The 287,003-nt window shown below is 42.0% G+C and overlaps 7 protein-coding genes, 3 long non-coding RNA genes and 4 other non-coding genes across 29 annotated transcripts; 8 read left to right on the forward strand and 6 right to left on the reverse strand.

Moving 5' to 3' along the window:
- Positions 1-279: 279 nt before the first annotated feature.
- Positions 280-17,633, forward strand: WDR45B (WD repeat domain 45B). Of its 4 annotated transcripts, none has more exons than XM_054221575.1 (10): positions 280-502; positions 6,462-6,536; positions 8,988-9,089; positions 9,756-9,843; positions 10,403-10,497; positions 11,944-12,134; positions 14,063-14,148; positions 14,968-15,069; positions 15,606-15,727; positions 16,051-17,633. In XM_054221575.1, exons 1-10 carry the CDS (start codon positions 436-438, stop codon positions 16,155-16,157), a joined length of 1,035 nt encoding a protein of 344 aa, XP_054077550.1. In that variant the 5' UTR covers positions 280-435; the 3' UTR covers positions 16,158-17,633. The 4 variants fall into 4 exon arrangements, with proteins under 4 accessions (XP_054077550.1, XP_054077553.1, XP_054077551.1 ...); XM_054221578.1 differs by having other exon boundaries at positions 15,670-15,727; XM_054221577.1 differs by lacking the exon at positions 280-502 and adding an exon at positions 2,301-2,323.
- A 4,560-nt stretch (positions 17,634-22,193) lies between these two features.
- FOXK2 (forkhead box K2) lies at positions 22,194-70,161 on the reverse strand. The gene is made up of 9 exons (XM_054221574.1): positions 69,699-70,161; positions 36,934-37,128; positions 34,042-34,189; positions 33,447-33,593; positions 30,286-30,479; positions 29,293-29,468; positions 27,984-28,280; positions 27,538-27,747; positions 22,194-24,400 (listed from the first exon to the last, which is right to left on the reverse strand). Exons 1-9 carry the CDS (start codon positions 70,082-70,084, stop codon positions 24,204-24,206), a joined length of 1,950 nt encoding a protein of 649 aa, XP_054077549.1. The 5' UTR covers positions 70,085-70,161; the 3' UTR covers positions 22,194-24,203.
- A 21,912-nt stretch (positions 70,162-92,073) lies between these two features.
- On the forward strand, positions 92,074-93,496 carry LOC128917896 (uncharacterized). Its single transcript, XR_008469398.1, has 2 exons — positions 92,074-92,166; positions 92,253-93,496. It is a non-coding gene; the product is annotated as an uncharacterized LOC128917896 (long non-coding RNA).
- Positions 93,497-97,905: 4,409 nt separating this feature from the next.
- Positions 97,906-98,012, reverse strand: LOC128918184 (U6 spliceosomal RNA). Its single transcript, XR_008469456.1, has one exon. It is a non-coding gene; the product is annotated as a U6 spliceosomal RNA (small nuclear RNA).
- A 299-nt stretch (positions 98,013-98,311) lies between these two features.
- On the forward strand, positions 98,312-98,383 carry TRNAM-CAU (transfer RNA methionine (anticodon CAU)). Its single transcript has one exon. It is a non-coding gene; the product is annotated as a tRNA-Met (tRNA).
- A 1,225-nt stretch (positions 98,384-99,608) lies between these two features.
- Positions 99,609-99,680, forward strand: TRNAQ-CUG (transfer RNA glutamine (anticodon CUG)). The gene has a single exon. It is a non-coding gene; the product is annotated as a tRNA-Gln (tRNA).
- A 612-nt stretch (positions 99,681-100,292) lies between these two features.
- Positions 100,293-100,364, forward strand: TRNAQ-UUG (transfer RNA glutamine (anticodon UUG)). Its single transcript has one exon. It is a non-coding gene; the product is annotated as a tRNA-Gln (tRNA).
- Positions 100,365-101,493: 1,129 nt separating this feature from the next.
- NARF (nuclear prelamin A recognition factor) lies at positions 101,494-121,537 on the reverse strand. Of its 3 annotated transcripts, none has more exons than XM_054221460.1 (12): positions 121,511-121,537; positions 120,995-121,083; positions 120,412-120,492; positions 119,224-119,367; positions 117,400-117,532; positions 115,953-116,087; positions 110,905-111,023; positions 109,899-110,028; positions 109,136-109,208; positions 106,380-106,517; positions 105,839-105,996; positions 101,494-105,243 (listed from the first exon to the last, which is right to left on the reverse strand). In XM_054221460.1, the coding sequence occupies exons 2-12, from the start codon at positions 121,019-121,021 to the stop codon at positions 105,002-105,004; spliced, it is 1,380 nt and encodes a 459-aa protein (XP_054077435.1). In that variant the 5' UTR covers positions 121,022-121,083; positions 121,511-121,537; the 3' UTR covers positions 101,494-105,001. The 3 variants fall into 3 exon arrangements, with proteins under 3 accessions (XP_054077435.1, XP_054077436.1, XP_054077437.1); XM_054221461.1 differs by lacking the exon at positions 121,511-121,537 and adding an exon at positions 121,451-121,469; XM_054221462.1 differs by lacking the exons at positions 119,224-119,367; positions 121,511-121,537 and having other exon boundaries at positions 120,995-121,169.
- Positions 121,538-121,760: 223 nt separating this feature from the next.
- On the forward strand, positions 121,761-136,179 carry LOC128917852 (cytochrome b-245 chaperone 1). 2 transcript variants are annotated; one of them, XM_054221474.1, is made up of 7 exons: positions 121,761-121,924; positions 129,633-129,759; positions 130,935-130,976; positions 132,270-132,343; positions 133,366-133,462; positions 134,710-134,854; positions 135,430-136,179. In XM_054221474.1, exons 2-7 carry the CDS (start codon positions 129,675-129,677, stop codon positions 135,557-135,559), a joined length of 573 nt encoding a protein of 190 aa, XP_054077449.1. In that variant the 5' UTR covers positions 121,761-121,924; positions 129,633-129,674; the 3' UTR covers positions 135,560-136,179. The 2 variants fall into 2 exon arrangements, with proteins under 2 accessions (XP_054077449.1, XP_054077448.1); XM_054221473.1 differs by lacking the exon at positions 121,761-121,924 and adding an exon at positions 126,667-126,805.
- On the reverse strand, positions 122,063-126,678 carry LOC128917854 (uncharacterized). The gene is made up of 2 exons (XR_008469391.1): positions 126,510-126,678; positions 122,063-122,700 (listed from the first exon to the last, which is right to left on the reverse strand). It is a non-coding gene; the product is annotated as an uncharacterized LOC128917854 (long non-coding RNA).
- A 4,222-nt stretch (positions 136,180-140,401) lies between the features above and the next one.
- Positions 140,402-149,610, reverse strand: HEXD (hexosaminidase D). 3 transcript variants are annotated; one of them, XM_054221457.1, is made up of 12 exons: positions 149,262-149,609; positions 149,049-149,158; positions 148,878-148,965; positions 148,302-148,466; positions 146,986-147,169; positions 145,583-145,654; positions 144,615-144,810; positions 143,860-143,942; positions 143,156-143,234; positions 142,977-143,078; positions 142,331-142,420; positions 140,402-141,556 (listed from the first exon to the last, which is right to left on the reverse strand). In XM_054221457.1, the coding sequence occupies exons 1-12, from the start codon at positions 149,433-149,435 to the stop codon at positions 141,388-141,390; spliced, it is 1,512 nt and encodes a 503-aa protein (XP_054077432.1). In that variant the 5' UTR covers positions 149,436-149,609; the 3' UTR covers positions 140,402-141,387. The 3 variants fall into 3 exon arrangements, with proteins under 3 accessions (XP_054077432.1, XP_054077433.1, XP_054077434.1); XM_054221458.1 differs by lacking the exon at positions 142,331-142,420 and having other exon boundaries at positions 149,262-149,610; XM_054221459.1 differs by lacking the exons at positions 148,878-148,965; positions 149,049-149,158 and having other exon boundaries at positions 149,262-149,607.
- A 61-nt stretch (positions 149,611-149,671) lies between these two features.
- Positions 149,672-196,556, forward strand: OGFOD3 (2-oxoglutarate and iron dependent oxygenase domain containing 3). Of its 7 annotated transcripts, none has more exons than XM_054221467.1 (9): positions 149,672-149,775; positions 150,126-150,343; positions 158,265-158,340; positions 159,278-159,320; positions 165,674-165,738; positions 166,314-166,370; positions 174,011-174,164; positions 181,598-181,721; positions 194,515-196,556. In XM_054221467.1, the coding sequence occupies exons 1-9, from the start codon at positions 149,687-149,689 to the stop codon at positions 194,649-194,651; spliced, it is 963 nt and encodes a 320-aa protein (XP_054077442.1). In that variant the 5' UTR covers positions 149,672-149,686; the 3' UTR covers positions 194,652-196,556. The 7 variants fall into 7 exon arrangements, 6 of the variants coding, with proteins under 6 accessions (XP_054077442.1, XP_054077447.1, XP_054077444.1 ...); XM_054221470.1 differs by lacking the exon at positions 149,672-149,775 and adding an exon at positions 149,814-149,972; XM_054221469.1 differs by lacking the exons at positions 149,672-149,775; positions 194,515-196,556 and adding an exon at positions 192,377-192,686 and having other exon boundaries at positions 149,804-150,343.
- On the reverse strand, positions 194,561-218,550 carry LOC128917850 (urotensin-2 receptor-like). 2 transcript variants are annotated; one of them, XM_054221463.1, is made up of 2 exons: positions 217,390-218,550; positions 194,561-194,696 (listed from the first exon to the last, which is right to left on the reverse strand). In XM_054221463.1, the coding sequence occupies exon 1, from the start codon at positions 218,548-218,550 to the stop codon at positions 217,441-217,443; it is 1,110 nt and encodes a 369-aa protein (XP_054077438.1). In that variant the 3' UTR covers positions 194,561-194,696; positions 217,390-217,440. The 2 variants fall into 2 exon arrangements, with proteins under 2 accessions (XP_054077438.1, XP_054077439.1); XM_054221464.1 differs by lacking the exon at positions 194,561-194,696 and adding an exon at positions 212,867-216,872.
- On the forward strand, positions 204,347-213,846 carry LOC128917853 (uncharacterized). Its single transcript, XR_008469390.1, has 5 exons — positions 204,347-205,564; positions 205,787-205,900; positions 211,239-211,408; positions 212,605-212,882; positions 213,709-213,846. It is a non-coding gene; the product is annotated as an uncharacterized LOC128917853 (long non-coding RNA).
- Positions 218,551-287,003: the final 68,453 nt, after the last annotated feature.

Here is a 287,003-nt window from a genome sequence, read left to right on the forward strand (position 1 = left end):
TGCGCCCGTGCCCGCGCCACCCTCGGGCCATATACTCCTCCAGCCAGCCCCGCGAAAACCCCTCGTCCTCAGACACGCACCTCGCTGCTGCCGCCGATCCTCCTCCTCTTCCTCCTCCTGCCCAGCGGCAACACACCCCCACCACCGCCTCCGCTCCCTCCCTCACAGCCGGCCGCGCGCGCGCCATTCCCGCCCGCCCGCGGGGGCGTGGCGTGGCGCCGCTCGATTGCTCGGCGCTTCTCCCGCTGGCGGGTGGATGTGCTCGGCGCTCGGCGGCGGTGCCTGGCAGGGTCGGAAGCAGCCGCCGGCCTGTCCGCCGCGGCGCGGCCCGGTTCGGTTCGGCCCGGGCGGGCTCCGGCGGCGGGGCTGAGGCGGGCGGGCGCCGCCATGGTTTAAAGGGCGGCGGGCGGAGGCGAACGCGAACGGGCAGGAGCCATGAACCTGCTCCCGGCCAACCCGCACGGCAACGGGCTGCTCTATGCCGGCTTCAACCAGGACCACGGTGAGGTGGCGGGGCCGGGCCGGGCCGGGGTGCGGGGGGAGCGCGCCTCCGTGAGGGGAGCGGGCGGGGCGCGGGGCCGGCCGGCGGCGGGTCCCCTCTCCGTAGGGCCGGGTCCTTGGCAGCTGGTCTGTGGCAGTCAGGAGCCCGGCGGAGGTCGCCGCCCGGGGCCGGTGAGGGGAGTGCGGCCCCCGCCCTGGATCTGGGCCCGCCGCCGCGCCCGGCAGCGGTGAGTAACCGGGGGGCGGCCTCGGCGGCGGCCCGGAGCCGCGATCCCGGAGGTGCGATCCCGGCCTCGGGGGCGGCGGGCAGGCGGGGTCCCTTCCTGCCTGTGTGTCCCCTGCTCGCCCCCGCTGCGGCTGACAGGATCCCCGCCGTCTGGTGGCTGTAGCTGCCGCGGTTACATCGTCCCAGCCGGGAGGCTTTTCGCAGGGGGGTGAATTCACCGTCCTCTTGTCGTAGCTGGGGTGCGCGGGTACTGGCCGCCTTGGAGAGGATCGGCCGCGGGGAGCGGGGGGAGAGCAGAGGAACAGCCGTGTTTAACGTGCACCTTCAAATACATCTGCCGCTTGGATGGCGCTTCGGTACTTGCCGCAAGTTGCGCCGCTTCAAATTGGGCGGCCTGCCTCGTGTGAGGCTGCCTTAAATCCTGTGCTCAAAGGGGGGTGCTTTTGAAACCGCCTTACTGAAAAGGTAACTCGCAAAATGTCACTTTGTTAGTGTAACTAAGTACTTTGCATTCAAAATTAGGGGTGTAGCTTTTTTTTGCCCGATTTGTATTTTTAAAATTATGATTAAAACTACTAATCGTATTGGCAGGCATCTAAGTACAGGTACATGGACCACTGAAAAGCTTCAGAGCTGGCTGCTTGGTTTGTTTTTTTTCTCTGTGTTAGAAAGGGGAAGCCCTTTTCTAGCAAGGGGGTGCATATGCCTCGTCGTGCTTTTGCAATATAAAAATAGCCCCAGTCTTATGCGTAAGTGTCATTTTTGTGGAACGAGGAGTAGAAGGTCATAATTTTGTAATGTCCTTTTGTCTTAACAAATAATACTCTTGCCTAAGACAGTCTTGCAACTTCTGTCACTGCAGACTGCAGTTCATGTACCTGTTGCTGATGCTGTTGAAGTCGTGTGTAAACACAAATTATTCTGTAGATTCTAGTCTAACATTTCTGATGATTTGTCAGTAGTATTTCAAGCTGTTAATGAAGCGACCTTCTTGGTAGCTCTCTTCATGCTATCCTGTTGGCTTGAAAACAACAGAATAATCTGTTTTTCAGCAACTCTGCACTTGTCTTCATCTTGCATTTGCAACAGAGATGGAAAAAGAGATTTGTGCGGATGTGCTTCATTTCCCATCTGCAGGGGTCTGTAATGAAGCAGTAACGTTTGATGCTTGGCCTGTGACAGGGCTGGGTTATAGAAAGAACTGCGTAAGAAGCTAAGTTTCTCTTTTACTGCACAATGCCTTTAGAACATCCTTTTAGTACATAGAACTTGTTCTTTGTTGCAAAGGCTTCCTTAAATTCTGTAGCAGTAAATGCAACATAAACACTTTTTTGAATAATGTCATATCCCGAGTATGTTAATGGATTTGTTTTGGGAATCTTAAACTGAGCAGCTTATTCCTAACAGTATTCCGGTCCCGCCCTACCCAGCCTGGCAAGACGACTGAATAACAACAAAAACCTTGAACAAAACCCGTATTTGGCTTTCATTTGCAGGCTCCTGGAGCTCTTCCTGCTTAGGTGTGACGACCTTTGAACTGTAGGTAGCATGCAACTTTTCCAAAAGGCCCTAAACTTGTAAAGTGTTAAAGGAAAGGTAATTCTTTGTCTGCTCAAAGAAGAGTAGACAAGAGGAAAAGCTCACTTCTTCCTTCTTGCTTCTCCCAAAAATAGAAATATGAGTCACTTGAGTGCTGAAGCTTAGTAGTGTGGGTGTCTGCATATATTGTCACAATAACCTAATTTCTTAGTAATTTAAGACTAGCCGATCCCGTAATGATGGGAAGATGGGAGGAATGATCTAATAAGCCTCTCCCAGTCGTAACTTCCATGACCGACAAGTGATAAAGTAAGCATCTGCAGTATTTCTGAAATGGGCTTCCCTTACTCTGTTTTGAGTGATACTCAATTTTTATATTGGGTGCCTTTGCCACTTTTTGTTTTTAAATTAAAAAATAAAGAAACAATATAACCCCCCAAAATGTAAGGGTCATATTGCAAGTTGTTCTCCGTTGTTTTAAAACAGAATACTCTGACTTTAGGTTCTTAATTTCAAGCTGGTATGCTCCTGATTTCAGGCGCTTTTCTAATGCATTCAGAAGGACGTGGAAGTGCTTTACAGAAATGAACAGACAAAACATCATCATAAATTACCATACCCGAAAGTATATGTGTAAATTACTGACAGGTTTCTCTTTCGTCACTGTTGTAGTCTAAAGCTAGTTTGAAAACTGAGGTGTGGACTTGTTTTGGTGTTGAAACACTTGGCTCATTCATCTGATCTCCTTTAGTGGACTGAAATGTTTCACTATAGGTCCCCGTAAATGGTATCAGGATTCTGTGCTCCCTTAACGGCTTTAGACAAAATTTGCTGTGGCGAGGAAGACTGATGTGCTAGGAATTGCGCCTGCCATGGTCACTTCCCCAGACTTCTCTATTGCAATTTCTGGATCTTGGTCCCCAAAGCCTGCAGACTACTTTATGTCAGCATGTCCCCTTCAGCTTGTGGTATCTTCCAGGACATCATTCATTTAACCCTTCCTTTGTTTGTTTTTCTAAAACCAAAAGAAAAAACTCACTGTGGCCTCACTGAGACTGTTGGCAAATAGTACTTTTACTGTGGGAAGAAGCACAACTGTGGGTTAGGGTAATAATTCTGTAATAATTAATTTACTAAAAAAACCGTAGATATCTGAGTTGTCTTCTGTCAGCGGCTCTTTGACAGCACGTCTGTCCCTTCTCAAAATGCGATGTGAACCTCCCGTGGAAGGAAGCGTGCCTGTCACTGTTGCAGCTCCTGGCTCTGGCAGCCCTTCCCCAGCACTCTCCTACACAAGAGCTTCCAAGCTGTAGCTGAACTGTCCAACTTGTGATCCCACTGGTAAACGCTGGGATCAGATGGGAAACACTGGGCTCCAAAGCTGTTCCTGTAATCTGGAATTGAACGAGTAGCAGTAATCTTCCTCTATGTTTTTCTCGTTTGGCTCGGGGGTTGCTGTGACTCAGAACTTCGTATCTCTCAGTAATGAGGTATGGGGAATATAGCTGTTACTCACGTTCCCCCAGTTCTGGTGTATTGTCTCCAGTTTAAAGTATAGATATTCCCGAGACATTAAAAGCAGCCCACATCTTAGTCATCGAGGTCAGTCCTGCGGAAGAGCTGTAGTGATGCTACAGGAAATGTAATGTCTGTGTCTTATTGCATTAGGAGTGCTCTGTTTGGGTGGTGCTGATATTAACACAAGTAAAACTTCACAGTGCTCTCTTATTATAGAACAGTTTCAGCATCCCTCTCCATCTCTCCTGGGATTCCAATATTGTGTTAGAAAACAGTCGCTGGAAAAATAATTGTATAGATAACACACTGCAGCTACCAGAAACAGATTAGTTCTCATCCTGTATGGTGTTATTTTATATAGAGAGAAATGTTTCCATTGTAATTTGCTTTCTAATTATCCCGATAAAGTATACTGCACAAGGTCACAGCTTATTAGTGCTGTCATTTCAACACAGTGCATTCTTATGTAGTCAACTGACAGAGCAAACTAGAGAGTGATGCACTGAGACGGGAGGAGGTAAAATGAATATAGTTAATTTAAAAGCATCTATTTCAATATGTCTACTAATCTTTCTATAAGTACTATATTCTTGTTAACCATTCTCTGTCTGTGTTTCCATATGTAAACAAGTACTTTTTGCATTTAATTTGTTACAGAATCTTGGACAGGGTGAAGCTGAGCCTGCGAGTCTTTTGGGTTGGGGGAGTAGGGTTTTGTGTGTGGTGTTTTCTTCACCGTTAACTAACTGTTGTACTGTCGGAACAGCCCAGTATATTGGGGCTGTGACTCTGCTCTTCGTGAGTATATGTAAAATAAGTGGGTTAATTTGTTTCCTTTTTACATTGGAGGGTGCAGAGATGAGTCTTGTATACTCGTTTTTCCTTTGTATGTGTGAGTTCAGTGAATAGGAACCCTGAGGATGCTGCCAAACATACGCAGCCCCCCTCATAAGATACTGGTCTGTAAAGCAGAGGATGTGTGTGATGCCTTTTTTCTTGTTGTTTTTGCTGTTGGGTTTTGTCAGTTGAGGGGTTTGTGTTTGGCTGTTGTGTTTTGGGTTGGTTGTCTTTTTTTGGTCTGTTGTTAGTTGGGTTTTTTTGTCGTGTTTTGTTTTGTTGTTTTTGTTTTTTTTTTTTTAAATGGTCCTACCTAAAATGGAACTCTTGAAGTATTAAAAAGGAATCTCAAATTGGCTGCATTATTTTTCCCAAATTATGGAGTTTTTAAACTAACACTGCTGTCAAGATCAAGTTTATTATAAGTTTTTGTATTGTTATGTGAGAATAGTGATTTTGTTCTGGGTTATAACAAACAAATAAAATTGTATTGTTTGTTCTGACATCTTAACTTGCATCAAGATATGAGCCATGGAAGACTTGTACTGAATGTTGCTCGCTTGCTTTTCAGGGAACATATGCCTTTTTTTAATTGAGCTTATATTAAGCTAATAGTACAAAAACCACACAGCCAGCTCGCCCCGTGTGTAGTGGGGACCAGTGCTGGTGGTTGGTGAACCGTTAATGCCAGGAATGCCTGAAACGCCTGAAACACTCTCTTGCAGTCTGAGCCTTTCTGCCGCAGTCTGAGCCACCGCTCCACAGTGAAACATTCTGGTCTTGCGGGGAGGAAATCCTGGGTCACCTGGCTGTGGGGAAATGGTTTGGAGACCCGATGTTTAGGGCGAAGACTTCCTTCCCCCCCTCACCCTGTGATTTTGGGGTATTCAGTTTGGGGAAGGGGTGCATTTAGACACAGCTCCTCATTTTTTTATTTGGTGGGTTCAAATCGTTGCAGTCCCCACAGTGCATAAGAATAAAACCACCAGACTAATTTGAATATCTTTGTTCCAGTACCTTGAAGATGTTAACTGGGTTATAGTGCATATAAATTGTGTAGCAGCTAATCTTCTGTCAGTCTGCCTCTAGTGACTGTAGCTGCTTCTTAATGACTTGTAATTGCTCTAACTTCACACTGGCGTTTCTTAGTATTAACAACTGCATTCACTCATTAGTGAGTAAAACAGCAGGACAGGATACTGGTGGTTTGATGGATTCCACTAAAAAGGCACATGCATAATTCTGTACATAAAAGTAACTAAAATAATTTTCCAGAGTATTTTAATCTGGCTTCTACTCATTCGCTAGTTTAGACTTAAGCTATTGGCACGTAATTATTGGCATCTGGCAGTGGTAGGCTCTTGTTAGAGTATTTGTAAAAACTGTGTTTGAGAAGCTCTCTGCTGTGGAAGTATGAACAATGGATCATGCTTCATATAGTCGTAGTCACGGTGTAAAGTTGGATCTAATAAGAAAAGGGGGGTTTGCTTCGTAATGCCTCTTGGACCATAGAAGTTAAAATGCAGGTTTCTTTCCCTCTGTAGCGCATGGCATAGGATACAGACGGGTTGGGAATTGCTCTCCTTTCCTTCTATTGTTTTCTCACCTGTCTAGAAAGAATACTGAGAACTTTTCACTTCCAATAGGGGCCAGGGTAGAGGACAACTTCTCCAAACAGTTTTCACTTGCAATTACTAACAAAGCCTGCAAGTGGTCTTCAGCTTGAGTTTAACAATGCAGTTACCAAGTAATGCTCTCTTAACCCTCTGGCTCTCGCTCAGTTCTGGAGCGTATCTCACAATTACTATATATGTGTATATATATGTGCTTTTTACTACAGGATGCTTTGCATGTGGAATGGAAAATGGATTCCGAGTTTATAATGCAGATCCACTCAAAGAAAAAGAGAAACAAGGTAAAATGCTTACTTATTATACCATGCTAGTTCTGTGTTGGAAGCTCAGCCTCCTCGTTTTTTTTCTGTAAGATTCTTGCTTAGCTTTCACCATTCCATCACTGGAGGGCTTTGAATAAAGCCTCAGAAAAGGAAGTCCATGCTGGTCCCAAAGGGACTCTCACTTATGCCTCTGCCTTGTCAGATCTTTATATGCTATTAATTTGCATAAAGCTGGCTGATGATGAATTTGCCTCACTTTCTTGCAGAGGCTGAATTGTGTTGGCAGCTGCTGATGTTTGTAGTCCTGAATAGGAGCTAAGTTGCCTGGTTATTCACAAGTGGGAGAAGAATTGCTCGCTGCAGTGGTATTATGTATCAGCAAGAGAAGTTGTTCTGTTCTTGTGCAGTAATCTGGATGATCTAGTGTAGCAATAGAACTGCTGCCTTTTTGCTGGAGACCTGGACACAACATTTCTTGAACTTGCTTAGAGTATTGCTTGCGAGAGTACTGTGAGCTCAGACCTCTAATACTCTAAATTTTATGTTCTCTGTGTGCTTAAAAAATTGGGGAGGATCTTAAGGCGTTAAACCTAGTGTCATATCTTAACAGAAATGACTAGGTGAGCTATATTAACAGGTAGTGGGGCTTTTTTATCAGAAAGCAAACATAACTGAGTCAAAATAAGGGAAAGTGAAACCTAGCCATGCGATTCTAACCCTTAAATATAGGAAGAACGCTGCCATGCTAAACAGGTTTCCCAGCACATCCAGTCTGTGGTGATAGAAATGATTTAATAAGAAGAAAAATGTATTTAAAGCAATTCCTATGAAACCAGAAACTAGGCATGCTTTCACTTTCTAGTGCTGTAAGAGATTTCAGTCACTGTTCACGTGGCCAAAGCCAACAAACTATTTTCTATTCTTAGTACTAAATTCTTCCATAAGTCTCCATTGAGACTAGCACACTATGATAGTGTGCTAAAAGGATCAGAATTCAGGTTGAAGTCCTGTTGAGTTCCTTGTCAAAACTCTCCCTGCCAGTAGGTCTGGACGTACTTCCAGAGATGTTTCTTATCAGTCAGATTGCCTTTTCCCCTGTGGATTTGAGAGGTCAGGCTGTACTGGCTGCAGAGGCACACAGAGAAATCTTGTTCATCTTTTGTGTATGTTTAAACCTACCTGAGATAACCTCAGTTGGAGCTTGTCTGTCTGATTGATTTCTGTAACCCAGTATGAAACCAAGTCTTAACTCTTAGGCCCTGGCTTGTCTGTCCTACTTCCAGGAGTTCGTGGAGTTCCCCGTCCGAGCATCACCTGTCAGAACTGCAAAGATAATGGTTAAAGTGTCTGTTCTAACATAGATTCAGAACACACTGCACATTCTTAAATTGTCTCAGGTTATCATTTGTAAATATTTTAAGACTTTTTGTCATGGTGATAATACCTCTTCATATCAAAATGCGCTGTCGTGCTTGAAATGCTTTAATGGACTTAAGAGGAGGACCTGGTGCGGAAGGGGGGAGTGTCCAAATATAATTGTTCAGGAAGGAACCATGTCAGTCAGAAGTGTTATTGAAGAAACCACAAGGACTTGTATGAAATCCAAGGCTCTCCTGCTCCAGTGTGAATACCTTTCCAGGCATCTACCTTCAGCGTTGCGTAGTCAAGTCCCAACATAAATTCCTCATCCAGACGTACTGCAGTGCTTCTTCCTGTCTAACTGCATCTCCCTCGTCCTATCCTTCAGTCCACGTCTCTCCATTGCAGGGCTTGGTCCCAGCTCCTCGGCTGTTTTTGCTGTTTTCTCCCATCCCTGTTTCTGACAGCAGGTCTCTCTTGAGTCCTTGTGAAATTGCAGCTTTCCCTCTAGCTTTGAGATGGTTTACTAGCTACGTCCACCTTTCCCATCGCAGCCTGCCAGTGTGGGGGGGTGTTGGACAGTCTTAGAAGGAGAAGCTTGTTTTTAACTCTGCTCATTAACCTTGAAAGCCACAGTTACAGCCTCTGCTCCTGACAGTTCAGTGCCCTCTCCCCAGTGGAAAGCCAAGCATCCCTCTAAACAAAGGGAGTGTAAACAAAGCCAAGCCCCCACTCAAATGTCATCAAATAGAAAAAATCTTTTATTATAAAATCCCCTTGTTGATATTTTGTTCCTCCACTTGCACCATAAGCACAGCATCTTATTCTACTTCTTCTACAGTTGAGATTCTTAAAAAGAAAAAAGATCTGATCCTAATCTTAAACAAGCACAAAAAAAATCAATCAAATGGGGGAAAAAAAAACCAACACAAACCCCTTACTCTTAGAAGATTTTCTGTGTTTTAAGGTCAGCCAGGGCAGGAAGATATGATTCTTCTCAGGTGTCTGAGAAGTGCTGGACAAGGTGAGCTTTTCTTGTAACAGTGGTAAAAATGAGATGGCATTTTAATGGATTCTGACACTTTTAAATAAAATATATTTGTCTTTCAGAATTTCTAGAAGGTGGTGTTGGCCATGTCGAAATGTTGTTTCGCTGCAACTATTTAGCATTAGTAGGTGGAGGAAAAAAACCAAAGTACCCACCTAACAAAGGTGAGTCTTGAGGAACAAACCTTGTAAGTGTTTGCCTTGGTGTCTGTGTGAAACTGCCCAAAGAGCTCCCAAACCAACTGCCTTGAGCTGGGGTTGGGCGTTCTGAAGGTTGTCTCTGTGTGTGCGTGAAGGGGATGTGGCAGCAGGTTTAAGTAAACGTGGTGAAATGCATTGCGCTGCTGCTGTGGCAGTGTCCCCAGGCAGCTCCCTGCAGTGACCAGTCTCTGAGACCTAGTGACAAAGCCTGTACTCCCCACAGGCAGCTTTGCAGAGACTCTATGGCTCAGCAACCTGCAGGGGAAAAAGTCCCTGGCTGGCAAGCTGTGTATGAAAATATGCTACTTGTGTTTTGGCCGCTGCTTTATTTCTTTGATAGTCCTCAGAGCAAAACAAAAAAGTTGACTGTCTTTAGAAAAATGTATTTTTATTGTCAGCTTTTGCAGTTAGAGTTTACGAGCTCCTACCCGCAGGGGTCATAGCGTAAAGCCTGGGTTGCTATGTAGTAGCTAAATACCTTCTGGTGAGCAGGATGCCAGTCTGTAACCGCTTAGCTACTGGATGCTCCTCTTTATTAGCCTTCTCGGAAACTAGAAGTTGTTATAATGGAGATAACGTGGATCTTTGGATATGCCTTGATGATCTAACACAATCTCTGCACTGTTGTAGTAATGATCTGGGACGACCTGAAGAAGAAGACTGTCATCGAGATAGAGTTTTCTACAGAAGTCAAAGCAGTTAAGCTGCGACGAGACAGGTAGGTACAACAAACGTGTTCCAAATGCGTGGCTTGGCTTTGGACGCTGTTCTTATTCATTTCCAGCTGTTTGTAGAAAGGAAAAAGATCCTGCGTTAACACCTAGATAAACACCACCAGCAACTAAAGGTACGTCAGGCTTTTGGGGGCAAGCATTAGGTGTTAGCAGATCACAGCTCAGGTATACTGGTATCTGACACCTTGGTGAAAAGCCTGTAAGACTTTCTGGCCCCCTAATGCAGGGCAGTGTTCTCCTGGCTACTGCTTTTTCTAGGTATGGAGGAGCGTGAAGGGAATTCAAGTGGATCTCTAGAGCAAGAGCATCTATTAGTCAGCCGGAGTCTGTGTATGTGTGGGCGGAGGGGTTCTGCTGTCACAGCTTTGGATAAAAGTGCTTTGCAGGCTCAGAGTTGTATATTTTTTTTGCAAGGCTGGGAGTCTGTCCGGGGGAGAGGGCAAAAGAATATAGCCATTAAATCAGTTGAAAGCCTTTGCAGATCTGAACTGATATGTATGTCCCTGTTTTCCCCAAGTCATAGGAACTTCTTGTCTGTTTCAGAATTGTGGTAGTCTTGGACTCGATGATTAAAGTTTTCACATTCACACACAATCCCCACCAGTTGCACGTCTTTGAAACCTGCTACAACCCTAAAGGTGAGTTGAATGTGCGGGCTGGGGAACGGGAGCAAGTTTATTCTGGTCTTGACATGCTATTTATCTTTAGCTGCCAGAATCAGTTTTGTTTAGTAAATCATTAAACAGTTTACATACTGCACTATAGTCATGCCCTTTGGAGATGCTTTTGTGTTTATAAAATGGTTATTAAAATTTATTAATACTTGGCACAAAAAAGCCTTTTCATGTACTCCTGTTATAGATTTGATTTCTATAAGGGCTATATGCTTTCTTCTGTAAAGAACCTGTAAACTTGACGTATTTTGTGCTGAAATCTTAATTACAAACTCTATTGAAGTGCATCATTCCTCATTTCTAATAGAGCTAGAACTGGCTAGCAAACTATTCTCTACGGTGTCAAAAAGAGCCCAATTAGCAAACTGATACTGTTCTTTTTAAATAGCAAGGTAGAGCTTTGTCTTTTGTTGAAACAAGAAGATGTCCTGAACCAAGCCACGTAGTAGTGCCACCAACTGTACTGTCTGGTGCAGTGATGCCAGCGCGAGGCTCCAGGTAGGCGTGGGAGGGACTGAAGGACAGTTACAGGAACGACGGAGCCAAACTCTTCTTGACAGTCCCAGACAGGAGAACAAAGGGTGTTGGCCGCGCTTGATATCTAGGGAGGATCAGCTTGTACTTCAGGAAGATGTTTTCACCACGGGGAGGTTCCTCAGCCTCGGGGTCCCCATCTTGGGAGGTTCTGAAGCCTGTTACAAGTGAATGCGGACCTGGTGGCTGCGTTCAGGGCAGCCCAGCCCAGCTGCACGTTCGGTGTGCTGACTTACCCACAGGCTGCTGGGCTTACGGCGGTAGAAGTATGCTGTTCCTTGTGACACCCACCCGTTGCTCTGCCAGCTGCAGGTTGAGTTTGCAGGAATTTACTTGGTATCCGCAGAACACCTGGGAGAGCTGTGATTTACTGTAAATGGTCTGCAAAAAGTTACGAAGAAAAAAAAAGTGCAAGTGCCATAAGAACCAAGTTCAAACATGAATTAATAATAATCAGTTTTACTGATGGAGGAGAAACTAAACTATCACCCATTATAAACTCTTAGCTTTTTTGAGCTGCTAAGGAGACTTTTTTTTTTTTTTTTTAAATAGCTTTGCTGTAACAGACTGATGGAGCTGATCTCTGAAAACATCCAGATTCTGGATAACCACAACTAGATTTCTTTGAAATAAAGTGATGACAGAAAGTTAAAATTATGCTACTCCCTTACTTCTCTGTGCTCTGCACCTATGGATGGATCGTGTTTTGGGATACCACAATAGCCATTAAAATGAAATTCTGATTTACTACGTGTATGTTTGTTTATTCTGAAATTACTGGTATCTTAGAAACTTATGTTTGAGAACTTTATTAGATTATGGGAACTGCACAGTTATTCTCTTACTGTTGTTTTTTTTTTTCTTTCTGTCTTTTAGGTCTTTGTGTCCTTTGTCCAAATAGTAATAATTCTCTTCTTGCATTTCCTGGAACACATACTGGGCATGTGCAGATAGTGGATCTCGCTAATACAGAAAAGCCTCCTGTCGACATACCGGCTCATGAAGGAGTCTTGAGCTGTATAGCTTTAAACCTGCAGGGAACAAGAATTGCGACAGCATCAGAAAAAGTAAGAATAATCTCCTCCTACCTCTGACTTACTATGCGTTCTAGTGTAGGAACTCCCTCTAAAATTGGAAGTCACATCCCTTTGTAGGAAAGGTGCAGAAATAACTAACTGGGAAATTTGTCATTGAAATAGGCATTCGCAGTCTTTCCCCCCTGCTTCTTTGGGATACCCAAACACCAATCCAAATTCAGTGTTTGTGTTTTAGCTGACTGTAGCAGTCACTCTTCAGTGACATTTGAATGAGATCTGGCCCAAGCAATTCACGTGTTTCATATGTTTTTCAATAAATACTATTCATTTTAAAAATGGGGGGGGGCTTATTTGCATTCTTTCACCTTTATTATTTTCTGCTTAAATTGACTTTAAAACCACTGGCTAAAGAAATACTTGCGAACAGGTCTGTCATACTGGAGGAGCTGGTTCTGCTCTGGCTTAACTCCTGTTACAGACCAGGAGGGAGGTGCACTGCCTCCATTCTTCTCATACACGCACTGCAGATGGTTTCCTGCAGAATGTAAATGATAAAATGATTCTTGGACTAATTACCAAATTCTGTGCAGTTGCATATTACATAGGGCTAAAGAATGCAATACAGTGACAAAAACCTGCATAGTACAAACCCCTTTGGGCTGGGCTGATGTAGAGATGTAGAAAGAATGCGGAGCATGTCCCAGACCTGCCTTCTCCCGGGGACCTTCGGGGAAGGCTGCTAGGGAGCTTCATCGCCCAAAGGAGGTTCCACTGGCCCCAGCACTGTGAGGTAGATGGGTACGAAGCAAGTTGAATACTCGCTACCTTCTTCCACTCAACTGAAACGAGGTTCTCGAGGACAAGCTAAATTAATCCAACTGGTCTCTGTTTAGAAGAGTTTCTACTGCACAGCCTATAGCTCAAAAAGCTGAAAAAAGAAAACGCAGCCATAGTCTCTCTTAGCTAAGCTTAATTACTGTATGTCTTCTAAAGAAAGCTCTTAAAACTGCCAGCTCCATTGCTAAATAGCATAATAATCTGCTAAATTTGTACTGAGACATTCCTTTCTTTGTGTAGAGACAAGGTTCAAGCAGCACTGTCAGACAGAAATCGGGGTAGCGACAAGCTGCCATACTGAGCGTACAGCTCAAGCTCATGTCTTGAATCAAAACTAAGCTGACACCCAAATCTTTCTCTGCTGGGCTCTCTTCTTTACTGGCGCGCGACTGGAGAGCTGCATTCGCTAACCAGGTGTATAACGCAAGTTGAAGGTGACAATGTGTACCCACTCTTCATCAGATGAAAGTACTACTGATCGCTTTATTTGGGACACACTGACTTGTTTTACGTCGCTGGTGTCAGGCTTGATTTAGTCTAAACGAAGTACAGTTTTCTAATGCAGTATTCTGCCTGTAACCCGACTCATCTGTGGCGTCTCTCAGATTTGGATCAATATAGATAATGAGCATGCGATAGGTAACTAATTCTTCTAGATTACTTCAACTGAACTAATTGCAAGGCAAGACCATCACAGCCTAATTATACTTTAATGGAAAAAAAAAATAAAAATTGCACAGTACCAATCAAAACCGAGTGCTGACTGGGTGCAAGGAAGAAATGACTTGCAGAACCCGGGCACAGGAGGCTGTACACACGTGTGCTCTAATGTTCGCAAACCAATGCCAGGGCTGCACCAGTGCTTTAGAACATAACTTGGATGACACTTACTTAATTGGGTAGTTAAGTAACACGACTGTATACTAAAGCATTATAGCGTTGTGGGGGTGCGGAAATCGATATTCTTCCCAAATCATTAAGAGAGGTTCTCTCAAATCTACTGAAATGAAAACCCCGATTGTGTATGTAGGGGCATGCTGGGCAGATAGAATTTTAGGATGCGCTCACAGGTGTAAAGAGTGTTCTGCCTTTCCTAATATAATGCTTGATTCCTTTTCAAGGGGACCCTCATAAGAATATTTGATACTTCATCAGGGCATTTAATCCAGGAGCTACGAAGAGGATCACAGGCAGCCAATATATACTGGTATGTTTAACTACTTTTGCTTTGTCTTCTGGTGGGTAGCGTTGTGCTGAGGCAGCCTGGTAAAGGGCACCCGAGTCATCTTCAAACAGCAAAGCAGCGTTGGGCTGCCACGGGCACAAGGCAGAACTCCGAGCAGCTGGAGGTCCCAGGGCTGCACTGGGCCTGCTCGGTGCTGGCGAGGAGAGGGCAGCAGCCGCCAGCTGTGTGAGCCTGGCACAGATTTACAGGGCTTGGGGCAAAAACATGTATATTGATAAGCCTGCTTCTCTGCAGAGAACAAAGGGTAGCTGGGGGGATACTTCAACTTCACACTGAACTACAGGGAATGCAATGATGCAGTCTAACACTTCCCTGAGAGACAGGATAAGTACCCAGGGGCGAGTGGAGTGTTTATTGCAACACAGCGCCGCTCTGCATGAGAGCGCCCAAGGCAGAGGTTTGACTAATCCACTGCTGGAAGCATTATCCCAGGAGAGGGGAAGGTTCCATTCTGCTGGTGGTGGTGCATGTTTTATCCAGTACCTGTCTACTCCTCGCAGCAGAGGTCGTGCACTTTGTTCTGGCAGAATGGCCCACACGGATGGTGTGCAGGTCAGGGCAATCTGCTGCATGGCTGGTCCTGATAAACCAGGTCCTCGCCCCCCAAGGGGCTGTTCATCCTGTCAGTAAAGCTGAGCTGGAGGGGACTCAGCTGCTCCAGGTGAGGAGCTGTTAACGCCTCGCCTGGCAGCTGCTCTAGGCAACTGCAGGAGGAGAATCGCGTACACCGGAAGCTGTGGCTGTGTTCCAGTAGATACTACAACTCTGTGTTCTCTACAGTATTAACTTCAATCAGGATGCTTCCCTAATCTGCGTATCCAGCGACCACGGCACAGTCCATATTTTTGCTGCAGAAGACCCTAAAAGAAATAAGCAGTCAAGGTAGGGTTTGAGCCCTTCTGAAGCCTTTGGGGGGGCTAAGGGGTGTGGTGTGCCCTCCTAATAGTTTAAAACACCGGTCTTGTCAAGCAGTAGCTAATACCTGCACTACTGGAGGTAGTAATATTAATCTGCTGTGCTTGAGAGAAGTTGCAGATTTAGGACTAACAGCAGCTGCCAAGTTTCTGCTGTCCCTTGTGGGGCTGTACAGTTCCAGCAGAAGGTTAGGGTGGGATTATTTAGTGGCTATGCCTTAGCATGAACATATGTTGTAGATGCTTCACATAAAGCAATCTCTACTAAAAAAATCAACCCTTTAGGCAGTTTTTGCAGTCACTTTTGAAGTCAGAAAGGTGGTTGTAGGGTCCCCTTCCCTAGAAGGGGAATCATACATATTACCTGATACTTAGTAAAAGAAAATAAAAAGCCAATCAAAAATAGCAGTTAGCGTGAACCCTGCGACTTGTTCAAACACACCAGAAGTTCTAAATCAGCTCTAGTTAACACCTTACTAAGCTGTTTTTTTCTCTCTCTTTCAGTTTGGCCTCTGCCAGCTTTCTCCCCAAATACTTCAGTTCCAAATGGAGTTTTTCCAAATTTCAGGTTCCCTCAGGCTCTCCGTGCATTTGTGCCTTTGGAACAGAGCCAAACGCTGTCATAGGTAGGTACTGGAGGCTTCCCCAGGTTCTGTCTGGAGGACCAGGTTTTGACCTACGCTGGCTCCGAGCGGACGTTGCCTGTCCCTGTCAGCTGAGAAGAGCAGCTCTCACTGCTCGGCACTGTGAGGGAGTGAGAGCCAACAGCGCCCCGGGTGGGTGCAGTGCTGGGCTGACTGGCACTGCATGAGGACTGGCTTCCCGCAGGTTCCTCCAGAGCAACTCTGCGTGTTCCATTGGCTTGGAGGGTCAGTTTAAGCTATAGCTGAAGGAACGGAACTGTACCTCTGGAACAGCTGAACGTAACATGACTTTGTTTCTGTTTCAGCAATATGTGCGGATGGCAGCTACTACAAGTTCTTATTCAACCAAAAAGGGGAATGCTCAAGGGATGTCTATGCTCAGTTTCTAGAAATGACAGACGACAAGCTTTGACTGAGTTGAGGGAGTGCATGGGTCAAAGTACTGCCTCGGCTATTCCACATCTTTGGAAGGACAGTATATGAATGTCCAATACTGATCAAGAAGTTTAGCAGACCTCACTGAGAAGCCTGGCCCAACATGATCAGAAGAAGCTCTGCAGTAGTGGACTACGTATGTTTATTCTCATTTCTGCAAGTATTCATCATTAAAATCTCTTTGGGTTACTGTCATCAACTCAAGTTTTCAAGATGTGGCTTTCAACAAGCTTGTGCCTATTGGGTTTCTCTTAATCTAAACTGTGAAATGACTTTAGATTAAACACGAGTGCCTGCCACACTAAACGATCTGCAGGGGGCTGTACAAATGTACAACTAGCCTTAGAAAAAGGGATGTGAAAACGGAAGACTTTAGGCATTGCTTTACTTCCACTGAATGGCTGGGAGTGGGGGAAATACTGTGGGTCATGCCAATAAAACTCCACGGGCTTGGCTAGGAGCAGGAGTGCTGCCTTCTCCCCTCCCCTGAGCACATCTTGGAGCAACAGAGGAGAGGAGATGACAAGCGCGTAGCCGTACACTGTAGCTTGAACCATGCTCATCCTCTGAGCTGGTGCAGGGGCTCGGGTGGTGGTAGTCCTGTGGCCACAGGCTGCAGCTCACATACACGTACCGACGGTGGTTGAGCAATCAGCACTAATTGTCAGAGGTGCCAAACTGTACATAGTAGCTGAAGGCACGTTTAGGCACTAGCTGACCCAACTAACCTCTCCTTGGTGCGTGGCGCAGGCAGCCGGGGCACACAGAGCTCCTGTATTTGTAGAGGCGATTCCTTCTGCAACAAAACAGTGATTCCAGGTTTAAAAACCACCCTTGGTACCGGTGTGACAGCTGTACTGAGTGCTTCCAGAACTGCTCTGCTTCAACTGGAGGACTGGACAGGCCACTTCCACAGCCAGTACAATAAAGGAGCAAGGTGGCATGAAGTACAGATCTCTGCAATGGCTTTAAACTTGCAAACTTTTCTTTCTTTTTTATTTGAGATGTTGCATACTAAATCCTGTTGGCCTAGGGACAGTTAGGTTAAACTAAACTGACTGACTTGTAAACTCTGTCCCTAAATTGTTATATGGCAATTAATATTTTCTGCTAAACTAAGGCACAAGATACTAAAACTAGAAACTGAAATAGACACAAGCTCTCCGTTCATAGCACTAACTACCTGGGGGAGGGAAGTCTTGCTCTTCTGAAATTTAATTTCACAGATGCTTCAAATCTGACATGCCTGTTCACTCTAAGATTTAGCTGCAAACTCTCTAAATTTGACAAGTTTCTTTTAGTGTCACATTAACATACTAAGGACTAACTTCTACGCAGATTTTGATGTCAAGGTTGCATGTTGCTTTTATGTGTATTTAATCACAGAAATTGTTTTGCACACTTATTTGTACTATGTTATTTCTTTTAAATAAAAGTGACTAATTTTGCTGTATTCACTGATGATCACCGCCAAAGTTCCTATTGCCATAGGTTTTGGGAAATAACTGTTTAACTGAGGAAGCGGTGGTTGTTGAAGGACAGAAATTGAATGACGCTGCCCCTGCCATGCAAACACAGGACAGCAAGAACGCAAGTTACGGCTGGGGACATGTGGGTTGGTATTTATACCAAAACAAGTACAACTTCCAGTGCAAACCAGGTCTTGTTCAGCTCTGCTCACCACTGCTGCTGTTCTGAAGCTTCTTACCTTTTACCAGCTGTGTCGGTTGACTGATGCAGTGGAAACCACCATCTCCCCAGCGAAGTGCGTGCGCAGGAAAGCATTAGAAACTGTTCTCCAAGGATGATTTAAATCCTCTCTCTGGGGCAGCTGTAAGCTGTTTATGATCCAGTCAGCTGCGCTCACTTTAAATAGCAAAGAAACTACTTTAACTAAAACATTAAGCCTTCTGCACAGTGTTTTGAAGGTTTTACATATCTTAATCTGCTAAAGCACCCTCCCTGCCCTGTCCTCCCATTAAAGTCATCCTATAGTTGACCAGGGATACTAGAGCATATTGCTTGGTTGATTGAAATTCTACTGAACTTGTAAAACTTCCCCTAAACATCTGTTCTAGTGTGACAAAAAGAATGAAAATCACACTTAACTACACATGCAGACAACAGTGCTGTACTAATGATGGTATCCATTAATACATACCTAAATGTATTTAATCTCAAATTCCTTCTTCTTGTACTACTTGCAAATCTTATCTTTAAGTATATAGGCTATTTTACAGGGATCAAAAATTAGGTAAAGGAATGTGTCTTCCCAGCTGGTGTTGGCTCCAGGTTGCTCTGCCATACTCCATCACATCACTTTCTGCTGTACTGCATCATGCAGGTAATTTTAATGCAAACTTTGCATTACGTGGGATAGTGGATAAACATACCTCAACAATGGAACAGAACAGTATTTTAGTTAGTCACTTTTTTGGAAAATAAATAGTATTTTAAGTATTCGATAGACCGCATATCCACCATGTTGATTTATTTATGATACTGCATGGCTGCAGCGCCCAGGTATACAGCAGTAATGCTCACCCACCTTTTCGGCCTCTCACAAAGGCCCGGTCTTCCTGGGCAGGATGTTAAAGAAGCGCTTTCCTCAGAGAGGAGCTCGCACTCAACAGAAGGCAAGGTTTAAAAGGCCTGAATAAGCAACCAGTCGCCTTTCGAACATAGTCCTGCTCTACAGGAGGCTGCAGAGTAAGAGGGGGGCAAGGCAAGCTGTCAGAAGTCTACTTCATGTGTCAAAAGAGGATTAAATCGATTTAAAAATGTCAAGTTATTAGCTTAAGACGAGTATTATAGTCCAGAGGTCCAATAGCATTTATTCCTTTAAGTACAGTTGTCTTAACTCCTAGCTAGAAACACGTGGCTTTGGGAGACAGCCCTGCTCGGCAGAGCGCATCGCTGACTGGAAGGGACACAGGCCAGCGGTGCAGACTGCGTTAATCTGTGATGAAATGACGATTCCTGAAAAACAATGTATTTCCACCAGCACCAGCTACTTAACTATATGGATTATTAATTTATTTTGTATTTAAAAATATCTAAACACCTTCTCTCCCCCTATTTTGCTGTCTCTTTCCGCAGCAGCTGTGTCACAGTTCAAAATCCTGAAAGGAAAACTAAAAGATTAGCCAGTGCAATAAATTCAATGGTAATTCCAGGTGTTTGCCAGGAGGAGCCACGCAATATGAGTATTTCTTTCAGAACCTTTAAGTATGCACATTAAAGTAGAAAACACAAGAATAATCAGTAAAGTTAGAAAATGCGAGACACGCGACTAGTTTTTACGTATGTCGGCCAACAGGGCTGTGGCAGACAGCGCGGACTGAAATACAAAGGCTACGGAATACTGTGCGCTTCAGAAAGACAGTCTTGTTCTGGAGTCACGCACCAGTGAATCTACCTCTGTCTTATTTAGCCATTTCCACGCATCCATTTTACTGCTTTTTTTTTTCCTCTTCTTCCCCAAAGGTTGTATTTTTTTTAAACAAGCCAATGACTCTGTTCAGTCTGGTCTGTAAGAGATGCTGTGGAATTTCTCACAATAGTCCATTCTTTCTGTTAAAGGAATAGGTTGTGCTCTTTCAGCCTTTTACAGTAGTTTCGTAGCCCTCCTTTGATTTCTCCCCAGCTCTTGGAAGTATTGACATGAAAACCAGACCCAGCATTCTAGTAATTTTTTCTAGTGCTATAGACAAAACCATTTCTCCAGCTCTGATGAGAAACAAAAAGAACGTAACTAACATATAAAAAGAAGATCAGAAACCAACCCACCATTAATGAAAATTATTCCAGAAAGTGCACAGCTCATTAAACTTATTACAAAAAATAATAATCTCTCTGTTAGTGTGGCACTCTGTGCTAAATCAATACATTTGTGGCCAATGTTTTTTTAAAGCCAAATCAGTGAACTAATGCAAATCCCTGGCTACGTGCCTGAAATCAGCCCCAAATGCCAACACAACTTCTAGAAGAATGAGACTCTCTGATACAAAAAATAATTCTTAATTCAAAGTCTGGCTTGATTAATAGTTAGGAAAGAAAACAAGTAGAAGCAGGAGTAAAGCTTGTTTTCACCTGCCAGCCCACAAATAAGATCAAGAACAACCTGATGGTTAAAAGCAACCTGTGCACTTACTAACTCCAGACATTCCCGTTATAAACTTTGTCAGACACACTGTAGGATTGTTAGTGAGAATGTTAAACTATGTAGTTAAGAGACATGTATAGAAAGGGGTCAATCAGGTTAGTAGAAAGCAGTACTCAATTTAGTATAAATGAGATACATATATATAAAAAAAAGAAAAAATATATATATTTAGATAAATATCTATCACCCACACAGATAGATATATATATAAAATCACACGCTATATAGAATCACAACCTGTATTAATGACTACCAACCCCTCAAAATTACCTTTTGGGGGAAAATTAAATCAAGATATGAAACACAGATCGCTGAAACTTCAAGTTCCACTTTTGGATTTAAGTAATTCTAAAAACCAGCATTTTAAAATAAACCTGTATTGTAACAACCATGCAAGTAAAGGCAAAGGCTTCCCAGTTTTGCCTCCTGTACAGCAATCTGTACTGTCAAGTGGTTTATGAAGCAGAAGTGCTTTTGTATCTTTTGGAATTAGCACAGTACAGGTATTCACCTAAATTGGCTCAATTAAAAATGGCATCATAAAGACCGCTACTATTGTGGTAAATACGTCGTAACGTGGGCAGGGGGAAGCAGCAGCTCAGAACTGAGACTAAGCACACTGATCAAAAAGAATTAAGACTTTCACACCACTCCATCCACAGTCCCCTCTGTTCTGATGACTCAGTGTCACTTTCTGGACCATGCCATACCCCTACGGCTGCTGCTACAGCGGCCAGCACGGAGGCAGGACTGTTCTGTCCAAAGGTAAGAATATCCCACCACCCCAGAGACCGTGCTGCTGCCTTCCCAAACCTTCTGGGACACGGGGCCGCTGCCACACGCAGCTGCATCAAAAACAAAGCTGGCGTAAGGACAGGGAGAGGGATCTCAAGCAAGGAGGACAGAACACGCTGGCAGTGGAGATGAACGCTTCCGTCACTGGACGCAAATGCACGCTTAGGTCTTCCGTATGTTAGAATTCTGGGTCTTTTTCAAAGTAATTTTAAAGTTTACACAAAAGCTGCCTCTTAACAGAAAGAACACTGAACAGGCAGCCCAGAAGGAGCACAAAAGGAAATAATACCGTGCATCATAAAACACAAAAGGTAACGGGAAAGGTTCCATCAGTTCCTAAAGAGAGGTCAAATCTCTAGGTACATGAATCACCGGAAGACATTTTCCATTTGCAGAAGAAAGATCACATTGATCATGGGAGTCCAGGATGATCGGCACCTAGGGCCAATTTAAGAAAGGTCACGAGCATCACCTCGGAAGCAGCAGCGTGACAGGAGTCCCGTTCAGCCTCTGCCATCATGCAGTAACCGTCACTGTATTAATAGCGGGAGGCACAGAAATACATGGACAAACCAGGGAACAGTTCTGGCTGAAACAACCCAACGACTCGCTTCAGTAAGGTCTGACACATAAGACAGAGGAGTCTCCACTAGTCAAAAGCAGTGGAGATTATCCCACATGAGCATTCTTCGGCATCACTAAAAGCATGGATAAGCATATGTAATTTTTATGTAAGACCGTTAGCAGTTTTCTCACATCACACAGCTTTTTCAAAGGGTTTACCCATCTGAACGAAGGCGCGTTCTTGTGCCAAATTCCACATGCGTCAAAAAGTGTAAAACACCACCACGTTACAGCATCGGGACCCAGCCACATTCTCATCTCCCCCTCTACCCAGGAGGGCATCACGTACAGATTCCCTACCGTTAACTCATCACCTTGGCTTCTTTGGTCTGATACTGTTTCCTGCGGCACTGCCAACATAAATCGGATTAATCACCCCAATATATACATAAATATTTCAAACACACTTGTTGAGTAATTTCAACTTAGTTAATTTGCTGAATAAAATTTAATTTTATTTAAAAAATCTTATACACTATTATTCACCTAGCCCTAGTTGTGAACAGATTCTCACTTCTGAAAATAAACCACATTCTAGTCAATTCATTCAACACCAAATTAAATTACTAGTACTGGATTTTTTTCTTAAAAAAAGTATGTTAAAACTTTACTTTTTTATTTTTAAAACCTCTAAAGAAAATGTTGCAATTTTACAGAAATGTTTCTTTTCAGGTTATGCTTTTTTTTAAATGCCTGTTATAAATTCAGCTTGTGTAGAGTTTTTTTCGTAGTTTTTTAATATGTATTATCTGCAGAGACATTGTAACAGTTCCATTTTGTGGATGAACACAAAACTTGTACAGATTTCTCGTATTTGGTCTTTAGGTAAATAGTTCCCAAAAGCTGCCTAAATAAACCACTCCAAACTGTTCAGTCCACCATGAAAATACAGTTTTTCCTTTCGTAGCAGGAAAGGAAATATAAATAATGCATCATTATTACAGAAAATGACAAAAAATCAGATTCAAATTAAGCCAACTATCTAGCTTTCACTCACCTTACTGCATGAGGAAATAAGACGTTATGTGAATTAAAGACTGAACAGCAGCCTTACGTTTAAATTTAATTTTGAAATGTAAAGTGGAATCTATTACCACAATTAAAGTGAGAAATTACCAATACATTTTAAAATGTTCAACTGCAGAACACACACTTAAAAAAAATATTATAATAATAATATGGTAGCCACTGTTAGAAAACCACAACAGCTACTCTTAATGGAGACCCCAAAAGGTCAGTGTATGACATCAAAAGTGTTACGGAGAAACTGGTCAGATTAATTTCTACTGATGGGTGCTTAAGCTTAAAAATATCGAATATACCTCTGACAAGATAATTTTACTCTCTTTTTAAAAGGACTTGTGATAAAGAATTTCATCTTTCTAAATGAAGAACAGTCTGTTATCTTAAACATACACAATATTAAGCGAGACTCTTGTTTTACTTTAGACTGGAAAAATATGCCAGGGACAGTCAAAGTCAACACAAAGTAACAAACAGCAAAAGGTAGCAGAAAGAGAAACAGATAAGTGCAGCTCTGGTCAAATTCATAGCAGTTCTTTACGTCAGTTAACGGCTCATTTACATTGTAATTTCTAATCAGTTACATGCAAGCCCAAAGAAGCATTTGATCACTACACATGGTAATAAAATTTGATTAAATTTATCAGGCAACTGCTAAAATATGAAAATTTGCAGATGTAATAAAGTAGCTTTATCTGAACTTTAACAGGACAGACAAAAGTAAATCATTCCATTGGTTAAAAAAACCCTACATTCAGTTTTTTACCAAACAAAATTTCACATGAAAAGTATTGTGTGATTCCAAAGTTTCCGGAGTAGAAATGGAGTGATTTGAAATGTCAAAGACCCCATTATTTTTGCAAAGAAATGAAAATACACCTCAAAAATTTCTAATTCCACATGTGAACAACAAAATACTGCATATCTACCAACAACTGCATCGGGTAGGTCATTATGAAAGGCTAGCTGCCAAGATGTAGGAAATGGCTCCTTGCCTCTGTTCCCTTTAAGGAATATACAATCGTTTGAAACCAGTTCACACTAAGCGCTTATCATGCTGCCGTTACACTGAGATACTCAGTCCTTAAAATAATCTGATAAAGATTTTTTTAAAGCTGCAGCCCTCCCCAACACTGTATTTCTCAGTGTACACAGTTCAGTAGGGGGCAGGGAGGAGCGGGGGTCACAGCCTCTGGAACAAGATGTTTTGCAGTTTGACTTTAAATTACCAAGTTTTAAGGCCACCTGTGTTGGTTTTTTTTTTCAGTGCTGAAAGTTGAAGTCTGATCACAGGGCCCCTTTCCCCACTGCGTGAGAACATGTTCCAACATTTTAGGTGTTATATTTAAGTGTCTCCTTTTGGCACCATGGAGTTTATTTTTTTAAAAAAAAAAAAAAGAAAACTCCCCTAAGTTTCTAGTTCTGGCTGCCTTTATCACTCACTGCCACAGATGGGGTGTCCACGTTAACAGCTATGACTATGCTCTCTCCATCTTCCGTTTTGATACGTTTGAGTTCCTGCTGTTCTGACTGGTCTCCGTTCTGCCGCTTTGTTGGAAGAGATGCCGATGCAGATGCATGGGTTGCTAACATATGCAAAGGACTTGCAGCAGCTGTAAAAAGATAATAAAAACTTCAGAACCCCAATCCTTGTGGAAACAGACAATACCGAAAGCAAACTTGCATTTTCATTAAAATGATGAAGTCGTTTATCAGTTCTACGTGGGGTATTAGCAATCCCAGTTGAGATTCAGGCACAAATGTTCACTCTTTGTACAAACCTGAAGGACATTTTCCCAAATCACTCAACATTTATGCAGATTTGGACAAAGGTGGAAAAACTGGAAGTATCTCCATTTTGTCTATGGGGACCTGAAGACAGAGGATTAAATGACTGAAAGCCAATCTACGCCATAATTTGTGACAAAACTGGGAAGCGAATTCAAAGTCCCCTTTCAGTAGGATCTGGCCATGTCTATGGATCACTGAAGGACACGCTACTTGGCCTGGACGGAGAGCACCACCATGTCATATTCATCTGCAGACATAAGTTACTTAAGAAAAGCTACACAATTCACACAGCCATGAGATGCAGACAACTCAAACAGCAATTCCTCTTCGACAAATAATGAGGCATTTACCCACAGCATACGGAAAAGACAATGCTTTAACCAGTAGTAGTATTAAGAAATAACGCACTGGACTAGATTCAAGTGCACAACTGAATTAGATCAACAGAAATGTATATAGTTCAACATCCTACACAAGATTTTAATCTTTCTCATTCCATGGAAGAGATAGTACAAGTCACCATTAATGGGCAAATACAGTCCTTTAAACCTTCTGAGACATCCAAGGTTTCCTTCCCTCTACTTGTTAGCAGTCCCTTTCTCAGTATTGACACTGACTTTATTAAACCAAATTCAAATGTCTTTGGAAATAATGCAAAATACTAATTATTTATTTACTTGTTCCATCGTGTTTCATGAAAATTTATCTAAATATTATCAAATCACTTGCTCTTTTACACACAAGCTCCCTTTCTTCAGCACCACTGATGTGCTGACATTACTGCATTACCTGCTAGTGGAGTTTAAACATGAAGTCTATCTTATTTGCTAAACTTGTTATATTTGTTCTTAACAAGCTGTCCTAGAGAATACCTGGAATATCACCTCTGCATGTACCCAAACTGTTCTTGTACTTAGTGTTTACTGGTAGAACAAATACTTCAGAAGATATTTACCTGATGCAAAAAGCTCTGCTGCAACTGTAAAATAATTTGTCCTTAGATCTCAACAGTCCTTCAGCTTCTATTAGAAAAGCTATTCTTTGTACAATTTCTGAATAGACGCCATACAGTTAGTTATGAATAAAATGCTTTACTGAAAATTTATTGTTGCTTAAATAAAAACAAGAAGTTTACCCCTGATTTTCAAACGTGCATTAAGACTATTACTGCATTATTCACTCTGGGGTCTCTGTAGTAGAAAGAGACTTGCTGGCTGCAGCCACAACCAATACGTGGAAGTATGAAACACAAAAAAGAACAATGATGTTTGAAATCTACACTGAAAGTTGAAATAAAGACTATCTAGTTATGTAATTTTATTCTGCAATAAGAGGCTTGAATTTATTTTGGACTTCACAGCTTTCAGTTAGACTGACAGGTAGTAAAAAGCACTGACAAACTGTTTTGCTGAGAATAAGATCTGAAAGCACCTTCTACTACAAATAGAAGATGTCAGAAGAACGGTAGTTGCTCTGGATTTCTTAGCTTTCAGATTGCACAAATCTTCTTTCTCCAAAGACAAACACACACAGAGAAATGTGTGTGTAAATACAGATGTATGCATGTGAACACAGACATATGTAGATGTACGTGTGTGAATGCAGACATATTTGCAGACATGTACAAACACATCTGTACTTCTGGAGACCTATTTCCCCCTTCAGATGCTTTGTCTGAGAATTGTTTCTTGCTGGTTTAGGAGTTACTGTAACTGAGAGACCAGGACCCGGAATACACTTCACTTGCTGTTCAAAATGTGAACATCTCATAAGGTATTTAAGCCCAGGAATCTCAGAGCGAAAACTCCGATCACTGCAAGCGCACCCCTATCACACAGAGTGAAACAGTGAGAAGCACCACAATTCTACTCCTACATTCAGACACATTTCTTAAATACCCCTAGCAGCCATCAGGTTTCCCTACCAAGGAAAACATGTTGAAACGAGATGAGCTTTCAGAGTCCAGGAAAAAGACAAAAAGAATTATTTCTTACTTTTAAAAATAACTTTTCAGTATATTTCACATGACTCTCGTCTCAATTCATACGTCCCCTTCTGCCAAAAAAAGTGCATGTGAAGTCTGACAGCGATTGCTTTTCCTTTACTTAAGCTGGAAATGAAGTGGAAGCAGACAGAACACTGACCTATAAATGTCAGTGATGGATGGAGAGTAAAAAGGAAACAAAGCATATATTGCACTCCATTAGAAAGACTTCAGAAAAGAAATGCAGGTAATAAATTGATATAAGGTAGCCTAAAAATATTTCCGTAAATATATTTTATGACAAAAAAAGCTACTTCAGTATCAGATAACATCTCAAAGTGAAACTGTTAAAACAAGCTGTATGCACCTGCAAAGCAAACCAAAACCGAACAGTCTGTAAACAAGTGTGAATATATGAAAATTATGAAGAAGTACGGCTACCCACTCAGACTGCTGAGTCTGAGAGGGGAAAGATGGTATTCAGACAAGAATAATCTCAAAATCTTACAGAATTTTTGTTAGGTACAGGTTCAATAAAAACAGAATAAAAAGTAACAGTTCAAAAAGCCAACCCACGAGCAACTTCGGTCTCGTTTTCCTGTTGGTTGGTTCTTGACAAATCATGTGGGGAGCAGTTACCGTTTTAATGGCACTGTTCTACAGGAACTTCTTTTAAAACTTGTTTATATCCTGGGTTTAATGAGGAGGGAGGATGGGTTGTCACCACTAAGTACATCCCTATAATGACCACAAAGAGAATGAATAGCTGTTCAGGTAATCATCAATTAAGAGAAACACTGGTTCTTTCCAACAAGGAGGGAACAATCCCTTACAAGACTGTAATCTAAGTTTTTTGTCAACTTAGTTTTCAGTATAACTCCAAGAGACATGAGACCAGAATTCAAGAATTCAGCACCAGTCACATTGAGTTTTTAACACGTACAAAGCAACAAAATACTATGACATAATACGTACCAGCATTGCCCTGTCCTTGTATCGCAGTGGTGATAGGTACTATGTGCGTTCCGTTCTGCGTTACAGTTTTTATTGGTAGCTGGTGTTGACCTAGAGGTGCCTGTTGCACTATAGTAACTGTCTGTAAGGGTGTGGTCTGAGATGTCTGAATGATACGACTAGCAGCTCCTATTGTAGCATGACTAATAGCAGGTATAGGCTCCACTTTAACTGAAAAACAGAAGATAAAACATTGTTAAAAACAAGAAAGTATTAAAGAACCATTTTTTTACTCAATCAGCCCTCAGTGAAAAAGTATATTGTTTTTATTACTAGGTCCAACTTATGATGATGCAAAATCTTCAGTTTTAGCCAACCATGTCAAGCGTTCATCTGGAAGTAAGTTTCAAATAATAATCCTTCTGTATAGAAGAGCTAGCAAAACAACTAACCCCACAGGTTCTCACCTTTTACTTCCTTGTGGTCTCCATTCTCTTGAGGTTCTACCTTGGGCTGGGTTACCATCGCAGCTTGCGTGACTACTGCCTGTCCAGCTACAGTGTAAGTGTTTGCTGGTGCTAATCCAGTCACATTTGTGACAGACACAGCTGGTATCTGGTGGACAACATGAACTGTCTGAACTACAGGCTGCTGGGATGTCGATGTTGTCACAGGAGTTGCAACAGTGTAGGTGACGGGTTTAATAGTTTGTGGTAGCTGCCGTTGTACAGTAATTAAAACTGGTTGGCTAGATAGAGGTGATCCTACCAAGAAAGAGATAAAAATCAGTCTGCCAATTTTAATTATTTCTTTTAAGACAGCCATCCTTTTAACACTAAAGCCTCAGAGAATTAACAACCTCCTTCACCAATACTTGAATTATCCAAAAGATAAAACCGGACAATGAAGATTATGACACATGGCTATTCCAAGCCACATACTCAAGGTAAGTGCTACATTAGCTCAGCAAGACCCATACACCATTTGGGCACCAGCCACTCCTGCCTTCTCCCAAATGCAGCTATTCTACCAAAGCTATGTTTAGTACTCATTTAGTAAAACTCCTTTCCATAGATGGGAACATACAAGCGCTTCAGGCATTGTGTGTTGCGTGTCTGCATTGGCAAAACCCTCAGCTTCCTAAGCTGGGGAAAGCCTGGTGCCTCTGCTTCAGGCCACGCTTGCCTTCGCCACAGAATGGTCACTGGCACTTCCGCAGTACCAGAATATCACCAAGAAAAGAGATGGCAAAAGTATATAAGCTAAAGTAATTAAACAAATACACCCTTATCGCATCATGCTTTATGCTCTTTTTTAAATAGGAAAATGCTTATCGCGCAAATTTATTCTTTCTCTCTTTATCCTTTCAATTCTTTCTATGCCTACTTTTGAAAGGATGACATGATCACAGATGCGTGCAAGACCTTTGCTTATTTCTGTAACCCACGTAAACTAAAGTTTTTGAGTTTTTTTCTAAACCAGAAAGAATACAGTTTGAAAGAAAAAGACAACTGTTACAAGACAATACAGTCCTATACAAGACAGAAGCACAATCCCTGCTTAGTAACAAAGTGGAACAGCACACAGATGACAGTCCTTAACGCATGCAAACAGAATTTACCCGGCACGTTTACATGTTTATCCAAGATTTGCTGTCCACGTTAACAGGCTAAATGTTTACCTTTTTTTTTTAGCGTACCCGTGAAGTCTTGCTAGTATTTATATATTATCCCTCTCCCCCTCCAACCCCCAAATGCTGATTTCAGGATTCCTCACCTGGGGCACTCTGTGCAAATCGCGCTTCTTGTATTACCGCTAGTTTGGGCTGGATAGCACTAGGCTCAGGTTCCATTGGGACTGGAGATCCTTCCCTGGACAGACTCTCGGGGGTCTGGACTCCACTGGAGTGCGCAGACAGCACTCCAGAGTGATTAGGAGAAGCTGGGGCACTTCTGTATTTAAAAATGAAAGCAGCAGCTGATGTGGTTTAACTTCTGAACTGTGAAAGACAGTGACCTTCCTCTAAAGAGGCCATTAACACACACTGGCCACAGGAGGGCACCTCTGCCTTCTGGCAAATACAGTTACAACCCAAAGCAGCTGGTGATCTTTTACAACGCTTCTGTTAAACAGCGACAAAATTTAAAAGCAAATTTCAGGTACAGTTAATGGAGAAGTAGTGGCTGGATGCCTTCTTAGAGAGACTCTCTAAACAATCTGTGAAACATGAACGTTTCTTCTGGTGGAGAAGAATGATGAGCAAATCTCAGTCTACAACGCAAGTAATAAAAGATCTGCACCAGCAGAAAGGCCATAACTTTACAGAGGGAATAATTTAAACCCATGCATTTCTCCATCATGAATTCTGCTTGAACATTATCAGACTAAATACACAATTGTCATCTCTAAGTTCAAAAAAAGGGTAGCTGGTATTTGATAATTTTCTTTGCAGTTTTAAAATGCAGTAGATGGCAGTTAGAAATTAAAATTATAATTCTGTAAAAAAAACCCCAAAGGTATGGCAAGGCTTGCTTACATTAACCATCTGATAGTTACGCAAACCGAGTCAGTTCTTTAACACTAAAAACAAGCAGTAAAAACAAGCCTAGTGTATGGGGCAGCCTCCTAGTAAATCATACAGAATTCAAATACTGAGTCTGGATGAAATTAAATTACTAAACTTGTGACTGTATCCAAAACTATCAAGTCTGTATTAGCCTGAAGATTAAACAACAGCCATAGTCTTTTTGATCATCTGTTTTTCCTTACCTAGAAGAGAGTGGTCCCAGAGGGGTTCTAAAGCAAGGTACTCCCCTAGGCCGCCTTTTCCTAAAAGCCTGCTCTATTAATTTGCTTTCAGAGGCAGGGTCTATCCTCCAGAATGAGCCTTTGCCTGGTTCTTCCTGGGAACGTGGTACTTTGATGAAATAACGATTCAGAGAGAGATTGTGACGTATTGAATTCTATGGAACATAAAAAAATATGTAGAATTCATATAACTTTTCCAAGTCAGAATGTGGCCTACTGCAGCAGTTCGTGCTATAGGAGACTCGGGGTTCAGCTCTTTAATTCCTTAATTCAACAGAACTCAGAGCACTACAAAGGCAGTGCCATAAACCTGAAAGGACTCTGGCATTTTTCAAATCTTTCCCAACAATTAAAAAACCCAAGTATACTACTGCGGCAATAACGGAAATCTCGTTTAATTCTCTAATGAGAAACATGGTGATTGCAACATACTGTTAGAACACTACAAACACTTGTGCATAATGCAGTGTTAAAAAAAAAAAAAATTACCAGTCTTCATACACCACCCTTCCCCAGGTGTCAAAGAAAATGTCAGTTCATTCTAGGAGGGCCAGTAAAATACAGCATATACCGATTCTGATCATATACGATAATCCTGTTACTGTTCCACAATACAGAAAGAGCAGGTTAAATTACACAAGTTCCAAATGCAGCTAGATTGTTGGGAGTTCACCCACAGTCCAGTCTGTCTCAACAAAGGATCCAAGGGTTTAGCGTGTCTAGAAAAACAACAAATGGCAGTAGGTCCTAAAACAGCCCTTCAGCAAGATCTTCATTACTGCACTCTAGTTCACACATTACTTTATCCTCAACTTTGATGTAACACACACATCTCTTCAACCAGAGAGATGTAGAAAAATGCTAACACCCTGAAGAGGCTGTATCTATCCCTGGCTTTGTAGATTTATTTTTTTTTTTTGTCTGAAGAGATATAAAGCCAAAATCTCTCTAAATATTGTCACTGATCAAGAAGAAAATAAAGATAAGCATACATGCTGAAATACTTGTGGAGTAAACAGGGGAAAAAATGGAGAAAAAGCTTTACGTTAACAAAAGCTCTTCAAAATTTGCAAAAATAAAATGCAAATCCTGCTCAAATGTCTGAGTTCATGACCTTGATGGCAACTTTGGAAAATTTAAAGCAATGATAACCATGTACGGTTTCTAAAATGCAAGCTGATGAAACCAGAAATGGTTTTCCCTGCCAAAAATTGAAACAGAACTAGAAGGATGCCGAGAACATGTTTATAAATTGTATTTATTTCTCCATATGCTAGAATAAAAGAGTAGATCCAAAAGTACCTGCTAAAATAAGTTTATGAAGAGGAGACTTCAAGTCCCCAACAAAATGAGACCTTTATATAATAAAGGATATAAATACCTCAATACTACTTATTAAGGTATAAGATTTGGATACTATACACATGTAGATACTCTATGTTTTGAATAATATGCAAATATATAGCCTCAAATATTATTTAAAACATCTATTATATAAGTCATCCTAACTGTAATCTAATACCTGATGGATAAAAGCTAGCAAAGCTATTCATACATGATGTACATTGTTAAGTGTTAGAGCAGTGCTTTATATGGCTACTGAGTGAACAGCATCTAATTTTCAGCTTTTCCAATTGTTTTTATGAATAGGTGCTAATTAATTATTCCAGAACAGATGTGTCTGCTGTGTCTACCACCTTGGTTTTGTGAAGTATTATACATCTAAATACATACACTGTTCTAAGGCAGAATTCTTTAACCATGCTTTACAATGTACGCGCATGTTTGGTTCCATGATACTTACATAAAGCAGCTCTATACACACAGATATTTGAGGTATTTCAGAATGGGGAGCAAAAAGCACATTAACATTTTATAAACAGAATCTTGTTGCTAAAACATATCTGTTAGTATGACTGCAGCCAGGATTCTGCATTGCTTATGTGTGAAACAGAAACAACATTCTTAAAGAGACTTCCTAGCCGCAACAACAGCTAAGTCCTTTACTAGCCAAACCATTAGCAAAACGCCAGGAACAGTTACATTCCCCACTAACCTTGGAATTCCTCTAAGAGTGATTCAACTTTCCTATAGGCCCTATGACAAATAAGTATGCGATTAATATTTAAAATCTATTCCTCTACTGAGAAGGCATGTATTCTTTAGTATTCGACTTGGACAGCAAGTAGAGTATTAACACTTCCTCGCTTTTCCCCTCCCCCAGTCTCTCCAAATTTTACTTCCCTGAAAATAACTTCAGAGCATGCCTCTGCTGCAGATCATGGCTGTACTAAGCAGCACCACAGTGAAATGGATACTCCATGATCGACAGTGCAGACTGAATGTTATATGGGCAAACTGGCCAGTCCTGCTAATTGTGCTCTTCTGTCCTTTGCTGAAGCTAAAAACAGCAGCAAAGGCATTGAACCTTTATGCGTATCTGGAAAGACTGTGCCAGACTGATTCATACTCGGTTAGTCATCCTGGCAAATGCTGAGGTTGGTCTCTTTAAAAATGAAAAGAAAGCAGAAATTAATTCTACAGAATTGACGGGTTTGGTCTAACTCAGTACAAAAAAAAAAAAAGCTAAATTCACAAATACATTATGTTGCATCAATAAAAAAGGGCACATAATAGTGCAAGATAACAAGAGAAAACACACGCTTGTTCCTTCACTGTATTGCATGGTCAAGATCACTGTTTTCAAATAAAACTGAACTTGTAACATTTAATATCTTAATTTTATCTCAAGATAACAATACGGATGTTTACACAATTATAAGTTACAGAACCCAATTACAATCCTAGATAGCATATATATATTTAACTCCACAATGCCAACTGTACTTTCCTTCCCAAAAAGGGAAGGAAAGTGTCACTGTAAGTGTTGCTCCTAGAGGTTTAGAGAATACCATTCAATGAATAAAGCAGTGTTTCAAATACATTATTATGTAAATTGCCTACTTTGTTGGAGAACTTACAACCAGGAAAAAGACAACACACTCATTTGACAAATTCTATTTATGAAGGGCTGTTAGGCTCACCAATTGCCTTCTTATGACCATTTATAGCTGCCAGTATTACTCACAACTAAAATAAAACATTCCAGAAATCAAATTTACCTGCCAGCCCTTGTCTGCTGTCCTGTAGTATGGATAATTTTTAGTTATGTGCGTATAAATTCCATTTAGTGTAAGCTGCTTATCAGGTGCCATTGTAATTGCTTGTACTATTAACTGTGCATAGGAATAAGGTGGCTTAGAGTCGTCCTGTACAAGAAAAGAAAAAGTTTGCATCAATAAACTTTAAAGATATATATATACCACTTTCTACATTAAAAGTTACAAAACACAATTAAATTAAGGCACTTTTGGACGACCAAAATCTTGAGGCAGAAAAGAAACTAAAGACAATTTTGCTCTTCCAATTAGCAGATTCTAAGTTAACATTAAAAATTTGGAGAAACATACAAAGGTAAAGCATTTTCAATGGCCTATAAACAGATACATAACTGAAAATACATACAGACCCTCCCTCAAAGGGAAGACAGGTAAATAAATAAATAAATCTCACATCTTGTCACAAAACCCTATAAACTGTTTTTAAAGTCTGTAATGTTAAATTATGACTTAGTGCTTATACCTTAGCAAACAAAATCTCAGAAGTCTTACATTCACTTTCATGTAATTTATGAGATTGATTTCAAGCAATGTTTACCTTTGGGCTATCTCCACCCGATGCTTCCTTGTCATTTTCTGACTGTGAATTGTCAGCCATTAAATGTAGGTCAGATGGTATTACACGACTCATTTTGTACCCTGAAGAGCCTGCACCACGGGGGCTAGATGGGCAGGAATTTGCAGCACTGTAGAGCATAAAAAGAAGATCCTACTATTTTGTTATACAGTATATCACCACATTATGTCTAATCAAAAAGCTCTTATTGCAGAAAAGCCCACTACCAGAGCTTCTAGACTACAGTTAAGGGTCTGTCAGTATTTCCATTATAAACTCCATCTTCCAAGCCTTCCTAACTCATCCATGGGAATTAAAATCACTGCAGGAAGAAACCTGTCAAACGAAGCTCAAGCTTTCCTCCTCAAAGGAAAAAGGATTAACTGATTTATTAGGTTATATTGTATTTGTCTAAGACTTGTCAACAGAAAAGTCCACTTGAACTAAATAAGCAACCACAAATTTTAAGACACTCATCTGAAACAAGAAACACATCTTGCATGAAATTTCTGCCATATGCTTGTATTCAGTCTGCTCAAAAAAAGATCATCTCCCCTGTGCAGTATTTTTGCGCGTTTGAGAAAATACACCAAGTGGTGAGGAAAAAAAAGTTTTGATTCTCATTTAGATCTAATCCAACCTTATTTTAAGTGTTTACAGGTATGTGCACATACACACACACGCGCACATACAAAAATCCTAAACTTATGCATAAATGGGATGCTCCAACACAGATTCATCCAATTTAACGCAGTATTACGCCAACAGAGCAGATAACACTATTACAAACCAAAAAATAGTGCCAAACAAAAGAAGGGGCTATTGATACCTCACATTTTACTATCCATCACAGAAGAACAAAGATAAAATTGTATCTAAGTCCACTGTAACATCTTTCTAACGGCTGTCCCTCTGCCTTGCACAGTCCACAGGAACCACAGCTGCACAAAGGCAGTTTTCTTCTGTAATTTCCATTTAGCCAACAGAGAAGAGACAATCAGTCTGTTCACTTCTCCCCCCCAAAAATTTTGGTAGATGTCTAAAAGGACATGTGTTTCTCAGCAATTCATACTGTAACTGATTTCAACACAGCCCTCAGAAATACAAAAAAAAGTTAACTAAAAATTAGAATGACAAAGCCTCCTAAGCCCCCAGAACCAGCCTTCTCTCCAAAGGCAGTCCTTAACCTAACTTGAACTTATGGTTCAAAACAAAGCTAGAGAATGTTATTTAGATTTATATAATAAAGCTTTAGTGAATTCACATCTGCCAAGTTTTGTCTGTCTGCGTGGCCTCTCAAGTTTTTTGCTACCTCCCTTTTTATGTACAGAAGAAAGCAGGCAATGTAGATTGGGCAATACATATAAAAAAATGTTCTTCAAGTTTCGCATCACAAGAAATCCACCAACAATTTGCTACTATGATATATTATACAAGGGAGATTGGATTTTTAAAGCATTGTATGGAAGAATCCTTGATTAGAGACAAAACGTGTACACTAATTTTTTTAAATATAGGTCATTGCTGTTCTATGTTTTCACATATCAACTGACAACATCCCTCTACTGTGCTCACTTTAGCATATATTGACAAAGCGACACATATGGTATAATCAAAGCAAGTTTACAAGTCTTCTACAAAACAGGATGATTTGAAGAGAAACTGTCAAGCTTTGCTCTCAAAATAGACTCAGAACTGTCGTCCTTTTTTTTTTTTTTTGTAATAAACTATACTCAACAGGTGCATGAAAGCCCTGAAGAGAGTTACAAAATTCATAGTGAGGCAAAGACTGTGGTGATATATGTGATATTATCTGAAATATTTATGAGCTGCTCTGTCATTTCTTGGGCAAGATATGTTTTCCCTGAATTTTAATAAGAAAGCAAACCTGTTATACAGTCAAGTCTAGATCTCTTTTCTCTCTACTTCCACCATTTATACAGATCTCATTAAACACTACAATATTGAGATCAAGATCTTGGCAAGCATGAAAGAAGTCAATTATCCTTACATTCAAATTTCATTAACAAGATCTACATTTTTGAAAATCAAGCATTAACAGTCCTTCACTCAATTGGGGTGGGGGGGTGGGAAACTTTCAAAAGCATGTATGTGACTTTGAAACACAACTTCCAGGGCCTTCAAATAAAATTTTTGCTCCTGAACTTTCTACGAATTTTAAAAATTGTGTCTAAACTAATTTTACCAGTTTGTGAGGACAACTTGCGTATGTTTAATTGAGTTCGGTCCCAAATACCAAGTCAGACAACGGCTACAATCGCCAAATTAAGCAGCACAGCAAGTAAAGAACACAGATTAACCTCCCCTGCAGAAAACTTCTCTACGCTGAACTCCTCATCTTACACTAGATTTTTAGTAAAACATCTGTTTACTTCCAGCAATGACTAATCAATAATAGATCTTCTGGAGTAAGAGATCACTCTATTTTCCACACTAATGATACCTAAAAATCATGCTTTCTGATGATAAACTTCAGGGCAATAGTGACCATCAGAATGTTTAAAAACGGTAAAATTTAGACTTATCTCATTTAAAGTGTTGCCATAAGCATGCAAGAGTAAAAAGCAATCTAAATAATCTGTGATGCAAGAAAAAGACAGGCTCCTTTGCTGCTCAGAGAATGCCAGGCTCCTGAGCAAATTGTTACACATTTAACATATTAAATTCGAATATGAAAGGCTGTTCATGCAACTACCTTATTAGTTAGCAGAATGGTGGTTTTCTCCAAGGCAGGTTACGCTTAGCTTCAACTAAGCTTTTACCACAAAAGCAAAATACTTAAAATTAATTAGAACATTGTCTGAAGTCTGTAACCATCCATTGCCCTATACCCAATCTGCAATGTTTAAATACCTGATAGTTCCTGTGGGAGAAGGGAGCGGGCTGATCAGGTGAGCCATGTTGTCTGGAATGTTTATTGTTAAGGGAGAGATCTGGGGTTGCACAGGCTTCACTGGGGACTCCGGGGCCTCCTGTTTTTCTCTCTTTTCATTGGACAGAGCTGTGAATGTTATCTTGATGTTTGTGCTGGGAAACCTGAAAGTACAGCTGAAAAGTAAAAAACAAATATATAAGCCACCTGTTTACAGAACGTAAGACCTGCTGTGTAACTTGCATGTATCACAACCCTATTTAAAAAATAAAAAGGTACGGTATCTTATGTAATTACCTACAACCACCTTCATTTTATAGATTATATGGAAAGATCGATGTGGCCAGAAAAAGATCCCCAAGTAAGCAATTCTGAAATTTGGAAAGAAATATAAGCAAATGCAATTCTTTGTAACAAGGGCAGTTTATGTGTTGTCTCTAAATTTCTTAAGGTTAATCCTGATCTTGCAACTATCCCTAAAAGAAGTACTATTTTGAATACAAAAGACGATTATTTTATGATGCCAAAGAACAGCTTTGGCAAATGAAGTAGGTCCATGATGTCAAAATTAATCAGGGGCATAAATGTTGGCCAATTTGAGGTCTACCCAGTTTCAGAGTCTAACTAAAAGATTTGGTTTCTTTTCTCTTAAAATAATTATTAAATTAAACACATACCAATCCTAATTCTCATAATTTACAGAGTACATTGCTGTTGTAGTACTACATTCAAATATTTTCTTTCAGAGTTGAATTTAAGAGCCAATTTCAATAAGCTGCCGATTTTCATATATTACCAAAGATTGCATGCCCAAATTTAAAGACTAACAATAAATTAACAATATGCAATTGTTTAAAAATTTGGAAAATAAAATACAATTAATGCACCTTAGAGTATTTCCCCTTCTACATCTCTGTATACAGCATTTAGAAGTTAACCCCATTAAACAGAACAGGCTATTTATAACTTCTTAGTAAACAAATAGATTGAGCAAACAAGAAACTTAATTTTCTCTCAACAAAAGCACCTATAAAAATACAGTTCAAATAACTTCACTATCTCCTCTTTCTTAAGCGGTTAGACTACTCTCTGCACTAAACCCACAATTACATTTACACGCCTCTGCCAGATGATGAAAAGGACTTCCCAATGAGATAATACCCAGAAACAAACCTTAGAAAATGTTGAGGGGTTTTAAGCGATTCTAGGTAGATCTAGTTTTATAAAGAAAGGAAACAAATAGCCTGCTGGAACAGGCCTAAGAAACGCAGCCATGAATGCAAGATACAGACTGTAAACAAAAGCGATAATTTCTCTGGAAAAATATATTAAACATAAAAATGATGTAAGAATTGGAAAGAACACTCGCTGTGGAGTAGACTTAAAAACACTCACTCTCATGTGTTTTGGTTTTCATTTCTTAAAATTAATCTAAGAATGTTTATAGAATAAAGGCAGCATTTGATTTTCACTACGATTCTTGCCGCATGCACCGCAGTGATTCTTTTTTTCCTACAATACACACCCCAAGGATCAGGAAAAAGCGAAAGCATTGACAATGACCTTCCTTTTCTCTCAGTCTTACTTCTCAGTACGGACCGTGTCCGAATTTAACAGACGACCTATTTCTGAAACATGCTCAATGTACTAAATTAGGAACAGAATCTATGCCAAAAAACTGCACATGCATTTCAGCAAGAAAGTTAAATGGACCAGTTTCTGGGTTGGGTTTTTTTTGTTTGTTTTGCATTTTTTTGTTTCGTTGTTTTTTGGTTTGTTTTCTTTTTTTCCTTAGTATCTTCAGTAACAACTCATTTATTTGCTTTTCCCAGTAGAAAGTATTTTTTGCTTATACTGTTTTAGCAACAATTGAAAGAGGTCTGAGCTGTTTTGCTAATAAAAATGTTTTCTAAACATTTCAGTTAATCAGCAATAATGACAACGCTGCTCCTCTAGTGTATGCAAAGAGGACAGCCAAAGGCATCCTTTTTGCTAAAGATTAAATAAAAATCCCTGTGAGAAAGTAAACAACAATACCTGTTTGACACAGAGACAGGTTTAAAATTTAGTCACCTGTTCTATATATTTTATGAGACTATTCGTACCTGCAAGTTTAACTTAATGCTTTTCAGACCAAACTTATTTCAATTTAAGAAAAACATGGTAACAACCAGACATAGCTTTAGTTGCTCATTCACTGGTTGGATGCCTTACTGCCCAGTAAAAAAACCGAACCCGTACATAATAATGGGAAACCAGAGTCCTACAATGCTGGGGTGGGGTAAGGATGGGCAGGATGCAGATCTTCACAACTTGGACACAAGTACCAGAAATACGGAAACACATAAAACATATACTCAACAGTTCCTCCAATATTCCATGTAAATATTCATACTAAAACATCTCCCTTCTTACACTACTGCAGTACCTTAATGCATTATCTCCCCCGTAGGCATCTTTCACAAAAAAAAGGTAAGGGCAGCTTACTCAGATAAGACTACAGCACAGATTTCAAAGCACAGCGGAGATGTGGTGCTCTCAAATGTTGATCGAGTTTGGAAAAAAAAAAAAAAAAAAAAACAAAAACCAGCCGCAAAATCAGGAGCTCTGAATATTCAGTGGTACTATATAGGTTATAAATACACCAAAAAACAACCCTGGAACTTATAGTCAGGAACTATATTAACGCCTAGAAGTGTTACTGTTACATTTTACAATATTCACGTGCTGATGCTGAAAGGATGGTGTTATCAAGGAATACACAATATACTTACAAATCACATCTAGTTAGAACTTGCAAACACCTGAATATTATCAAAAGATCACATCTGTCAATTGATTCATATTTGTAAACAGAGGTTTTTTTAATAGAAGTGTATTTTTTATAGATGGAATTCAGCCAAAAAGCAGAATAAAGAGTGTACATTAAACAACAGATCTTCTGAATAAATGGCATTAACACAAGTGTATTACATTTACTTCCAAAATCAAAGTAAGAAACATGTTCTACTTTGATCAGAATCAAGTTGGTTTAGGCATATTCTTTAGTTATACAATGAACTAAAACAAAAACCCCAGCACACCCAGAGGGAGAGACCTGATCAAACATTTAGTCTATAGCAAGCTGAATTTGATTTTACTCACTGTTTAAAGTGTTTACAATAGCTTCGTGATGTGCTACCACAGGACAGTTGCTATAGAAGAAACTCCTCTATACGACCCACTTAAAGGAAAGAGTAGTTTTGCAAGCTGTCACTCTACTTCATCGACTCAACTAAGATTCTTCCTTTATAGGATGATGCCATTCGGAGTAGGAAATCAGACAGAGCCACCAAGATTGATTCAACAGATACAATTAAAAAAAAGTTTAGACAACATGCATGTTTAAACAGCTACATGCTGAAAAGTGTATTAGGTATGTAAGCGATAAAAACAAATAGCACTATTTAGCTGGTGTGCTGGCATTGTATCTTATGTATTTCAAACAACCATTTACAGGATCCACACTTAAATAATTTTGTATGCTTACTGATTATGACCAGTACTTGTGTTTGCCTTGCACAGAGCATTACAAAGAAGGGCAGCATGCAATCTAGGAAACTGCAGCAGAGGTGTCAAAACTAAAATGCAAATCATGATCCTAATTACTCTTTTTTTAAAAAGTTCATTCTGGGTTGACTACTGGAAAACAGACAAGCATCATCAGATCATTTCAAACTATTCCCTAGAAAACTCCTACTATCTCTACAGCTCCCAGCAAAACGGAGAGGTGCTGACCTAGGCACTACGTCTGAAGAGTTTAGCAACTTTGCAGGGTGCCAGAAAAGTGTCTTGTGGGAAAACGTGTGGGAAAACATGGGAAAACGTTGGAAAAAGTCTAGTTTTGTCACATCTGTATTTCTAATATTTTCTCACTTCCCCTTAGTGGTTCTGTCTGTACTGCAGGGAAAAGCTAATCATAAATTTGTAATTCTGCCTATATGAAAATACCATCTGATTGAAAATGAGGAATTCTGTCCTATCTCCATCTGGGGATCCAAAACATAGAAGTAGGAATTCTGTTTCCTCTCTATATATAAACCTTGCTACGAAACTCACTGCCTCAGTATCCTTCAAATTAGTCCGTTTTAATTGTCTTTTAAGAACTGGAACAGATACTGGACAGAAGCTTCCATCATACTGTTATATCAGCACCTCCAGGTTCTACATTCAAATAGATTATAGGGGTTCGGCACTAATAACCCCCTGAGTCATGGTACTTACAACTGTACAGTTCAATTATTTTTCATTGACTATGACACCGAACACCAGTTAACTTAAGGATCTTTCTGTATTTTAAACAGATCTAAAAGAATAAAAAAGTGAGAGTTTTCAAACCCTTGTTGATTCACTGAGAGCCAAGGAGAGCTCCAACTTGCACCATTAAAAAGGTAAGACCCGCAAAAAAGAACGCAGTCAGCATCTGGGAGATTGCATTTGTTGATTTTTGACTTCAAATACTTTAAAAACACAAGCATGGGCAACAGTGTAACTCACCTCAAAGAGAAACTGAGGTAATTAACAACATCTGGACCACTAAAGAGACTTTTTTCAATTTAGGTTTTCTCTGACAGTACAGCAGGCTAAGATGATGCTACTTTTACTTCCTTCTCCCCTATTTTGATCAGTGAACTAACAAAAAAACCCACGGAAATCACCATACTTCTAAATATGCCCTCCTTTCCACAGAAGGGAGATTTAAAACTAATCCTTGTTCTAATTCCTCTTACCTACCTACTTATGACTCACCCCCCAACTGCTCTTTTCCCATCACTTCAGTAAAAATGATCCTCACGGCCAATTTATTTATTTATACTTCTGGTAGAAGACATGCAGGCTTGGAAGCTTAAGTCACCAGTAAGATACTACAGTGCACATTTCCAGGCCCACTTCTGATTCAATTATATTTTAAAAGTCAAGCAAAAATTGGTTTTTTTACATCATTCAACTAGAACCAGAGAAACTGAGTTTGGAAGGGACTTCTGCAGGTCTCTAGCCCAATTCTGCTGCTCAAAGCAGGGCTAACTTCCAAGTTAGACCAGGTTGCTCAGGGCCTTGTCTAATCAAATTTTGAAGCCTTCCAAGGACAGAATTGGCCAATTCAGTCCTGTAATTAGCCACTTAACAGTGAAGGGGTTTTCTCATTTTTCCAGGTATAATTTCTTAGTTGCAACTTGATACAGATGTTCATCCTCAAACTGTGAGCCTCTCAGCACAGCCTGGCTCCATCTTTTCCATAAACACTCTTTAGGCAGGGGAAGACTGCAAATTATCCACCTTTGGGCTTCCCCAGGCAAAAAAAAAAAAGTAAAATAAAATAAAATTGAGGTCTTTTAGCCTCTCCTCATATGCCATATGTGCCAGTTCCCTAAGCATCTCAGCAGCTCCTCCCTCCCCTCTCCTGTTTGTCACCAGTTTTGTTTGTATGTGGGGCCCAAAACCAGACATGAGTACGAAGCCAGCCTCCATCATCACAAGGGTGCCCTGCTGAAACACGTACACCACCCTCTCCTCCAGGATCCCCCAGTCACAGCTGGCCTTTACCCACCCCAGATGCAGGATTTTAAATTTCTCTTTGCTCAACTTCACAAGGTTCCTGGCAGTCCATTTCTCCAGCTTGTCAGTGTCCCTCTCGATGACAGCCCTGCCCTCCAGCATATTAACCATTCCCCACCCCCAATCCGGCATTATCTGCAACCCGCTCCGGGTACTCTCTGTCCCATATCCCAGGTCACTGACAAACGGCAGCACTGACCCTAATTCTACAAGGTCAGAAAGCCACACAAGGCTGCTTCTGCACTGTTCTACGTCACATCTGTAAATGAAATTTAAGACCAGCATGTCAAAACTGGGCAGCATTCAAACACCCATAGGAACACAGCATTTGGAAATTACAATTTGTATCACTTCCTGCTTGTGGGTAAATTTCAGTATGAAAGAACAAGGACCACAATTTCACCTTTTCTCCATTTGCTGCTTCATTTATTATTGATTTCATCACAATGAATATTAGGAAATATAAATTAAAACTAGACATAGCTATTGTTTTTTAACTGATTTTTAAATAAATAAGACTTAAAAGATGAGTCTTTACAAAAACAACTAGAAATCCCATGGAGGTAAAAAAAAAAAGCTCAAAAAGCTGAAGTACAATTATATATAATTTCAGCCTTTGTGAAATCCATGGATTTTGCCTTTATGTCCTGAAAGAAAAGGTGCATCTCTGAAGAGCTGAGCTCAGTTCCTCCGCGGATCAAACTGACACACACAAAACACCAGGGAACCTGTAAGAAGAGATGCAACTCCATGTCTTAGAGATACCTGAAAGAAGTAACTTCTGTTAACTTGGAGAAAAGCATCAATTCCTGTACCAAGGAGGAAGGAGCTGCTTCACTCAGCCTACCCTTTTCCAAAAGAAACATAATTACTTCTTCTAACTTCCTCATCTTCTGAATTTTATACCAAAACGCTTCTGATTGTTCAACACCAAGAGCAGGCATACTAAATTATTCACATCCAGAATTTACTTTTAAGACTTTGGGCTGTGTTTAATTGAACTGGAAGTCAATACTGAGTCCATTTCCAGAATAGAATCATCATCTTTAGACCTAAACAGAATCAACAAAAGCAGAACTTATTAAACAAATTGAACTGAGCTGCTTCAAAGCAGAATCAGAATTTTAAGATAATCTTAAAGTACCCAACAGTTAAAAATCTGGGTTTCCAAACTAATAATGAAAGTAGATATATAAATCCATCCAAATATTCACAATATCAAACAGCCACCTGAAAACTCCCAGCACTAAATAATTACTAATAAAGTATAGGTTATTAGAAAAAAAATTACACATTTTTTTGTAGTAAGCTTCTCCTTGACTCTTTAAACACACTGATTAGAGATCTGTCTTACAAAGTCTTTTCTAGGATTACATTAAAAAGTGCTGCTGTAAAACTTACCCATAATAAGAAAAATGCTAGTAATAGCTGAAATTTTATAATGAATACACTGAAAAAGGGTGATCCAGTATATCATAATACTTATCAGATTATAATTATTTTCTTACTGTCAAAAACAGAGAGAACTTTATTCATAGGCAATTTTTTATATAGCTGCTTGTTTAGGTACATGAGGTATAACCTTATGCTTCTATCAGAAATTTTAGCTTCAACATTACATTTGTAAAACTTTCTACATTGTTGGTAATAGACAAAAGGAGTATCCATTTTTCTCTATCAGCTTTTAGGGAAAAAAAAAAAAGTGAAAAAAAATTTACTTTAAAATTTATGTTAAAGAAACATAAAGCCCAACTCCCCTACTAGCTTTTTAAAAAAGTTGTTAATGCTTTCTGCTTGCAGTTGACCACACCCTGTGCAGCAATGTGAGAAACTACCCCAGCAGGAACACGGCATCACTTCTTACAAGTACACGTACACATACACGTTCTGTTAGGATGGATTCCTCCTCCTCCCTGCCTCCACGGTTTTAAACTAAGTCTTGATTTGGCCAATTTACCATAAATTTACATTCAATTATGTCTGGCCGTTACTAGTCAGGACACTTCTAGAGGTTACCCAAAAAGCAACTGCCCTTTAAAAAGTGGCAGCTTTTTCCTCTGGGGAGCTAATCGTGACCTCATGCGTGTTCCCCTTAATTCTCTGTATCCTTTGCAATTGATTCCTCTTGACCAAAGATCAATAGTTGCAAAGCATGTCCTCTACAAACAGAAAATGTGAGGGCTCTACAGCAAGCTCAAGCTCAATACCATAAGGAACAAAACACCCTAAGATTTTTAAACCAGCAATTAAGACTTTTTATTCTGAGTGCTGGGCATGCTTCTCACAAGTATCTGTGTGTTTTTTCAGGTGTGCCATCACTGCCTACACAGTGACATAAAGCAGTATGAAAAAACACCCTAAAGAAGATGATCACTGATCTATCTTTACACTCAGTTAGCTTAAGATTCAAAAGCGAAGACCTATGCATCATTAGAAGTAATGACATATTGCTGTAGCCTCATGTTAATTCAAGTTGGCCATCAAAACACTTCTACCAAATTCTAAGCAAAATAGGATGTAGCTGTAAACTAATGGCTTCACCATAGGAAACCTGGGTTACATACTTTCCCACTCGTGTTTTAGCAAGTGCCCAAGAAGTATGTAAAGCTGCTGGTATTCATTACAGGAATGGTGCTAACCCACTTCCAGAAGGATCTGGAACAAGCCTGTCTGCGTCAAAAAATAATCCTATGACAACACAGTATTGATGACGACAACAGGAACATTCCTGAATTACTCACAGCAAATACAAACTGACTAATAAACATGTTCTTGTTTGAAATGGCATTCAGTTCTTCTTTCCCACTTAGAAAGCTAACTTCGTAAGAAACAATGCATTTTTAACCCAACGTTCACAACAATTTCTCTATGGGCATTTAAGAGTTGAGACTGAAAAAGATGAATAGAAAAAGTTCTATTAAACAACTTAAAGCTGATCTCACTCCTCCCCTGCATTATTATGCTACAGAAACAAGCATCAACAAAAGTGCTAATGCAAATTTTCAAAGCTTCTTGTTTTAGCAGTCAAACATTTCATTTTCTTTATTTACCAACCACACAAACATTGGTACTGACCAGCAGCAAAAACATTTAGGTTACCCTACAGTTGTGGAAATGTGCTACAGTTAATTAAAAATACATATCTCAAAATCACAAATTCCCACTGCATTCTCCTCTTTTCTTAAAGGGTGAAATATTTAAACCAGCAAGAAGGAAAAAAAAAAAAATAATCTAAAGAAATTCAATACAGTAGTCCTGCACAGGCTGCAGGAACTGAGAAAGAAATTGGCCTGCAGGCAAGAATGTAGGCAGCAGTTACTGTAGAAACCAAGCTCTTCGTTGCTTTTCTCTAAGCAGAAGAAAGACACAAAAGAGCTGGAAAACAGCGATCGATGGGAAGCAGCTTATAAAGCTGCTTGTCACATCTGCTGCAGGAAAACCAGACACTAATTCATTAAAACTGCTCATGTAATGCCTCTGGAATTTGAGGCTCCCCAGCCTGTGAATACAAAAGAAACTCCGCCTATGGAAACACTGCATTTTCGGGTATTTAGCATCTATGTACACAAAAGCCCTATGCAGAGTCAGGTTGTGTGGTCTCTATGCCTAAATTTCGTTTTAAACTATAAAAACAAATTAAAATTTGTCCAAAAGATGGTGTACCTCTATCTTTGCCAAATTTCAAATTGCTATTTCAAGTCCCAACATAGCATACATAACTCTATAATACAATAGTTTCCTGTTTAAAAAACAGAAACAAAACACTTGCAACAGTAAAGTAAAAATCAATCATCATTTCTTCTTCCTTCCAGATAACTGCATTTAACAGTGGTTTCTTATTATTAAATATGCAAGCTGAAACTTTCACCATGACAGTAAATACCATTCCAAAACTTTTCATAAAGAATACAATTTACAATCATATCTGAGCTGAAGCAGACAAACCAAACCCACTGTATCCTTTATTACCACGTTAGCTAGTTACAGAGGTTCCTGCCATTTCACCCTCAGTTGTAGGGTATTCACAGGGATGCAAAAGTTCATATGGAAACACTGAAGTTATAATAACGTTATTCAGTGCGAAATAAAAAGCTATCAGCAAACCACACAAAACTGCTTAGAGCCACACATACAGCACTTGGCATTTTACTATTCCTTACAATTAAAACAGTAACAGGCGGAAGTACAGTGAACAAGTGCTGTCATGATGTGTTTTGACGCAAGCATAATCGTAAAAAGGCACTTATGACTCACACATAACTTTAGTAACAGAAGACTTCACTTATTACCTCATCAGAGACCTGCATTCTATTACAAAATTATGCCAGAACTCCCTAGTCATTACCAAAAGAAGAGTTACCCACAGAGGCAAGGCTGCCCAGAAAAAAAGAGTATTCCTGAATCAAGGAAGCAAAGTTTATTTTAAGATGGGCTTTTCAAGACAGAACTTTGCTTCCAAGAGCAGAACAGTCCTTTATTTCACACAGAAACTGATGACTAACTCAGGCCATTGAAAAGTGACAAAAACTGCTTCCTACCAACTCTAATTTTGAATAGACAGCAGTGTTTAATTTCCCCCTTAAATCTGCCTGTCTAGTTAAAGAACAGACTTTTTTCAGACTCCTCTCAAAAAGCTATGGGCATAAATTACATTTCACAATTACCTACCTAAAGATGTTTGATGGTCAAGGGCCATTCTATGCTTGATTCACTTCGGTGATACTGCTGGGCTGGGTATCTCAACGGAAATCAAGATTTTTGAGAGAGATCAGGTTTTTTAACCAACTGTACTCTGCAGAACGTTTGTCCAGATCAATTTTCAATTTTTCTTCTATTTACAAATTCCTAGAACTTCTAGTGAGGGTGCAGACCCTCTAGAAATTTTATATGCATGAACTGTTCCACAGCATACACAAACTTACTTTCCTTAATCACTTGTGTGCGCACTCAAGAACCAATCAAGACTGCAAAGAGTCTGAAAGCTGCAAAGTAAAGAAACTATTTCATCTACAACAAACACATTGTTATTGGAAAATATTCCTCAAGAAGCACTCCTCCTGAGCTATTCTTCTAAGATCATGCCAAGTTCTCAAATTGTGGGCTGTTGCAAGGGGCAGCAGGAAAGTGCAGAAGGATAAAAACAAATAAAAATAACAGACATGATTGAACAAGTCAGATAGTCATGCAAGTGGAAATCTGTCCAAGAATAAAATAGCAGACTAAATAAAAGTCTTCATCAGAATATATGTTAACCATTGTCACTGTACTGATAAAGGAACAAAAGCATAGGCAAGGAAAGGGTATAGCATGTAATCACGACGCATGCGATTAATTTCTCCAAGCGTAAACCTATACCTGTGTTAGTCATCTGTCTCTATAGTGAGCGAAAATTAACAGACACTTAATGGTGTACATCCCATAGAAGGGAAAAGCCTAAACTGGTTTGAGGAAATCAGGTTAGGGATGCCTATTTTTCATTGAATTTAAAGGCAGTCTATGCGTAGACACACACACACACTGTAACTCACTCACAACTGCCCCTAATATTAAGCAAGATGAAACCCACTCAGAGCTAGTGAAGTAGCGGAAAATAGAAGCCAAGACTCCTGAAGCATAGGTACCAACCAGGCTCTTTGCAATAAAAGCTTGATTCTAGGGATGTTTTACTGGGATACGGCAACGGAACAGCTCAGCACTACCAAACGGGGCAGGCTCTTCCCTGCCTCTTGCACCAGTTCTGTTCCCAGCCACGATTAATCTTCTTACCTGCTCCCAGGAGCTGCTTGTATCTCGAGATAATTTAGGAACCCAGCAGAAAACTACTCTAGCTGAAATGTAGAAGTTTGGTGATGTTTTAGCAAGTTTAAGTCATCTCACAGTCTAATGTCTCTTCAAAAAGGTGAAGTAAAACCATCATGACACCTTAATTTAAAAGCTGAATTGTACTTACTACATAAAACCCTGTTTTCTTATGCAACTGTTCTAACAATTTTCTTTCAAAGGTTGAAATTTGAACTAACACAGAAAATTAAGCTTCCAGAAGTTACTAATCCTGAAAGGGAGTGCATAACTCCATTTGAAAACAAAAAAAGCATGTTCAATGCTTTTCAACAGAATAAAGTTTGGTTAACTTGGGACCTTTTAGCTTGACCAAGAAAGTCAGTACTTCGACTGCAGATACTCTTAACAGAATTGATTATGACCACTTAAGTCAAGCATTCCTCACAAAATTTCTACAACTCTAAAAATGTGCATGTACTAGACACTACGCTAGGAACAAAACTTGTTGGAGTAATGGCAATTATGTATCATGTATTAGTAACTAAAGCATTTATATATTTATATATAAATACATATATACATGCTATATTTATATACATATATATATATTTATATATAGTATATATGTTCCCATATATTCTACTTTCAAGGTCTCAACTATAATTGAATAAACATACTGTTCTGTATTTCTGTAACACCTTTCATTAGAAAACACTGAAATAGCGAAGGCACATCCGCAGAACACATTAGAGCCAGTGTTCTTTGCACTCCTAGACACAGGAAAGTTGAGGGATAGTAGCATTTGTGCAGGAACAGCGTATGTAAGAAAGCCTGGAGCACTGGCAAGAACAGAACCAATAGTCCCCAAAAACAGGGAGAGAGGAGGCAAGGTGGAAAGGGAGAGAATCAGGGTGTTTGCACTGCAGACAAAGTAAGCCACTTCAAAACCCAAGGAATCAATTTTAAAAGGCAAGGCATAGCTCTTGATAAGAAGTGCTAGAAAATAGCACTGAAATTTCACCATCCCCCCTGCCTCCGCCCATGAAGTATTATCCCCATTTTTAAAAACAGATTAAACAGATTTGTGACTTGGCCAAGTCATTTTGGCAAGCGTGCAACAGAGCTGGGAACAGAACATATTTTTCCCCAACACCCAATCTTTGTTTAAACCACTGGATCATCCCTTAAGTCTTCTCTCTCCTACAATCACTTCAAGAGGCAGAACACCAGGTGAAACTGTAACTCCTGTGAAGCCTACATGGTAAAAAGCAAAACATGCACGTGTATCTTAAGCAATGTATCACGTCCTCCCAAACAGAGCTAAAGGAATTTTCATTTCACCAGTCCTTTACTACTACACAGTGAAAACCACACATTAAATGCATACAGTCTAATTAAAATCTATACAGCAAATACTGAACAATTTGAAGATGTCAAGCTACACAAACCTCATCTCCTATGTATCTATGAGAAGCAGGATTTTTTTTTCCAATATCAAACAGAAAAATATTAAAACAGTATTTCAAGTAATTTAAGAAACAAAAATAAAGCAGAAAAAGCTAATATTTATATTATAAATATTGAAAAATACCTATGGGAAAAGGACTCTCCATTTGCTTTGTTTTAGTAATAAAGACTAGCTCCTCATTCAAGATGACAAATAGTTGTCAACGTACTAAAACTGTTACTCATTCATGCCTGTTACTTGTACCACTGCAGAACATCCTACACATGTTCCAGCAACACACAGCTGGAGGTGCTGAAAAGTTAGAGTACGTCCTACCTGCCTGCAATATTAAAGGACTTACTTTAATCTTGTTTATCTATGTTATATCTGCTATTTTTAATTAATCGTACTCCTACATTGCCCCATACCATTGTAATGAAATTGCAAAAGCTTTCACTGGCCAAGAAAAACCAGATTACTAATTTTTTTTTGCAATAACTGAACTGTTTTAGAGAGGGAAATATATGGCAAGTAGTAGCTTCCCTTTTCATTTCTGGTCCCATTTAAATAAAGAGCGCTACTGTACACTGTTCCACTTGGTTTTACTTTAACTGCATTCCTACAGACAGGTGGCAGAGTTCACAATAACTGGATCGATCCCATACAACAAAGAATACTCTGGGAGGGTAACAACAAAAAGCATATAGTTTGGTTGTGTAAACCAAACCCTACCTGAGGTTTTCTGATACTAAAACAACCATGCCTTGAGAGGGGTTTCTTTTGGTTTAGCTTCAAGTTCCAGAACTTTTTTTATTATTATTCTGTAATTTAGCTTTTCCAGACTATTAAATTTTCTAAAAACAAAACATCAAAATGGAAAAAAACTGGTCCTGATACACAATGCACTATTTCACTATACATCGCCCTGCTTTAAACTCTGGTCCTTCTTCGAGATATGTTAGAGCCAAACCAACTTCGTAGGTAGTAACTGACACAATATTAGCTAAAATCTTCCAGAATAAAAATTAATGTTGAGTCCAGTCTTCTCTTCCTCTTGGGCAACCAAACTGATATAGTTAAGTTTGTAAAATGCTTTGAAGTGTTGAAGAAAATCAAGCTGCAATCAACTCCAAAGAGGTTCTTATAGAGCTACACTTAGGAACATTCTGCTGAAATCTGCAAAGCTTTCCCAGAGAGAGATATATACATAAAAAAATAAAAACATTGTGTCTTACTTTCATCCTCCTGCAAAAGCAATTGTTCAAGTAAGGCTTCCCCAGCTCGTCAACTTAAAACATTCTTCCCTGAATGGGGCTGTCAAAACTGTCATATAAAAAATCCTCCAAACTATCAATCAAAAACTCCACACCTTCCTTTCCCCACATATTTATCTGCTGGACTTTCCCTATATCAGAAGATCATTTGCTGTTAGTATTTAATTTCTGTCATGCACAAATGTTGACTGCTACAAAATAATAAATTTCTGTAGTGAAATTCAAATGTAGGATTGTATATTTATGAACAATTTCATCAGTGATGCGATTTCTTCAAAATTCCACTGCAGAATCCACTTGTATAGCAAAGCTGAAGATGCAAATGAGTTCCATGCATATGCTACTGCAAAAAAAAAAAACAAAAAACTGCAAACTCTAATTTTCACAGTACTTAAATTAACGTGTTTCCACTTAGACATGAAAACTAACCAACATCTGAAAGATTCAGATTTTCAGAAAGATATACTATGTTGAAATGAAATGTTAATCCCTAGCTACAGAAAATGTAAAGCATTATACTATACTTGCTTCAATAATGACAAAAAAAACCTTTTATCCTGAGAATGTATTTTTTTTAAATCTGTATGTTAGTAGAGGAAGCACCATAAAAAATGTGGCATCTACCATTATATCCAAGGTGGTCCCAAACTTAAAGTTACCATAAATTCAGAAGTAGCAACAAATACTACCACATATTTGAAAGCCATTTCCCTCATTTTTAATTCATACATCAAATTACTTTATGATCTTAGAAACACTATCTGGAAAAGTAAATGACTAATATTTCTGATTTTAAATTCTATTTGGGGGAAAAAAAAAACAAACAACAAAGCAAAAATGGACAAGAGGAAAGAGATTAAAATATGAAGATCTAAGAGAAATTTTAACAATTCTGGAGGGCATGACCATGGCCTTACCCTGTACTCTAAACACACTTTTCCCGCATATAGAGAAAAACGTACAGGCTTTAAGTCAGAAAAGCTAAAACCTAAGATAACAGACATCTTAGATGATTAAAATTAATCTGTATAAAACCACGTTTTTTAACATCCTTCCCCAAAAAAGGAACCAAGATTTTTTCCCTCCACATATTACAAGTTTTTCATTAAATGTTAACTTTAATGCACAAGTTTGTTATGGTTTTTAGAAAGAGTCAAAAAGATTCACTAGATATTTTTAAACTATCACTCCTTTAATGATCATCAGGAATCACATCAGGAAGACTTCAAGAGCACTAATTAGTTCAGTTACAAAATTATTTCTTACAATCAGTTTTGCTCTCTCTCCTGAGAAAACAACAGTCAGTTTATATGAAAGTGTCACAAGAATCAGTGACTTCTCCCTTAAGTACGGTAAATGTAATGAGAAATGAGACAGGACACGATCACCTGATGCAGAAAGCTTGAAAGGCAATATGAAACCCTTAAACTCTTCATCACCGTTCAAAAAACACAACACAAAGGTTAAGACAGGCTACCAGAAACTAGTTATCAAATACCTGTGTTTGAAGTATTTCTGTGGTGAAGTGCAAAATGAGGACCATCAATCATACGAACATTTTGGAAACTACTAAAAGCACAGTTTTGTTGCTTTTCCAGTCCAACTTCATTGTCCACTGTGGTCACCGTTTTTTTTTTTCTTCTTCTTCTTCTGAGGTATGCGGATAGCATCTTTGACTATGAACTTACACTCCTCACAGAAGCAGTGTCCAGAAACATTAGATAGCTGTTTTGCCCATGGAGTAGGAGGCCAGAGACTTGTTGGCTAAGTGTAGGGCTTGTTAGGCGCCTCAATAAGCTGATTCAACTCACTAATGCAGCACCAACTAACCCAGCAAAACAAAATTTTTAAGAGGAAAATAGTATTCTCTGGGGTTAGTGAGAGAACCGGCTAACACGGGACCCTGTGGTGCCAGAGCCAGTGTAAGGGGGTGGCTGGACCCATGGGGCCAGGATCAGGAATTAGAAAGAATGACCAAGACCTTTCAAGAGCAGAGAACCTCTACATTGATTCAAATGCTGATAAAACTGCCATGTAAGAAACTATGAAGACACTTTATCAATCTCAATAATTTCTTCCCATCTGCTAATGGAAAAAACTGCACTTCTGACTTGACAGAAAACTAATCCTGAGCCTGCCTCTCTCCTTCTATTCCAATGGATTGTTTTTCAGGCCTACCAGTAAACTAATCTGACTTGAGCACACAATGTGAACACCAGAGCTAACACACGCAACAGAACAGGACAGTTCTTTCAGCTCTAACTCCCAATTAGCTTGTTTTAACTAACCTTGAAACCAAAGGGTCAGTTACAGTTTATCTTCATGGCCTGAATCTTATATACAGGTATGCTTAAAACGACAAGATGGAAGTGCTGTTCATATTTTAATAAAACTATACTACTGTATAAATCTAATGTGAAGATTAAAAAAAAAAAATCCCTTAAAAAATGAGAAAGATACTTTCAATTACTGCAAATGCTTGAAAAATGAAGTTTACTAATATACTTAACATGAGAAGCAAAAGCCTTCTGTAACAGTGTATCCTTTAACTCAAAGCACTCTCAGGAAAAAACAGAATTTAAGAGAATAATCTATATAAAGAAGTATGCAGTGTTAAACACTTTACCTGCTATGCACATAACTAATTATGAGATAATGCATTCTGAAAAGCTCACCAAGTCTAATTAATTTTGTGTCAAGCCTGACCCCATCAGAGAAGTAATACTCCCTAAAACGCATCTTTGCAGTGCATTTTATAACAATATATTTGTATGTACACTAATGTTTTATTGACTGTTGCTCCCCAGTACTTCCTAAACTACCAGTCTGGGTCAGGGCTCACTTAGACGTTCTGTACCAGAATCCACAGCACAAAGTTGCTGCAACGGAAGAGTCACAAGCAGTCCATGAACTTGAGCTGTGATCAAAACGGTTTTAAAGATCAGAACAGGCCCACGGAGTGTATCCTTAACACCATTTATCTAACCAAGGATGACAAGGGATGAGAAAAAAAAAACCTGCCATTCCACAGATGTTAAAAATAATGGTAAAAAAAATTACACAAAAAAGAGATACCGCAGCTAACTAATGAATATAGAGCAAGTCCCAAAAGATTTAAGTATAAGGTCATTTCATGTCTCACTTTCAAGTTGAATTCAGACTCGTCTCCACAGTTTCTATGACATACCAAGGACCGCATCCTGAAAGAACTAGCACAAAATAGCGGGGGGGGGTAAACACAGCAGAAAATTTTAGAAATACAGAATCAATAGCAACAGCAGAAAAGAAGGGGGGGAAAAAAAGAAACAAAAGGCTCAGTGCTTGACACTGACGTGGGGAAAAAAACTCTCAAAAATAAACAGCTTGGAACACAAACTAAATAATTCATTGCCTATGCTGAAGAGGGGGCATGTGCTGGTCATATGTTCAGCGTATGTTATTGGCACCATTCACCAGCATGTTCCATGTTGTAATAGCTTAAACATTTAAATTTGAAATGCGCTGCCTTCAGGGACGACATGATCTGGGCAGCCCTGACGAAACACACACCACTTAAAATGAATACATGCTAATTTTGGCTTGCAGGTTATTTCTCCATACTCCAAACAATGCTTTGCTTGGCACTAACTCATTTGAAGAGCTTATATTAAATATAACCAGTGGTACTGTGAAGCAACTTTTAAAACCAGTAGACTCAGTTTATGTAAGATTATATAAAATTATTATTCTGTCTGTGACTCTTAGAGGCAACTTTCTGCTTGGATCCATGCTACAGATTCTATGTGCATGCTTTTAAACTTCAGAACAGCAACACTCTCTGAAGTCGTGCACAATTTTACGCATTCACAGTCTCAAACACAGCAATATATAACACGATACAGCCCTCTGCCCAGATGACAATTAAATGCAATGGTGTAGTTTAAAGACTCCAAAAGATAGTGGAAAAAAACGAATTCAGTTGGAGTACACACATGTAACTTCAAATACCTGCTTTCTGTAACAGCCAGCTCTGCCTCCCCACTCTACAGTCATTTCCATTTCTGTGGAAGTTATACCAAGAAAGCTGCTTCCAGTGCTGACACACAGATCGCTTGAGAAAGGATCACCACCTCACTACTGTATGCTAATTTCTGACCGTATCAACCCCTTCTGCTTTCAAACCAGTGGCTACGATTAGATCTATTTACTTCCTTTTAAATATCCATCCTGTAGTATTTTAATTTTAAATCCCCTAGAGCGCTTTCTCTGTCCTTTGTATTTTTGTATTACCTGTACAAGTCAAATCCTGTCTCCATTTAGAACATCTTTAAGAGGGTTATTCTAATGACTTGAAGATGGTGTGAACCATCACAATACAAGTATCTAAGGCCCTTTCAGATTTAAAAATAAAAGTCTCCTTCACTCAGTGAAGAACTTTATCAGACCAACTTCTTGCTCTCTCTGTATCAAATGCTGTCAAGTATGTTCTCAGTCAGCAAATCATTTACCACAAAATGTCCCTATAAAAACACAGGGCAGTCACATATATTCTCTTCTTTAATTCTCTGGGGGAAAGTTTGAAAAAGCAGCTACCACAAAGGCAAAACAGTCCTAAGCAGGACAAAATTGCATTAGTGCAACACATCCAGTAACCAACACCTCCTTAATCGGAGCCCAGGGATCTCCAAGTTGAAATGCAATGTCACTGCAACAGGCACCCAACCCCCCTGGTACTTACCTATATTTATCTGAAAGTAATTAACCCTAAACTACTCAGACCTTCAAAATAAGAAATTTAACTGGAAGAACAGGAAAACCACCTAACCCTCTAATATCAAATGTTGTTACAAAACGAAAAAGTTGTAGACACAATAGTTTACCCTGCAGATACGGCACGTAAACACATTTAGGTACAAGAATGGAATCAGAGTAAGTATTATGAAAATTACCAAGAAATACATCCTGCCTTCTCAAGTCTCCCTAAACAAAAAAAGACTTGGGCAACACATTTCCACATTGCCATCTCCCATGTTCATTTCCACAACTGCAGGGTTGTTTTTTTTCTTAATTTCAAAAACTGTAGAAAAGCCTGATTTTTACAACCAACATTTCTGATTAAACTACCGAATTTGATTCCTCAGAAACACTTTCCTCAGTCTATTCTCCCTGTCCACTATCCTGTTATTTCTCCAAGTAGCCAAAACTCACACTCTCTCACATTATGGTTATTTTCTATTCTATATAACCATGCTTTTAAGCTTTTCAGATGAAGTTCAATTATTTTATGGCACACTTCTCAGCTACACACCCCCTAACACAAAGAAAAGGCATACACAAACATGAGTAATGTTCTCTTCAGCTACTACTAAGCCAAAATAACTTTAAAACACTAACCCCACACTTAACACTTTTGTAGTATTTTATTTTATCCTTCTGATTGAGGGCTGAATTATTCATACATTCACGTGCTTTTTTTTTTTTTTTTGCATGGTTTGCATGCTTCTTTTCTTTAAAAGCTTAAAAACACCCATTTTGCTGATAACCTTAGATAATAGTGAATAACCTCACATACAAATCTTGAGTACTTACTAGCCCACAGCAGGCCAAACTTATTTATAGCTAAGTAGCAAGCTGGGGTTAGTGATCTCTTCCAGGCTCAACAATCTTCCAACCTCAGAATAACCACACCATAAAACAAGCAGGGTTATTCCACTACTGACAGAAAAGTAAACATTTGTGTACTAGGGTGTGCTTGCAGATGATTGCTCTGGCTGCCTGTGCTGCAGCAGACAGTAAAAGCTATTCACAACAGGCCAAAATTCATGAAGGAAACTTAAAATCTTGATCATAAATCGCTTTCAAAATTTAACTGCATTTTTAAAACAGAGACAGGTGGAAGGATTTGAATTTTTCTCCCAGCTGTGTTTCCCACTGCATCTTTGGACAAGTTTCTTTAACATTTAGTTAGTGCCAAATTTTTCTATCTGAAACAGGTAATATTCCTTATATCCTATGATGCAGTTAAGGGAAAATTACTGTATGAGAAAACAGCAGCACCGTAGCCCACAGAAAAATCTTCAAAACAGAGAAGAGCTGAGAACAATTTTTTAAAACTTCAAAGAGAATTCTGGCAGAATCTCTGTTATAATGAAGAAAGTTTTGTTACAGAAAGCCTGGACATTCATAGAATTGGATATTCAAGGAAAGACGACAAGTAAAAATGAAACACTTCCAGAAAAGCCTGTTTTATTGCCAGTTTGCTGCTCACTGTTACCTCCATCTCACTCCATTCCTCTGCTTAACCACTCACAAGAACTTGCACAGTTCAATCCGCTCACAAGAACTTCTGAAGTCACTACATGATTCTGCTCTAACAGCAGCACTGCTCGGAGGCCAGCAGTCCTTCAGGAGGAAAGAAAAAAAGAGAAGGGATGCAGCTAGTCGAGAGCTAAGTAATGAAACAGGCAAGGAATGATACAGCTTTGTACCATTCACTGCAGAAGGTTATTTTGTCTTGCCAGGGGTTCACAAGGCATTTGAGCACTGTTAAACGGCCCTGGAATTTGCTGATAATACAGACTAGTTGCATTTCTCAGCTTTATGGACAGACCAGTACCAGGAAAAGGTTTTAAAAACAAAGGCTTGAATTTCAATTCAAGAGGATAAACAAACAACTGAAGTTTTACTGTGGTTTTTACCTATTGCGTCTCTTTCCTGTCTTGCTAAATGTGCCTGTCATCTGAACATTTCAACTGACATACACACTGTGGTTTCCAGGCCCAAAATGTTTATAGTGATTATCAATATCTAGAAAGCTGAATGAATAATACCATAATCAACCATAAACTGTGGAGCCCACCCTAAACTCAGATTTCAGCACTGCATTCATTTCAGAACACACATTCATAGCAGAGGGTAACCACCTCAAACTACTGCATTTATTCTTCAACTCAGTGATGCAGCTACAAAAGTGCAGCCAGAAAAAGGCTGTACTCTAACTCTTGATAGTATCATTGGAAGTAGGACTGCATGAGGATGAATTTCATCATTCTATGAGAATCTTATTACCCAATCTAGTAATTTTAATAAAGTTACTTAAGAATAGATTGCACACTCTTCAAAGTAATGTTTTCATATCATTTGAAGAGCGTAACAGTTCATTATTTGGCTTGCAGCCCCTAATGCTACTAAAAAGCAAGTACGTTTAGCAAAATGAAAAGGCAGAAAGAACTAAAGCCATCAACCCCCTTTACCTGAAAAAAGCACATCCTGGGTCAGATCTACACACACGCACGAAAGCGCTTCAGTTGGTTACCCCAAAACAAGAGTATCAGCCAATAACCAAGTAAGACAGATCAAACAGAATACCGAGTAGAAATCTTATCTGAACCTAACCCAGCCACACCCAGAATATTCACATGTGTAAGGAAAGGAAATAACTTGCTTCCTTTAACACATCTTTGCTCAATACGTTATTTAATGCTTACATCTGTGGAAGTTATAAACAGGATTTTGATTGATGATAATTTATATAATTTACTCCTACTAACTTTTGTCAGCATCCAAGTCCACTGAATACCACACTGGAAATGAAGAACACTTTTTGTTATAATCCGTTCCTCCTCCAAATGATTGTTTTTCTTAAATGTTTCACCTGATCCCCTCTGAAGTCTCAGACTGACAGTGAGAAATCAGTTAAATCAGAACAGGGCGCAAATGCACAGCTACTTTCAAGCCTGCTACAGTTTTGGAAGGCTGGATCAACTAAACTTATTTATTGACTACTAGCACATTTGCCTTAAATAGCACTCTGGTTTTACTATCCTGCATAAAGAAGGAGCAGAAAAAGCTCTCTCTCAAATGACAACTTTTTTTTTCGTTTGAGACGTTTCTGCATCCTATCAAGCAGAGACCCTCAAAAGACAATGTAAGTAATCCAAATCATCTACCTGCACAGTCAGCTTCAGCAGATTTATGTACTTCCTGAAAAAATACTACGGATATATGCAGCCCCTGCAACAAAGGATATGTAAAAAACAGAAAGGTTTTTACTATTTTCTTCAAAATTTTTCTTTCAGGTAGATGATAGAATGCTGCACAAACTCCAGTCAGTCACCTGTCTTACAGGTAGAGAAGCCTGCTTTCTGAGATAAAAGGGCTTGGGGGCGGGGGGGGGGGAGACTACAAACAAAAACAATACATAAAATTTTTAAAAAGGGACATCTACTTCCACTATATCCTTAATGTTCCATCTTCCCTAATTCTTGCAACTTCCCCAGTCTACAATATACTAAAACCACCAACTGGACTAATGACCTATGGAGCAGGAGACACAATGACTTCGCATATGGAATGAAGACCATACATTAATGCTGTCCTCTGCTATGAGATGATCCACAACCAAGGAACTTGTATCCCTTTTTCTCTGGTGGTTTTCTCTATGTATTCACATTTATGCAGAGATTTAAAAAAAGGGCCAGAAAGCACATATTATCCAAAGGCATGACACAACTGAGTCATCTCAGCATCCAGTCTACTTCGATTAATTTTTTTTTATTTTTTAACTTGAATACTTAGCATACCCCTTTATCAAAAAAAGCATGCTGTCTCAAGAACCTTTAGGATTTAAACATTTTTATATTAAATTGTAAGTGCTTTTTTTAATACACCAAAACTATCTTTGGTTCTCCCCTTCTACTGTTTTGAATCTTTTTTTTTCCTTTCTATTTTTATTTCATAGAGCATAACGGCTCTTATAACTGCAATTCCTTAATGTAGGATTCCACAAGACACAGCAAGCTGAGTGCTGCTGAAAGTCTGTGCAGGCCCCCCACATACTTCATTCCAGCTCCACTGCTTGCCAGACCTCTCTGTAAGCCACTTCAATGCAACAGAAAACCACTCAAAAATAGCAAAAAAAGCAGACATCAGCGGCTTACAGAACATCTGATGAGCTTCAAGGCCAGCACAACCTGCAGTTTGGAGCACTGCATAAAACAAGACCTTCCCCTCCCATGCTCCATTTCAGCTGCAGTGGAACACCAGATGAGCTCAGATGCTCATGAAAGCACAGCCTATGTTTTTAAAAAGTGAGACCCCAGATTCTTCTGAATCACATTTCCCAAATTAAATATCAAAGTCAGAGCCTCCTTACATTCTGCAAGGATAACAATTGTATTACTTCTCAGTCTCAGCTCTTAAACTTGAGATGATCTTTAACTTTTTCCAATCTTTTTTTTAAGCCTCCCAGTGAACCCTTTCATTTCTCCTCACGTAACAACTACAAACCCCGTAACAGCCTGTCCATACCCTAAAGCAAAACACACTGGCGTATGTCCTCATCTTTCCCATACAGAAACCGAATTCTCCTCTTCCATTCTTCTAATCTGTACGTGGCATAATGCTAAAATCATCCTCTCTACCATTATTCTTACAGTTTCTTTGCTTGCTTAAATAATCAACTTGCTGTGGTTTAAATTTGAAGTTATCCCCAGAAAGAATTTTGCATGAGTACATTCATCCTTCTCTTGTCTAAGCCTTACTCTTTTTAACCTTAAAGTCTCTGCCTGCCCTTGCAGCTACGCAGGCCGCCTTCACCTATCTAGAAAGACCAGAAGAAAGCAGTATCACCTAAGGAGAGAAATTTAAGAGTCTGCTTCCACAATTTACACTTTCCAGCTACTTTCCTTGTGTGTTTACTGCACTGATATTGTAACCAACAAGCCCGCCTACTACTAAAGTATATAAACTGTGCGTATATGCCTTGTCTGCTCAAATTATATTCTGCCTAGAACACACCAAATATGTTTCTAGGACAATACAAAGTGATAAATCAAATTTTTCATGTACTCCCAGTCTTTAAAAAAAGGAAAAAAATAAACAACAAAACAAAAAAAAAGTCCCCAGATAATCATGCGTTGTATCTTCATTAAAAAAAAAAAAAAAAAAAATCAGACTTTTACCTTACATGTAGTAAAACAATGTATCGTACACTGTGCTAAGACACTAACATTTCAGGTACTTTTTTCTGATGGAATTGATGCTTCAAAGGAAGATAAACTATTTTTTCCCAGCTGTGACAGGAAAAAAAGGAAGAAAACAAAAAAAAAAAGGAAAAGGGTAAGCAACTTATCCGCTCCCATTCTGCAATATGTTAGTAAAAACCAGAATTTAAAAGCAACTTCTATCAACACATTAGTTCATCCGTATCATCTCTGAACCAAAACCACACATTCATCTGCATTTAAGTGATTTAGAAAACCTGGATTTAATTTCAGTACAAGGTGTAAACAATTTCTATTACATGCTAATTTGACTTTTTATCAACACGAGAACTAAGAGTCTTATACCTCGTGAGCTATATCTAAGACTTACTTGAAGAACAAGAATTTTTGAAGAATCACTGTATATTATATGAAAATTATCTTTCAAACTTTACGGTGTACTGCAATATGAAGAGTAAGATGATAATGATCAAAATAATCAAAATCATTTGCATGCAAGAACACTTCTGGCAAGTGTAAATAAACCAATGCCCAACTAGATGTCAGATGCTCTAGAAACAATTTTAATTAAAAACCAAGCCAAGTACTGACTCCTTATTAATGCATACAATAAAAAAGTCTCTTGCTGTAACCCAATGAGAGATTATTAAAAAAGGACTTGCAGAGGAAGTAAAGGCTGAACAGCGAAGAAACTTCACCTACTTGTACCTATTCTAGCCCTAAGCTATGAAATTTCATCCAAACATACCTACACTGCATCTAGTCACCAGGTCTGACTACATCAAGATTTATTTTTTTCTTTAAAGCACTTTTTCCAAGAAGGTATCTATTTTTGATCAGCAGAAGATGGTGAAATAGAGATACAACCATTCTTCTTAGTAAGCTGTTCCAACACTGCTAAAAATACGTGCTCAGTTCAAACCTTGAGAGTTTAACTTACAGCCTTCGGGTTTTTATACCTGTGAGTGATCCATTAGCAAGCTTTTCAGTACTCCAGTTCATCCCCATAAAAGTGTATATACACCAACCCAGCCATCCTGGAGTACTTTTTGGTAAGACAAACATACTGAACTCCTTACAGCCCTCACTATTTGGGATTTCCTCCAGCCTTCAACTCTTTTTAGCAAACATCCCCATAAACCCTTGCAGTTTTGTGAGATTCTTTAATACAAATTTTGATTCCAGAACCACATAAAGCTCCAGCACCTCTCTACTCCTTGACACAGCTCCCCTATTTCCACAATCATCACATCACTCTGCTTTGACACATCACCTCAGTACAGGCATCCAATCATTTCTCTACAGTCATGACTTTCAAATGCACTCTACTACTACTTTTCAGAACAGTTTCCTACCCTGCAGATCCGGCCTGCATAGCTTTTGAGATGCTTCTGGGTTTTTTGTTTTTGTTTTATTTTTAAATAGATTGACCAAGTCCATTTTTTTGTCCTTATTATTTGTGAGGACAATATTTACCAGCTATGATGTCATCTGTAAATACTTATCAGCACCTGTATTTACTTCAGACCACCACCAACGGTATCAAGTAGCAATACCAAGTAGTGATTAAGTAGTTTTTTCACGATGTAGCGCTAAGGTGCACATTATGCTAACCAGACTGTGCATTCCCAAAATTCTTCTGTTGGAAATACAGATAATTTTTTTTTCAATATGGGGTTGAAGTTACACGAAGGATTTTATAGTTAGAACTTCTCCATCCCTGGACATACCCAGAATTCCAACGGACAAAGTCCTGAGCAGTCTGATCTAAAAGTCAACTTTGCTTGCAGCAGGAGTTTGGCTAGAGGTCCCTTCCATAATTCTTAAAGTAAAACCTTAAATTAGCACTGAATTAAAATTAATTCCAAACAACTTTACACTAACTTTGCAATGCTTCATAAAGCTAAGATAATGACATGTCTCTGGCTTTTTTATTTTACAGCTCTGATTCTACAAATGCTCAACTCCATATGCATCTTTATCCACATGAGCTGTCTTGCTGAAGTCAACAGGAATGTTTAGTTTAGCACGGACATAACTGTTTGTCAATCTGCTCATGTTTTTCATTTTATTTGGTGCACATGGACAAACAAAAAGGTGATGTGTTCAAATAAATATTAAGACATTCTGAAATTTTGAATAACGAAAATTTCACTCCCACAAATACTCAACTGTACAGCATACATGAAGATGATGCTTTGTAAAAGTTTACGATTCGCAGTACCAATGAGGACAGAACAGCACAGAAGCCCATGCAGTAGCTGCAGCAGAATCACGCAAACAAATGCAAAGAAACAGACTCCAATCATGTATAGACCTTCTTTAGCCCTATAAAAAAATGGTGTATTTGAAAATTACGAAGATTTGCACGAGCTCTTCAAGTAACTTACACTAAAGCCTCAGCACCCTAGAGTGATAAAACAGTAGTTATGAAATCTTAACTGAAGAATGTAACGTTTATTTTCTATGCCATCCAATGTGGAATAGCTGCAGAATAAACACGGTTCCTCCCCTCCGACTGCTTTATCTAGGTCAAAAAACTCCTTAAAGGCAGGAAGTCGCAGGAAACAAATGTCACTACACATCAACTTTTCATCATGAAAACAAGCAAGACAGTAGATAAAACCACCACCTTCCCAATATTTCAGTAGGAAGTTCCATGAAAGACAACAGCTTATTAGTAAACACAGGACTGTTGTGAAAACTCCTTAAAGGCTGCAAAAGAGATGGCCTCCACTAACACATGACAAACTTGTAATTTTCTTTGTAATTTTTTTTAGTGTTTTTACATAATTTTACATAAGTTAAAGTGACTTGTGAGGTCTTGAAGACACTGCTGAATTTACTGAAAAATACAGCGAGTAAGATGCACAATCACGTTATTTTGAATAGCTTAGACATGACTGTGAAAAAATCTTTTGCTTTGTGCATGATAATTATACATGCTCAAAAAAAAACCCCAACAAACAAATCCCAAAACAAAACCAACAGCAGAACTCTTCCACAGCAGAATTATTCTCTAAAACACATCTACCTTCATGAAGGACTAATATTAACAGGACAATGTCATTTCCTAATTATAAGGAAATTAATCATACACATTTATTTTGAAGAGCAAGGGTGAAAGATTAACTTATTTCTTTATTAACTTATCCAATAGCAAAAGTTGTCTCTTCCTACTCAAACATAGTGCATTTCACGACCAAAGATCAGTATTGTATTTTCATTTAAACAGTGCAAAGCAAAGAATAGTTGAGTTACATATCTCTTACCTCATTATTATAATTGAAGGTAAGAATCTCAAAACTCTTACCACTAGAGATTCTTGGAACAGACAGTTTTAACACTGACTTTGCACCTTTAAACAGAAACAACAGTAATCTTGCTTCTGTTATAGAACTGGAACGTAACAGATGACAAAGAAATCACCAATTTTTAAGATGATTTACCAGTTTATAGGATTTCATATAACTATAGAAAGAATGTATTACTAACTACAGATGTAAGAACATTTGTAAGATCAGTAAAACTGTAGAATTGGGTAATGAAGTTTCATACACATATCAACCATACCAACAGAAAAAGTAAGGCAAGTGCAAATTAATTCAAATATAAATTGTTCAAAATGTTCAAGCTTTACCTCAACTACCTGACTGGTGTATGACAATTTGTAATGCTGTTTCAGTAGCAAAAATTAAAAAAAAAAAAAAAAATCACTCATAAGGTGTGTGCAATTGAGAGGGAAATACAAAAAAAATGAGATGACAGAAACAACTGTAACACAAATTATGACTATAGAAACTTTACACTCATCTCTCTTATTTTCATTTCAAATAATATGTGCTCTACCTTCTTACTCCCACGTTCCTTTTCAATCAGATCTGCTTACATGAGACACTACTGCTACTGAGCTTGACATTTGCAAATCCTACTTTAAGTAGCCAAAAAAACACCTATAAACACAACCGAATTAACCTTATTAGTCATTACAGCATGGGGCATGGTGTCTGCTAAAGAAAGTAAATAAAAGTTTCTGGAGCCTGATTCATAAATCATGGCCAAGTCCAACATTTCTTAGTTTTATGCTTAGAGATAATTTGTAAGTAAATCATAGTTTTAATACAACCAGTACGGAACTCCAAAATACTCCTCTGAATACAAATCAATCACAAGGTCTCAAAAACATTTCAGCCAGCTGTCTTCCTTAAGAGCAACTGTATCTACCAAAAGCGTTGTCAAGAAAGGGAATAAGCAGGTGCCAATCTGGACTGAGGTATTAATCTATACTTACAAACATATTCCTTGAAAAAAGTGTGTTTGATTTCTTCAAGTATCTAACACTTATATTCATAAAGAAAATCTTTAAGACATAAACCATAAGCTATAAACAAGCAAAGAACATTCTTCCTGAGCTAGGCAAGTAACATTACCTAAGGAGATGTTATGATCCGTTCACCCCAACTGTTAAGCCAAACCTCAGTTGTTTCCAGTGAGAAATTTTCATTGAGCACGCATGCAGCCACAGCTCTAACTCATCCAGCAATCACAACTTTGCATGTAATTTAAGTAACTGCAATAAGAGGATAGAAAGAAGTGAACTGATATATCAGACATTCTCTACAATCTGTTGTGCTATTTCCTGCTCAGGTAATGCCGAACACAATAAACTTTTCCAAGGAATTTACTTAGTGAACAGATATACTCGATCCTTGCTCAGAATCTAATGGCTTTCAATGGCAGAAAAACATCTACTACTTAAAAGGCAGTAATAACCCCACTTTGTAGATCCATACCACAAGACCAAACTAAAAATATTGATTCAGCCCTCTGTATACTAGGAGGAGAAGCATGAGAACAACAAAGAAATTTTTAGTTTGCAGCCATATAGCCTTGACTTCGGATTAGTTAGTAGATGTTAAGCATAACATATTCGACATGGTTTACCGTAAGAGCTCCCATACTTAGTCATGTAAAGAAGTCTGCAAAATAAATGGCAGAATGGGAGAATTATTTACTGTCTCTTATTATAAAAGAGCTAACTTAAGTTGCATCAAATGAAATTACTACGTGTCAAGTTCAAAAAACTCAGCAAAAAGGATATTTTTCCCAGCGCGGGCTCCAATTATGTTGCGGAACTCACTGCCCAAGGATGCTGTACATACAAGAAGTTCACGGGGATTTAAAAAAAAAAAATTGTTTTTTAAAAAAGAGAGAAAAAATGCAAACAGTAAATGGCTTTAACGCAAAAAGATATCAACTCTGACTTTGGCATACAAAAGAAAAAACAAGGGAAACGCAACCATTTGCCTTTACCCATTTTTATGCTCCTCCCTAGGCACCTGCTACTGACTACTCTCGGGGGCAGGTAATGGATGAGATGCATCTTTGCTCTGTCTCAGAAATGCTGTTTTTATGTTAATGGTATCTTGTTTATGATTCACAAATCAGTATATGGTTTTGTCAAAATGAACAAGACATTGTCTTGAAGCGGTCAAGCCCGAGATGTCAGGATCTTCATGAATTCAAAACGCTAGTAGACAACAAACATCCAAGAAACCCAGAAGTAGTAATAAAACAAAAAAAACTTATTCAGAGATAAGTTGTACCCAGAAGTCAGTCTGCTTTTTCCAGCTGCATCAATTACATCTGTCTGGAATCCCGCCTCTCCAAAAGCTGCCTACAAGAGCTCTGTCAACAACTGCTGCCCTGCCCAGCGCAAAAGGTATTTTTCAAGCCAAGTACCTCAAAAGTCAAATATTAATGTTATTGTTTACCTAGCAATATATCCCATCAATGCTTTCACTGAAGTCGGGGGAAATCTGACAAGCATCAAATGCAACCAATTAAAGAACAAGAACTTTATGAACTGGAGAGTGATAGTCCACACATCTTAAAGGCGGCTGTAAAAGACTAATTGAACTGCTTTGATTTGTGTGTATTTAACAGGAGACTCTAAAACCTCTTTCATCCCAGTGTGCTATGACATTAACAGGAGAGTTACTTACTGGACATGAACAAAAAAATTGCTATTTTCCCCCCAGCCCCTATTTTATTCATCTAACAAGATGACAGCTGGTTTGTATATACACAAGTACGTATGTGAGTCTGTCAAGAATTGGAAAAACAAAAACACACTTCCCACTGCTACTACCTCCTGCTTGATAACTTAAACATTTGAATTGTGAGTGAGGCTTCCAGGGAAGCATTAAAAATAGCAACCAGAACAGTTATCTTAATGCACAGTAATTCCATGTTTCATGGCATGTATACCTGTAGAAAGAAAGATGCCTTTATTACAGATAAAGTATACTCTAACATTAATAACTTAATTTCCCCAGATCTTAAAAACATGTGTTCTCCAGGAGACTACAAAGTTGTATTTCTGTTTTTCCCTTCCAAAACCAGGAAGTTCAATAACCTTATTAATGCAATCATATTTAAACACTGTGCTGAAATAAAGAAAAAAAAAAAAAGGCCAAGGACCCTGGAACTACATACAATTAATTACCAACAATTAAATAAGACATTTCAAGTCTGTAACAATATTTTGCTTGGAGTCATCTGTAAGTCACTATTAATTAGACAAAACAGAGATGGACCCTCCACTCTTGGCTTCCAAGATCATTTCAAAACAAACAGAAGGAACAGGCCATCCTGATTTTTTTAAACTTCACCTGCCATGAAAATTTCACATGATTGTGCAGTCATAGGCAAAGCATATTACTGGCAACATAGCAGGCTTAAACAACAACAACAAAAATAGATCTAGAGATTACTTGAGCTGGAGGTTAGCAATCATCAATCTTGAACTCACACCAAAATTACTTTATTTCCAATAATGTTTCAATGGTTAATTGATGTTTACATTATGCTGAAATAACTAAGTTTTGATTCTTAAAATCCAGGAGATCATCTTCAGTGTGACCAGTTAAATCTACAATGAAACTCAAGAACACTGCTACAAACAATATTAGTCATCAGTAATTCACAGTAATGACTTGCTATAAGCAGATAACGTCTGCTTTGAATTTGCCTGAAGACTCCTGTGTATAAGGAAAAAAAGAAAAAAAGAAAAAAAAAGCTCTGCAAATAATGAAACTATTTCCCTATAAAACTCCAATAAGACTTTCCTTTTATAAAAAGATTATTTTTTAAAAAAAAAGCAATAAAGCAGAATTTGATCTTAATCGCTAATCTATGACCCTGTAGATTTTGCCTGCCCTTCAAGATAAAACTCATCCCTACGCCTGTTGACTAAAGAAACCCCAGTTCGCCCAGTGTACACACTGCTCCATTGTTTCTAGCCAGGACTGAAGGTATGCCGCCCTTTATTTACAAGGCTTGATGGAGATCACACCTACATTTTGTAACCAGGAGATAACTACTTCAACCAGCTTACAGATCTTGAAACTGAAGGCTACTAGTGTGCAGTCTAAGAAATGCTGTGATCACTAAACACAGGCAGTTTCAAGCAAATGCTAGTTTCTGTAACACCACCCACATACGCTCACAAAGAAATTTTAACTGCACAGAAGTTTTCATCATTGTTCAATAAAAAAGTGGCACACAAAAAATCCTTCAGATTTTCTTCGGTACTTTTCCTGAAGTCTTAAGCATTTAACTGAATGCTACTGACTAAATTACTCGAACTAGTTCTAGACTGTTTGCAATCAACATATAAAATGCACAATGACTTGCTTGCAATTAGCGTATTATACCAGACTCTTTACAAAGAAAAAAGTATTTGATCTATATTTCATAAATGCGTTAGATTAAAATATAGATTAACCACATGCCAAATGATTATTAATATTAAAAAGCAGAAAGCAAAAATAGAAGCTACAGTTAAAGGTCAAACAAGTCATCCAACTGTATTCATGATTATACAACTCCACACATACTGGCACTGTTAAACCCTTTCAGAATGAGCATTTCCTAGAAAGCAGAAAGGTAAGACAATTTGATTTTCACAGAGGAACCAGGCAGGGAAACTAACATTAATATGTCAAAGTGGAAAATACACATCATCAATGTCCTAAACACACTTTAAAAACCTGTAAGGCCACTAAGACTGTGTCATTAATGGCACATGTTTTATAAAGCTAAAACACTCATAACCTTTTGGACATTTCTTAGTCAAGACAGCTAAAATACTCTAAACTAAAACGCCGTCACTTTTCCTACATGCGACTCCTCAAAACATAAAGACTACTTATTTACAGTTTGACATATCCTTAATCATATTAGGTAGGCCTTACGTACTGCCCTAGAAAATTATTTTGCGAAGACAGTTAATGTTTGGTAATAGTAAAGGAATGTATTACTATTTACAAACTCTTAATACATTTGTTGTCAAGTAAGGAAACACATTTTAAAACACTACGACTAGCAGAAGTATTTCACGTGGATGATTCTGTTTACCCATACAAATAAACGTTACAATTAGCCAAAGAGGCAAGAAAATCAGGCACAAAATCAGAAGGCAATCACATGCACAAAACAACCCCCTACACTCTCCAAAAGCATCAAGGGTGTTACAAGATTTACTTGGCACTGATCTTAAATTCAGAAATCCCAGATATGTGGATAACCACTTGACTGGTTTCCTTTGAAGCACGTAAACAATACTCAAGGGTGTATCCAATTCTATTTGTTAATTACAATACCTCCAAGCACTGCTGCTGACGGATTTGCTCCCAAACTCACAACAGATACTGCTACGTGTGAGACACAGCACAGGACCGGGGTGACCATTTGTCAACCAGCAGCCCCGGCGCTGCCGGGGTCTCACGTTTCCCACCTGTACCACCGGCTGCCGGAGGGGCTGGAGTGGGAGGTGGATGTGCCGGCGGGGCCCGAGCCACCGGAGGAAGGACACATCCGAGGGCAGCAAGCAGAGGCGCCGGTGCCCGGGAGAAGGGCTGCCAGGGAAGGAGGCCTCAGGCACCGCTCGCGTGTGCCGCCAGGATGGGGTCCGTTCCCCGCCTGTCACACACCATGTGCCGGCCAAACGGCAACGGGGACAACCGGCGCGGATGAGCAATGGCACCATCCCCGCCGCGGCAGCCAGTCCTCCCGGGGAGGACGGGGCAGCCCGGCGCGGCGAGGCGCCGGCGGGTGGGCCCGGGCCCGGCCCGGCCCGGCCCGGCGGGCCCCGATGTGACGGGGGAGGACAGCAGGCCCAGCCCCCGCTTTACTCACACTCGGGGCAGCTGCAGCGGCGGCGCCCCCCGCCTCTGGAACACGCCGTCCACGAAGACGCCGTTCTTGCCGAGGCAGCGCAGGTAGAAGTCCCCTCCGCCACCGCCGGCGGCAGCTGCGGGGTCCGCCTGAGGCGGAGGCGGTGGCCCGTCCGCGCCGGCCGGTGGCGGCGGCGGGGGAGCGGCGGTGAAGATCTCCAGGTGGCGCCGGGAGATGAAGCTGGAGTGGCCCATGCTCACGTCCACCGAGCCCTGCGACGAGTTGCGGCCGATGGTCACCGAGCGCTTCTTCATGAGGTACTCGAACTCCCGGCCCTCCAGCCGCGCCACGGCCGCCGCCGCCGCCGCCGCCATCTTAGCGAGCGAGGGAGCGGGCCGCCCTCCGCTGCGCCCCTCCGCCCGCACCGGCCCCGCAGCCGCAGCCGCCGCCAGACACAGGCAGGGAAGGGGACGCCGCTCAACCCAACCTGACGCAGTCCACCGCCGGCTGATGGACGGCGGCGCCGGGCCAATGCGCGGCCCGCACGCCCATGGGGCTATGGCGGCGCGGCCAATGGCGAGCGGCGCCGAGGCCAGCGCCGCGCAGCACGTTCGACTGTCGGGGCCCGAGAACACGGGAAAGGCCCGGAAAACACGGAGCAGAGCCGCGCGCGGCGGAGCGGAGCGGCCCTCGTGCCCCCGGCGGCGGGAGAAGGGCTGCGCCGGGCCCCGGCAGAGCGGCGGGGAGGAAGGCAGGGCAGGGCAGCACGGAGCTGCCCGCTCAGCCCAGCGGGGCTGGCCGGCCTGCCATCTTCCTCCCCACACCGCCTTGCTCCCGCAGGGCCGGGGCGGCGGCGGGGCTCCGGGCACCTGCGGGAGAGGCCGGGCGGCTGCCGCCCGCTCCCGCTGGCACCCCCGGGAGGAGGCCGCCGGCACCCACCGCAGCCCACGGACACCTTTTTTTCGCCCGGCGGAGAGTGCCACAGGGGAGAGAGGGGGGAATTATTAAGGATAAAATAAACACAAGAACCCAAACGTTGCTAGAGAGTGGGCTGCCACCTGCAAGGTAGCTTGTAACTCCTCAAATTTAGCCTCAAAAGACAGCATACACATACAATGACAAAAGACACATCATACACATCATACACATCTGATGGCTTTTTAAGGGTTATGTTAAACTAGAGGTAACGCCCCATCTTGACGTGAAACAAGTACAGTGCTCTAAATTTAAAAGTTTCAGGTAAGTCAGGCTGTGTACTTGTGCACGCACCTCGCTCGGCTCAGTCCTAGTTTTCTCATACGAACTAGGGCACAAAAGAGTAAAAGCAAGCAATCTCGCACAACAAAACCCAACTGCTGCTGCAGCCTGGCACTGCTGCCCAAGGGTCACAGCACACAGGAGAGAAAGTGGCACAGGTGGGACATGTCAGAGGCAGGGGATAAACGGGTCAAGAACGCACAGCAGTGGCTCTGACTTTAAAATACTACAGGTTACCGAAAAGACAACATTAATTGTGCTCTGTTTGTCAAACAGCATCTGCAATGAGAATGTTTCACCTGAGCAAAATCTTCTAGAAGTGTTTGCATGCTCCTCTCTACCCGCGACAGGGAGCAGGCACTCTGTCAGAATTGAGGAGTAAACAATTAAGAAAACACTCCTGGCTATAAACTGTGAAGAGGATGCTAAAACATATTTATGCCTATATACAAATATAAACATTGCAAACACGTCATTGTAACAGCCCAGATAGCCGTACTGTATTTTCAAGCATTTTTCATTCAGAAAGGGTTTTTTGTTGTTTAATTGAGTTTTGGGTTTTTTTTTTTACTGTATTGAAGTTCACTACTATTTATTAATCCAGAAGACATTTAAGTACTTTCTTCAGTGGCGTACCCATGCTCTGCAGGAACTGAAAATAATCTTTAAAAACATTTTTATGCTCTGGACAAAAACAATCAACTCGCTAACAAACACATAATAGTAAATTTGAAATTCAAACATCTGTTTTGAGTCAACAGATTTTTAACTGTAGAAATATTTTGTGTGTTTAGGAACAGAACACGGTGCCTGCTACCTGCAAAGTTACAGCAAACCTTATTTTTACCCTTGTGATTGTATCAGCACTTGTTATAAGCAGAAACAACATAATTCCATACTGTCTGTAAGTCCATTTATACATACGCATGTCAGATGCAGTAAAATATAGCAACAATTTAGAGCTTTGGTTTCTTTTACAGAAAACTTTAGTTAAATCTTGCCCACACTTTGGTATTTAGAATCAGACTTTCTTTTATACCAACATATGTTTGGCACAGAAAATGTGGAGCATCAGAGAGCCAGTTACGAATCCCTGATTCTCAGCTTTTTTTTTTTATCTCTTGGCTCTGCTGCGACTATGGAAATGTTGTGCCTGCTTGGCTAACAATCGGTTAGGGATCCTGAGGGGTATGCCGGCTGAAAATTACCAATGGATTTCCATCTCCTAACACACCCCCACAGAGAGACAGAAAACAGGCAGCTTGGGAGAGCAGCCAGGTGGATTCCCATCAGGCCAGCAGTACTTTCCACCACTCTTATGGTTGCTCAGTTTGCAAAAGCTAAAGGCATTAATGCCACTTTAACGTTTTCCGTTATGTGGATCATAACTTTGTTAATTTGCATTAATTTATTAATAACATCCAGTACGAAATTCACAAAGCTAATACACCTTCCTGTTCTTTTCATAATGGCACAGCATAGAGAACACAGCTATTGACATAGAATGCTGGGCCAAGTTTTCTAATATACACTGAAACCACTTTTCAAGCATCCAACGATCTGTATGTTACTCTATAAGAAGTGACTGAACACCAGCAGAAAGTCTGTTTACTTACTTTGTATTACCAACACTGTAGAACAGCAAATCCCATTGTCAGAAGCTATATTCATTTTAGGAGGGCAGCTGAGATCTTTCTGCCCATGTTTCTCTAAATTGGTGCAGATTTAGTCACTTTCTTTGTGACCATAGAAAATTGCACAGTTACAGGTCATTCCAACCTGCCCACTTGCAGTTCTGTTCTCTCTTGTATAGAGCACGAAACAGAGCAGCTAGATGCGGTGGAACGACTCATGCTTACACAGAATTCTCCAGTGCTGTTCTGGGTGTCTGGGTTCCCCAGAAATCCACTCCTTGAACATAACCTGGTCCTGATGTTGGAGCTGCCTAGCAGATACGTACTATTCCACACTTTTTTTTTTTCCCCTGCCAATTGAGGGTAAGCACAAGACATTCTTTTCCTCTGTCTGCTTTGGGTCCACCTTAACCATTCAGGACAGAACTAGGGCTACAAGTTACTGACCAAAATTCAATCTTCTGTGGCACCCAGTTACTGCAATTGCCACTGATGCTAAACAAGATCTCAAAGCACTCAGTGTAATTCCACACTTCTGATGCTTTGAGCTAAGTAGCCCTATGTTACTCAGTCTACATCAAATTACACAGCAGCACTTGACTGCATCACAGAAATTAAGACTCATCAGACTTTATCTGCATCATCTAAACTTAAAACAATCTAAATTTAATATAAATGTCAAAGTACTACGCAAGGTCTAATCCATTAATACCATTTTATTTGACCAAACTTCCCTTAAATGACTTCATATTTTTAGATGTGTTCTTTTTTTCTTGAAGCTCATGCTATAGCAACACAAGGGCGTTCCTTTACAGTCTGCTTGTACTTGTAAACTGTCATATAATCAAGCTTGCTTTCTTCAGTTTTCTTATTACATATATATGTGCTCTATACTGAGGGCTACGAAGTGGTGAAGCAGCCTTCTCAAGATGAACATTTTCACAGTTCCAAAAGCATGGAATACTACCGGAGGAACTTGATGAATGATCAAGTAGATTAAATGACCCTAATTACTTACTTTGACACAACCAGCATTAAACAGCTTTTAAAAGCCATTAGGAGTTATCAATAATTTTTTTATTACAGCCAGTGTCACAAGCTTTCAGTAAGATTTGATTTTTGTTAAACAAAATCCTACAAAGTTGATTCGCAAAGTCACTTCTCAGTAACATTCATATGCGATTTAACAAGACAAGCACTTCAAATACCAAAACCTGCACAACCAAGTGAAGAAAGATTTCACATATTGATATCCCGCACCTGACAAGTGCACGTTTTTTGCTATTTACTAGGTGAGAAGCCCCCTGAAAGCGGTAACAACTTCCTCCATTGCAGCCTCAAAACCACTGCCATGTACAACCACATTTTACACACAGTAATCCCGATAACCATACTGGAGCTCTTTACATGCTTAAATTTAATGGTGTGTGTAAAACTTAGTAGGAGTTGTGCTGCGATTTAGTAATCTTCCTTACAAATGCATTTTGGTCAAGGGGAAACTGTTAAAAAAGCATGTAATTTCTGCAAAATACTAAAAATAGTGAACGGTCGGGATGGTGTGAAGCTCCCTATTTACATACCCAGAGAATTCCTGAGTTGACTTTAAAAATTACAGGAGAAAATAGTTATACCTCAAAAGTTACTTTTATAGGGTTGTTTTGTTTTTTTTTTGTTAAGGATCTCTTTAAGTAATGAAGAATGGAAAGAGTAATACTCATAAAAATGCCTAAAACATCCCAGATTAACAGGCTTTTTTTGGAGGGGGAACAGGGAGGATGGCAAAAAAAAGCCTTTAACCTCGACCAGTCGCTTGTTAGCCTACTACTGACCTCGGAGAGAAAGCAAATCACTGCCGTACAAGTCAAAAACCAGTCATTTTACCGGGAGGAGCGGGACAGGAGAAGGCCGCCCCCCGCCTGACAGGAACCCCTCGCTCCCCTCAGCCCGGCGCGCGCTTCCCGCCCTTCTACCCAGCCTGCCCCGCGGCCCCAACGGCTGATGGCGGCGGCGGGTTAAGGGCGGCAGAGGGCGGCGGGCTCTACGGGGTGCCGCCGATCGAGCCGCCCGGGGATGCGGGCGGAGCCCAGCTCCGCTTTGCCGGTGACAAGTGTTTGTAAACACAGCGGGGCCGTGGGCGGCGTCGGGAGCGCGGCCCCGGTGTCTCCTGTGAGGAAAAAAGCATCAGCGCAAAGCTGAGGTAAAAGCATGAAGCAGCTCTAAATCCGACACCACAGAAGGGTTTTTAAAAGCCGCCACGGCATTACTCTACGTTAAGTAAAAATGCGAAACGCCCATTACTTTGCAGTTTGGCCTTGTGTGATGTATCATCTCTGCGAAATAAGTAGGTAATTAATCTTCATGCTTCTATTTTGTGTTTAAAATTGGACCTGATCATTCAAAAGCATTTTTCATGTTTTGTTAACCACTCTGAAACAACAAGAGTTCTACCACTATGAAGTCATGAAGCATAATTGGAGAAACTGAAATTTCCCAGTTGCAACACCTAACTGTATTTAATGTTGATTATGAGTTACTGCTATAAGTTACAACCCCATTTAAGCACAATTCTACCATATGATTTTTCTTCAAGTTTATAGAATCACAGAATGGTTTGCATTGGAAGGGACCTTAAAGATCACCCAGTTCCACCCCCCCTGCCCTGGGCAGGGACACCTCCCACTAGACCACGCTGCCCTGTCCAACTTGGCCTTGAATTGACTTGAATTCACTTGAAAAGTTAATTTGCCGTTTTCTTTGCCACTGTATGTTCATCCTATCTCTTTGCTTGATCAACGGATGTATAACAACTGTTTTAAGTAAACACTGACAAGTACCTGTTAAAACATACTGAGACCTAACTGACTTTTCCATTTTTGCTGTCAGAATAGGTCAGTCCTGCAACATCACTGTGGGAAGCATCTTTGTGGCTTTTTAATTCTTCGAGAGCTCAAATTGTATAGAATATTTTCTACGCATACACAGCTGTACGTATTTGAATAACATGAGGTAGCCTTCCACAAAAACTAAGAAAGGCTTGCACTTGCCTTTAGAGGAACAGCCTCACTAGAACACATCAAATCTATTCACCATGACAGAATTTTTACTCTTCCTTAATTTTGAGCTGAATTCTTTTTCAGTCTCCTTTTAGCACTCCCATGTCATGTAACTTATGAGATGGTATCATAAACAAACTAAACCTTGCAAAAAACCAAAAAAAAGCAGATTAAGCTGCCAACGTCCATTTTATCTGGAAAAGATGTTTCAGGCATCTGAAGGTTGTAACTGCAGCGCTACCACTATCGTACATGGCAGGTGCAAGTTCTACAAAAACAGTAATAGAAGTCGTACTTCGGTTGGCAGAAAATAGCAGACAAGTGGGAGTGGGGAGTGTAAGACAGGATAGGCAAATGAGAAAATGATTTACATTAATCAAAACCAGACAGGAATTACAGAAATGTGACTAAGTTAAATGAAAGAGATAACCAAAGGCAAATTAAACCCAAGTGTAAAGTAATAAGCATCAATAAGAAAAACATACTTTAAAATACTCTTTTCATGACTGAGCATTCTTACTGAGATTCATCATTTCAGGAGGAGAGGAATGAAGCTTTTATCAAAACCGGTCTGGTTTTTGTTTTTTAAAATCAATGCCATTCTCTCAGCCAACAGAAAGCCAAAAAGAAAAGAACAGTGAAAAAGAGAGACATATTTTTCTTTGTGTCTGTCTTCTCTGAAATACTTCTTACTCTGTCCAAAAGGATAACTACAGAACTAAGCGAAGTTCAGAGAAGAGTTTCTGAGATGATGAGGTATGAAAACACTATTACACAAAGGTTAAGGAATTGCAATTGTTTTCAGTAGAGACAAATGTTATTGAAATAATATAAGAAGGCACAAGCACAGTGATAACAACATCATGTTCCATAAACAGATATTTCTATCTCTAAGAAAGAAAATTGTCTGAATTCAAAACACAAAGAAAGATCCTGTAAGGAATATGATGATAGCAGCAGTATTTTTTATATCCATACAAAGTATTTAACATTATTATTATTTTTAATTGCATAGCCAAAGCCTGAACAACTTAAAATAGTAAGTTTTCCATCACTATTAGAATGTATTAAAATACAAGGACCACCTCTTTTCTCCATTTATACAAAACCTAGCAAGAATTGGTCTTGCTGCAATTGCATTTGTAACAGTGGCATAAGATGGAGCTGCTTGCAAATCTCTTTTTCCTGAACACAGAAACAAGATGCTGAAGTACGTACGCCTTGGGACTGGCCCAATAGATTTTCTTATGTTCCTAATAAATCTCAAAATACTCAGAACGGTGGTTGTATTTAATGTCTTTTTCAGTGAAACTTATGTAAGTTTGCACCTAATCTTCAAAACATAAGTAATTTAAAGATTCGATAGATGGGAGAGAAAGTCACACTATGAACTTTTGGGGAGAGGAACACTTGAAAAGTTTCTTCTTGTAAACCAATTTCTTCGTGGGCAGCCAGAGAAAGAAAACAGATCTACAGAAATCTGGATGTGGTGGAATTAACTGATTATTTTCTCCCAAACTGGATGATGATAAAACTGAAAGACTACAGAAGAGATCTGAACAACAAAAAGCACTTTAAAATAATTTAGAAAAAAATGTAAACAAATGCTGTGCTGGACAGATTATGCTCTGCTGGACAGAGTCCCTTGCAAATCATGAAGTGTTCAAGCAACCTCCAAAAGAGGGGGGAGAACTACAAGCATTTCTGACAGGACAGACAGGAGTCTTCAAGATTCACAAGATCTTAACATGCCTGGCAATACATGAAGGGTAGCAGAGACTGGTCTGAAAAAAAAGTTGTCCAAATATCAAAAAAAACCCCACCAAAACCCGATTTACATCTACTACAAAGAGAAAAGAATGTTGAGGCAGAAAGATATCACTTCTAAATTTTCACCTGGGTCATGTACAGTAACCACTGTAAAGGTCAGTCCCTCAGGGAAGAACAGAGCAACACATGAGGAAAATGGTTCCCTTCCGCGGATATTCAGAATACCAACACAGAGTCACTGAAATATCAAGATCAGGAGCAGAAAAATGAAGATGATTCTTAGCAGTCAGAAAGCCCACTACAGAAGATGTGTAAGAGAGCAGCCAGCCAGCAAGTCTGTAATCAAAAAGCCACTGATGCTCAAAGATAGTAATTGCTGACAGATGTCCAACAGACAGAGGAATAAATCTCTCCTCTGAGGACTCAAGTTCTTCAAAGCTCACATCCTACTCTACCTCAATTTATTTTGCTAATTGAATTACTCTGCGGTTAATTTGAGATGAGACTCTTCTATTTGCATTTCATTCTCAGAAAAGGAATGATGCGACATTCCAACCAGCAAATAAACAACCCCCCTTGTGACTAGGATCTGAATTTTCTTACCGATATTCTTGAGTGACATTTATTACACAGCATTTTGTAAGCCAGCCCTGTTGCCAAGAGGAACTTCATTGCTTATTACTAAATAACTGAGTAAGATGCAAAGATGGGTCAAGGAAAAATGAACACGTTGCTCAGAAAAAAACTGAAAAAAGTTTTCTCAGCAGAAGTCGTGGAAAGCTAACACGAACAGAAGCATTTATATACGTGTAATATATAGATACACACACATAAAAAATGAAGCTTTTCTGAGGATGGACAACAGCACTAGAGAAAAAAAAAAGCAAGACGCATCAACTGCATAGCATAGCATAAACCATAGCATCAGCTGTGAGACTTTCTGGTCTTATCATAAGCTGTTTATGCAACCTGAAACTTGCTGAGTAGAAAAGCTTTGCAGTTTACTACTGAAAATACAAAATGCTAATATAGCAACCGTAAAACCTAATCATGGGGAAAAAAACCTAGCCATTTTCTAACAGGATCCTAAGATATAAACAAAACTAAAAACTGGGAGTAGAAGTTGAGTTGAAATATTAGTAGGCTGCAGCTAAAGTATACGCATTTCCCTTTCTCCCACACGCACAAACTTACAATTCAAATCAGTCAACTTTCACACACCACCATTAACTTTTCTAATTCAAAATATTTTTGCAAAACACTTCTCCCCATAAGGATATTAATTTTAGAACATGTCTATAAATAGAGCTGCTACACAAATCCTACACTGCAGACTGCTTTCACTTCCTTGTGGTTGGTCAGTGCTGGTAGATAACTTGAAAAGTTCAATTAATATAAAACCAGCAACACAATGGTTTAATTAGCGTGTTGGCAGGCTTCATGGATTCAACTTTCTACCAATCAGTTTCAAGTGTCTATTTGTATTTTCTCCCATCACATCCCTAATGGCACTTTTCATTCAAAATGCCTTTATTTTGCTTAATAAAGCTTTGGTTTTTTTCTCCCCAGAAAACACTTAGTAAGAAGCCATTTGCAGGAATCAAACTGATTACTGATGTAAGCACAGTTATGCAAACTGACCTGTGACAAGTAACTCAATGCATTTACTTTGTCCTATACAGAGATCTCCAGTAATGATTTTATTTGTAAGTTTGGGATCAGTGATGGTCTTCCTGTCTGATTGACCTTTGGGTGGGGTTTTTTGTGTGTTTTACTTCCTCTAGCTTTTAATAGAAACAATCAATATAAATGCGTATTTTTTAATTTCAAAGGGGGGAACTTTGGCCCACTCTCAGGTTGGACAAGCTTTGAAGGCAGCATTATGAATTTAGTTTGTGTTAGTATGAGAACACCTGTCAGTACCGCATTTGGTAACATACTACCTCAGAGGCTTTTTAAGTCTCTTATTCTAATAGTCCCTGTACAAGCAAAGCGCGTTTCTGTAATGTCACATGATGTTATACATTCTTATTCTTTCATTTCTCCTCTATTTTGATTAAACAAAAAACCAAATAAATACAGGTAAGAACATGCTTCCTGTAGTTAACACCAGCAACAGTCTTCAGTTATTTCTACAGATACCTTTTTTCATTCACAGATTTTCAACTTTTTCTGGAAAATCAGACATCTGTGAATCTGTCCGCCTTAACACAAACCGAAAAATGTACGTGTAGCTGAAAGTCATACTCCATTGTTTTTCTTCCTTTGTAAGAAAAGACTGAAAGGCTATTATTTCCCATGTAAGAGTTTCAGTAATTCCCGAGGCAGGGTTTTAGTACACAAAATGGGAAGAAAAAAACCACACCACAATACAGATGCATACAGTGTACTACTATTCATCACCCAGAAACCGTGATGGAATAAAACAAGATGAGAATGGAGGTATGCAGGAGACAAGAAAGAATCACTGGACATCCAAAACAGGAACACATTTCTATCTAATGATCTCCACACACACACACCCCCCCTCCAATTCCCAACACAGAACTTTAAATAGAAAACTTACCCTCTTTGAGAACTCACAGTTTCACTACACCATTAACTGCATCAACACTACATTGCTTTCTGGAATCTACCTTTGCCATTTTACACAACAAAAAAAAAAGATCTGATATCAGGAAGTAATCAGAATTTGAAATAAGTGAATTTAAAATGTCTACTAAGTATCCTCACAAACTCCACACACCCCCCCCCGCCCCATGCCAGTTTGTTTTGGGTTTTGGTTTTATATTTTTTTAAGAATGGGATGAGGCAAAGTGGGCAAATGAAGAAAAAAGTTCTTAAAAACAGCATTCTGGAAGCTCATAATTTTAAGTTAAACCCTTAATATTCTATTTCTAATGCTCAATAGGTTTTTAATTTGTCACTGAAAGTAGGTATTATTTGCCTAAAATCCCAGAATAATTTCACGTAATAGTTTAAGTAACTGGATCAGTGTTTTCCTCAATACATTTATGAACGACTACAAGGTTAAAAGGTATTTTGTGTCACAGATAAATATTTAGCCAACAGTTCACTAGCAAGCTCACAATGGTATTGTCATTTCCTGTGCTTGCCACTAGTTCCCGTCCCCACAGCACCGCCCGTTGCACCAGCAGATGTTTGTATGACTAAGCAACAAACCAGATTAAGGAAATGACAGGAATGAAGAAAAATGACAACACCATTTTGAGGGTGAGTTTTTGTAGCCAGAGGAGTTCCTGTACCCAGCTGACCAGAGGGACTCGCAGAGTGTGTGCTCTCAGGGGGACAGGCCGTGGTGAGACCAGAATAAACGCCCAGAAGAGCAGCTGCCCGAGCCCCGCTGCTGAAACGCGAGCCCTGGCCTCCCCTCGCAAACACCCCGCAGGCTCCCCGGTGTTCCCGTTACCCTGAATAGATAGCCTGGCAATAAGCAGTCTCGGTATAAAAAGCCGACAGGAACACTATGCACACTCACTAGAGCATTTCTAGACTTTGATTAGGGGTCGTCTTCTGGCTATGGCTTTTGGAAGCTATCTTAAAAAGATAAAAAATACCTTATCCCTGTAGGTATGTATGTTTGCACCAAATTCATCGATCTTGAAATAAAGTTATGCAAATCTTTATCTTATGACCAGACTTTAAAAAAAAAATGCTGATTTAGGACTACTTTAGATATAGGTAGACAACAGATACAACTAATTACAAGAACAGTTATGTTTTTTACACGTACATAAAAACACACCTGCTGCTACCTCCACGGCTGTCTGTATATCCAAGTTCACAACAAAAGTGCAATCTATTGAGGCATTTGTGCTCAAATGTTCTCCAAGCTCATAGTTGTGAGACCTCACTAACATACTGAATCGGGATGTTAGAAGACAAGAATCATTTTCACCTTTGAGAATCATCTACTGCAACCTGTACTTTCATCTGTCTTTCTGGATAAGAAAAGGAAGGACAAGTCATTGGGATATATTAAATATATTGGGATATATTAAATATGTTGCACTCTATTATCCATGAGTAGTTTTTCATCATCTATTACAGAAGACCTTCTCCACTCCGGTTTAGTTCCAGACCCCAAACTTAACCCATCACTTCAGCTGGCAAGGTTCCTCCTATTTGAAGTTTCACAGATATCCCGAGGATATTTTACTACTGAGGGTTGAGATAAAGAACAGGAAAAACACACTAACATCAGAAAGGTACAACAGCCTATCAAGAAAAACAATTACTTCTTTAGTTAGCTTTAAAATATCTAAAAACCATTTTTCTGGCAAGAGATACACATACGCAGTTTTTGCCTATTAAAAGCCAGAGAACCAATGTAGCTGAAATCAAGCTTAACTTTTTAAGTGGCATTGTATCTCCATAGGAGATACCTTGATTTTTCAATGTCTTTACCTACTCCATATTCAGAGCCTATTCAGCAAAGTTTTTTCACTAATATAAATGCAAGCTGATTACAAACACCAAACATAATAATAATCGTATAAGAAAGAATACTTAACACGTTATCTGTGGTCATTTCACTTCAGACTACATGCTCTCTTAAAGCCAGAGAAAGTAGGGTCTTTGTGATACATCTTAAAACGTTCTCCACCTGCACATTTAGCACAAAACTATTAAAATCAGTAATTGGCTGTAGTTGTATAATTTAGGTGTCCACATAAACATATTTTAAGCATCCCCATACTGTCAGGTCACATACCTTAAAAACTGTGAATCAGGACTTTGACTACCACAATAACAGTAAATAAAGAAAAATGGGAAACAGTAATGCAAGATGGATCTTACATTCTGGGTCCTGTGTTCTATTAAACATTTCAAAATTCTACAAAATACTTGGAGATTATCAAAACTCAGCTCGCCAAGGCCTGAGTAACCTGATCCAAACCCAACATCAGCCCTGCTTGGAGCAGAAGGATGGATGAGATGACCTTCAGAGGTCACTTCCAATCCATGTTACTTTATGGTTTTATAAAATAAAACGGAGAGTGGGAGTGTGTTTGTATACACATACATACACTCAAACACACCTGCCCTCTTTCATTCTAGATACCCTAGCCAGTCTATAGATAAACCTACACTGAATACTGCATGTGAAGCAAGATTACCAACATCACTGAGTGGTAGACGGATTTTGATACCTTAAATACACACCAGTTTTACATTTATACATAAGAAGTACAGAAGAAAGTATTGCTTTATGACCCAAGTGAGGTGGCAAAGACGTAAAACTTCTCACCAGCTCTATCTGATCTCACAAGTATCCAGTTTATCTGCTGAATCCTCAGCTTCATGAAAACACAGTCCTCACTACCCAGATCTTTGACTCCTGTAGCGGTGAGGAATCTCTCTGGAATTACAAAGGGATGAAGTATTAATTGCTTCTGCTGAGACATCAGAAGAGAGAGGAAGTAGGTTTGTCCTGAAACAGGTAACCACCCAAACCACAAAAAACGTTCAGGTTCACCATTCCTCTCTAACCCACATTTAATTTACACGTCTCAAACTGAAACTCCACTACTCCTACCTTCAGAATTCCTCCTTTGATGCATTTTCCCTTCTGACATCCACTGCTCAGTATTTTCAGCAGTGACTCATGAGAACGTGCTGAGCATGACACGGTGTTGAAACTCCTTCAGGATGCCTTGAGTTAGAAGCCCAAAGGACATGTCACTAACAGACACAGGACATAAACATTTCTTGAAAAAGTAATGACAAGTATCAACACACTTATGATAGTATTTCATACTATTAAATCTTTTTTACAGGCAAGCAATCATGCCTTATAGAAGTTACATTTGGAACTCACTCCTATTTTAACACAAGATAAAAAAGAGGAAAGAGAAGCAACTTGAACAAGATGATCTACTAAGCCTGAAGAATTCAGAATAAAACCAGATTCCTCCATCCTTGTTACATTCTTAAATAATGTGTATAGGTACAGCATTCAGCTGCCTCCTGACCTTTTGACTGTATGACCAAGCCTTATAGACAGGCATTCCGAATAAGAAAAGAGCTGAAGAATTAAACAGCCATTCTAAATGACAAGAAAATAGGGTGTTGAAGCACTATTACTTTCTGGAGTAACATACGCCAGTCTGTCTCACCTCAGCTCCACTCTCCTCCTCCCCAAGTGGTGTAGGTAACAATCTATAAAACTATTTTTTTCACAAAGAAAGCTACAAGAGCTGGGTGGGGTTTTTTTGATTTTTTTGGGTTTTTTTTTTTGTTTTTTTTTTTTTTTTTTTTTTAAAAACAAGTGTTGTAGGTTTTTTAGTACACAAGCAAGTCACAATATAGAACAAATCACCTTTCCTGAACAAAACATATTAAGTTTTCATGTAATACTAAGTTAATTGAACTAAGAGCACAATTGTAATTATTGTGGTTTTAGAAAATTACTTCTTGTAAAGGTAAAATAATGGACTAGGAAGTTTCCATTAGTAGTATGAAAACTGCTGCATTGTAACTTAAGTTCTTTAGATAACGGTTTGAAATGTACGTTCCAACACAGAACCCGTTCTTATTTGGGTTTCCCAGTTTACATACTTAAACACTCACATTTCAAAAGATTTGACAGAACCACAGCCCTAGGGACACCAACCGGGACAGTAAAGCCACATTACAAGCACAAAATGAAAAAAAAAAAAAATTCAGTGTTTTTACTGTTTACCTTTCACTACAAACCCATATAGAAAATTATTCTCATTTTCACATTACTTGGGTCAGAACCTATACTCAGTATTGCCAAGAACCCAACTGGATATTTTGCTTAAAGCAATTCTAAGTGTATATTCTTAATGTAACATTGGAACAACAGTGTAAGCAATTTTTATAGATTGAGTGCTGACATTTGAACATATTCAAGTTCAGCAATTCCCATAGACCCATGGGTGCAGAAACACTTACTCAGCTGTTTTGACAAAAGCATAGCCCTTGCTCTTGTCACATTCTTGGCAGAAGCAAGAACTTTGTTTCAGAATCATCACCATTCACTATTCTGCAAAATTTACTGGAAAATACTAATGATAATATTCTACTCTACAGAAGTCAGATATTCAAAAGCACATGTTGATGTAAGAACCCAAAAATATACCATCCATGCATATTATAACATTACAAAAGGTCATTTTAAAAAGTCTACTTTTCTCTTGAAAAGTCTAATGGGAGGTTTTGGGGGAAGCACATTAGTATGGGCTGAATCATACTATATTCAAGTACTATGCACCAGAATAATCATTCTAGCAGTAATTTCATGTAGTGAGCACACCTTAAAATATCATGCATTTGCAGTATCAGTTTACTTCCACAAGAATAAGTCATTAAATAAATATTTTTAGTGTGCTTTTATAAAGGCACAAGAATGAGGCTGAACAGACTGACGAGATGGTGCTCAAATGCCACAGAAGGGCAGAGCTCCTCACTGCAATAAGCTGCTCCAGTTGCAGATTCTTCTGCTGATCGTGTAGACTTTGGAGAAAAGTGTAACTGATTATACTAAAGGCAGACTCTTCTTCCCTTTTCAGTATGACACTGACAACAGAAAATCCGAGAGCACTGAAGGACACTTCAGTGAGAACTGCTGTCACTAGTCGTACTTTTTCTGTGAGCCAAACTGAGTCATTTCCATGAATGACTGCTTGGCAGTCAAAGAAAAATCTGAAAGCTACAGAGCAAAGAGAGAACGCAGACATGGGAAGTGGTGTTTCCATTTTGAGACAGCGTCAACAAATGATCTTCGACAATTAAAAAAAAAGCAGCTACCTGTGCAATACTTGGCAAAAGAGATATTGTTAATAAGATAATGTTGAATTTTTATACTTCGAAAGCAACAAAAGAATATTTAGGAGAAGCAGGTTCTTATAGCAGGTGAAGTGAAGCAGCTCATTAAAAAAACTGAGTGTTGAGTGTAATGACCTAATTAGGGGAATTCCTCTATAGAGAGAGGCTGTTCTAATGTAAGTTGGTGGGAAAACCCAGCTGGCTTGAATACTGTAAGATCAAGACCTAAACACTTATGAAAGTGTATAGTTAAAGGAAAAAAAAAAAAAATCAGAAGATTGGGAGTTTCTGTCCTTCTGACAAACATATATTGAATACAACCATACTAATTTCACAGTTTCTCAGTTAAAAACTTTCCAGGATTACTCATACTTAGTAACTACAAAACAAATTCAGAACTGCCAACGCTATTCTGTTGAACTTCAGTTACTGAAACTACTCCACACTTATTTCATCTTTGTTAAGAAAAGAAAAAATTAAGAGGCATCATTAATCAGCTTAAGTAGTATCAAAAGCCAAAACAAGAGATCAAATTATCCAGTAATGAAAATACATTTAGATAAACGACATAATATCTGATCTCGATTACTCATTTTTTAGAAGGCACTAACACAACACGCGATGTAGTCCAGTATTTTTACCCATCATTTTTAAGTGCATCATTAACCTGCAAGAATACCTTCCGGTATGTGGGATATGTTAAGTTTGTTTCCTAAGAAAAAGCATTCCCAGAAAGGCAATCAGGATGGAAGCATGCTTGATGCTGCAACTGCTATTAGAATGTTGTTTTTATTTTAGCCTTTTGAGTTTTAAAGAAAAGGTGAGGAACTCCTTCATTAAGGCAACCTACAGAAAGTTAATAAATTCTGAATAAGCTTGAACAATACCTTTTAGCATTCTGGCTTGTTGTTTCTTGTTGCCCTTCCGAGAACTACATACAGACTCTCACAGTGAAATAATCCGCTCCACGCACTTTATTAATGTTAACATAACACAACAAAACTTTAGGTAATTAAGTTTAATGTGCTGTTCAACAAGTAACATGATTTCATACAACTTACAGTAGTTCTTTATAGTTCACAATACTCTCACAGCAAAATCAAAAGGGAACAAAACCTGCCCCAGTACTGTTATGCAAGAGCTTGATTTTCTTCTTGCTGGTCACCCTGAAAAGTAACACAATGGTAACAGTTACCATGTGACATTTAAATATCGCAATATGAAATATGTTTGCCTTGTTTCACACAGCATGTCTAGGCAAGTACATTCCCCTAATATAACCTTTTAACTTTGAAATAATGGAAAATATTACAATAATTCCATTGTGCTTTTGTATGTGTAATACATATAATCAGACCAACATCTTCTGCTTTTATGATGCATATACATAGGTTTCCACTATAGTGAAATACAGATCAACATTTAGCATTACAATAAAGTAAATTATTTAATTAAGTGTCTTAGACTAAGCACTCAATTTTCTGTAAGGAAAAGCAGTGTTACACTTTCACTTTCAAGTTACATCAGTGAAGTAACCACAGATTGTGGTTTGTCAGGGGGTGGTGGTGGCATGTGTGTGGTTTTTTTTTTTTTAATTAAAAACAAACTGTGAATGCTGAAGATCAAAACCAATACATGCAGAGTCTTTTAGTTCAATTAATAATTATTTTATACTTTGGCCAGACTTAGTTTGAATGCAGACTATTCAAAACAAAGCATTGAAAATCAATTTGTTGGTAGAGCACAGGAAGCCGTCCTATGACGCAGGTTATTTCCCCCCCACCTCCCTTTTTCTTTTAAATGGAATTTAAGTTTTACTTTCCTGCTTCTCAAGAAACTCCTCAGCTGTTCACACTAGTGTCATGGTAAGTCTTCAGCGTTTACAGTTTGCTGGATGTTTCCTCAAGATTATTTTCTTCCCAAGTTAGGGAATTACACTTTACAACTGCCTTGACTGGACAGCAATTGTACAACTTTTCAGACAGTAGACTAGTTAAGATAAAGAGAGGTTCTGCAATACAGACTCTTGCAAGATCCCATGACTGTGAGAAAAATTACGTCGCAAAAATTGTTATAAAAGGAGTTGCTACTCATTTTAGGAGAGGCTGAAGCTGAAGCCTACCTTCAAAGTAGGGGCTTCCCAACTAATCCTTTACTACTGACTGACACCAACTCATCTGACAGGTTTCAGTTTTCCTCACCAAACTGCTGTGACACTTTCAGGTATTTATTGTGTATTTGTATTCTGTTTCATTTCTTAGTGAACCAAGGCAAAAAGACACATTCCGTAACCAAATCCCAGGAAAGTCAGTTCTATCAGGAGAATCTGTCCCATTGATAAAGGTCCAGCTAAAGGAGTTTTTGAATCACCATCACTCAGAGTAATGCAGAAGTAAAAGAATCCCAAATCCCCTAAAGCCTTCTCAAAAAACCCTATTCAACTACTTCGACTCATCATTCTTCAATTTTAATGTCAGAGTAAGTAAGAAACATTAAAGAAAAAACAATAAATTGTTTATTATCTGCTTTGACAGTTTTGCACTTGTTACACGTAACCCAGAAAAATAATTTGAATCAAGCTTGGTTAGTATTCTAAATGTTAAAGTTGGAAGTTAATAACAGAAACATTAGAGAAGAACTGAAGGTATTCAGGAACCTAACTGGACATGGCTCAGTAACACTTCCCTTTGGCTATGCCCTGCTAATAATACTTTAAATAAGATTTCCATACATTCTTCTCTTCCTGTGTTATTTCAACATTCCAACTCTTCACAAAAGCCAGAGTTCAAAAACTCCATGCCGTTTCACCTGGTAGGAATCTTGAAATCCCTGCGACTTGACTCCCTCACTGTTTCTCCACCTCCTCTGAAAGCTAACACCATCAGGCAAGGCTCCATAAACAACATAGAAACCAAACATTAACACTTAAATTCACCTGCTTCATCAATGGTGTTCTTGCTCCGTTATCTTTGAGATTTGCAGTTCCTCAACGGTTAGTGTTTAGCCAACCTAAACTAGACTAGATAGCAGAAGGCCTAGAGTACAACAGCTGCTTTATAACTAGTAATTCAGAAGTTGTTAATAAAGCCCCTTCAACGAGACCTTGTTCTTTTCCTGGCCTTTCATGTACTGGCCCCAGTACATGAAAAGATGTACTCCGTCAGGCCCAAAACAATAACAGCGATGGGAAAATATAACACCCAGATGCCTGGAAAGCAGGAAATACCTGCCTTCATCTCCACCCTTCAATAGGAAGTGCAGTACCACACCTTTAAAAAACAAGAATTAAAATAAAAGTATACATTAACATAACCACTGTTCCTTTCCAAAGGAAAACCACTATCTTCTACAAAAGTTAAGAATTTTGCCCACACATCTAAAACACTGAATCAATAATTCGAGCTTAGTCTTACTTTTAAGACCCAAAGTTCAGCTACCAACATGACTGTGGGCAAATCACTCGAGCACTGTATGGATATCCCACAGCTAGTAAGAATCCCTCTATAACATCATCACTCTACTGCGCTGCTGTACTGTGGTGTTCAAACACTGAAACACAAAACAATTATTTTCCTCATAGAGAGGTCATACAACTACTCCTGGTAAGTATATATTCCCTAGAATAACGCAGCATGCCCTAGGAAGTCCGTCCCATGAAAGCCTTCTAGCTTTTTAATCTCTATTCTTATAGAACTGTCATTTCTTAGCTTTATACAATTACCACTGCATACATGCCTGGTCATTTGTCCAGCCTCTTCACATAGATATCGTGAGACTATAGCAAAGCATCATATACCTTACCTTTTAGGGAAGCAGAAAGTTTCTCTCATACCAAACAACTTTTCACAGTATTTCTCACATCTCAGAGGCTGAAATAAGCAATCTATTAAGAACAAATCCTCTGTCTCACCTGTATCAAATCAGTCCCAGGAGTTCACTTATTGTTGCACTCCAAACTAAATTATATTGCCAGAAAAAAAATGCTATTTTGAAGAATGTACTTGTATTTGTCAGCTTCATCAGCACTGGTATTTATTTTCTCCTGACCTAGCTTCCAAGAATTCTTCTGTGCCACAGAATTGCTTTCAGAACCCCAACTTGTTCACCTACTAAAATCAAAAGTAAGAAGAATTAGGAAAGTCACAAGCAAACACACAGTGAAAAACAAGATTCAGACAAACATGCTACACACGTTACATACTTCACCGTATTAGCGAGGGGTTTGGACACACCATGCAATGCCAATGCAATGTCCTAGCTTCTCAGTGGCCCCCTGCACACATTAAAAGATACATTTTTTTAAAGGTCAGATAACTAAGACATGGACAAAATTACAATTATTCAGTAACACTGATGTGGATAATTGAAACCTAAATAAAGAGTAATGGACAAGCATACCTATTTGAGGCTCCTCTGATCTCAACTGTGAATGCCTCAGTTACTGATGACACTGCAGTAAAAGAAATCAGCAGTCGACTGATGGTGTAGTTGCCTCGTTGAGCGCGGCACTATTTTTAGATAGGTTAACATGTCACTTTGTATGTAATATCACTCAGTCAACAATGAAACATTTTTCTTTTGAGAAAGGTTAAAGCACATGCAATTGCACTTGGCTGGAGACTGTACTACTGTAAAAATCTAACTGCTTACTAAAGTGACTGGGATATGTGTAAAGTACTGGCTATTTTCTTGTTCCACTATGAATCTTGTACACAATTAAGGATGGCAGCCACTGAACAAGCAAGTTTGTTGTGTGTACTCCTAAGAGTCTTGCAACTTTTCCAAAATCTCTCTCAGATTCTTACCTCAGAAGGACTGGACCAACCAGTATGTACCAAGATGTTTTTAGATAACGAATGAGAGCATGAATGACGTGAGTTTCTAATACACAAAATTAAAAGTGATAATCAAAATCAATGCAAAATATTTTCAAATGCAAAACAGGAAAAAAAAAACCATAGTATCACTAACGTGTCATCTGTCTCTGTTGACAAGCAGCCATGCGGCATCTCTCTCTCTTCTTTCACAGTTACAATTCTCACATCTCCGAGTGCAGAACAAGCAGATTCTTTAGACAACTGGTCATCATTGTCATACCTGCAAATTCAACCCAAATTGTTAATTGAAACATTTTCTCTGCAAAAAACTTTTGTTTCTATTTCATCTGGACTAGTATTATGTGCTCAGTGATACAAATAACAAAACAAATACATAAGCTGTTCTACAAAGGCTATCAAATAATCTTCCATTTTAATAAAATTAGCTGTATGCTTTCCCCTTACTTATAAAAGCTCTGCCCCACTTCCTTGAAATGTCAGCTACAGTCTTTTAAAGTACTATCAAGAAAAACATTTAATCCACCCTTCACATACAAAGAGAGCTACTAACGTTCCGTCAGCTGCTATTAAAGAAGTGCTGCCTGACAACACTTGCTCCTCTTTCACAGTAAGTCTTCTCACGCCCTGGGGAAGGGAACGGATCGGAGCTTTTGACAATGGGTCGTAGCTGTCATACCTAGAAAGAAAATACACAGTTGGTATTAATGCTAAGAATTATTTACTTGGCATTAGCAAACAGGGGAGCATTGTGACAGTCTACTCACAAATCCAGTAAAAACCCTGCCACTTCTGCATCATTTCTGAAATCCAGCTTTTCTTTAAGTGTCAACCAGCGGTCAATATGACTCCCCACATAAATCCTCGTTTTCCCCCTTCTCCTATCAAGGCTTTGTTTTCTCTTTTTCTTTTCCAGAAAAGACAAGACAGGCGGCCTTCCACATCTCTTTGCCGGCAGCGACATCGTAAGCCTAGGAGTAACGAGCAGACTGTTTAGTGAGACGCGGCTCGGAGCAGCGGGCTGCACCTCAGCGCTCGGAATCATCACGGCGATGAGAACCCAAACCGCTAGAGATGAGAGCGGCTCCCGCCCGCTCCCGGCCCCGCGCCCGAAGGAAGGCCCGGCGGCACCTGCCCCCCGCCCCGCCGGGGGCTCGGCCCGCTCCCGCCCCGTCTCTCCACGGAGGCGGCTGGGGACGCGCGCGCTTCCAGGCAGGCCCCGCCGCCTTCCGCCCCTTGCCCCCGGGGAGGCCGCTGAGGTCGGCCACTCACCGGCCCCGCCGCACCGGCAGCGACGAGGGGGAAAATAAACACGGGGCACGTGACTGGCGCGCGCTGATGACGCAGCAGCGACAGCGGCACCGGAGCTGACGGCGTCACAGCTTAGTCCCGCCCCGCGCGAGGAACGGCCTCCTTTAGTATTGCGTCACGCTGACGTCGGCAAGGCGCGCTCCGTGATGGTCCCGCACCGGTTCTAAGGAAAGCGGCTCAAAGCCTGTTTGAAGTGTTAGACCACGCAATTCACTACAGCCGAAAGGGAGCGTGAGGTAACACCTGCTGCTGCGGGTCACGGGAGCCGCGGGGAAGCAGGTAACGCAACGCACTTTTTAAATATTCATTTAACAACAAACTCCAGTAAATGTGCTACGAACAATAAAACCACACTGGTTTTCCAGCCAACAATTCCCAGCACGAATTGCCAAAATACGATATTACAATTTTACCTTCTGAAAGGCCGTGGATTTGGAGACAAAACCAGAGTCTTCCTCTGCAGAGCAGAAAACGTTGGAAATCTGGATTTCCTGTCGGAAGGGAAATACTAAATCAGTAACACAAGGAAAAATTTGGAACACAAGTTTGGAATCTGTGTATTCTAATGACACTGCACACAGCATACGTTCTGCCAGTTTCTTAGCACTTCCACACACTTCTGCTTACATAAACTGCATTTTTAAATAAATGACTAAAAAGACAGACCAAGGTCGCTAGCAAAATTCATGGATAATTTTATCTAAACAACAAGAGCTACGATCATACCTGCCAATTTTTTTTTTTATTATTTCTACTGCCAGTTTTGGTAGACTCACAGGAACGAGTCAAACAAGTTCAAGAACTAGTAGATGACTGGAGACTTACCGAAATATTTATTTGCATTTGCCGAATCAGCTGAATGACCGAAACAAAATCTTCTGTTTGGTTTTTGTCCAACATTTACATAGCTTGAAAATAAAGAACTGAAGAAAAAAGGCCACCATGCCCTGAAATACATTTCACTGTCTTTTATCATTTACAACAACAGTATGTGAGCAGATTTTCATGACACATTTTAGTGTGTGAATTAATAGAGAAGTAAGTTCTAAAAGAATTTCATAATTAAACGTTCTCTCAAAATAGCACAAATTCTTAGTGATACACGTACATAAAGGTAATTCCTTGTATTTTACTGTTTTCATTTAAATATGAGATAATTCCTCCTCTATCACCATTATTTCTGTAAAATATACACATGGTCATACTGTTTCCAAGTAAATATGACTATTTAAGAGGCTTTTCATACTTAGCTGCTTCTGACTGCCTTCACAAATATAGTTATCGTCTGTATAAGTAGATAAACATTCCAAATACTGGAACTGTGTTAACCACTAAAAGCTGTTGTGTGCTTATAAATTTCTGTTTATCTTGAAATCAGGAAGCTGCTGGGAGAAGCAAGGAGGTACTAACAATGTTTACTTCCACCAAGTCATTTTGAAACAAAAGCAAGTATGCCCCGACTCACCTTTTATGCTAAGTTAGTAAGTTAAGCAAGCTACTGCTGTTATGCTTGTAAAGTTAAAAATAGCATTTAAAAGTAAAGGTGCATGCCTGTGTTCTCAATAATGAATAAATAGATAAAAAAAAAAAACAAAGCTTTTTAAGTTAATGTATCTTGCCATATTTGTGGTTTTTTTCTGTTCTTCTCATTAAGGAAGCCTGCTGGTCAGTATTAATTTCTCCTACTTCAGCTGATTCTGGCTGTGTGAGAGACAGCATGGGAATGCTTTTAATCCCATCAATATTTCCATTAACACTGATTTTACCACTTGGATGTGCATGTCAGTAAGGTTAATATTTTGCCCCTGAACTGTTTCACCCAAGTCCTTTAATAAACATGCATTCCCAGTACAATGAAGTGTATGTTATAAAGCAGCAGCAGCAGCTGCCACTTAGGAATGAAATTTCAAAGCCGATACCCCAGGCTCAGCAAAGGTTAAGCATTCCACAGCAATGCAAAGAAATGTATCTGAAGGCACCAGGTGCAGCATGCTGCCTCCTCCTGAACCGCAACTGCGGTCACACAGGAAAGAATTTAAGAGGTTTATATAGTTCATAGCAGTCTCTCCGCTACATTAGTTAAACTCACTCACTCCTCTTATCATCAGCTTCTCACTGAAAATCCTGGCTATACTGTCACCTTGCTGCTGATAAATATTTTACTGTGCTTTATTAGTTTCCAGAGCAAACTTCTGCTCTTTGAGCCCCTGCAAATTTAGCTTCCAAATGTAAGCACAGCAGTAATGTACCTTAAAACCTTATGAAGCCCACTGGCTCCTGAAGCATGTAATTTTCAATATAAAATGCCCTATTTTGCTATAAGAGTAATCAGTAAACCCAGCAATATGTTAAAATACCCCATTTATTTCATGTTTTATATATATATTTGTGAGACATAATTGAAAAACTGCTCCCTGGAAATGCAAATACAAACTTCTTCATATAGTAAGTAATTTATATAGAATAAAAATCATGCAGAGACCAAGTTTATCTAGCTAAGTATCCCATTTCCAGAATGCATGGGGATGCTTGATCTGGTATATTCTCCCAGTTTCCAGTTATCAGTGAATTAAAGACTTTGAAAACAAGAAGGTGGATCCAAACCATTCCGTTAAGCAGGCATGGAAAGACACGTGCTCCATGAACTGAATCCCTTTTAGATCCCACTTCATATTTTGGGTTTTATAATATCATACTGCAGTGATTCTTTACTTTACTTTTTGAGCCAGTTTTTACAAAAATGTTATTCCTAGACAAAAATTGATTTATGACCCTAGCACAAAGTCATGTATTTCGATGTTCCAGTGCAATACTGATACCCCTTTAAAAAATAGAGCACAGCAGTGACATTAATTAGCCCCCCCACAAAGACCAAGTCTCTCATCATCAAGAGCTTTAACCAGTCTGTTTCCCTTCTAACCTGAAACAGAATCAGTGGCAACTATATAAAAAGAAAACTAAGAATAAGATGGAAAAGCACAAGATTTATCACTACACAATTCATTCCACAAGACTCTTTGCTTGTGTTAAAATCCTTAATGCTCTCATAACAACACAATTTATTAAGAACAGGATACAAAAGATAGATTGACACAAAGGTTTAAGGTGTAGACTTTCAGAAAGCATGTTCATTTTCAAAAATGACTTCTCGGTCATTTGGGCCTTCATGATACAAAACAGGAACTAGTATATTCAAGAAAAATTAGCTGTACAGAAGTCTAGCAAGACCTGCATTCTCACTGCATCTTGATCTGTGTGAGCAAACTAATACAAAAGTAGAATTTCTTACGTTTATCAATCACTGCTGAAGATGATTCATCACATCTCAGTTCTTTCACACGAGCTTCACATCTTCAGTCTTTCATCAAAGTTGTCATATCTGCAAAAAATTAACAATATTTTTTATATTAAAAAGCAACTAAATGATGCTGCATAGCACCTAACACAATAAAAACTCATGCAGAAAACTTGAAGTAAAAAAAAAAGTTTGAAGGAACAGTCAAACAAGTGAGGAATAATGGTTTAAGGTTATGGTGACAATGTTTAAGATAGAGCGTACTGAGATAATGAAACCTAGTGGGAGTCTCAAGGAAGGACGGAAGAAGGTTGGAAGTTACAGACATATATCACACAGATCATTGAAAAGTGTCACATGCATCCTTGAGAACCAGTATCATTTTCACCCTAATTAGCCAAGTCCCCCAAATTTGTGCACTGAAGTTGAACTGTCTCATTATAATCTCATTACAATGTGAAAACCACACCTCCTAGCTAGAAAAAGCCCCCTATCCAAATAAGCCTCTTGCTTTCTGAACATCACAGTGAATTTAAAAGGAGCTGTTTTAAGTCGAGGCAGGAAAGAAGCTAGCCAATGGCTAGCTAGGAGGTGAATATTAGATACAGCTGTTGCATTTAACTGTATAAATACCAACCACGATTTTAGCTGGGTGTGCTAGTTTTGTGGAGTTACCACCCATCTCCGTGCAGACATGAAGTAAACAACTATCTCAACTCTGTGTGTTGATAGGTTTCTTGCACACTGGGTAAAGAACCCAGAACTGGAACAACACAAGCAGAGTAATCAAACCAATAAGGTAGCACATTTTCACTACAGCAAAACACCATCTCTAACAATAATTTGCTTCATGTTTCCTATTTTTACTTTCTCCCCCTCACCATCTGCTTCTGTTCTGCTTTTTCTTCGAAAAAGCGTCCATCCACCTCATTTAGCTTCACTCACCCCATCACAGAATTCAGATTGAATAGAAACAAAATTCCTAATGCCAAAACCAAAAAAGCACTGCCTATTCGTAAAAGGCCTTTTAAAAATAATTCATTTTTCTTACAGTAATTTTCTGTCTTTAAGATAAATAGCCCATGGATTCAATGCTTTGCTACACACATCTTTAAACAAGGGAAGTTGAGGTATTTGGCCATCGGTACCTTTGGATTGTACCTCTGCCTTCAGTGCTGCCATTTTTGCCAAATCCTCCCCTGTTCTAACAGTTTAGCAAGCCGCTAAAGCTTTTTGCTGTTTTTACAACAGTTCTAACTAAACGTAAAAGTACTATTTACTGCACCAACACAATACTTCCACCTCTTTATGCTGTCACACCGCTAGTTTGATGGAGCAGGATCCCACTTCTGTCAACACGTGAGCAGAGATTACTTGGTTAACTACACCGCAATACCACTTCTGGTTAAAAAATTCAAGACAGCGAGAGGGCTTGCTTTGCTTAAGAAGACCCGCACAAAAATAAAAACATTTGGGGGCAAAAATCCTGACAGGGATGCGCAACAGGGCCTGAGGAGGCCGCAGCTCCGCCTGTGGAGCTCCCCCAGACCCACGGGGCGGCAGCCTCGCACCGGCACCCGCTGCCCACACCCCGGCGAGTCAGGAGCGGGAGAGCCGAGCCCCGGAGCGGGCCGACACCGCCTCAGCACCCAGCCTCGGGCTGGCGCTTCCCGCCCTCATGGGCCGGGCCGCCCCCGCCACGTGACACGGGAGTAGGCGCAGCGCTGATGACGCCACAGAGCCGCTCCTCCCGCCCCCGCCTGAGGCGGGAAGGGCCGCGCGCCTGACAGCACTGAGGCGGTGGCGGGCGCGCGGACGCGGGTCTCGGGACGGCCCCGGCCCAGCCGGCGCTCCTTCAGGGCCGAGACTCCGGGGTCCGTCTCGCAAACGTCCAGATTCACTCAGTGAGGCAGATGGAATTGGAACTAGGTGATCTTTAAGGTCCCTTCTAACCTAAACCGTTTTATGGGAAGAGGCCTGCAATTATTTACAAACAGAATGAGAAGTAAAACAGAGCACGTGTGCATAGTTGAGGCGGAGAGTGACACGGATTTTCTCAGTGACAGCATGAGCTGAGTCAGCGCTGAATCCAGCACGGACTGTGATGGTAGGAGTGGGGAACAGAGAGAGAGAAGGCTCTTTGCAACATGTGGCATCCAGCGAGCAGGAGAGGCTTTTCAGTGCCAGGACCCACACTGCCATGTCCAGAGAAAAAAATGAGAGAGAATGGAACATGGGAAACAAAACTTGATAAAATACAAAAAGGTAGTGGCCAGTGGCATCAATGTCCTTTGAGTCCTGAGGCAAGTCCTTGGAGGGCCAAAAAACTCATGAGAGACTTTCTAATTTTCTGAGTGATTTGTCTGCAGCAACCATAGTAAATTTGTGAAGTAGTATTGCAGTTGGTGCAGGGGCTAAAGAAAGATTGTGGAGCAAGCTGTGTGTTTAGCCCTGAGCCTGAGGAGCTTGGCATGAGGAGGAGCCCCACACAGCGCAGGGAGGATGTGGAGTCAGGTAAGGTGCCCTCACAGGAGTACCTGGGCTGCAGTCCCTGTCCTTCCAGGTCAGTGGGCACAGAGCAGGAGTATGAAAGGAAGGAGACACGAACCAGAGCAGTCCCTACCATGCTGACTGTACTCTGCGGGGGGTGTTGGAGGGTTAAAGGGTGGGAAAAAGCTATGGAACTGTGTTCTGCGGGGGTGTTGGAGGGTTAAAGGGCGGTGAAAAATATGGAACGCTTCACGAATTTGCGTGTCATCCTTGCGCAGGGGCCATGCTAATCTTCTCTGTATCGTTCCAATTTTAGTATATGTGCTGCCGAAGCGAGCACAAATGCTAGTGCTTGTCCTGGACTATTTATAACCCCAGGATCTGAGTCCCTGCCGGACAGGGTGACCCTGGTCTCCGGGGAGCCGCGGCGGTGGGTTTGCGCAGGGGCCGTACCGCGGTATCCCGCGTCCCTGCTGCCCCGGCGGGGCGGGGGGCGGTCGGCGGGGGGGGCGCAGCCAGCGGAGACTGTGACCCCACTGCATGCAAATACGCGCAAAGCACTCTGGGGACGGTGAGCAGGGGCGGCAGGGCGGCTCGGGTAGGGCTAAGGCTGGGCGGGACCCCTTTTTTTCTTTAAGCAGCAGAGTGGCGCAGCGGAAGCGTGCTGGGCCCATAACCCAGAGGTCGATGGATCGAAACCATCCTCTGCTAGCAAAATGCTCATTTTCTGCTGGTTGCGCGTTTATGGGTGCTGATTTGGTTGGTGGTGTGAATACTTATTTTTCCCAAACCGTGCTGGCAACATGTAGTGTAGCGGGTGCAAGTGAAGGAAGCACAAGACACCCAGTGGTATGATGACAACAACATTTTCTTCTAGTGTGATTTGGTGATTTCACAGAATCACAGAATAGTAGGGTTATAAGGGACATTTAAAGGCCATCTAGTGCGACCCAACTGCAATGAGCAGGGACATCTTCCACCAGATCAGGTTGCTCAGACCCCTGTCCAAACTGACCTGGAATGTTTCCAGGGGTGGAGCATCCACAGCTTCTCTGAGCAACCTGGGCCAGTGTCTTATCACCCTCATCATAACAAATTTCTTCCTTACATCTAGTCTGAATCTCGCCTCTTTTAGTTTTAAACTCAGTGTCTCACCACCCTCACAGGAAAGAATTTCTTCCTGAGATTTCATCTAAATCTCCCCTCTTCCAGTTTAAAACCGTTCCCCCTTGTCCTATGGCTCCCCTCCCTGATCCAGAGTCCCTCCCCAGCTTTCCTGGAGCCCCTTTAGGGACTGGAAGGGGCTCTGAGGTCTCCCCAGAGCCTTCTCTTCTCCAGGCTGAACCCTCCCAACTCTCTCAGCCTGTCCTCCCAGCAGAGGGGCTCCAGCCCTCGCAGCATCTTTGTGGCCTCCTCTGGACCCGCTCCAACAGATCCATGGCTTTAATTATGCATAAAAAGCTCCTTGCATATGTTTGTGGTTTTTCGATGTTTTGCCTGTTTAATTATTACCTATGCACTGGTCAAGTAATGCCAAGAGAGGAAAAAAACCTGTCAAACTAAAACAACAGTTGTGACAATGGCCCCTGCTTCTTCTCAAATATAGCAGGCAAATGCCCAGCCCAAAATGCATGAAAACAAAACGAGTATACAAATATGAAGTAAAAGTCAGTGCACATTGTATTGAAAGTCTATTTGAAGCTTTAAGTTGCATGATCTGAGAAATGTTAAAGTACCTCTAAATGTGCATTATTTTCAGTGCTGTAAAATGTTGTAATAAAGGAAGAATGGAATTCGTGCATAGAATTTATACATGCAGAATACATAGCAGAGAAGTCAATCAAAGAGTGTATTTATGAACTCGCAGAAACAATAGTTTTGTTTTCTTTCGTGTAAGATGCGGTCAATAGGAGCGGTTCGGGGGGTCACTTTCAGCGGTTCCATGGTGTAATGGTTAGCACTCTGGACTCTGAATCCAGCGATCCGAGTTCAAATCTCGGTGGAACCTGAAGCTTTTGTGCAGGGGGAGATGCTTTTACTGGCAATTAATCGTGGAAAATGAGTTTAAGGGAAGCTGTGTTTTTCATGGGCTTTTGGATTGCCGTAACCTACTGACGTGCCGTGCTACCTGAAAAACGTATTTAAAGTCAAAGACACAGAAAGCATAGAATTATGCTAATTGTTTGTGTTTTATCCGAAAAATTTCAGACATGCCATAGTATACTGAAACGTAAGTAATTTATTTCTACACTGAATGAACTGTGTGGAAACATAATTCTGAATTACGCATCAGAAAAGCACGATGCAGCCCGCTCAACTCAGGTGCACATGTGAGGACTCGGTTTATGTGCCTGAAAGATGTTCTTCTGCTGTTTGTATTTGCTTTCTGATGTTGCATCTTATTATCATACCACCAATATTATTATTATTATCATAATCGTCATTATACCACGAAGATAATTAATGTTGCAGAAAGGCAGAATAAATACGAATCTTTAGGTTGCATTAAGCTCTCGGCCAGCCATCTAAGATGCTCAGGAAGCACAGCAAGGATTTTCCCAAGGAGGTTTGTTTGCTATAGATTTATTCCCCGGCCTCGCGGAAACGAGTGCCACCACGCGGTTCTATGGTGTAATGGTTAGCACTCTGGACTTTGAATCCAGCGATCCGAGTTCAAATCTCGGTAGAACCTGAATTTCGGCCTTTCCTTTTTCGCCGGGCCTGCGCTGGCTGTAGAAGGCACGCACTTCTGCACCGACAGCATCAATTATAAACCGTCCCAGGGACAAACTGCGAGGTGACAGCGCAGCACAGCAGGGTACAGACCAAAATGGGGGTAAAGCTCCAGGAGCTGAACACCAAAGGCTTTTTCCTTGACCTGAACTACGTATCACATTATTCCTGATTTTCTTAAATTGAATAAATAGCTATACATTTGACAAAAAGATCAAAGATGATTACTTTAATTTTTAAATAGTTGGTACTACAATTTAATTTGGTCTTTCGTGACATTTTACCATTGTTTTATATCATCTACCTTAAGTCTTTTTTGAGGGGGAAAAAAAAAGTCATTCACACTGAGGAGAATCTGATTTTCAGTAGATTAATGTGCAAAATTTGGACATTAGTTTTCAGGTTTGCCCAACTATTCACTTGGAAGACAGGGACAGAAATGGAATTGTTTCACAGTGGGTATAATCTCACAGATTGAACTCTGCACAATTTAAACGTCTGCTTTGCTGACACAAATCCTCATTATTTAATTTACATTTCAAGAATAGCTAAGGACATACTAACATCTCGGCACCCCTCCTCAAAACCTGTCCTTACTAGTCATTTGTTTACACAACAACGTCTCTGTTCTATGCCTTTCCCTTAACTGTCTTTTTAAGTATCAGGCTACACACAAACACGTATCTTTACTGTTTCTTGTGCACCAGTGTTTTAAATAACTGTATATAGCAAACTTCAGCATAACTAGTTGACTTCTATAGATTGGCTTCATGCAGCAACACCATCCTTCACAGGTTGAGAGAGCCTTAAAGCCACTAGATACTTGTCTGCCTTGCAACAATTCAATATATTATTTTACAATCCAAGAGAGCAAATTACCATTTCCTACTGCTATCCAGCAACATCTCCTTCCATTTATCACAGTTTGAAGTGTAGCTGGAATCCAGAATACTCGCGAATAGCTGATAGAGTATTAGTTACAGACTTACTAGGTATTCATGCTAAATTCAGCAGACAAACATCTATGTTAAAACAAAGGTATACCTAAAGAGCTAAGCTTTTATATGGAATGAGACAGAATCAATACATAATTCAGTATCAAGATTTATTTAGGACAATTCATGGTCATGCTCCATTTGAATACAAAGCACCAAAATTTTGGTAACTGAACATTGTCCAAATATAATCCAGTTGAGACTGCGGCATACAGATATATCCATTATTCTAACTGATGGCATAGCCCACGTCTGCCCATGTTCATTAACTATAGTGGACAAACACAAGGTGCTGTGGCTGAGGCAAACTTACTGGAGAAGGCATAGCAAAAATACTTCACAACACGTATCCCTTGTTGTAGCAGCCTCAGAATAAAGTACTGGAACCCAAGGCATCAAGCACTTGACGTGCTCAAGCCAATAATACCCTAAGGCCATTTCCAAATTAATTTAATGCTTCCAATTACTTTCCTGCAATCCCTCCAATTTAGTCTTTTCTAAAAATCATCTAGAGACAAGATTGTCTCAGCACAATATTCAACGGAGAAGTAAAGCACTATGGCTGTGACCACACAAGGAACTTTCCCACTGCTGAAAAGGCAGTAGCAGTGAAAATTATTCGTTGCCAAAATCCTATCAGGGAACTAAACAATGCTGTAGTTTCAGAAAGTGTGGCTAGAAACACACATTGTCTACAATGACAGACTTCCCAACTGCAGATTTGATAGCCAAAATCAAATCTTAAGCAAGTATTTCACTATATATGAAGTTGCAACAAGGTTTTCTGATATATGTTAAAATTTTAGTGAAAGAAGGTGGAGGGGGAAAGACTTATTACAGTTAAGGGAAAAAAAAACTTTTTTTTTTTTTCCACTAAGCTGGCACTTTAAAAAAAAGGGCTTTAAAAACTTAAAATCAGTTTTACTCCAAAAAGTCTCATAAAACAAAAACTGACCAAAAAAAGACAAGCATCAGTCACTGTAAGTCACTAGTTATAATACATACATTCCACCTAAGCTGCTAAAAACTGCCCAGTTAGATGCCTGCCTTGTCTTTAAAAAAAAGACTACTGCAGCAGACAAATACTCTAATAGATTTTTTACATTCCTACTATCTCAATATAGGTTAAAACACTTTAGTAGATAGAAGAAATGGTGGGTTCAACTGAAAAAAAAGTTTATTTTATGCACTGAGTCACCCATGTCCCTTGTAGTGGGAGCACACCGCAGTGTATTGTAGACAGATTTATTTCATCTACTGGCCTGTTCCCAGGGTTCCCACCAGCACGGGAAGAGTGAGGCTCTCCAGTGACCAGGCAAGCATAACGGCAAAAGAGAACACGTACAGCAATGCCACCTACACAAGATGAGTATTTTTCAAGTCATACAAACAGTTCAAGGGTATCATTTCAGAATAGCAAGGCAGCTCTTGTGTAGTTTAGTGAAGATTTCATCAGAAAAGCAAACAACTCTTCTTGTACCATTTCATCTAGTATATGCACATAAAAAAATAAGCATACTATACAAAGGACTGAAGCAATATAATTTAAACATGCCATCAAGCTATAAACCATATATACATAGAAACATACGTCTATACAAACAGAACAAGACCACTTTATTACAAGGTAATTCTGCTGAAGTTTTTGGAGAAAATCATGACAGATGAAGAAAAAAATCAGACTAAAGGAGCTGGATGTTGCTTCTAGAAGTAATTTCATGCAACACCACCATCTTTCTTTAGCAGACATTTATTAGTTTCAGCTATACATATGTCTTCGCACGATTTCTGGACTCCCTTCCTGTACAGAGGTAGATTTCTGTAGGTGTTCTGATATTGCACCAAGTAAGTATGTTTTTATTACAACAAGGAACGACTTACAAAGGCTAATTGGTGGGTATAATCTCGCTGTGTGCATTCAGGTAGCACAGTAATCAAATTCATTTGCACTTGAAAGAAAACATCCCTCAAAGTGAAAGTGTTTTGTTATTTAGGTGGAGGTCCAACTGAAAGCTGCAATTCTATTAACAGCTTCCCATTAAGAGAACTATCTCTTGTCATCGGGGTAACATATTTAACTCTGTCTCTCTCCTTTTGAGCCTCTGTTGTTCAGCCAATGCAAGAACTTGCATTGCTTTCACCGATGCCTTTATCCCATCCACTGTGTTCAAGTTAAACGCGGATTTCAAACATACACAGGTTTTCGCAGTATTAGATCTTACTCACACAAGCAGCTGTAATATTAAGAAATTTACAAGGAGATTCATTCAAACACTGCCTGAAATGATTAAAAAAGCCCATCCACTCTTTCAGACTGGAAAAGGAAACCTTAAACTTTGCTAGCTTCAAACAGCCACTGATCGTGAACAAATTTGATGCTACTAAGAAAATCTGAAGTTTGGCAGTAGTTTGATTTTTTTTTTTGTGTCCATCACATTCTTGAATAACCCTCTGACAACTCATGAAGTTGCAGAAAAGTGGTATTTGCATGCAAGCTTTAAGATGCCTGTTAAATGAAACCTCTAAAGCATATTTAAAAATAAGTGCATCAAATTCATGATGCCAATATATAGTAACTCTGATGGGCTCAGAAGCATTGCTAAGTATTTTTTTCAGAGGCACTCCATGAAAGTTATTTTTACAGAAGCCTGTCAACGAGGAGATAAATTAAAAAAAACCCCAATCTGTTATTCTGTGTACCGAACTACTAAAGTGCTGTTAAGTCTGGCTCAGCAAATCTAGCAAAGCTGTAGCATGCATGTGCTCACCTGACAGCGCACGTGCATGTTTCACTCTCATAAAGCCAGACACAGTAAGCAGCACCACTCTTCCTAGCTGCAAGTTTCTAAGAAAACTTACAAGGAAAGAAAAGTTCTCTTTTTGTATCAGCCAACGTATTTGGAACTATTTTTAATGACAGATTGCATTATAACCATTTAGCATTAGTTTCCCAAGATCAGTTTATATGAAGCATCCTGTTCCTTACAAAATACTGCATCAGTAAGGAACAGTAGCTCTAGTTTGGAACCGAATAGTTTTTGTTAAAATCTGGATAGAAGGCATACTTAAATTCATTACACTTTTCCATATATACACTCGTGCCTGTAAAGGGTTTTTTTTGTTAACAAGGCAAATAAATCTCAAGTTACTTCAAAACAACTGCAACAACATTGAAATTCATCATGACTGTTTTCCTATGATGAAAGGGTTTGCATATCTAGGAGTAGGAGTAAAATAATCTCGCCTTCTTGGGGAAGCCCATTTTGTAGCTTTGTAGGGAGTAGCTTCATCAGGAAATACACCCCCTGCACCTGGCAGAAAGTGCTTATGTACCTTGCAAGATCACATTTTTGAATAAAGAAATCCATTATACACAGGAGATTACACACAGTAAAAGTTAAAGGACAATGGCAGGAACCAGGGCTTTCGGAGACTTCTCTTTCTGTTTTCAAAAAGCAATGGTTCTTCACAAGTAATAATCCACGATTAGGAAGCGTCTCATTCGTACACTTGGCTAGTGCATAGCATCTGCGATTGCATAGAATGTTTCCAGTGCTGAATCTGTAACTAACCTAAGCAAATCTTTTGCAAGTTTGATTTATTACCATTTGATATCCAGATTGCTTGCTGTTTGATTTACTGCACTGTATTTGGTGTGCAAAGTTTCCTGGACCTTCTTAGAGTCCATGCCTTCCAGCCAGTCCTGGTACATCTGTTGTACGTGCATGTTGGTTTCTGGAAGTCTAACAGGTATTGCAGCATACACTTCTTCCATCTGGTTAAGCAGTGCTTTGTCCGGTTTTCCATCTTCGGTTTGTGCCTGACCTTTTCCATTTAGGCACCCTTAGGGTGGGGGTGGGTGGGGTGGGGGGTGGAGAAAAAAGCCACAGGGATGATGAAGATTTGATATGAAGAAAAAGATTATATTAGCTTGGATTTTTTTTTCATACTTCTCTAAAGAAAAAACGTCTGTTTATATAAACTACCCACCCCAAGCTGCTATTTGTATTTACTTAAAGTGACTCAAACATCAACAACATCTTAATGTAAGTGAGGTTTCTGTATCAACAACCTTTCTCTGCCTTCTTCACGGTTTTATGATCTTAATTATGTTCCTTGTCTTTTCTTGCCCTTGACAACACCATTTCAGAGTATTTCCTCTGAGGTTTGACATAATTGCAAGAGCCATGCTGTCACTTATGTATAGGTCAGAAAAGAACACGAAACATTGTGGTTAATTTTAGAAAACCCAATCAATTTCTGAGCCAACCCCACACATGTAATTGGTGTTCTGGACCATTCACTAAATAGTACGCATTTTAGATTATTACGAAGAGAATTAAGAGGGAATGAAATTAAATGCCTCTCCGTAAGAAAACCTTCCTTTGAGATTCAAGATATGCACGCGGAACGACTGTGGATCCACAATGATTCTTACCTCCTGGGCAGGCAAGGACTTCTACGAAATGGTACAAAAACTTTCCTTTTTTCAACTTCAGAACCATGTTTTGGATATTTCTAAAGCCATACGCTGCTGCAAAACGCAGCACTGTCTCACCATCCTTTTCAAGAGTAACTTCTTGAAAGTCCTTGTTCCTATAAAGATAACACAGAGAACATTTTAAACCCCTGCATTACCAAAGGGATGATCCAACTGCGTCAGTTTGTGTTCAGATGCTCCAAAGAGAACAGAACAAGGATAACAGTGAGATTAAGGTGAACTCTTCCAATTTCTAAAACAAGTTAAGCAGAATTTGGGGTGGCATTTTCAGAATACAATTATACTTAATTTTTAAGGACAGGTAAGTTACTAATAAAAACTAAAGTTTTCAGGAGCTACTTTACAGCCACAAATTTACAGGTTTATAATATGTAATCGCGTATCAGCAAATGAACCAGGTTAGCAATAACTGCATTAGGGTTCACTCTAGTGCAAACTACCCCATCCTACATAACAAGGATATAAAACTCTAGCTTACTTTAATGCTTTGTAGGTGATTTCTTTGACATCCACACCAAAAAGCTCCTTCGCAGCATGTTTAAAGATGTGCTCCAAGTAACCATCGGATCTCTTCCCGTCATGCCTTACTACATCTCCCTCCTTTATTTCATCAAACCTTAGAAAAAACCAGAAAGAGAGATCAACTCCAAAATTTCATTCCTTCACTTAAGTAGTATGTTTTTCCCCTTCTCTGTCTCTCCCCCCCTCAAAAAAGTTTTATAGCAGTGATTGAGAACATAGTAAGATTTTTATACATTACATCTTAAAAAAAAATTAAACTGTTCAGTAAGATGCAGGAAAAAAATAAATAAAAATATAAAAGGATGTAGGGCTTTCCGTTTTCAGAAACCTCAAGCAACAGTAGTTTATAAGAATGCACATTCAGCACAGCCTAAACGCTTGGTTAACAGCCATTCACACCGCTCAGGAGACATTTTGGGGGAAAAAAAAAAAATTTAATTTTTAGACCCCGAGAATGTAAAAGTACTTCAGAAGTTCCAAGCCTCCGCTCACAAACACTTGTGCTCCAGGAACTGTTTGTGAGTCTAGAACACTGTACCACTAAAATACGACCGAATCAGTGCAGTTGCAACCAGGCTAGAACACTCCACCTTTAATGTAAAATGCTATAGTTCAGGAAAGAAAGTCAGTGAAATCATATCCCGTGGGCATAGCATTCACCTGGAGGTTGACCTGTGCCTCAGTTAAAAACAAGAGTACTGACAGGCACGAGTGGCCGTAGCATAAACCGTACTGGGCTGCGTCCCGCTGATGGCCAAAGACTGCAGCTCTCCAGGCTCGTGTTCCTTTCCGGCAAAGCAGAAATTGATAGGGGTGTGGTGTAATGCTGATTTCAGGAAGAGATATTAATCTTCCTATCAGCCAATGGACAGATTATGTCCTTTGCTTTTACATGTAAAAGCCTCTCTAGATGTAGTCTTATTACCTTCTTCCCAGAACCTCCAGACATGACCTTTCCTGGCCTACATTGCTAGCTCTTGCCTGAGCAGCAGCCTGGGCACAGCACTCAACCACAAAACCAAAGCGAAAATTACCACAGCAAACACCTTACTAAAAACCAAATGCTGAAGTTGTACTAATGACAGAGAAGTATTTTAATCACTAAAGAGCTGCAGTTTATAAATTCAGTATGTCTGTCCCTCTATGCCACGCCATTGCATTTACTTAATAAGTACTGCAACTTTTTTTATAACCTTGGATGATCTTGCTTCATGATGCGCCTCCTAATTTTAGCCAGCTATTTGTTAGCATTCTCCAGCTACAAAAGCGAGTTGAGAACTCAAACACAAGTTACTTTGTTCACACCACTTTTTTAATACTGAGTACTTCACCACAAATCGCTTCTGTGCTAGAACTTGTTTTGAGAAGTTACGTAAATTTCTCTACAAAATCTACTTTTAAGACCCCAGAAGAGCAAAAACTGTCATCAGGTCTCACAGCTTGAACTGGTATTATCAGATTAGTCCTTTGAAAATCTAACATTATTTTCCAATATAAATTCATCCAATAAAACAGGTATATTCTGAGTAAGAGCTTGTTCTTTCATTGGACAGCCTGATTTAGAAATAAATGGCCATCCCTAAGTGATGATGTCCTTAAGAACCTGATTTACGTAATTCTCATTATGTGAGGCAATCATTGGTAGAAGTAATCATAGGAGCTACACTACAAAACCAGCTCTGAAACTGTACCACCGTACCACTTACCTTTCTCCAGCCTAGGCAAGGTCCAAGCAGGACACCAAGCCAAGTGAAAAGCAATTTTAGAAAATTTCCAGAAGAGCTTTCCGTTTTGTGCAAGAAAGCATGTTCATTGCTCCACTACCACCACTTTGTAAAGATACCAAGTAACATCTGTCACACTTGAGCAAAGATCCGTGAGCAGCGAGACCAGCCTTTGTAACTAAGCCTGAGAATTAAAACAACATGCATGCTGCTTTCTGAGCAGCCAGACAGCGAGTAAACAAAATCTCTTCGATGCTTTGTGTGATTTTCATCTAAAGCATGTTTCAACTTTAATCTTGAAAAACTAACTGGTGTCTTCAGTATGAAAAAAAATAAATTACCATCTCCTGAAAGGCTGCTACTTCTACCAATTTTACGTTAACATATTAGGGGAAGTGGAAATTTACTGTCAAGATGCTGCTCTGAATGAGGGAAGCACAGAACAGATGGTCAAGCCCATGACTGCATCCCAGCATCTTTGTGCGAGGCCAGACAGTTGGAGGGGGGCAGATGAGACTGTTCAGCTTTACATGAGCTCCAGCACAGGAGAGCTCTGAATGGGGTCAGCACCCTGACACACTCACTAGCAAGTCGTGAACTTGATACAGTCAAATCTATAATTACTGCATTAAGATATAAATAAGGAGCTACACAAAGCTTCAAAAATCATAAATTTTAAAGGAGTCACTAGGTAGAGGTCATTACCTCCAATTATCTGCTTTGTATCGAGACAGTATATAGAGTTTTATATTATCTGTTTCATATTACTTTTATATATAGCAGCAAACACCTAAGAGAATACTTTCAGGTTTTTTTGGCCACTGTATAAAGGATGAGGCTTTAGTATACTCAGGCTTTGATGCAGGCTTTTTTTCTTTAAAAAGAAAAAAACACTCTTTTGAGGAGTTTTACACTTATGTTGAATATACTCAAAGGTGTTATCGTTTATCATCAAAATAAGGAAGCAATCCACAACAAAACTACTTACAAACTATCTACAGCTACTTCAGTCACATCTTTCATAGACACATTTTTCTGTTCCATTATTTGGACAATTTCACCTGTAGGAAAACATATGACATTTTACTTTCAACACAAAGCAAAATGCACATGCTGTGCCTCTGTTAGAGAGATCAATATCCCAACACATGTGCTTACAGTCACACTCTCCAATTCTTACTAGAGTCAGTTCCCTCCACTGACCAAGACACTTCCAGCCCTGAAGAAAAGGGCCTTCAGCTCACTCCAAATTTTGCATAGTGCTATCCTTAGCCTTTCTGTTAGGTAAAGTTTGGAAGACATTTCTACACCGCAGGGGAAAAAGGAGGATACGTAGTTTGGACATTAAGCCTAAAGACAAGAGCCACACCAGAAACCACTGGTGCTATGCCTTTGGGATGTTACGAATAATCCCAGTGGAAATTAAATAATGACCACAGACAAACAAGACAGTGATTTTTAATAGATTTGCATAACTCTTACCTTTCTCAAGAGGCTGACAAAAACCAATACCTGAACCTCGTTTTCAGGTGAACATCAACTTGGAAGGGAAGTATTTTTCGCTTTGACTTCCCCATACAATACCTATACTACCAGTAGCACAAAAACCTGTACTTCATTTTAAAGCAGAAAAAAGCCAACCTTACAATTAAAGCATAGTTGAAAAAAAAGGAAAGTCCGACATAAAGGCTATTCTAACAACAGTGATCCACTTATATCTTTATAAATAGTAAGTTTAAAGAAGATTTAACCTGATGTCAGAACACAATCAACTTCTTGCGAATTATACAAGGCAGTGTAGAAGTCTTCCCGCAAGGCTTCCAGTTTTTTGTCATAACAAGGCGCCACAATTACATGGAAGATTTTATCAGGAGACAAGTTCTGTGGAATATAAGAGAGAACTTCATGAAGAGCAAAAGACAGCTTGAAGGACAACAGGGATGAAAACAGCATCATAAACCCTATGCAGGTAATACTAGTAATCAATCCCTAACAATTAAGTTGAAAGGCTGCTGCACACAGATGAAGTGACTTGCCAGAAGTCACAAAGCATCAGCAACAAACATCCAAAGTCAGACTTCTGGATGAAACTTCAACTTATTCCTTCAGATCACATTTTCTGCAGCTTTTGATCGCCTTAGAAAGTGAATTCAAGTCAGGTCTTCAGAATTCAGCTTTTCAGCCATCAGTCATTTACTTTCATCCACAGCAAGTCCATCAATATTTCTGTATCTATGTCGACATAGCAGTAGTTCTCTATATAATGTGGATGCAGTTAAATTTAAGTATGGTACGTAAAAAGAACTGCGACTTTTTCAACATACAAAATTGGGAAGATACAAAGGTTAGTTTCTAGGACACAACGCTTTTACTGATCCCAGACAATGGGGCAATTTCTACATTATTCTCCTCCACTCCTGTTTTGGCTGTGCTATAGAACGACACAGGCAGCATTTAACAAGACTCTCTTTAGCTACCCTGGATTTAATTTTATCCATAAATACCTAAATCCATGTAGCACTGGGAGCACAAGAATTGCTGCCAGCTCACACCGCACTGCATGAAATGAAGTTCTTTGTACATTCTTCTTATCATGGGCACTTGTGTAGCAACTGAGCACCATTTATTCTTCAAGTAAAGGACAAACAATTCAGGGAGATGCTTTATCACTTTATAATACACTAAGATCCGTATTTCAGTATTGAAACCTACTAGCCCATCTTTTTAGAAGAGTATAGTGGTAAAAATAAATCAAACCTGCTGCCTGGCAAAGTAGCCTTTCACCAGGGAGCCCATGATCTGCTGTGGAGACTTTGCAGTGCAAATGTGAGAGGTCACAAGATTGGTAAGTACCCTTTCAGCATACCGGATCCAACCTAGAATGACAGAAATCGCACTTATATGGTGAAGTGGCACATAAGCATGGTAAAGTGGCAGCAGTTATAGAACAACTTTTAAAAATGAAGACACCTTCACAGTAGAACATTTCTGCATAGGCTGGAAGCCCCACCTTGGAAACTGCAGGAAACCTCAAGGCTCTGTTAATAATGTTTTACAGTTGGCTATCAATAATTGACTGTGTCATCAATTCTAGACCTAGAAGCCACTGTGAACTTCATGACCTATTACAGCCTTTCTAACACATAGATTTAACACAGTAGAAAGACCAGGACCCCAGCTAACAAAGAGTAAGTTGACTTTCTACACCTCAGCCCTTGGATCACCAGATACTACAACAAATGTGCTCTGTTCAGCTGCTTAACTGTAACCTTCTGTTTCCTGAGATTTAGTACCTGTGCCCCCAGCTTGCCTCCTCTAGAACAGGAGTCACATGAAAGCATTATCACAAGATGCACATGGATTAAGCCTGGAAAAAAATGGCTTCTTTTACTATTGTTAGAGTAGCCACACCTTCTTCAGACACACCCCCACACTCAACCACACACAGAGCAATCAACTGAAATCTCTCTGTATTCAACATTCTTAGTTACTCAAGAGTCACCCTCCCTTTCACCAGACTCCTTCAGCACCTCAGCTATGACAAGCTATGTATGTTCACACCACCCCCAATACCCACAGCCCTTCTATTATTCCCCACCTTCCAGGGCAGGAACTGACAAATGAACAGATTAAGATATTCAGGGGGTGCAATTCTTTCTTAGGCACGGTAACTCCTACAGAAAACAGCCCAGTCTTTCACAGCAAGGATTCTGAACTTTTTGCTTCATCTACGTGAACTGTGAACCCAAATCATACAGAAGTGTTAGGGACAGCCTTCTAGGGAAGTGTGCTACCTTTGGTGCTAAGAAATAGTGAAAGATATTGCACTGAAGCATTTTATCTTCAGACTAAAAAGACATAAAAGAGAAAAACTGCTGTGAAGTACATGCTGCCCAGGAAAGGTACTGTAGGTTAATTCTTACGCTTGAAATGAACACAGATGTATAAACACCTGGTAATGTTTAAGTCAGAACACTGCCACACAGGCCAACAACAGCACAAAACTGGATCCAAGCCATGTTCAGATCGTTTGTCTCTATATGGCACAGAAGTCGTTTTCCCAGTAATAAAGTTTTACTGATGAAAATGAAAAAGTATTAGGGAAACATGAGGATCCTCCAGCTATTTAAATATTCACAATTCTTGTTAAAGTACAGGCTTCAAGATTAACAGATAACTGGTCTCCACAGAAAATCTCAAAAACATATATAATCTTCAACAAGCTTTCATTTCTGTTGTAGAAAAAGCGAGGGACTATAGATTTACATGTCAGAGCTGGGCTGAATTACTAGACTCTGAATCGGAAGTTTGTTTAATGTCCAACCTCAACTAGGATTTTAAGTCCAAGATATTACCTGCAGCCAAGGACTTAATTTATTGGTGCTTGGTACAAAGGCCGTATTAGCATACTCTGCGTGATATGTATATCCTATTTCTTAAATGGCTTTAGTCTCAAGTGATGTCAAAATAGAACAAAAACTGCTTCAAACAAAACAAGGGCAATTTTTAAAAACATTCTGCCTTGTACATTAGCAGCATTTCTGGAAGGTCCTTCCCTTAAACTGCAACTGTGATTACCATTAATCACCACAGCACTCCTGCCATGAGGGCAGTTTCAGAATTGGAATGATGTAGGTATTGTAGTCACGAACTGTAAGGAAATTTCACTAAATCCCAAGAGATGTCTGGCAGGTATTGCCCAAAGCAATTTCTTAAATTGTTTCTTTCCTTGCAGTAGGCAGAACAAGCGTCTAGTAGTTCCAGCTCCACAACGACCACTAGTCACTGTTTAATTATCTAAGCAGCCTTAGTGAATGAGCAACACGGGGCATTTATCTGCATGTCACATATGTGCTGGCTGCTTCTGCCTACTCACTGACAGGGATGAATTCCAGCGCCACAGTTACAGGAAGCCAAAGATACCCAGTTCTTATATCAATGAACGTCCGTACCCAACTACACCCTGCATAAATTCATTCAGATTCTCGGCCGTTTGCTCGCTTGTGTTAGCATCAAAGGACAACAACCCCTACAAATCACTGTATAAATTCTTACAGATGTGCTTCAAAATGTTATTTTTAGTAGCTTATCGTGAGTAGATCACAAAGATGCATGCTATGAATAGCTATGCATTAGTACGAAGTGCAGAAAAACTAAGAAAACTTTCACTACTATAAAACCCCATTCCTGTAAAAGGGAATTACTTTAGTTGACCAGGACAGAGGCGTTTGAATCCTCAATAGTTATGCTCTTCCTACTAAAGCTGTAAGCTGCTGACCTGTTCTAGCAGTTCACCGAGGCTGGCAAGGCATGAAAAATGCTGGCCGGTTCCCAGAGCAAGTGCTTCGTGTTGCTTACGAGTTCAGTAAATTAAGGAACAGAACCGATTACTTATTAGATACTACATATACAATCGGTAGTTACACGGTTGGACTTTCAACAGGAAACAAACTCCCCCTAAATTACCTCACTTTCTTTTAAGAGAGCAGCAGGAGAAGGTAAGAAGAATTAAGACTGAGACAATAAACTGCCCTTTTATCAGGTTCTGAGACTATACGGGCTACGCTCTTTTGCTCATGGTAGATTTTACACCACACACCACTCCTGCAGAGGGTGATATTTTTAGGCAAAGTTACGCTCAAAGATAAGTAAGAGCAAAGCAGTTATACTTGAGTTCATGTTGACCTTGTATCGACAGAGCTATATAAAAAAAAAAAAATTTGGTGATAAACACACTCAGTAAACAACATTTCTGGGACAAATTTATGTCATCTAGGGGTAGAGAGGAAGGAGAATGAGGAACAGAAAATGCACTCAGACAGTTAATGTCAGGAAACACAGCAAACAATGTTACTTTAAAAACGACTGATCATGATTTTTTTTCCCCTGTAATTGCTGTCAATGGGAATGAAATACCATATGCTTTCAGAATGGGTTTACAGTGATGTTTCAGTTCAGTTTTCCAGAAATGAAAAGCACCCGTGATTCTGCTAACATCTGTACCACAGCAGACAGCTAACACCATAGCTAGCACTGAAAACACAATCTTTTGTAGAACAGACAAGGAAAAGAAAAGTACTCCATTAACTATTTAAAAATATTTCCAATGGGAGCAGCAGATAATCTGAGTTCTGATTCAAGATGAAGAAAATTAACATGATCTCAGAAAAAGTTCTAGAAGAAATCCTGAGGTTTTGAATTTTCAATAAACCACAAACAAGACAAAGCCAAGTAACAGGGGGTTGTTTCAACTTCAGAGGTTTTACATAAAAAAAAAAAGCAACATACAGTATGTCTGCTCCTGAAGATAGGAGGCAACACTAAGATAACAGTACGGATGGGGCGGGGGGGAAGAGGCTTTTCCTCTTATATGTAGTTCCTAAAGCGTAACCCAGATACCTCTACTACAGAATACACAGAACAAACAGAAGTACAATTAAAATAACAGTATTTGATTCTGAGGATCGCTAAATACAACTCTAACTCACTCTCTTGTCACTGTAATGTTTCTTTCAAGAATGCAATCCACTTAAGTTATTTCAAAGCTAGAAAGAAATATTTTTGTATTTTTATTAGGCTTTTGAAAAGCAACACCATGAGCTTTAGGGTGAAGTTGAGGGGGATATTAAGCAAAGGAGTTACTTTTGCCTCCTTTTTGATACTTCTTTCTTAGGAATGTGACTTATCATACTTAAGCTGAAATGACAGTGTGCTAACAAATGGAAAAAGTAAACAATGACTGAACATTCTACATCTTTCCAGTTGTGATAAGTGCAGGTTCTGTTCATAAAAGAGCATCAGGTGCAAAATTCTCAGAAACAAGACACTTAGTGAGTCAAGTCTGTGACACTTCAAGTGAGAATTATTTTGCAAGTGTTAGATATAACCATCTCACAGTCATTAAGAGTAATGCCACTTGCTACTTTCCCCTAGGCTTAAGCGGCAAAACTTTGCTTAAGATAACAGTGGCTGTGGTTTAATTATATCAGCAAGCAAAGTTCCTTAAAGATTCTTTTCAATAGGGAAACACCACCTTAAACTCTGCAGTCTGGATGCACAAGCAGCAGCCCCAGCTCCTCAATTCCACTTACGATTAATTTCTCCTAAGGTCTTACACAATGCGCTAAAACCCTCAGTGCTTCTGTACCATAGCTTCGTTATCCAGAGATTCCTATGTGATATATGCTTATTTTATAGAAGTGACAGGAAATACAACTGACTAATAAATACCACATATAATCGCTAGCACAGGAAATCATCAGTTCAGGTTCTTTGGATTATCAGAAGTTATGGACTACAGCAAGGGGGTTTTTTTGGTGGTTTTTTTTTTTTTTTTTTTTTGAAGAGCAACAATAGAATTTACAGCCCTCACCTTTTACAGAGCTCCAAACAACTGTAAGATGCAGATAGGGAATTTACTGCAACCTTTGTATCTGGCCGGGTAATGCCCTACACTGAATTAGCATGTGCCTTATCCAGCATGACTACACCCGTTCTTTGTCTGCATGGTTCACATTTACAGCTGTGGCACCTCACTTGCATACGGGAAAGCTGCTGATGCTTGTTGGAAAGAAATTCTGCTCTCCCAACAGCCCATGAAAAACAAGCCCATCTAGCAATGCACCAAGGACAATCAGTGCTACTGGTAACAAGTACTGTGTGCAATATTTGGTATCTCCCAAAAGCAAAGCTAAAATGCTGTAAGTTATGTAAGGCTCCCAGATGAAACCACCCCTTCCTTAGTTCCCTGGTAGTTCCAATGAGACTAGGCTGAAGTGCTGAAGGTTGGAGAAACCAGTTCTCACCAGGGCAAGCAGAGGCAAACATTGGTAAGGCATGCTCCTCCTGGTTCCTCCGTTGATACCGCTGCACAAATTCCCTCTGGCTCTCCAGGATACTGAAGTCAGCAGCTATAGTGGTGTCAAATACATAATGCACCCCTATGAAAAAAAAAACCAGTAAGGAAAAGTGAATTACTAGAACACTTTCCATCTCACAGGCTTCTTCCCAAGTTCCAGGTCTACAAAAAATCTTCTGGGGTTAACGGGTATATTCCTTCCCCTCTCCAAATTTTCACAAACAGTAGAGTCAAGAATAAAAGCCATATATTGAAAAGCTATCTTCTATGTCCTGAATTTAAAAGGACCACCAGCTTGCTAATGCTGACTAGCAACACTTCAAATAGTTGTCTGCCTCTTTACAAGAAGCTTCCCATTCAGCACATACTGGCTTTTCATTTAATGGAGTGGGATGTCACAGCTCCTGGGCTATATGCAGTGACTCTTGAAAAGGAGCATTCTTTTCCAGACATGCTGAAGTCACATATCATTATCCACAGGAAATATATCAGCTAAGAGGCATATGTTCCACTGCTGAAGTTGTCTGCCAAGGTACACGAGCCTATCACCAACGCAGCAGAGACCTTTTGTCTGCCTATTTAGCGACATACTCCCCCTTGGCCTACGTAATGGCGAGCACGTCCCTGCAGCAAGTGAAGCATAGATAATGAACGCATTCTAAGAAAACTAGGGCCCACCAGAACTTAGCGTTCCTTTTAGATGAAGAAAATATACTGTGTACTGAGATGCACAAAACCTATGAGAAATGAAAAAATATATACATATATTAGAGAGGAAAGAGTATAAACTTTTTTATTTTAGGTTTATTCCTCTCCTTTTCTGTCTTCCCTCAAGTACATAAAAAACCCCAAACCTATAGGCAAAGTGGGTTTTTTGTTTGTTTTTTAAATAAAACTTTGTATATATAGCATCAAGAACAAAGGAAATACAGCTTTAACATGAAATAGACAGGTACAACAGTTCTTGCATGTCATTTCAACTTGCAGAAAAAACAGAACTGTCAATCTTCTAGAGATATAGTGTGTCAAACGGACTGGAAAGCATTTAGGGTAACAACGCCCTCCTCTCTCAAGTTACAAAACAAGGGGAAATCATCCTGAAGCTCATGACCAAACCCTCCTTGGTTTCTTGGTAGCAAAGGTTTTTAATACAGCTCTGTAACGCCTTTCTGTTCTGTGACCTTTACTACCAACAGGATAATGCTGCCATTTCTGCAACCGGTGTGTGTCATACTGGTGCACTGTCATTAATATCACTGAGCACACGTTTCAAACTCTAAACTAGATTGTGCAATGGCACTTTATGACTGCCTAACAAAGAATTCTGCTGAGGAAGCAAAATCCTAAAATAATCTCCCCTTTCTGCTCCACCATCATAACAAACCCAAACTTACCGAGACTTTTGAGGAAACCACAGAGTCTCTTGGCTGCATCATTCACAGAGAGATTGAATTTAGCAGCAAAATAAGGCAATGACTGAGGGCATATAGACACTACCAACACTTTGTGTTTTGAGGTATCACATTTCTGGTAAACAAAACAAAAACGAAAGAAACAAGGTATGTTATTACAACAGGATAAGGCTCCCTACTTTCCCTCCCTTTTCGACTCCTGGAATTATTCCTCAGTGTCCTATGCTTCAGTAGGCCGTATCATTAGAATCCCTATGAAAAAACTAGCGAGCTTCCCAAGGGCAGGACAGGATGTTCCTCTGATCCTGGCAGTCTTCAAGGCTAATCATCTGGTGATGTTTCTGTTCTATACTCATGGAAATCCATCCCTCCTAGGACAATTGTGTGGCTAGTCTCCTAATGGCACAAGGAAACTTAAGAGACATTCAGCACCTATGACATTCTAGCAAATATGAAAAAAGCTGTATGTTTAAATATTAATAAATAAACTAATGTTTACAGGAGCATGTGCATTTGAAGTTACAAATCTAACCCAGCAAATTACAGATCTGATCCTTTGTTAAGGCTCCTGTGTCTCTATCATTAAAGCTGTTGAGGGAAACTGGTAAGATCGGACCCACAACAAACCCATGTTGGTTGCACTGAAGAACCCTTTGGAAATACCCATGATGGTGTGCAACTGTAAAGCTCTCATTACTGTGACATTTATTTGAAGATGAATCTTGTGTTTTAGTTGGGATGTTTTTCACACCAGTGGAACCCCTGGAAGACGAACCAGGACTATCGTACAGACAAGTCTCACCCTCAAAACATCAGGGACCACAGTTTACATGGACCACACTTACACACCCTAAATGCCATATAATGGCCCTTCAAGCCTGCAAAGCATCTCCCTTGCTCACTGTCATCCCGAGGTCCAACTTGCTTACGTCGGACCCCCAACTTTCTGATCAAGGCACCTGGCTGCCTCCCTATTATAGACTTCAGGCTCTCTCTTAATAGGACCTGCACAACCCAAAAGATTTTTTTTTTCCTCCTTTTCTTCTCTTTTTCTCACGTATGATAACATTATACTATATGGAGAGTTAAAGTAGTTGTAAGAAAACTGAATCACTATGTAATGAATCCTCTTGTGTATGACACTTATGTACAGATTAAGAAAAAACATCAATTCTAGTAGCTTTTGCATGCTAAACAAGAACACAGAAGTCTGGAGCAGAACTAAAATAATTAAATCGCTACCAAGATCTAATAATCTGAGCACCGTACATAGCAACTAGCTTCCAGGAAATCCAGATCTCAGCAGAAAATAAGACAGGAGTAGAACACTTCTTGCTAAGAATTTGTACAAAAAAATTCTGTCGCAAATACAGTCAGCTCAAATATATATTAAAAACAATTCTACTTTCAAAAACTTGCCTTGAAAACTTTATATTATGTGGACATATTGTCACCAGGATCACCCAGAACAGTCCCAGTAACAAAGGTATGAGTATAAACACTGAACCACAGACTAATTTGTTATTACAGCAATGAGGTAGTTACATTTTCAAAAAAATATTACTTCCGCAGGTGCAGTAACTTTCCTCTAGAATTTAGGTTAAGTGCCATGATCTTGCATCTCTACTGCAAAATTATTTTAAGTACTTCAGTGTTCATCTTGCCTGAAGTTTTCACTTCCTCTTTGGACAAAGTATATCCTGGCAAATCTTCACAGTATCTGCCTTGGGAAGCCAAGTTGCTTAGTGATTCTGTAATTTCCTCCTCCTCACAGAAAACAGTGTGTTATTGTTTGTGTCACTTTACCTTATTAAGGTTAAGAATACGAAAGAGCTCCTTCTGATTCTGTTGGAAAACTCTGGCTCCTTCTTCTGATGTCATACAATTGTCACAAGCTAGGCAGTCGCTAAGGAGTGTTTTAGCATTAGCCAATGTATGAAACTCATCTTTCTGGGGGGGGGGAAAAGAAAGGTAAACGAGTATTTAATAATGATCGACCAATTTTCAAGACCTCTGCAATGACCCAGCTGAAGGCAAACATGCTGTCACTGTTTCATTTAAAACAAGCCAATCCGTGACACTTGCATAACATCCACGATTATTTAGAAGTAATCAAAATAATTTGTTCCATCCTTCTTCATGGCTCTGCTCCTATTATTACCATGAAACTGCAAAATGTTTAAGTGTAAACATAGAACTAAACTTAGCCCTCTAGTTCACGCAGAACGGTTCGGGTTGGAAGGGACCTTAAAGATCACCTAGTTCCAACCCCCTGCTTTTGCCACGTTCTAGTAACAGCCCCCAGCAACCCACCAAGCAACTGAGAAAACTTTCACTTGAACTATTAAACGTCTTTAATAGCCAGATGCCTCTGTAACCACAAGATGGCTTTTTACCATGAGGTAAACCAAACAGGATGCAGTGCCACAATTACATTGACCATATACTGTAAGATCAAGAGTTTTGTGCTTATGATACCACTGGCAGCTGCTCTGTGGGAAGAAGGAATACTTGGACAGAAGCTCAATATAACCAGGCTACTTGCAAAAAACCTATACAAAAATCCCTCAATTAAAACCCCATCCTCAGGGAAACAGTTATGTGTTGAGGAACAGTAGCTGATCTGTCTAATATAAAAAAATAAGACATTTTGTGCACTTTTGCTGTCAATCCCCTTCTTTTTTCCTTACCAGCCCTGTCTCTGTTTTGAAGGCCTGATGTAAGATTTCTGACACTAAAAAAAAATATACTTTTTTAGAACTTTAATTTCTGTTTTGCATTTGCATAGTAAGGGGGGGTTATTTAATCTTTTTTAAAGATTCTTGATTCACACGCTGTAAGATGCCTCGAAGCATTCATAATTACTTACAACTGCTTGTCGATTAGCGTTATATTTAGTACTTGAGAGTTCTCTACTTAGAATGTCCTTTGGGATACACAACAAAAAAAGACAACAAATAAAGAATGTATTACAGTTTTTAGAAGGAATGTTACCTCTTCAAAACCATCATTTGAACTCAATGGATCAACAGACGTACTTTGCGTGTCATCATTTTTCTGTTTTTTACTGCATTCCTGAAACAAAGCATAAAATATATGTATTACACTAAATACGTTCACCATTGAATAAGAACATCTTTGCAGAACAGTTTGTATCATCAGAAGCTAACACAGCTCTTTTACAGTTTTTGGCAGCGTTAAATCGACATCCTTACACACAACGCCTTGTTTTCAAAGGACGTGAAAATAATTCCTCAGAAATTCACTTGCTTCATCAGTTTTACAGTTCTGAGAGGTTTTTTGTTAATGCCCAGGGGAAGATTACACAAAGCGCAGCAGAACCCGTGCGTTCAGGTCGCGACCGGGACGATACTGTCCCGACCGGGGGGCTCCATGGCGACACCGTCCCGACGATAGGGCTGCCCGGGGCGCTGCCGCGGCCGGCCCGGCATGAGGGAGTCCTGTCGGCTCCGGCCGCCGGGCAGGCCGCTGACCTTGGAGCCGGCAGCCGCAAACCGGGACGGGGTGGTCAAACACCGCGCTCCGCCGCCCGAGGCCCCATCCCCGCCGCACTCACCTTTTTGGTGCAATTCTCGCACTTCATTTGCGGTCCCGCCGGCGCGGCCCGGCCCTGGCGCGGCCACCGAGCGCTCCTCGCCGCCGGGGCTGCGGGACAGGAGCAAAGCGGGGCGGGCAGGTGAGCCCCCCGCGGACAACCGCCAGCCCACCCTCTCTCCCTCCCGTCCCCGCCGCCCTTTGTTGCCGTGCCCGCCTCCCGCCCCTCTTATCGCCCCCGCCGCCAGTACGGCCCCTGGGGCGGGGGCGGCCCCGCCGCGCCCCTCACGTGCTCCGCAATTTACTAGCCTGTAATTAACCAACAAGCGCCGCCGTCCCTACCCCGCGGGCCCCCATCGCCCCGGCCCGTTACGTGGAGCTGGGGGTTGGGGGGGAGGCACCGAGCGCCGTCCCGGGCAGAGCGGGGCTCGCCACCGACACAGGGGTGAAGGGAGAGCGGCCACGAACTGCAGCTCACCGGCTCCACGGGGGAGGGGGAACCAGCCCAAACCGGGGGACGGAGAGCCGCACACCCTACCTCGCCGCCGCGGTGAGTGGCGTCCCCGGCAGGCGGAGGCGGGCAGTCGCCGAGCTGGCCGCAGCGGCGGGCGGGGCGGGCCGCGCCGCGCCCACCGCCGCCTCCCCGCCGGCAGGTCCCCGGCTGGGCCCGACGCCGCCTCCCCGCCCCCCGCCCGGCGGCGCTCGCTGCGGACCTGCGCCTCGGCACGTAGCCGCCGCCGGCAGCGCGCCGCCGCGGAGCCACCCCACGGCGGGGAACCCCCCCTCCTCCACGGCCCCTGAATCTCCGGTAGGAAAACGGGGAGCGGGCGGGTGTGACCCCCAGGCACCGCCCCGGCCCCCGGTGGTGATGCACGGCGGGTCCGGGCTTGGCCTCCCTGCAGAGGAGGGGAATAACGCCATGGACGGCAGCTCTGTGCGGCGTTCGCCAAAGGTTTGAGGCTGCTCTCTAGCTTCTTTGCATATTTTTTAAAACAAACTCTGCAGTTAAGAGCATATAAAGATATTTTCCCCTGGTTTTTGTTTTCTCTCAGTCCCTTTTAAATAAAATAACACCATGGAAGTTACTAAATACAGTATGGTTACCATTTTATTTAACCAATATGCCGTGATTTCCGATTTCTGTAACAAAATCCAAGTTATCAGTGATGCCGTTCCCAGGCAGGTATAAATCCTTATGTTCAGCGCTATTAAACATACACATCAGCCTTCCACAACATCACAGGCCCCAAATTATCAAGATGCTTACGATTTATGTCAGACCAGCTGTCTTTCTAAACCTCAGGTTATAACATTTAAACAGAAAGATTTAATCCACATTTTGCTCACTCGTTTAACCCGCCCCCCCATCCATTTGAACAGACACACAGAAGCGCACACCTACAGCTGCGCAGAGAAGTTTTTCAAGTAGAAAATGACATTTTAGAAATTAAAACACAGAACTTCCAGCAGAGATGCAGTTTCCTGTCTAAAGTGCAACTTTCCTTTATCTAGTGCAGTGGGTAAATCCCCTCCTGTCACGGGCAAGGTCTAACACTCTAATGCAGAGACAAGGTTTTTTCCAGCACGAATGGCAGCGCTGTACAGGAACCAGAGACAGTCACGGCTGCAGAAGTTGGTTGCCCAAGGACATAACTCTAAATGCTTCTTTCACTGCAACTCTCCGTAACAGACATCACAGTCCAGAGTGGCAAATGTTTGTGGATTTGGCTGTTAAAGATTTCACAATCAAATTAATTAGTGTTTTAAAGATAACCTCAGAGCAGAATGTAAAAATAATTTTTTTTTTAATTTACAGACAGGTGAGTTATCATTGAGGTCAAGAAAACCAGGAATTCCTTAGCTTTACCATAATGAAAGCAAACAGAAACACTTTCTTACTGCCCATTTAAAGAAAAATAAGCTGATACTGCTTTACATATACACTGGAAAAATATCACTAATCCTGGCTTGAGGTAAAAAAAAATGTAATAGCTTTGGTAATAATTTTCTGTGCTTCTGCTATCTTCATTCAAAATGCTTTCACATTTCACATTTGTACATTAATGCAAGTTTTTTTAAAGGCACTACAATCACTCTAGAGCAATCCCTGTGCAACGTGAGAATCCAGGTTTCCTACAGAATAGCTGGAATGCAGCATTAGCTGACATCTTGTTGCCTGTTCCCTTGGATGAATATTTTCATGCTAAAAAAGCTGCAATCTCGCAACATATTCCACAAGGATACAATAGGCATAGTTGCATTGAGAAATACAGCAATAGCCCAGATGACAGTTCTAAATTAGGAATGTGTTGAGATTTGCACTTAAAGGCACCGCAAAAATCCTTCTGTTTCACACTTTGATGATTATGCTTACATTTATTATCTAAACTTGATATAGTGACTCTTCAAAAGACATGACAGTTTTGGATATTTCTGTAACTCTGCACAGATCATATTTAAAATATTTTGGTTTCCCTCATATTTCTTTACATTCACAATGAAAAACAGATAACTAAGTGAAAATTGAAACACTTGCAGAAACACTGAAACATTGAGGACATCTTAGGTACACAAGTTAAGTATACCTACTTCATCCTCTGCTTTAGGAATACCTGGACTGAATTAATTTCAATTTAAGAATTCAAACAAAAAAAGAGCAAAAACTTGTACAAACTGAAGAGCGTGCAAAGAATCAATGTTTCAATGCATGGTATAAGATTATACTTGTGTAATCATTAGTTAATTAGATGTCCCATTTATTTTTTTGCCAAGAGCAATTTCTGCTCTCCATTAGCTATTTATGCCATTTTCCCACAGTGCATCAGATCAATCACCATCAGCACCGGTGCCTGACAACCTGAGAAAAGAAAGCACCATCCTGTTTTAATCTGCCCCTGGGGAGGTAACAGTACCTTTGCAAAGGCTATTTCCAAAAAAACCCACAAAATAACAGCTTTGCTATGTCAACAGTAGGTAGTACTTATAAGTGTTACTTGCTTTTATGGCCTCTCTTGATGTATTTGGCCTCCATTGCTACATTTAACATTTATACCTGCACCTAAGGCATTTACACCAAGAATGAAATAGAAAACTAAGTATTTCTCTATGAAAACAGTATGCTGCAAACAACTTCAGCAAGCTTTAAAGGTTACGCATTGGTCCGGCAAGATATTGCAGGCTGTAAACACCTCCTCAAGTCAGTGACAGCATATGCCACTCAACAGCTGTCAGAATTAGGCAATAAATCTTAGTTACAGCTGGTAAACATGTATTCCATGAAATTAGTTCTCCCCAGGCTTCATACACACTGTTCCCATAGAGGTCAGTGGGGCACCACACAGAGCTCAATGGGATGATCTCATTCTTAACAGGGACCACAGCTAATTCAGCCCTGCCCAAAACAACACCGGTTTGGTGACGGTTGCCAACCAACTGCTTAAAATCAAGCACACTAGGAATTTCATCCTGGCATGCTAATAAGATCACATGCTTACTGCACAGCTGAAATTTTAAGTTTAAGACCTCAGGGGGAAAAAAAAAAGTACAAGGAGCTAGAAAAGAGTATTTATGAAAATGGTCTGAAATTAGGAAAAAGGAGCAGAAATATAGGTAGTGTCAAACTAATGTAAAATAAAGGCCAGTTCTGTTAATATCTGCATGTTCTTGGTTTTAGATCAATGACGAAAAAGTTACAGGTGTATTTACTATACAATGCCTTACAGAAATCTATTTTTATATTATCAAGCAAAAAGTCTACAAATAGTCAATTACATATTTCTGAATGTTTCTTCTGGCAAATAGTTTGTGTTTCTGCAACAACATGTTTTGGAATTCATGCTGTTCTTTAAATCCAAGATCAGGCTTTTAAAGTGTATTTCTTCTTCCTTTTTTCAATTGGTAGGCATAACGACACTTACCTACTTCAAAGCGGTGGTGTAAAATCCCCAGGTAATTGCAGGAAAAGGGTTATAAGAACCATTGATCAATACCAGAAGCTTCCAAGGATCTTTGCCATATTCCAGTTTGGACAAATGCTTGACTTTGCGTGCATGTATTTCCCATAGCTGAAATAATTTCTCTCTAATTTCATAATTGTCATATCAGGTTATCCTACTGTGGTCTTTGCAGAACTGGAGAACTATACAGTTGCTAATATTTTTGCAAATAGTAACAAGAATAAAACAGAGTGATATGCTGTATGGTTTATATTGAGCAGAGGTTCTTATTTCTTTCTACTCTAGACACAAGAAATCTTTTGTCTTCTATCACTCAAAATGGCTTAACACTTGGTTTCCAGAGAAACTGGTTGCTTATAAAAGCTGACTGACCAACTGCTTATACATAAATTTCTTCGCAGAAGACTCAGTCAGCTGCTTGTTTGGGTTGAGAACACGTGGTGCTTATTACTTCCCATTTCTCATCCAAATCCAGCAGCTGGTACCTCATGACTCACAACCATGCCAATTCATTCTTGCAGTTCCTCATGGCCTTTTCTCATTAAGATAGTTATGGAAATTACACATCAGTTTGTATTTTCTACTACTTAAGTCCATACCATGGAGTGTGAGTTTTTTTCCCCTATCTTCAGATAGTTCACTTTGGGCTATTATGAAAAACACTGATCAAAAACTCCATTACTATTCACCAACAATGATGTTCAGGAGCAGCTGAACAAACTTCTACTATGGCCTTGAGCAAACACTCTGGAATATCTGGGTTCACATTAGGAAAAAAAAACAAAAATTGAGTATGTCATTCAGGAAGGACCCTATTCCTGTGCAACTGAGAGAGGACCAAATATTATTTATAGATGAAGTTACGCATTGGCTTACATAAAGGGAATTTAAGCAGTTAAGCTAAACTACAGATGTCCACATTTTACCCATTTTGTCCCAAAGATGACATGAGTAGTTGCTCTAATGGATTGAATGGGAACAGCTTTGACATGTGAATGATGTTTAACTGAGCTACAAACACAAAGGTCTTTTAAAACGTAACCTATGGTCCACAACAGGAAAATCATTATTTCAAGTGAATGAGAACCTTTCCTCCCCAACCAACAAGTTTTCCAAACCCAAGCCATCAGTTGACTTACAATTCACAGAAAGTCACATCAATGTTAAACCTGTAAGATTATCACTGTTATTTCTGCTTTGTAATTCCCCCCCCGGTTTTTGAACAACAGCATTAGTTCTTTTTCAGGATTCTGTTAACAAACAGTTACCCCAAAATGCATTGCATTCAATTGAAATAGAGTGAAATAAGAAACTCATGTGTGTATGTGTTTATTTATGAGTATGTATCCCTGTAAATAACTAATACATGTAAGCAGAGAGCTGTCCCCTTTGTTTCAAGTTGCCTATTCTTCCACAAAACTTGTGATAAAACTAACATCAAATAGCAACACTAATGCAATTTACTACTATTTAAAAAAAAAAACAACCAAACAAAAAAACCCTGACAGCAACCCCCCCCCCCCCATAAGTATCAAAAGTCCTATTTGGAATAACTTTTACGATACAGTTAAAGCATACAACCTAAGGAAACGTCGACACTCTTACTTAGGCAGCATCCACAGGCCTGTCCACCATCTCGAATGGGGGCAGCGCGCCGCCATCTTGGGTGAGGCTCTTCCTGTCCCACTCCCACATAAAGCCGCGGGAGGCGGGGCGGATTATTTACCCGCCTCTCTGCCCTCACTCAAAATGGCCGTCGGCGCATCCGCTCCTCCTTCAGCCAGGCGTCGCGCCGGCGCGCTCCAGTGGCCGCTCCGCTCTAGGGCTGCGGGAAGCGGAGGTGCGGGGCCGTTCTGTCCCACTCACAGCGCGCCCGGGTAGGTACTGGGGCAGGCTTGAAGGCGTGCTGGTCTGTCCCGGGGTGGGCTGAGGTGTAGGCCGTAGGCGGGTCTGTCTGCGGAAGGGGTGGGGGGGACCTAGCGCTGTGGAGAGCCGCGCCGCCCTTCAGGGAGCCGCCGGCGGCCCCTCCCGGGCTGCCCGTGCTCGGGAGCGCCTGAGGAGCCGTTGTGTCGGCCGGGGGCCGTTGCCCCGTCGGCCTGTTGAGGGCCGCTGGCGCCAAGACCCTGCTCACCCTGCGGGTTGTTCGGCGTTGGGCAGTAGCTGTAGCCCCGTCCCCTGGTGGCGGGACGCGCGGTGAGGGGAGAGCGGTTGGTGCTGGGGTCTCCTGGGGGAGGCGGGTGCTGGGAGCGGGGGGAAGTACAGGAAGCTCAGCCCAGGGCACGGCCCTAGGTCGATCGACGGTTGCAGTGAAGCTTTTGGGGTGCTTGTTTGAGGGTAGCTCACCCTCAGTGCAGAGCTTGGAGGAAGTATATGAGTGTTTATTTCGGTGCTGAATAATAGAATCACAGAATGGTTCGGGTCAGAAGGGACCTTAAAGATCACCGAGTCCCACCCGCTGCCCTGGGGAGGGACGCTGGACCAAGTTGCTCAAAGCCTCATCCAGCCTGGCCTTGGTTTAATGTAAAACTCAACAAATTCAAGCAAAATTAGCAGCCCAAAGATACCCATCTCTCTCTGTAATCGTAAAATTGTCATAGTAAAACCTTTGTGTTCACATAAAGGCACATTTATGACTGACTTTATCAAGTGTAAATTTAAGAAGCTGCTTTGGTGCTTTTTATTCCCTGAGGCACCTATCTCGCAAGCAGCTGTCATTGACTTTGAGTGTCCAACATTAAGCTGACACTGGCATTTGCATGATTGGAGTTCACTGAATAAATATGGTATGTGAATATTGAAGTTCATGTTAATGGATTGAACGGGCATGTATGCAAATTGTGTTTTAAGTAGGATGTGCTGTTTGTGAAATAAGGACAGGTTTCTGCAGTCGTCTTTATGTATTTGAGGACTTGTTGATATTTTTTAGGTTGCAGGCAGGAGAAGGCTTTGTATGTGCTGAAATACTTTCCGGTATATTGAGAGCAAGTCACAGGAGTCATATGAAAATTAAAATTTGATGCTTGACATCCGGAGGAGATGGAGCATGCCTTATGCACAAGTGGTTTTGTTGCTTGGTTTCAGATTCTCTCAGATGTGTGGCTAAGAGATTAAAACCAAAGTCATATGTACTCTTTATTTAACTGAAAAGACTTGTCTAAATCTGCTTTATTAAATGGGGAAAAAAAAAAAATAATCCCCTGGAGGTCTATATCTAAACTAGCCAGTCAGTGCAGAATTGCAGGAGTGTCAGGTAGTATCTAAGAACAACGAGATGACTTAAGGACTAAAAATTGCATACTTTTCTTCTGTAATAACCTGGATGTGCTTGGGCCTGCTCTCTAGGTGTTTTTCGTGGTTATTCAAAAACCCATTGAATGTTGGCATTCTTCTGGAAGCCTGTTATCATGGGCAGCCAACAACAGCTTAATGCCAGCCTCCTACGAGCTGGTTCAGTGGGCAGAAGAGTTGGCTATTGAATCATTAAAGTGCCAAGTCAATAGAAGGGGTTGGTGTTCATTGTTTTCACTTTAGTGCTCAAGCAGTTCCCAGAATGCTTCCCAGGCATTTTGCTTCATCACACTGATCAGAAAAGTTCCTTTTTAGAAATACCTTTTGAGGAAGTCTGCTTAAACCCCGTATCTTAAGTCGTATGAAGACTGTAACACAAAAGAGCAAAACAGTAGATATTCTTGATTATGCCCTGCTAACACTATGACGCAATGCTTAGTGCATGCTTTCATTTCCCATTTACTTTTACTGTATTTATGTGCATCTCTACCAATTGGTGCAAGAGAAGCAGTAAGCAGCCTGTCCCTTTCTCTAGTGACAATTCTGAGAGGTCAGCTGGGTCCTCTTATGTTTCTGGCATCTCGTACAAATTGGTCTTTATGCTTGTGCTGAGTGTGTTAGGGTAGGACTGAGTTTTCCAGTGGAGCTCGCAATCATGCCAGAATTCAAACAATTTTGTGCTGTAAGTAGTAAGAACTTGCTGAAAATGCTGGCTGGGATTGCCCAGCTCTTACTGTTTTTAATTAGTACCCGTTGTTTTAATCTCTACTATTACTTTCTGACTAGGCTGAAGGTCCAGTCTTATTGGTGAGAGACAAACAGACTTGTTGGAAGGTCCTGGTTTTGTTCTTGAGTTGTCTTGAAAGATGAGGATGCTGTATATGGCATTATGTGACAGTGGCACTGCTAGGCAGAGGCTGTAACCCTTGCTGGTCTGCCTTCAGAGATGAGAGGCCCAAGGTCTGTGTTGCAGAAGGCTGTGCTGTCCTGCCTCACCTGCCAGGCTGGGCCCTCATGGCAGCCTTTGCAGTTAGCAGGAAAAATGCTGTCAAAGAACTTCCCATTGCTCTTGCTGTTCTATTTGTTTTAAGTGTGCATGAATTAGCAACAACATTGTTCTGGGTTCTTGTTTTTCACATTTTCTTCTGGAATCTTGGTGTGATAAAAGGAAGAGGCTTTTATTCCCAAAATGAGAAGTTGTTGTTGTGCGAGTCTCTGCATGGCAGTTTTTCTTTGCATTTTTTTTTAAGTGTGCATATTGCTTTTCCTGTGAAAAAAAGACTATCTTCTTACCCTGGACATCTTTTGTAGTCTAGATTAAGACTTGATACGTCCTGACGAATGCTAAGAAGGGAGAGTGTTGGAGTCAGCAATGATTTTAAATTCTTAATTATCTTCTTTTTTTTTGTTATTGAGGTTTCATGAGTCAGACTGGGCTGTTGACAGTTTCTTCCGAAGATGTACATGCTGGTTGAAAACCGCACAAGTTCCTATCTTCATCTGAAGAGGTCACCTGGCATCCGATCCTGGTCTCTCTTTGTTGGTAAGACTGTAATATTCCTCAGTTTATTTCAGAGCTTGTTTTAAAGGAAGGGGGTCACAGAATAAATTCCTGAAAGAGCCTCTGAGATGCCTGTCTTTAGGCATTTTTCTTTGAAGAAGAGGAATCATCATGCCTTGAAAGTCTCCTTTAGCGTAGCCGCTCAGTCAGTCTGAAGTCTCCTCCTCAGTGTGGCAGTTTCGCTGTGAGGCTGGTAACTTTTCAGTCTGTCATCTGCAGCGCCTCAGAGGCTCATGGACAGAATTTTAAGGGAGTCCTGGAAGATGAAGAAAAGAAAGCTTATTATAATGCTATATAGCAATATAAATGTGAAGCTTCTGAAGGGGATGCATACTTATGTTGAAAAAAATACAGGCTTTCAGAAATGGAAAAATCTTCAGTAGAGCGGTGCTGGGGTTAGATCTTGTGTGTGGTTGACAGTGAACTCTTAACGGTACTGTGTGTATGAAATAGGAAGTCATACAGGATGTTCTGAAGGGCATCTTTTTTTAAACTCTACTGAATATGCGGGAAAAAAACGTAGGGAGTGGTACTACTTAGGACCACACTGAGAGCATTGGTGGGGAAAACGTGGCATATCCTGCTTTCCAGCTGAGTAGATCCCATTGCAGTATCACCACAACGTTGTCATTGCGTTCAGTGATGCCGTCTTGTCACACTGTCATCGAGACAAGATCTTTGCAGTTGCAGCACTACTCTGGGGCAAGAGGCACTCTTCCACTGCTGCTTCCTCAACAGGAGGACACAACTTTATTGCAGAAGTGTTCTCCTGGCTCCACAGAGCACTTAGAGGGGAAAAATAACTGTTGTAGTGTTTATGTTAGCATGCTCAAAGTTGTATTGCACTCAAGAGGAAGTATGGTGTAATGGTTATGTTGAGAGTCCCTCCGAAGTTCCGTTCCTGATTCTGTCATGACCTTTTATTTCAGATCTCAGCTCCTGTGCTCTTGAGTGTCTTTGCAGAATGGGAGGGTTTTTATACTGAGTTCAGAGAAAAATAACTGACTCTCTTATACAGTGATCAGTGTTGTAATCACATTTGTCCCTTTTTTGAAAAGTGATGAACTTGAATGATGAATATTCATATGTTTTTCATCAAGGAATTTTAGATGGTTTGAGCTACTTGTTTATCTTAATTCTCTCCCCTTTCATCCTAGGAATAGCCTCCATAGGTTTGGCTGCCGCTTATTATAGTGCAGGTAATGGCCTATCTTTTTTTTTAGGAATTGTTTATTTCCCGTTGATCTGTTTTTCATGCTGATGACTCCTCTCTGCAGCTAATGTCTGGCCTTAAGGGTAGCTGATAGGTACCTATCAGCTTTGTGGTGTGAATATTAAAATCCAATAATAATTGTTGCCTGTGTATGACTTACTGTGCTTTAATGCTCTATTTCTTACTCAGCCTCCCTTTCCATTTGCAAGAGTATTTTTAATAATGATATTTAGTACTCTCTGGTATTTTGTACTTTCAGAGTGTTTTATAAATGTGATTAGCTGGTCCTCACGGCTCTCCTGGGAAGACAGATAATGATTATTTGCCACCATAATGAAATGATTACCTTGCCTTTGATGGAAGTGCTCTATTTCTCTGGAAACTGTTAAATCATCACTGGCAGAGATTACTCATGAAAACACCTTTAGGGAACAGACAGCTACTGCTGCTTCCTTCCCCTCTGCAATAGAGTGCATGGAACCAAATGTCAGGTGTCCTTCCATCTGCGGAATTTGTCCTGCAGGCTGTCCTGTGATTCTCTTGCTGCGTCCTATTAACATCAAATTTTAAAATTAATAGTGTGTAGGACTATACTACCAATATAATCAATGTATTTTTACTTCAAGAGCAAAGTCCAGTGAAAGCTGCTTGAGACGCCAGCTATATCAGCCTTTTTTTTCTTAAGATATTGCAACAAAGTTTTCTGAAACAATACTTATCACAGTTCTATTCTGCTTTCAGTAAAAGTCTGAGTAAGCAAATTGATTAGGCTGCTATATGTTAACATTTCCAGGACATAAAATGCAAATATTTGTTTGTCAAGAGGGCTGACTGCTTCCTTTTATGAAGAAACATGTTTGCTTCAATGAATTTCCATTGTCCCTTACCTTTGTCCTCTGCAGCAGAAATATTTGATAGTTGGGAGCAGGTTGAGAGTTTTGTGGATGCCTTTTAAGATGCCTGTGCTTTTAGGGAAGAGAAAGGCGTGTAGTGATGTTACAACCTTGCCAATAATACATATGGTTATAATTCTGCACAGTTTGGAGCCCAGTGTAGATGGAGTCTTTGAAAAATATGTGAAGATTTTCTGTATTTTTATCCTGGGAGAGCACTGTAAAATAGCTTGCTTTACAACTAAAGGCAAAAATGTTGCATCAGAGAAACCTTTTTTCTTTTGCTGTCTTTAAAGGGAGCATGTTGCTTTTAAAGCTAACTGTTTGAATACTAAAGAAGGCAAAAACCACTCTGAATTTGTGCATTTTTTTTTTGCATTGTTCAGACAGCTTGGCATGGAAGCTCTTCTATATGGCCGGGTGTTTCTTTGTGGCAGCACAGAATCTGGAGCAGTGGGAGGTAAGACGCTGAACTCAGGGAAATGAGGTTGTGCAAGTTTGGGACCAGTTGTCAGATGCTGATTCCAGCAGCCCTGTGCCTTTGCTCAGTCCAAACAGATGAGTTATGCTTTTGGTTTTGAGGAAACCCTTTGGGGTTGCTGTACTAGGACTAGAATTAGGGCAGTAATTCTTTCACTATGCAAGTGTGAAAATGTGACGTGAAATACAAGAGTGTTCTTTAAGGGGAGATTTGCCCTAAACTATTTTGTGGCCTTTTGTTCCTCTTGTATAAAAAAGGGAGAAAGAATGTCACATTCAGCTGCTGCAATGTGATTTGTACTTACTGTGCCAGTTAATGACAAAACGGGGTAGCTCTAACCTTTCAGGCTGCTCAGCTGTTTTCCACTGGGAAAAGAGTGGTGCGTTTGGAGCTGGTTTATAATCTTGTGGATGCTGATTTGTTGGGAGTTGGACTGAGACCAATAACCTGCTATATAGGCTTGTCACCTTACTCACCTGAGTTATTGGAATAAGCAACCCACACATATGAGACAGCTTCTTTTCATCAATAGGGATATTTTAAATCTAGTGTCAGCCTGGCCCGTGTAGTTCCAACACTGGAACTTTGGTGATGTTAGTTACTGTGTTAGTGAAAAGTGTAGCTAGAATTTATGTTCACTCTATGCTTATACTGTAGGCCAAATGTGTACATCAAAAGTGAAAATTAAAGGAGCTCCAAGTTAGTGTTCACATCTGACTCCAGGCAAGTTTTTTCCTATGTAAGGAATGTGGCAAGGTGGGCAATGAAACCAGCTTTGACTTCCTTCTAGAAGTAATGTGGGAGTTCTGGAAAAGTCTCTATTAAAGCCAGGAGCAAGATTGTGATTTTCACAGTCTAGTAATAGCGGAACGTCTCTAAAATAGCTGTATTTTTCTGTTACTGTGTTTTCCTTTGTAACTATTTTTATTTTACTTTGAAGCATAGCTACTGATGGTGTTTTTAAGAAAATCTTGATATTTTTTTGTTTTTCAATTTTACAGGAAGCTGTATTTGATAAGAACAAGGGAACAGTCTGCCTAAAAACGTTCAATCTTTACAAAAAAATACTGACCTTCTCAAAAGGAGGCAATGAACAAGGTGAGAAAGCAGTATCTGTGGTAGCAAATGTGGTGAGCAGACAGAAGAAAAGCATACGTGCCCATTTAATAAGCTTCTCTGGAGTTCTGTACTCAAATTAGTCACATCTGTTTCCGATCACTTTTGTTCCCAAGCAGCAGATGTAATAATTTACCTCTCAGGACCCAACTGCTTTTTCAGGTTAGGGTGCTGAATGCATCTTGTTAGTTATTTTAATCCAGAGTAATTAGGTTTACACATTGCTTTCCATTATAGTCTTAGCCATTCCTTTGGGATGTTAACGTGCAGGTTTGTATTTCCCTTGGCTAGCCTGCTTTGCAGGTGGGACTGGTGAAAAACTTTTTGGATTCAGGAGTTGAGACTTCTATATTCTAATCTGGTTTTGGTAGCAGGCGAATCTTTAGATATCATGTGCAAGCAGGCATGTTTTATCTTGCAGATATATAATATGTGTTTAAGCCAGCATATTCAGTAGGCTCATCTTAATGCAGCATCTCATTTCTTCGGAGCTTCCTGTGGGAGTAACAAAAGTTGAGGTATAATGTGTGACTTGGCTGAGTCACTGTGAGACAGGAGCTTTATTGCAAACTAAAGTAGGATCCTTTTCAATGGCAGATGTTTTTTATTCTACTTGCTAGTCTAAATCAAACCAACTCTCAATATGCTTAGACCACTGACAAAATTTGGAATGTCCTTAAGTCGAATTGGTTTTTTAAACAGTCCATTTTGGAGATGGAAGATAAGAGATGTGGAGAGAAGGCTGTTTAATATTTCTGAACTTTTCTGTAGGGTATGTTTATATGTTGGGGAGCTGAGCATGTCTCTTCCCGAGAGGTTATTTGCTAATATCTGTTTCAAGTACTGTCAATGTGGGGACCCAGAGATCTGCAGATGTTCAAACAGTTAAATCTTTCAGTATTTGTTCAGTCTCAGTAAACTTAACACACTTACCTGCTCTGTACAGAAAAATAGTTAAAACTGTCATTAAAGTGGGAAACATAAGTAATAAACTAGTGGTCCCCAATTTCTGGGGGCAGTGTTTCTTGTTCGTTAGGGCCTATACCAGCTAGTGTGTGCTGTAGTCCCTCCTTGTTTGTTCTGTGTGAATCGCTCAGGTATTTGCTATTGCAGGACTGCCCCGGTTGTATGGGATCAGAGCAATAGTACTCAAGAGTACGGAGTCTCAGCAGAGCTGAGAGTTTACTGTAATGCTAATAGATTACTTTGTTTTCCACATCTGTTTACAGTAGTGGCTCTACTGAATGAGATCCGAGATGTGAATGTGGAAGAGGAGACTGTGCGGTATTTTGGGAAGGGTTACCTGGTTGTGCTGCGATTTGCCACTGGATTTTCACACCCACTGACTCAGAGTGCAGTGCTGGGCTGTAGAAGGTGCAGTGTGGACTTTTTTTTTTAATTAGAATGTGTAAGGTGGGAAATACCAATCATGTTGATCAGTAATTGTCAGGTATTGACTCAGATCCATTTTCATACTTGCTGATATGACTTTGTGTTACTCAGTTTAACTTTTTAAAATCCTTTAATGCTTTCAGTTGCAGACATTTGGGTAACACCATCTCTCATCAGGAGACTGATCATATTTAGATATCTAAGAACCCTTTAGTGTTGCAAGTCTGCTGTAGTTACCTTCACTAGCTCAGCTGTGCAAAGGCAGAGGGGATTAATTCTATTTTGCAAACATTCAGTGTATTTATCAGTTAACAGGATTTATTTTAAGCATCGATAATCAGAAATCTTGCAGTAGGGACTGTGGGGAAAAGGATTGATTGGTTGTGATGTGGAAGTAATGGCTTGGCTTGGTGTGCCTTCACAAGTGGGATGCTGTCAGTCATACTCTATTCCATATGTTGACTGGCCCTTCATGCAGTTATTCTCAAGAATCAATGTCCTGTCCTTGTCAACCCCACAGTTCCACTAACCCTTACGTTGTTTCTTCTTTTCCACAGTGATGTGGAAGCAATTGCCAAACTCATTACTAGTTTTCTGGAACTGGACAGAGTAGAGAGCCAACAAGATCTCTCTCAGAGCAGTGAAACAGAGGCTAGTGATGCAGATGAACCACAGGATAAATATTAATAGTCGTCATGAGCTGAAGAAAGCAGAGGCGTTCAAACATCTGGAAAATACACTGATCGTTCTTCAGAAAAAGAAATCCTCACAATCTTGACCTGGGCATTTCTCTACATGTGCATGTGTAATGGGAGGAATTTGTCCTAGGGCACCTTTTTTAGTGATAAACTGCTTCAAGATCCACGCTCCTGGTATTGCCATTGTAGGGTCCAAAGCAAATTCTGGTTTATTTGTTCCTTTGCCTCAGTTCCTGCATGTGGACACTGCTGGCTTTTGAACTTCGTCAGTTCATCCAACTTGTCTAGGAATAGTTATTTATTAATGAATGGGTTTGAAATCACTTATTGCTTTGCCATTAATGAAGTGGTGATACAGATGTAAACATCTGCTGCAGGTACAGTATACAAATGCAGAAGAGTTGAATTTGTAATGCATAACACAATGCTTTGAGGTTTTTCTTGAGATGTTATAAATGACTGAGTATATTGTGAAATTGGTTTTAAGCAGCTTAATATATGCAATTAGGTGATGCGGGATAGTGGCACTTTTACATTCTCTACTACTGACTCGCCACTAAGATACCAGTGGAAATTAAAGTTGCAGTTACTGTCTTGGAATTAGAAACACCAGGCTGATCAACTTGTTACACTGTCTTGCTTCTCTTGTGCTTGCCAAGGAGCCATAAACAGTAAACAAAAACTGATCATGTTGATGATTCAACATCTTTGGGGTGTTCTAGCTTAATTCTATTCTGCTTAACTTCTAAGCATAGACTACCCCAAGATAAAAGAACCTATTTCTAGACCTCAACATTTACTATTTTAACTGTGTATTTAGAAAGGAAGGAAAGACCATCTGTTACTTTAGGTAGGGAGAAAACTGATGTCAAACAATGTGGCAGCCTAGATTTGTTTAGTATTTCCTCACTTGAAATGGTACCAAAGTGCTAAATAACTTTTTTTTTAAGATAGCTGGGATAGATCCAATGTTTGACTTGCATCCACGTTTTACTCCAGGGGTGTGTAGTATCCTCTGTTTTGACAAACGGTTTCACAAATGGTTGAAATATGAATTTTCCAAGATATTTTTTGAAGTAAAAGCTACCTCCGTTAGCCAACATGTTCTGTCTAGAAACTAAAACTTCATTGTGCCTGTATCAACTTGTCAGTACAAGAAAAAAGTTTTAAAGAGATGAAAATGCCTTCAACGTGCTAAAACTGCTTGTCTTAAAGTTCACTAGGTTTTATTTAGGAGTTATATGGTCTTAAGACCTGAATTAGAAAATATTTAAGCTGTTACTTCTAGGAGATCTGAAGGGGGTACAAAGTAACTGTGTTCCCCTTTCATGTTTGGCCAGCAGCAAATGTCTTCTGGCAGCAGCTTCTTCGGGACTTAACCTGTATTCTTGTTTCAAAGCGCTCTACCTCTACAGAAGAGAAAGCTCTGAAAAGATTTCAGCAGAAGTTGTGTCCTGTTGTGTGTTGTGTTACGGCTGTATCGGAAACTAAGTATGTGCTTATCTCACCCAAGAACGGGTTGTACTGAGATTTCTTCTCCAGCCACTTAGACCCAGTATGGGAACCGTGAGACGAAGTGCTCTTACTGTCACTTTGAAAGGGTCATTGGACTGTCGCAGGGAGGTAGCTGTTGATGCAGCTTGACTGCAGCACAGAAGTGGGTCTATTTCTGTTAAATAAGAAAGAAACTTGTAATCACATCAGGTGTCAAAGCAGACCTCTGCTGATAGAGCTGCTTGTGAAGCCCTCTGAGTTGGGGGGGCTAATCATGTGGCTTTCAATCTCCATCCCACCATCACTGGAATTGGGAAGCTGCTGTGTACAAATGTGGGAAAATGAGATTGCAGGCAATTAGCTAAATTCGGCCTTTATTCTGAAGCACAGCTGTAAGCTAAGAATAATATCAATCCTGCTTAAAAAAAAAAAATATTGCAGGGTGTAACACTTTGTAGAGTTCTTCATTTAAATCCACTGTAATATGTACCCTGGGTGACACTCATTTTAGAGAGAGGAGAACGAGATTGGGAATTTGGAGAACTCTTCTTCCCCCCAGCACCGTGTAAAATGAGAATGTCAGGTGTTGTGAGGACTTCCAGTAAGAAATACTGGAAGAGTATTTAATGGGACAACGTAAGCAAAAGAGCTCAGCCTGCAGGTACCCGCTGCTTTGTAGCAAGGTTCTTCAGAGGGAGCCCATGGTACGGACGCGCATTGCACTTACATTCTGAGCCTGCGGATTTGGCCATGGAGGAAATGGACAAAACTACCTGTGCGCAATCTTGGCTGCACTGGATTTCTTTTGTATTTCTATGAGAGCTAACATTCTGTGGAAGATACTACCATGCTGTGTTTTTTTCCAGTTAAAAATCAGCTTTAGAAAGGTACGACTGTGGATCTAACCCTGCACTGCATCATGTGCCCTGCTTCTGCTGAGCTCTTCTGTGCCTCTAGCTTGCTCTACATCCTTCACGTTAGTAATGTTTGTGTGTATGGACTATGCAATATCATTATACAAAGCCCAAAGCAATCTGAGGAAAATTCAGAATCCCTAGAAGGGGGAATAACCTATAGTAAGATATAACATAGCTTAAAATACATTCTGTGGAGTAAGTTGTGTTTTGAGTTGATGTCAGATAATCATCTCTTTAGAGATGTTCTATAGTGTTGCCCTACAGACAGGTAGTGGGGAGAGGGATGGCTGCTGGCATGTGCTGTGTGTCTGGGAGGAATATTTGGACTCCTCGGCCTTTCCTGTGGAACTGCTGGTGCACTCCTCTCTTGTGCTGTTTCCATTTTGCCTCTTGTGGCTCTGTCACGGTACAAACCGGTACAGTTCCAAACGGGAGCCGGAGTTCCCTGGACTGAGCTGATGCGAAGGCTGAGTGAGTAAATTCTTCAAGTTTGGTGGGTCCCGGCTGCGTGCTGTGTGTCTGACACTGCTGGCTGATCAAACAACCGGGGAGTCAGTAAATTCCTGTGCAGCGTGTCCTGGCCACAGGCCGAGTGCCGGGTGCTGCTGGCTGGCCCGTACAACTGGGAGCTCACGGTGGTTCTGACCCACAGTGCGGGCGAAGGCTGGCACAGCCTGGCGCCCGCAGGCCTCACGGGAATGTATATCACAGGCTGATGTGTATTTCTCTTGATCTAGGTTTTGAGCTTCCCATCTTCAAAAACTGTTTGTCTTTTGTACTTGAAGACGTATCCAGATTTTCATGTTTTGCAGTAACTGTGTGCATGGAAAATTAAACTTGCAAATTGCCATTAACATGGATTTGGTTACGTCTGCAGACTCCTCAGTGATGCGATGCAGCTTGAAGGAACGGCTGGGAACAGCAGGTGCCAACTGGGGACAGGCTCTGTTCTTCCCTCTTCCACTAGTCCTTTCTCTCAGCCTCTTGCTGCTTTTTACCATTTTGCTGAGGGCTTTTTTGGCTGGTTTTCCTCACTTCTCCTGGGCCTAGCATATGGAAAGGCCCAGTAAACGTAGCCTTGTCTGCCTGATGCAGTGTGGCTTGTACTAAAAGCAATGATGTGAAAAACTAGTTTTGGTTAGGAAATGAGACGCTCCTAGAAGAGTAGTACAGATGTATTTGTTAAGGTTTTTGCATCTCAGGCTGTCTAGTACCTTGAGACTAGACAGTTGTAGTTTGACTTACAAATTACTTGAAAACCTGCATAAAAGATCTTTAAGTTTGATCACCCCCCTGCTCCATAAAGCCAACACTTTCTGTTATCTCCCTTAATCTAAGTGTACGTTAAACGCCGTTTGGCAGATGCTTCAGCTTAAACCCCAGTAGCGTGTTCGCCGTTACCTGCATGTCTGTGGTTAGGTGGGATCACGGCCTCGGCTCTCACACTGCGCTGCAGCTGTACAAAGGGAGGAAGCTGCATTATCTAAGCCATAATCTAATATTCTGCTGGCTCACAAAATGAGGTATTCCAGTGACTAGGATCAACTGTACAAGTCTCAAAGAAAATGGAAGTATTTATACTATATAGGTGGGATGTGACTCTTGTACTGTATTTATGAAGTTACGCAGATACCAAAAGCTAAGCTGGCTTACATAGAGTGCACTAGTTCTGACACTGCAGTAGATTGCTGAGAGGCAAAAATACTTCTGAAAATGTTTAGAAATTGCTTTTCTACTTGAAAATTGCAAGTAGAATTTCAGCAAGGGCTTGTTTATTGTCTTTTTTTTTTAAAAAAAAAAAGTCCATTGATAAAATGAACTTTGATAAGTTGTTTTTTGTCACTGTAGTCTTTTATATTGTTTTTAATTAAAATGTTTTAAAATATTAATGGCTGTCTAAATTACTGCTTGGCACAGACCTACTGAAGGAGTTAATGGGGGGGAGGACAGAGCAGATGAAGCCCAAATACTTAGCTCATTACTGACCCTGCTTTCACTTTTACAGCAGTCCAGCTCTCGGTTTCATATAAGCCGATATATCCAACTCTCCACTGGGGAATATATTTGCAATTTTGCCCCTTTAAACCAAACCAACTGCCACATGCAAAACAACCAACCAACCAAAGTTACCACAACATTTTGAGTATCAAAGGATTTATTAAAGTAAAATAAATTAAGATCTTGTTTAGTTCAAGGTATGTGAATTTTGTCACTAAAGTGTACATAGCAATTGATTCTTTTTTAGATAAAAACCTGCATGTGGACCTAACTCCTGTAGCTCTCATTAAACAAGTTAAAATTTGTCTTATGCTGCACTACTTGTACTTTCTGTATTTACACCTGTTCTCTTTATAATAGATTGTTCCAAGAAAATATCGGTACTTGTGCTTCCAAAATAAGGCTTTTAAGAAAGCAATAAATGAAGCAAACAAGTAAAGAACATTTTTATTAGTCATGGCAAAGTAGTGTACTTCACCAGACTGGAATGATTTTCCATTGTGATTATCTTAACGCTCCAGTTAAGTCCACAAAATATATTGCTATGCATTATTAAAAGTTCATCATTAAAGCAGAATAAACCATCACTTTTTCCTCATATTCAGTAGACTTCAGTCGTGCTTCAGATGTGGACAGACCTGTGGTCTCAGGCAGGGTTTGCAGAGCAAAGTAGATGCCATGAAGTGACTGGGATGGGGCTTCTCTGTGGGCGTGAAACTGGGCTTGGCTTGGGTGGTGCTTTGGGGAACGGCCGAGCAGCCCCATGCGCTGAGGCAGTTTTCCCTCAAAGTCCAGGTCTCCCCTTCACTGTTGGTAACAAGCCCCTTTTCTGGAGCTCCCTCGCTGTCCTGTCACTGTCCGAGTCTGCTGTACCCCAGGGAGCATCCAGGCAGCAGGTCCTTGCTCCGACTTCGGCCAAAAGCCGGATGGCGATTTCCTGATCGGAAGCTAATCAAAGCATGATTTAGGCCCAATGGCTTTATGCATTTCAAAATTGCAAAGGGAGGACACGCTGGCTACTGACTAGAGTAGAACTTGTGGAACTTCTCCAGGTCACCATAATTTAAGAAAGTCTATTACTACAAACACTTGATTTGGAAGAAACTGTTTTTTTCTCCTGCCTTGTAATACAGCTGAGTTCTGACTCACTCCTGTGCTGTTACGCACAGGGAGTAAATCTGACTTACAGGGCAGGTGATTTAAGGCTCAGCAACGTGTTAAGACAGGAAAATTAACACAGAGTTGAAGCCTACTACACTAATAAATTCCTTTATGCCTTCAGGTCACTTTTCTTTAATCACAGTTCTTGATTCAACTCTCAGGATGACAAACTCTTGCTACATGCCTAGTTGCAGATTTCCGGTAGCCACGTTTTCCCACGGAATAAGACAGAGGAGTTGAAACGCCCTTAATTTTGTGCTTTAATTGCTTTATCTAAATCATCCACCACTTGCTGCAGCTTCTGGAGGCTGGGGTGGACGTTCTCCTCCATCCACTCCTCCACAGTGCAGTCGTGGAAAACTTGCTGCATGGCTGCCTGGAGGTCTTGCACCACGGCGTTCCACTTGGAGAGGAGACTGCGCAGAAGGAAGAAACAATCACATCTGCAGCTCTGCTCTGCCTCGAGGGAGGACACCTTACTGCGCTTTTTAAAGTGAGTATGGGCCTTAAAATGTCTTTACAGGAAAAGAAGCATCTATTACAAAAGCTCAAAGGACTTGGTATTGTGCAGATGGCAAAAGGTTGATGCTGTTTGTGTTTAAGTACCATGAATCTTGGCACTTTTCTTGTGCATTGACTTTTAAAGTACTGAAATGTGAGCTCAAAAAACCACTATAAACATTTTAAGCGTAACTGAAACCCACGGTGAGACTTGTTGGGAATTTAATTCTGGTTTTTAATCAGGAAGAGTGGATGCAGTTGGATATTCACCTTATCACAGCAAAAAAATGTATAAATTGGCCATTTATTGTGAATTAGCATGAATCTGAAAAGCACAAAGAGATCAAGGGAGCAGGGGAAAGGGGACAGGTTTTATTCCAAGCCCTGCCTGGCCCACGGGCAGCTCCTACGTGAGGCCAACGCCTCTGCAGAGGCAGCAGCTCTGTATTGGAGTGACGCCGTGTACAAGGGAGAGCTTTTCCGAGACCAATTTTGTCCTTGTACTCAAAGAACTTGCTCAACAGAAGGCAAAGATAAACACGTTCTTCTGTTTAAAACCACATTACAAATAGTTCGTATTGCTTCAGAATTAATTATAGAAAGAGGCAAGGACTCAAAACTATATGTACTTGAGCACCCAAAATACGACAGACTGTATTTCCTCTATAATGCAAAATAAGTGGTGTTACCTTACTGCATCCGGCTGGAAGTGGTGCATTATTATAGGATGAATAATCTTCCTTTTTCTGTGGTAGGGGCTGAACCAGCCTGTGACGTATCTGAAAACGGGTGTTAGTACGAGCACTGCGTGAAACAGCAGTGAAATACGTGTTTGTAAGCTGACAGGGCGGCGACAGGGCGTTAGCTGAACTGCCCAGAGACGATGCTTAAGGAAAAAGTAAATTTAACTCTTCTAAATTGAACATATCTTTGGAACTAGCTTGTAAAAGGCTGTCCCTGGCAGATGAGAATAGCTGATCATCTGTTGCAATGTAAATTGCATTTCAAGCTCCTTTTTTTGTAACCGCGCCTTTTAAAAAAAAATCATTTTAACTTTAAATAACGGTTAAGATTTAATTCGGCAAGGAACTTGATTCTTGAAATAAGGCAGCACATAGTGTTTAGGAATTTTGCTGAAACACTATACATTTGCATCTAAGCATTACGTTCTGCTGAGGCGCCAGTGTATCGGGATGCGATGCCTCAAATGCAGAGCTTGATGTTTCGGTGACTAATCACCTTGAGGGAATTCCATGAACGAATGCCCCATTTGGAGATGACAGAGCCCCCACACCCCTGCAGACGGCCCCAGAACCAACGTAAGCCGCCTCTCACCTGTTCCTCTCTAGAAGTTCATCCACTGATGACTTGAGGTAGAAACTAACTTGCGTCACAAGCGTAAGGATATCGCTCCCAGGAAAGGTGCCCAGGCTCGTGCTGTCCAAAGAGGATCCGTTACTGTCTGAACTTACCACACAACAAGAAGCATCCGAATCCCACAGCTGGAATTTTACCTCATGAAAGTTTCAGTTTCCAGGTTGGACATTCCCAGGAGCTTTTCCACATTTTCTTTAGTCTTTTCAGAATAGCCACCTAGAAGACAGTGGAAATAAGTAAAAGGAACCTAAATAACCAAAAATGTTCATTGAAGTGTTTTTTTCTGGAGTACTCAGCATTGGCTCAGTAGTTCTCCTTGGATGAAGATTTTTTAAAAGGTAAAATGGAAATAGAGCAAGGAAAAAAACTTGAGAGTGGGAGGAGTACGTTGTCTTTCACACAATTGTCTTGTGCTAGGGAAAGCGCTTCCTAGCTACGGGCTTGCCATTCAGCGTGCTGAATATTTTTAGTGCCGTAGTTAAGAACAAGTAGGTTGTGGGGGTTTTATTTTGAAACGAAGAAACGCAGAAAGACAAAAATAAAAATTCTATTGGCAACTGCCTGTAAAGAAACCAGAAACTAAAGGAAGTATTTCACCAGACTGTGCTACCTAGACCAATTATAAGAAAACGGATTAGTTAAAACTAATTGTTTACATGTAAATGAGATCTAAATCTTGTATCGCAAATGTGAAAGATGTATAATTTATTGTTCATAATTCAGACCACAATCAGAGAGTCACACCACCTCAAAATATAAGAAGCCTGTGCCAACCTTAGGGCAAGGTCACTTCCCTCTTGTGCTAGGCATTAGCTGAGAGAGAATAAGGTTGTCATTGTACCGTTCTCCAGTGCCTGCAGACACACAGCCAGGGACGGAATTGCCACAGGGAGAAGCTCACACAAAACAGAGAAGTGATCATACCTAAATAAGAACATATTCATTAATTAGACATTTTACTGATAGAACATGCTAAACAAGTGGGAAGTTTTAATACTTCCATCACTAAAATTCAAAGACTTCTAGAAATATCGGTTTCTGTCTCAGAGAAGGGACCTTCTATCTCTGAAACACTATTCCTGTTTTAGGAATAAGAACAGATACAAAGCAAATTACTTCCACAAGCCAAATTAGGGTCAGAAATTGGAATTCAGTTCTCTGGTATTCCCTTAGACCTCCTGACTGCTGCATAAAAACCTTTTATTTCTTCACCACATTAACAAGTTCTTCTCTCTTATGCAACATCATTCTATTTGAATTCACTTTAGACATTCAGATGTACACCATCCATTAACTACGCTGTCTACAAGCAGCTCAAGGTGGCACAAAGTACATTCAAGCCTTCAAACCCAATCTGCTGCTGTTGGCATCTGCCAAAACAATTGCTCCGGCTGATTAACGCCACGGCAGCCGACTGGAACTCCGAAATCGCCCTCCACAGTCAGTGCGTGAGGCCCAGCAGTAGCCGACAAGGAGGACTGCAGGGCTGCAAAGTTCCCTTCTGAATCCCCAGCCACCTTGTACCTCTCGGGGAGTTTTTGGGTGGAAGTTTGCTTCCACGTGATCCTCGGAACCATTTAAAAAGATTTTCCTTACCTTTGCCAGCCGGTCAGGGCGATACCTTCAAGGACATCAGTGGGGCTATTGCTTGCCACCTTCAGCCACTGAAGATGGTTTTTTAAGTGGTGTCCAATAAGCGTTAGAGACTGATTCACTCCCGTAGCTCCTTTAAAAGCACTAGCAAACCACACCTTGGAGAAGCCACATCTACGATACTTCTCTATGAGATGCACTGCAATAAGACACAAAAGAACACTTACAGGACAAGTTTTTCTCCATTTTCAGCCTTGACTGTAACGCTCCAATTAACAGGAACCCGGGTCCAGTTACAACAGGCTGAGCCTTGTCTTGTCAAGTTTTGAGCATCAGCAAGGAGAGGAGATTTGACATGCTCTCTGAGCAACCCGTCTCGGTGGCTGCCCTCCTATTTTCATGTGCCCAGTTACTATATTCCATTCCCTTGAATTGCTAAATTACTGTGGGCGTGCAACAAGCATGCACAACATCTGACAACTGATTCTTCTTTCAACAAAGAAATAACTTGTATGCATGTTAGATGCGCAACTGGAGCCCTTAGGAGTTCTTCCTTTGAATCCTATAAATGTCTGAAGCCTTGAAGCTTCTTTTGCAGAGCTGTTCAATAGGGAGCTACCTGCTCCCACTGGTTTTAATGCAAGGAGAGTTAATGTAACAGTGCTTGTGAAAAACCTCTCAGCCTCCCATCAGTGATTCCATAGCCCGTTTGAAAAGAATTAAGCAGCAGACAATGCAAGTGCTTCACAGGAGAAGCATAAATAGAAAAAGAAGATAAATAATAGCAACTGTTCTGTGAAATCAAACAAGGACTATGTTTATTCTACTAAAGCAATAAAAAGCAATTTAACAAAAATAGAATTTTTTGGTGTCCAACTAAGTATGTTTTAATCATACTATTTTGGCTATTTCGCTTAACAGGTACCAGAGCTCTTTGCTGCTTATAAGCAGCTCAGCAGGGAAGTACAAACCTTTGCCCTCCACGTCCAGGTCTGCTGCATAGTCCCAGATCATCGGCTGCACAAGCTGCGGGACCCCAGACTCTGAAAGGAACAGAGTTCTTCTAAGTAATGGAAAACAGGCAGTTAAAAGTCAGAATTAAGTACATACTATTGGTGCAGTAGCACGTGACTAGAACTATGGCTTGTCACTAGAATTCTTCATTTACAGATGAAGTGCCCCTGGGCATTTTCAGCCTGGCCAGGGCTTTGAATACACGTGTTCACACGCCAGTGGCCACGAAGTCCTTAGACATCTTGAAACCACTAATGTGGATCAACAGCGACACTTAATCGGAGAACCCACCCACCCCAAGCCCATCTCATTCTTAGTCCCTTGAATCTATCTGTACACCTGCTGGGTTGAACTGGCGGAGCTGCAAACTGTACGCCCAAGATTTCAGCTAAATTCAAAGAAAATATTCAAGCTTTAAGTTAGAGATTGTCTCAGCTGTGATTGCACAGAACTTAGCTTTTCAAGATGCCTTTGAAGTACAAGTAAAGATATAGGTTTAGCTTCAGTTCCCTTTATAACTAGTTTTAACAGGATCCCATTTTAATTTGTTTAGTCTGTTATTGCCTGTGGCAGTAGAGTGCACTTAGCTAGACGCCGTGCTGCTCTTGCGGAAACTGCATGTGTCCCATCTGCATTTTTTGGCATGATTTCCTACCATTAAAACCACGAATAGGTCAGTCACTGCTGGAGGAGCTACACAGCTCTTCATGGTCTTGTCTACATCAGTTTAGAGCAGACACATAAGGTGGCTCTGAAAATGCTGGAACTCTGTCTGTGCTGGGACTTAGTCAAATTTTTGCAGTGGTTTCATATTTTTCAACAAACAAGACTCGTGACGTCAAGGTCTTGGTGATACCCCACAATTCAGTATCAGAGCTCCTCATGATGTGCCCTATCATCACATACACTGTCAAAGATGCTCACAGGGTCACAGCTTCTCCGTGGGAGCCTGCACTGCTGGAACCAGATGCTGCACAGAGCAAGAACTAACATTAGAAGGTGGTGAGAGGCACAGAAATTTAGACTGAGACCACAAATGCTAATAGTTGGGGTTTTTTTAATGTGTAAAGAAAGTAGAATTGATGGCAACCACTGTACGATGACTGTTTTGTTTGTCGCTGTGTATTACCAGATGGAAAACCAAAGTGTATGTGTTGAGACTTGCCCAGAGTCATACAGAAAGTCTGTGCCATAGCCAAGGACTAAACGTCTCTACTGTCACGTCAAATGGATCATATCTCAACTATTCTCAGATTTGTTGTTTTCATTATTTTCAGCTGCCAAAAAATGTGTTTTAACCGGTTGTGTAAACTTTTTTGTATGCTACAAAATATGACTCACCCCCTCATTGATCACACACCTGCCAGTGTTTCCTCACTTATCCCTCTCAGCATATCATCCCACACGATGGGCGTCACACTGGGGTACGATGAGGCCACACAACTTGCAACTGCTTTTATGTGGGATAAGCACAGCTTCTCCGGAGTGTTGTCTTGTTGCTGCAGCCACTGCTTTGACTCCTCTCCTTCGCCGAGGTAGTAGACCTGAAATGTCAAGCAAATAATCCTGACTTCTTGTTTAGGAATAGGGGGAACGAGTTGGACCCAGTATCATGAAATCATACAATATTCAAAACCTATTGCACAGATGTGACACGCTGAGCGGACGTATTTAAAAGCATCTCTTGGTGCTGAAGACACTGCAAGCATTTCTACCAGTCTGCAGGAGACTGTGGCCAGGAATAAATGCATCACGTAAGGGAATTTTCCTACAGAAACTACAATTAATAATTAATACTTGCTGTATTTGTCTTTGCAAGGTTTGTCCTTGGAAATAGCTCTCACCAGATTTGCTCAGTTCAAATCTAGCAACTCAGAAAGTCCTGAATTACATAAAATGAAGTTCCCGACTTGGAGGAGATCATTTGTACCTGAATATAGAAGTGACTTGGGGGCATGTCCAAGAGTGGCCTCGGCATACTTGGTCCTATACAGAGTGGACCTGGGCCTGTTAAGCTGGATATGCATTTAGAACTCTTTGCTGCTTTAGAGCAGGTTTTATCTAAGACACATTTAGTCTACAGAAATAGTATTTTGCTTTATAAAAGCTTGCAGATCCCTATCTAACCTTGCTATTAGTTCCCACACAACAGGATACAAATTACTAAACTAATATCTGTGCAGTTAAGGTGATCACAAAGAATTTTAGGCATCTGCGTGACACAGGGATGGCTATAGAAACTCAAGGTTCTCCTCCTGAAGGAGATGAACTACCAAGAGATAAAACCCAACACTTGCCACCACAAAAGGGCTTACTTTGAATAAGTTGGCCAGAACAATGAGCCAACATCTTACATCCAAACTCACATGATTCTTAATGAATGCCTCCAATTGATATCTCACTTTAAACACTCATTTGACCTAAACCCAAATGCTGAGTTAGCATTAAGAAACTGCTTTCAATACTTTCAATATTACACTCACATCAACAGAAATGACATTCTGTGCTACTAGAATAATTTATTGTCAAAAAGACTTTTCTACACTGGCTTGCGTTGGTGTTTTCTGTCCCTCAAATCCTACCAAGCGTGGCCTGGATACCACTGAAATGCAAATGCCTCGGCCCTTACCATCATTCCTCAACAGAAAAAAACTCCTGGCTCAAGAGAAGTCCCACCTCATCACATCCGATGTGAAACCATTTCAAGTCTTTGTGCAGTGCCATGACTTGGTCAATCATGGCTTTGACCAGGGCCAACGACTCCTCCTTGTGCGGGTTGAGGGCATTGGGAAACACCTTCACCTCCCGGAGATGAGCGAACTCTTTGTGCTTCAGCACGAACTGCAAGAGAAAGGACAGCTCGGGGAACAACCGCAAACTGAAGGCGACAGCAGTGTCCTCTTGTGTCACCAGGGCTCTGCCAAGAGTTGTTCTGCCAAAACCTGGCTGTTGTCTGTGTGTGAGCACGGGGGGGCTGCACAAGGCCTCTCGCTGGGGCTGTGGGGGGTCGGTACGGGTAGGAGGGGCACAGATGCTGCTTCACAGCGCTGCACGGGTCTCTGACCACGAAGCACCTCACGAGGTGAGGGAAACGGAGCACTCAGTGCAGTATCATCCTGCTGTCCAGACCGTGGGGAGATGGATAATGGGGGGCACCGGGAGTTATGACAGAAATTTCCCAGCAAATCCCCCCCCTCACCCCCCCAGCGCTCCCAGGCGTCGAAGGCACGCTGCTGCCCGCCCGCTGCTCACCTCCATGTGCCCGAAGGTCTGCACCAGCGGCACCACCTCCAGCCCCTGCGCCCGGGCCTGGCTCAGCACCGCCCTCACCTCCCCGGGGCTGCGGGGAAGAGCGAGACCTCAGGGCCCGGCCCGGCCCGGCCCGGCCCGGCGGATCCCCCCAGGCCCCCCCACGGCCGGTACCTGTAGGCGTGCGGGGCCCGCAGCGGCCCCAGCGGCCCCGCGTAAGGGAAGGTGTCCTCGTACTCCAGCAGCAGCCCGCTGGCGCCCAAGGCGCGGAGCAGCGGCAGTACCTGAGGGGCGGGAGGGGAGACGGGCGGTGGGGCCGGACCGGGGAGGGCCGGAGAGCCCCCGCCGCTCCCTCACACTCCCTCACGTCCCCTCACACCCCCTCACCTCCGCCAGGTAGGCGGCGCGGGGAGGGGCGCCCTTCAGGTCCAGGTGTACCAGGCGCCGCCGCGGCCCGCCCGTCGTCATGTCTGCCGCCATGTTCGCTGCATGCCGTCGCTCTGGCCTCGATTGCTCACGACCGCGCCCACCAAGGCCGGCCGCCGCACCGCCGGTCCGCATCGATTGCTTTGGCCTGCCGCCGCCGCCGCGGTACCCCGGTATAAAGCACTCGTCCGCGTCCCTCTGTACTGGCTCTTGTGTCCGAGGGTTGTCCCTCCGTCCCAGTGAGGCCCCGCTGCTGCTTCCGCCTCGGGTCTGTGATGGATTGGCCTTGCCTGTTTGTCTGACGCGTCTGTGCTCGGCGGCCGACTGCTTTCGCCTGGCAGGCGGGAGAGGCGGGCCGAGCGCATCGCTCCGTGTCGGCGGGCGCGATGGCTGCACAGCGGCGGGCGGCGCCGCGCGGCCCCGAGGGCGGCGGGACGGCGGCGGGGCCGGGCCGCGGGGGCCGCCGCCACGGCAGGTACCGGCCGGGGCTGGGGGCAGCGGCCGGGGGCGGCAGCAGGCACCCCCCGCCGGCAGTGGTGGCCGCTGTCCCTGGGGGTGGCAGTGCCCGGGCCCGGCGGGCCGAGGGAGCGGCCTGCGGGAGCTCCTGTGGGAAGGCGGCCTGTAACGCCCGGGCGTGAAAGAGGAACAAATGTTGCGTGTATTCGTAAATACGTGCGTGTATATTCAAAAGGAGCGGTCAGTTGTACGGGTGCTGGCCCATGACCGGGTTCCCCTGGTATCAGGTGGGTTGAAGCAGCTCCTCGGTGGCTGGGGGGTGGTGAAGTCGTTTGCTTACCTGGGGCTGTCGCTCTGCTCCCTCCCTAGTGCCAAGAAGAGCAAAGGCCAGCAAGAGTCGTGGTGGAGGTGGCTGAAGGCAGCGTTGCTCCTCTCCTCTGCTGTTGTCGGTGGCCTCCTGAGCTGGAGCTACCTGAGCACTGAGGATGGGGTCACGGAGGTGCTGGCTCATCACAGGGACAGCCTGCAGGACAAGTTCATTGAGGTCCCCTGCTCTGAGGACTATGACAGCCACAAAAGATTTGAAGGTATTTGGGTAGGATTGCCTGAAGTGGGGTGAAGTAGTCTTCAGGGGACCATAGCAGGCTGACTGCTGTCTGAGTCTGTTAAACCACATTTGTATTGCAAAACTCCTGTGTTTCTAACACCTGGTCCCTGGGTGCATTGTTTAAATCCCCAAATGTTCATGCCTCTTGGGCCAGCCCAGGAGTTGTTGCATCTGAGAGCTTTTTCTGTCATTCCTACATAATTCTCTTCTGAAGCTGCTTTGCCTAGGCTGTATGAAATAAACCTTTTGCTAAATCCATTTCTAGTGTCTTCTCATATTCTGTTGATTCCTGTAATAGGCTTGTGGGTGAGTTTGTTACTGGTAAACACCATGCAGGGTGTGGAACAGAACTGATTTAGGATATTGTCTGTACTGCTAGCATATGGTAATGGCACAAATACCAGATTCTGATATGCTTGTTTTGAGGGTGGGTGTATGCTGGCAGCTTTTGATTCTGCCTGCAGAGTACTTCTCTGTCTTTATGTCTTTCAGCTGAGCCTGTTTTCTGCCAAATTGGTATTTGTTTCACCTGGCACTTATTTCTTTGGAGTGTTGATGTTGGATCCTCTAGAGAAAGAGTGGTGAATAGTAGTGAGACTAGCTTGCAGTTTGCATGGCTGAACTATGCTGCTGTCCTCTTTCAGATTTGCAAAGTGTATCTTGATGAGCATTTTGAGGTGGTACTGCTGCCAGAAAGCACCTCTGCTCTTGCTTTTTGTCAGCGTACCTGTATGTCTAGCTGTGTGTTGGCTGATAAGCTATTGTATCGAAAAAAAATATTTCTGAGTTAGCTTTTAGCCAAATCAGTTGTCTTATGTTGTTCATTATGTGGCTGACAAAACACTTGCTGACACAAAGCTGGAGGCTGGAAGAAGCTGCTTGGAGCTGAGGAAGAACAAAGATGGTCAAGGGGCTGGAGAACCTGCCCTGTGAGGAAAGACTGGAGGAGTCTGGTCCCTTTCTCCTGGAGAAGAGAGGGCTCAGAGGGGACCACATCACAGTGTTCCAGTACTTAAAGGGCAGCCACAAAGAGGCTCCTTCACAAGGAGCCACATGGAGAAAGATGGGGCAGTGGGTACAAGTTGCACTGGGCAAGGTTCGTCTTGATAGAAGATAAAATTTTTTTACAGAGAGAACAACCTCCCTGGGGATGTGGTAGCGTCCCTATGACTGGAGACTTTCAAGATGTGATTGAACATGGTGCTAGATAATCTCATCCAAGCCCCGTAAGAGGCTGAATCAGATGATCTTTCGAGGTCCCTTCCAACCTGGGCTGTTCTATGACTTTATGATTTCTAACTTTCTTCCAGTGCCAATTTTGGTAGAAAGTGTTCATCAAACTGCAGCCTGGGTGTGGTGCCATAAAGATGTGGAAGTAATTTCCCCTGTCCTGTTCAGGTGGCTGGTCCTGGTTCTGTTGGTCAAAAGGTGTGTGGTCAGACAGCTGTTCCCCAGTGCTGCTACTGAAGTATCCTTTTTAGAAGATGCATCCCAAGTGTTATTGAGGACGAGAAAATGCTGTCAGGAAGCTACCAGCAAGAAATCTTCCTCAGTAGGGTTTTTTTGACTGAATGCATAAAAGCACGTGCTTTAACTTTTCATAGTTACTATAAGGAGAAACTGCTTCTGCCTTTATTTGCGTAGTGCCAAGGCCAGAGAAAACTGCGCAGCCAGTGTTGCCCCAGATTTGGTAGTTGTGGCTAAGGCTAAAACTAAGGCTAAAACCGCATTCTGCTACTAGAGCTTTTGCTTTTCAAAAGAAATCCCCCAAACCAACAGAACCTTATTTTTCCCTTCCCTGGTTTGCAAGAGGAATTTTCTGAGCTGTGGACTTGTGGTCTGGGCAATTCCATCAGTTATTCTTTCCATCATAAGGAAGGCAGGAACTTCAAGGAAGTGCCTGTGAAGAGGAATGGATGTGTTCTCTAATCTCGTGATGCTGTGGGGAGCAAGCTCTGCAAATGCGAACTGCAGGGTGAAGTATGACCTCTCTCGGCTTTAGATGAGGATGGTTGGCACAGCTGGCATCAACCCAGGAGGAGCAAAGGGGAGTCATGTTCTGTGAGTTTGTGTTCTGCTGTTCTAATCGGATGTTTGCTTGCTCCTGTTTCTTAACTTATGCCATTGATTTTGGTTCTTAGCAGATGTTTTCACATGTGTTTCCCTATACTATGCTTTCAGAAAGAGATCAGTGGTATGAGAAATGTGTGAACATCTGTTTTAAAAGGTTAATTGAAACCGTGCTGTGATACTGAACTTCGCTCTTGGTTTTTTACCTCTTGTCTCCGGCTCGGTGCCCACAAGAGGGTGGTGGTGAGCTGCTGAGCCTTGCTGGCCCCTCAAAGCTGAGCTCCTCGCTCCATGCGGGTGTTACCCATAGCTTAGTGAGGCAGTAAATGTGGATTAGGGTTCTCTGCCAAACCTGATTGAGCTCCGAAGCTTTAGTCACTTTGTTTGAAATAGCTTTCTGTCACTCAATAGCTCTTCGTCTTCTGTCTTTACTCTGGCTTGACATCCGCAGGTGCTGGCTCTGTGTCCGAAGGAGGCACATTCCTGTCATCACTAGGTGTCTGATGTTCAGCTGTAAAGTTTCCACAGTTAAGATGAGCTTTTTATTTATGCACCTGTCCTTGCTTCCAACTGAATTAGTGCAACCGAGCTTCTAGTTTGCTTCAAATGATAGGATAGTTGGTGTCAGAGCAGTGGTTTTATTTCCATAGCACTGCCTGCCAGTAAATATGCTTCACACAGAAATAAAATGTGTTATTTTTCGGAGGCCAAGCACTTGTTATATTTGCAGAAGATAGGGTGTTCTGTGAGCACAGTCTCATCTGTGTTCTGAACTCTGTGGCCAGATCTTGACTATTTCTACTGTCTGGAGACATGGTTAACTACTTTATAACTACTGTGGCTACTGGTGTGTCTGATGAAACTCCTGCCCAGTCTCTTATGTGTGTTGACATACTGTGTCAGTTCATGAAGTATCCATGCTCACTGCCCAGGAGACAGCTTTAGGATGCTTTTCCGGAGACTGGATCGGTGCATGTGGAAAGCAGAAAAGTCTGTGAGCAGTGGAGGAAAAGGTCTAGCACCTAGACTGCTGGTGTGGTTATAGGAATAGCACACAATAAATCCTTGCCTCCTCTTGTCCTGCTTTCAGATGGATTGCATTAGGGGAGCATCATGATGGGGCTTTTTTTCTCAAGTGAATCATCCTGGTCTTGGCAGTGTGGTGTTCTTGGCCAAGTACCACTTTGAGTGGAAGACAAAGCTGCAGTTTAGGCACTTACCATCTGTTTTCTGTGTACTGAACAGGAGCACTGGGGCTGTGGGGGCCACAGTGTTTTTCCTTGTTTTGGTATGTTCCTCCTTTACCTTGGTTGAAAAAATACAACTCTTGGATCCAAAGCCAAGTGCCTTATCTAATAAGTGAATGATTTTGTGTCTGTTAGGCACAAATTTGTGGAAGCTACTGGGTACTTAATATTACTGAATTTCTCCTGAGTGCAGATTCTCTGAGTTTGCTTTTAGTACTTCAGTACTTCCATGTTCCATGGTGTCTTAGACAAAGATGATGCATTTCTTAATGCTAAAATTGTTTTCAAACAACCAGACTGTTCTCATTTTTCCTTAGCATTCATCCAGTGTTTGTGCCTTACTGTTGGTACCTGCCTGACTTTATGCTGGACTATCTTTTTCTTGTTTTTCTACTCAGTTTGGAAAAGCTGCTGCAGTTGCCTTCAGAACGCCTCCTGCTTCCAGTACTGTCTTTGCCAGCTCTTTGTCAGAGACCCTAGACACATAACTGTAGTTCTGACAAATCTGAACTCTCCAGTACCAACGTTTCCAAAAGGTTAAGATCTGTGCTGTTGTTTGTGGCTGGAAATAGCGAGCACCAGTCTTTTCTGGAATCAGAAGTCTTTGCTAGTGTCCTTTTTGCAGAATGTCGTACAAGAAAATTCTGTTTAGACCCGTTTGTCCCGGAGTATTGAAATATTCCATTGAATTTATACTTTCCTACCTGTTCTCTCCTTGAACGCCAGCTTTCCCTCATGTCTAAGACAATTTTATTTGCCATTCAAGCATTAGAGACCTTTTCAATGGCAGAAGGAAAGTCATTCCCCTTTTCCTGTCTCTATTAGCCAAGAGAACTTTCTTGTTTTTCTGTGTTCAGCTTTCTCCAGACCCCTTAAAATCTCACTTTTTCTATCAGCCTGTTACCTCAGCCTTTTTTAATCCTATTTTTTAACAGGACTATAAAAAAAGTGTACTGCCAGTATGCAAACTTGTGCTTCGTAACATTGTTTGCGTCTTTATACCCAAGAGAACATTGGGTACAGTGTGGAGTTTGTTACATGATTTGTGACCGATGATTATTGTTCTGCAAATTGTTGAGTGGATCTTACAGGTACTAACAAAATGTTTGCTAAAGTTTATTCAGTTCTGGGAACCCAAATTGGTCCCTCTTTGGCTGTTTTTTTTTATATGCATCTGAGTTTAGAATTGGGTGCTGGAAGCTGTTATTGCCTCAGCCATCTGTCTCGCTCTTTGGGTGAGTATTTGTTGGCCTGGAGGCAGAGATGTCTCATCAATTGTCGATGGGCTTCTGAGATGCTCTTCAGCCTGGCATTCAGCAGTGAATAACTGATTTTAATCTGCCGCTGCTGAACATATGATGGAGCCTTTAAGACATAGCAATATAAAATGTATACTTTTTTGTTAGGGCAGACAAGAAATAGTTTGCAGTGTTTGCTGGCTACTACTTGTTGCTTTTCAGAACCGCTAGGTCATAGGCTCCAGAGGAACAGGGCATTTCCAATGCTTGCGTTTTTATTGCAAGATCTGCAGCGTTTAACTTGCAAATTGTCGGTTCCTGGAACCGAGACTGAAAAATGCAAGAACTTCCACAAAAACTTTGCCTAGCCTTTCTGGTTGCAGAGGGGAATATTTACAGTGTGTCTGAAACATGGCACAGAAGCTCCCCCTCTCTCCGCTCCCTCCCAGATTTGTAATTTAGAACAATTTTCTGCCTGTAAAGCCCTTGTTGTTTTGAATTCTGTACCTTTGGAGCTGGTACTTTATTGCGAAGTGTTGTTCTTTAATATGCAAAACAACTTTGGGCTGCTGCCAGAATTTGTAATTTTTATGGTGCTTTTTTTTAATATCAAGCCACTATGGTTTCTGATGAATGGTATGTTTTGATTCTACTTGTTTCTCTTGCTTGCAGGGTCAAGAAGAGAAAAGTGAGGTGTGGGAGCAGTGGTTCTGGTTCATTCTTGTCACTGGGTTCTGTGCTGGCACTGATAAATGAATGCTTAAGAATGTAATCTCTAGCGCTATTTCGGACTGCTATTTTCCTAGGTCATCTTCAAATAGCTCCGTGTGCGCTCCCTGGAATCTGAATCTTGAGCCAGCTTGAGTGAATTGTTGCTGGGTAGTCAGAAAACACAATGACTTATCGGGGTTATAATCCAGTTGGTTTCCTGACCTTTATCTGTGTTTAAAGTCTGCTTGGTGTGGGTGCCTTTGACTTCAATTTAAGCATACATCAAACAAGGGACTCCTCTTCCCAAGCAAGGAAACTGTGTGTGTAATTCCGTATATTGTCAGTACTCAGCCCATTCACCCACACATCTCTCATTGCTTCTCTCTCTTCTTGAAACAGTGGTATAATTGGAGCTGTGTCAGGATATATCCAGTAAGATGGAGTGGAAATTCCTCCAAATCATCAGTGCTTGCTGTGGCAAAATTTCTCTTTCTGTCAGTCTGTGGTCGTTGTTATCATTAGTTGCTTTTGATCAGAGCTTTTGACTTGCATGGGTGAATTGATTGATTTCTTTCCAGGAGTTTTTCACCCCCTCTCTTATGTTCTAATGAGCAAATAATCCTTGAAGAGGAGCTCAGTTCAGCAACAGTAAGTGTATTGGCAGTTGTCAGAAAATACACTCATCCCAACTTTTCTGTGGCTTTACATCTATATATGGATCTTCCCCATTAAGTGCCGGCTGTGACAACCCAAGGTCTCTGGTGGCTCAGAATTGATCTTCTTGCCTAAAGACTTTTGTGGTCCAGACTTCTGATTTTATAAGAACTTTCATATATTCATCACCTGGAACTCTTACTGCTGGCTTTTTCCCATGAGCCTTTAAAATTGAATGTTGGATTTCTTAGTGGTGAATTTTAAGAGACTTTTTTATTATGTATGTCTAAGCTGTGTGCTTCAAGACAATTTTGTGCAATGTCTCATATTAAAAAGCTGCCCTTCAAGGTATATTTGTATAGACACCCCATACAGAATGTTATTTGTTTCCTTTTGACTTGTGTTTGGGGGAAAGAAGGTTGAGCGAGTCTGAAATAAGATGCTTTTATTCTCCTGGCAGTATGGTCGGAACGTTCAAATTCATTGCTTTTTTTTTGTTACCATTGCTTTTCCCAGTGACTTCCAGTGGACAAATACATTGGTTCTTAGTGCTTGACTACAGGAATCTGTTAATAACCTGCATGATTTAGGGTTGAACGCTGAAAAATAAGTTAAAATCAGTTCTTTGTGTTAATACGTGAACTAGCATGTATTGATACTACATAAAGATCCTATACCTATTCAGGAGCCCTTGTTATTAGTAGTGTCTTCTTCAGGGCTTGAACTATTTGTGTTCTAGCCATTTCTTCCAGTTTTTTCTTTTGTCAAGTAGTGATCTCGCCCCTGTCTGAGTGACATTCTCTCTTTTCTGTTATTAGCATGGTGGTGCTCTGTTACGTCCACTGCAGTCTGCATCCAAGTATGTCTTGTCTTCTGCAGCTCACTTTTTCTCCAGGACAATTGAGTTTCTTTATCCTGTTAAGACTCTGTGGTTTTGGGGCGGAACTCTCTTCATGTTGTGTATTGTACTGAGGAGTGGTCTGTACTGGACCTTTGTCTGAGTTGAAGACTTACTTGGACTGTAATAGAGAACACTTTGTATATGGACACATGATATTAAGGGGGTTTAGTTGCTAGAGATCCTGGCTGATTTTGGAACTGCCAGCCTGAGATGGAAGGCTCCATGTGGCACTGTTGAGCTTTCCAGTTCTTGCCTTGCCTGTTTGGAGGCTAGAATAGAGTGTAAGATTAAATCATTTTAGATCATCCTCCTTTTAAAGTCCTGTTATATGAACAGGAACTTTTGTTTTCTCTACTGGCCTTGGGCAGAAGGGAAAAATCACTGGGTCTATCTGTCTTGCTGCATGTGCACTGAGATACACGTGTGTCTGACAGCACCTAGCTAAAAAAGGCAGTCTTCTCTAGCTTGAAGTGGCAGAAGTGCAAAGGAACATCAGTAAGTGAATTGTAATCCCAGAATTTGTTACAAACTTAAGGTTTCTAAGAATTATTTTCAGATCAACAGGAAAAGTAGCTTGTTCTTAAAGGCACAGGACTGCTGTGCATTCTGCCTAACCTCAGCACTGGAGGCTCTGGGATGTGTGTGACAGCCGCATCTCCAGTGGCTGTGCTGCTGTGGGCATTGGGATTCATTCCTTTCAGATCATCCGCATTCTGTTGGATTGCGTGATGGACATAGGAGGAGATAACTTGTCAGCTTAGTTGGTGTAATTCCCCTGAATTATACCAACCAGCCATAGCAGGGAAAGTGATGCAGCTTAGATGAGTCCTGGGGACTTGAGTCTGTGCGGAGGCAACAGTGACGCTGGCTGGTTAGTCTGTCCTCTGATAACTGCAGTGCAGAACACATCAAAATGGAGGTGTCACTTTCTTGTAGTTTAGGTGCTCTAAAAAGATTGCCAATATCCCTTCTGAATGTTGTGAATCTGAAAGGGGAGTAGGAGAATATTAATAGAGACTTGTTTTGAACTTTGTTTGAAAGATGATCGCTTCTTTTTTTCTCTTTCTCTGTATGTTCCAGGGTGCACTCCTAGAAGGTGTGGAAGAGGTGTGACCGACACAGTAATCACAAGGGAAGAAGCTGAAAGAATCCGTAGGTAATTGTCTTTTAGCTCTTAACTTTTACAAGCGCTTACTTTAATGACAGTGCGCCAGTGTCTAAGGTGTAGCACAAAGCTCATTAGCTGAAGGAGGATGGGTTAAACTGGTTAAAACACTAAACTTTTTTGAAGCTATTTTGCGTTTTTTGCTGTAGTGGAGGCAGGTCTCTTTCATACAGAGCCTGCCTAGCTCTGTGGGGCATGAGTGTTGTAGAGAAAACAAGGAAAATAATAAGTTTTAAAGGATTTTCACTTGGCCCTCTGTTCCACTTGGCCTTTAAAAACAGAACAAAACAACATAAGCCTCCTTTCAGCTGAGTCTTTCTGGGTAATTATGAGCTAGTGCTGACCCTGTTGTTCTCTATAAACATTAAGTGGTGGGTTTTAATCAAATAGTAGGGGACACTGCCAAATTATGCAGTTAAAGTTATCAGCCTCTTTGAGTGTGATTTGCACTTGATAATCATATAAGTGGGGAATATCACGGTAATGCTCAAAGCGATAGGCAAAGTACAAGTGCTTTGTTCACTAGTCGGGCTGGCCACTCTGATTTCAAATTCAGTCGGGCTCCTGATTTTGGTAGATCATTTCTGCGTTGGACAAGTTTATTTTTACTTCCCCTAAGAAACATGATCTGTTGTTTGGGTTTTTTAATGTTTAATCTTGACCAGAATGTATTCGAAAGACAATGGTTTTGGGAGGTTTATGGAAGGGGGGCTACAAGCTCTGAAGCGTTCTGCAACATAGATGCTTTGATTTTATGATAGGCTGCAAGATTTGGTCTCAAATAAATGGCAGCTTCTATTAACTCAATCAGGTTATATCTGATGCATCAAATACCACTTACTGAAGAGTTACAAGTTGTAAATAATGACATTAAAGGACAAAGTAATCAGACTTCAGTTCTCATTGGAGGTTATTGTTTTGCCTGCAGAATAGCAGAGAGGGGACTGTCCTTGGGAGGATCTGATGGAGGGGTGAGCAGTGTCCTGTTACTTCTTACATTCTTTTACTGCCAAGGCAAGATTACAAATGCATTTTTGGGGCTTGAGGAGAGGAGACGGAGAATTTTTCTTTCCATTCAGACTTGGAAAAAAAAAGTTGTTTGGAAGGTTATTTTATCTCCTATTACTACTTCTGCTAGCAGTGTAATTTGTGACTTCTACAATACAGTTGACATTTCCTGTTATTCAATTTAGTTATTTCTAGCGCCTCTCTTGAACTGATTTTTGTCTTCTCCATCTGGAAACAGTTACTATAGCAGAACTGTTCAAGTTTAGCTTCTGAAACTAAATCAGTGGTTCACAGCATCACGTAAACGTTGGTCTGGTGTAGTGACAAAAAATGACACGTAAGTCTTAAGTAGACTTTTGAATAATATTCATTAAACAAAAACAAGCCTGCTTCTTTAACGAGCATGTTTGTTTTAATTTCTTTCCCACTTCTTTGTTCTCAGGATGTTTTTGTGTATGAACAGAAACTGTTTCTTGAGTATTTGTAAACACAATCGCTTTTTTAGGCATCTGCTGAATTAGGACATACATTAGCGGAAAAGGAGAAAGGTTTCAATGAAAAAAAAAAAAGACTTTATTGTCCTTATGCTTGGTGAGGAAGACCTGCAAAAAATATAACCTGAGAAATTTAAGCAGTGCTGACCATCTGAAACAATATATTTAAAAGATTTAGCATGTTCTGTCAGAGTCCCTTGGCTTTTTTTCAGTTCTGTGGTTGCATAATCTGCCATTTTGCCTAGATTACTCTGCCTCTCGGGAGCTCCGGCTTAACTCCTGTCACTCATGCTATCGAGTGGGTTTCCTATCCTGTTCTTTTAGGACCTATATGTGACTTATTTTTTTTTATTTCTTAGACTTCCACAAAGAGGGGATTAGAAGGGCAGTGTATAACACAGGCAGCTTCATGGATTTCAACTGCAGAAAGCTAATGTCCAGCTGGGGGTCAGGGAACTGGGGAAACTGAGGCAGAGAAAGCTTGGAAGAGACGTGAGGGGAGGTAAACTTGCTGCCCAATGCACAGAGCTGGGCAGAGGTCCTGCGCTGGCTTACTGGACAACAAGCCAGAATATCAGACAAATATAAATCCATCCATCATTTTGGAAACATCACTGTGAGGTTTTTTTAAAGTGGGGGTGTTAGTGGGGAGATGACTGTATGGCCGCAATAAAGTAAGCGTGTTAAGGAATCTGATGTCCCTTGAGAGGTCTGGGCTCTCATCCAAGCCTTCTCACATTTCTCATAATCTGTAAACGTGAAAAAGTTATTGCGTGCTGTTACCCCTTAGGGAAAGCTGCAAGAAGAAAAGTTGTGTATTTTTGCATTGAGGCCTTATCCAAAATAGTGGATAAACACTGAAAGAAGCTAAAAACAAGAGCTGACCAGTGTTTCTGGGAGATCGTGTTTAGGAGAAGCCTTTAAATACAGTCTCTTTACTTAGATTCTTTTATGCCTGTTCCCCGTTTTCTTCTTTCTTCTTCGATGTGCGTGCTTGTATTCCCTGTGTTGTGGAGTGAACTTTTTCCCAATAGTGCTATCTTGGCTCTCAGATATCATTAAATACTGATGGATGTGTGCTGATGAAGTACAGATGAAACTGTCTTTCTTCATTTGAGCCTTTTATCTTCTCAAATCTCTTATGTGCATAGCATACAAAATGTTCCAAGTCTTACTTCATCTACCTGCTCTGCCTGTCTGCCTCTCAAGCTTCAAGCCTGTTGGATTAGGTCTGGCTTGTTGCTTTAAATTTCTTAGGCTTTAGAGTGTTTGGATAATTCTGTCCAATTATATCTGTTATTCTAAGACTACTTTTTTCCTTAAAAATTCCTTAAATAACTCCTTGTTTCTGTTTAATTCTTTCTTTAGCCACTTTGATCTCTCTACTGTTCCAAATAAAACTTCTTCAGATTTCTACTGGGGTACAGACTGCATTTTCATTCTCTCTGATTTCTTCTTAGCCCCTTTTTAAGCAACATCTGGTATTTTTTTCTGTTATATTTTTGAACTCGCAGAAGTGGATTTGTGTCTGTGTGTTTGGATATAATTTATTAAAGACCTAAACTTGCAGTTTGTGACTGTAAATTCTCTCCCCCCTTTGTTTGCTGCCTTTTCTGCTTCCCTGGAGCACTGAAGTATAGCAATAAACCTTGTTTCCCTTTCCATCCTTTTGTGTTGAGAAAGTCCTGGCAAATATCTGAATTATTGAAGTCTCCCAGGAGTCATGCCCCAGTTGTCATGCTGAGCTTGCTTTCTTATTTTTCTTTGTAATTTTTCCTGGGTTTATTTTTATTTACACACACATAGAGTGAGGCTAGAAGAGGCCATTGTAATATTCTACTTTAACTTTGAACAGAATCCAAACAGGAGCATCTTCTCCACCGGTATCCTGCTTTCCTTTGTATGTCTCTGTGAAATAGTTTCACATTCTGTGATGAGGAACAGAGTATAAATCACATTAGTTCTCTTGATGTTTGCCTCAGCTTAAGGTTTTTTTCCTCTGTATAAAGATAATGACCTTTCCCTTTCTCCCCTACCTAATATTTTCTTGCACGCTGCCGCTGCTGGCGTTCCCACTTTAGTCATGACTCACTCATTCACGTCTTTGTAGGTGCTGCCGTCATAACATCTCTTCAGTGTAAATGAAACGACTCATTTACTATCAGATCTATTGGTGTTTATTTAGAAGCCCCAGAAAAGCACTCCCTTGGTGCAGCCAGCCAGCTGTAGTCTGTCTCCTGGGTGGTGGCGGAATTGCCAGGAGTAGCTGCCCAGAGCTCCCTCTTGCAGGGGGAAAATTAAATTTCTGAATCTCTGGGAGACTCAAACAACCTGTGTAGCTGTGATGCCACCAAAGGGTTTCTGTTGTGGGCCCGCTGAGCTGTGCACAGAACAGTGGTTCTGCAGACCGCATCCCTCCATATTCTGCTTCCAGCCCTCCCAACCCAACTCTGCCGTCCTCAAACCGCTGTCGGCTCTGCCTTTCCAGGGGGAAGAGAAAGCCTCTGCCTAATACTTGTCCTGTGGTTATACCTCCACAACAGGCTGCATGGTTTTCTTCCTTCCTAATTAGCCTCCTGATAGCCCTTAGGAAACACGTGCTTGTGAGAGTGAAAGACATGCTTGGCAGCGGCCTTTCAGCTTGCCCACCGCGGTGTGTTGGTGTGGGTAACTGGACTTAACTCCACAGGAGCTGGCTGTGGCTAGTCTGAATTTAGTGTGAACTTGTACTGGACTCCAGAGACAAATAGTGCATTTAATTTCCACAGTAATAATCTCTGCCTCCTGCAATCTGAATGATGCATAAATTAGATTGGTTACCCTTGTGTCTCATAATTACTCAGTGTAACTTTTAAGAGGCATTACCCTAAGAATGTAACCCTTGTCTGTCTGCTCTCAAGATTCAGGTAGGGAAGGGTATTTCCAGGTGGGATTGTTTCGAGGGTCCGTAAGACTGCCTGCAGTGATGGCCAGTTTGATGCTGCCTGGGAGTTGGTGGCCATGTAGAACCTCCATTGCTCTTCCCTCTTAGCTCGAGTGTGTGAGCGTTCCCCCAGGAGGAATGGGGATGGTTTTGAGTGCTGCTAGCTCCTCTATAGACAAGTAGAAGTAAGGGTTTTTTTGCATTTTTTTTCTTTTGGGCGGTGTGCTGTTTCCTTTACAAGTATCACTTAAAACTTTTCAAGGGGTGGAGGAATTGCTGTAGAAGTAAATGCATATTTAATGGTTGGGAGTCCTTTTTAGTGAGGATCAAAGGCAGGGCCTTCTGCTTTGTAAGATGGGGAAAATCATCTTTTACCACAGGCTGAGAAACAGTAGTTATTTGCATGTTCTCTTTGAAACATTTTAGCAGTGAGAGGGTGGAGAATATGGGACTGGCAAGGTTGAAGGACCAAAAGAACATGCACTTTTTTTAAGGAAGTTCAATTTCCTTTCCACAGAGTTCTGTAAACCAGGATATTGTGGCAGTTCTGTTAAGCACTGTCTCGGAAACAGGTGTGTGGGTATGTGTGATTGCAGTGTTCCTGCCATCTGTAGATAAACCTTGTAGAGCTTTCAGCCTGGGAACGCTGGCCTGGCTTGCAGGCTGATGCTTCATCAGATAGCTGAACGTGAAGTAACGGTGTTGACACAGGCTTCCACCAAGGTATTTGTCTCAGTGCAGGAAATGATGCTGAAAATGCGTAATGTTCTGAAGTGGCAGTGGCCAAAATAAATGTGTTTCAGTTTCTCTCCAAGGTAGCTGTTAAACAAATAGCTCTGTGCTCGTGCGTAATCAAGTCCCTGTCCATGTTTGGCACTCAGTTGTTTCCCCCTGTCTGAAACAACCCTGAAAAATATTATTTTTTTGTCAGATTCCCTTTTCAGTTGTCTTCATCTGGCCTTTCTAGGCTTTGTATTGTAGCTGTTATCTTTTCAGCTATGAGTATCTATAGTTCTTGGGGGTGTCTCTTATTGATTCAGTTGGTCACTTTGGATCTTCCCAACTGTAATCATCTGGTGCTTGAAGAATAAGAAGAAATGTGTATGTTTGGAAAGCATATCATATGTATTTGAAAGGCAATTTTAAAAAAAATTCATCTTTTTAGACATGTCCTGCTACGTCTCCTTATAATCTGCTTCAGTGTGATCACAAGCATATTTTTGAAGCTACACAGGAGCAGTTTTATACTTCTAGCTGTAGCTTAGATTATGGTACAGAACCAGAAACCAATTAATGAAAATATTTTGCTTCTGAAGCTTGAGTAAAGCTTATTACGAGAGCTGCTCTTGCATGAAGTGTGAGATTACCTGTTTCCCGAACAGTCCTCTGGAGCTTTTGGGGAACTTCAATGGGAAGGGGAGGTCTGAAAAGCTCATGCTATGTCCACTTGAATAGCTTGTTACTTTATGTATTTTTTAAAGCGTTGTTCAAGGGTCATTAAAATGATTTGTGTGTGTTATTAAAAGAAGGCTGACATTATTCCTTTTAAAATGAGATTTTAGTGGAGTTCTCATTTAGCTCTGAAGCTCAGAGCAACTGAGCCTGCAGCAATTTTCTTTTGCTGAGAGATGGTCATGGGTGTCCTCCTCCAAACTGACCCAGAGGAGGAGGAAGAAGGGTGCTTTGGGACCAGGGTGGAGGTGCAGCCAGGTCCCCAGCCTGGCATTGCACCTCTGACATGGCCAGGCACTGATGAGTTCTGCAGCTCATTCCCTACCCGGTCTGCCTCTGGGTAAAGACAGAAAGTGGCTTCTAACAGTGCTGTTCCAACCATGCCCAGAAATTCTTCTTGCTGGTAAGATGGAAGTTATCGTTCTTTCCAGGCAGCTCACCTAGTGGTATTATTGTTGTTTGGATTTTGTTAGAATAATGTGAATGGTATGTGGTGCTTCAAGAAATGCTAAATTCCAAGATGAGTGCTTTTGCCTGGATATTGTATATCAAAGGTGTCATTACTTTGGTGCTGGTCAGGTTAATTAACTGTTTGCTACGTGATAGTTCTGTGTATAAAAAAAAAATATTACTAAGCAGTCATATTTTTAAATACCGTTTAACTGATGCAAAACAAACGTGTATTTTGTGGACAGCGATTGAGATACAAAAGTGTACTTTATTCAATTTAGAGAAATAATTTAGAGTAGTGCTCTGTCCTGGCAAATCTGAATACTAATCTCTTTAGCTTGGTCTGGAGCTCAGCAGAAGTGTTTGGCCTGAATTGGATGAAGTGGATTGAATTGTCATATGTAAAAACTCTTTACTCTTTGGTTTTCTTTTACAGCGGTTTAGAAATTGGGGAGAAGAAAGTTTGGCTTTAGTAAGCCTTAGAATTAGAATTGTTCTTTTAAACAGACTTTTATGGCCGTATTAAATATGAGAAGTACACAGGAACTCACAGTGAAGGAGAAGTTTTAATAACAAATGTTGGGCAAGATAAATATTAGTGCTGCTATTTGAGCGCTTCACAAATATTGGAAAATTAGTCATCTTTGTGTGGAAGGGAAATGCCTTCAAGAAGGGATCCAGGTACACGGTGTCTTACTCCCAGCCCATGGAGGAAGACTCTGGCAAATCTCTGTGTCAGACTTGAATCTTGGGAATAGCAGTCCTGTGCTTTCTTCATATTGCTTTAATCTTTTGTGCATCCATACAGCAAACTGGGGGAGGTCTGTAGTTGAAAGTAAGCGTTAGTATTGTGAACCCAAATGCTAGAAACTAATATTTTTACTTGGTAGGCTGGGGAAAGTGAGAGCCAACTTGGGACAGTTATTAAAGGTCATAGCTAAATAACGATAAAACCTTTTCATGCTCTCTTTCCTACTTTTTTTGTTTCTTTTTGCAGGCATCAATTTTGGACTTGCACTCTGGAGCTCTGTCACTGGGGAAGCATTTTGTTAATCTGTACAGGTAAAACGGGAGGGTGGCTTGCTGCCTCTCTTGTTATCCTACACTTCAGGGCTCATTGCCTCTTCAGATTCCTCAAGCCCTGTGGGCTGGAGTTAGTAATGACAAACTGGAGGAGTTGGTTAGATTCACCAGTTTCCATGACCAGTTAAAAAAAACTTCTGTGGCGTGAAAACTGATCTTTTGTTGAACTGGGCTCTTTGAAAGCTACCATTACCTTTATTTTCAGAGTTCTTCTTGCATCAGTAAATAATAGTATTTTTTTCATGGTTATAATGTAGTTTGTCAGCGGTGGAAAAAATCAAATAGTCTGAACTCTTAAAAACTTGAATCCGTGTGCTTATTTCATGGTGTGGGAGGGGACTCTTCGCGCCTGGGGAATTCCATTATCAGTTGCTGCATCTTGATCCTTTAATCTTTTTAACATTTAATCTTTGAGCAATGCTTTGGAAACATCACGCTCAAAAACGTTTGTAGGATTTCTTTTGTATTGTGTTTTCATTTATTGATTGTGGGTGCAGCACAGATGGCTGTCTGATTCAGCAATTCCTCTTTTAGACTGTTGTTTAATTTTTCAGGTACTTTGGGGACAAAATTCAAGACATCTTCACAGAAGAGGATTTTGCATTATATCGGTAAAGATTTTCAGTAATTGCTGACTGAACCACAAAACATAACTTTATGGGGTTTTTTTCGTAGAGTGCAGGTTGGGAGGGAATTACGCTTTGGATTCAGACATACAATTGAATTTGCAGCTCAAAATAGTGATCTCTGTGAGAATGAAGATGCCTTGAGGAAAATAAGTAAAAGGACCTTTTGGTGGCTACCTGATAAATAACATTTGTTGCTTTGAACTTAGCTGCATTGCCAATGTCAGGACAGTGTTGATGGTGTAAGCATAACCAGAATGATGGTAGCAGCACACATGTTATCCAAGAGATGTTGTGCTAGACGGTAAAGACAATCCTATACTATTACTGCATTAGGAACTTGGTGGTTTTTTGGGTGAAGTGCAGCAAAGCATTAAAAATGCTAAAGCAGGAAGTGGAAGGACTTCAAATTACTAATGTTCTGGCTGGAGAAGCAGAGCATACTTTCCCCTTAAGAACTCAGAATATGAAATAGTGCTATAATGTAATAGCTTTGGCATCTGATCCTTTGAGCTTTCCTGGAGACCTGCTCATGTACTTAACGAAGACAACAAATGTAATGAGTTCCATGTGTCTGTGAAGGTGTGTGGCCAAAGTTTAGGAACAAGCATTCTTTGTTGACTAGACACAATAAATCTTTAGTTATACATTTCAGTTGCTTTCTCATAATTTAAAATGTACCTGCCTTGAGCATTTTAACTCTTTTTGCCTTTTTTTCTTGCTTTTGTGAAGGAATATGACCTCCCTCTAGTGGTGGAAGTAATATTAAGTAGCCAAATATGTTTATTAGTTTTATTAGTGTAGTAATTTTATTTGTCTTTAAATATCAACCACTTTGAAGCTTATTTCTATTCAATAACCATTTTTAGATACTGTTGTCTTTATAGATTAACTTCTTTAAAACGCGTTTACTTCTGCCCCCAAAATCACAAAAAATGAGACACTTCCTTGATTATTTTTGAGCTTTGACTATATAAAGAAAATACATGGTTTCTGCCTCACCAAAATAGCAGAGAATACTTTGAAAATAGTCTTTGTTTTGCCTAACATTCTGTAGAAGATTAAAGAATCTGTAGAAGTGTGTATGTAGGGAGTGTATTGCCAAAGAATATTTGTTTCACATGAAAACAAACATTCAGATTTTCACTAATTTTTATGAATTTCTCATCCTTACACTGTAAGATGAGACAGCTGCTAGGCAATATCAATATTCCTTTGGTATTTCAGGCCAATATAGGGAATGTTTTAGTCTGCTGGATATGAATCTCATACAAAATATATTATTAAGTGCTTTAACATGGACTGTATGTCCTTAATGAATGATTTTATGCTATTCTTGGGAGCATTTATCTTCATTACTTTCACTTACCTACCAGGGTCAGTTTAAAAATACACTCTGGAGAGAAATAACTAAATGTAATTCATGTCTAAGTATTACTGATTGCAATAATAACAAATCCGAGTAGGCATTCTGAGCCAGGAGGCTGGTTTCTAAACTGTCAAAATTATGTTGCTTCAGAATCAATTACGGTTTGTAGTCTGATGCTTTACCCACCATCTGCTAGGCATATTACAGCAATTCCTCTTGTTTCACATAATAGAAGTGTCTTTATCCAGAAGAAAGACCTTTAAATCTGGAGGCTTGGTTTAAGGGTTGTGACTTCAGTGGCAAATGGCACTATCAAAGATTTATTCCAAGAGTTTTACAACTTATAAAGATAGAGGCATAGAAAGAGCAGAGGAAGAGCTGATAGTTTGCTTTCTCCCTTCATTTATTCTGCATGTGTGATTTCTGTTAAAACTTCCTGGCTGCAGGAGATTGTTGCTTTGTCTGCTTCTGCCGCCTTTGGTGCTTTTCTCTGGAACAGTGCAGAGATGCTGACAAGGGGGCTGGAGAAGTTGTGTGGTTTTGCAAAGCTTTGAGCGTTCCTGTCACCATACTTGAATCACACTTTGCAAGTGACTTCTAACAGTGCATTTTTTTTGCTGGTTTGGCAGAGCTTGTATCTTATAGAAACTTTTCTGTGGCACTTTTAGTTCTCTTACTCAGTCCTTTATGCTGCCGCTGATCCATTAAGCTGGCAACTTCACAAGTTAGCGAACATCCTTTCTCTTAAGTTGTATCTTCCTTAGACTTGTAGCTACTTCATTGGCTTTTTTTTTCTTCCTCATCACCCTGACTCCAAAACAGACTTCAGTATCTGCTTTTATAGGTGATGATATGACCTTTTCAGGGAGTTCTCTTCTGCCTTTCCCTGAGTCTGGCCTGTGCGCTTTGAACCGAGTCACTGGATAATATGAAATATACAGTGGCTGCTACTGACGGGTTCTGGGAGGGATCCATTTGTCACTTACTGTTGACTTGGGTGCTGTACTCATATATTTATTGCTGTAGCAGAGCTCTGCTTAGGACATCTGCTCAGAGCCAGTGTACGCCCTAAGCGGCATGAGTGATAGAATAGTTGCTGTGTTTATGAAAATGAATGCTTATATTCTCCAGTGTGAAGAAGTACTTCCTGGCTTGCTATAGTATGCCAGAGCTCTCCTGACAGTTTTTGATATATGGGGGACATGGAGGAAAAAGTATGAAGAATGAGTGGGTCAGGATCAAGAAAGGAGGGGATGCTCCCGCCTGAGCCTCCTGATTCTGCTGGGTGCGTATCAGAAGTGTCTGAGGGAACACTGTGGCTTTTACTGTACCAGATCCAAGGTAGCCAGAGTTCCTGGGCTCATTCATTCCTTCCTTGATAGCACCTTCTAAGCTGAAATGTGCCTTATCTTGTCACATGATTTACATGTGAAGTACAACGTGTTTGTCCTTAAATAATTTACCAATAGACTGCATAGGCTGCATCTGGAATAGCAGGTAAGCGAAAGAAAAACGTGCAGTTGTGGTATTGGTAACTGTTGAAATGGCCAAGTCAATGGAAAGCAGGCTGTACACAAGAGTGGTTGGTTTTTTTTTTGTAGGCTAAAAAGTGACTTTATGCTAGTTTTGAAAACAGCTAAGTGCTGTATTTGGCACATGCTGGGCACAGAATGAGCTGGAGTACACAGACGCATGTGTTCAGATACGTGCTTTGTAGGATTCTAAGGAACATGCTGGTCTCTAAAAGAAGTCATGCCTCTGCTCGTACTGCAAGGTAAACATGTCATGCCTATGTGTAGTGTTTAATTCGCTGTCGCGAAGAGGGACACAAGACATCTTATGGAGCTCGAAGCAGAGTTCGTGTTTGCACTGACAAGTTCGTCAACCTGTTGGTGACTCCTGCAAGAGGTAAATGTGACCGTGTGGAACGAAGGGCACCCAAGATCATTGCGAAGAACCCTGCAAAACATACTTTCTGCAGCACACAGTTATCTTTGCCTTTGGTGCCAAACTTGTAAATGGATGTTTTTTACACGTTCTTATGGCAGCTACAAGCCAAGATCTCCTTGTCATTAGTCAAAGTAGTGCAATGCAATATTTTCTAATAAGATCAGTATTCTGCACCTTAATTCTCCCCCACCCCTTACGTTAAGCATTAAATTCTTTTATATTTCACGTGGCTTTCTCAAAATTATTTTGAACGGCAGCCACTTACCTATGACAAAGTCAGAAGTCCTGGTTGTTATTCACATGCACTGAGAAACAAGTCTTCCCTTGCATATTTTACATTTTCTTCTCTAGGTTATAGTGCCTACATAGTTGACTTGACTGATGTCACATTATTAGAAAGTAGGTATTAAACACCATGTATGTGTAGAAATAATGTGTGTGCTGACTCAACTAGCAATTTCATGGAGTTTCCGGAGCTTTTGAGCAGTATGGTACATACTTAAGTAAGAAAAAGCATTTAGGCACTTAAAGGTAACACTCTTTGGAGCTTGTTTCCAGCAAATCTCTGCCATATGGGTTATTCATTCAAACATCAGTGGAAATCTGCAGTTTATTCATGACTGATGTGCCTTTTTTAGTTTAGTTATAATTGGGTTATTTATTGCACTGCATTACAGTGTAATAAATGTTGTGCATATTTGTAGGCACAGTTTTTCCAGTTTAATAGTTTGTATTAAATATAAACTGCTTGGGCATTTGTTGGAGGTGTATCGGATGGCACTTTGTGTGTCAGGATAGTATTTCATGCTGAAAAATTTAAGAGCATCCACAGGATGTGAAGAAATAAGGAGGCTGAGATGGCCTGTCACTCTTTGCTCTATCGTATGTTACATAGGTTTCTGTTCTACCTCTTATTCAAGCCTGAACTTTGGGCATACCCAATTTACAGCAATGTAGATGACATGTATTTTTTGTTGTGTGTACAATAGGAAAGAAAAAAAAATCCAGGGTTGAATATTTCCATTCTGTCCCTACCATTTCCCTTTAGAAAGACCATCCTGTGAAGGGCTTTCCTTAAGGACAAAGCTTGTGGGAAAGGGGTCTTGTTTCTAGTGACCAGTATATGAGTTTGGGTTACTTTGCTTGTTTTTCCCATGTTAGATGTGGAGTTCATTGAAATTAATAAATGACTTCCTACTGACTTCAGCATGTGCTGGATTAGGCCCTAAAAAAATAATCTGGTTGTTCATCAGCTCTCACAAATATGTTTGAGAGCACTGAAGGCAAGCTAGAAGATTAAGTGTCTTCTCCCCCTGAGACTTAACTTTTTTCTGACTTTGCAGCCTTGCACATCAAAGGAAAAAAACTTTTGCTTCGTTACTTTCAACTTTTTATTACAGACAAGTTAACCTCTCTTGCTCATTGAGCTCCGGTGTGAATAGTCAGTATTCTTTTGCCTGTTGATCCCTTTCTTGGAGGAAAAGGCTGTTGCTATAAGCTTGCTGTGCTGCCATGGTGTGTCTGTATTATGTGTTAGCACAGCTCTATGTGCAAAGGGGAAACACCTGTTTTTTGAAGCCTAGTCCAAGAAGTTACAATCAGTGGAACTTTTTGATAGCTTACCATTTGTTTTCTTGAATGGCAAATTATGTGCATAAAATTCATGTTAGTCTGCTATATATGCCATGATTGTCTTAAGTTTTTGAGTGATGCTGTGATATGGAGGATGACAGCTCATAGGGAAGCAGGAGCACACGAGTCAATTGAAGAAACGCAAGGTTGGCACCTCATGCACTTGAAGCTACTGTGAGTAAAAGTTATACTTAAAGCCAATAGGACACAGGGAAGCAAGAGGCCAGCGGTATGTTTACATACCCAAAACCCAGCCACCTTGGTCAGCTGAAGGCAACTGCTTGCATGAGACCAGGGTAGCACCTAAAGTCATGCTTTTAGACCTCAACTGCTTCATTACTCTGTCTTCCATTACTTTCCCTGCCTACTTGATTTATAAACAGGAAAAAACAAACTTGTCTTATGAAAGATATGCTTATTTTCTCTTGGCAGCATACTTAAACTGAGTTTATTTTCCTTTTCTTCTGATAACCCATTGGCCGGTCCAAACCAGTAGACTTCTGGCTGCTGTTGTTGTCTTTCGGAAAGAGTTGAGTAGCTTTGCTTCTTACTTGGTTTGCAAAACACGTGGTCTTGCCCTAAGCCATTGCATGTAAGTCTCGAAGAGGAGTGAAGCTTTAATGGAGCCTTATAAACACCAGACATCCAGTCTTAATAGAAAGCTTTTAAAAGTGGAAAAGGAGTCAGGCAGAAAGAGGAAGCGGTGCTGCTTAGAGAGCAATACAACTACTGGAGATTTAAAGTTATGTCAAGACTGTGGCCCAAGTACTCCAGAGTAGATCTGTTCCAGCTGGCTGGTGTGAGTGGTCGCCCGGTCTCAGAGCCAGGGAATATGCTGCTTTAGTATTTGTGGGTTAGGCTATTAATTCTTGTGTTGGGTTGTTCAAAGTGCCAGCTGCCCTCAATTCATCATGAAGTGAAATGAGTAATTACATTTAATGCTTTTTGGGAAACATAAGGCAGCCTCTGTTGAAATCCTGTCTCTTGGAAAGAAAAAAGACAGAGATTAGGCTCCCAGTGGCATGAGGAAGGACCTGTAGATCCTTTCCTGAGGTCAGTTGTACAAACTCTCCCACTGTGTAGCTCTCAACTTGAAACCTCGGTTCATGCAGCCATGTAAACACCTGAAGAGCTCACCTCTAACTTGGTTTAATGGTTTTGATACTTCACATGTGAAATAGTTTGGTTTGACTCCTAAAGCTTAGAGCCCTAGAAATGTAAAGTGAGACAGGTTAAAAATCAAATCTGTATGTGTTTTTTTTTAAATATTTGTGAGGGACAAGATGTGAACAGAATGACTATTTAGGATTTTTTTAGTACTTGTGGAAATAGCTTTTTTTTTTAAGAGGTGACTTTCACAACCTAACACTGTAGGTTTGGCTTTAGTTCTATCACTTTTGCTTAGTCACTGTTTAAGTTCCCTAGAGAAATACTTGGGAAAAACTTTTTTTGACAATTATGCTGAAGTTCAGTACTACCCGGTGCAGAAATGTCTGATGCAGAAAAGATGCAAAACTACTAATGTTATTCTATGCACAACTTCAGAAGTGTGCTTACTCAGAGTATCTTATTTGTGGGCTGCTTTTGAAGCACCTGGCACAGAAGAAAAGGAAAGCTAATGCAATAGCTAAGAATGTGTTAAATTTGGGAGAAAACAGCATAAAGATTTTAAGAAGCATAGAGGACTACATTTAAAAAAAAAAAAACACCAATGTTTTAGTTTCCTCTCATTGTGTTATTGCATTCTTTGCTGTCTTTTAAATTCCCTCAAAGTTAAATACTAGCCGTATGTGTTTACTGGTGGATTTGCCAGTGGTATTCCTCATTAATCACAAATTTTTTTCTCTTTAAAAGTGCTGTTGACTGAACTAGGGCTGGCAGTTCTCGATAGCCCTGTATGCAGCAATATTTGTCCTGAAAGATGTATGTTGCTACATAAGCAGTTCTGTATAGTAACACATGTCATTACTAGACTTCTATTTTAATTATCTTAAACAAAAATAAAAATCCTGTTCTTCCTGTATCCCAAGAAACACAGGAATAGCCCAGATAGGAATAGTTTGGTTAAATGTTTTAAAAATAGTTGGGAAAGTCATCTTGCATTCATTTTTAAGGAAAACCTGGTTGTGATACCAATATGTATGTTGACAGAGAACCCTGAGTTTCATGGTACCAGGGACTTCATTGGTTAGTTTAAAATTAGTGTAAAAATAGTCGAAGGCTCTTCAGAGGCAACCCTTTTTGAAAATACAACTTTCTAGTTACTGGATTTGGATTAAAAATATATATGTGAAAGAGTTTTTAATCTTTTCAGTAGTTAATAAACAGTGAGATACGCATGGAGTTTTTCAGGAAAACAGACTGCTTAACAAAGAAATTTTAAAATCTAGGCCACAGGAGACAGATAGTTTACTGTTCTTGATATTCTGAGACTTAAAAAAAGGCAAAACAACAAACACCAACCCAAAACACTGGGGTTTTTTGTTTGTGGTTTTTTTTTATGTAGTAGATCTGCTGTATTAAGGTAAAATAAGAGGGAGAGTATGGGTATATGTTCCCCAGGATTTATCATCTGAGGACGAAGCCGAGCTCTAAAGAAGTGATAATGGTGAATGAAGGAGAATACAGAAGCAGCAGGAGAGGGGTGTCACGTAGCATGTTGTGTTCTTTGCAGCGATGTGAGACAGAGAATTCAACAGAGGATTGCTCAGGCATTTGGTATCAGCTCTGCTTCCATGTACCTGACTAAGCCAACGTTCTTCTCGAGAATAAACAACACAGAAGCCAAGACAACACACGATGAATACTGGCACCCACACGTTGACAAGGTAAGTAGGAGGCTGAGATGGGATGCAAATGTTTCCTGTTATTATTAGATTGTTTGGAAGTCATTTTACATTAAACAATCAGTCAAACATGTTTGAAAACTGGTGCTTGTAAAAATCCTTTGGAGGATAAAGCTAATGGAAGGGTAAGTGAGTTTTAGAAACATAGGCCATTACATTCCTTTTTATCTTATTTTCTCTACTTTAGTTCTACTAGAATTAATAAATTGCATGAACGACTACTCGGAAATTTTTTTTGTCAGAAGCATTAATTAAATCGACCTGCACCTACAAAGTGTTTCCATTTCATCAAACCTACGTTTCCAGTTAGGGTATCACTTTCAGCTAGGTCTAGCGGGAGCTATTTCAAGTGGTCTGTTAGTTGATCTGCGCCTCTTGATAAATGCTTAACACTTATATTTTGTTCATATGTGAATTGAGGCACTTTTACTGCATGTTTTTCAATGGGGATGTGGAACCCTCTTTCAATAATTGGATGGTTTTTTGTTTTTAGAATGGAAGTATTGCAACTTTCTTTTAACTGCACAGTCTTCTACCTGTAGGCTCGTAGCTTAATACTTCGCATTTCTCAATGGACTTAAATGATTTGGGATTGGCATTGAGTTTATTTCTGAATTTAACTGAGTTCAAAGGTTCCACACAGTGTAGCAGAATCAAATAGGAAAAAACCTAAACAAAACCACCCAAACAATCAAAAAAAAAAAACCCCTCACCAGAATACCCACATTTCATGTCTTCAGGATTTAAAAATCAGAGTCACTCTAGAGTCATGGATCAACCAAGATGGAGCCAAAACTTATCCCATCAAAATCTAAGTTACGCCTCAGTGCTAGAGTCTGTATGTGGGCAGTGTACTTTTGAAGTTTATGACCTGAATCATCTAGATCAAAAATCGGAGAAATATTCCTTGCTTTGAAAATATTTCCTGGAAAAAGTCAGTCTGAGAGAAGAACAATGTCTGCCGTTGCTCGTAACATTAGTGTAAGGTCCTGTGCCCTTTCGTGTCATGTAGGCAGAAGCCACTTACATTTAGAAAATGTGGTGACAGTGGTAACTGATACAGCCACTCTTTGAAAGAAGAAAGTAATGCAGGGTGTAATTTGCAGTCCTAAAGATGAGAGCAGCTTTTGGATGCTTCTTGTTTAAAAAGCTGCAATGTAACCGTTGAATAGGAGTGGACCTGGAACCAGAGAACTAGTTTTGAGATACAGTTTCTTTTGACTAAGTGCTGGTGGGAACTGGTTGTAGGGAGCAAATTGTGCTGGGGGGGTTCATAAGAATTCCATCGCACGTTGCCCTCCTTTCCAAGAGATGCCAAATAAACTAGGGATTCTGTCTGTGTACAGTGCAGTAAATTCATACGTTCCTCATAGTGTTTCCACTCTGTCAGAGAACTGAATTTGACTGCCACAAGAGAAAAGAAAGTAAATTTCAGTAGCTGATGGCTATTTTCTCCACTTTTTTTACTTCAGCCCAAAAAAGCGTATTTTAGAATGTTAGACTGGGATTTATTCCTATAATGAGATTTGTGTCTGCACAAGCATTAGGCTTGCCAATATTCCCTTTACTATTTCGTGCATGCATTTTGCATTGGTAAATGAATAAGGCGCTGGATAACCTTACGGTTAAGTGTTTCTACCTGAATTTCTCCTTTAATGTACAAGTTATTTTGTCATTCAGAAGCAGATCTGTTTCCATGAAGATAATTTATTTCCTTTGTAGAAGCTGCTTCTCTGTTATGGCATCCTGACATTGCCTGTACAGGATGGACAGCAGGCTAGACATTTTGCTGGTTTTATCCATCTGTTTTGTCCACACTTTGTTTATCTCGCAGGCTGTCTGCTCAGGGACCACATACATCAACTGATTGGCCTTGGCTTTTTCTAACCCACCCCCACCTTCAAAAAACAAAACAAACACAAAATGTGGGCTCTTAAACTTGCTATGTGTAACCTAAACCTTAATAGTTTCTATACTGAATAATTGAGTAGTCTGATTTATGACAGCAGTGAAGAGATAATTATTCCACTTGGGGCAGTTACCAAACACCGTGTTTGTAATCGTGTAGAACTTGGCCCCCCAAAATATGAAGATGTGACATGCTAAATTTCAAGGTATTTTTTTGAGAGAAGTATTGTTTAGAGCACACGGGGAGTTAAAACTGTAGCTTGTCCTGTTTATTTTATGTAAGTAGCTTGACCATTTTTCATTTCTGTAGTGGCTGACTTCTGCAGTGAGTTGCCAGTACAGGTAAAGCGAAAGCATTCAAACCATGGCAGTGCTCTGTGTCTGCGCCTTAAACTTATATTTCAGGTTTGAATATATTTTAATGTGGTTATTAGCATTCTTGTTCAAGAATGTTCTTGCAGTAAGGATTGCATGTGAGTGTGCCAAAATTGGGCTGCTGTCTGTGCTGTCGTGACAGCAACATTGCATGCTGAGCTGGGAGCCCTGTGTGGATCAATTCCCTTTCATTTTTTGGGGGGGACCACAAGGGAACAGAACTTCCTTGGTCCCCAGCCACAGAGAAGGGGCTTTGTGGGTGCTGTGGAATCCAGACCTAGAGCAGACTTGAAGTGCTTCTTGAGCTCATGGTTTGGGGGTCCATTTCTCACTCTTTGGTCTTCACATGGAGCAAATGCTGTTGCCAGCGCAGAGGGTGTTGGAGAGAGATGGACAAGGCACTATGAGCTGGGATCATTCGTGTGGAAACTGCTCCAGCTCAGTGGCTCATCCCTTATCTAGGATAAAGGACTTCAGCTATTGCCAGATAATACAGTTACTTCTTGGGTTTAAATGCTAGTTGTTTGTGTTGCCTGGTTGAAAATTGAGAGTTTGGATGAGGCTAATGATGCTTTAAATAGGGTCTGGTAGAGATACATCCTTGATCCTGTTCACTTCATGTCCATCATGAAAGTCCAAATTACATCATCACGCATCAGTGCTACTGGACGCTGTCTGCCTTATTGTCTGTACATCACTCACTCGAACTGGCATCAAGGGGTTAATTTGAATCCTTTCCTTGCTGCACAAACAAGCCTCTAATTCCTCTCTCTTCTCGAACTTGTGTTTGTGTCAAAAAGTCTGGTATCATTTTCCCCTTCAGTGCAATTGGAACGGAGGTATCTGGGGATGCAGCGTTCACGTATGTGTTTGCCAGATCATGGCTTAGAGAAAACGTTACAGTATGTGTGGAATATATCTACGTTTAATTTTAGCCTACTGTAGGTGTACATCGTGTATATCTGTATCTATATTGCTATGTGTTTAGAAGGAGGTAAAAAAGTATTTATAGTTAATCGGGCTGTGCAGGAGACAGAATTCAAGTAGAAGGTCAGTAGGTCAGAAAATATTTTGGAGAAGGCTAAATAAGATAGAAGCTGTCTTCTTCACAGGTTGTCTTCAGGGCAGTCAGCCTGCCTCCTATTCTAATTTCTCCAACAAACTAAGTTTCTCTTACTACTTCCAGACTTTCCAGTTGAAAGCAAGGGAAAAAAATGCGTTGCTATTGATCTGAGGTAGGAAATACTTTTCAGATTAGGGAAGTATGTGGCCTCCAAACTAAGTGTGAATACTAGGGAGCTGAAGAAAAATCAGTAAAACTGAGCATGTTAAAAAAACTTGCCAGTTTGTTGGATGCTTTTGCGTTGTATCATTATTTATGCTTTCCCTTTGGGATAGGACAAACCACGTATTTCTGCATAATAACTAAACAGTGAAGGTTGTTCCTAGAAGACTTCAGAATTTTTTCCCTCTTTACTCTTTCCAAAAGAAAGGTAAAAATCAAGCCTTTGAAAAATGAATCTGACACATTCTTTATTTCAAAGTCTGACACTGTTGGTTCAAAGTTATAGGCTTCTTGAAGCACACAAATGTCACTCTTGCCTTTTTCCCTGTATTGCAGAGTCTATTGCAGTTATATTTTTTTCAATCTGGATGTCCTTGGTTTGGAATATTTTAACTGCATAATAGAGTAGCACAGATCTATTGTGTTTCCCCGAGGCTTAGTTTTTTTTCCCTAAAATGTATTTGGGTTTTATTACATAGGAATGGAAACCCTGAAATCACCCAAATGACTCATTTAATCTTGTTGAATTTATAAGCATCTAAATCAAACCGAGTGTTGGCTTAAGATATGGAGTTTCATCTTGCATGGAATTTGTTTGGAACTGAGCCTTTCAAATGTCTGATTTATAATGGAATGGCTGTTGCATGCTCAACTCTGACAGCGGTATAGTCTTATAATGTTCTCTAATAGAAGTGATGCAGGACTTGAAGATTTCTGCAGTCCCCTGCCTGGGCGAGGATCCTGTCATCCTTCACAGAATTGTCAGGCTCTGCCATAAGGTCAATTTTGGTTTGTTTTCCTTGAATTTCTTACATCAGAGCTGTTCCAGGACTTCAGTGCAAAATTTCTTGAGAATTTTTTTTAGCCTAAACTTGTTCATGATCAGTTTATAGCTATTTTTTTTTTCCCCCTCTCCTCCCATTCCCATGTATTTATGGGTAGCAATACCCTTTCAGCCTTTGTTTAAGCTGAAGAAGCCAAACCTTCAAGTCTCCTTCCCTGCCATACGTTCTCCATCTCCCTAACCCTCCTGGCAGCCTCTCTCCGCTGCCTCCGAGGCCATTGCCGATACCAGCTGCTCTCTGGTCAAGCTGACTTCTCACTCTACTTTTTCTACCCCTTGTAGTGTTAGACATATGATGAAATACCTCAAGAGGCCTCACTTCTGCCTTAGGACAGCATTGTCTTTGAAATACGAGGAAGTTTATTCTTTTCTGCTCAAACCTGTTACCTTGGCTCACCTACAGCCCCCTGTAATTGAGAGCCATGCTATTGATGTCTTACATTGTCTGCTAAATATATACGACCAATATATGGAACACTGGAAGCTGCTATCAAGGCTATTTTTGTGATTATCTGCACAGAGATAGGTACAGGCTTACAGGAAAACAGCAGTTTTGACTCTTATTTCTGCAAGATACCACGTTAGACCTTTGCTGATTGGAAAGCGAATATATGTTTGTATCTTCTTCTGCAATGGAAAGCAGAGGATGCTGTCCTACATATCTTTCTTAGTAACTGCAGGCCTATTGTATGTTCTGCAGTTGTTTAATTGCATACAAACATGTGTCACTCAAACACCCATGGGTGCCATACTGCAAAATGTCGCTGGCTCGTTCTGACAATTAGTTGTATTTATAATAGCCTTTAAAAAAAGCATCATATAAATATCATTATAAGCATCTACCATTAAATATTAGCCGTGTTTTGACTTATTTGGGTAAAGGGTGCTCAAAAAGAGCATGCTAACTTTATGAAGTACCAGGCTGAATAGAAATGCCTGTATATTTTGAATCAATTGTTCATAAGGAGCTCTAGAAACTTGATTTGCTGCAGTGTGCCTGCATGGCTTATCGCCTGGGTTTAATGACAGCTTTTTTTCACATGGTCTGAACTTCTGGTTCAATTATTAGCCTTGCTGGTATTGGAAATCATTACCAGGGTAACAAATACATTTGATATACACAGGGGACTTCTAGCATTATGAATAGCTGAGTATAACTTAATGCCTCCTTTCCATAGCATTGTGTTTCTCAGGCCTGGCTGCCTTCTGAGAGTTGGTAATGAACAAGAACAGAAAAGCCATTTTCCATAGCATACTTGGTTCCTCAAATTAATCATCTGTAGAAATCAGATGTGTTTGGTTAGGCTAAAATGGTTTGTAGTCAATCCTGACAGTTCAGAGTTGGTAAAGCCTCCTTGGGGAGGATGGAGAGCGCACTGACGGAGCAAAGATTGCTGCACTCAGAGAAACAAGTCTAATGCGTTTGACTTTCAAGTATGAGTTGAACCAACTTCTTCACTATGCTGATGCCTTTGCTGCCCCAAAGACTTCCTTAAACTTGGCTGGAAGTTTTACTCCCAAATCAATGAAGGTGGAAATAGCTTTGCCAGGCTGATCAGAGGGCTGTAGAATGGCTGTTTTGAGGTGCTGCGGTACCACGTGCTCATTAATTCCCACTTATTGCCTTGTATTGCTACTAAGGGTTGGGTACCCTACTAAGGGTTGGGTAAATATGAGGAGAAGGGGATCACCAAAACATTTCTTTCATTCTTGTGACTTGAGCTGTGTAGTGCAGTATATCACTAGACTTGGCTTTTTTCCTTTAAGCCCTTTTGGTCAAAATAATAAAATGAGTAAGAACGAAAATGTCTTCCTATTCCATCTGCTGCTATGTTCTCTTAGTCATTGCCCTTACAGAATAATATGTACAACTGCTGTTGAGCCAAAACTTAACTGGCACTAATGAATGTAACTTAGAACAAAACTGAAAATATTTAGAAGACTTTGAAGTTTGGGAGTAGCACCTACCTCTAACAGTCACCAGGTCAGTCAAAACACTCTGCAATATATTTATACAGTACTACTGTGCTGCGCATTTCACTGTTTGGCAGTGTAAGGCAGAACTCGATCGAGTTGTGATATACTGTAAAGAAATTGGACGATACAGCTATTGATTTTAAGTATATTTTTAGTCGTTGGTGACATGTAGGTATGAAAAGGAAATATTTTCAGAATCAGCTAAACTCAGTGTTGAATATTTAGATAGCTTCACTCTGAGCAGTAATATATAGTATATCTTTTCTCCATCTTCAACATATGTATCAGGCAAAAAGAGTACTTTAAAAGGAAGGAAAATCACCTTGTTATACTTAAAAACAGGGTGTTTGGTCTGTAGGCTGAGAAGAAGCAGAGACTTTGAAAGTCACATTTGAAGGTTTTTAAACAAAACTGTTTAAAAAAGAAAGTTCCCCCAACTTAAAAGAACTTAAAAGAAGTTCCCCCAACAAAGGCGTGTTTACTTGGAAGGTCTGATTCAGTGGTACCATGAAGCTCCTGTGTGGTAGTTGGTGAAAGAGTAAAAGGTGAGGTTTCCAAAAACCTATAACCAGGATGAGATAATGGGCGGCAATAATTAGTCAAAGGCTGGTTTTGGGTGTCGTTAACCTTATGGTGAAATTTTATCTTGAAATAGGATAAATAGATCTGCGCCCTTCTGTATGTTTGATATAATGCAGAAGTGTAACTTCTGATGCTCTGTTGGGTCTCGCTAGCTGTTTAGTAGACACAAGATGACAGAAATCAATAGGAGCACTTCTTTAATTATGGAAACTGTAATAATAAACTTAACGTGCTAGTCTTGTATGTAGGGTGTGTGTGAATAGAATAGACTATAAACATATATCCTTTCTAGAAAAGAGTGTTCTCAACTTTGAGATGCCTTTATTAAATATATGAGATCTGGAACATTAGAAAAACCCATCAGGTCCATCTGCTTAATTATTTGTGCTCTGCAGAGATGAGAGGAGAAACTGGTAATTTTTGGTGATGTTGTTGTATTCCTAGGTGACGTATGGCTCTTTTGACTATACTTCACTGCTCTATCTCTCGGACTACACTGAAGATTTTGGTGGTGGACGGTTTGTGTTTATGGACACAGGTTCCAACAAGACGATAGAGCCTCGTGCAGGTAAGAGTCTTGGTTTGGCTGCTTTGAGACCAGCCAAACTGTGCCATTTATTAACTGGGTGGGCTGGCAGATGTAGTGGGACTTTGTTTTGTGTCAGTAGTAACTGTAGAATAACGTAGCATTTTGTCTTTAGATTGATTACATAGAAAGTAAAGATTAAAAAAGGTTAAAATGGGGCCACAGTTTGAAATATCTGGAGTTAAGCCACACAAAGTGACTTCCTTGAAAGCTGTAGGGTTTAGAACTGCAATCCAGTTATGACAGCTTAGCAGGTCCCTACGTCTCAAGAGCAAAGATAACTGTGTGACTGCAGCAAATCCCAAATAAAGCAATTTACTTTAGACTGTCTAGCCGGAAACTCCTTTGCTGTTCAAGTTGGGCCTTAATACCCTGTAACGGTAGTGGGCTGGGTGTGAAGATGATTGATTACCACAGCCCTGCCAACCTGCAGTAACATGATGAACCACAGTAACTTGGTTATAAGTCCACACCTGCTTTCAGTGGATCTGACAGGGATGAGCATTCTGATGGCTGTCAGTTATACTTTAAAAAAAATAATAAATCCTTTCCTTACGGCTGGTTTAAGATTTTTCTAATGTGGATCATTTTAAACTGGAATTATTTTGGGGCAATATGCTTAGGAAGAAAGAGCTCAGCTTCAACTCATCTGTCTGGCAGGTGAGTACTGAGCTTACAGCAGTGTAACCTTTTGTAATGCAAGACCAGTCACGCTTCCGCAGGAAAAAAATAATCAAGGACAACTTTGTATTCCTACTGTGTTCCATCTCTTCCAAGAGAGAAAGATGGAAATGTACTCATTTAAAGACAGGATCAGTAATTGTCTGCTGACAGGCGTAACCCCAAGCAGAACTGCCTTTGGAGTACTGCTGCCTGCAAATGGGAGATGAGTGTGGAGGTTTTAGACTTACGGATCATAGCGATCCACTCACCAGCATTGATAAGCTCTGAGATTATCCGCATTCTGGGTTTGGTATCAAGAATTTTGTGCTTGATTATTTTTGGCTTTTGTGGTTGGAAATAAACCCTAAACTGAAAGTATCATCTTTAGCAAAATGCTGCCAACAGTATTTTGAAAGGGACCACACTAAACAATTTCCTTTCCAGGTGCAATTCTAAGATTAATATGTTTTTATAGCTGTAGAAATCATCGTTGAATTCTAGGTGGCTGGGAGGACAGTTGTCTCCTTGCACACTACGGGGGCGCTCGGTCCAATTGCTGTATTCAATGTGCCCCTGACTTAATTTTGAAAAGTCTGCAACTGTGAAATTGCTTACGTTCAGCCCCATCCGATTAATTTTCAGGCTCTGCTGCAAGGTATTTGCTCTTTGTCGTTCTTGGGGAGGAAGGGGGTGCAGATAAAGTACAGAAAAACTTTTACCAGCACCTGCTTTTGGCCCTTCCCTTTCACGGGTGGTTGCAGTGACAGTGAGCGTGCCACAGAGCTGGCTCAACACACCTTCTAAACCAGCCATGCAAAGCTTGTAGGGAATGGCCTGTTTTGAAAGATCAAATGTGCTACATGTACACAACAGAAAACTTAAGTTTAATGCAAGTTACACCTTCATAACACACTCCTCTGTCTAAACACAGTTCTCAGGGATCCCATGGTTGTGTCAGTACCTGCGGTGCGATCTGAATAACTGCTGATGTCCTGGGAGACAAGGAGAAAAGCCTTAGAGGCGAAGCACAACATAAAGGCTGTTTTCCTCTGGCTGATAAAATGCAGCTTGTGAACAAGGGAATGGACTCCAGGGTGTTTTCTGTTGCTGGTACAAGTTGATATATTTTTCATGTACAGAATGTTCCTTTGCAGTGTTGTTTTCTTCGTGGTGTGGGGTTTTTTATGCTTCTTCTGAACCGTTGTGCTTCACTTGTCACTCCAGCCCACTTTTAAAACCATGCATTGATAAGCTTTTCTCCTTTTCATGTAGGAGATTCAGGCTTTTTTTTGAGATGACTGTTGTAATTGCTGGTTCAGTTTTAGTGCATGACAGCTAACTTAGCTTCTCCATATTGCTAATGCCATTTCATTTCCAAAACCTGGCGCTTCTTGTTGTCTCAAAGTTAGTCTGCATTTTGGGAACCTGGTACCGTGTGCCAAAATGAGCATGTTCCTTTTTCTGTAAGCAGTAATTTGTTAAAGGGTCAGGCTTTACAGTAGGGAGCAGAAAGGCATTGTTACTGATGCAGCAGAGCAGAAAAGCAGTAATTTGAAATACAAAAAAAAAAAAGACAATTAAAAATAAAACATTGGGATTTCCTAGGTTTGGGAGTGCTGCGTAGGCAAGTCCCGCTGCTGCTTCAAATGCTTCCATAGCACTTAGTGCTTAAGGATCAGTCTTAACCAGACAGTTGGGGACAGGGAAAACTATTTTGTTAGAAGTGGAGCCTAATTTTAAAACGCATCACTTCTCTAAAATGTATCTCTGGTGGATTGTATAAAAAGTCTCCAAGTCCCAATTCTCACGTATATGAGTGAAAATCTCAATATAATTTGTAGCATGGGCTATAAAACTGTCTAGTTCAATTATTAACAAATGCCTCTATCTTTAAGAAGGAATTAACCTAAAGGCTAAGAGAATTTTTTCTTTAGTGGATGTGAACAAGTCACCACTGTGGTGCCAATTCACATGTACAGACCTTTGTCTAATCCTCAACCAAATGTGGCATTAAGGAACACACTTTTCTTGTGTCCTGATGGGCTTCAGAAGTATCTATGTGTCTTTTGAGTTAAGTCCGGACCTCTGTCTGCAGCAAGACACTCACTGTACCATGAGTAAGAGAATCCTTAATGCCAAGTAAAATACTACTTTGAAAAGAAAACTTTTTTTTTCTGGACAAAGAAACAGTTCTAAAGTTGTATCTGTTGCTTTTAAATGTCTAAGGGAATTTTATTTCCAAAAGTGTTACATTAGCATTTTCTTCTGTCCTTTACACCACGGGTAGCTCTGTTCAAGTGGCAAAATGTTTAGAATGAGGTCCTTCAAAACGAAACCCATGGCCCTTTCCACATAAAACTTACCTTTACCTGCCTGAGACCTTGTTTAATAACCTTCGATAGATATAGGGGGGTTAAGAATAAATGGCAGACATCAAGGCATTCCTTATTCAGTGATAAAATTGGTATGCTTTCTGCTGCTACTAAATTTGCCAGTATAAATTGTATTTAAAACGTCATCATTTTGGAGAGTCTTGTGTGAATTTGGGGACTGGCAATGTTAGACAGGTCACAGACTTCACTCACTTTTTGATACAGGGTAGATGAAACCCTGCAGCTGGAATGAAATCTCAGTACAAGTTTTGTGTTCCCTATTTGCATGTGCATTTTAAGGTCAGCTTTCCTGCACTTATTTTCAACTCACAAAGGTGTTTGTTCTCCATACAAGTTGTTTATTATATAAGGGTAGAAGGAAAGGTCACAATCACTTCTTCTGTCTGTGGTAGCAAATAATTTATGGTGCAAAATTAATTCTGTGCATTGGAGAGTGAAATGTGACTCTTCCTTGAATATCAAACTTTGCATATTTTCATAGCTGTCAGAAGTGTGTGATTCTGAAAGTGTAAAAATACTTGAGATGAAGGTATGAGCTATTTGGGAACTTGGGTTATCCTTCATTTAGAATGGAAAAAAGTCTATGCTCAAAGCCTGAGCCATTAGTTTTTCTGCTGGGGTAAGGAAAAGCATACATTTAAGAATGCACAAATAGCTCTCTCATAGTGCAGGACTGGGTTTCAGGGTGTCTGTGTGTACGTTCACGGAGATTAAGTGTAGTTTTATTGCAGTGGTTAGATATCACATGCCTGTCAGATCCTGTAATCATGAGAATAATTGCAGTACTTTAAATGGTGGGAATTTGTCATATCTTTATTTTATTGTGGTCTTTAAAAAAAAAAAATCAGTTTGGAGGAACTGAATACTAAAGGGTGAGGGAGTGCAGGGGAGTGACACGAAGTGCAATGACATGAAAAGTAATACTTCCAGATTCAGAAGTCCTACAACACCATTAACACAAGGTGTGAGAAATGTGTTTAAAGGCATGTATTTAGTAATCCCTCTTGTATCATGGCACAGGGGATTTTTTTTTTCCCCACCTAGAGTATAGGTAGCCCGATTTTTCTCTACATCCGATCTGCGTCATCCAGATCCGGTCTAGATCGTGATAATTGAGCATTCCTAGGTTTAGTTTTGCTCCAGTCAGTAAAACTAGAGCACATCGTGATGTTAAATCAAACTGAAAGTTGAGAAAGATTAAAAAAAAAAAAATCCACAGAAGGAGCTTTTGGTCCTAGAGAAAAATAAATGGAGCTGGCATTAGCAGCTGCAGTCATAACGAGCTATGTGAAGTTCGCAGGTTGTAGGAGAGCAATTCTTACTGATTTGCAACACTAATCACAAATTGTGCCTGGGACTGGGAAGATGATTGCAAAGAGAAGTGGTAGAAAAAGGAGGACTTGTTGCAATTGTGACAAAAACACGCAGAAAATAACTCAATAGCTCCTCATTTCTTTGTAGAACTCTGAAGGTTTTCTTTTGCTTTGTGTTTTGTCTTCTGTGGAAAGACAACTGTCTTCCAGACTCTGGTTTTGTATTCCAGTGGTGCTTGATGGTAGGTTTATGATGGTGTTAAATGAAATAATCTTTTAACTGGGCCCATAAAGCAATGGGTACCTGGGAGGTGCAGGTCAGACCTGCATGTCACACGCTGCTTATATGAACTTCTTCATACAAAATACACTGTTTTGTTGAGGGCATCTGTTACTGAGGGCAGTAAGGGTGACTTTACACTGCCTGGACCGTTGAAAGGACTGAGGAGTGTCGGGGGAGCTAAACAGATGTCTTGTGTTACAGTTCCACAGAGCATTGGCAATACTGAGAATTGGCCTCTAAGGCTTTTTTCCCTGGTGTAAAATACTTAGTTATAAATGAACACATGTAGCATGCACCTTATCTGTTTTTCATTGCTTGCTGCACAGGACTTTGTTTTATGTAAAGCTTATGCAAGCCAATATTTCACAAATTTGATTTGATACTGCTAGACAAATATGCAGCAAAGTTGAAGGCATAAAGAGGGAGCAGAGGAAAATCAGTTTCAGCCAGTTGCTTGATGAAATTCAGGCGATGTAACAGATAAAGTAAAACAAAATACCAAATTAATTGCTGGTTCAGCTGTGTTACGCTGTATAGTTTGGTAATGATGCTTCAGTTCCTGGTTCCTAAGCTTTGTGAGTGTTAATGTCACACACCGTAGGTGCTATCATGAAATCTTCTTGTTTAAAGGCCACTTTTTGAATAAGCAGTGAGCAGCAGAAGTTACCCTTGCGTTTATGCTTCAGTGACTTACTAAATGTAAGGATGAATTATTCCTCTATTGAAAGTCCAAAACCTAGGATTCTGGCATCTGTGTGATTTGACTCTATTAAATATGACACACTTAGCAAGGCCAAGAAAAGTAAAATAGATGATCCAGAGGTGTTTCATGTGATTGGAATTGCAATGCTTTGTTCTTAAAGGCCTCTCTCGGTGACAACTTTCGGTAGGAGTCAGACTTGGAAACCTTCTGCAGGTGCGCAGAGTGCCCTGGTGTGGGAGAGCAGGGCCGGCAGTATCAGCTGGGGGAGGCTGAGAGCAGAGGGGAGACCTGTAAGGCAGAGCAGAGGTGATGTCCCTGCCTTCTCTTGGCTGCAGGGAGAAGAAATGGAGCCAAAAGGCCTCAGTGAGACTCTAACTGTGATTTGGGGAGAGACCTCTAAATACTTCGCTAGGTTGTCACACCTTTGAACATAATGTACAGAGCAGAAACTCCTTTTATTTTCAACAACCAACTGCGCTGATAGGAGAGAAGCAGGCAGGGATTCTGTTGAAGTCGTCTAAAAATGCTCATGTAATTTTAGTAGGAAATAATTAAGTTCACTTCTTTTCTTTTAGAAACTGTAATTTGGAACTTTTCAGTCCAGGTGCTTCTGAATTTAAAATAGCAGCAAGTACTTTTAAAAGGATTGATAACACTTCTACAAATGACAAGCTGGCTGGGGGAGAATTCGCTGTGTGCATCAGTGATTGTTATTTATAACAGCAAGTAATTTCTACGTCTAGTAAATAAATTTGGGACAAACTTGTAACTAGGCTTCATTAGATCCCCATTGCAGGCTTGGGGTGTTTTTAGGCCCCGGGCTTCTTTATGCTTCTGTGCTTGGCATACATGTAGCAAAATTCTTCATCAAAGCTTGTGCCCTCTCTTCACCCCAGATGAGCACCCTTGTCATTCCAGGTTACTTTTGTGGGGTTTAAATAAGGACTTGCTTAAAGCTCTCCCCATTCAACGTTTATTTATAAGTAATTGAATAAGTATATGTGTTAAATAAGTTTTATTGTGCAATTATAGAAAATAGTATTATCCAGTTACTTGCCTAATGATATGGTGTTTTTTTCTTGGACACTTTACATTACGATTAATTGCTAATTCAGCCTCAACAGATGAAAAGGATGAGAACAGAAATGTATTTGTGCAGTTTCCCCAGCAGTGCTTCTGTCTTGGTGTCACTCAGCAGATGAGATGCAGTTTTTCCTTCTTTACCGACCGACATTTACAACTGATAAATGTTAAGCAGACAGTCAAAGCTGTCAGTGCATAAGATGAAAGATGCTGAATAGATCTGTAGTGCCAAATAAACCATTCCTGCTTCCTTTTTAATCAGGCAGATGAGTGGCGTCATTTCCTTATGAGCAGCAGCTCGGTCTTCCCAGTGCCCCCATCCAGCTGCCGTGGATGATGGGAGGTGAGACCTCTTATGGTCCCCCAGCCCTGCTTTGTGTCCCTTCCCTGTCCTGGCACCAGGCGGGGGCAGCCCCTGCCCTTCCCTGGTCTCCAGGCGCAGTTTAAGCAGACCAGGAAGGGCAGCAAGGGGACGGTTATTGTTCCCTTGCATGATTGAGTGTTGGTTGAGGCAATTAACATGTAACTTGCGGTTTCTCCTTGATGTTCTCATGACCCAAGACGTTTACGAGGAAACTTGGGAGCGAATTAAACTGGAAGGGCCAGAAGGATGCTGCCAAGAAAGCAGAAGGGGTAGTCTCATGTGAAAGATGGGAGCGTGAAGGGGCTTGGAATCCAGTGGCAAAACAGGCGAGCTGCAAACACAAAGTGATTGCCAAAGATGATATTAATGTGAATGGCCTGTCCCATGAGTAATCAGAACAACTGAGGTTGGAGGGGACCTCTGGAGGTCATCTACTCCATGCCCCCTGCCCAGAAATCAAGCACAGGAGACATGAGGGTAGCAAAATATGCGTGTCTGAGACAGACCTGGGAAACATCAGTATCTGAATGCTGCACTCGTATGTGCTAATGATATGACCCTGAGCAACCTGATAGAACTCAAAGTTGGATATAATTTAACAGTTGGCCTTGATTTGAGAAAGGTTGAAAGAGACCTTGGGATGTCATCTGGTCCAGTTCCCTAAGTTATGCAATTAATTTATAATATTAGAGGTGTAATAATCTTGTAGTATTTTTTCTTACAAGCATTGTGGTATGTTAATATTTTGTATGGATCTCAAAATCCTTTCATATATTCCCTCTATTGTGTTATAATTTCATCTGGCATGCCTTGCTACTTTTTCTCTTGCCAGAATAAGGACAACAGAGGATATTTTTTTTTTTACAATACTTGTAAAACACGACGTGTGTTAACTACAAAGTATTGCAATGGTGCTTACTAATTAATTTTCGCAGTAACCTTTTTAGAATAGGTCAGTACTAGCTTCATTTTGGAGACAAGGAAACAAATGGGAGAGTGGTTTTGTTGAAGTCACAGTTATGTGTCAAGGGCATAGTTGTTATTGAAAGTTGTTCCCTTTGTATATTCCTCCTGTGTATACTGGGGTTAGGTAGCAAATCGTAGGCAGGTTGTTTATGGAAGTGCAACTGGATGTTAAAATTCAACATGGATAAAATCTCCTGGGAGCAAACCTTATGGAAATACTGACGATTTACTGCGACGCACAGCTGAATGCATAATTCTCTCACCTGTATGCTGCTTCTTCCAGTGCTTATATTTTGTGAGTACACCTAAAAAGAATTCATTGCTAAAGGGGCAATTATGGATGTGATTAAAACCTAGGAAAGCAAAAGCAGGGAAAACCAAAAGCTCATGGTTAATACAGGGGTTTTGTTTGAGTAATTAAATGGGACATAATTGCTGCAAATTGAAATATCCGTTGCTTTTGCTGCTTGTTAGAGTATTATTCCTGAAAATAACGGTGTTGCTTCATCTAAATTAGGATCATATGAAATTCATAGCAGTGGAGCTTGTGAGTGGCACTTGCATGTCTTCAGAAATAATGATTCCTATGGACCAGTGCAAAAACTGACTCTCAAAAAATCAGGACAATAACTGGTTACCTCTAATAGGACTAAGGTCTTGCTCCCTGTGAGAGGAGTGAGACCTCTCCTGTTTTTCACATCACAAGCCTTTCTCAGCCTGACAGCGTTTAAGAGCTTGACTTGTGTCAGCGCCACGGAAGACCGGGCGCAGTTTGGATGGATGCTGTGGTGCTGAGCTTGTTAGCAGTTCTTGTCCTGAATCAGTGTGAGAGAGTGGTGTATTTAAATGAGTTTGCACCTGACTTCTCCACGTCGTTACTTCTTTCATCCCCAATATAATTTATCCTTTGCTTACTCTTAAGTCTTAAAAACTTGTGTGGATGCTTAAGGGCTGCAGAAAGAAGGGACTGAGAAGCAGCTCCACCTGTGGCTGAAACTCATGACTAATCTTCATACAGAAGCAGAGCTGGAGGTGTATCTGTGAACTGGGAAGGGGACCGACCGCATCACAGGAACACTTCCTGCAGTCTGCAAGGAACAGCAGCTCAGCAGCTGAGCTTTTATTGGACCAAACTCCATCTTGAAATGCACTTTCTAGCACTTAATGCTGCAAAGTAGAGCAAGCGTGGAAAGTAGAGAAAGCAAGCTGTCGATTGAGGTATTGTTGTCAAACAGAGATGAAAGGCAAGGATTGATTACTTCTGTTCCTGTAGAGATATGCAGGCAAGCTAATCACTTAGAAACAGGCTCCTGCAGCTCTGAGGTCACCGCAGATCTTTCCAATTCTTTGGTGTTTTGCTCTTCTAATAAGAAAGGTCAGAACAAGTGCATTTGTGTGGGAGGAACTTCCTCTAGTCCATTGTGGCACTCTTCCGTGGGGATTAGGCTGGAGTACAGCTCACTCCTTGATTACTAGGCAGCCTGATGGAAATCTTGAAGCCACTTGGGAACAATTATAAAGAAATGTTAAGTGTTTGTGGGCAGAAAAGAGGAAAGAGCATGGATAGAAGTACCCACAAAATGTATTTTTATCTAACGTGGGGGCTGTATGTCCAAGTGTTAAAAGCACTAAATGCTCTGGTGTGCTGCAGTAATTGCTCTGGTGTGCTCTGCCCGATGGACTTCTTGTGGAATGGAAGGTGGAGGTGAGAAGGAGATGATAAACAGTAGATGTGAGAAGGCAGGCTATGGTTCCTTGTAACTTCTGGATCTGAAACTCTTCCTTGAGGCAGAGGTACTGCTCAAAGCATCGTGGAACTAAAGAAGCAGTGGGGGTTTTAGCATCTTGCAGTCACTGGGGAAAATGAGTCAAATGTTCCCAATCAAGATGAAATACTCTTCAGACTATGGATTTATCTCAGTGGCAAAACTCAAATCCTTTGTGTTTTACCCTTGGCATCACTTCTAGCCCCAGGACACCTCCATTCCAATTTTCATCCTTCAGAACCCTTCAGAACGTAGCTCAGACTGGCCTCTTTCCGAAAGCTTCGAAGCAGCAGCCTCAAATCAGGAGATGGTGCCTTTGCTGTTTCTTCCTCTCTAAAAATTCATCCCTTGAGGACCAGGGATTAAACACTTTCTCTTTTTCTGGTTAGAAAATATACTATAAAAATATATTGGGTGGTAGCTTGTGATGTCAAAAAAGCTTACACTTTTAACAGTAAGTGTTCATAAATCAAACTGAAATTATGTGCCAGGAGGTAGTAGTCAAGTTTTCTTTAGTGGAGCAGAAAAGCATGTTGGAAAGAAATCTGTGCAGGCAGGTCAGAGGAGGGGAGAAGAAAATGGAAAAGACTGATTTGAGGCTGTTGTTAAATAACGAAAGAAAAGGACAAAGGAAATGGGATTAGAATTTTACACACTTTCTCCTGAGCCTTTGTCACTCAAAAATGTTTCATCAGGAGATGGTAAGTAACTCTTAAAAAAAAAAAAAAAAGGTTCGCTTTAAAAAATTCGAATGTGATCTCACAGCTAAAACCAGACCTATATTGCATAGGACCCTACTAACTTGCTAATGTGGTTAACAGCTTGGAATTTTGAGGTTTAAAATCTTAACTCCAAAATTGATCAAAACAACCAGCTAGAACAGGGACAGGTTATAACCTAGGGGTAGGTTGACAATTTCTTAAGGAACTTGCTTAGTCCTGACCTGCTTCCTTTCTTGTAGTGATTTAACTTTTGAAGTGGCTTCCATGTACTGTGTATTGAAGCAAGATTATGAAGGGTCCAGTCTTGGTGTGCTTGAAAGTCCTACAAGTCATCCTATCTGGTAATGGTACAGCGGGATTTTAACTGGTGTCTTTCCCCAGGAGTCTCCAGATAATGATATGGCCAAATATTCCTTGAAGGTTTTGTCAGACGGGATGGGAGTTAACATTCTTTACCCTCTATTTTGGACATTTATACTATTAAACAGAGTGTACCATGGGGAGAGTGTGCTTTTCCTTCAAAATTTTGCAGTGGAAGTTAGTTCAAAAGAAATTGTTTCCAAGTGAGGAAGAAGTATCTTCGAGTCACTGAGCAAGCCTGCAGTCAGTTTTCAGAGACCCCAATTGACACATATGGGACCAGATGCACAAGGAGCTATAAGATACCTTATATGTGAAGACATATTTATTAAAGAAAGAAATTAAAAGACATTCTGTATAGCCAAAAAAATCCAGTTTAACTGGCTTAAACAATACACTGAAACTTCTCTAACTCTGAATTACTACTACTTCTAATAAGAGATCAAACAAAAATGCCTGAAAATCAGTTTAAGGCAAAGCTTTGGGTGAGTAAATAAGGGACCGATAATAAAGTACTTGAATGATGTTGAAATAAGATTTAAAAGAAAAAAAGAAAACCACAACAAAAAACCAACAAACACTCATGACAATGGGACTCTGTACGAAATCCTTGAGGGCAGCGCTGTTCATTGCAACACTCGCAGGATAGGACACTGCCTTCATTTAGTCTTTCATCCAGGAAAGCAGCACACCAAGGTGTAAGTGAACTATGCATATGAATGAATCTACTTATATATATATAGCACTACCAATTACCGATGTGCAGCCACAGGCAGAGAAGAGTATGATATGACTTTTGCTTGGCAGTTATGAGACACTGTCAACTATAAGAGATTAAATGTGAACTGCAACTGAAGGTGCAAGGGACACAGAGGCTGCTCAGCTGGACCTCAGAGATCAGGGGCTAAACTCAGCTCCATGAGGCCAGTCCAGTTTTCTTCAAATGCTCCCGTATGCAAGCAAAAGAACTTCTGGATCTTTTGGATCACTTTTAGAAGAGAAAACCAGCTATGTGTCTGGTGCCTCTTTCTGCAGTGGAGATCATGTAATACCTGGAATAGTTTATCTTGTTGTTGTGCAAATTTTAAGTAGGCACCTAAGTGTTTGATTTTGCCTGATTGTGAATGAGTCCCAGGCAGAGTTAGATTGTCAATAGGAGTTTCCTATGATAAGCTTTTTAACAAACTTTAATCTAATTTGAACAGGGAGAGGGAAGCCTGAGTAGGAAAACCATATGCTATTGGGCTAAACCAGCTGTGCATATGAGTATGACGGGCTTTCCCAGGAGAACTTGAGCAGTCCTACAGAGTTGCGTCAGTTCTGAGTTACTTGCTAAACGTCGAACTTTGACGTTCTCAGAAAATGTCAAAGCGTAGAGGGCTCCATTCTGCTGTTTCATCAGGTGGGATGCTAATGTACCTCCGCTGTCATCAAAGTAACTGCATTTCACCTTCATGCCACTTCAGGCCTGGAGAACCAGGCGGGGTGGTGGTCAATGCTTGGAGGGGATGAAGCACAGAAGCGAGCACTTGCATCTATAAAAGAATTTCCAAGCCAATGCATTCATGGAGTGGCTCTTTCTAACAAAAATTAATTTGTATATGTCTGATATGTACCTTTCTAACCAGGCTGAACAGTGAGTGATCAGACTGCACAAAAAGCTTTAGCAAATACTTAGTACAATGCTGATAAGCTGCCACAGCTGCTCGTAAACCTGCTGAGCATTTCTTTCACTGAAGACTTTTTGCCACCTTGGTAGTACTTCCTCCTCCTTTGGTCTAAAATTAGAGCCCAGACTAGAAGGGGAGCAGGGAGGAAATCAATACGCTTTGCTGACGGCCACTAGAGTTTCTTTTTTTAATTGAGGCAACTAAGAACTGGCCTCAGATGTTCTCTGCGTCCTCCTGCCTTTTATAAACTATGAGATATGGTGGAATTATGTCTCCAGTTTTGTAGCACAAAGGATTAATGTATGTTTTAAACAGTACATAAAGCTGTTGGAGTGCAGCATAAGCTCATAACAGTTTGTCTTTGCGATGACCTGTGGGCTCTCAGGTAGGTGGGGAACAGTCGAACTGAGACAACAGCAAAACTGTGGAGAGAGCCGATAGCAGAGTGCCAAACTCCACGTCACTGATTAAATACTCTTGTCTTTGCAGGCCGGGTTTCCTTTTTCACCTCTGGATCGGAGAACCTTCATCGGGTGGAAAAGGTTCACTGGGGCACTCGCTATGCCATCACCATCTCCTTCACTTGCAACCCAGACCATGGCATTGGGGATCCAGTCTTGACGTAATTCCTCCAGGGATGGAATACGAGGTCAAATTGAATGAGAGAAGCCCTGCAAGAGGAGAGGAAAAAGGGAGAGAACATCTCTTGTAACCTCACATTCAATTACAATTTCCCAGCTGTATTAATATATTATAACACACTTTGTTTTCACATGCCCTTTCCCATAAATGTTGCAAACGGTGCCTTAAAGACCATCTTGAATTTGGTGTATTCTGAAAATGGTTTGCCTTCGTGTCCTAAAGGGATAGGCTACAAAGAAAAGTTCCAGAGTGGGCTCTCTTTTTTTTTTTTTTTTTTCAATTATTTTTTTAAATTCTTCAGTTTAAAAGATACAAACAATATTTTGGACAATGTCTTGATATGACTCCCCATGCTGCTGCTGCCCGTTTATTTAGTCTCTTCAGTTACAGGATGAGAGTTATTCTTTTGAACGTATCTACCGTTCAGAGGCGTGCGTTCTCCTTAGCGTGGGCGTTAGTGGGCAATACACCTGTGGTTTGACTGCTGGGACTTACTTGAATTTTTCTTTTTTTTTTATTGAATTACTACAGATGTTTTCTGCTACGACTGGGGACTAGTTAATACAAAGTCAGAAATACAGTTCCCTGGTTGGCCAGAAAGCCTGTTGCTTTTGGGTTACAGATGCTTTGTGCTAGGGAATGGCACTGCATTAGATCCCGTTGATCAAAACACAGCATTCCCAACTCGCCTCGTTTTCTTTGGGTCTTAATGAATATGATCCATCTCTTGGTTGGAAGCCTGGTGTGTCTGGGTTATTACGAGCTCTTTATGGAGATGGCTTGGTGATGTAACCCTGTATGTTAAGTAAATATTAAAAAAGAGCTGGGTGGAGGTAATGGGTCCTTGCTCTGGGTTCATCGATACCTAATTGCCAGGAAGAGCAGTGGGGCTTGGGAGGGGCACAGTTGAGGAAAAAGCTACTTTTGTTGTGTTTTTTCCGTAGGCCAGTTCTGGCTTCCTTAGTCTCAATCCCGTAAGCCTTGGCTGGCTGCGTGGAAGGCTGGGTGACAAAACCACACGGACCACTGGACTGTGGGGTCTGAGGGAAGCTGGTGTCCACCTACGCTTTAAACTGATATGGTCTGAAGCTGGAGCTTGATTGTAAAACACTTGAAAACATCTATTTACTGGGCTGAAATGTAATCTTAAGACCAAGTCGAAGGAAGCTTGGTTTTTCTTGTTATTGTTGACACAACTACAGATCTTCTGTTGTGAAATACTGTGTTTTATCTTGTCCAAAGCAATGTTTTATCTGTTTCAGAAAGTCTCTCAGTAGCTCTTTTTGGACTTTTCTCTTTCAGTTTAGTATGAAGATGTTTTTTCTATTAACTAGGACCATTAGTCTGTGGTGTTCCTTGAATAATAAATTGCAAGGACTTCAGAGAAGAGGGGATGATTGCACTGCAGTACAGAAAATAACAAACAAATGTGTAATCTTGCCAACCACCTTGCTTTCTTATTACAAGCAAAGACTTTGTGGGTCAGCACGTTGATAAGTAAACGGTAGGAAACCTGATTTTTTTTCCTCAATCAAATTCTGAAGCAAACATGTTGATTTGTTTTATTGATAGTCTATATAATTTCTGTGAAACACTTTGAAAATCTGGAAATGTGCTTTTTTTTTTTAATCTATCCTTTTATGGAAATAATAAGTATTGGGGGGATTACACTGAAGCTCAATATAAAGAGGAATGATGACAGGATTCTTGAACTCGTTCAGTTGTGAGTGTTCTCCTTTGGCACATCAGCAAGATTAGTCTTCTGTAATTTCATTTCTTTGTTCTCAAACCTGAAAAAGGCTTCCTTTTCTGTGCTAACAAGGAAGAATTGTTAAAATGGCTGGATGCTAGGAAAAAAATAATAAAGTCAGTTGGGTTCCATATCTAAATATTTGCCTCAAAGCCTGTTCATTCCAAGAAATTTGCATTACACCCAAGTTGTAAGTCTGTGAAGAACACAGACCAAGACCGTCAGCAACTGCTTTACTGGCTTAAAACTCGTTTCCCGTTCCCTTGAGATTTAAATGTAGGGCCTTTTCCACAAAAGTACCTGGTAGCAGTGAAATCTAAATATGAATGGACTGGTGTGGGTTTGGGTTGGGGTTCTCCAGCTTGAGGTCCTAGGCTCCAAAATTCTTAACTTCAGTGCAAGTCCTGTCGCCACTCTGCAGCACGGGCATATAAATGGCTTTGCCACCTTTAAAAGTGTTTGTTAGTCACTTCTGTCATGCAGGCTTTGAGTTGCACCAAATGAAACTGGCACATTCGGAGCTGCCCTCTATAAAATACTGCTTAACAAGATTGTGCTAGACCGTGGGGGAAATCTCAGCTCATCTCCCCCCAGATTTTCATCCTTTGATGATCCCGTGTATTGCAATATCTCCTGAACGCGGAGCGTCTGTCGTGCTATGAACTGTCATTCAGAAATAAAATCAAGTTGGTATTTGTCTTTTGGAGTGTTTAAGCTTCAGTAATGTGTTCAATATGATCACCAAACCTGTCAGATATAATTTCTGGAAAAACACATGCGCTGTACCTGGTAAGAGAATTCATCTTTTGAAAGAAGTACAATAATTCGCTATATTCTGTTTCAGTACCAACCAGGATTTCTCTATTTGAAGCTTCAATATCCGGACTACTAAAAGCAATATCTAGATCTATGAAGAAATTAAACAGCAAATGAGGAAATACAGTGCAATCTAAAAGATTCTGAACGTAGCCTCCAGCAGGAAAACAGTAATTGCAGAAGGACTGATGTTCCTGGGGCCAAGTGGAATTTGCAGAATTCACTGATGATTAGAAATAAACTTGGCTTAATTTATTTTAGTCCACTTAAATACCCCAAATAACTTTTTATTAATGGTATCTCTCCCCAGTTCTGGACAGATAATTCTGAATTGGAAATACTTCAATTTCTGTCTGTCCTCTTTCAGGTTCAGCCTGTCTGTTGCTACTGGGAAACGCAGGGCTGTTTCCCAGAACTCCAATTACGCCGAGGACAGGATTTGTTCTGTTAAACTAGCATAAATCTGACAACAGGCTGCTGCAGACAAGTGCTTTTAATTGAACACATGGTGACGGCCGAATTTGCCTTGATGTTTCCCAGTCGTGTGAGAACCTTTGTAAAGAGCGCTCACGGTTCAAACGAAGTCAAGAAAGGTCAGTATATGTTCAGCGTGAATTGGGGCCAAGTCCTGAAGTTAAATTTACAGCCTTGTACCTGAAAGCATACTTGTTACAAGTATCTGGGAATGTTGATTTGTATTTTGAAAGCAAAAAATATTTATAAGGAAAGGTAAAGCCTCCTTGTGTGAAAAGGCCCAAGGTGAAATAGAAAACATGGCAGGAGAGCAAGCCAGAGCCTGAATCCCTGCAAAGGGACTGACTGAAGCTTCCTGAGGACTTCTGTGAACTTGTACTGTGTTTTAAGTTATCTTTCCATTCAAAGGTTTTGGGGAATATCAGGAACTTTTGTAAAACTAACGGGTATGTGATGAGATTCGGTTTTTAGTGTAAACCTAGCTTTCAGTCCTGTACCATGCATTTTATTTTAATTTTTTATCCCCTATGACATGATTCTAGAAGCACTGAGTCGACGTCTTGGCATTTCTCGTGTATAACATTTTCATTGTATAAGCAGTTGTGGAATCACTGTGTTTTTTAATTCCCCATAAATCAACTGAAGGTTTTGGAAAGGTACGTTTTATGCTGAGATTTTCCTGAATACGTATTGTCCACCTGAAATATTCTGAGCTCCACCTAATGAATTTCAAGTCCAGAAATGTTTATAAGGACACTCTGTTTACAAAAAGATTTTAATTTGGACTGCTAGCAGAAACTTAGCTTCATGTCTTATTTATTTTTATTTATAAGGTCAGCATCTCAGCAGGGTACTCTTCAAGGCTATAGTACATAATGATGTGCACATTATAATAGAAGCGTAGCTGAAATAGCATTGGTAATGACTATGCTGTCAAGAAAATCTGGGTTTGTTTCTTCTGCCACTGCAATTCTTAATACATTTGAATTTTCTCCTTTATAGCTTTCCTTTCCCCAGTAAATAAAGATGACTTTGTTTTTAATATGGAGTTCCTCACATTCCTTCTACATCCAGCTATCCTTACACAGTGTTTACACGTGAAATGGATCTCTCCAACACGCTCATGTGTACCTTTGTGCGATAGTTTTGTCTTGTCTAAATTCTAGGAATAAAACCAGGAAATGTTGCTGGAGGGCTCTTTGAGGGGAAAAATAAAAAATACAACCAGCCAGCCTCTTCCTCTTCCCTCACCCAAGAAAAAAAAAATAAAAATCTCAACTCCTGTCTCTCCTTTTTGAGTCTCCTGTGCAGAATCCAAGCGAGCATTCCAAGAGCAGCAGAAGAGTTATTTCCCTTCTGAACCGCAGATGGCTCTGGCATGTGTTGATGGCCTCAGCCTCATTCAGAAAGGCAGTCTTCTCGGGAAGCGCGGCTCAGACGGCCATCGTAAAGTGGTGGGCGATTCTCCGGTGAGCGTCTACTGCTCCTTGTAAAACACCATGAAGAACAACAGCACGCTCTGCCTTATCTCTGTCCTTGTAAACCTTCTTAGGAAGCTGAAAGCTGATTTTACGTCATGTTTGCTGAGACCTGCCAGTCAGCTCTCTTCTAATGATCATCAATTTATCCCTAAAGTACCTGAGTAGACATTTTTTTATCTTCCATGTGAGTGTTGGTGACTCGTACTAAAGCTTTTCAGGTAAGTCTGTCCAAAGAAAATAACTGTCCTGTTTCCAAACTGCACATCTTGCTTTGATTGCGTCCACCATCTCCCCTCAAATCACTTATTTCTTCTCTCAGTTGTGTCCCAGCCTACTTATGCTTTTACCTGTAGCATAATATTGAGTAGGGTACATAAGCTCAGTCTGTTATTTATTCACAGACTGGCTCGTTAGAACTGAAAAGGAGCTAGCTTTTTCCTATAACCCTTTTAGGCCGTGTGGTGTATTAAAAAAGAATTTCTAACAGTGGTGGAAATGTCAAGCATTGCTCAATTTTTGAGATTTTTCAGCATTCGTTTTTTCCAAAAGCTCCCTTATTTTTCTTCCATTACAGGCGTTATTCATACTTGAAACAACACCCTTTATTTCAGAGATACTTATTTCCATCTTGCCTGTTTTCCTGTATAGCTGAAATAATGACAAGATATAGGGATCAGCGTTGTCTGCTGTTGAGAATTCTTATCGTTCATGATAACTTGTGGACAGCGAGTACTGAATTTGGAAACAGATACTAGAGAAACTGCTGGGGTTTTTTTCTCTCTCTGTGCTTTGCCAGTGACTGTTTTGCACTATGGAACTGCTGGTAGAGCTGCTCCTTTGTGAACTCTCATTGACTGCAGGGGATGCTACGCATGCAGATCCGACCGCAGGATCACAAGAAATGCCTCGCTTGGATAGTTGTCCTTGCGAAATCAGTAAAGCAGCCTGGAAGTATTATCTCCTTTATTTTTGTAACCTTTAGATGCATCCAAACAAAGCAAAACACCTCAAAGTACCTAGGTTTACTGCTGGATAATCCCGAGGCTGTCTAAGGACTCTGGACTGGTTGAATCAATGAGCTGCCAGGTGAGATATATTATTAATAAAGAATTTCACTGAGACCTTCACCCGAGACTTCACGCTGAAGACTCAGTGGTGTAGAAGTACAGAAGGAGCGTGTGCCTGAAACCATGGTGACTTTTTTGAAGGAAATATTTTATTTATAGAGAGAAGCTGAGATTTATGGAGCGTTCCTGTTACTTGTTTCTGGAAATTTCTTGTAAGAGGCCTCCAGTGTTCAAAAAGCTAATTTTAGAAATGGATACCCTTGCTATTCTTATGTTAACAACCAAACAAAAGCCAACTAGGTTATTGAGGCATGAATTTTCTGGACAGATATCTTAAGAGTTTGTCTCCTCCTCATTGCTCAGTTTATGCAATTATGTTAAGTTGTTTATGTAGAAGCCTGGACGATTTGCTGCTGACTCCACAGAAAAAAACCTTGATGTTTTATTTTGAGACTGCTCTTCACTGCCAGGTTAATGTCTCTGGGTGGCTTCACACCTTGGAGATGACCTCCTCACCATATTAACTTCCCAGCCAGACCGTTAAATCCGGGGGGAATAAATGGAGCAGTTCTGCATGTCTTGGATCTGGGTGGTAGTTTCTTCCATTCCCTCTAGCAGGCAAATGTTTTTATTTCTGATTTATGTTACTGAAGATACATGTTCTGGGTGTCCTCTCTGCATATTAAGGCTTTAAATGTGATTCACTGAATAACCCCGTAAAAAGAAGGTCACATTTCACCAGGTGATTCAAAACCTGAAACGCTGCCACTGCTGTGAAACCAGACAAACTCTAAGCCCATTTAGCCCTCGCGCTTCTCAACACAAAAGTGAGAAAAGTGATCTTGCACTTGGACTATTTCTACTTTACTATGACAGTTGTGTGGCCATAAATGTGTTTTTTCTCATTTGTCTCTTTATTTTAAAGGGAGACAGAAATTACTTAGGCAGGTATTCCTTTCCACAGGGAGGAGTATGATCAAAATAAACTGTCGTTTACTAGTATGAAAAAAGAAATACAACAGAAGGGGTAAGTTAAATTTAAGATGGTGTTAGGCAGAGAGCAGCTACAGGAGATTTCTCCCACACTGAAACATCCGTATCAATGTTGAACTGATGTTTTCCCCCCTCCCTTCACCTGCTTTATTCTTTCATTAGAAGATCAGACAAAGAACTGGGAACTGGGAGCTCCCAGGCAGCAAGGCTCTTGCTGTTAAAACCCTTCACAAAACTTTGAACTTTCTTCCTCGATACCATTTACTTCAGCTATTTATCCTGCCTATGTTCTGTTTGAACTAATAGTCAAGGTTGAGTATGCTCAAAAAGTTAAGTCATGCTGCATCCGTCCATTTAAAAAATAGCAAATTAAGCTTTCTTCTGTGTGTACCTTGTGTATTAGCTCGGCCTTTTTTAGATGATGGTGTCCTCCACGTATAGCATCTATCTATTGTACCTTTTCTGGCACTAGACAGAATTTAAACTTGTAAATAAGAAACAATCCAAGAAGAAATTAAGACTGAATTCATAAATATAGAGACGTATGCAGAAATTTTCCCCTTGGTGAAAAGAAAAAAGAAAAGGTTTGAAGACTGTGGGGTTTTTTGAACCATAAGAAAGGTCAAAGTCTTACTCATTTTGTAATCCTTTAGTTGAGGTGTAGGAGATACGCACCTGCTCCTCAGTACTCTCCACTCAGGTTCTACTCTGCTGTTTCATGCTTGCACCGTATCTCGAAATCTAGTCCCTCCCTGCTCACTTGCTAGTTATACACACACTCTGGAGATCTTTGTCCGTTCAGACCACGTGCAGGCTGGAAGAATCTCATCTCTCCGCCTCAGCAGAGGCACAGAATAAATGCACGTGGATTTCTCAGGAAGGCTGATCTCCCCTCCCAGAGCGCCCAGCTGAGAGCACCCAGCTCGGGAGGTGAGGAAGGCACTCGCTCACGTCGCACTTATTAGTGCCAGGAGCCTCGGAGTCTTCCATCTTCACAGCTGCCTTTGAGCCTTGGTGTTTTCACCTCAACAACTGGAACCTCAACAACTGGAGACTTCTTGACTTTGTTTTCTAAATGCTTTTAGCATCTCCAGATGGTTTGTGAGTCAGTGAATTCCAGCATGCTGCAAAAATTATCACTTTCAATACCAGTTAAGCACGTTCCGACTCTGTACCTCAGACTTTTATTTAGGCTTTGGCGCCGGCCATTAAAACTTGTCCTCTTCCGAATAATTCTCCTTAAATTAAATACTTCAGCCATAAAGCATGCACAGGCGGGCAGTAATCAAAAGCCTTTCCATAGCTGAATTGTACAGGGAGATGCTCTTGAGATGTTCAGGTCTAAATTAATTATTCTGTCCTCTGGTCAGGGCAGCTTTGTGACTCGGTGAAGGTGTTTGAGAGCTGTAATAGCGCTGTAACTGTGTGTGCACTTGGAATGGCTTACGTATTAAAGTTACAAACATGGCAAGGGGCGCAAGGAACAGGAATAGCCTCTTATTAGACCATTTGACAGAACTGAAAAAAAACCCAAACAACACAAGAGAAAGCCTTAAAGCCTTGTTTTTAACAAATGAAATGGAGTGAATGAGCACGTGGATCAATTAACTTCAAAAGTAAATGTCATTGTCTGCCTCTCCCCTGCCCATCAGGGGTTATTGAACTTGTTTCTTTCCTCCTAGCTGTGGACGGACGCGCGGGGGATGGACCTGCGGCAGGGGAGAAGACTCGGTTGGTTGTTAACCTGCCTCCTAAGGCTGCGGCCTCCACTTGCTCTGGACACCCACAGCCGCTGCCGAAGCGCTGGGCGGCTTCCCCGGGGTACGGAGAAGACAGAGGTGGGGACAGGACTAGGATATTGCAAAATCGTCTTAAATGGATAAGATTGTAGTTCTGTAAGAGTGACGGCGTGCTCGCTGAACACGTTCCAAGTAGTACAGCCACACCAGACTCCATCACTTAGGAGACAAGGGCTTTCCAGTCGTGTCCAAGGCCCTGAAAGGTGAGGACAGCATGTGTGCATCTGAGCCAGCTTTGCTCATGGAGCACGCCAGTGGTTCGGGGTCGTATCAGTGCGACAAGTAAAATTGGTCTCTAAATTAGCTGCCTTGCAATCGAGAAATGTTATTTGGTTGGGAAGAATGCAGGTGTGGAAAGAATGCTTGACTTAATGAGCTTATCTAATCTTAGTCTCCTTCAAAAGTACTAGCCCGACCACTAATATTAAAGTTCTTTTCAGAGAAAATAGCCAAGAATGCGTCCTAACCACATGAGGATTTACCATTCCTAAACAGCTAAAAAGCTGAAACTAATGTGAAATGTGAAAACTCCATAAAACCGTGTATATTGCAACTAAAATCATAGAATCACAGAATGGTTTAGGTTGGAAAGGACCTTAAAGATCATCTAGTTCCAACCCCCCTGGCCCTGGGCTGAGACCTCTGTGTTTGGGCACAGGCTTAAACCAGCCCTTGGCAGGAATGTTTACGAGTGACTCAGATTGCTAGTCCTCTGCGTTTCTGCAAAAGAAGTTTAAGGTTGTTATTATGGTACCTGAGTTAACTGTGGACATTTTCTAGTCGTAATCCTCCTCAGGGACTGCTCCGGTTCATGCCTGACAGCAGGGGCAGGTTTCTGCTGGGGCAGAGCCACCAGCCCGCAGGCACCTCCCGCTACCCCGGGGCAGCTCCCCAGCAGCGAGCGTGTCAGCTCCGCGCCACCTTCCCCCTTCCAGGAGACAGTTACTCTAAACAGCGGAGATGGTGTTTATCCTCGGGGGCCAGGACTCCATCAATTTGTCCGGTTTATGTTGGGAAGAAGCAGTAAAACTGCCGCTTTCAAGAATTCTGACTGCACACGCTCCCATGTAGGAAGCCAAGAAAGCCCTCGTGTGCCTCGGCCCCTCAGAAGGCGGGCGGTAGAGACCACCCCAGGAGGAGGTTCAGGGTATGGTGAGGGCTGGATGGGGCGCTCTGGCTGTCAAGTCCAAAATGCAGTCAGCAGCTGGGACGGGGAGGACACATCTGCCAGCTCTGGAGACTCTAAGGAGGGGGTGGCGGCAGAAAAGGCTCTGCGGGGGAATGGGAGATAATATTTGGGCTCTTTTGTGGGACCCAGCAAGACACTGCAGGCGATGGGAGGGATGAGACCTGCTGCTGAAGAGATGCTGAGAAGGAGCAGCTGCTAAATCCGGGTAACAGCGAGTGCTGACCAGCAAGGTCCAACAACCCAAATGGCACTTGATGGGGACTGATATTATGTGGTTACACGTGATGGGGAAAGGTAAAACTGACTGATGGCCCAGGGACTTCAGCGGAGTGTGGGAACCCTTCACAAGAAGAGACTGAAATAGTTTTTTAGAGAGATTTCACGTAGTATCAAGAGTTGAGATCATTTTGCAGCACTTCTCCAGCCGTCCTTTGCTGATAGAACTCCGTAGTTTTGACTTTTTGTAGCTTCTTGGGTACCGTTAAGGAAAGGAGGCTTGACAGGAGAGGCAGAAAATCCATGCTGCCCTGGTGTGCTGCAGAAGGATGCTTTGGCAGGGATGCTTAGCAGGAAGAAAAGCTCCTGACAGCATTGCTGTCACCCTCTTCCCAGCACAGTACCGCCAAAATCCAGCAGAAAGCTTAGGGGAACGGAATCGGCGTGTGGCTGCCTCAGTGACACAAATCCACAGAAACCTCGGAGATGCCCAGCAGGAAGGGCCAGAAAGCGCAAAGGCAAGACTAAACAGTTAAAACAAACTTTTTTTTTTTAACTTAAAGCTCCCCTGAAACCGGATAAACTAATTTGCAGAAAGGTTTTGCGTAAAGCCTTAAAGAAGGACATTTCAAGAAGAACAGTTAGAAAAACTTCAATTAAGGAACCACTTTGCCTGGTTTTAGGTAGCTATTTTATTGATGTACTGTTTAATTGTTTTCCTAAAGTAGATGTCTCAGCCTTATTAATTTAGAAGAAATTACTAATTGAAGAGAAAAAAACTAATTCTAGCCCATATGTTAACTTGAGACTTTTTCCTCGGAGCAGGGAGAGAATATCCCGTAACACTTCTTTACTCGCAATCACAGATCTCTTGAAGAGCTGCCTTATGCCTTGCCCTCTTGTTAAAGGAAAAAATGAAAAGAATATTTAAAATCTACTAGATCCCACCAGGAGCTTCCTCATCTCCTCAGCAGCCCAGACTCAGAGTGGACGAGCTCCGCTAATTTGGAGCAGTTTGGCTAAATATTCAATTAAGGACGCAGCGGAGCACTCGACTAGTTATCATTCCAGATCACTTGTTCTGCCTGTTTGAGAGTTACAGCCCCCGGCAGGTTTGCATTCCATTTCGTTCAACAATTTTGTAACCACGGGTAACTGCAGAAGCGACGTGGCTTCGTGCTGCTGCAAGGGGGCTGTCAAGGTTGTCAGGTTTTAAAATCAACCCGCTTTGACAGCTCTTCTGTTTTGCAGAATTTACCTTGCAGAGTTTGCTCTAAAAAGCCTATTAAAAATTATTTTCCCTTTTTTTTTTTTTTTTTTTTTTTTCCCCCCAGCATTTAAACTAAAAGCAACATACAAGAAGTTCATGGATGCCTTTGTAAAAGACCGGTATGTCTCCAGATGTACAAGATCTGGCTTATTGTACTGCCTTCTCCCTAGCAGAAAAAGTAAGTTTACTTTGTCCTGAAGCATAGTGTGAAGCAGGAGGGTCAGTACAGACTCTTCCTCCTCGTTGTTTTTGTGTGTGCTACGGGCAGGACTGGAGGAGCCGCTAGCTCTTGGAGGCTCTAAACATTTTTCACTTTGGAAGTGCAAAGGGGATAAATCTGCCTGTGGTCAGCGAGGGTTTCAAGGCTTTGCTTTTTTCTCCTTTCGGGACATCGGGGCTTGATTTCCACACTGGGAGGAGGGGACCCGTCTCACCAGCACGTGCCAGTGACAGCCACGTCCCACGGGTGTATCTGCGGTGGTAGTTACACCCGGCTGATGCTGTGCGTGAAGAGTATCATGCGTTACATTAATCTAGATCAAGGATAAAAGCCCAAAGCAAAATAATTCTTTAAAATCTGTTCACTAATTGTTTAAAATTAAGTTGTACTCATCTTGAGTCAAATGCTACTTCCCAAATAGTTCTTCCGTCAAAACTCGCCTCAGAAGTCCTCAAATAAAATCCTTTCAGTTACAAGCCTGCCTGAATTCTCATGCAGATACTTGATGTTCTTGGTGCAACAGTAAAGACGTGACAATAAGCTGTATGTGCTTTTTTCTTTGTCCTGAGCACTGCCTTGCAGGCTCCCCAGAGCCCCTGGAAGTTAGTCCAGGCTCCAGAAAGCATCCTCTGGGTGATAAACTTGCTTCCTAAGCCCTAAATGATCAAAAACCTCAGACAGAAGAAACCTGTCCCCAGCAACTGTGTTAAATCAGCAGCACCGGAAAATGCCAAGGGCTCGAAAGCTGTTCACCTTTCAAAAGGTGAAAAACCTTTCAGAAAACCTGCTGGGCTCTGTTAAATGCTCATACTTTGCTTGCCGGTCTGTAATGTCACTTTTTTTCATCGGATGAGAATTTGTGCCTGAGGGCTTACAGATGAGCTGTGTCTAATTAAACATCTCACTGGAGTCTGGTGGCAGCTTCAGAGAGATCTTAATGCCCATGAAGCCGCCTGTCGCAGCTAGCAGGGAACAAGGACCAAAGCCGTGGCACCTCCAGGTGAGGAGCCAGTGCCACCGCGGTGACTGAAGCCGAAGACTGGAGAGAAAGCGTTCCTGCTTCCCCCGGAAGGTAAATAACGTGGGTACGCAAAGGTTTCCAAATCCAGGGAAGGTGAGTACTGTTTTGGAAGGCAAAATTTAGCAGTCATTAAACGAGCTCTTAATTAACCAAACATTCCCCCTGCTTGCCTTTCCAAATTATTCAATAACTGAACAATTGTAACGCGCTCAGCAAGTAATTACTATCCATCCCAGGCACTGCCCTCGCCAACTGCAGCCTTCGAAACCACCAGCTGTTACTGTGCCGGGAAATGCAGTCCATGAATCAAATAATTGAAAACTGAACAGGGAAAAAAAGCCCCACACGTTCAGAGGCCATGTATGGAAAACTGCTCCCCACGCTGCGTCCGTAAGGGTGTAGTCCCTTCCAGGCTGAAGATCCACCATAAAAAGTTAGTGGTGCGGATCAGAGCTGCAGGAATGTGTTTTCATGGGTGCTCTGGCAAAGATGTAAAGGTTCCTGATGGTTATCCTGCCTCACAAGGCTTTACAAAACCTCCCCCCGGATGAATGTGCATCTCGAGAGAGGGAAGACGCTGCCTCACGCACTGACCAGGAAGGAGAAAACTGAAGGTAAAGCCCAAATCCTCTGAGAACACAAGCCTTAACGGTATTTCTAGTTGCGGCAGGGTACACGACGTTGGATTGTGAATCCAGCCATTTACTGGTCTGAGCAATATTTTAAGCAAGAACAAGCTCAAGTGCATCGAAGCTTTTCACCCATGTCCTGATTTTTAAAACAGATTTGAAGATGATGCTTCACAGGCACTTCTTTTCACGGCCCATCAGCTGTATTGGTTTAGCTGCCTGGGGGTGGACAGTGAATCGTATCAGGACAAGAAATAATTATTTTTGGCTGGATTGGAAAAAAATCCACCAACCAACCCTATAAAGTAAAACGGCTTAATCCTTTAAAACCATAAGGCTGCAAAACCAGATGTACCAGTCCAAATGAGGGGAGAGAGAAGGCTGAAGCTGGAGCAACAGTAAAGGAAAAGCTTGTCAAATGATACTCCTAGCTATATAAACATAACTCCTCTAACGTAGTTGAAGGATTTGCTTATAGCAAACACACTTGCGGGAACATGCCCGCTCTCTGATTAGGTCGTGCAAATCAATAGAGACTTCTGCCTTCTCTGCGGGCAACCTGACACAGCAGATTTGAAATTCAAGAGGTGTAAAATTTCCCCAAAGCCTTGAAACTCTCTCTCTGGGCTGTTACAGAGTCCGACGGGTGGTGGTTTCAGCTTTGGAGCAAAGTGAGGTGGAAGCAGAGACCCTGGGAGAGGCTGCAGCTTGTTGCTGAGAAGGAAACGTAACCCAAAGAAAGGACAGAACATGCGGAGACAGAAGAAAAATAAAATGGTAACATTAAAGTAAGAATGCCAAAGACAGCAACATGCTAAAAACAAGCACATATTTCTACTGAACAAATAACCTAAACAGTCACGTTTGATCCATGATGTTTCTGTTAAAGCTCTCTTCGACGTGGGCAGGAGACTCCGTCTATGGAGAACGACGGGAAGGCGCAGTCGTTAAGGCAGGTCCCGGGATGAAGTCTGTAATTACAGACAGACCCTCCACAGACAGCCTGAAACACATGCCTCGGAGCTCCACAAGATAAACATTTACTCAAGAATGTGACAGAAGACAAAAATGCTTATTAAGATGCTGCTTTGATGCTTTTTTTCAAGATCTAAGCTAACGTGCTCGTGCCAGCGAGCTCCTCTCTTTCTTTCCCGGCCCTGACACTCCCGAAGGGCAGAGATGCCCCATCCCGTTGCCTGCTCTGGTCCGTAGCCCTCACCCCGTGCCGTGAGCGGGGCCGGCAGCCCCCGTTCCGCCTTCGCCTGCGAGCACCGTACCGGCGCGAGAGCAGAGGAGGGTTCGCGGGGAAGTCGAGCTGGGACTTGGCTGCGTCTCGACTGGAGGCGTCCGGCTGTTGGACCGAATGCTGGTTCTGCACCGAGATCCTGACGGGAGGCGAGATTTCGAGGAACCGCCAGTGGCAGGGCACGTGCTCTCCTCTGGAGCCCCTTGGGGTGCCCGACTCTTCCCCGTCCCCTTCTCACACCAGGTGCAAAGGCTTATTATTAGAGGATTGCCTTCCTAGGCCTCCTCTCAGCCTAAAGCCATTTCTCTGTGCTCACGTTAAGATTAATGAGTAAATCAGCGTGACACGGTCACTATTTCCCTTTTGCATTTTGCAGGGAGCATAGTTTCTTGTCCCCACGCCCAAGGCCATTCTTGTCCCTCCGGGGCTGGGAACACGAGGACTCGAGTCGGGGGGGACACAAACAGTTTCCCGAGGCCATGAAGTTATAAAGTTTTTTCTTGTCTTTTATTTGACTAAACCCAAGACTTCTTACAGCTTTTTTCTTCTGAATAACGGAGATAGATACTGAATACCCAGGGCACACAGCGCCTGGCAGAGAAAATATTCACAGATATGCATGGAGGTAAAAGACCAAGCGATGCTCCAACTCTGTCCCCATCCCTCCACTGTGGTTGCCCCCCATTTGAACCAGCTCTGAAAGCAGCTTCTCCCCAAACACTGGGCACCGTCGGCTGTGGAGCTCCACTTGCTCATGCTGCCTAAGAGAAGCTGCTGCAAAGATAGAGGTGGCCCTTTGAAGTTTGCGAGATGTTTGCCATAATAAACTCGCCTTCCTATTAAAACAAACAAACAAATGAAAACAGCCAAGCAAAGTTACCGGGCTGCTGTTTCCTGTGCTTCTGTTGTTGGGAATTACTCGTGCTGTGCCTCAGGCAGGTGGAGGTTCCTCGGCAGATTTAATCATTCTAAAAAGATGCCAACGACAAAATGACAGGGAAGCTCTGCTGTGTTTAGCAATCGGTGACGAGTGTTGGGATAATTCCTTCTATTCAGCCTCCTCTGCACCAAGATCCTGCCATTGGAGCAGGCTGCGGCACAGGCTCTGCCGGGGAGGGATGCTCTGCCTTCACCCCCACTGACCCCAGCCCGAAACGCGGGGAACAAGAGGCTCCCAGGAAGCAAAGAAGAAAGATTTTGCTTCTCTACCATATCTCCTGCTATCATTTCCCCCCCGAGGAGGGGCTTTAGAGCGGGTACTGATGCACTGAAATGATGATGCTTTTATCAGGAGACTCATTTCAGCCGTGTTCCCAGCGAAGGCAGCCCAGCACAGCTGTGGGCTACATGATCATATTTGCCAACCCACTGCCGTTAATCAAAACCAGAGTTGTTCTTCTGGCACACAAACATCTCTGTTTGACCACTAACAGGTAACCTGAACCGCAAGTTATCCCTACGAGGAGAGCTTTTCCCTTCTGCAGGTAGCACCTCTCATCCAAGGCTCTCAAAACATTTCACACACATCAGCAATGTCTTAAAACACTTGTGCAGACGATGGAAATGGCATCGCTGTTTTTCAGGCAGTTAATGACCAGCAGCACAAGAATAAGCGTCTCCCCCGAGGTCACAGTGCAAGTCAGCAGTGATTTCGTACAAGAAGCCAGGACTTCTGAGCTTCCCCCATTTCAGATCATCTCTTTCTGCGTCTCCAATGGCGAGTGCTGCCTCGATAGGCATCTCCAACGTCGAAATCCTTGTAAATCTCTTCTGGATTTTATTAGCTATCTTGCTCTAAGCCTGCCTGGGTTACTTATCAACAGCACTAGTGCTTTTGGGATGAATGGCAGGGAGTCCCCACCAGCAGGTGATGTGAAGGAAGATAAATACACACACTTGGGTGGGATCAGATAACGGCTGCCACCGCCAGGCACGGGGCAGGCGGGTGCTGCTGCAGCCTCCCCGTCTCGTCCGTGTCTCATCCTGCTACTGCTCCTTCATCGGAACACCGCCCAGGGGCTGAAACCTGCTTTCAAAATGCGGTGGCTAGAGGGAATCAAGGCTCTATCTGATTTTATAATAATGCCATTTCTGTGAGATATTCCCTTCTACAGTGTAAAATGAAAGGAAAAAAAAACAAAACCTGTTATAACGAAAAAGCAGAAACTCAATTTAAATCAGAGGGATTACTGGAATTTTGAGTGGTGCGGTGCTGGGAGCTGGCTGCCAGCCCCTGCTCCCCAGAGGGAGGATGCTGCGGGAGCTCAGCTTCTCTGGTGGGACCTGCGTGTCCCTGAAGGTTTAGGTGTCCTCCCTCTACATGCGCCTTCAAGAGTGCCGCTGTCTCTCCCCTTTCAGTATTACTCCATTGCACTTAATTTACCTTCTCCATCCTTCCAGATTTTTGAAAGAGAAGTTCAACGTAGCCTGAGAAGTAATTGCTATGTAACGCCTTTTCCTGGGAGGCTTCTTGCAAGAGCCAGCCTTGTGCTTCTCAAATGTCAAGCTGATATTTCAAAAACATAAAAGGCGTGAAAGCGTTGTGCGTTTGATGGATGTCCCACCAAAGGGTGAGGTTAGTGGGAGCCCATGTATGAAGCGGTAACTGTCTCCAAAAGGCTGTGTTTATGGACACACCACATTTAGCTTCAGGAATCTCCCTTGCTTTGTTTGGATGAAATCATGTTTGGTTTTAGTTAAGAATTCAGGAGCTGAATTCAAGATCCTGACAGGAATGCACTAGGAAAGGGTAACGACATCTCAGAGAGACACTGGCCTAAACAAGCTGAAACAAACTTAGATTTTACTTCTCCAGCATTAGCACCGCGTTGGTTTTAGAACTGTACCCTCTGCCAAACACAGCTATTAGTGCTGGGTCATTTGATTTTGCACAAGTTTATTTACTACTTTCCCTACAGGTATCTTGATGGAGGGGTTTGGGTGGGATCTTCCGCAATACTGAAGTTCAGCCTCCTCTAATAAATTCAATGAATGCTTCTTAACTCTGCACCTTTTTTCCCACTGTAGAAACGTTCCTAGTGTTCACAAAAATGTTTCATTTAAATTAAAATTATAAATGGAGGGAGCAAGAAAAGTAGAGCCTAAATGCCAGAAGAATTCTTCAGGATTCATTTCTCCCTTTCCTCTTTTAATTGTCCCTTTCTTGGGTGGGGAAAAAAAGGAAAATGTTGCAGCAATTTTGCTGACACCGTGCTACCCTGACACCTTGCTACCAACCGACGCATCCTTTCTCTCTGCTGTGTTTTAAATACATTCCCAAACAAGGGCAAAAATCTCGTATAACAATAATAGCAATTACTTTAAAGGGTACATATATCCCGTGAAGCTGCTGCTACAATTTTGAAGACAAAACAATGTATTTCTTATAAGCCACAGCAATTAACTCTCCAATTGCCCAGAAAAACTTGAAACTAACAGTAACAACCAATATTATAAGGCAAAAAACCCCAGCGGGGCTAAACTGTCCTTAGTCACCGGCTCCGGGTGTTTCCGTGGGTGCTGGCAGTGAGGATGCTGCGCAAAGTGATGGGAATAAAGTTACTCGGGGTTCGTCACAGAGGGAGGGAGAGGAAAGTTAGCACTTTTAAGTAGGATTTCTCTTCACAACAGACTTTTCCCCTTCATATGTTGTAGCAACGTTATACTTTAAAGACATTAAACGCTGTTACATAGTTTGGTTGTGCCCCAGTTGCATCCAACCGCTCTGTTTAAAAGCTTAAACTAAAAAGCCAATTTTCCTCCTCAGATGGAAGATTGCTGCTGCCACCAGAGGGACTCAGAAATACGACGGGAAGAGCCGAGCGTCCCCGGAGCGGTCAAACTTCCCGGCGAAGACTTTTTGGGGCTGCCTGGAGGATTTTCTCAGGCGCTGCGTTACCTGCTCCCATGGCTCGAGGGCTGGGCGCGGATGTGAGGTTTACGCACTTTCTCCTCTCGTCGTGCTGATGGGGAACAGGTCACGAACTCAGGCATCCCGCCTGTTCTCCGCGCTTAACGCAAGCCGTGCCGTTTGTGCCGCCCAAGGTACAAAGTGCTCATAAAATCACCTTATTTCACTGGCTTCCCTGGTATTCAATCACACGCTGAGCACCAAACACGACTGCTAAAATAGGAGCTAAAATGTTAATGATTTGCCCGCGCTCATGGTTAAATTGTAATGTGGGGTTTTCGAGTGTTTATTGCAAATTTGGTTTTACAAAGTGAGGAGAAAGATGATCAAAAATGTGTGATTGAATGTAAAGGCTTCAAAAATTCAGTAAGGTTCAAATGGATTCTCCTGTGTCTGGGGAAAACCACCATTCTCACTTGTCCCGCAAAAAAACAGTGTTTTCTCCTTTCAAGTGAAAGCAGAAAAATTGCCATTGCTGCAGCAGCCGCTACCTTAGATTAAAGGAAGTGAAGAGCACTCAGGATGAAACTGCGTTTCTTTCACAGTCTGGGTTGTTTGTGGGTTTGGGTTTTCTTTGGTCATAAAACCTAAACCCTAAGGGGTGTTGGAAAAGATTTTCTAGTGATTAAACTATTTTCTTTCTGGTAAAGCATGTCTGGAGTTTTGCAGTGACAACCGCTGCCCCAATAACAAAACGCTGTTGCCTTCCCTAAAATTGCCATTTCCCATTTTGCTGAAGGACTACCTGTGTCACTGAATCAGCAAAATATCATTTATAATAAAAAAAAACCACATTAAAACCCCCGGGATTACAATGATTTGGGTATGATAAATGATCCCAGGGTAGACATTGATTGCTTTCTTGGAATGCAGGAGAATAGCAAAAGTAAAATTGTTTTCACGGAAATCACCACATTTTGCTCAGTTACAGCCCAACTGACTTTCCTGTTGTTATTTCAGCCCTGGCCTGAGACGCTTCAGATTTACCATAAGTGACAAGATACGTAGAGTTTGCAAAGTCCCATCATCTGGATTCTGGTTTTGCATCTATCTCAATTTTCAGACGCTTTGGCAGCCTCTGGTTGTGGCGGAAAGGTGTGGGTTTCATCTCATTATTTTGGGTAGTCCTGACTCATCCCTTCCAGTGTCGAGGACAGGTAATACCTCTCCCTCGCGTAGAAAATAGCCCAAGCTGCTCTACCGCAGTTTTGCGTGGCCTGTACGCAGGGAGATGTGGTTATGAATGCTGAGATCCTACCAAAGCCAACCCAACACCCTCCCTGGAATACGCTGGGTCCGCCACAGGCAAAGTTTATGGGTTAACTTAAAGGTTGTGTCAGCCCTGGACAGGACTCTGTGCTATGGACAGGCAGCAGCAATCCCCCTCCAAAGCCAACTACCAGATTAATTTTGTTTTGTTGTTAAAGGAAGATCCATGGAGACTGTCTCCTCATTTCCAAGCCATGAGGACACCCAGAAGAGCCAAGGCTTGCCCAATTGCAGACACCAGGAACTCAGTTAAAACATCTGCTCTTGCAGGATGTTTATGAAGTGGGTCAAAGCTACTGACTTTTGGCAGTTTAACTGGTCTGATGGGACAATAAGAGGGATGTTGTTTATGTAATTACTCTTTTAAATTGAGCTCTGGTCCCCAGGAGTGCAAGTGGCGGCTGAGGAGCCGTGTTTGCGAAGCTGTGCACCATGTCGTGCTGAGGAGCCGTCACTCATCACACACAGCAGCATCTTCCGATTGCTGGCCAGTTTTGCGTGTTAAATGGGCACTCCTCTGCCCCAACGACATGCTTGGTGGGTGTCATCAAATTCACTGGTTCCCTCGTTAACCTTGTGTGGGTTTCTCAGAGCCTGATGGCAGAGAGGAGCAGCACTGGGATGGCACCGGGCTGAAGCACATACTGGTTGAAAAACCTGTTGAGTGACACATATCCAATATTTTGCCTTTCATCTGGATGCTCCTCCATCAACCCTTTGATGTTGAATGCTCTGATGATGTGGCACAGAAAGCACATCCCCTATGCGCCGCTTGTGACGCTGAGCAGAGCAGCAGAATCCCTTCTGGGGACTGATGGGACGTCTTGGGAAGCGTACCCCAAATCAAACCCTTCTGTTTGCTTATCCCCGCATTAGGTTAGAGCGTAGATCTCATCTGCTCTGCATTTTCATCCCTTTTTTTCTAGGCGTGACTCCTCGTCAGCTTCCCTTTCTTATTAATAACTATGTTTTTAGACTGTTTGGCCTTCGATGTTTTAATGTGGGTTTTTTTAAAGCAGAAAGAGTATTCCCTATAACTCTTTTTGATACCTCTACAGCTCTTCCATCATCTGCTTCTCCTTTCACACCTGTCAATAGGTATACGTAATCATCCATCCTATAGCAGCCTTGTAGCACCGTGGTGGGTAAGTGGCTTTCCAAGGACCTTCTCCTCAGGCCAGGCAATGGAAATCAAGACACATCAGTACGGTGTCAGGTCAAGATCCAAATCAAGGTGGGTTTTTCTTTCTATAGCCATAAGGAAATAATATTTTGTTTTCTCTCAGAGGTGGGCAAATGGCACGTGCATCACCTGGAAGGGACGCAGCCATGCTGGGCTCTGCCAGCGTGTCTGTCTGGCCGCAGGGTGATGCCCCCCGAGAGCAGGATGGTGGAGCAGCCCTCGCAGATGACGCACGTACTGCTGCCTTCCCACACCGCCTTTTGAGTTCAGGCTTATCTTTGTTATTCTTACAGGGGAGTGACTTCCAGCCTTGGAAATGGGAAGCATAGGGAAAGTAACAATGACTTCAGAATGAATAATTAAAAAGTGAATTAGTTCCTGAAAATTGTTCCTAAAAACTGTCGAAGCCCGCTCTCCCTGCCAATTCCCAACGTGAACTGTGGGTTAGTCCCCCTGTTTCCTAAGGAAATGGGCACCCTTAGGTCTATTTATGCTATTTATAGGTCTAGTTATACTGCCCAGCTCGGTACAATACGCAATACTGGAACATGACGAAGTGCTCGCCAGTGTTCCGAAGGCATTCCTGTGGTTAAAAGCAATACAAGCGATTCTAAGGTGAGTCACTTACTTTCCCCTCCCTGAACAGCACCCCAACAACTGCATCTATAAGAAGAACGCCTGACTGCCGGCACAGGAACACGCTTCCCTGGTCTCCATCCAACACGTGCCCTGAAGAGTTTGTTTTCCTGCTGCTGTGCCCTGTGCTCTGCTCCCAACCCTTGGCTGCGGTGTCCGCGCTGCGTGTCTCTGCCGTAGCACAAACGTACGCTAAAGTTTGGCGCGTGACAGCAGAGGATCACCCAAGGACACAGGACCCCAGTGACACTGCGGGGCCGGAGCGGGACGCCTCTCGAGCGGATTGGGTCAGGGCATGCCATAAGAAAGTGGAAATGACTGTTCCTTAAGCAACTGCCTGCTGTTTCAAAGTCCCTGGGCATCGCGAGCTGCTGGCAATAGTTTATGCACCTCGTACCATGCTTTACTCATGCCCGGAGTTTGTCCCAGAGCAGGAAAGAGGAATATTGAACGCAGCTTCATCCCCACATACGTGAGCTCTCCAGGGAACAGCTGGGTACGGCAGCTGTAAATACCCCGGTAAATACACTCCCCCTGAGCTGGGTGAAGAGACCATGCCAGGGGAAACCTGGTGACGGTCCACTTTTTAATGGGCATTTATTTTATAAATTGAGGTCTTACAATTGTTTAGATGCTTACAGGCATCCCTAGCATCTGTGGTGAAGGTTTGCTATGAGACGCTAAGTGGGAAGAAAATGAACAAATACATTGAGGCAAAAAGCTTTTGATGAAATGTCATGAATAAATTTGTCCCTTTTATGGTAAGTCTCATGATACAGGACTCAGTCATTTTTCTTAGAGCCGCAGGTCTTTGAGTGATAGGATCATAAGATATTTTTCTTTCTTTCCCAGGTAAATTTTCAGTTTTTCAAGCCCTGTTGAGAAAGGGACCAACTTAAAAAAAAAAAAAATCAGTGGCAAATTCAAATCACCTTACGTAGAAACCTTAAAAAATTACAAGGGTTTTTTTTAGGTAATCCTGTGGTTTCTGACAGCTTACCTTGTGGTTTGTGAATGCTTGGAGTTCAAAGTGCTGCTGCAATGAATTTTAAAATAGAGACTTTAAGCTTGATGGAACTGTAGTGCACAATAATGTAACAGGAAATAGGAAAAGGGGCTTAAGGGTCTCTTTACACACTCTAGAAACACAATATAAAGGGGAAACCCGAGGCTTGCAGCTAAATTAAGCAATACCAGGACAATTTCAGACTTTTGTGGATCTGACCCAGCTGTAGCCTGAGGACAGCACTGAGAAACCACACAGGAGAAACGGTGCAGAGCTGGAGCTGGGCAAAACTCAGCAAACTGTGAAAAGAATTTGCGGCGGAACTGAAGAAAGTGTCCACCTCGTCTTCTGCACCCAAACCCCAGAAGGATTTGTCCTGGCTGGCTGCTGGCTCCCAGCAGAACCCCCCTGACAGCCTGAAGCCAGACAGAAATTCAACTGCATCTCACAGGACTTGGGTTTAGGCAACTTCTTGCCCTAACTACATAGTGACCACCAGAAATGAGTTTTGAGGACCCTGCAAGGCTAAGGAGTCCCAAAGCCCTACCTTGGCCAGGTGCTCTGCTGGTCCCGGTGTCTCCGCAGCGCCTCCTCTCCCTCACTTGTCCTTCAGCGTGGCCATGCCCAGGGCCTCCGAGCTGTAGTCGTACTGGTTGCTGGAGGACATGGACCGTCCCCAGGAGCACTGCAGGTTGGAGCCCCTCTTGCGAAAGGAGGATGTGAACCTGTAGAAGTTGCGGTGCCTGTTGCGCAGGTACTCCCGGTAGTTTTTGGTGAGCAAGGTGTAGAGGAAGGGGTTGATGCAGCTGTTGCTGTAGGTCAGGCAGGTCACCAGGTAGTTAATGCACTTTTGGGTTTGGGTGGTGAGCTGCAGGGAGCTGCTGTAGAGTCGCACCAGCTGCCAGATCCAAAATGGCAGGAAGCAGGCCCAGAAGACCAGCACGATGCTGAAAATCATGATGAGGACCTTCTGCCGGGGGGATCTCTTGCTCTTCTCCTTGTGGGGGGGGTTCCTCTGGGATTCCAGGTAGGTCCTGGCCAGGCGCGTGTAGAGGAAGCCAATGATGATTCCCGGGGCCATGATGCTGGTGCTGAAGAGCACTGTCAGGTAGGTCCGGTAGGCGTCCACGCTCCAGGTGGGCGCACACATCCTCTTCACCTTGCCCTCTGCCTTGCCCCCCTCAGTCAAGGTGACCATCAGCATCATGGGCAGAGTAAGGAGCAGCGAGACCGACCAAACGGCCCCCGCCGTGACCTTCCGGTAGCCGTGCGACCGCTTCAGGGTGTCCAGGGGCCGGGTGACGGCCAGGTAGCGCTCGGTGCACATGAGGGTGAGGGTGAAGATGCTGGCGTGCATGGTGAGCAGGTCCAGGCTGAGCAGGATGCGGCACCCCAGGTCCCCGAAGTACCAGTCCTGGGCCAGGTAGGTGCAGACGATGAAGGGGATGGTGGAGAGGTAGAGGAGGTCGGCCAGGGCCAGGCTGACGATGGAGCTGTACATGGGGGCGGCGCAGCGCGCCGAGTGGCACATCACCACCAGCGTGTAGACGTTGCCCGCCACCCCGGCCACGTACATCACCGACAGCACCGTCCCGAAGGCCGAGGGGATGAGCAGCGGGCCGCCCCCGGGGGGACCCCCGCCGCCGCCGCCCCCCGCCGCCGCCGAGGCGTTGCCCCCCCCCGCCGCCGCCGTCCCGTTGGGCTCCATGGGCGGCGGCGGCGGCCCCGCAACCTCGCACCGGCCCCGCAGCTCCCGGCCCCGCCGGCGGCCGCTCCGCCCCCCGCGGGAGGCAGGGCGGTGCCCTCGGGGGAAGGGCCGCCGCCGCCCCCCGCCCCGCCGGGGCTCCCCCCTCCGCCGCCTCCGGAGGGAGAGCGGGGACCCCCCGAGCCGGTGCGGGGCCGGCGGGGCGGAGCGCGGCGGGCAGGTGCCGTCCCGGAGGAGGCGGTTCCGTGCGGGGCCCCCGCGGCAGCTCCGGAGACGGGGCGGAGGGGTCCGGAGCGGGGAGGGGGGACACCCCGGTGGGAAGAGGAGGACACCCCGCTGGGGGCCCGGCGGGGACGGGCTTCCCGAGCTGGAGGCAAACGGATCGGGGGGGGAACCCGGCGGGGACGAGCTCCCCGAGCCGGGGATAAACGGACGGGGGGGGACGCGGTCCCCGAGCTGGGGACAAACTTGAAGCTCTCCGTGCCCAATGCCACCCCCCCGCCCCCTGCCCGCCCCCCCCCCCCCGCCCCGGGAAACAGAAGCCGGCAGGCAGGTGTAGGCGCTGGGAGCTTCCTAAAAAGTTTTCCCGGCCACTCTGCCGTCCTTTGGCTTTTCCCTTCGGCGATGGGAACTCGGTGCTTTGCTTCATCAGTCGAAGAAATGTCGGTGGGCAACCAGGAGAACTGGAGATAGCCCGGGTGTCTCAGGGAGACAGCAGTAGTGTTTCAGATACACCCGGAGACAGGCTTAGGTGGAGCTGGATACAAACCTGGCACTGAAATAGCCTCTTTTCTTCCTGGAAATAGCTTGTATTTTGAATTTTGCTCTGAATAGCACAGCAATGCTATGGTCAGATCTAAATTTGAGCTTTAGTGACGGCTGATGCACCTGAAGAGGGTGAAGTACAGCGTTCGATGAATGAGGTTTAGAGGCAACTTTTCCAAACAGATAAGAGAAATCTGGGGACAGTTGCAAAATCAATGAGAGCCTTACGTTTCAATCTTACTTTAGAGAAAGCAGAGATTAGGGCAATCCATAGTGAAAGGACAGCTTTCCAGGGGTATGAGTGCTGTATTTCCTCAGCTCCCATTGATTTCCAATAGGAATTAACTGGCTTTTATGCCTTCAAACATTTCTGCTTATACCAGAGTGCTGAAATGACTGCTATGTGTTTATTTGCTGGTTTTAATCCCTCCTCAAAGTGCTTTTGTGCAAACTGTCATCTCATTCCCTGTGGCATGCTGCAAAGTGGTGAAACTCTTGTTGACTCGTAGGAGCAGGATTCAGCCCTATAAAAACATTGTATTGAATACTCGGTTGTAATTAGCGGCAAAATTAACACACGTAAGCGTAACTCTGCTTTCCTATTCATACTGCTCATGAATTTACGTGTGTCTCTACAAAACTCTCCAAATGCTTAAAGCTACATTCACTAAAGTAGCTGGTTCGAACATGATTTGAATGCTGGTGAGGGAGGAGAATCTAAATTGAATTATTGTCAGGCAGGGGTTTGCTTTATCGGATTCAGCTATTGCACCGCAAAGTTTAGATCCAGGCGCTGAGATGGAGATTTTTTTTTTTTTTTTTTTTTGACTGGAAGTTGGGGCTGCATCCCATGCCAGCGCCCTTGGCAGCCCTGCATTCCTCTGCGGCAGCTGGGCCCGGCAGCTGGGAATGCGGGCGGATGCTTTACCGGGGCCAAATCCTGCCTGCATGGCAGTCAGGGGGATTGACTGCCACAGACCCCGAGTAAGATCCGGGCTTGGCATAAATAGATCGTCTCTGAGAATTAGGTTGCACGCAACTTTTGCAGAGAGAGTCCTGTCTCCTCTTTGAAGCTTTTTGAAGCTTTTCTCTGTGCTGTTTTGTTTTTTGGCCAGGACAAAAGGGAATAGAATAGATATTTTGTTGTCTGGCCATGTTACCTGATTTGTTTTGGGTGATCACACGAGATGGTAGAGATAAGCAGAGCAGTGCTTCTTCTAAACAAAGAACTTAATTTCAACCTCCCTTTTTTCCTTCCAGTAGAAGGATATTGAATTGAGCAGCACGAAGCATTAGTGGGTCTGCGGGACGCTTGTTTTCTTAAACACGTAGGATACTCACATGTAGCCATGGGAACTTACTCCTGGTAAACTCTTAAAAAATAGTTTGCTGCCTGAAGTTGTTCTGCAGCAGAGCGAAGCCTGTTCTCTGAGCAAGCAGCGCTTCTCCCCTCCCCTGCTCTGCCCTCGCAGCGCACCCAGTCCTTTCTGCACGCCCGCGAGAACCGGCGTAGCACCCGGTGCCTGGTGGAATTGGGTCTGGAGCGTACAACAACCGTCATCGATCAGAATTAGAAAGGGGACCACGCAGGAGGCTTGGAATACTGATGTTTTCTGTTTGTCTGTGTACAGGAGATACACATTTTTCAGCAGTGTGGGTGACAAGCTACCAGAAGAAGTGGTGGATTTTCCATTTCTCCAGGTGCCTAAGTAAAGACTGCAAGTGCCTTTCTGGAAGACGCATTTTAATCAAATAGAAATGTGGAGCTTGGTGCAGACTTACTGTCAGAATAAGTCCTCAGGGACACACTGCACACAAAGCCAAGCCATCAAGGAGCAAATTGTCTTTTATGAACCTCAAAATCTGTTAATCCCCATGCGGTTTTCCTTGGAATATCTAAAAAGTGCTGATATGAAAACGATTAATAATGTATTTCATGTGCAAAATTTCCCCTCTGGAGGCATTTGTGCTAATGCACAAAACCACACCCAGCCGTCTTAAAATATAGCTCCATTTTGCATTTTATTGTCTGTTTTTGAATAGGAATTTTTTTCAGGTGCTCGATGCCTAATTTTTGAATTTCCTAACAAAATTGTCTGCTCATTAAGAAGTAGATAATAGCAGCCTAGATGATGAGGGCTGCTTGAGTAGCCATGTCCAATGTCTTTTTTTATAAACGCCCTGGTTTACTGGGTGAATAGCCGGTGTTCCTTTGTTTGGGTATGAAGGTCAGAGTGTAGATGTGGGCAGCTGAAAGCTGTAGTCTTGGCGAATTGAAAGGCATCTCTCATTGCTCCGTTCAGCTGTGACAGGCTTCAAAACTAAGTGCTGGCCGGGCAAGAGGGAGGCAGCGAGTGTTTGGAAGCAGAGGCTCCCTGTTAGGGACCGTCACCGTAAGCTCTTGTTCTCCTGAAGCGCCTTCTGGGTGGAATTTTAGAGCCGAGAGTGAATTTTGCAGTTCAGGGTAGGGAACGTGTGAAATGCCGCCTTTGCCCCCTTCTCGGCATCCGTCAGCTCTGAGTGCACCGATGCTGTGGTGCACAGATCCAGCCTTTGGGTGGGATTGCTTTTAGTTGGGCTAATTCTGGCCAGGCGAGCACCCCTGTTTCTTCTGAGGTTCTTGTGCCCTGTCACCACACGGCCACTGCCCTTCCCGTCAGATTCCTGCTCAGCAGGAAGTGAAAAGGCTTAACCGATCACTTGGCAAAGCATCAGGAAAGTATTTAGCTTTGGCCAAGTTCAGAGAGGTCTTGATACAGCATCCACGTGAGAAAGGCAGAGACTGAGCCGGCTCTGGAGAAGCCCAAGGGTGAGGTTTGTTAGATCCCAAACACGTGCTGTCAGATGAGATCCATACATTCATTTCTTAATCCTGAATTTAGAGGCTCAAAGTTATCATCTGTTAGTTTAGAGCCTGTAAATGGAATGTAATGTTGTAGTGGAAGTGGATGACAAGGAGGTATCGAAAGCAACTGCAGCATAATATCCCATGGGATGCCCAGAGATGGATTTGGCTGCATTGCTTAACTCAATAGTGTTCACCACGCAGAACCTTTTCTCAAGTTACTAACACGCTAATACATAATCTCTGCAGCTCGGCAATTGAATCTCATTGGAACAATGTTTACGCTCTGCAATAATATGTACAGGTCTTCATCTGTCTTTGAAATTGTTTCTGAACCAGATCCGTCACTCAGGTGCAAAGGATTATTTAAAACCACGGGCCGTGCACAGCATCACCCACTGAGCTCAGCGGAGTCACTCCCGATCTGCAAAGCTATAAGCAAAAGCCAACTTCATCCACCGCTTCTGAAAGCTTGTCATTAACACTTAGGTTTACATCTGTCTTATACAGTTGAACATGCCCTTAAATTTAAATTTACAGGTATAATTTAATTATAGAGTTCTCTCTCCCCACTCAGATGTTTAAGAGGCCAATGTCCTAGTGCTGGAGGAGTCACTGGAGAGAACCTGCACCCTCTCCAAGATCTCTGAAGAAGGCTACGTCACAGGTTTCAGACAGCGTTATTTCAGCAATGTCACTGAGTGGGGTTTTTAAAAGCCCTCCCAGACATAAGGGACATAGGAGGGACTTGCCCTTGTACCTCTCAACCACAGCGCTCCTGAGCAAGTGTGTCACGCTCTCTTCCCTGCTGCCACCTGTGAAGAGTCGAGTCACTGGCAGTGGACGGTCTGAGATGCCGCATGGATTTGCCCCCACGGAGAATCTGGCCGGTGGGGCTGGCTACCCGAGGAGACACGCCGCAGGCTTCCTACAGCAAGGCACAGCCAGGCTTGCTGAGTCCAAGTTCATATAACTGCAAGCAACCACCTAATAAATTTGAGTCCAGAAAATCTGCTCCTCACCTCTCGTACATCCAAAGCCATCAAAGCTTCTGCAGAATGCTGCAATAAGCCCGAGATCATCAGTGCTGAAGATCATGCCTGGCAGAGACTACAGTGGGCCACGAGAAAAGGCGGGAGATCAAAGGCTTTGTCCTTGGTTTTTGCAGGAGAGGAAGAGTGTAAATTGCATGCTATTATAGGGACTTTGAGCAGTAAGGGCTCTGGCAGGATTTTTAGGATCTTCTTGTGTTAGAGCATTTGAGAAGAGATCATTTTACAACGGAAAAAATACTCGTTAATAACCCCAACTCATTTCCTGTGGAAACTCAAACCACCATTACCCTTAGATTCGAAGTTTTTCTCCCCCACCTTAAAGACAGAATTGCACACTGAAAAAAAAAATTTAATAAAAATCATCCTTCTTCACCAGGCATGCGAGTACAAAGGAGACAGTACTGGCTCCTGGAGGGTTTTTTTTTTGTTGTTATTATACAACACAGGATCTGCACTGCGGTGACGGTGCCAAACAGCTGGCAGAGATGTGACCCGAAGAGCACGGGGCGTGGCCAGGGCCAGCAGCAGGTTTGATTTGGCAACCTGAGTTACCTTTTGTGTTGCTGAAGAAGCTCTGGAAGTTGCATGCTCCGTGCAGTGCTGCTCTTGGTGCTTGGTTTGTTTTCGTTCAAGGTAGGAAGGCTTTTAGTCACATCAAGTACCCCATTCTACTGAGGGAAAAATTACAGTGTTTGTATCTGCGAATTTCTCCCCCAAAGAATGATAGAATGTGTTGGGTTGGAAGGGACCTCTCAAGGCCGTCTAGTCCAACCCCCCTGCAGTCAGCAGGGACATCTTCAACTGGATCAGGTTGCTCAGAGCCTCATCCAGCCTGGCCTTGAATGTCTCCAGGGATGGGGCCTCCACCCCCTCTCTGGGCAACCTGGGCCAGTGTCTCACCACCCTCAGTGGAAAGAACTTCTCCCTAATGTCTGATCTAAACCCGCCCTGCTCTAGTTTAAACCATTGCCCCTCGTCCTGTCGCTACATGCCCTTGCAAACAGCCCCTCCCCAGCTTTCCTGGAGCCCCTTCAGGGACTGGAAGGGGCTGTAAGGTCTCCCCGGAGCCTTCTCTTCTCCAGGCTGAACCCCCCAATTCTCTCAGCCTGTCCTCACAGCAGAGGGGCTCCAGCCCTTGGATCATCTCCGGGGCCTCCTCTGGCCCCGCTCCAACAGGTCCATGTCCTTCTTGTGCTGAGGGCTGCGGAGCTGGACACAGTGCTCCAGGTGGGGTCTTACCAGAGTAAAGGAGGAGAATCCCCTCTCTGGATCTGCTGGCCACGCTTCTTTTGATGCAGCCCAGGATGCAATGAAGGATCAGCTCTTTCTACAAAAAGAGATATTTTCTATAAAAAAATGCAAAGAAGGATCAGCTCTTTCTACAGTCTAAACTCCACTCGGAGTATGCAAAACCTTCGGCTTGCGTTCATCACCACAACTCAGCCTCTTGTGAATAAAGGGCTTCAGATACTGGAAGCTCTCTTCTATTTCCTGGCTTCTGCAATTTTCCCCTGCCCACACAGAGAAATTACCTTCAGGTGAACGGTCTGCGTTTCAGGAGAGCGGCCGCAGGAGGAGCTGATGGGGAGCAGGCGGCTGCTGCGGGGATGGCGACCCTGCACGGCTGAGAGGGAAACTCCTGCTTGCTTTTGGAGGAACGGTTAATAGGAAAACGGATGTTTTTTCATCTTGGTTTCATAAGAATTATATAAAAACTCTTGACAGATGTGAGAAAAGGGTGGAAGCCCGAGGAATCTCCTTTCACCAGAGAAACAATTCCCAGTCAAGCCTCCTGCTTAGTGTCTGGGTCAGAGCTCACTTGAGTCAGCGGGAGCTTTTCCCTGGATTTCAGTGGGTTTTGGAGGAAGCTGGCGATTAAACACCAAACAGGAACTTCTATCCCCTCCTCTGAACAGAGGTTCAGACCAGAGCTGGGTCCAGCTTTGGGGATGTTTGAACTGAGCGGTGAGTCTGCCTTGGAGGCTGGCAGCACAGCATCCTTTTCAGGATGGATTATTTAAACCTCTTCCAGCAGTAACTGCACTCGGAGCATCGCACGGCAGCACCCAGAGCTCACTTTGACTCCTGGCACAGCTCTCGGGGTGAGGGTGATGGCTGTGTGAGTGACTCAAACCCACTCGCCTCCGCTTACTCATTTCTCTCCTCATTATCTGCCTCCTCCTATAGATTTCTTCCTCCCAAGCTCCTCGGAGGGATGCTCCGTGCAGGGGGGTGTTATGCAGGAAAGGAGACCACGAGCAGCCTGGCAGCACCAGCCGGGGACTCTTATCGCTGCCAGTTTTATCTGTAAGCTGAGTTTTGCCTCCAGATCTTAGTGCTTCTGGGGAAGCTGAGAACTATTTGTTATTTTTTTTTTATTCTAATGCTTCTCTGGCTTAATTATTTGAGGGTACGTGTCAGAGTCTGTCACTGTCAGATGTTGCTGCTGAAAGGGGATTTCAGCCACTGAAAACTCCAGCTGGGTGGGGTCTTACATAGGCTTTAGTGAGAGCAATGAAGTCGCTTTGTTCTTATTTTTCCATTGCCTTTGGATCAGACTTTGTCTCTCTTTAGATCTGCGTTAAACTTGATTTTTAAAAGCCTTGACCAAACAGAGCAGAGGATTTACTCCGTGTGCTCTACTTCCAGTCCTGAAATGATCTTCAAAACCGCATCGCCCCAGTCGTTTTCCCACCCAGTGCTGTCCTGCCGGAGCTCCTGTGGGACTGGGAGCCGGCCGGGCTCCCCGGGCAGAGGGACCATGCCCGAGAAGCTGCAGGGTGCCATGGCCGTGTGCCACCAGCTGCTGCCAGCTCTTGGTCACGGAGAGGTTTGGTCCCCAGGGACTGTCTCCTGCATGTCACCGTGCCGGCTGGAGGATGCTGAGGATAAGCAGAAGCACCGGAGAGGAACAGTGATAAAGGAACCAGGGGGATCTGTTTGTTTGTTTACAAACAGAGGGGGTTGGACCCATTTTTTTTAATTTCATGGCAACTTGTAGACAATCAGAAAATCAGTGTTCAGAAACTCAAAGACTTAAGAACAATCACTAGGAGCACAGCTTTTTCCCTGCAGGCTGCAGATAGCCAGGTACATTTACAATTCTTTACTAATCAGCCTGGAACTGGACCAGCATATTTATGTAAAAACACTAATACTTTTATTACTGAAGACAGCCCAGAGCTCAGGCCCCTACAGTTTGTCTAGAAAATGGAATATTTAATTTTCCCCCAGTAATAGTATGTTTTTCTTGTCTCCTGGCAGTTTGCACAAAAGCTCTGAAGTACGTGACATATGGCAAAGAGAACATCAAAATCTGCCGCGCCGTATGATCAGCTCACATTGCAGTGGGCATGTTCCTGGCTCCACAAAGCTTCACAGCCATAAAACTATTTCTTCCTTCCTGATGGGAATTCGTGCCTTTGCTTTAACTGTCTGCAATAATTCATAGGCATTTGCTCTCAAAATATGCAATGTTAATGCTTCCTTTAAATATGAAATGTACCTAGGATGGGTACAGGGGGGGGTTGCTGGTCCTGGGCACTGGGATTGTCTAGGTGTCTCCAGAAGAGACACTTTATTGATGCGCGCTTCCCCAGGCGGTGGGTTTGATGCGAAGAACATATCTCCAAGGCTGAGTCAATATTTGCAGAGTCAATGCATTCCTGCAGCCATGCCAAAATAGGGTGAAACCTCTTTTTCCCCATTTGGGTGAGTGGTACGGCACGAATGCGGGACCCATAAAGAGCTCTCCTACCTTCCGTCATCCTTCCTGCGGTAAATTTGCTACTGCTTATGATGGTCAGGCATTTATTTGGTAATGACTGTTGGGACGACTCTGGCAGCGATGATAGAGAGATGTGTGGCTGCATTGAACAAGCACAATCAAATGGTTCTTTTGAGCGATAACTGACGGAAGCCACTTCAGTAACCTCTAGAAGATAAAGAGCGAGGCATGACAAAAAGAGAGACCAGACGATCCAAGTGCAATTGTTTATAAACCAAAGGCTTTATGATTCTCCATGAGTGATCAGCAAAGCTTCGAGTAAAAACTACTTCTATTAAAATTTAACATTTAAAAAAGAGGGGATTTATCTTCAGCAGGCTTTTCCTGCGCTGGGCTCAGCGGGAGAAATGAAAGATAAACATGTCACAGGCAGAGTCCGGGGAGGGGAAGCCTGGTCAGCGCAGCTGAATAGCTTCGGGCTTTTTGCTCCTGTCGGTGGGAAGCGGAGAGATCCGGATAAAGGGCTGCGGGAGCATCGCTCGGGGAGAGGAAGCTCTGCGTGGGGAGTCACTGAACTTGGAGAAAATGCCACATCTCGGGGTCGTTTTTGTCAGACTGACAAATGCAGCCTTTTCGTCCCCGTTAGCTGCAGCTGTAGGATGCTCTGGGGTGCACTGAGGCCAGTGGCTCCCGTCCCCTCTTCCTCCCACCGAGCTGCAAGCTCCCACCTAACAGCGGGGAGGTTGAAAGGACGTTGTATGTCTTTGGCCTGAGATACAGAAATCTGTTTTTCTAGGCTTCTGATTAGAGACACAGAGAGTGTATTCATGTTCTTGCGAGGTGTACCTGGACTTGGAAGCAGGATTGTTGTTTAGTCCTGTACAGCGTTGCAGGAGAGTTCCCGTACCCTGAGCTACAGGTAGAAGTAGAAATATCTCTAAGTTGGCAAAAATGGGGCCAGAAACATGTGCGTGTGAGGTGTGGGACTTCGGAAAGAACGGATGGGAGGTGGTGTTGGAGTAAAGAATTGGACCTGATGGTTTTTCTTCACAGCCACGAATTAGGGGGTGGATTTTTTTGCTGAATGCAGAAAGGGGGCTGGGATTTCTCTGCCTTCCTCAGAGCTCAGAGGGAGGACGTGCAGTTTTACCTATCAGCACCAGCGGAGATTTGGCTGCCGAAAAAGAGTCTTACATGTACCCCTTACGGCTTGGATGAGGGATAGGTAGAAGATAGGTATTCTCTGCTGGGGAAATAATCAACTTTCTCTTTCAGGGTCCACGTTGGTGAGCTGTGGGCTGGAGCATCTTCCCTAAGTGGGAGGAAATAGAAGAAGACGTGGTCGTGTTCACTTCCCAAAGAGCTCTCTTCCCCCCTACCCCTTCCTAGCCCATTCAGGAACATCTCCCTGGTGGTAGCAGGGAGTGGAAAGACATTGGGAGAGTATCTGACAGAACCACTGGGATTCGGGGTGGGTATTAGAGACTTTTCTTAGATACTGGTAAAATGATGAATGCAAGCACTGAGTGTTATTACTTGATTCACCTAGTCTTTGTGCTGCCAGTGGCCCCAGGGTTGTTCTCTGCGCTGCCTCTTTGAATTAGCACACCACCAAAGGGAAGGAGACTATATGAGCATTTGTCTCCCGGAGAAGTGCTGAGATGTTGGCTCACGTTTGGCAGTTGTCCTGGCACATCGCTTGAAGGGGCCACCTCTGCTGAGCCCTTGAGGTGTCACAGCACTGCTACTCAGCTGAGATTCAAACACGCGTCTCCAGAACCTCACGCATCAACTGGGCATTTGAAAGAGGCAGCTGCCTTACAAATAGTATAACAAAGGCCTATCTTAGCGAAAGGAAGAGCCTTTTCCAGCCGCTGTGATGATCCTCAGACAGGCAATTTCATTGTTCCTAGAACGTGTGCCAATGTAAAGGTCTTTCCAAGCTGTCTAATGTGCTTTTAAAAGGCTATATTTTGTTTTTTTTAAAGGACTTAGACATGTAGGATCATACATTTGATTGAAAATCACCGGGATTTAGGTACTGAAACAATTTTGGGGGTCCGAGCTGTAAAACAGACGCCGAGTGCAACCCTCCAGTGTCCCTGTGCAGCTCCCAGCGCCTTGTTCAGTGCTCAGGCTCATTAGACAACCTCCGCATGGGTGGAGGTTTATGTATGTATTGCAGACAGCGGTTGAAAAAGGAGGTGCCGATGACAGGGCAGGAAAGGGGTTGAACATTATCGTAGTCATCTTGTCAGCAACAAGTCCTGACCTGTCATAGTTCCCTTTGCTCAGGCTGTGAAACCCCTTGTTATTGGCTGTCAAAGCCACATCTGCTGCCGGGATCCCATGTCTTAGTTTCCCATTGCTGTTATGAGGCCCCAGAGGGGAGGGAGCAGAATGGCAAACCCCCTAAGGAAGCGTTTGAGACAGGTGGGATGGATGGTCCGACCTGCCCCGGGCTGCAGGTACTCTCCTGGATACCGCCAACCGGAGCGCTTGGATGAGGAACCCCACCTTGGATCCTCACGGGATCAGCTTGAGGTACGGCACCGACCAAGCCCTTAGCAGTCTGGTGTGGTCTTGTGTGGCCTTGCACGTGCCAACCAGCAGGAACAAAAATGCCTGTGGGGCTGTGTAACTGGGTTTGAGAAGGGCGGTGGCACATAAATTTTTCACTCGAGCAGTAGAAAGCCTAAAAATTCTTGGGTTAGACCCAAGCCCATTTTGAAAAGAGAATTGAAGCACTTTTTAAATGTTACTCTGTATGTGTTACGTGCGATTTTTCTCTGGCAAGGGAAGCTGTCTGCACTGCATTATGGATTAGGCTCTTGAAAGCATAACTAGTTATGTAATTATTAGAATTATATTTGCATTCACAACTAGGATGTCTATAACTGGTATGGTAATGCATGCTAATTAAATACCAATTAATCATTTTAAAAAATGAGGTTTGAATCTATACAGCCATCACAGATGTAGTAAATACTCATTGCTTATGAAGAATAAATCAGGTGTGTTTTAATATGCAACTCTAGTCCTATATAAACACATAGTGCCAATTATTTAGAACAGATTTAATGCGTTTCTTATTCACATTACACAGCTACTGCTGACTGAGTGACAGTCATTATGATGTATTTGACTGCCTTTTACATTATTGCGCATTAATGCTTCCAGCTGTTCACACTGGGCTGGTTCGTGTTTCAACCATCAGAAAATGTGCAAATTCACTAAGTGTTACCCTGCAAGGTAGAGGGGTTTACTCATGCTTAATCCAGCCAGGCAATCCAGATAGGCTGCTGAAAACCAGTCGTCCGTCTTTGTATAGTTTGAAGCAGTTTGAAGCTTTACGGCTCTGGCAGGATATCTTACATCGCTTTATCTGCAGGCTTCAGAAACTCTGCGGAAGAAAATCAAAGTGCACATGGAGCTGAGAGCATTTGATGCGTCTGATTTAAGAAACATTCAAAGTTTCTGCTGCCAGAGTGAGAAGCAGGCTTTCGTGCACTCTGACTCTGGTATGTTTCTGCTGCAAGTTTAGAGTTGTGTTATGGGCCTGGGGGGGACAAGTCCAAGCCAAATTAGCTGAACATGCTGGCGGCTGCCAATGGTGAACGGGTAATGAGCAAACGGAAAGGCTTGTAGGGCGCAGCCAAGCGGGACACTGAAGTGAAGGTGTCCCTGGTCACCCTCACAGCAGCGGCTGTGCTCGCTGGGGACAGCACGCGTGTCCTCCTCTGCCTGAGGACGCCTGGGGTGGCAGAGGGCAGCGGCATGGCGGAGTTGTGGAAGCGAAGAAGCAGAGAGGGGCATAGCTACAGGTGGAAGTGAGATGGTTGAGGTGGCTCCATACTTCCCACCAGATCTGGGGTTTGGCTTGTGGGGATCTTTTCCAGGCTTTTGCCAGGCTAGGTGTTTGCTTTTGATTATGTTTTGCCTTGGAAGCCGTTTCCTCCATGAAGAAATGGACTAATTAAAGAGTTTGGTCCAGGCAGGGTTTGGCCAGGACACACTGCGGTGCAGGAGGTGCATCCCTGTTTCTGCGCCCACTTGTACTGTGCTCCACTGCACCGGCCACCCCTCTCATACACGCCAGGAAGGTTCTGCCTGCGTCCGGGCTGGGCAGGATTAGGGCTGAGACACCTGACCAGGAATTTCCCCAAATCACCCCACTTCACTCCCCGGGAGCGTCTGTGGCGTCAGGCTCTTGGTGCTCCTCTGCCATCCCCAACAGAAAGGAGGGCGAAGCCAGCTGAGGTGCTGGGGACCAGGGCACAAGGAGGCAGAGCAGGAGGGATGAGGGAGGTGATTAAGAACTGGCATGCTGTGCAGTTAGGAACGGGGTAACGAGGTCTGGAGTAGCATTAGTGCCTATCCCAACAGCTCCCGAAAAGGGTCTGCAGCTCCTGAGGCATGTTCACCCCCAGTGTCCGGCTCCTAATCAGGACTCCCGAATCCCTGCCTTTGACACTTGTCCATAAACAGCTGCAAAACCCTCTGGAGAGGAGCCTCCCCGTTCCCCTTGGCTGGCCGATGCGGGCAAGGATGACAGCTGATGACTGCTGTCAGGGATGCAGTTCACCCTGGGCTCCCTGGGCTCCAACCACTACTTCCCTGGCTTGGGATGGCAGGGGGTGGGTCCTGCAGACACGGGGTCCCTGGGGTGGATTGCCGAAGTATTCTCCCCTCCATTTTTTCTTTTCTTTCTTTTTAAAGTTAAGAAATAATGTTGCAAAAATCTGTTTTACACAAATTCTATGAGTTCCCAAGTCAGAAGGTAGGCAGTGACAGAATTAAGGGTTTTCCTGCAGCCTCTGTTGTGTATATGGACATTTCTTCAATACTTCTTTCACGTAGTTTCAGCAGTTACTAAGTCCTGATGCATTTGCTCTCACTAGAAATGTCCCCAAACTCCATACAACTGAGAACCGGCCTGAAACTTATTCGGAACACGTACATTCATGCTTTGTAAAACTATCACCTTTTTAAAGTGCCTGTAACTTCCCCGGTTACTTGTTGCACTGTGTACGGGTTCCAGCATCAGGATAGAGCGAGTTTTACTTCCTACTCTTCCGCTTACTTTGTTTATCCTCACTGATTTTTTAAGGACTTCACCTTTAATTTCTGAGGCTGGTGATACCTTAAATGGATGATTTCAGCTCCTTTGCTTTCATTCAGAAACCAATCAACCTAAATCATCTTCACTGGTAAGTAACGAAACTAAGTTCAAGCACTTCGCAAAGCGTTTTCCTAAGGTGCTGGTCTGAGCTCAAGCCGTGCTGCATTTATAGGACAATTTAGGTCTGAGGCTCACTTGAGACTTCATCAACAAGGTAAGAGAGTGCTAGTAATTTTTCAAGTCAAGACATTTGTTTGGCAGAATGGCTCTGTGCTTCCTTTAAAGTTACTGCGTCTCTCTTTTTTTCCTAATAACTAGCAATATGAAGGCTAGATATTGAGCTTTCTGTTATTTTCTCTCCTGATCATGTTATTTCTCAACAGAGAAATACAAATTTGCTATTCCAAACAGCAAGATTTATTGCTGTATATCATCAACAAAAAACGCCATTTTACTAAAATTTCAATTTAGGTAGCCCTGAACAAAACCCAGTCTGGCTGGTAGATTCAGGAGCAGCAACAAGTGTAATGTTCACCGAAGTAATACAAGTGTAAAAATGATAGGGGTGTTAAAACGATTGATTCCTGTAGAAGCCAAACATAATTCTATGTCCTCGGTGGGTTTTTGGCTTAGAGATGTGAGGCTGCTGTTTGCGTTCTGCCAGGCTCAGAAAATGTAGTGAAGATGTAGTAAGAGAGTTCTATTTTTATATGTGTCAAGCCATCAGGTCTCCTCTCTCCTATTGAAGTCTAACTCTGGCGTGTGCCTGTATCAGGTTCTGCCAGCTCATAACACCTATTAATCACTGCAAATCACTTTAAGGCAGTCTCTGTGTGGATATATCATCAGAATTGATGTGGAGCCTTTAACCTTTGCATCCCTTGTTCATTTGTGAACCCAGCTGATGTTAACCCTGAGTTAATTACTGTCCCATGGCTCTCAGGTGCAAGCCGTTGGGGGATCTCAAACCGATTCGCGGAGAACAACCAAGCACGGTATAAAGCCACCAAAGTCAAAGTTAATGGAGCTGGCCTGGGATTGAATTCATCCTGGAGAACAAACTTGAAGCAAATTTGTGAGTATGGGGAGTGTGCTTATGCTGTTTCTTCTCAAAAGATAAATGGGTGATTTTAAGTGTCATCACAGACTCCTCTCGTTAGGCTAAATTCCCTTGAGAGTGCTCTTCTGTTCAGAAGAACATCATGTGGAATAGAAAGTGCTCAGCCACAAAGCAAGCTATAGAAAAGTTAATGATTTTAAGGCAAGGTTAGATATAAGCACTGATAATGTTACACGTTGTGTTATTCCATTTTTTGTGGCAAAGCACATCTGTTTCTTTCATTTCAATGAAAATTTTGTCTCATAAAAGAGCTCTGAGTTTGGGAGCGGCGTGTTTGACTGTACTGTTCTGCTGGACATTTTAAAGGCCTGCAGCCTGGGACTAGCACGTAGGTATTTAAGCTTTTGTCCTCTAGCTTTGTTTGAGGAATAATGAGCAACTTCACTGATTCCTAGGTGGAATTAACGGGCACTTCTGACAAGTTTAAAAACAAACAAACAAATCCCTTTTGGAGATCTGGGTTCAAAATGCCTCCCACTGCCTTTTTAGTTGCTGTGTCTCAATGGAGGTGAGGATAACTTGGACAAGAGAGGAGCAGGTTGTTAAAGCAGTCTCCAGGTCTGATGAGCTGAGGCGAGGGGAAAAATAAAAAAAGAGAAGAAACCCCGTATTAATTCTGTCCAGCAGTTCCTTTCATAGGGATTTTTTTATGTGCAGTTTGTATTGAGGGAACTGAGGCAGAAGGAGGACACAAGACTTTGTCACAGTTGTAAAGAAACCCAAGATTGGCCGGGTGGTCCACCTCTAAGTGCGGCTCCTGTCACTCCATCTGAAATGAGTCCTGTGCTGAGCATTTTTCATGCTGCCCGTTGAGAGGGGTTATTGCAGGAGAGGTCGTTCCATCAACAGGTCTCTGCCACTTGTTCGAGACTCCCCACAAAAGATGGTGCGGTGGAGCTGTGGCGTTGGGTGATGGATGAGCTGGGGCTGCTCCGGTGTCAGTGGCTTTATCCGGAGTAGGGGGCACCGTGAGCAGGAAGGAAGAGTTTGCCGAGAATAAATTCGACACAGTGGAACAAAGTGTTCCCCTTAAATGTGTTCTACAGCCAGAATAGCGGCCGCGTTTCTGCCAAGTCAGGGGCCTGCTGCAGGAACAGTTTGGCGAGGGGAAAAATATAGCCAAATTCGTGCTAAACAGCCTGATAGTGGGTGGCTGGATTATGCAATCTTACTGGTATTCCAAATTCATTATCTCTTGCAAGATGTCTCTGAATGAAATGGAATGGTAGAGCAGATAATTCTTTTTTAAATTTTGTTTTCTTCCCCTCCACCCCCTTACAAAGTTGTGCATTTAAATACCTCCATTCAAATTCTTGAAACTTGAGAAATAAGACCGGGAGGACGGAGCTTGTAATGAAACCCTCATCTGGAACCTGAGGGCAGGGATAGAAAATGAGCTATTGCAATGTCAGAAATTCTTGGATTTGTTGAAACTTGGTACTGGAAGGGATGAGCCAGAAAGGAATCCTAAGAAGAGGAAAAATACACTATCCTTTCACTTCAGCGTGTTCTTCTGTAAGTGTAGTCATTTCTGGGAGAAGTGTCAAGATTTACAGCTATTCTCACCACTGCCATGTGGGATGAATGAGCTCTCATGAATGGAAGAATCATCATGATGTAGAAATCGGTGTGGTTTTGCCTTGGAAAGAGTGATCATAATTCAACAGTTGTGCTCGACTGCTTCTACTGTTTCGCTGTGTACAAACAAGAACAGTCTTCTAACTGCCTGGTTTGCAAATTAAGGAAATCTGGCTGATTTATTCTCATTGGGAGTATCTCTGACCTCACTAGGTTGAATTTTAATATTAGTTAAGGTGAATTTAAGAATATATCTGTCTTGTCTCTCTTCTGGCCTTATTCTAGGAACAAGGGAGGACTGATCTTGGGTTACAGATGCCACAAAGATGTCAGAGCTGAGAGACAAAGGTTGTTGTGTGTGATGCTCTCTCTTGTTGACTTAGCCAGTAGGTTCTGGGGCCTGTGAGAGGTGACAAACAAAGGCAGCCCATGGAGATGTCTTGCATTCTGGTGCTTTTCAAAGTACATCCCTACTTTGAAGCAGACTCTTCCCATGAACAATCTTAGAAATGCAGTCTAGTGTGGAGGCAAAGGCTCGACTCTTCATTAACCAAGCTCAGTAATGATATCCAGCATAAAGGAACCCTCAAAGAAATAAGTAAGAAACTGCAGCCCAGGTCTGGATATTTTCCGTATTGCTCCCCCTGAGCATTAAGGTGTCTATGTGGACTAAAGGCTGGTATTGGTGCACTTTGCCCCCTTGCCTTTCATTTTGGGCTTTAAAACCATCTTGAAATTACTCTCCCAACTTGCACAAGTGAATGAGTGTTAACAGCTGGGGGAATGTGTGTGTTACCACTATTACGACAGTTTTGATGTGAAACAGTCCTACACAGAGTAAGAGAAACCACTTTTGGCTCCGAACCTTTGCCGTTCTGAAGCCAGTTCCTTCTGGCGGCTGTTGCCAGCAGAGGGGAGCCTTCCTGAGTTTTGATCCTCTGACTTTGTAGATTTGGACCAAATGCTTCCACCTTCTGTACTTCTCAGAGCAGTCCCTAAACAAAAGCACGCTTGCTATAAAATCCCAGTGCCACTTTGGCGATGCAAGTATTGAGTTTTCCGTTTTCCTTCTCTGGATTTTGTTCCCTTTCACCTTTTAAGTTTCTTCCCTTTCTCCCAAGGGAGTGCTTATGTTCTCAGATTAAAAACAAAGTCGTTCAGTTTTCCATGAAGTTTAATTTATTAAAAATATAGCTTTAGTATCCTTTTAAATGGTATTTTCCATATAAAAATATTTATTTTACTAAAACCACATCTTTCTGATGGAAAAATGTCTGGGCATTAAAAAAAGTCAACCACCGACTAGTAGCTTCAGTATATAAGTGTTCCTGTGGTACAACTATGATTTTATGGAGTAAAGCAATTATAGATAAATGGTCAATTTCTTCATTTTAACTAAAGTTAATTAACTATAAGATTATTTTTTTAGCTAAGGTAAGAAAGTTTCATGCACTAGAGCCTTACTGTGACCTTCCGAATCCTGGAAGTGTTGATGGTTAAACTGTAGAACATGAGTGTTTTCAATTTTTTTTTTTTATTGATGCAATGGAAGCTAGGTAAAAGCTTGATAAGGTTTTATGACAAACTGCCCTTAGACAGCTAAGCTGTAGTTTGTAGTTGCTTGTTATTAGATAGTGCAGCTCTGTGGTGGTCTGAATTGAAGAATTTCAGACCTTAGGTCAAAGGAGCTCATCTTTCCGTCGCTGCAGGTTTCCAGAGCACTGGCTGCAAATCGGCATTAAAAAACCTGTGCTCTGACTCTAGCCTCTTGGGTTGTGATGTCCTTCAACACTCAAAATCCTTTGAGAAAGAATTTTGTTTTGGAAGGAAAAAAGAGATCACTTTGAAGTTACTTTTTCTTGTTTTGTGTTGAAGACAAGAGTGGGAGATGCGTTGTTAGGGGGGGTACAAAGTCTCACCTCTCTTGAAGTCCGTGCTGAAGACCAAATCCAGTCTGAGCTGATAGCAGGCTGTTTTTATTACAGGGCTAGCAGTGCTTTAACCTCCCTCTCATGGAAGAGCATTTTGAAATTGCCCCTCGTGTATTATATTAGGCTATTAAATCCCATAGTTCTCTCCGACAAGGCCCCTTCTTTCAGGGGTCTCTTAGCAAGAGCCAGACAACCCAGTAAAAGCCAAAATATTGTTGGAAAAGAAGGATTAGAAAGTAAAATGATAACCATAAGTCTTAACGAAACACCTCTTCTCTCTTGGTGGTCTGGATACAGCTTGCTTCATCCAGCACTACCTGTGTCTTCCCTCACCTCCTCGGAATCACCCCCTTGGAATCACCACAAAATCCTTTCTCAAATTACGGGTGTCTCTTGGTCTCTCACGTGCCTGGCTCCTTACAACACTACTGTGGATACGGAGGGGTACCCGCTTCCTCTTTTGCTCCTAGTCTTTTCTCCTTTACAGCTATTGCTAAACACAAATGATGTATTTACGTGGTGCGATGCTCAGTGACCAGCAAGGAGCGTGTTCCTATACGAGTGCAGATCTGCTCCGTTTGTCTGTCAAACCCTGGGGCGACTGTGATGCGCGGGGTGGTGGTGGGATCTTTTAGAAGATGGGAAAGGATTCTGGAGCTCATTTGGTGGCAGCACATGTAGTGACATTTAAGTGCTGCGTCCTTTGTATTTTTAAACAGCAGAACAGGTGAATAAACCAACACAGTGCAGCCGATTGTGAAATAACTGGGTTGTTCAATATACGTAAAAAAGTGTCGTCCATATTATTGCTCCTCAGACCCAATGGCTGGTCACTGGCAGCTTTGCAATCCCAGCAAAACAAGTACGAGTCCGCAGCTTGCAGACCTTTCAAAGTGGTGTTATTCTGTCTCTGTGCACTCTGTTAAGTAACTGAGGGAGACAGTGGGTTTAATTAGACTGCATACAGACCTCCAGTGAAATAGATTTTGACTGTTGAAAATCAATGGGTAGAATCAATCGGCAGTAAAGATAAAGTCTTTTACTGATTAAATATCACTTTAGCCTTCTTTGAGGCCAAAATGTTTACCTCTTTAACTGCTTGAACTCTTAGAGAGACTTCCAGGGGCAAAGAAAAAAGGGTGAAGAAAATCTTCATTTTCTTGGCATTTGAAGGGGTAATCCTGTCTCTTGTCTCTGCAGTGTGCATTCTGATTGAAAAGGTCTGCTTTCCAGATTTGTATAGATCATTAGGAAGAACATTAACTGATGGGTTGGTTTTTTTTTTTTGTGTGCTTTCTGGGTTGCTGGAGTGATGTTTCCAAGTGGCTATAGGGAAAGAGGAGTTGTGGCTTGCAAGGCAGTGTGAAAAGTCCTTCATCTCAATGTGCTGCCTTTTGATATATGGGCACGATATATTTCCTCTTCCACAGTGACGTGACTTGTTTTGCAGAAACACACCGGGAGAGAAAAAACAGGAGGTTTTCTCCCAGGGCCATGCCACCAAAGACCAGACTAGAGCTTGAAGCGTGGTTACAAAGGTATCAGCCTGTCTTTAAGCTGTTGTCCTCGCGCCACCGTACAATTCTGCAGTCCTTGTTTGCGACAAGGTCTCCAAGTGTTGCATGATGTACAAAGCTAGAACTGAAGAGCCTTTTTTGCACAGATGTTGCATTCCCTCCTGTAACCCATACCTAGCAATTTAAAAGCAAGAAAAGCCTCCTAGCAGCACCAAGAGGGAGACATCTGCCTTAGCCCAGCAGAAAGCTTTCCTGGGGGGCTGGTTACAAACTTCAGACTTCTAGGTGGTGCAAAAAAGCTTCATGCCAACCCATTTTTATTTTCAGCCTGTGAGGAGTCTCCCAGAACTCAAGGTGGATATCAAGCCAGATGCTGTCCTGCTGTGCTGGTGATGCTGGAGAAAGGGCAGCAGAGGAAGGATGATTCCAGCTGATGCAACCCACCATGCAGCAGCCACTGGTGAGCGAAAGCTGGTCCTGACCCCATCTCCTTGCAGAGGGCAATTGTTTTAAAATTGTTTTAAAATTTAATTTTATTTTGTTTTAATTGTTTTAAAATTGTTTTAAAAATTAACCTTTAGCCCGGTGAGCTTCTCTTATGGAGAAAGGGTGTCGATTCCGGATCAGTTGCCGTCGCTGCAAGTTAGTTCTACTGGGCTGATGAATTTGGGGCATTTTTTTTTCTGTTGCCATTAAAATACAGGACCTACAGTACACTGCTGCACCAGTGGTAGCAGCATGTAAATAAACATGTTGATGCAGCAGCTTTGCAAGCATCCCAATAGTCTTCTGTATTTGTGTTTCCTCTGCCTGTCATATATCTTAAAAAGAGAACAATAAAATGGAATTTGTAAAATCACCATTTTGGATTTTAGCTTACCTCTCGGCGTGATAAAACGAAAATCTTAGCTCAGGGATATCACATTGTTTGTGGCTCTTGAAAGCAGAGAATCCGGACTGTTTATTTAATTGAAATATAAGCTTACGACACTTCACGTGTTACGTTGGTAGACAAGTTGTGGGCTTGGAACCAGGCCGCGTGTTTGCACTACCAGGAAATTAAAACTGCCAACTACAGGCTGATCCTATGTGTGGTGAGTCAAACTGTGATGACAATAGAAGCCGTGTTTCAGAAACAAAATGTTAGCACTGATTATGTTTTTCCCTGTCAGCAAAAGAGGGTGCCAGTTGCTGAGAAACGTGATCTGTTTTCGGTTATAGCTCCTTGTGATTTTTTTTTTAAAGAAACGTGATGCACATGTTCATGGATAAAAGCCCACGTAAATTATTTTAAAGGTCTGCAGAGAGCTCTGAGCTATTGCTGCACAGTGGAGCACATAAATAGACGAACTGGTACCCTATGGCTCCAGGGAGACCTTCCAGCCCCTTCCAGTCCCTAAAGGGGCTCCAGGAAAGCTGGGGAGGGGCTGTTTGCAAGGGCATGTAGCGACAGGACGAGGGGCAATGGTTTAAACTAGAGCAGGGCAGGTTTAGATCAGACATTAGGGAGAAGTTCTTTCCACTGAGGGTGGTGAGACACTGGCCCAGGTTGCCCAGAGAGGTGGTGGAGGCCCCATCCCTGGAGACATTCAAGGCCAGGCTGGATGAGGCTCTGAGCAACCTGATCCAGTTGAAGATGTCCCTGCTGACTGCAGGGGGGTTGGACTAGATGGCCTTGAGAGGTCCCTTCCAACCCAACGCATTCTATGTGGTTACCGCCACTGATGCATCTGAAAGTGTCATGATCTTTAATTTGCTTAAAATTATTTTTTTTAAGTTCTCTGTCCTTGACATCTGTGTGCAGCTGTGTGTGTGCTGTGCTTGGAATTTAAACAGATACTTCGGAAATGGATGTTAGGTGTTAAGTTTCTAGACATCGGTGTCAAGAAATGTTACATGATCATCAAAGTGGGGAATTTCTTTGGGGAGGAGGTTGTATTGTGATGGAACAGGAATACTTCTCTTTAATCTTTTCACTTTAGCAGTTATTACAGTAGTTGGGGAAAATCAATAAAGAATTACTTAATTTATCATCATCCCTTCTTCTCTTTTTATCATTGTGGAGCAATGAGAGGAACTGCCAGGGAAAGGTCACTGCCAGCAGTGCATCTATAGCAACCTGCGAAGGTGGGATTCTCTCTGGCTGTATTTATCGAGGGCAGGAAGGGTTCAAGATGGATATGCTGATGGGGGGGTTGCTCTGGTAGGAAATCTTGAAGGGGAGGTGAAAAACAAAAAAAAGTCATGCCAGGAGCGTGCTAACTTTACTAGGCCAAAAGTTTGTTGGTGTAAGTATGTCTGTCAGGAGTTGGAAGAGCGGAGGTCTCGGTACCCGCTGAAGGTTAGCAAACCCTCCCTCTGCCTGTGGCTGCAGAGGCAAAAATAATTTTGTGAGCCTGACAGATTTTATTTGGCAGCCTGGTATAAGTCATCACTACTGCCATATGCTGCCTCTGCAGGAACAGAGATTGCTGTATATTTAAAGCAGCAGTAGGAAAGCTTTTCTAATGAAGATGAGGCTAAAAATGAAATTTCAGGCTTTGGGCTGGATTGGGCCCGGTCCTTGGCTCTCCTGGGGACATAGGTGGTCTTGGGGCAAAGTGGCACCCCTATGGAGATGGTGGTTGTTTATGATCCCTCCCTAGTCCTTCACTGGGATGTGCTATAGAGCAACTTTCCTCAGCATGAAATTCACTGTAGGAATAACTCAAATGACACATGTGATTCTCGCTATTAATTTATTTAAAGTACTGCTTATTGTAGTGGGAATACTACAATCATAACAAGCATAATACACCAATATGCTGATAATCTCTTAAATCCAGTTCTCCCTTTGACCTAATGGATCATTTTTGATGGACATGTTCTTTTTTAACAGCTGAAAGAATCAAAATGACCTTTTGTGTTCCCATTCCAGGCAGCGAGATTCCTGGGAAATGTGTTAAACTGTCTCATTACTGATCAGCTGAGGAGGGCGAATGAAGAGAAAAATTATACTGCAGCATCTGATTTTTTTAATAAGTGGAGGAGTAGATTTAACAGTCTTGTTCTTGTGAGAAAATCTTACTCAGTTAACTTTTAATTCACACTTCAGACTTGCGTGGATTATTCTTTTCACTGTACAGCAGCTTTAAATATGGTGACAGGATCCGTAAAGGAAGAAAGTTTGTTATATGCCACTCCTTGACTGTGTGCATCAATGCCAAAATGTAAAAAACAAACAATAAATAAATAAATTCTCTAGAGATTTTGGCATTCTTCTTTCTTGGTGACAATTTGATCTTGAAAATCTGATTGAAAATTGTCTCGAACTGTTTTCTTTCAGGAAATGCTTGCTCAGAAAAATCCAAGTGTTTTGCAGGAGCACAGACTTCCATTTTTCAGAGTATATTTTCCGAGGAATTAGTTTAGACAATGTCCTTTTGGTCTGATGTGCTAGCAGGAAGTAATGATATTAAGATATCTTAAGTTTGAAGACCAAAATTTCGAACTAAAATTCTCTTTATGGAAAGTTAAAATATTGTAAGAAATTGTAGCCTTATTTTTGTCTTTTTTTGTCTTTTTGTTTTTTTTTTTTCCTTTTACCAGTTCAGGAGAATGAATAGAAGTTGACTAAGCCTTAAAGTTTGTATTTTGGCTAGCCCAAATTTCAAGGGGTGTCATCAGAAGATGTGCAGCACTGATGTTTAGAAAGTCCTCTTTTTAATAGGCATTTCAATTTAATCATCAGAAACTTAAGGCATATAGTGAGGATTGTGAAATGGGGAAAGTCAGCTCTTTTCATTAACTACACCATTAGCTACACCATTAGACACGCAGGTGTCCATGTTGCAGTTTGAGGAGCTCCAATAGGATACCATTAAGACAAGATTGTCTGGCCAGAGAAAGGAACTTAAATTACCAAAGCCAATAAGCACATATTTTGCTGAAACTCTGCTTTTCTGAGTGCTTTGAGATTTGTGCAAAGAGCCTGTGGAGTTTGCGCTGGGCCAGCTTTGGTTTTTGTACCTGAAAATACTGTGTTTGCCTTCATCTACTGCAGTGTGCAGAGCTGCCCGTTCCCTCACCCCTCCCTTCCTGTGGGGAGCAGGATCTGTGCCTTAGATTCTTTTTATTTTCTCTCTTTTTTTTTTTTTTTTTTTTTTTTAATTAATCTGCTTTTCTCTCGTCAGCTAGTTTTGGACTGCTGTTTGGGGAACGAAATGTATTTTAAAAAATTACTCTGTTGTGGAGGAATCTCACAGGGAAGCCAGCAGGAGTCACCCAGCTCAGCGCTTCACTCCTGCCTTAAAATTCACTCTGGAACTGGAGGAAAAGCACTCCATCCCTTTTTCTGTGCAGAATGCCATTGTGTGCGGTGTGCTGTTGTGGTGCGAATGCTTTTTCCCTAGGAAACTTCATTAGAGAAACAAGCATAATTCAGCCTGGTTTAGGGTAGGACAAACCAAGCAGGAGCTTGGGAATAACATCTGCCCAAGCACATCCAGTGCCCTGCAATCCCTTTGCACATTCCTCATCTAGTAAGACATCAGTTTTTGCAGAAACTCCTGATTTCCCCTTAACTCCCCCTGTTGCTACAGACGCACACGTATCACGGATGCTGTATAAATCTTCATCTAGTCATAATAAATCAGGCAACAAACTCCCACGTTTCCCTGGCGCCTGAGCTGCTTTTAGTATAATCTTTGTTCCTGTGATTTTTAAGTAACAAAATATCTTACTAGAGGGCATGGCGAGGTATCAGTCTCTCTCTCTCTTTTTTTTTTTTTTCTTTTAAGTTTGAAGATGATCGAACATAGCCTGTGTTTCACTGTTGCTGACAGTCCCGCTATAACTACAACCTTAAATTTACAGCTGGGATGGAGGGGGAAGACTTGCTCCTAAGGAGTGGTGTGAAATAGAGATGTGTGTATTCTGGAAGAAGTTTGGGAATCCTCATTCCTTAAAAAAAATAATAAATAAATAAATAAATAAAATTCCTCTGGCAGCAGATGCTCCCAGGCTGCTGGCAAAGGCAGGAGGCAGCACACCCAGGACAGATTACTCGTTATCACAGTTGCCACTTTCTCTCTCTGTGAAGCTATCCAGATTTGCAGCCCAGAAGGAAGAGAACCAGAATGTAGAATATTGATGTGTTCTGATCATTAATTGTGCTTCTCCTCCTTGAAATGACACGTCCTCAGAACTGCCAGGAAAAATGGCACACTTTAGCCTTTTTTCATAAGAAAATGAACCCCTTATGATCACCTGCTCTGGGCACGTCAGCCTTTCTGACAGCTCCTCCTGTAAATTTTGAGCGCCTTGGCCAATTTAAGCTAAAGTGAACAAAAATTTCAGAAGTGCAGGGTTTGTAAAAACAGACAGCAGTTGAGGAAAACCCAATTAGAGGACCGTGGAGGGGAAGAATGTGTGAGTCCAGGATTTTACTAGGCTTGCAGGAATCTACAAAGGATGGGGGTGTTATGAATCCCCCAGCTATGGAGAAACTTCGGTAGGAGTTTGTTGGAGCAGAAGGCACAAAGCAGGATCTGGCACAAGGCAGGGACTTGCTCCCCTTTGGCTGCTTTGGTGTGTGATGAGGAGGACCCTGACGCGGCAGCTGCAGCATAATTCTGTATAAACGCTCTCAGATACGACTCACAGGTCCATTGCAAATGAGGATTTATAACTTTAGGCAACATTGGAAATACTTGTTTAATCTAATAGTATAGATGGATTATTTTCCAAACAATACTTCTATTTTTTCTTAGTCTTTTCTCCTGATTTTAGGACTGCATTTCTTCCTTAGCCCTTCACTCATACTGTTCCCAGTACCTGTCCGGCTCAGTAATTGCATTTCTTCCCATGCCATTGTTTGAATCTTCTGTGTCAGCCTGAATCCAAGCTCCAGTAGTCTGAAATCAGAGGTGTAAGTGCGTACAAGTGTTTAAAGACTTGCTCTAGCTCCTGATGATATTCAAAAACATTTGCCCGCATGCATTCCTACAACTCATAGGATGTGTGTTTTAGCTATGCACAGGAGAGCTTGGCAGCTTTTTCTCTGTCTGTGATTATGTGAGCTGATTTGAGCTGTGTTATCTCTAGCTGTAGTCTTCAGTTCTTGCCCTGACTCTTGTGTGAGAGGAAAGAAAAAATCACTAACATGAAACAAATGAAGAATGAAAACTGGGAGATCTCATATTAATGAAGTTCCTGCTGCTCCTGGATTTACTGCTGTGGGATCTTGAGGAAATCGCATCAAGCTGATAATGATGTCCTTCTATGCATCTTCAAGATTAAGAGAGAAAAAAATCACTGCACGCAGTGATCATCAGAAAGGGGGAGATGTGGACACGGGTGGTGTTGGCTCCTTGCTGGCATTTGGCCACATTGTGCTGGAGAAGACCATTGCCCAGCTTAATTACACAATTGTGAGTAGAAAGCATTTCTGCATCTTTGTTTAAAACCTTCTGCCTCATAGTTTCATTTCATGTTCTCTAGTTCATGAATTTCAGGAAATGATGAATAGTTGGTCAAGGAAGTGGTTTGTGGAAAACCATTTATCCCACTGACGTGAAGTTATCCTATCTCTGTCCTTCACCTGTCAGCTTTAAAATGTGAGAGCACACAGTCCTTAATGGAAGAAGTGCTGCTTAGCATCTTTTTAGCACAGAAATGAGTGCAGGTTCAGTTGGTACTGGATATCTGACCACCAGCCTGCTCCCTGACAGTAATTTTCAGATTTGGGTGGCTTTAGCCTTCTGTCAGGCTGCAGGAAAGATTTGTCTCTCTTATCACCAACACAGCATCTTCTTCCCTCCAGGCACTGGGTGGGATGCGAGGGCAGCAGCAGCAGGAGGTGGCTTCCTGGCACTTCTGCTCAGTGCTATGTAATGGGATTTTTTCACTCTGTTTCCTTTGCGTGCTGCTCTTTAGGGAGTATTCTGCCCTCCTGCAGCCATGCAGGTTTGTGAGATGCGGCGAGGGGTTATCTCTTCTCAGATGCTGCGTTCGCATTCCATAGAAACCATACTAGTCTTCTCTTACTGCATTCGCAAAATAACCACAAGCCATAAGAAACATGAATCCTATTCAAAATAGGACAGCGGTGATTAATAAAGTTCATGCTGGTGCTGGTTCACAAGCAAGGAGCTCAATTTGCTCCGCTTTTGAAGTCCAGCGAAATCTCTGTGGTCTCCAGTGAAAAAATGGGAATGTTGAAATAATGTTGTGACCTCAAGTCGTTGATTTTTCTAATTGAGAACTTAATCAAAGAAAAATGAGAAAGCTTCAATTCACTTCTCACTCGCAACAAATTAGGATGCTAACTGCCAGAAAAATGTTCTAATGATTGTATCGTGTTGGTCCTCTTAAAAGAGGCACGTGCTTTAAATGGAATTATGATAATGATGTGATCATTGTCTGGGCTGGCTTAATGAGTTTAGCGGCTGTTGCGATATTAAATACTTTGCACTTAAGAAAAATACCTCCTGTTCTATTCCAAAAAGATCAGAAAAAGCTGGTAGAGCTTTTGCTATTGTGCTGGATATGTCACATGTAGTTCTATACGCTGCCAAAATAACTGCTAGTTTGGACACTGCAGTCCTCCGTGGATTTGGCAGCTTTGGTGCTTCAACATAAACACAAGAATAGGCTCTTGGAGGCCGTGCTCTGAACTGATTAATAAATTATATGGAAATTTGACCTATCAGAGAGGGTGGGAAAGTGGTCGGAGTGTGCATTATACGCATGTATGTCTATAAAAAAATAAAAGTGAGTTGAGAGCGTCAGGAAAGAGAGGGTTCTGTGTCAGTCTTGAATAATTTATCTGGGCTTTGGGAGGTGTTTCAAAGAGGAAAACAAGGTGCAATGGGTAGGGAGGAAGCAAGGAGGCTCCATGTGAGACCCCATCCCTGGTCTGGTTCTGTTAAGCCATCTCCAGTTGCTCTGTTAGACAGCAGAGATGGTCCAAGGACACTTCCACCAGCGGTGCCAGTTTGCCTCCTCTTGGCAGTGCTGCCCTGGGCATTGAGAGCTCTGGGAATAGCTGTCTGTGTCTCGGCTGGTGTCCTGCGTAGGTCAGGGAAAGGCAAATGGCAGGTGGTGATGGAGAATGCTTTCATGGCTTCACTGGAGAGCTCTTCTTGACCAGTCCCAGTCCAACTGAGCATCACAGGATCTGCTGAAAATGCCAGGCAAGGGTCAGAAAACAGGGGCGTGCAGAAAAGTCCGGTTGTAATGGAGTTTCTTGTTTGAGAACAAAATAATTATGTAACTCGGGGTGTGGAAAGACTCTTTTTGCCTTGAATACTTTTTAAACTAAAATTGTGAGGTCTCTCAGTTACATGGATCATTACTACCTTTGGGGCTCAAGTACGTGATATCCTGCAGAATGAGGTGTCTCCTGTTGTACCCTGTTCTCAATGGGAGTGTTCGGTTCATGCGCTTGATTTCTAGGGACTTCAGCACCAATTTCCCTTCAAAAGTGCATAATGTAAATGCTCTCACCCTCTGTTGTTTCAGTGTAAAGGAACCAAATCAGGACTGAGAAGGGCATCTTTGGGAATTAACTTTTTTTGTACCGGAAATCTAAAATGATTTTCCAGGCTGTTGAAATTTAATTAGTTTTACTGCTTAATAACGATGCTTTGTATCTTCTGTTAATCCGTAACAAAAACGAATTCAAACATCCATGAATTCTGGTGGGATATGTGAGTAAATAAGAGCTACTTACAGTTTCTGGGTATGGTGAGAGAAGCAATCATTTTGCCCTCATCACTGGAAAATTATCCACAGTCTCTGAAAATTTTGAATTAGAGAAAAACCTGTAAGAGACTTCCCTAGGGTATTAAAGATATTTGGAGTATTAATACAGTAATGTGCTTCATGCTGTGGTTTGCATGAAAAAGACATTAAAGGGTTAAGGAGTATGCAAGAAGTCAAAGATATGCAATAGATCATAACTGGGTTTGGAGAGTCCCACGAGGCGAGTGACAGCGGTCTGATTCACAGCATGCGTCTGTCTAGACACGCACGCTTTTCTTCACGCCAGAAAAAAATGTCAGGTTTCATCCATACCTGGGTAGAAATCCAGACATAAAACCTGTAACTACTTTGCAGAGTTTTGGCACGAAGGATTTGTGGCTGTGTTCAGGTATTTATTCTTATTCTAATGTATATGCTTGGAAATATGGCAGGAGACGTAGAAAATACATACTTATTTGTTATGTGGAGGAAATGTTCTGCTTTTTTCATTTAGTCAATTAGGACGTTGTTTGTAAGTACAAGATGTTTGTTCTAGACAAACTGATATATGAAGTTGAGCTGGGGCTGCATTTTCCAGGAACAAACAGTCCCGTGGAATGCGTACTCGCTGTTTGGAGCTGGGAGAAATGTCAAACGCAAGTAGATTTTGTAAAATCTTTCCAGTTTCTCAGTGTGAATATCAATGATGGGGGTTCGTTTTTTCATGATAGACTCATTCAGCTATTAAATTACTGGAAAGAAATCCACCACTTCAACAAAGATGCCTGAATGAGTCATGTGCATTTATAAATATAAAGGATGTCATTATGATTGGTTTCTGACCCTAAAAAAAAGAAAACGGCCACTTCACAATTTCCCTGTGGTTTTCATTTAAAAACACACACCACTTTTTTACCATAATAAATAAATAGCACTGGCATTAAAATTCTGCACATGCAACTCTGAACCTCTGTTGTTTGTCTTGGTATAAAACTCTACATTAACTTTTTTTGTGGGCCTTTTAGTGTATTAGAGGTACCGAGAGGCGTGTGTGTGTGTATGTATATATATATGGCTGAACATGGTAGTCTCTATGATTTGACTGTGCTTATACTTATGTAGGGCAATATCATACACAGTACTTTTTGTTTTCGCCTGTACTTAAAACTGTAATAGCTAAACCCTGTGTAGCTCCTGAAATTATTTAGAGGCCTAACAGAAATACACCTATAAACCCATCTTATTGGGAAGACATCAGGGAAGAAAAAAAAATAATAAATGGATGGCTTCGGCAGTGCCGGTATAATAAATCCCCGAGGCTGGGAGAGAAATCCTGGGGTTTTTTTGCTGGGTTCTTCTCCAGTGGCTGAAAATTAAGCATCCTGTCATATGATGGGTTAAGGAAGGTCCACCTGGCTTGTATCCGGTACATTCCTGCTTACCCAGACAGGCTGCAGGTTTCCTTCTTCAGATTCAGAATTCCAATTAAAATCCTCTAACCTCCAACTGCGGAGGCATATCCTAAAGCCTCAGGTGCTCTAGTAGCTCATTTTTGGGCTCTCTATCCGGGACATGATTAAAAAAATCCTGACTCTTTCTCCTCTCTCCCATCAGCTTTTTGAAAGTCAGTTTTAAATGCTGCTTTTTGAAACTCTCCAGAGGGATGCAAAAAAGAATGCGTAATCGGTATGAATAGAACAACCTCTTCCAAAGGAAAGCAGCTTGGAAAAATGTGCTTTTCAGAGTAGCAAAGGGATGATTCTTGACAATTTCAATCTCGAGTGACTCCTGGTGAGTTCCTTGGCTTGGGTAACATGGGAGGCCAAAGCAGATGAGCACAGCAGCCCCTCGTCCTGTATAGTCAGTGAAGGCAGAAGCAGTTTTGGCCCTGTTACATGACGTTTATAAAGTGTGACACTACGTCATCTGCTGCTGATCTTGCCTGGAGGGAATTCAAGGGTGAGGTGTCCTGGCTTGAGTGAGACTGATTTGTTTTGGTATTGGATGAATACCAAATAATTTTTCATCACAACATTTAACCCTTGGAGATCCTTCCCCAAATGACTGATGTAGGTTTGTAAACACAGAGTTGGTCTGGGCTTGCTGCTGCCACGTAGGCGCCGCTGAACCCGGCTCTTGGACAGTCAAGCTGGGCGAGGGAGGGGATTCTGCTCCTCTGCCCCACTCGGGGGAGACCCCCCGGCAGTGCTGCCTCCAGCTCTGGGGCCTCAACACAGGAGAGATATGGATCTGTTGGAGCGGGGCCAGATGAGGCCACGGAGATGCTGTGAAGGCTGGAGCCCCTCTGCTGTGAGGACAGGCTGAGAGAGCTGGGGGGGTTCAGCCTGGAGAAGAGAAGGCTCTGGCTCCACAGAGACCTTATTGTGGCCTTTCAGTACTTATAGGGGGCTTATAAGAAAGATGGGGACAGACTTTTTAGCAGGGCCTGTTGTGATAGGACAGGGAGTAATGGCTTTGAACTAAAAGAGGGCAGATTCAGACTATATAGAAGGAAGAAATTTTTTACACTGAGGGTAGTGAGACACTGCCCCAGGTTGCCCAGAGAGGTGGGAAGATGCCCCATCCCTGGAAACATTCCAGGCCAGGTTTGATGGGGCTCTGAGCAACCTGATCTAGATGAATATGTCCCTGCTTATGGCAGGGGGTTGGACTAGATGCCTTTTAAAGGTCCCTTCCAACCCAATGCATTCTGTGAAGCTTCCTCGCTTATATCCTCTTATTAGCTGTGCTTATTCACCTATCTCACAAAATCATGGAGGTGGGTAGATGTATTCTGACTCCAAAGGGCCAATGTTTCTATTTCGTATTTTTTGTTTCCTTTCTATTCTTGGCATGTGATAGCAAGTTGGACAAATTGCTTACAAACCTCTAGACCCTCCCTAGGATTTGTGGGATCCCTGCGCTAAGCCTTTCTAGGTTTTGGAGCAGCTAATGGCATGTTTCCATGCACCCCTGAGCACCACTGACTGTTCTAGCTGTGGTGCACGTAAGATTCCAGCCTCTTCTGTTAAAGCACTTAAAACGGAAGCTTTCATAGTATCCATTTTGATTTGCTGTCCATAGACTAATGTTCGGGATGATTTGGGAACTCACAGAAAATAAGTAGCAGGTTTTTTTGTCACGTAACTTTGAGATGTGCTGCCCAAATACGATACCTGAGCTAGTTCCAAGTCCACTGAAATGAACACAGACATTTTTTGCTTTGGTGTTAGGAAACCAGGGGTTGGTTCCTCTGGCTACATATTAGTAATTACGAGAATAATCATGTGTGGCTGTAATGACTCCTATGCTTAATTTTCATCCTGGTTAAAGGCAGAAGGAATTCATCAAAGCAACAATGGGAATGGTTTGGTCCCAGATATGGAGTTATGTTCTTGCATGTAAAATGTTGGCTGATAGAGCAGATGAAATGCAGGTCACTTCGGGGGGGCCTCTAGCCATTGTGTGTCTAAAAGAAAATGTATTTACGATATAACTTACGTTCATCTCAGATTTTATTTCAGGTGTGTTTGGGAGAAGGTTTCTTTGTTATTTTGAGGGCCATCATCTGCAGGAAAATCACATACTTCTAGGAACATCTGCGCCTTCACATATATATCTGTGTCTGTAAACGGCAGAAAGCAAGGACAGGTGCAGTGCGGTTCTCCTGGGTGCGGGAGGATGCTTTACCCGTAACAGCCGCCCTTTGCACTGGAAAGAGAAAACGCGTCCCCGGTGCGCGCTGGCCGCGGCGGGGCAGGCCCAGCTCCGCGCGCAGGCAGAGGCGCGGGCAGCCGGCGGCAGCGGCCGGGGGTTGTCCTGGGGAGGGGTCGCACCTGTGGGGGGCGCGGGCAGGTCAGGTGACCCAAGCCGACCAATGGGGTGTTCCGTCCCAGCTGCCACGCGCTGCGTAAAGCTGAGGGAGCGAAGCCTCAGCCCGTCTCTGCGGTGGCTGGGCTCCGCCAGGGGCTCGCTCTCTTCGGTGGGTGGTGTCTGAGGGAGACCCTGTCTGCTCCCAACCAGTGAGATCCAAAATCCGGTCCTGTCCGTCACTGAGTCCAGTCTGGAACGTCCCCAGTGCCTGCCCGTGAGATCTTCCTGGGAACTTGGTACGGTTTTATATATATAGAGAGCACCTGTTTCGTTATTTCCTTTTTATTTTATTATTAATATTTCATTAAAGTACTTTAGTTTTTTCTAAACTCTTCATTATCTCTCTTCCTCCTCTTATTGGAGCAAGAGGAAGGCTGTGCTGCCATCCAGAGAGACCTGGACAGGCTGGAGAGTTGGGCGGAGAGGGATCTTGTGAAATTCAATAAGGGCAAGTGTAGGGTGCTGCGTCTGGGGAGGAATAACCCCCTGCACCAGGACAGGTTGGGGGTGACCTGCTGGAGAGCAGCTCGGTGGAAAGAGACCTGGGAGTCCTGGTGGACAACAGGATGACCATGAGCCAGCAATGGGCTCTTGTGGCCAAGAAGGCCAATGGCATCCTGGGGGGCATCAAGAGTGTGGCCAGCAGGTGGAGGGAGGTCATCCTCCCCCTCTGCTCTGCCCTGGGGAGGCCACATCTAGAGTAATGTGTCCAGTGCTGGGCTCCCCGGTTCCAGAAGGACAGGGAACTGCTGGAGAGGGGACAGCAAAGGGCTACCAAGAGGATGAGGGGACTGGAACACCTCTCTTGTGAAGAAAGGCTGAGGGATTTGGGTCTCTTCGGGCTGGAAAAAAGACGCCTGAGGGGGGATCTTATCAATGCTTATAAATACTGAAAGGGGGGGTGTCAGGAGGATGGGGCCAGGATCTTTTCAGTGGTGCCCAGGGACAGGACAAGGGGTAATGGGCACAAACTTGACCATAGGGAGTTCCATCTCAACATGAAGAGGAACTTCTTTGCTGTGAGGGTGGCAGAGCCCTGGCACAGGCTGCCCCGAGAGGTGGTGGAGTCTCCGTGTCTGGAGACATTCCAAACCCGCCTGGATGCGTTCCTGTGCCACCTGCTCTGGGTGACCCTGCTCTGGCAGGGGGTTGGACTGGGTGATCTCCAGAGGTCCCTTCCAACCCTACCATTCTGTGAAGTGCGGGGGAGATGCATGAGGCAGAGCCGGTACCCCTTGCCCATCCCTTGCTGCCTGGTGGTCAAGACAAGGGCTGCAGGTCTGCGTTATTTTTGTAACGTATCTCTATATAGCATGAGATGTGGGATGTAGAGAGAAAACTGGGTGGAAAGACTGAAGAGCTGCAGAGACCAAACACCCTAAAGGCTGATGCCACTGATGTTAAAACTGAGGTTCTCTGATGGTTAAGGAGCTACAGCTGCCCTAATCATGTAAGTCACTTTTACTAGGGTACATTTCATGTGATGTGAATTCATTTGAAAGCACGTTTCCAAATTCAGTCCATCGTGAACACTAAAAAGACTTTGTGGGATGTCTTGGTCAGATCATAGAATCATAGAATGGTTTGGGTTGGAAGGGACCTTAAAGATCACCCAGTTCCAACCCCCCTGCCCTGGGCAGGGACACCTCGCACCAGCCCAGGTTGCTCCAAGCCCCGTCCAGCCTGGCCTTGAACCCCTCCGGGGATGGGGCAGCCACAGCTTCTCTGGGCAACCTGGGCCAGGGGCTCACCACCCTCAGAATGAAAATTATTTTCCTGCTGTCTAATCTAAATCTACCCTCCTTCAGTTTAAAACTGTTACCCTTCATCCTATCACTACAGTCCCTGATCAAAAGTCCCTCCCCAGCTTTCCTGTAGGCCCCCTTTAGGTACTGGAAGGGGCTCTAATGTCCCAGATGCTCTGGGAGCGAGTGGTGATGTACCAGCAGCCTGGAGCAGTTTGCCTGAGAGGTGCTGTGGGTTTCAGCAGCCCGAGGTGCTGCACCAGCTCTGCTGTGTGCTTTCTGCTTGTCTGAATAAATGAAATGACAAAACATCATGGGCAGTGAGGGCATGTCACATGGCTGCATGGCTGGCCCAACAGCAGGTGCTGGATTGCTGTTGTTTTCAGCTCTTAATATTGTTTAACAAAATAAACTTCATATATGTGACAAAGGTGGTGAACAGGAACATGATGCTTTATTTCTTTTTAATTTTGATAAAGCAATGAAGCCACATGCCAACATGGCATGAAATTACATTTTGATTTTTTTAAAAATAAAATGCGTTAGTAAAATAGCATGCGTTTAGTGCTATGCTAAAATCTCAGGAAATCTTGAAGGTAGTGAAGGGTGAGTGTGTAAATATGAAGTGCTCCATAGCCTGGAAGTTTATGAGGCATTAAAGCAGCACCTGGAGCCCTTTGGTGCTGTATAACGTGTTGCATGAGCACATCGTCTTATGGCTTCACTTGTGGATATAAATTCCCTCCAGGCTGATAACAGGACCATGCCTCAGCCTAGAAATGTCTGCTATTTGTTTATGTTACAGGTTTGGGGGCAGCGAGAAAGCTTAGCCCTGTTTAACTCTTCCTGTGCTTAATGGTTGCTCCATAGCAAAAGTTGCCGTTGTATTGGCCATGAAGCTGGGTTGATGTTTGCTTCCCTGCTGAGCCTTTACTCAAATTGTATTTCCAGCCTCAAATTGCTGCAATCCCACTAAGGGTTTTTCTACAAACTGTAAAAAAAAAATCTGGCACAAAGTTCGTACGATTTGGCGAGGACATCCAGGAATGATCAGTGTAGGGTGGGACCTGACAGAATCGTGGGGATGCAGCCAGTGTCTCTGTGGCAGCTGGCACTGATGGTGACTTTGGGTCAGCCTGGACCGTGTTGTCAGCATCTGCTCGGCCTCACTGCCCTAGAGAAATAATCATCCGGGCAGTTGCTACAGCTGGAACCATTTGTGTGAACAGCTTTTTGCCTTGAATGGGCTTAAAACAGTTTAATCCACATGATCCCGAGGAAAAAAGTAAAGCGATACTTTATGGAGCTTCCTCTGTGGTTCTAGTACAGGCGTGACAGCAGCCTTGGACGGTTCAGAAATGTCTTGAAACAATGTTCGTATCAAGCCAGTTTGCATATTCTGGCACGCTCTCTGGTGATGGAGCAAGCGAAGCTGAGTGATGCCTGAGAGATGAGTCACTTGTTTGTCAGAGTCTCAGTGCTTCTGACTCCTTGGTGACACTGGCTGGCAGGACATCACCGATGTGCCTTAAGGTGCTTTGGGCAACTAGTATTGGGGGTTGGCGTAAGCTCACAGTGCTCTGCAATGCATTGTGTTTACACTGCAAAACAAAGAACTTATAATACTTAGTGTCTTGTCTGTGTATATGACATATACATAGGCTGAGAGAGTTGGGGGTGTTCAGCCTGGAGAAGAGAAGGCTCTGGGGAGACCTTAGAGCCCCTTCCAGTACCTGAAGGGGGCTTACGGGAAGGATGGGGAAGGACTCTATCAGGGAGTGTAATGATGGGACAAAGGGTAACGGTTTCAAACTGAAGGAGGATAGATTTAGATTGGATATTAGGAAGAAATTCTTTACTGTGAGGGTGGTGAGCCCCTGGCCCAGGTTGCCCAGGGAGGTTGTGGCTGCCCCATCCCTGGAGGTGTTCAGGGCCAGGCTGGATGAGGCTTTGAGCAGCCTGGTCTGGTGGGAGGTGTCCCTGCCCAGGGCAGGGGTTGGAACTAGATGATCTTTAAGGTCCCTTCCAACCCGAACCACTCTGATATATATATATATTTTATTTTAAATGTCTACATTGCTTCGTATTTGCACTGAAGAAGAAAGACTGGAGAACAGATGGTTGCCTGTGGGAGAAGAAGTTGGTGAAGTTTCTTTTTACCTGTGGGCGTGCTCTACACCTCAGATGGCTTGCATGTCCTGCCTAGATGAGGTGTGACCCACTGTGAGGGCCATCTCCAGCCCATCTTTGTCCCACTTTTCCTTCCCAGTACCTCCCTGCGGGGAGGCAGCATGTGGCGCTTACTCACCTGAACTAGGGCTCTTGACACTTTCTGATGGAATGCTGGATTTCTTATTTTTAAAAACAATCCATATCCCCAACCCTTCTAGCTTTTTCTCAGATAACTGGGAGCAACCTGTTCTTGGCCAAACGTGAACTTTTGTAGAGTTTGTCTGGAAAGTGCCTATTTTCAGTGCTTTATTTCTGAAAATAACTGTGGCTATGGGAACCAGAGAAATAAGAGGGTTTTTTTTTTTAATCTACAGTGATCCCTCTTTTTCTGTTGAAATTATTCATATCAAAAGGATACTTCTTGCATACAATGTGAACGTTTAGGAGTTAGAGCTTGGATAAATACTTGCCCAGTTCTCTGTCTCAGCAGGGATGACTTTGAGAGGTGTGTTCATTGTCTTGGTATTATTATTGCACAGGGAAATACACTGAGGTCTGACATAAAACTCTCACCCAGTAAAGTTTAAATGCTTACAATGTCAATGTCTGCGTCAGTGTGACTGTTCAGATAACTTCCACTGAAAATGAGGGCAGAAAAAAGGCACTTTTGGACTTGATTCATCTCATTCTGAATAGGTCTGATGAAGATGTGTGTACTGCAGTTCTTTAAAGCTAGCATAGAATTGAATGTCATGCAGGGTAACCGAACAATACAAATCTCTCTTTTATTCCTCTTCATTCCCTGTATTTCAGTTTTCCTAGTCACCTGTCAGTTATTTGGTGTCCTTGGATGATGCAGGGTTGGGTGTGGAGCACTAAAGTGGCTGCAAGGAGTTGATGCAATTCCTGATGCTGTTAGTGGTTTGCTGGGTTTTGGACAAATTCTTTGCTGTGCCTCAGTCTTTCTGCTCTAAAAAGATTATAATGTTTACCACCATTGTGAAGTGCTTTGATTTCTAGCGGTACAATGCTAGGTATAACTTCTTTTTATTATGCTGTTGCACAGTATGCCTTTCTTACCTCTTCAGCCCCTGTAGTTCCTATTTTGAGGATCTCTCTGTTTTATGCTTGTCTTTTATTTTCACTTTGATGCAATGCAAGGTCCCAGGGTGCAATTTTCAAACAGAATTCAGAAGGGAGGGGGATAAATTGATATATTTTCAGGAAATAAATTTGGCCTCTGAAAGATGGGGTGGGAAAGGAGAGAATTTGCACTCATGTCCTGGTTGCACAACTCCACGGGGTGCCTGGGCTCTGGAGAGCTCTGTTGTGCGTCAGGGCTGGTGGGGGAAGAGATTGGGAAATTTGGGAGCATTCCTGCTTCTCTTGTTCAGAAAGCTACCCTTTTTTGGTTGTCATCACCTGGCCAAGGTGTAGGACCCCCAAGACCTGGCAGTATGGGTCTGTCATTACAAGCCATGGTGGAGGTACCTGCCCTGGGAGCCTTCAAGTATGGGCTGCAATGGGAGTAGTTTATGGGATACCTGCACAAGAGCCTTCCGAGCTTGAGCCAACCACTTGCTGGGTTATCTAAGCTAAAAAAGGCCTGAGAAACAAGTTTAACCTCTGACAGACCTTCAGTTGCTTTCCAACAACCTCCCAGGTCTCAGTAAGTAAATACCATAAGCGCTAATTTTTCCAGTAATATGCGCATGTCATTACCATTAATATTAATAGCAGCTATTATTTGCTAAATAGACTTCTTGGTTAACTGTATGTTTATTGTAGGTTGTTTGAATGAAGTCGAAGTGTGATCACTGTTACGTAGCAGCTGCAGGCTTGAGGATGGGGGAAAGAGAAGAAATAATTAGTTGGCAGGTAGCCTGTAATTCCTGGATAGCATGGTCTTGCTATGCAATTAAATGCTTAGCACTTGCCGTGTAAATAAAGTGACCTGCTTGGCTAATGCGTCCTGCGTAACTGAGGCAGTAGGCTTAGTGCAGTGTGTTTCCATCGGCAAATCTTTGTAAAAAGCTCGGTTCCTTCCTGAGCTTAATTCCTGATGGGCATAAATCCTGCGCAAATCTTACTAGGGAAGCCAAGTACTGTGGGCAAAAGTCACACTTTGGGTCACTTTGCTGGCTTTCCCAGTTGATTAATCTGGCAGGGATTTATGTTAATGTGTTGGAGCTTTGCAAAATTGAGTTCTCTTATTTTGGCAGCTGGAGTCATTCTGAGTTGTAATTTAAATGTCTATTTAATAATTGGATTTTTTTTTTGTCAGTGAATCTGATTAATATTTTATGAGAGGTAGAATCTCCTATTTCTCTCGTGCTTCTTTACACCGGAGCATTTTAATTTACTTTTCCATTGTTAGAACGGTAAATGAGGAGGAAGGGTAAGGATTAAGGATGCTATTTTCTAGGCTGCTATTCATCTTAAAGAGATGGAGCTAATTATAAAACACCTTTAGCTCCAAGAAAGGCCCAATGGCTGCGAGGGTGTCCAATCTGCTTGTCAGTACTGAACTGTGTTACTTTATTCTGAGTATGTGCAACCTAGATGAGACTTCAACCTTGGCTGTTAATGCCTCTAAAATTATGTCCTTAAGTGTTTTTGAGTGTTTTGTGACTGTTGCCATGGGCTAGATGGCACCTCGGCCATCCCTGCAGGGTGACCAGAGGGTGCTTCATTTCAGGGAGCCCCTGTGCTGGTTGAGTTCCCCTCCAAATTATGTTGATTTACTACATGATGCTGGGGAAGTTGCTTAAATGATGGCTTTCCCAAATGTTTTTCAGTAATATTTTGAGTACTCTGTTTGATATTCTGGTGTCTTATTTGCTGATGTTCCCCTAGTAGTAGTCCGTGGTGGACATTCACACATACTCAGCACAGCCAGGTTGGTCCCTGAACCTGTTGTAGGCCATGGAGAGACACAGGCATCGCCAGGGGTGCGTTCAGCATGCCTCAGTCATGTTCAGGAGATGCAGTTCTGAGCATAAAAAATTCAGAGCACTCAAAGGCTGATCTTTATAATAAAGTTAGTATCATAATGTATACATGCTGGGAGCCAAACCTGAATTCTTGCATTTCCTGTCTTTTGAATGCTTGACTTGGCAGCTGTAATAATGTTTAATAATAAGGTATATCTTATTGATGCTCTTACTGGAATGGTGGAAAACACAGTTATGCCACAATGATAACAGAAAAAAGCAAAACCCAGTGTAACGTTTCAATGAGTTCCCTTTGCAAATAAATAGGATGGAAAGCCTTTTCCTTTGTGGTGCGTTAATATTCTAGTCCAAAGTGAAGCAAGCAATCTTAAATGGGTAGAATTGTTATTGTTAGAAGGAGTAAAATACATGGTTTAAGATTCTGTCAGCATATGCGTGCACTTAAAATTACGCGTGCTTTACATTGTAAAATAATTTGAAAGAATAATTCCTGGTTTTGTGCATCTGCCTAAGATAAAGTCCAGAATCGATATATTAAAAAAAAAAAAGTGTCAGACTGTTTCCTGAAAAATAAGCACATCACTTTAGGGAAGAGGAGAATTACTATAAGAAACAAATTCTAGGAAATACCTAATGTTACAATGGCTGAAGTATGATATATAATTGCTTGTTTTTCTTTCAGCACAGGAATGCTATAAATCAAATGTTTAATTCATTGATAGGGTAGTATTGTGTCTAGGTCAAAACTGAAAGACCTGAAACACCGTACCAGTGTGATTGGTATTGCTGGAGAGAGGTATAGGGATCCTTCAAACCTTCTGATTTAAATGCTGTTTGGGAATGGACTCAAATTATTCATCGCTTATTTGTCCATGCACAATAGCGTTTTCTTTTGATCCTCTTTCAGTTGTCCATCACGCTCCAACTTATCAGAACTGAAGCACAGATAAAAATTCTGTTGTGTCAAGAAATGAACCAGACAAAGCTCCAGAGAGAGACTTTCAAGCTGTACTTTACGCAGTTGTCTTGCATCCATCCTCGGAGGTGGGAGAGGATAACAGAACAAAAGTTTTACATTATAAATGGCTAACTTGTCAGCTTATGGTTTAGATTTGTATGTTAGCAGGGTGATTTGCTTTGACTACGTGTTCTCTGAATGTGCCTGTTTAATAACTTGATCTAGAGCTGCCTTTGCCTCCTCTGGTCTGCTTTTTTTATAGCCTGGGTGTGGATTGATGGAAAATATTTCCCAGGTCACTGCACAAATGGGGAAAAAAGATCATGGTTTTCTTTCACCTTTTTCTTAAGCCTTTCCTTCCGTGATCTTTCTGTATAATTTGAGACGGTGTCTTAGTATCCTAAAACTCATGGAAGACATTTGCTGTGTGTAATATATAATGAATATTAACTGTTGGGTGCTGGAGCATGAGTATAGACTGCAGGGAATCCTCCTGGCCACTAAGTGTCATTGTTAACTCAGGAGAAATGGGGTGATGAGAAAAACCTTTAATTGGGGAAGAGGGGGAGATGAATCTGTGTGGACAGCTTGGGAGGGCATTGCTACGGTTGAAATGGTGTGCTGAATGTCAAGGTTTGTCTTACTAAAAAGTGCTGCATGATTGCAAACATCCTGGAGGCTAGACGTGGTACAAACTTGCAAAATATGCTACCATGTCTCTATGGGAGAATGGACTCCTTGGCTGAGTTGAGTTTAATACTTTGAGTTTCTGGGATCCTCTCATCTGGGCATCTAAGATCACTCCATGTTACCTCTGCTTATCTCCCACTCAACCCAGGTCACAGGCCACTGAGTTTTCTGCAGAACTGCTGGCACTTCTGACATCTCTCTGGGCCTTCTTCCTTGAGGCTTGTGCCCACTGAAGACGTCTCCGTTGTGTGGGGTGAGAACCAGCACTTTTCTACCCTGGTCTGTTGTATTCCCGTGTAGGGCTCCAGCTGGTGCAATGGGTGAGGGAGGAGGCCTGGTGCCTCTTCCAGCTCACAGAGCCTTGAAATGCAATAGTCTAGAAGATAGTCATCACCATCGGAGGCAAAATTATTTCCGTAGAAGGAAAAATACTTTAAGAGAAATAGTTAAAATAGTGGTTTGTGCAGCTGTTTTCAAATAGCCAGTGAGTTTTATTACCTGTAAGTATTGCCACTTTTCTTTATGGCCATGTGTCTTATATGAGCAGAGTGCAATTTCCTCATATCTAAACAGTAATACTCTTACTGAATGTATTGTGTTATTCATAGGGTTGATTTGGAACCTTGAAATTCCCATGCCCTACTATGGACTATTTCCTACGCAGGGTAAACTCACCTTCATCATCGTCAATGCTGGAACTAAGACAGGGACTCTGGTTTCAGGAGTTTGGGCTTAAACTGTGCCCTGCATTAGCCTTCATGTTAATAACATTGACTTCAGTGATGGCAAGAGGAAAGGATGTGGCTGGAAGGAATGAGCATGGGGTTGGGAGAAGGAAACTCACAGGTAGGAAGGAATGTGATTGCTGCGTTGCCAAATGAGTAAGTGCTACTTTAACTCTTCTGAAAACTATCTTATTCTTATGTCTCCGTGCTACCTCTCAAAGAGCAGTTGCTCCAACTCTGGAAAAAACATGGTCCTTCCTCTGCAGACTGGCAAATCTGTCCTAAAGCCCCTATATTATTGGAAATAAGATACTGGTGTTTTACCGACAAAGCAGGAGAGGAAACCCTCTCCAGCTGCCTTCACTTCACTAGGATTTAACAGCAAGATTGCTATTGCCTAGTAGTTACGTTGCCATGAAAACACTACCTTTCTGGCCTTAAAACCTACTTAAGCTGGGCGGCTTAGGCTGGAGCAGGGCAGCCAGGAGGAATTCCACAGTCTGCCCGTGTCTCGGTGAGTGGAGACTGCCGGCGTGGAGGGAGAGGCTGGTGCTTTGCCAGAAACCACCTCCTTCCTTTGCTCTTTTCCTTCTGTAGCCCCATAGCTGTGGTTTAGCTCCTCACAGTCCCAAAGCCGTGGTGGTTCTCTCCTATTTGAGTTAAATCACCTTTTTTTTTTTTTTTTTTCTGGCGGGTACTGGTTCAAGCAGTGGAAGAACTTTCTGCGCCAAGTTTGAGGCCGTTGTTTTCATTCTCGTGCTGTGGGGCTTCTGCGATTTCTGGGGGTCTCTGATGCAGAGTCTTCAGTGCTCTCAAGTGCTAGAGGAGCAGCTGGAAGGTTTTCTGCCCAAATGGCTTTGCTATAAATGTGTGGGGTTTTTTGTTTGTTTTTGCTCAAAGGCACTTTTCTGCTATGGGTGAAGATGTAATTCAGTTCTACTTTGATTTGTGACCATTCAGAGCCCTCTGGGAATTCAGGCATATTTTTGCTCCACTCTCTGAATAGTGCCCTGCCCACTCAATTCAGAGCTGCTTATCTCCAGTGTCTCTGGTGCAGCAGTAGTCAATACCAGCTGCGAAGAGACCTTATCTGTCCTGGGCAAGGGGTAGCGTTAGCATCGCCCCAGCATGTCCACACAGCTGCTGGGGGAAGCACCACATGGAGACGAAGTGGAATGGGCATTAGGACAGGAAAGGAAGATAATGTTGAAAAAATATAGAAGTGATGTGTTTTCTCTTTCTTGTTAATGCATCTTTTTATGCATAGCCAATTAAAGCCCTTAATTGCTACCTCTGTCTGTGTCCACACCAGCTATTGATCTTATCCTACTAGTGTCTGCTGACCTGTAAGGTGACTGCATTCAGAAAAAAAAAATCAAATAGAGCTACTTGGAAAGAGTAAATGTAAATGTCATAAAATTACAACATCTGCCCCAAAATCATCATCACTTCCCGGTTTCAATGTCTTGTTTCCTATGAAAATAATTCTAAAATGTCCACCTTCCCTAGAAACTTCTGTTTTGAAACAAAACCCCCTTGCTCTGTAGCAGCTATATGGTGAAGTGCTTTTAAGGAATTAAATGTTCTTTGGTCCTTTGTGTTTTCCCTGAATTTTGGGGGTGGTGAGGGGGGATGGTGTTATTTACTTTTAAAAGGCTTCCCTGTCTTTCAGTGTTGCTTTGGTGTAATACATCTGTCAAAAGTAGCAACAGTCCTATAATAAGAATGATCCTCTCTATGCAATGTCTACTTTTGGACAGGTACTTTATTAAGAAGGACATGAGCGGGGGAGGCCCAGAGTCCTCAGCTGGGTGAGGTGTGATTGAGCCTTTCCTCGGACTCTTGGCTGACAAACCGCAGTGATATAATGTGAGTGTTTCTGGAAGAACAGCGACAGCGGGTGCCCTCCCATTTTTAACTTTGCAGCAGCATCATTTTGCCCCCCATGTGCCCTCATGGGGCTTGGAGCTCCTGGGAGATGAGAGGTATCTTGCACACTGCGTTGCTTCTTGTTCAGTTTGTTTCCTGACTGATGGTTAGCACAGAGCTTTTTAAATAGAGTTTGTTTCAACATGCAAAAATGCAAAGTGCCACAATTCATCTGACATAAGGCAGTTGGGCCAGTTTATGACTTAGTTGTACTTTGAAACAAACTGCTGGTTCCTCAGTGAAATTCTTCTTGCATTAGAGAAGCCTGAAAAAAAGGCTGTAAAATGTGCTTTGGGGTGAGGAGACGTTATCTGTTGATCATTTCTATGGGGTATGTGTCACTAATCTTTAACTTTTCTCATTCTTTTCCCAAAATACTCCAAATAGCCTCATATCAGTGTATCTAATCTGGGGGACAATTATTTGCTCTGCTGCTTTACTCCCTGCCCCAGAAGGGATTAGGGAGGGTTTCCATGGGATCTTCCATTCCTGTGTATGGGCAGGACTATCCTCAAAACTGCGGCAGCAAGAATCAGGGATCACTTTTGCAGCCACTGAAATCAGCCATGCTTGATTCTAGGAAAGGTGCCTGTGGACCAGGTGTAAAAGGTCACTTATGTTAGGTAAGACCAAATTTGTCATCATCTCCCAATGTCTTCCAGAGCTGCTGCTGGTTAGTAAGGTTGTCTCCAGTGCGTAGTCACCGATGTACTGGATTGTAAAGGTTAGACAAAGGCTGTCACTCAGCTGTTACTTCTAAACAGAAGTGCATTTCTTAGTGGTAAAAAAAAAAAGGCATTAAATGAGAATACTGAAATTACTATGCTTAATTAAACGTTTAGGCTGATGCATAACATTTTGAGGTGATGACATTAATCAGTTAACTTTAAAGCGGGGCTTGATGCATCTTCTCTGTTTTTATTTGGATTCAAGTCTGTCCTGATTCACAACAAAACCCACAGAAAACCCCAAGGTAAATACATTCTGCCTAATGAAATGAATTATGTCACAACTTCAGATTTGGCACTTTGCTCTTTCTTTATGAAATAGTGTTTGGGTGACCTTTGTGTTCGTGAGGCTGAAGGGGGCTCACAGCAGTGACTAAGACTTGGCAAGACAAGGACCTGCTCTGCCAACTTTTTTCCCCAGCAGTTCTGCCAGAGACCTGTGGAGAAGCTGCTTTTGCAGACTGCTCTCCTTGGCCTGTGCCAGTGATTATTTGTGGTCTGCGAGTGACCACCTGAGCCACAGGGTGTTCCCTTGGACCAAAACTCTTGATTTTTTTCTTTGCTTGCTTCTAAAAACCTTGGGCTTAACACTTCCAGTGCGAAGGTTTACGTGGCAATGTGTTATATTTGCATATATTTCCATTTTTCACAAGCCTTTTTGCAAACAGAAATTGCAATTTGTATGCCTGTTACAAAGGCCAGCGGATGATGAGTGTGACCAAAGGGCGTGCTTGCAGACCCTGCCGTAGCAAAGGTGAGGTCCTGTGCGCCAGCGCGGTGATTTCGGGAGGTACATTGGCATCACCCCAAGCTGGGAAGGAGACTAAAATAGTGGCAAAAAGGGGCTCTTCTCTTTTCCACACCAATATTTCTGAAATCCCACTTCAGCCTCAAAAAATACGCCTTTTTAAAATAATTACATGCTTCTAAACTCTGTCATATTTAGCCTCATAGTAAGTGTTGCATATTTCCGGATGGTTTCACTATTCGAGAAGTCAGAGGTGTGTGTTTTTGGTTTTTTGGTTTTTTTCCCCTCTCCATTTTATGTTTGGGGAGCAAGGTGGTGAAGTGACTTAGCCAAAGCCTGAGCAGAAGTCACCACTGCACCAGGTACCAAAACCACGTCTGCATTCCTGGCTTGTGCCATTCCCCTCGTGGTATCAGCCATCTCCAGCAGCCATGTATATGCTCACACTGTCTTCAGTGTGTTTATTTTTGCACATATATCTGGCCACAGCTCACATTTATTGTTATTTCACATCCAGCTGCTGTTTTGGGCATCTTGACCTGGGTGTCCCCAGAATAAATCTCCTGTGGGAGGCGATAGCCCCAGTGCTGTGGTTTAACCCCGGCTGGCAACTAGGACCACGCAGCTGCTTGCTTGCTCTCCCCAGTTGGGATGGGGGAGAGAACTGGGAGAGTAAAAGTGAGGAAAATGCTGTGGGCTGAGATGAAGACAGTTTAATAGGTAGAGCAAAAGCCGTGTGAAAGGAATTCATTCACTGCTGCCCATCACAGGCAGGTGTTCAGACATCCCCAGGAAAGCAGGCCTCCATCATGCATAACAGTGACTTGGGAAGACAAATGCCATCACTCTCAATGTGCCCCCCCCCTTTCCTCCTTCTTCCCCAGTTTTATATACTGGGCGTGACACCATATGGCATGGAATATCCCTTGGGCCAGTTGGGCTCAGCTCTCCTGGCTGTGTCTCCTCCAACATTTTGTGCACTCCCAGCCTACTCGCTGGTGGGGTGGTGTGAGGAGCAGAAAAGGCCTTGAGCGCTTAGCACCAACCCAAAAAATTAGTGTGCCACCGACACTATTCTCATCCTAAAGCCAAAACACAGCACTACACCAGCTATTATCACGAAAGTCAACCCCATCTCAGCCAAAACCATGACACCCAAGCATCAGGGGCTTAAGGCAGCAGGTGCCAATTTGGCATCAGGTCTTGGACGTTGACCCTCTCTTATTTAGCAGTACAGGTCTGAAGGCTGCAGCTCCCTCTAACCCTTGGTGCCGCAGTGTTTTCGGAGGGGCAGCCCACGAGAGGTGCAGGGGAGCAGGTTGCTTGGCAGCGGAGGGCTCTGTGGCGCTTGTTCCTTGGCTCCGGTGATGTTACGTCTATCAGCCTTACACCCACACACAATGCTCTGGATGGGGGCTGCGATGCACCCAAATTAAACAAATGATGTAAATGGAGAGTGACCTGCAGTTTGCCTGAGTACGGCTGCCCTGGTGGTGAAGGGAATCGGGATGCCAGGTCCATCGGCTGCCTTCCTGTCTCATTTTTAAAGCAAATGAGACAACATGGGGAAAATTATATTTGTCTGGGGTTTTCCACAGAAAAAACTAAATAAAATAAATGTGTGCTTGTTGGCAGTTCCCACTCCTGCCATCAAACCCCTGTGTTTATCCTGTTGTCTGCTGCTCCCATGTCAAAATATTTATATTTTGTGAGATAAAGGCATCTTTACTTCTAATGTAGAGCTTAAGTACTCTTCACTTTGACTCAGAAAGATCCTCTATTGTTGGTGAAACTTTGTTTCTGTGCCTTGCTCTCCGGGGAGCAGGCAGTTAATTGAATAGCGTGTTAGGCGGGATGCAGCCCTGCATGCCAGCACCACTGGCAGCTTTCAGCTGGGCTCGGAGCCTCCTCCATGGGCTTCCACCGTGTCCCCACGGCATGGCAGGGGTGGCTGCTCTCTGCTTATGTCCCTCTGGCTCAGCCCACTGGAGGAACTGTAGTCACCTTTAGTTATTCCCAGGACAGAGGGAGTTACTTGCTCTTGCTCTTATCTGCATTTACACAGCATCCCCTGGGCAGGACCTTGAGCTCTCTAGCCCCAGTCCTGCAGTGGGTCCCCAGCGAGGGGCATGGTATAATACAGTTTCCTAATACTGAAGAGAGGGTGATACAGTCCTTATCAAGTGTGTGACCTGGAAAAGTGCTTGTAAGACTAACGCGAATAATCAGACTGTACTACCTGCAAACTGTTTGCTGTCTCAAACAGCATAAGGATGTAACTTCATTACTAGATGTCATTTGCTCTGGTCAAGGACAGAACAGTATTCAATTAGTATAGCATTTCACTCTGAAGCAGTAGTATTTCTTTAATGAACAAAAATTCAGAAAAGTTGAAGAAAAGTGTGGGTTTTTTGTTCGTTTGTGTTTAATTGGCTGACTGTTTCTGCTTTCCACTGGAAGGGCTTTCACCATCATGGCTTTGAGCTGTCCTCTACTCTCCCCTTTGCCTCCAATCAGTTGGGAATTTTTTCGTTAAGTCGGACCCTTTCTCTGGGTAAGGCTGTACTCTTGAACTCAAAAGTAATACAAAACCCAGCCAGGGTTAAGCTTAGCAGGAGAGCTAAAGATTCCAGTGTGCTGCAATAATGCTGGCACCTGTATGCCCGAGTCACTTGATAATCTGCTGAAAGCATGAATTCTCCTCACCAGTCCCCTTCCTTAGCCAGGACTTCCCAGATGCAAAACAATGAAGTCCACAGGGAATCGTGTGGCAGGTGCTGCATGGCGGAAAACTGGCAACGCTTGCTTCAAAACGGACCGTTAGTGTTGTGGGGAGGCATAAGACATTCATCCCATTAGCTTAATCCGTCCTTGAGGAACTGAGTTGGTGATGGATGTTGTTTATGACACATCCACATACATGGAATCATGGTAGGACCAGAGACCTTGCCCCCCTTGGCTTCCCTTTGCCGTCAGGAGTTAAATCCATTTCCCACCCGATACTTACGATTGCTTGCAACACAAATTGAGGACAACGCTACTCGCCTCCTAAGCTTTCCTGCTAGGTCTTATCTCTGAGTTAGAGGTCAATGACCATCTTCATCTGCTAGCTTTCCTGCTTACACTGCTGACAGACTACTGATGGTCTCTACTTATAATGGCTCCAAGCCCATAGCTGGCCATTAGGACAGGCTGCAGCACCACTTGGTGCGTGGAATGCATTCCTCGTGGCATATTGCCATGGTGCTGCTTGCTGAGAACTTTGTTATGTTTCTCAGAAAAATGCATCCTGTTCCCATGCGGAACTTAAAAGCTGTCAGGGCTTGAATAGCTTGAGGCCTCCAATTTGCTTAGAAGAGATAGTTATTAAAACATACAACAGTAATTGCAAGAGGAAATAGGAAGGTTTATGACAACCTGTTGGAGAGAATAATTACCCTGAGTTTGGGGACGGTAAAGGATGAAAACATGAATTGAAGAAAACAATGAGACAGATTTTTGTTGCCTGTAAATTTGCTTTGAAGTTGAAGGAGCTATTCTACACTCAGAATTTGCCTTGCTATACTTCATTTTTGATATATTTTTTTAAAAATTATTTTAAAATACAGTCCACTGCCAAGGACTGGATGTCTTTGGGTGATAGTCTAGTTTGTTAGTTGTAGTGCATTCCAGGCCTGAAATCAGTCTTTGCAGGACTTCAGGTGCTGGAGCCTCCAGCTGTGCTTTGAATAGTGAACCAAAAAGAAAAAGCAGCTCTGATGGTTCAAATTGGCTTCCTTTATTCTCTTTTTACAGGCTTGAATCTTCATGATTTAAAGTCCTTTAAGGGGACTAGTGTCACTTTATTACTTGAGTGGCTTATGGGTAATAAAAAGCTTAAGAGTCTAAAACGGCATATCTCCTTATAAAGTGCCTTAATGTGTTTTTTAAAAGCTTTGCAAAATTCTACTAATGAACTTACTAGTGGCAAGCAGTCAGAATGGTAAAGGGCAACCACATGTCTTACAAATTTGGGCTGCTCCCTGTCCACGAGTGTTTTGCAGTGCAGCTTTCAAGGGTCTGGAGAAAGGAGCAGGAGCATCCACCATGGATCTCATACCATATCAGGCTTCTCCATGTGGAAATGGATCCTGCTGCAGCATCTGGGCACAGACCAGGTAAAACTGTGGATCTTTCAGTTATTTCAGTACGAGAAACAAGGGCAGGTTATCAGGGAGCTGCTGCGTGAGTCTGAGTGACAAAGTGGGGAAGAATAAGAAAATGCAAGTTTGGGAGTGGTGCCTGTCAACATGAGACAGGAGCAAGGAAGGAGAGGTTAAAAGCTCCAAGTGATCCCACCAGCCCTTAAACAGAGTAGAAGAGTAAAATAAAACGAATAAATTCAAAAGAATTACTGAAGTCCTATCCCTCTGGTCAGAGAACAGAAACAGGCAGAGGAAACACAGAAAATATTGTTTTCATGCATGAAAAAATAAGAGGTGTAGCAGAGCAGAAGATCTTCACTTGTTAGAGGGTGTCTTACCTAGTTATGGAGAGACAATTTTTCGAAGAGTAGGAAATAGCTCCAAATACTCTACAAAAAAATAAGAGACAAAAATTTTAGGAGAGATACATCCCTTTAAGGCCTCTTCTCTTACGGATATCAACAAACTTTCTAAATGCAGAAAATCATATTTAGCTTTGTTTCAGAAATGAAGGAAGCTGAGGCATGGAGCCCCTTGCTGGGAGTCTCTGTGCCCAAAGTCCTGGGTGCTACAGGACACAAAGTCTTCTGTCTGCGTCTCTGCTCACTGGCAAACGGGCAGCCTCGCAGCTTTACCCACCGGTCACGTTCCTGTGGGACCACCTGCCATCTAAACCCCTTCTTTTACTCTCCCCTGCTCCTGGGCAGAAGCAATCAGGTGCCCAAAGGCTCCTGTTGCAGCCTCTCAGGAAAAACCTTTAATTTATGACCTTGAATTTATGTGCTCTCTATTTATGGGAAGCCTTTTTGGGAAGGAGTTAATGATCTTAATGTCTATGAATCACACAGCTTGGTCAGAAATGCCACTCAGAGAGGTGTCTGAAGAACATTTAGGTATTTCTTAAATAATCCTGGGGTTATTTTTTTTCCCCTCCTGGCCTCTGTAAAGAGCACAGCCTGCATCCATGTAACTAATGAAATTTTCCTGCTGATTGGACCCTAAACAATTACTGCATCTTCTGATTCCTAATTGCTGGGCTGTTAAGAACAGAAGAGGGTCTATTAGGAGACAGGGACCCAACTGCGAGCGTCACAGGTGATGTCAGCTAATGCCCTCTCAAGTGTGCACCGGCAGCTCAACTCGCATATGCCTAATTAATCACAGTGTGAGGCACCTGCAGCATTGGGCTGGTGTTAATCAGGCCAGGCTGGGGACCAGCACGCTGCCCTGGGCTGCACATGCTGGTGGGAAGGATTTCTCAGCTGCAGAGTGGTGGATGCTCATCTATTTATTAGCAGCAAGTTCATCAATCTACTCTCCCTTCCTCTGTTTCCTGGTGCAGATTAACTAAGAGACAAAAGGTTGCTTCTGACAGCTTTCTGGGCAGTTATTGTGGCCAAAAAAAGTCTCTGTGACAGTGTTTTATTCTTCCGGAATAAATGATGTGGTGCTTTCTCTTCTCGTAACAACAAAACAAAGCGCTGCCAGCAGCCTGGTGTTTCTGAGGAGCCCTGCGATAATGAGTGGGGAAATGAAGCCCAGGTCTTGTGAGCAATTTTGTGCATTAAATAACTAGAACAGCAAGATATCGAGACTATTAGGACGAACGCACATTTCTCATCGGTAAGAGGATCTGGAATAAAAATAGAGAATTGTTACTTTTGCTATGTTTAGATACTGATGCGCAAACACCACCACCTACCCCCTGCCCAAAGACAGGCCATGTTTGAATCCCCAGCTCAGCTGGTTTTGAGGAGGGAGCATGAGGAGGAGAAGCTCAACTCACTTCATAGAGCTGTGGTTCACCCCAGGGCTCTGCTGAGCAGCTCGCCATTGCGTCTCTCCCAGCCCTTCCCTGGCTCTTCAGGTCCTCTTGAAGCCTCTCCCCAGGTACTGTTCCTCCTCCTGGGTCTGTGGGTCTCCTCGGTTTTGCTCCTGTAGCAATAAAATGTGGTGTGAAGGGCATAAAGAACTGAGCAGAGAGAAATGAGGCTGTTGGGTATTTGCCTTTGGTCTGTAGTACACTAAGTCTGTTGGCATTCAAGATATGCTTTGAAAATCCTATTTTCTCCATATTCTGCAGGGAGAAGGATAAGTATGTGGAGGTTGGGCGATATTTCTTATGAGATTTATAGTGTGATATTGATTAAGTCACTCTGTCTATCATAATTTTGTTTAATAAATAAATATATATTTCTGGTGGCACAGATATAGTCCTGTGCTGCTAGATATTGGAATAAGAGTGATGGGAGCCATCTGAGCATGTTGGGAAGGAAGTCTCGGGGTGACTTGATATGAATCTGTTGGTTGGATTTCACATGGTCTGCAAGCTGTTTTGAATGTGGGGACTTCCATGAATGGCATAGCTCATTCATCCCAGAAGAGCTTGCAAATTTTTACAAAGCTGGTTAATATTGGAGTTTCTGGCATTGTCAGTGTATTCCTTCTTGTGCATTGATGCTTAATTTGCAATGGAGCTTTTTTCAGAGTTCTTTTTTCACGTATGTTGTAATATTTTCCTAAACCTTCCATTCTTAAACTAACATTAGGGTGTGGAGGACACATTTTGTTTTTTCTTTTCATTCCTGTGTTAATGTTCTGTTGCATGGCTCTCTCCTGCATATTTCATTAAAAAAAAAAAGGCCAACCACTGAACTACTTTCTTCCAGCTGAGATTCATTGCTGCAAAATGAATCCGGTTTACTCCCAGAATCAAGTTTCCTTATTCCCTTCCCTTGATGATGGTAGTTTACAGATGTATTAAGTCCCAGCCTGTGCACTGAGGCTTTGCACAGTACAGGTGGCTCTCAGCTGGATTTCAGAGATCACCTGGCTCCACAAAGCTCGAGTGCCCAAGGGGTCTTGTTGATGTGTACTGAAAGAGTCTTGTTGACTTGAATGGGATGAGGCGTTTCCTCTGGAGATGCTCTGGAAAGAAAGTCAGCTGGGATTGGAAAACAAATGGTGATTTTTTTGTACTTTGTTGCTTTATTGGTTTCCTGTTGTCAAATATCTCGATTTCCTTTATTTCTCTAAAGGCTCAGTTCTGGCTTTAATGAAGCTGTGGATAAGGTGCGTTATCTAATCAGGCTAGAGCTCGTGTTCCCAGAAGGTGCATCTAATCCATTAAGCCTTTCTGCTATTTAAGCACTTCATTTTCCTTTTCAAACCTCCTCCTTAGCTCTGCCAGGTAGCTTTGTTTGTTCTCCTGTCAGGTTAGGTCTTCACTCTCTCTTCCTTCTCTTTCTGGATCTCCTCCAATTTGTCAATGCATACTTTTTTTTTTTCCTCCTTTATCTTTAAATATGACTTTAATCTACACTCCCTGGAGACTCCCTGCTGGGAGAACAAGAAAAAAGCATTTGAAGTGTTATATCATTCGTTACTGAGGTTGAATTGTCTGCTAATTAGAGAACAGGATTATTGTATGGCAACTGGGGAATAACCATAAAGGTGGTGGCTTTTTCTTTCCCCCCTTATTCTGCAGCAGCAGCTGATTTAATTGACATATGGTTCTTCCTCTTATGTCCCACCATGTGCAGATCTCTGTGCACCCTTTCAATGCTGGAGGACCTCTGTTGGCCAATCAAAGTACTTTCGTAATAACATGAGGGGTATTTAAATATAATCATATTGCGGTTATGCAATTCCTTATGCTGAAGTATAATCCATCTTCTCTGGCTGGAATGCACGTGCTTTTTGTCCGGCTTCAGCTGTTCGAATGCTCTCTCTGTGCTCCATGATCAAATGTTAATAGGACAAAACACGGGAAATGCAAATCACATGGAAAAGGAATTAGGCATGAGATGATGATGAAAGATTGTTCTGATTTTGAGTGTGTGTTCGTATAAAGTGACTCCAACTTCTGTGGAACAGGACTGGGTGTGTATTTGAAAATGTCTGACAGAGAGGACATTTAGGATATATTACAGAAAGGTGTTGGTAGTAATTTATTTACTTTACAGAAGTAGCTCTTCTGTGCTAAAGGACTGGTGCCAGCAGCAGCCTGTGGTTGCCTCTCCAAATTTGCCTATGGGAGGAGGGAAAGCGAGGAGAGAGACTGATTTGAAAAGAAAGTCCTTTGGTTTTATTGATAGGGAACCAAGATCCATCTGACAGCGAGGGCTTGTGAAGACTTGAGAATGTGTCATGTATTTTTAACGTTATCAGCTTCTCCTGCATAAGTAGGGAGCTTTTTTGCTGTTGGTATTCCCTACGGGATGAGATGGCAAAGAGCAATTACAAATGGGAATCTTTTTAGCAAAGAGCTGTTAGGAAGTAAATGTCTGTGCCTTTGAGCTTTGGGAAAATCTATGGCAGTATCTTGTCCACAGCATGGGGCTGTCTTCCAAAGTGCTTGCTTGTCTCATCAGGCACTGGGAAAAGGTCCCTGCAAGAGCCAGCTCTTATCTCCCTCTGATGCTTTAACCTTCCGCTTCTCAGCAGGTTTTGGGGTGGGAGGTCTCTGGCAGCTTTAAGGGTGAAGGCTTTTTAGGACTCCTGGTGAAAATAGTTCCTCAACTCCAACTCTTGCAGGGCTGTTAATCTTCCATATATACTTTAGACAGTCATAAATACATTTCTTGTTAGTGTTACGGGCTTGTTACCACAAATCAAATTCTCAATTAAATGTACTGATCTAATATTCAGCCTAGAAATTTCCAGAGGAAATACATATATGTCCACAGATGTGTGTATGGACACACATATATACAATTTCTGCTTTTATATTGTTGGAACACCCTAAATGTACTTTAGTTTCAGTAACCAAATTCAAGACATAAGGGTTATCAATTACGCTGTGAGAGAAGCAGTAGTTTTCCAGATTGAAGGTCCCTCTGTGATTATGAATGCTTCTCTTGCACCTGCTTTCTACTGATAAGGCATAGGAGTAATAAATTCTTCTAAGATTGCTTTTTCCTCCCCCAGGTAGTCATGTAGCTGAAAGACCGCAAGCTTCCATCAGTAATGCCACCTATTGGGACATATATAGTGAGCAGCAATAAGGAAGAGGGATGGGGAAAATTGGGGCAGAATGATGATTTTAAAAAACCCAACCCAATCTTTCTGCAGAAATGGTCAGATAAATTAGAGAAATATGTTCCTTTCAGCAGTATAAGCTTCAAAAGCTACATAACTCTGTATAAGAGGGAATCCAGGCCTGTAGACTGCTTTCCCCTTGCAGGTGTGAAGACCAGATGGTGTGTGACCATCAACACATGCTGCTCCAAACACATTTGGAAACTGGTTTTTTTTTCCTTTTTTTTTTTTTTTTTTCCCCCCCCTGAAGGTCTGGGTTTTGTCCTATGCTGCTCTGCAGCGTTTCCCTTAACTTCTGTGTCTGACAGAGGGTGTGAGCCACCTCCAAAGGTCGAAAAGTACCTTTTGGTTTTACAAATGTTCAATTGTGTAGGCATTTCTGCAAACATGGCTGTTCATTTGGTTGTTTGGCTTCTTGGGACGACTTTAAGAGCGGCTGTTTTACCATAGCGTTTTTGTGGTCTGTGCCTGACCTCTCTCTCTTGTTCCATTGAAAAGACAGTAGAAAGGCAGGTTAATGGTGGTGCTTTCCTTCTACAGGTTTTTATAACAGCTGTCTTATACAGAAAGCCTGTAATAATGAATGGAAAATTATTGATGACTACAATAGGATAATTAATCTGGCCAGGCTTTAAAGGAATTTTTACTGGAGAATAAGCTACACCCACAGACCCGTTTTCTTTGTTCTTTGTATTTTATTCAGCTGTCAGTTTGTTTTCTCTTTCTAGTCTACAAGGTGCTTTTGGTAAAAGACCGGACTTGCAGAGATGAAAAATTCTCCGTTCTTCAAAGTCTGAAAGTGCAAAGTATTATTGCAAAACTCTTTGAAATGAATTTCTACTGAATAGAAAGACCTGTTGAAAAAGAATTTCATAAGGCAGCAAAAGATAGCAGCAACTGACAATGGCGATGATGGAAGAGCAGCTCTGTGAATGGTATACTTATTCATGGTATAGCATCAAACTGTGTCAGATCAGAGAGTAATGTTTTGGAGAAAAAAAATGATCTTGTTAGTAATTCAGCTAAAATACTTGCTTAGGAGGCTTCCAGTCAATTGCTTAGGTGACACACATTCTAATTTTCTGCTGACAGTAAGTACTGCTGAAGTGATGCGGAATAGTAAGTACCAGCATCAGAGCAGCTACTGCCCTCAAACACTGCGTGTGGGGGTGAGGTGGAGTAGAGTAAGTTGCCTCTCCAAAGAGGGGTTGGAGAATGAAGCAGTTCTTTCTGTGTCCCTTGAGCTCTGTGACTCTGACCCAACCAGGAGCAGTTATGGAGCAGCATTAATAGTACCAGGCACAGGATTATCTTGGGAGAGCTTAGCAGCTATAAATTATTGAGTATGTTGGTTACTTGGTTATATAGGGAATGATTTCACATCTGCAACGTGGCCTCAAGTATTTGAGGAGTTTTGGACCTGACTATAACAGGGAGAGAAGCCTGTAGAATTATAAAAATGCTCTGGACCTTGTTATAGCTTCTTCTGCCTCTTGTATGTGCTGCACAATCATACTTACCCAGGAGAGCAGATGGTCTGGGGGGAGTCTAAACCTTTTACTGGCTTGTCAGTATGGCTTACCCCTAGCAGAAGAGCAGGTGAGATTGTAGCACTCACTGATTGCGGCAGCCTGTAGCACAACACCCAGTTCTCCTGGGCCCAGCCTGATAGTACAGATAAATAAATGCTCAGTCTGTAATGAGGACCACAAAGATGACTTGAGGGCTGGAGCACCTATGCTATTAGGACAAGCTGAGAGAGTTGGGGTTCGTTCAGCCTGGAGAAGAGAAGGCTCCAGGGAGACCTTAGAGCCCCTTCCAGTATCTGAAGGTGGCTTACAAGAAAGCTGGAGAAGGACTTTTTACCAGGCATGTAGTGATAGGACAAGGGGTAGTGGCTTCAAACTGGAAGAGGGAAGATTTAGATTAGATATCAGGAAGAAATTTTTCACTCTGAGGGTGGTGAGCCCCTGTCCCAGGCTGCCTAGAGAAGCTGTGGCTGCCCCATCCCTGGAGGGGTTCAAGGCCAGGCTGGACGGGGCTTGGAGCAACCTGGGCTGGTGGGAGGTGTCCCTGCGCAGGGCAGGGGGTGGGAACCAGATGATCTTTAAGGTCCCTTCCAACCTAAACCATTCTATGATCTTGGCAGAGTGTGCTACCCATGGTCTGGAAACACCCCAAGTGCCCTGATGGCACCGTGCATCCGTTGCATCGTCTGTGTGCAGCACTGCTCCAGGTGAGCTTTCAGTCTGTGCATCGGCCGTTCCTGCTCGTCCTGCCCAGCGTGCAAAGAGGCTCCTGCCCGCGCCTGATGGCTTGCGAGCACCACAGCTGCTGTGGGCCAAGGAACCTGGTCTTGTAAGAGGCTTTTTGAGTAACTTTTCACCACGGCTTGGCAAATGTTTCTGAGGATGACACAATGAAAACGAAGTTGATTAAAACATGAGATGCAGAGATTCATTTTTCTAGCTGCTCACAGTCTTTTGTTTTTCTGCTTTATTGCTGGTTGGAAAATGATCTTTTATTTAATTTTTCTTCCTCCCTCCTCACCCTTTTTCTGGCAGGAAGTGTTGACTTCTTCCAAAAACCACAATGAGAAACCACAGTTTTTCAACCAAGTGCAGGCATCTTTGTGAAAGGGGGGAAAAAAAAAAAAAAAAATTGACTGGATTCAAATCCAGCTTCCTAGCAAAAGGAAGTTTTGCTAAAAAATGCGGGTAGCCTTATTTTCATTGAAATAGATGAAAGTTCTTATATTGAGCTAAAGCCTGTTGTCTAACTCTGGACAAAACTCTCTGAATGTGATAGAAATTTTGACTAAATAAGGGCAGTGACGTTTGGGCTGTGTTAGGCTCCTTGTTCTGAGACTGCTTTTTAGCAGGCAGCTCTAACATTCGTTGCCACCTGCCAAAATTTTTCAGGTAAAGCATTCCTTTTTCCCCCTGAAATTATGAAAGGCAACTACTTCCTCTCACTTAACACTGATTTAGGTGTGTTTTGTTTATAGCTAGGTTTAGACAGAATGGAAGTTTGTGCTGTTTTGCTGCTTCTCATCTTGTCTCCTGTTTCTAACTTGCAGTTTGTCTCCTTGTCCCAATGGCCAGTCTGTGTGTCCATCGATAGAAGATGGTGTTTCTCTCCATTTTAAAGTTCATGTATCTAGTACGCGTGAGACCTTCTTATGTTCTTTCCTGAAACCTTGTGCAGCTTGGGAAAACGTGGAAACACACAAGCTTGCAAAGCCTCTAGGTTGTTCTTGTCCCGTTACTGATTAGTTGTGATGAAGACACAAAATCTTTGTTCAGGTCAGTGGTTTCAATGGGAGCGGAAGCAATAGTAATGCAGCAGAAATCACAGTTAATGACTGTTTAATAACTGAAAGGTAGGGCTTGATTTCTGCCTTTGGGTTCTGAGAAGTAATGAGGAATATATCGTCTTGAAAGTTGCCCTGGGGCCTGGGAGCTTTGATCCTGGGGGCGGCAATGGGAGCATTCGGCTGTGCCCAAATGCTGTTGGAAAATCCACAAGACAAATGCAGCCATTTCACGCGCCATTTCCCGATTTTTATGCTTTTTCTCATTTCTGCCTGATTAAGGTTTTCTACAAAATGTGAAAATTGCTGTTGATTTTCCGCAGTTGGAGCTGGTAAATCACTTACTTGAAACTGGACTGACTGTGTTGCAAAATGTTTTGAGCCGTTTATCTTTTAATGAGTTGCTATGATCCTTATCTTATTTCAGTCGCCCTGGCTTAGTAAAATGTCCACCCTGTTGTGGGACTCTAGGAATTCCCTGTTCATCTCTGATACAGCCTTTTGGCTGTTCCTGAAAAGTGAATGTGTCCCTCAAGATGTTGCTTGAGAGATCAGTCCTGAAGCTTTCAATGCCAACTGAGGGGCTTGGATTCCTTTTGTGTTATGGTATCACCTCTTATGGGCCAGGATGACGTTGTACCAAGTAACTTGGATTAGAAAAGGAGGGAATGAGAGGTTAACAGTACCCAGTTCTCATCTTAATAGATGTGCAGGTGTCTCTGCAATGTAATTTCTGAAGTTTCAGGGGCAAGCAGGGTGGAAACACAATATTCAGATGGTTGCACTTCTGGGATTTGCACATGCTGGAGAATTTTGCTCCTGAAGCAAAGGTGGCTCCTGCCACCAGGAGCACGGGCTATTGGATTCCCTTCCCTTGTCGTAAGACTGAGCAGGCAAGAGGTGTGGGGTTTCCTGAGCTCATCCTTGCTCGTGTCAATCTCTGCTTCCCACTCATGGTTGGTTAGGGGGAACTGTCTGTCCTTCCTCCCCATCCTGCAATTCAGAAAGATATCAATATGAGCCAGCTCCTCTTTGATGGGACTGTCAATGCCTCAAGCTCCCTGGAGGGCCACAACACTGCAGTTGCTCCAGAGAGTCTTTCTCAAGAGCTCTGGAGTCTGGAAACAATGTCACTGTGCTGCCATGGTGTCAGATGGCCTCGTCTGGCTTCTTCTATGCATCTCTTTTATCATAGCTTCCAGCAATGCATTTGGTTCACAACATCTTTCAGATAGCGTTGATTTCAGATGAATGTTTCTTATTTCAGATCTTCTCTCCATTTCTATGTGATAAGGAAACCTATTTTTTTTCACTTATGAGATTATGTAGCATACATTTGTTGGAGGGTAATTTCACTAATTCTCGTTGGGTGCGCTGACAGCACAATTATCATCTCACTCGACAGCTGTTCCCTTGAATTTTAAACATCCAAAACACATCCAAGGGCATTGGAGTAATTTGGTGGTATTACTGTCTGTTGCTAAGAAGTGTGTAGCTTTTTGGGAAGAGAAAGTGTATTTCTGCAATCCCAGATAAGACATACCAAAATGTGTAGGTGCCAGCTATCTGACAAGAAGGGATTTGGGAAATAGTATCAGATTTGAGAAACGAAAACTACTTGCGGAGGCAGCAATTATGATCAAACACTTGAGCAAAGGAGATAAAACAGAAAATAAGAAATCTAATCTCATTTGGTGAAATGTGGCAGCCTTTGACCAAGTTTTCTGACAGAGTGAATGGGAGAGGCAGCTGCCTGTGATGTTTGCTTTGACTTTCCTTCTGGCGTGTGTTGTTTGTTTCAAGTATGATGTGGGAAAAGGAGCTGAAGTGTAATTTGGTTTTGCTGGCAATCATGTGAATGTTCCCAGTGATGCTGGTGCATGTTAGACTTGCACCCCTGGAGCAAATCTTTCAAATACAAACAGCAACGTGAATGAGGAGAATGTCAGTTGGATGTTCTTCATCAGTAAATGAAACCTGAATTTTGACAACCTGAACTCAAACATGGTATCTTGGAGATAACTGGTGTTTGGCCACGTGCATTCATGGAATGCGGCTGACCAGAGGCAGATGACGAGGCATCTCCAAAGAGTTGTTTCTCTGCCATCCATCAGTTCTTTTCTCCTCGCTCTTGCTAGGATTCTGCTTAGTTTGTTCAGCTTAAAAGAGGAAAAATGGTCAAAATTTTCAGAAGGAGTCATGGATACAAATCCCATTAAGTTTTACTCATTTGAGTGTCCCTGAGATAGGATACATTGAGAACCCTGAACCTCTGATAGTTTTTACAAGTCAAACTACTTAAATAGATCGTGTGAGTACTTAACAAGTCCTGAGAATCATTAAGCAGGTATGAAAACCTTGATGCCTTATGGTGAATTGTGCTTTCTGCATTTTTAATGCAGAAAGTGTTAATCTCTCCTCCCTGTGGGCCAAGATGCTGTGCCAGACCTTCGGGGAAGAAAAGTTTGGGACCTCTTCTTCACTGCATGGTGTGCTCAGAATGGACCCGAGGATCTTTTTTTCTGATGGCTGTAGCATCTTCTGTATTAACTGGTGACACAGTAAACCAGGAAATAAACGTTAATGAGATAACTTCATTTAACACGCTGCTGAGGTCTGCCTCTTCTGTTGCCTTGGTGACAGCACAGCTATTATCTGGCAGGGAAGTGAACGGGCCGTATAGAATTTGTCTGAAAGGCGCCCTTGAGTTTCTGTTCTGCACCTTTCAAGCAACTTGTATCACTTCTGTTTTAGGAACAGAGTAGTGGTTCTCTGTGTCCTTCCTGCATCAGAAACAGAGATATGCTTGCCAATAAATAGATTTTCTTTTCTATTTATATTTGACGAAAAGCTGAGGTCAGAAAGCCAGGTTTTATGATACCCTCACAGTAGAAGAGATGGTTTAAGATGGCGAAACGTTTTTAATGGCACTAGTTTCAGATGGGTGCTTGGGGCAGAGCTCTCCGTGATGCCGAGCATCTGTACTTAAAACGAGAGTGACCCTGAGCAGACTGGGTGGGATCCTGCAGTTCTGCCTGGGACGTGTTCAGCAACTGCAGTAATTAACATTTGTGCAGTGAAAATTCTGGTTATTCTCTGTGTTGCTGTGTGAGGGATCACTCCGTACAGTCACAGACTTTGCCTTTTTTACACATTCTGTTGAGCACTTCTGCAGAAAGCGCTGCTGGACAGCCTAAGTGTTCAAGGACTAGACAGGATTAATTCATCTGAGCTTTCTAACCAGTAGTCACCAATTTGTCGACAGTGTCCCATCATTACCTAAAATTAATGTAATTTGTTCCTCATTCCTATTGCCAAGGAATGAACCTGTGTCCTGATCAGCCCTTCTGATTGATTGTTGCTTATTTGATTTTCCCCCATTCCTGCTAAAGTGAAGCTGCTAAGACCCAGCACCTTCCTTCTTGGCTGATTTAATGACATTTCTTTTGCTCTCAGGTTTTTGCCCCAGCTTCACCTTTTGTTCCCCAGTACATCTGCAAAGTTTTCCCAGGTCTGCTCTCGTCGACATTTTTGTCCTCTCGAGTAGATGTTTCCATTTCCCCTCTGTGCTCCATCTTCCTCCCAGCAGCATCTGTCTGCTGCCTCCGCAGCACTAGGTAAGAATAGTTTCCTAATGGATGCACACTAATATCTTTGCCTTTGGAACACAATCTTTTTTGTAATATTATTAACTATGGTGATTGTCGAGGCCTGTGTTTGCTGTTGTACATGTTGTACTTATTGTGCTTTCAGCCTGTGCAATCAGTGGGATATGGAAGGGATTCTTTGGCACCTTCATGTAGTGATTAGTATTTGTATAGCACTTTGAAAGCTTAAAATGCTGTAAGAGGGATAAGTAGTATTATTAATAGCGACATCCTCCACTATACAGAATGGAGTTTATGCGTATTCATGGTGATAATCCCCAGTCTTCTCTCTTCCAAAGGCTGTTATCTTTGTGATCTACCTCTAGCTTATCTTCCTTGCACCTGTCAGAGCACTTTTCAAACAGCTTTTCTTCCTCCTCTGATTAAAGGCACACCAAAAAAAAAAAAGAGAAAAAGCTTCCTCTTAACTCAGAATTCAGCCTTCAGGTTTCAGTGACTGTGCCCAGGTGTGATGGTCACTAAACCATGTTTGGGGACTTTGATCTTATCAGTTTTCTACTAATCTCTCTGATTATCTATTGCTGGTCTAAGATCTGCCATTCATTATAATCCATTTGGCTTTCAGCAGCATATGGGGTTTGATCTTCCCAGAGGAGTGCTTTCCTGTGTCCAGGTAATGTTTCATCTGTGCTTTTTACAAATTAATTTATTTTTGTGTAGCATCTTCTCAGAAGATCAGCTTTGTGGCTGAGGAGGAAATTAATAGAGACATGGAGAACGTCTGAATATGTTGTTCTCTAAATGGCTGAAGCAGAGTTAATGCAAAGTTTTCCCCTTCCTTTTTCAAGTTGAAAAAGCTAGGTGAATTTTGTGTGTGTACTCCTCAGCTGTACATTTCTAAAGCGGTGGGTCACTGCTGGGGCTTGGTGCAGGGAGAGATCCGAAGTTCTCAGAGGAACTTGTGTGCTTGGGTTTGACCAGCCTGACTTGGCCAGGTCTTTCTAGCTGGGATGGCTCTGTGTTTTGATCTCCTATTTCTGCACTGGTAAAACTCTTCTAATGGTTTCCCACACTCTGGGAGCTCCATCCCTGAGGCCAGCCTTCTGCCAAGCACCCTGACCTGCCTCAGACTTAGAAGAAAAGTGCTTAACCCTTCCGTGAGCACCTCCAGAGCTCTGCTTTTCTAGGTGGTCTGACACAGAAACCTTCGGGATGAGGCGAGAGGTTATTTTTAATAACACGCCAAGACACCTCTTTGTTACTGCTCTTAATCTCACCATAAAGTGGTGATACCGGCCTTACAGATCTCAATCCAGATCTTCTCTGAATTTAGTTAAAACTGCCTTTGAAACATTTGGCTTGGGTGACAGCAGTGAGGCTGGCATCAGCCATTCTGTCTCTTCCAGGCTGAACAGTGTTCATGGTAGTGTGCCTTCCTTATGTACTTCATGCTTGAATTTTGGGGAGGTCAAGGCAGGATGTCCAGAAGAGATGAGTTTTGATGGAGTCAGAGGAGTCGAATGTTTGCCAAGTGACCATTGTTCTCTTCTGGCAGGACCCTTTTCTGCACAAAAATAGATGTGTGCTCAGTGGCACGTTGGCATCATCAGCCTTCGGAGAGTGGGCTTTAAAACTGAGAGGAGCCAGCAGCTCTGCTCATTGCCAGCCGACTGACCTTGGATATTTTTGCAAAACCCTCTCAGGTTTCCAGTGCTGGTAGCAAAATTTTGGTGTAATTGCAACCTTTCTGCTGCTTTACCAGGGGATGAAAAGATAATGATATTTCTTCAGGAAAAGGAGGCACAAACCAAATAATTTGGGTAGCATGGCATCTATATAGAGCTTTTCAACGTGAATTAGAGGAAGGGTTAATTCAGAGACAGCTGTGCTGCTGAGGAGCTTTTAAAGGAGTTTTTTTTGCTGAGCTCTTAAGTGCGCTCTCTGGGGATAATGGGAGGAAAGGAGCTGAAGATAGAAAACAGTGAGCCAAGACTGAATCCCCAGAGAAAGGCCTGTGCAAGTGCTCTCAAGTGATGCTTTGCAAGGTTGGTTGTTTTTTTTTCCCTCTGCGACTAGAACAGATTTTGAAGTTGTGAGTCAAAACTTGAAAGTGTACTTCAGCTTTGTTGGCTTTTAAAAACAATAGCTAGGGCATTTAGGCTATGGAGGTGTCTTTACAACAATTTTGGCTGTATTTCTCAGCTCATGTGGCAGGAGAAGCAAGGCAGAGCAGGGACCAGGCTCAATGCAGAGCGGAAATTAAATGGCTGAGGCTCCCTCCTCCAACCTGGGTCACCCTGTGAACCAGACCACCAACTTCATAGGGCAGAGAGTCCTGAGCACATACCCTGGTAAGCAGAAGGGAAAGAAAATGTGAATATTATTAGGGAAAAGTTATTTTTACTACCAGTAAGATATATCTTCTGCTAGGTTAGAGAGTAAGAGAGGGAAAAGGGGCTGGTACTTGGGAACTGCAGCCTTTAAAAGAGGCTGGAGTCCCAGGTGTATGGTGGAGGCAGAGAACTTACCGTGCCCATCAGACAGGAAGATGCAGGAGAACTGGGGTGCACTGCGTCTTTTCCTCTGTCTGGGAAGTGGTGGTAAATTATTCCAACCATGTGAAACTCTGCACAAGTGATTAGCCGAGTTCTGTGCCTCCCTTCCGTTCTGGCTGATGTCCTAGGGTGCAGGTGCCTTGCCTGGATACCTACTGCCAGTGCTCTGAAAAGCAGAAAGGCCTTTCCCTTCCTACACACATGAGATTGTTTTGGTATGTCGTGTCCTTTTTGACCAGTTTCTCTTAGAACTTCCGGCCATCGGTACAGTAAGGGCCACAGAAACATGCAAATAACTTAGTGGAGTGTGCCAAAGGGGAGAATTTGGCCTTTAGAGGAAATTCATTTTTTATTTTTAGAAATATGTATTGACCAAAATCAAATTATCAAACCCTTGCCAATAAAAAAAAAATCAACAATATTGGGTTGATGCTTCTCTTTCAATTACCTGCAGCATGTTCAGAGACTTGAGTGTAAACAGCAATTCAAAGCTGCCTACTGCATAGAGGCTTTAATTAGCTCTAATGATAATTGCAGAGCATGCGTTGCCATTTTAGGCAACAATTACCCAGCTTAGGTGGGGAATATTGTGTGGGTGAAAAGTGGTGGGGGAAAAAGCCTGGTATCTGAATATATATACTCGTTGCTATCTCTTAGACTTTGTTAGACACTGAAGCACTGAAAAACACATGGTCCTCACTGCATGTGCTCCTCCTGCCATGCAAGCTCAGGAGAAATGGAGCCTGGTTTAGCATTTGGTTTCACTCTGAAAAAGCAGAACTGATGTCTTTGTTTACCTTTTCAGCACTTCAAGAATCTTTCTGAATGGGGACAAAAAGATTGAGTTTTTCTTCCCCAGAAGTATACATACTTTGAAAACACCTGAGACTAGAATGGACATATGGTGTTGTAAGAAATCTGGACTATTTCAAAGGAGCCTACGTTAAATAAGGTTGGCACCCATGGGATTTAGGCTCCAAGCTTCCTTCAGCTGTCTTGAAAATCCCAGCCTAAATGTAGCGGGTTTTGAGAGCACAAATAGCCTCGTTCTGTGAACGTTCTTAGTCAGACTTATCTTTATTAATTTTGGAAGTTTTCTTGGGTGCAAGTGGGACATATCCTTAGCGAACAAACATAATTCAACTGACAACCTTAGTAGTTTTCCTTAAATGTACCTTCTTCCTGCTCCTTTCCTATGACTCCATCAGAATTGAAACTACTGAAGACTTGTGGTAAGTTAATCTCGCCCTAGAAATGGAGTCCCAACTCCTTGGGGTTCCTGTTATTGTCTGTTGCTGTAGGGAAGTTATCTCACAAATCACCTGCTTGGAAGCATCACTTCGTAAAAAGTGAGCATTTAATTTTTATTTCAAGAAGTTGGAAACTAACTCAGTGGAAAAACTTGCTCAGCATTCATTTTTGTTTGTGGCTTTTTCTTTCACTGGACTTGTCTGATGGATTTTCTTTCAGAATGTTCTTATTTTTGTAATAAGGACTGTGAAATGATCACTAAATGTTGCATTCTACATTTATCAACAATCTAAAGCATAAAAAAAGTGGATGAAAAGCTGGACTTTGAAAAAGAACTAGTGTCATGAAGACACAAAAGAACCTCCCTTACAGAGAGAGTTGTGGATGTGAAGCTGTATACATAGACATTTTGAAAATGAAGCTAATGGCCTAATTTCAAAAGTCAAAACAACACAGCCACAATGTTTCTGTTTTTCTGCTTCCTGCTGTTAGAAAACATATCAGATGGGCAAAATATTTTAGAAATAAAAGTAAATTTTAGCAGATGCTTTCCTCCAGAGGATCAAAATGGATAGTTGTATTGATTGTTTATAAACCTGAAGCTGTTCCTTGCTTGGAAAGGATGAAAAGAAACAGAGATGATAATCTTTAAAGAACATATTAGAGATTCTGAATTTGGTCAAAACTTTTCCTAAATCTGAAGAGACCATGAGGTAATTTAATAAATCTTTTCATATCTACGCTGTGTCCTGATCTTAGGTGGAATAAGCTTGATACAAGCTGAGGGGATGATTGCTTCTTTAATTCACACCTCCCTTATTAGTTTAGCCTTATTCCTTCACCCGCAGGGCTCTTGCAGAGGTGACTTCTAGTTCAACTGGCAGTATCCATCACTTGATCTGATAACCTTTTGGGACTTCCCAGTGGGTCATTACTAGTAACTTGGGTGTGAAATGAAGGAGAATAGAGAAAATTCTGAACCAATTACTATGCTACTGTAGCAATAGTAATTTTTGTCATTTTGAGTTCAAAAGGAGTTAAGGACCCTTTTGGACACAGATTGCAGTTGCTGGGTGCCATTATAAATATATTTCTTGGTGACTATTTCACGCTGAGGCTATCTGGAGCGTTCAGGCTGATAAAAGGTTGGTGAGTCCTGCTTTGCATCAACTCCAATCAGGCACCAATTCTACAATAAAAGGCCTGGAAATGCTTATGAAAGCATTATACCACTGCATGATATGTGCTTGCTGAGTATGTACGTGTGCTTGTGTGCATTGTCCATTTAAAGGAAAAAAAGAAAACCATTTAAAGCTGTGCTTTGTCCTCAGTCAATTATGAATTCTCCAACAGTGCTTATTTTCCTAGCATTTTGGGGAACCACTCTTGACTCTTGCCATGACATAAAACCATATCTATTCATGAAGAAGAAGGTCATACCTGGAAGATAGAACTAGCTTTTAAGTTCTGCTGGTAATGCTGACAGAGAACAGTGCTCTAAGTAGTGCACTTTAAAGTAGCACAGCGAGGTGAGCGTTTCCCAAGGTTATAATAAATGTGGGAACTTTGCAATTATTCCTAGCTATTGTATGATAATCAGAAGTGCAGACTTGCAAACGACTGTGCTACTGCTGTGCTACAGCTATTTTTTCTCTCTCCGGTTCTGCCAGGAAAAGACCATTAATTAAATCTTCAATGCTCCAGCAACCCGCCACTCCATTCTCAAAAGTTGTATTTTCTTCTTCTTCTTTTCTTCTTTGTTCATCTCCCAGAATTCATTCATTTTCAAGATTGTGTATTTTGCACCTTAGAGTAGTGAGAGTGTGACGCTTGTAGGTCCCCATAGACCTTGGGGTCTGGGTAACCCTAGGGGACTGCAGAAACAGTCTAGTGCCTAGGTCTAGCGGTACCCTGGTCACCAGTGCTATGAACAGCCCTAAATTTAACTTCAGATCCTGATCTTGAATCTCTATTCCAGTACATATTAACACCCCTTTCTTGTAGTCCTAGCATGAAGGCTGAACATGATCAAATTAGAAAAACCCAATGTGCTCCCCATCCAAGAGGACTGGGATCCAGTCAGCAATCAAGTCCATTTTTCCTTCTTTCTTTCTATCCAGATCTGCAGGTGTTTGTTTCAATAATGTTTCCTTCTTGAGGTCTAATTGATTCTGCCATTGCAATTTTTAAAATTTATTTAAAAAAAAAAAAATGAACCTCCTGGGTTCAAACTCTGCCTCTTGGAGAGTTTCAGTGTTGCTGCTATTGCAGTCTATGTCCTGGTTTCTACTGTTTTTTCACTTCTCTTTGAGCAGAGAAGCTTTTGCAGTCCTCATTTGACTTCTCTGGCTCCATCTCCCTCCCCAGGTCTGTGTCTCCACAGCCCTAGGCATGTGATTGACTATCAGGGGTATCTACTGATGTGCAGGAGCCTCACATGGAGACAATTTCTTTGCCATGCTGGGTTGTTACGCATTTGGCTTGGAGGCATAATGGTGGCGGCAGGAGGACTTTCTCTGCTAGTCGTCTTTTCTGGCTGGGCTTGTGTAACCTCTCAAATGATTCTGATGTTGACTTGTCTCCAGTGACAATAGTGATCCTGTTCTGGAAGGGGATTCAGGCAGAACATATTCTTCATTTCCTGTTGCTCATCATTTTTTGGCGGTGCAATGAGTCCTCTTTGGCTTACGAGAATCTCAGTGTCTTGCAATCTGTGGTGTGTCATGCTCAGTTTGCCTCTTTGCCCTCATAGTGGGAAAACTAGATGGGTGGCAGCACAATGAATGTCACAGCACAAGGTCCCGTATTTGTGCTAGAAAAATATATAGACCGTCAAAGAAGTGAAGGGTAACGGTCTGGATGGGAGTTGATCAGAGTGACTTTATTGGTAGCTGTTGATGAGCATAGAGGAGGATGTTTGTGAGACCCCTATATAAACTCTCATAAATTAGGCTGCCATAATATAACTTGTCTTGTCACTTCTTGTGCTAATCGTGAAGTATGGGGACAGTCAAAGCTAGAGGTGACAGCGGTACTATGGACAATTTTATTAAGATATATGTGGAAAGAGGAACAAGAAGTCTGCAGTGAGCAGAGGGTAGGTGCTGGAACATGGGCTGTTCTGCTGCACTGCCCCTGCTCAGCCGTCCTTGCTCACAGCTCTGCTGTATGGCATTACCCGACGTGTCCTTGCTTACAGGTCTTTGAGGGTGTTAAATTGATGCTTCTGTCAGAGCCTGGCAACAGGTTAACCAAAGCCATCATATTACTCAGACTGGCTGTTGCTTGAGCTCGTCTAAACTGCTGTTTATGGTGCACAATGGACTCCCAAGCGTAAGCTATTGATTGCTTTCACAATAAGTGGCTATGGAAAAGTCTCGCATCACTGCTCTGCAAGAAGGTTGTGTGATGCTAATTGCTCTGACTCAAGGGCAAAGCAAACTTTAATTTATAAATTCATTATTGTACTGTAGCTATGGCCTTTATTGGCTTCTCACAGGTAATTGTATTGCTGGAAACTCCTCTCATCAGGAACAAAATTATTTATAAGATTTAATAGCAACCCATTTTAAAGAAATGGGGATTGTTGTCAAAACCAG

This window comes from Rissa tridactyla, chromosome 15 (genome assembly GCF_028500815.1).
Source record: "Rissa tridactyla isolate bRisTri1 chromosome 15, bRisTri1.patW.cur.20221130, whole genome shotgun sequence".
Taxonomy (NCBI): Eukaryota; Metazoa; Chordata; class Aves; order Charadriiformes; family Laridae; genus Rissa; species Rissa tridactyla.

Coding starts and splice junctions, on each gene's coding strand:
- WDR45B (XM_054221575.1), top strand. CDS start 436: ATGAACCTGCTCCCGGCCAACCCGCACGGCAACGGGCTGCTCTATGCC. Junction 9,090..9,755: donor AAAGTACCCACCTAACAAAG/GTGAGTCTTGAG, acceptor GCACTGTTGTAG/TAATGATCTGGGACGACCTG. Junction 15,070..15,605: donor AAAAGAAATAAGCAGTCAAG/GTAGGGTTTGAG, acceptor TCTCTCTTTCAG/TTTGGCCTCTGCCAGCTTTC.
- FOXK2 (XM_054221574.1), bottom strand. CDS start 70,084: ATGGTGCCATTGCTCATCCGCGCCGGTTGTCCCCGTTGCCGTTTGGCC. Junction 34,190..36,933: donor TCTCCCACAGGAACTATCAG/GTATTTAAACAT, acceptor TATGCTCTACAG/TGCTGCAAATTCCTGCCCAT. Junction 29,469..30,285: donor CTGGGACCACTCTCTTCTAG/GTAAGGAAAAAC, acceptor TTTTAAATACAG/AAGTGCCCCAGCTTCTCCTA.
- NARF (XM_054221460.1), bottom strand. CDS start 121,021: ATGAAGTGCGAGAATTGCACCAAAAAG. Junction 109,209..109,898: donor TGATTGTGTTCTGACATCAG/GTTAAATCTTCT, acceptor GTTTTCCTACAG/GTGAAATTGTCCAAATAATG. Junction 105,244..105,838: donor AGTCCTTGCCTGCCCAGGAG/GTAAGAATCATT, acceptor CCCCACCCTAAG/GGTGCCTAAATGGAAAAGGT.
- LOC128917852 (XM_054221474.1), top strand. CDS start 129,675: ATGTACATGCTGGTTGAAAACCGCACAAGTTCCTATCTTCATCTGAAG. Junction 129,760..130,934: donor ATCCTGGTCTCTCTTTGTTG/GTAAGACTGTAA, acceptor CTTTCATCCTAG/GAATAGCCTCCATAGGTTTG. Junction 133,463..134,709: donor AAAAGGAGGCAATGAACAAG/GTGAGAAAGCAG, acceptor ATCTGTTTACAG/TAGTGGCTCTACTGAATGAG.
- HEXD (XM_054221457.1), bottom strand. CDS start 149,435: ATGCGGACCGGCGGTGCGGCGGCCGGCCTTGGTGGGCGCGGTCGTGAG. Junction 148,467..148,877: donor AGACCTTCGGGCACATGGAG/GTGAGCAGCGGG, acceptor TTTCTCTTGCAG/TTCGTGCTGAAGCACAAAGA. Junction 142,421..142,976: donor GAACTTCTAGAGAGGAACAG/GTGAGAGGCGGC, acceptor ACCCGTTTTCAG/ATACGTCACAGGCTGGTTCA.
- OGFOD3 (XM_054221466.1), top strand. CDS start 149,950: ATGTTGCGTGTATTCGTAAATACGTGCGTGTATATTCAAAAGGAGCGG. Junction 150,344..158,264: donor CAGCCACAAAAGATTTGAAG/GTATTTGGGTAG, acceptor TGTATGTTCCAG/GGTGCACTCCTAGAAGGTGT. Junction 174,165..181,597: donor GGCACCCACACGTTGACAAG/GTAAGTAGGAGG, acceptor TTGTATTCCTAG/GTGACGTATGGCTCTTTTGA.
- LOC128917850 (XM_054221463.1), bottom strand. CDS start 218,550: ATGGAGCCCAACGGGACGGCGGCGGCGGGGGGGGGCAACGCCTCGGCG.